The sequence below is a fragment of the Mixophyes fleayi genome, chromosome 10, assembly GCF_038048845.1.
Source record: "Mixophyes fleayi isolate aMixFle1 chromosome 10, aMixFle1.hap1, whole genome shotgun sequence".
Taxonomy (NCBI): Eukaryota; Metazoa; Chordata; class Amphibia; order Anura; family Limnodynastidae; genus Mixophyes; species Mixophyes fleayi.
In genome coordinates, this window is record NC_134411.1 from 75841005 (window position 1) to 76082670 (window position 241666).

At 41.5% G+C, this 241666-nt stretch overlaps 2 protein-coding genes across 3 annotated transcripts; one reads left to right on the forward strand and one right to left on the reverse strand.

Moving 5' to 3' along the window:
• Positions 1–66103: 66103 nt before the first annotated feature.
• Positions 66104–174328, forward strand: BCAR1 (BCAR1 scaffold protein, Cas family member). 2 transcript variants are annotated; one of them, XM_075188884.1, is made up of 8 exons: positions 66104–66767; positions 105936–106679; positions 128486–128551; positions 147248–147406; positions 147745–147867; positions 152943–154151; positions 167322–167411; positions 169405–174328. In XM_075188884.1, exons 1-8 carry the CDS (start codon positions 66756–66758, stop codon positions 169912–169914), a joined length of 2913 nt encoding a protein of 970 aa, XP_075044985.1. In that variant the 5' UTR covers positions 66104–66755; the 3' UTR covers positions 169915–174328. The 2 variants fall into 2 exon arrangements, with proteins under 2 accessions (XP_075044985.1, XP_075044986.1); XM_075188885.1 differs by lacking the exon at positions 128486–128551 and having other exon boundaries at positions 66106–66767.
• Positions 174329–189975: 15647 nt separating this feature from the next.
• On the reverse strand, positions 189976–215144 carry LOC142103510 (5-hydroxytryptamine receptor 3A-like). The gene is made up of 8 exons (XM_075187542.1): positions 214882–215144; positions 209751–209795; positions 208449–208558; positions 206481–206653; positions 195313–195473; positions 194004–194208; positions 190915–191121; positions 189976–190826 (listed from the first exon to the last, which is right to left on the reverse strand). The coding sequence occupies exons 1-8, from the start codon at positions 215053–215055 to the stop codon at positions 190546–190548; spliced, it is 1356 nt and encodes a 451-aa protein (XP_075043643.1). The 5' UTR covers positions 215056–215144; the 3' UTR covers positions 189976–190545.
• Between the last annotated feature and the right edge of the window lie 26522 nt (positions 215145–241666).

The window sequence follows — 241666 nt, forward strand, 5'->3', positions numbered from 1 at the left end:
CGTCAGCAACTCTGTGGAAAGGTTACTATTCTCACTTTGCTGAAGGTGCAAAGAAAATGCCATGCAATTTTTAATGTTTCTTAATTCTAGAATTAAAATAGTGCCTGTAGCCCATTGTGGAAATATCAGACATTTGACAGGGCCCTCATGGGTCCTCTGTGCAAGACGTATGAGTGACAGGTACATTTAGTTGGCACCTGCTACAATGTACAGTAATAAATTGGTACAGAGTATAGAGAGAACAGTTTTTATTTGTATCTATGGGTTACTCAGGGGATATCCACTTTTTCATTCATAGCTCACAATTGTTATATCGGGTGGGGTACGGTAATCCGATGCTGTGGATGCAGACACCCAGTATAGCTACAAAAAATTAAATAACGATTAATAACGATATAATTAAAATGTACCCTTGCCTGTAAAGCGACGGGGGAGATTATCAAACGTAGTGGTATTCGACCGCTGCTAAATCCGATGAGGGTGGATGGTAGCGGCTGATTTTGACGTAATGAACGATGAACCCTTACCCTACTAACCCTAACTCTAACCCTATAAAGGTAAGGGTGGTTTTTAATTATATCATTTATAATGTTTTCATGTTTTTTTTGTAGTTATACTTTTTTATTTTGAATTATGGCTGCAGCATTAAGGGTTAACTGTAGTCCAGAGTGGAAAATAGTCAAATAATGCAAAATGCAATCTGCTGGCTGCTTGCCATGATCTACTGTATTCAGTAGTCATGAAGAATGAAAGGGTTAATGAAAGCACAAACTACTTTATTTGCAAGTTCAGTCTCTAAGGTTGATGGGGGTTCAGTACTGCGTTTTAGCCGTTTAGACAGCCGGTTGTACTTTTGATGTGATATACACACTTTTGCACAGTGCGCCTCTTCAGATTCTTCTCACTTCTCTGCACACCTAAGCGCACTTTTAGTTTGCGTAGAGTAAGTGTTGAGCGGGATCTGTGCAGGATGGAACATACAAGCGGAGATGTGCAAACCCTAATGTGATTTGCACATCTTGAAGATTTGTGACTCTTAAATGAGATCTATAGTATTGATGAAAGAAGCAAAAATAAAGTCTATATGCAATAAATACACTGTGTGCTTCAGTTAAACAGCCATCAGTGTGTTGTAGAAATGCTATCAGGGAGGACCATGCTTTAGGTCCAGGATGGCTGTAGTGATATACAATCAGAATTTTGTCCAAAAATGTATTAACTCTAATATGATACTAAGGAAACAGGATCTATTTTACCTGCACATAACACTGCATTTACCAACACAAGTTATCGCCTGTTGCTCAGCTTAAAGGAATTGAAAACAATTATTTTAATAACCTCAAATCCTTATAAATGGTACATGAGTAATATGTAGGTATTTACATCTGTACTACATTCTCTACATTTGCTCACCAGGGATGATGATTTCCCCAAAAGTGTGTGGCACAGTTTTGTGTATGATTGGTCTTGGGTTCCATTCCAACCAGTAGACCATCTGTGTGGAGATTGTATGTTCTACCCATGTTTGTCTTTTCCCCCACGTACTCTAGAGCTTGTTCTGTCTTTGGCACAGGTGAGAGCAGTATTACTTGGTTTCTGGTTTGTCATCTTTGTTACACAGTGTATACTATTGGTGTGTCTGTCCCCCCCCCCCCCCCTCCCACTGGAACACAAGTAACCGATTGAAGAGGAGAAAAACTTGGAGGATAAAGCGGACAGATACCTGTCGAACTATACACTGTATCCAGTTCTACTAACATCCACCAGTGGACATCAGTGCAATATTGTCCAAAACATATATATTACCAACACTTTGCAAGTGCTTTTCATAATACAAAATAGATATATGTATCATACATATAGCGCACTACTATCACCCATCCCTCTTTTATCATTGATTGTAGTTTTGAGGATCTCTATGCACCGGAATAACCTTCCCTTTTACATTATAAATAACAATGCATAGAGGCTGATTGTAAAATGCTTAACGGCTGATATCTTACTTCCTTTAACCTCTTAACCTTATTTTAACTATTCCTGAATAAATGACACAACACCTTATTGTGGCAGAGTTTATTTTGAAGGTATGGTGGTACTGGAGAAAAGAGCAGTCAGATCGACATCCGCCAGGCAAACCAGGGTGCCCCAGCATTAACCATAGGGCATCCACAGATGGGGGACAACTAACACACCCCGGGCGCACATATCTACCTTAATGGGGCATTGGCCCCGGGCACTACAGAGCCCACATCCCTTCTGGGCTAACGTAATGCAACCACCAACCGACCCACACAGGTGGTACTTGAACTGAGACTATAGCCGACTCTATTGAAGAGAGGCGGGTTAAGAATGCCCACTACCGTAATGTGCGCCCTAACCACTGGCCATCGACTACACTGCATTTTCCGGCAACTTCAGCATCCTTGACAACCACCAACAACACCATCTGTATCGGAAACAGCCTGCATCCCCCAGCAGGCCCTAATGTCATCCAACCAGGGAGGGCGAGTGGGCAACGTCCAGAAGCCAAGAGACTGCTTAACTCTCCACTATGTGCTATGCCTGGTCCTCCCTTATGACATCAGAAGGGCGTACTCCCTTCAGTTAAACTATTAACCCCAGAATACTAAGTACAGTTTAATGATCCAGCCTTAACTTTTAAATTCATTCGAGCTTAAATACAGCCCTCATTCCTCATTCTCAGGACAGGCTCTTTACAACTACCAGCATGTTGAAAATGGGGCTCCCCATTACTGGTGTGTTGCTGTGATGTGAGAGTTTACACCTGGGGAACAAAGAGAATCAACATTGCAGCAATATACTGATTTATTTTGTTGTCACTTGTCTGTCAGAATACGCTTATATTTAATTATCATAAATTAGCATGTCCCACTTATTGTATATTAGCTGGAATTTTAATTATGCATATTTTGAATTAGAAAATATTATTTGCAGCTGTGCAATTTTTTATTTTATTCTACCATTGAAAAGGGACCCAGTCCTGATTAATTTATGTAAAGTACATAGTTAAGTCAGACACGTTTCTATCATTACCAATGATAGACCTGTTGTGTCAAAACACATCCCCAGGCTATTGCATCTAACACAGAGCAATGTAAATGTATGTAGTTGTAACTCTACCAGGGGTGCAACCCCCATGGAATCAGGGGGTGCAGTAGTTATGGGGCCCATATCTGTCACAGCCCCATGCAGCAGTAGTGAGGCTGCAGACAATTTTTCACCTCCTCTGGGTTACTGAAACTTCCTCTAGTGACCAGGCTATGACTCCTGCACAGTTACCAAAAGGAAACTTGAGATTGGTTACTACTATATGTCACAATCCCAAACTGTAGCATACACAGAGCATTCCCCTAGAACAAAATAGGAAAAAAAAGAGCCAGAGAGGCTGTAAGTTCAGTTTATAGGGCTATAGACGTGATATTTGTTGCTTATTAATTGGCTTCTTTACATTCCATGCAATGTGATTGGCCTGATTCTCTGATTATTTAGTGGCATTTGGGCAAATCTGGACCAATTTGTGAATTGCAGCAATTTGGCCAAATTCTATAACTGCAAGCATGTAATGGATTCTTTGGTTCCAGAGTCCCCAAATTTTATCCCCAATAGCTGATAATAATGTGTTATAATATGTCACTGCAAGGGAGTAACTACCATAGGAGAGGGGGTGAGGGGAGAGAGAGAGAGAGAGAGAGAGAGAGAGAGAGAGAGAGAGAGAGAGAGAGAGAGAGAGAGAGAGAGAGAGAGAGAGAGACATGGTGGTCCTTACCAATTTGTTGTTGCTATATTGCTCTATGTCCAGTTACTTCCCTGTGTCCATAGGCAGAGAGACAGAAAGACCACATACTTTGTACTATATATTTTAGAACCCTGATGTACATTATTGAAAAATCCTTGCTGGAAAAATAATACTGATATGATCCAGGCTCCACAAAATTAAAGGCCATAATCTTGGTCCGTTTTCCATTAAGCTATTTGGCATGTGTTTCCCTTTCATATAAAATTTCTGCTCTATCAATTTTGCTGCTCTTCCTGATAGATTGGCAGCGTTGATGACTAGACATGCAGCTTTGTCTTTAATGATTGCAGCTCTCACTGTCAGTTTTTGCAGCTTGCTCTGTGAGACTGGTAGCTCTGTCTAGGGAATGTGAAGCACATCTCCTACAGTCTCTAATTACTGTGTAAACTCTCTACCCTTCCGCATGGATCTAAAACTCTCAGGCACAGTACCCACACTGGTTATTGTTCTTTCTTCAGCAGTCTCAGGGCCTGATGCTGAGTTAGGAGCAAAGAAAAAAAATGAGCAAATTTGCACAATGGCAAAACCATGTGGCACTGCAGCAAGGGCAAATTTAAAATGTGTGAACAGATTTAGTTGGGATAGGACATGTCCAAGATCCACTTTAAGTTGCAGTATAAGAATAAAGCTGTCCAGTATGTGTGCTGCATGCAAAAAAATAAATTAATTTGAACCAATTGCATGGCAACATGATTTGTCCAGGAACAAATTTACTGGGTTTTTTTTTTTGCTTTGCTCCGAACTCAGCATCAGGCAGAGAGGAGGAGAGACATGATTGTTTTTTTTTTTTTTTGTATCTGTTTCTGGACACAATGAGAACTGACCAAGGAGCAGAGAGGAGCAGCGCGCCAGAGAAGAAAGAAGACAGGAAGACAAGAAGACCAGAAAAGAGGAATACAAAAGAGAAAAGGCAATAAAAAGGTAAGTAAAACAACGGAGGCACAGAGGTGATGATGAAGGTGCACAGAGGTGATGATGAAGGGGCACAGGTGATGGTGAAGGGGCACAGAGGTGATGTAAAGGGGCACATGTAATATTGTGAAGGGGCAAAAGTGGCAATGAAGGGGCATAGTGCGATGATGGAGGGACAAAAGTGACAATGAAGGGGCACATTCTTGGATTTATGCGTATTATTTTTGCAAACAACTTAATAAGTATTTCTGCCCTGACTTAAATACTTATTAAGTTGTTTTGACCCAACTACTTAAAAAACGGGACTGCTTGGTAATTATTTAGGGGTGCCTTTTTCTGTAGCAGGGTGGCCTAGCTCTTTTCACATGTTAGGTAATGCAAGCCGTGCCCCCAATGGTATGGCCACACCTCCTTTGGCGGCACGCCACCGCTGCGCTCTGGCACATATTTTCACTTCTGCTAAACTATAGAGTATATGGTATGCAACAAAAATATAGTGCTATATGTTGTTTCAGAGAGGGGGGCCCCAAACCAGTATCCTGCCTAGGGCCCCATGAGTTCTAAATCCGGTTCTGAGCGTGACACCCCTTGGCCAATAGTGCTTCACAATTACAATATATTTAGCATAACAAGCATTTCACACGCTTTGACATCGCATTAGAATAGAGCTGAAAATGCTGTCTGACATTTATGAACAGTATACAGAAGAAGTTCCTGGCTTTCTAGCCATATGACTTGCCAGTCATTTCCTCTATGTCAGAGAAAGCTACAAAGGGAATACCAGTAAATGTGGTGGAATTTGGCTGTCAGACACAATATTTCTGAAATAAGCTTTGAGTTTAACATCACCTGTTATAGGAAGTTTTACTGCCAGTGTATAGGTCACCCTGTTATAGGAAGCTTTACTGCCCGTATATAGGTCACCCTGTTATAGGAAGCTTTACTGCCCGTATATAGGTCACCCTCTTAAAGGAAGCTTTACTGCCCGTATATAGGTCACCCTCTTATAGGAAGCTTTACTGCCCGTATATACTTCACCCTCTTATAGGAAGCTTTACTGCCCGTATATAGGTCACCCTGTTATAGGAAACTTTACTGCCAGTGTATAGGTCACCCTCTTATAGGAAGCTTTACTGCCCGTGTATAGGTCACCCTCTTATAGGAAGCTTTACTGCTGGTGTATAGGTCACCCTGTTATAGGAAGCTTTACTGCCGGTGTATAGGTCACCCTGTTATAAGAAGCTTTACTGCCCGTATATAGGTCACCCTGTTATAGGAAGCTTTACTGCCATTGTATAGGTCACCCTGTTATAGGAAGCTTTACTGCCAGTGTGTAGGTCACCCTGTTATAGGAAGCTTTACTGCCAGTGTGTAGGTCACCCTGTTATAGGAAGCTTTACTGCCGGTGTATAGGTCACCCTCTGATAGGAAGCTTTACTGCCGGTATATAGGTCACCCTCTGATAGGAAGCTTTACTGCCGGTATATAGGTCATCCTGTTATAGGAAGCTTTACTGCCGGTGTATAGGTCACCCTGTTATAGGAAGCTTTACTGCCGGTGTATAGGTCACCCTGTTATAGGAAGATTTACTGCCAGTGTATAGGTCACCCTGTTATAGGAAATTTTCCTGCTGGTGTATAGGTCACCCTGTTATAGGAAGCTTTACTGCCGGTGTATAGGTCACCCTGTTATAGGAAGCTTTACTGCCCGTGTATAGGTCACCCTCTGATAGGAAGCTTTACTGCCCGTATATAGGTCACCCTCTTATAGGAAGCTTTACTGCCCGTATATAGGTCACCCTCTTATAGGAAGCTTTACTGCCCGTATTTACTTCACCCTCTTATAGGAAGCTTTACTGCCCGTATATAGGTCACCCTGTTATAGGAAACTTTACTGCCAGTGTATAGATCACCCTCTTATAGGAAGCTTTACTGCTGGTGTATAGGTCACCCTGTTATAGGAAGCTTTACTGCCGGTGTATAGGTCACCCTGTTATAAGAAGCTTTACTGCCCGTATATAGGTCACCCTGTTATAGGAAGCTTTACTGCCACTGTGTAGGTCACCCTGTTATAGGAAGCTTTACTGCCCGTGTATAGGTCACCCTCTGATAGGAAGCTTTACTGCCCGTATATAGGTCACCCTCTTATAGGAAGCTTTACTGCCCGTATATACTTCACCCTCTTATAGGAAGCTTTACTGCCCGTATATAGGTCACCCTGTTATAGGAAACTTTACTGCCAGTGTATAGATCACCCTCTTATAGGAAGCTTTACTGCTGGTGTATAGGTCACCCTGTTATAGGAAGCTTTACTGCCGGTGTATAGGTCACCCTGTTATAAGAAGCTTTACTGCCCGTATATAGGTCACCCTGTTATAGGAAGCTTTACTGCCAGTGTGTAGGTCACCCTGTTATAGGAAGCTTTACTGCCAGTGTGTAGGTCACCCTGTTATAGGAAGCTTTACTGCCGATGTATAGGTCACCCTGTTATAGGAAGCTTTACTGCCCGTATATAGGTCACCCTGTTATAGGAAGCTTTACTTCCCGTGTATAGGTCACCCTGTTATAGGAAGCTTTACTGCCTGTGTATAGGTCACCCTGTTATAGGAAGCTTTACTGCCCGTGTATAGGTCACCCTCTGATAGGAAGCTTTACTGCCGGTGTATAGGTCACCCTGTTATAGGAAGCTTTACTGCCGGTGTATAGGTCACCCTGTTATAGGAAGATTTACTGCCAGTGTATAGGTCACCCTGTTATAGGAAGATTTACTGCCCATGTATAGGTCACCCTGTTATAGGAAGCTTTACTGCCGGTGTATAGGTCACCCTGTTATAGGAAGATTTACTGCCAGTGTATAGGTCACCCTGTTATAGGAAGATTTACTGCCAGTGTATAGGTCACCCTGTTATAAGAAATTTTCCTGCTGGTGTATAGGTCACCCTGTTATAGGAAGCTTTACTGCCCGTATATAGGTCACCCTGTTATAGGAAGCTTTACTGCCCGTATATAGGTCACCCTGTTATAGGAAGCTTTACTGCCCGTATATAGGTCACCCTGTTATAGGAAGCTTTACTGCCATTGTATAGGTCACCCTGTTATAGGAAGCTTTACTGCCCGTATATAGGTCACCCTGTTATAGGAAACTTTACTGCTGGTGTATAGGTCACCCTCTTACAGGAAGCTTTACTGCTGGTGTATAGGTCACCCTCTTATAGGAAGCTTTACTGCCGGTGTATAGGTCACCCTGTTATAGGAAGCTTTACTGCCGGTGTATAGGTCACTCTGTTATAGGAAGCTTTACTGCTGGTGTATAGGTCACCCTCTTATAGGAAGCTTTACTGCCGGTGTATAGGTCCCTCTGTTATAGGAAGCTTTACTGCCGGTGTATAGGTCACCCTGTTATAGGAAGCTTTATTGCCGGTGTATAGGTCACCCTGTTATAGGAAGCTTTACTGCCGGTGTATAGGTCACCCTGTTATAGGAAGCTTTACTGTCGGTGTATAGGTCACCCTGTTATAGGAAGCTTTACTGCCGGTGTATAGGTCACCCTGTTATAGGAAGCTTTACTGCCGGTGTATAGGTCACCCTGTTATAGGAAGCTTTACTGCCCGTGTATAGGTCACCCTGTTATAGGAAGCTTTACTGCCGGTGTATAGGTCACCCTGTTATAGGAAGCTTTACTGCCGGTGTATAGGTCACCCTGTTATAGGAAGCTTTACTGCCGGTGTATAGGTCACCCTGTTATAGGAAGCTTTACTGCCGGTGTATAGGCCACCCTGTTATAGGAAGCTTTACTGCCCGTTTATAGGTCAGAGCCATGAGTAGAGATGAAGGGAATTTTCAAAACTATTGGTGGAACATTTGCCTTATTCTGCATTGTGCCGTGAAATGTACCACGTTCCACTGGTGGAATTAATTGACTGTTGTTGTCTCAATTCTATTTATAGGCTATAAAAATAGTGAAATGTAAATGTCTGAATACAGTCAATAATGTAATTCCACCGGATGGCGAAGCAAAAGTGGAACTCAAAGATTTCATGGCCAGAGCTCCGCAACTATTCATAATTCAGTTTGCGTAAAATTTCTCCTCAACATCGTACATCTCTAGCTGTTGACTACAGCTAGTTGTCAATGCAAGCAGGTAATCATATTATAGTGTCCGAAAGAGGCAACTTTCCTATAAAGATGTGTAAATAACAAGTTGAATTTCACATTCAATTAAAAGGTTGACAATTTCGTGCATCACAGTAAACCCTAAACTAAAAGTGGATTGATTTTCTTGACATAGCTCTCCTATATTGACATCAGACTTGCCAAATCACAGACTCGCACAGCTGGGCCCTCCGGTGATTTTCCCGGTATTCCGGTGGGCCAGTCCGACGCTGGGTGTCAGTAGCTGAGAGGGAGTACTGGTGCTGAATTGCTGTTTAGAAGCTTCTGTGGTACTCTTTGGTAAGTTAGCTCTCAATTTAATTGAAATATATATGTATAGCGCAGATATATGGGACTCTCACTGTTTAGAGTTAGGACCACCCTATTAGCAAAAGTGCAGTGGAGTGGGGGGTGGCTTTAACATACAGGTGGCAAATGTGTGCAACTAAGACCTTTGTATTTTTATCTACAGTAGAAATGGCAGGTCTTTTGCTGGCTATAGCAGTGTGCTGGGGGATCTTTCTCTGTGTTTGTTCCTTTTAGGATAACCCCACCCTTTCAATCACCAGCTATGAGCCTATAAATTGATTGAGCAACTTCCACTTCTGTATTATTAACACATAACAATAAGCGATAAAAGAACCCATCTTCATATCTGCTCATATACTTACAATTTATTTTTACCTGAGCACCTATGTTGCTTCATGTATGGTGGAATTAGTTAAGGATCTTGTTTTCTGATCGGGTCATGGGTTTGATTACAACCAGGACCCTATCTGTGTAGAGGTTTCATATTCTAGTGTTTGCATGGGCATACTTGCCAACCTTTGTAAAGTGAATTCTGGGAGATCCGGGCAGGGGGCATGGTTGGAGGGCAGGAGGGGGCAGGGTGCGGTCATTTTGGCCCCAACCCCGCTACAAAAATATGATTTTGTCGCGGGGGTGCGGCCAAAATGCCGCGATTCACCGCAAATCGCGTCATTTTATGAGCGAGTTGCCGTATACGGGATACTTGTCTGCTCTCCCCGGAGTCTGGGAGACGTACCCGAATTTCGGCAGTCTCTCGGACATTCCGAGAGAGTTGGCAAGTATGCATGGGTTTCCTCTCATAGTCTAAGAACATTCTAGTAGGTTAATTGACTGCTGACCAAATGGACCCTAGTATATGTGTGGTAGGAAATTTAGACTCTAAACACCAATGTGGCAGGAACTGAAGTGAATGATTACATTCTCTATTCAGAGCTGCGCTATATGATTGGCCATTTATAAGTAAATGATAATATTAATCAGAATATTTGTCTGATATTGGCATAATCTCAGCATGTGTGGTCTATTTATAAATGTACTCTCTGACTGAGAATGCATTATTCGCTCTGAACTCAAACCTTGGCAAAATCTTCAGCATTTCCTCAGCATTTACACATTGCACAATAATATGTCCTTAGATATAATTGCCAATAAATTATTCTAAAAAGATCAGTAAAGATGTTTCAAAGATGTTATTCTGATAACACATAGACTATCTGCACCTGCAAACTGATATTACATAAATCAAACCAGTCAAACTCACGTGAACTTAGAGTCAAAATTAAACCCTTCTAAAGTTGTATTTGACAAAACAAAGGTGAGTTTGATGCATACTGTAGATTTGTGCTTTTCTCAGGTCACCAGTTAGATATTGAGATTGTCCTGTCTGAACTTGCAACATCTACATAGCTTGCACCAATGTGGGTTTGTATCTCACCCTTATGATCACTTATCATTCTATATCTCTTTCACTGTTGTCATTACATGATCAGAAATTTACCATCTGCTTTACGCTGAGTTGTTGCAATATTGAAATCTCCAGTTCTGGAAAGTGAAGACAACAAAATGGAAAAGAAATGTAAACCCCATTTGCCATCTTCACTCAGAATAAGTGGTCATTGAATCCTCATTTTGACCTGGGCTTGTGCAGCAATTCATCATCACCATTTATTTATATAGCGCCACTAATTCTGCAGCACTGTACAGAGAACTCACTCACATCAGTCCCTGCCCCATTGGGGCTTACAGTCTAAATTCCCTAACACACACACACACACACACACACACACAGACAAATTTGTTAGCAGCCAATTAACCTACTAGTATGTTTTTGGAGTGTGGGATGAAACCCACGCAAACACAGGGAGAACATACAAACTCCATACAGATAAGGCCATGGTTGGGAATTGAACTCATGACCCCAGTGCTATAAGGCAGAAGTGCTAACCACTAAGCCACCGTGCTGCCCAGCCAATTAAGCCAATATATGTGGAAAGGCTGCATACGCTCAGGCATGGAGCAGTAGATTTTTATTGTCAACCGGTTACCCCTTGAATTCCCGACGGGGGGTTGAAATTGAATAATTTTTTTAAAAAAATGTTATTTCAAATTTAATATGTATCTGTACGTGTGCTGGGACTGAGGGGGGGATGGTCTGTAGGGGCACATTAAAAAGTCTGAGATAATTTGACTACTACTAACTATTGGTATAACTTGTTTATTTGGTAAAGACGGAACACAGTGGACATTGGGCTGATGGAGTTCTGAGACGATGGGAGGCAGAGTAAAAGTAATGTCGGAGCGGAAAAAATTAATATCCAGGCCTAGCAGCTGTCTCCTTTACATTGTACCCAAGTAAACAGATCAATAAACCCAACTCCCCAACTTTGCCTCCTAGGGGCATTCTATACTCATCCTATATTGCCCCTTGTTTTGCACATGTATAAAATACACATATAAAGTCAAGGCCATGTGCAGCAAATTCCCTTTGGTGCTTCACTGCTCATGCACCGCTCTACCATAGCACCACGCTTATTTCGATCCCTACTCCAGTGTTGGCTAACCTGTGACACTCCAGGTGTTCTGAAACTACAAGTCCCAGCATGCTTTGCCAATATATAGCAGCTTATTGCTGGAAGGGTATGCTGGGTCTTGTAGTTTCACAACACCTGGAGTGTCACAGGTTAGCCAACACTGCACTACTCTGTTCAGAACAGTGACTCAGATCTTAAGGGAGTACGTCACCCGTGCCGTAAAAAGCTCTACTGTTTTCCGCCTGACCTGTTTATAGTATCATACTCAAGACCCTGCAAATTATTTAATTCATGTACTCATACTGCAATATACAACATGACTATTGCAATTCCCTTCTGACTGACTGGTCTTCCCCTAAACAGATACAGATACCCGTAGAATCTATTTTGAAAGCACTGGCTAGACCAATTTTGCTTGCCAAATGTTCCACTGTGTTAGCCCCTACGTAGGTTGCCTGCACCTTAACAAGTCCAAAATAAAATACTATTAAGAACAAAATTAAACCAAACACAAAAACATTCCCAATTAGCACTAAGAGTTCTGTGGCTTGAGTAGCTGTTTGAAGAGGGGCAATGCTACAGTCAATTGGAAAAATACATTAAAATAAAAAGAAACATAGAGCGCTTCAAATTAAAATAACCAATACTAAAGTAATTAAAAAGCTGCAAATCAACCTATGTAAAACCAAATCTTATTAGGTAACTAGCTTCTTAAGAACATATCAAGTTAAAAGAAGAGTATTATATATGCAACAGCATAATCTATTGTCTAGACTTATAAAAGCTGCTGAATGTCATCCAGATCTAAATAAGAGAATTTTCTTTCCTATAAGACATCCACTCACAGAAGGGAAACGTTATCATAAATAAATCCCACAATTACAAATAAGTGAAGTATTATAACACTCTTATAGCATAGGGGTATCATAGAAAAATCTCATATAAAGCAATGCAATGGAAAATTGCCTTAAGGTGCCCTCTGCAGTATCAATCAGTAATAGGGCACTCTCACACCATGATTATCTCAGTTGTTGCATATAAATATATATATATATATATATATATATATATATATATGTTCTGAATTGCAGTTGGATAGAGTCCAACCGTGGTTTTTTAAAATCTTATAAATAGAAGCGAATAGACCAAGGTCCTTTCAAAGGAAAGATCTCCTTATGTGGATCAAATCCAGCGAGCTAAAGAGCAAATGCATGTATATTCATTCACTTTACCGGAATCCACAGGGACCATAAGTGTCTTGGCAGCTATAGTAGTATAACTCCTTATGTCTGTCTTTGTGAAAGAGTTCATCTCCGTCCATAACAAATTTAGGTTGGTGCAGTCAAAAAACACTGCAGTCTCCACAGGTGTCAAAAATGTTTTGATTACCCCTTGAATAATAATGTATCAAATCATAAAGTCACCGTGATTCAGTCTCACTAATAAGGATGTTCAAAATACTAAATTATATATGCCAACTTGGGCAAAATGTTGACTGGGAGATAGGAGGGTGTGTGTGGGGGCACCGGGCGGGGCTACGGGAGTCGCGTCATCGACCCCGCCCCTAAATTGTGTCACACCTGTTTAGCCAATTACAGCAGGGGGTGGGGCCATGATGACACACAAATTACGTCATAAGCCCCGTCCCGCCACTAAACTAATGGACAGCCAGGAACTGGGAGGTGTGCCTGCTCTCCCACAAATTTGGGAGTCTCGCAGACATACCGGGAGAGAAGGCAACTATGAACCAAATTCACAGATAAAATCAAGTATATCGGCCTATGCACATATAACTTCTTCAGAGGGAAATGACAGAGGATCAACTATAACACATATCTTTATATATACTTTGCTGTATTCGTTCATTAGAACAGGTCTGGCCAACCTGTGGCTCTCCAGGTGTTGAGAAACTACAAGTCCCAGAATACCTTGCCAGCTATCAGCTGGCTATCTACCTGCAAAGCATGCTGGGGCTTGTAGTTTCACAACACCTGGAGAGCCACAGATTGGCCAGGCCTGCGTTAGAAAAACTACAGCTAGGCCGAGCTTTTATTCATTCATGGAAATATCCAACTCGGATAATTCTCTTCTTTTAACATGATGCGCTTTTAAGAAGCTAATAAACTAATAAGATTTGGTTTCACATACAACATACAATTTTTTGATTGGTTATTTTAATTTTGGTGAGCTTGAAGTGCTGTTTGTGTCTTCTTATTTAATGTAAACAATTGACAAACTGCAATAATCTATTTTATATCGCTTGCATATCTCTTCCCTTGTCTCCACCCTTCCACTGTTCCCAAGACCTGTGCTTGTTATCCTCAGTGGTGGTCATTATTGTGACAGAGAAAATGTCGTCACTAAACCTGCCATCATGAAAATGTTGGCAGGCTAAGGGGGGAACTCAATTCCCCCCAGAGTATCGCTGCGCTAAACCTATTACCAATATTACAGTAAATTTAACCCGGCTTTCTGCTCTCAGCTCAGGGAGCTGTGAGCAAAAAGCCGGCGTTGAAACTACCGTAATAACAGTATTTAAGTGCACTGTTACCATAATAACGGTAATACTGCGCAGGCCACAATACTTTTTACAGTAACGCGGCCAATTGAATGTCCCCCTAAATGTCGACACTTCTATTATGCTGACAGGCTGACCAATGCCGACGGGTCCAGGGTATAGCCGGCGAACTCGACTTCATTGTTCTTTTAATGTCGGCATTGGCGACATTGTGCACGCCACCAATCACACTGTAGACATTGTGTTGAAATTATGTTCCCTACCAGTTATCCTTACTTATTACTTGCTCCCTTTCCCGGTTACAGGACTTTTTCTCACACAACGAGCCTCCAAATGTTTAAGCGTTTCTTAAAAACTCTTCAGACAAGGTTAACAAATTCCCGAACCACTTAGCTATTGTACCTGATCACCACCCCACTTCACACGCAGTCATTTTCTTCTTTTCTTCCTGTACTCAAAAAACATGCAGACCCCCAAGCCAACATAGATTTTAGCCTGACTAAGCTTTTTTCACTTCTTCCCATTGCAACCTGGCTGGACTAATATGCAATATGTAGCACTTAACCTTGTGTATCAAACTTGTTAATACTGAGTTTTATTTTATCATTATATTTATTCCCAATTGTATAGCACTGTAGAGTATGCAGAAATAGCAATCCAGGGGGTATATTTACTAAGCTGTAGAATGTGCTAAATAAATGATAGCTAGAATCGCTATAGGCAACATCTCCATTATTTTTTGAACCCGCAGTTTAGTAAATATACTCCCAAGTGTGATAAACTGTAAGTTGTGATAGACCACAAGACAACAGATGAGTGCAAGATGTACTCTGAACATAATAAGACAATGATAAAACCACACTGTCATATGATGAAACTATTAACATAAAATATAAAAAAACAGCAATAACAACATTAAAAATATTGAACATTGATCCAAGTAGTATCTGCAGATGACCAATCAAAATAATTGCATAATATAGTAAAGATCGATTTATATATATATATATATATATATATATATATATATATATATATATATATACACATATACAATTATACAATGATATGATCAATAAAAGATAAACCAACAAAGAAATAATTAAACAGCAGATAAATATAAAACACCCTTTACATGAATGAATTAGTTAAGCACAGCTAACGGCAATTGTAAATTACGTGAGTAGTTAAGCCAATTGGTGGAACAAGAGTATTAAATTGAAATAAAGGGGTGGAGATGGGGTTTGAGGTACATTTATTGCTTTGTAGAAGGACCTAAAACCATTTTCACTCTCCAAAAACACTTGGGGGTATATTTACTAAACTGCAGGTTTGTAAAAGTGGAGATGTTGCCTATGGCAGCCAATCAGATTCTAGTTATCATTTATTTAGTGCATTCTACAAAATGACGGCTAGAATCTGATTGGTTGCTATTTCCACTTTTTCAAACCCGCAGTTTAGTAAATCTAGCCTTTGAACCTTGGTCTGGTTGGGTGGAGATATAATTTTAATGAGACACATTTTGCCCTTACCATTTGCACTTCAGCGGAGTAGTACATTTATAGACACCCTTTACCTATGTAATAATCGTTTTATATTATGCAATAATGACAACGCCCCCTCACGTTCTTGGTTCATTTAACATACAAAAGGGGCAAAACCAAGCAGTATTTTAAGAGAAAAATTGAAACGGTTAATTGCAGGGAATAAGTGGTTCTAAAGCAGGAGGTTACATTTTGATGTGGTGATTAAACCCTTGCACTACGCTACAGCGCTACGGAATTTGCTGGCGCTATATAAATAAATGTTGATGTTGATGATGATGATGCACGGCGCACCTCTGATAATGAATATTTTATTTGTTATTGACCTTCATTTATATAGCCAACCTATTACACAGCACTTTATAGAGAGAAGTTTAATTATTCACATCAGTCTATACCAGTGGGCTCTCCAGGTGTTGTAAAACTACAAATCCCAGCATGCCTTGCCACCTATCTGCTGGTTATCTACTGGCAAAGCATGCTGGGACTTGTAGTTTCAAAAAACACCTGGAGAGCCGCAGGTTGCCTACCCCTGGTCTATACATAGTCAGTATGCCCTTTAGCCATGAGAGGAAACCAGAGCACCTGGAGGAAACCCGGGCATATAGGGGGAGAACATACAGTCTCACCACAGCTAGTGCCCTGGTTACACAAGACCCATGGCCCCAGTGCTGTGAGGCAGGGATACTAAGCACTGTACCACAATGCCACCTCTTAAGATTTTCTTTTTCTCCTCGCCGCAAACCTAGACGCCAGAGGCTAACATGTCAGTGTAAACTCCGTGACTAATGTCAACGCTGATGAAAAGAGGAGGACAGATGTGCACTTTGATTTAAAGGAACATAGGAAGACATCTTTGCTGGGAACTGCTCGTAAATCAAGCTGTCATATTAAATGTCTCATATATTTAATAGGTTCTTGTTATGTATATATCACTTCATAAACTATAACGCTACAGATCTGGAACAGAGCAATATGCCACAGCAGCATTAAATTCACTGACAATAGCAATATATCAAGCCTAGCAATGATCTAGCTTCTGTAAGGTTAGATCAGGTTAAAGGAGAACTATATAGATATCATTTTCAGTATGTTGAGAAAAATGTCATATATTCCAGTATGTATCTCATAAGAAACACAATGTATTATTATTACTCTGTTGTATTGTTTTTGCTTGGTGTTCCTTTACATCTGTAGATTTCATACTTATATAGTAGCTGCAAGTGCTACTGTTCTGACATATTGTATTATGAGTGCCCCCACCTTAAAGGACTTTTTACATTTTTTATTTTATACATATCCTATTAAACATATTGCTTTTAAAATAAAATATAAAATACATATGCCTAATGTCCTTTCCTTCACGCACCTTACCAACCTTCGTACCTTATAAGTGTAACTTAAACTAATGAAATAAAGACACAGACACGTATAGTTACTTTTGGCAAAAAGGTTGCAGTTTTATTATTATTAAACCAATTAAATGTATTCACCTGGTGGTGGCGAGAGCAAACTGCAGTCAACTAAACAACCAATCATCTAACCAAATACTGGAATGCCCAAATGGCATTTAAAAACTAACCAAGGAATAATCCCTTAACATTGGCCGGTGTTAAACAGGCGTCAGCATGACTGCTCCCTTCTGTACTCAACATTGACGGCCATGCAAAGCACGCCAAGGGATCCTCCACTCAGAAGGATAAAGAGTAATGTTACTTGAAAGGGGCAGTGACGTGCGGCCAAATATCCTAACCACCGTTGTGACTAGTCGTTGACTGCATTGCTCTCCCACCAACTGCGCCTCCTCTGTAAAAAAGATTGTTAAAGCAAACAAAACAATTAGTTGGGCGGGTGGGAAGGTATCCGTGAAAGTGCGGGAAGAAAAGACCCAGCAACCCATGGGAGTTACTAGTGAAGAGGTTATGCCACTCCCCATGGACCCTATTGGCTGGATATCGTACAACATTTAACCCCGAATGGGTAAGTGCCTGAAACACATAAGCCAATGCTCTTTAAGTGCCCTCGGCTTAAATGGCCTCACTTAACATTGAACAGCATTTTAATTTTGAAAAGTGCTTCTGGATCACTGGTCCTTATCTAAGCACTAGTGGGAAAATGCAGAGCTTTATGTATGTTTTTATCTAACCCAGTGTTTCCCAAAACCCAGTCCTCAGTGAGCCCTAACAGTGTAGGTTTCCTGGGTAACAAGTGAAATAATTAGGACCACCTGTGGATCTGTTACAATGTGTCAGTCAGTAATGACTACACCTGTGCTCCAGCAAGGTATATGGAAAACATGCACTGTTAGGGGTCCCTGAGGACTGTGTTTGGGAAACGCTGAAATTGCTGCATTGTGTAATTAGCATGCAAGGAACTAATGCAGGTACAATGTGATAGGAATACATTTGTAACCCGCTGTTTTTCGTGGAAATGCTGTTTGGTACAGAAATGAGCCCTTTCTTATGATATATTATTAACAAATCTGGATTCCATGCGTTTCAAAACGACATAAGAGGTTGCTCGCAAATTAGCATCAGCAAAGTGGGAGGATTTATCTCACAGCTCCTCTCTTAGGGAAATTTTTTGAAAGTTGTTTGCAAAAGAAATATTAAGCAAAAACAGGTCCCAATATCTATATCTATACATTGGGGTGTGCAGAATATTTACATTTCCTGCTACCTGTCTATTGTGATATAAAAAGGGGTGGGGTTTGATGGAGAAGAGACTGAGTATTTAATAATCACTTCAGCTGCAATGTTTCTGACCAGTGCCTACAACAAAACGACTGCTGCTAACAATGCCCTAATTATAGGCCAGTTAAGATCTGCAGCTTGGCGTTACTACTAGGCCTAGAGAGATGACATTTCGGGAACTGCTGGGGCTGTGCAGTAGAATTAAATCTGCTGCTGGCGTAAATGTCTCACTTCATGTTCGATGGCTGCTTCTGAAGTAACTTTATTAAAAAATCTCCTCGGCCACTGCCCGGTTTGTTAATTACCTCTCCCAACTTCCTACTCGGAACAGGTCATGAAATAGTGGCGCTATACAAATAGCTGATGATGACACAGCTAACGCCCTCTCAGCTGGGCAGGCTCCTTCCCGATTGGAGGCTAGGAGCTATAAGGCTTTATAACCAGAAACTACTTTAGTTATACAGCCTCGACTTGCTGCCGGCAGCAACACCTGACATCTCCCATTTCTGTCTGTCACTCCTCCCCACCACCCTATTTACTCCACAAAAGGGAGGGGCTACATTTCTGATAGGCAGCTAAATGAGGAGTAGAGGACCCTAACTCCTCCCATCGGCTATGAAGAGCTGGAGTATTATAAGCCCAAGGTGCTATTCGAGGGACATTTATAAAAACTGTCATTTTTTATATATAGGGCATTTTTTCCCCATAAATTTTCAGCTTATTTTTCCCAATTTTTCACTGTAACTGATTTTTCGCATGTTAAGGTTTCTCCGACTGCTTACTGTATCAACTTAATCCGATTTTTTTTTATCCCTGTCTCAAACAGCATCAATTCACCTTCACCAATCTGGATGCGTGTGGCAGAAACTGTACCAGTTATATTACCGTTCCAAGAAGATTTGTATGTGTCTTTCCTTACCATAATGATCACCTATAATTCTAGAAACATCATAAATCTTTCATAGTTGCCATCAAACAAACATAAATTTGCCATCTGCTTTTTGCTCAGTTTCTTGCAGCATGCAAATCTGCTGCAAAATACAAGAACTGAGTAGAGTATTTCTGAAAAATGAAGGAGAAAAAAAAAAAAGAAAGAGAGATAAACCACAGGAATCTTGCCATCTTTACTTGGAAAGCTAATCAGTAGCAATTCAAGTGTTCTGTTTGATCTAAACACATTCTGTCTGGTAGAGATAAAGCCAACAACTATCTGACTCGTTTATCTCATTGACAAATGTCTTTGTTCTTCTTTGCAGTCAGGAAGATCAAACAAATCCATTTATTTCTACTAAAGTTTTTGTGTTAATTGCCACGTTAGCACCCTAGACTTGCTGATGAGAAAATTAGCGGTGATTTGAGTTGATTTGCGAATTTTCTAAGACCACATCACTTCAGGGACCGGCGGTTTTTAATTTAAATCTTGCAGAGCGTGGTCAAATTATAACAAACGAATGTTTATTAACATAAATTGCTCTCAGTAGATGTTATTATTACTAGAATGGGCTGCAGCATTACTTCTCAGCCACTTCAACGTGTCAATCGCCTGTGGGCATTTGGAAAACGTATTTACATTATACATATCATGTCATATACCTAATTGGGCAACAAGGAAAATCTAGTCAGCCAAAAGCACACTGATAAGTATGTGCTGTCGTAGACTGACTACAATGCTTGTTCTCGATCCGGTAAATCACCCTGTCTGCCAAATGAACAGACCTGTGCAATTAAGCCAAACAATAGAACATAGTTGCCAACATTTTCAGCTCGTGTACCTTGGAGGTCTGGGGGGCAGGTGGGTGTGTGGGGGCGGGGCTTGAAGAATTGTGCCGTTAGCCCCGCCCCCAACGTGGTCATCACCATTGTGACCCCGTCCCCCCCAAACTAGGGGGCGGGGTCACAATGACGCGTCCATGACGCCAATAAGCCCCGCCCCATCCATTCACTTCTCCACATCCTGCCGGGAATCGGGAGAATTGCCCTCTCTCCCGGGAGTCCAGGAGACTGACCCAGATATTGGGATCCGGGAGAGTTGGCAAGTATGCAATTGAATTGCCATTTGTATATCCAATTTTTCCCATGATATTTTCATCCATTTTTAGCTATATTACTTCATCTTGATATGTCCATTTTCAGTCAGGCACCATCAGCTACCAGGTACTATAAGGCTATATAGTACATCATAAAAGTACATTGTGACATTATTAATGTTATGAATGGTCTGTATTGTGGTATGAAGGGGCATAGAAAGACATCATGGAGCTATACATATCGTAGACATGGGTCAGGTGTGATGTTCATGTAACTGTAAACTGTGAGCATTAGGACAATGTTGTGATCATGTGGATGTACTATATCAGTGTTTCTTAACACCGGTCCCCATGCACCCCCAACAGCTCATGTTTTCAGGATTTTATTAATCATGCACAGGTGACTTTGGTTAGGTACACACTACAGAAATGTTCTACCGATGTGTTATCTATAACGACTTTTGATAAGTAAAAATAAAGTCCCAATCAGCATGCTGTTTCACGTGTATACACTATATAAGTTTTACAAAATTTACTTACAGATCTGTGCTCTTCATCTGTTATAACCATCGGCTGAAAAGATCGTGACTCTGTAAACCAGGGGTGTCCAACCTTTTAGCTTCCCTGGGCCACATTGGAAGATGACGAGATGGTTTGGGCCGCACATAAAATACACTAACCCTAACGATAGCTGATCATCGAAAAAAACCATAGAAAACATAGTTAACATATTAAACTTACTTGGAAATGAAGTTAGTAAGAGTTAGGAAACCTGTTGCAGAATCATGATTAAAGCAGTAGTCCCATTACCAGCTACAATTTTACTTACCTGCATCTGTCCCTTAATGGGGTTCGGGGAATTAAATGCCAAAAACTTTTTTTTCCTCTCTTTCTGCACCCATGAATCATTTTTTTTATTGACCAGTTTGAAATGGTCACCGATATAGGTAGCATCAGGAGGACTAATAGAAATCTACAGAGATTTAAAGATAGGGTGGTGGAAAAAATGGCTCATGGAGCAGCCTCCGATGAGGGTAACAGTGGGTGATATTTTCACCCTACTCAGCACTGCACATTTAAAATGGTTTAAAATATTAAAAATACAATCATCTCTTAATATTTATATTAGATACATACAGAGAACACAGCTAGTTCATAATTGCACGGTGCAGAAAGTCCAAATTCAGAGTAACAACAATAAGATACTGGATAATCTTTCACTGCTGCTGATAGTTCGCGCGGGTGACTCCCCTGGGCTGTGCTACGCAATGGATGTCGGGGGTGATGATGTCACCCCCGACATTCACTGCGAGCACTACACGGAGGAGGTGACCAGGGAGGGAGCCGGAGCGCCAGCTGACGGGACCGCAAGGTAAGTATTTTCTTTTTTTTTTTTTTACAGTGCTGCCCCCTCGCCACAACCAAAACTCCTGCTGGGCCACATTTACAGGCATGCTGGGCCGTATGTGGCCCGCGGGCCGTGGGTTGGACAACCATGATGTAAACTCTACAGAGAACCTGATCGTGTGTGTATACACACTGCAAAACTGGAATGATATTGTTCCAAGGGGCAGCCTGAGCTAGGGGGCAGGGGGGCATCCAGTCCCAGATTTTGAAAGTGTGCGTCTAGGGCGCCAAGGACCCTAGCACCGGCCCTGGTTTGGCCCCATATTGCTATAGTGTGCAAGTGTGGCCCCATGTTGCTATAGTGTACATTTGTGGCCCCATGTTGTTATAGTGTGCGTGTGTGGCCCCATGTTGCTACAGTGTGCGTGTGTGGCACCATGTTGCTATAGTGTGCGTGTGTGGCCCCATGTTGCTATAGTGTGCGTATGTGGCTCCATGTTCATATAGTGTGCGTGTGTGTGTGTGCGCAGTATTTTAACATAATATGCGAGGAAAGGGAGGATCTTAATATAGTGTGGGAGGTAGGCTATTTAATCGTGGAGTGTAGGTGGGGGCTAATTATTTAAGGTGAGGTGAAGGAACCTTTAATTTAATGCTGGGGTGGTTTAGGGCTATCAATTGAATATGGGACTGATTTTGGGGAGGAGGAATATTTATTAAATGTGAATATGAATTATTGAGGGTGATGGTTGTGGAAAATGGCTATTTTTATTAAACTTTATTGCTATTTAATGTATTGCTGGGACTGTTTGGAGGGAGGGAAATATGTTTTGAGTAAATGGGTATACTGTTAATTTAAAGTTTGGGCTGGTTGGAGCGAAATAGGTCTCCTTATTGAATGTGAATATTATTATTGTGAGGACTGGAGAGAGGCCTAATTATAAAACGTGAGTGCTATTGTTTTAACAATACTGATGCTGGTTTAAGTCTTCTGAATCTCATTTACCCATTTTTTTTTTTTCAAAATAGGGCATCCGATATTCCAGGATCAAGACAAGAATGAACTGAGCTAAAGAAACCAGTTGCTACAAATGCTGAAAGGGACTAAGACAGGTAGGAGAGAGCAGGACAGTCTGCCAACTGTCCTGAATCTGATGGGGGCAGTCCTGAGTTTGGGTGACTGTCTCACTTAGTCAGGATTTGGTCCGACTGCAAGGATAGTTGGGAGGTATGTCCCGCTTCACAACGTACTGCTTGTGAAGGCAGAGCTGTGTGCTTCTAACATTAGTGCCTGTATATTTGTGTAAAATGATAACCATGTTACATAATAGGGGCCCTGCAGTCTTAAATACCCCGGGCCTCTGAGCCTTAATCGACCTCTGGTTAGGGGAAGGGAACTGATAGCTGCTCCCAGTCCCTGGACAGGACATAGACTGCAGAGCAAGCTGAGGAGCTCTAAGTATCACAAGATTTGGTAATCTCGTGAGGTAAAGAGCTTCCCTGCTCACTCTACAGGACGTTCCCACCCTTATGGATGTCAGCAGCACCAGAAGCATAGATAAGTACAGTGGGCTGGGGGTGTCATAATGTGCCTGGGGGCAATCAGTGCATCTACCCAGATCTTTGATTGGTCAGTGCAAACCATTGCTTTTTCACAAATGCCAACCATCTTGTTTCACATTGGCGGAGATCTCGTTGTATTCACAAACCAAGGCATACAGCACCACCAAAGAAGATTGTGTCTTAACTATTTTCCGCTTTGCAAATGATGTTGTGTACTTAACAGCACCTGGTAGGGGATGGGGCTTGCCATGACAGGTATTAAGTGATTCAATACCTATCACAATAAGCCTTGGCCCCACAATTACTTTGATGTCTAGGAAACTGCTGTTGTCTCTGGGAGAGAGAGTCTCACCTATATTTATACCCAGTACTGCAGACAAGCAGAGCTGCCTTTCAAGTTTCAACATTCTAAATCTTTCCTCTCTCTTTTCAATTTGTGTTATTCTTAAGCTGGGATCTTCAGGGGTTTCAGATTTGCAGAAACCTAAGATTCTCCGTTTATCCCTACACGGCCTCTGACACCTTCTTATTAACTTAGAGTTGTTGGCATGGTGACTTTGGAAGAGACAACATTGCTCTAAGTAACTCTTTTAAGGCACTGATTTATGGTAGACAAAAGCTGAATATTCCCTTTTGGAGCTATAGAGTTAAGTCTGCTGTCTTGGGCTGTAAATAACTTGGCATTATTTCTGTAGTACAGAGTTTACCAGTCTATTTGCTGTGGTTTTACTGCAACCAGTGGTATAAAGGGACTATAAATGAAAGAGCATTGCACTTTTATATTGTATAGACTTGCTAAGAAATATAAGCCCTGTATAGCTATAGTTACAATGCTGAAAACATCACCATATTCATTAATAATGGGGCCTATGCGCAATATTACAGTGAATATTGGACAATTAGGCTATTATTACAGCATTTATGGTGCAAAGAACAGCTGTAATATCTTGATGATGATCATCTCTGAACATATCAGTCTGTTGAATATTGATCTTGTTATGTGCGTATTGTCGCTAACCAATAACGATTGTCGAACCTCGAGTTGTGTTTCCAAAGCACAGAGATTTATTCGCAAATAATAGAATATATATATATGCTCAAGCGAATTAATAGTAAATACAGCCGTTACTTATCGCAGGCGCTCTGGATTCAGTGCAGTCATTTAATCCTGAAGTCTGGGGACAAGATGTCTGCACTCTGGATCACAAGCTGCTGCTTATATACACAATCAAATACAGTAATACAATGAAGTTGGAATAGCTTGCATCTATTGGTCCAGGTCTCAGGAAGGTCCAAGGGGTCGTCATCATTGGCCAGTTCATACAAAGGAATCCAAAGGAGGGGGTCATCTCTGCAGGGGGTATGCTCTGCTCTTCCCGCCAAGATTCCTTAGTCTTGAGTAGTTCATAATTCACTATCATTCATAACTTGTGTATGCACTCTGCGATTCCCTCGCAGAGTGAACCAAACAGTAGGATATGTAACGAGGTTCATTATGATACCACTCATGATGTGATTCCTTCAACCTGTTCAGTGTATTTCATTAATATACATGTAACTCTGATATAACATATAAATACTACTATATTTCGACATAACTGACTATGTGTTGCAACTACCATTAATGTGTACTATTTTATTAGTATGCGTGTCTGTGCGAATGTATGGTAAAAGACCAATTATTGTTGCTGCCACGTGTAGTGGATGCGTACGCCCTTTCACGCCGTAGCGTGCCCTTGTACGTCGTAGCGTACCGTACGCATCTTTTCAGACAAAGACAACCAAGTTTGCTAGACTTTAATTGAAATGACTTTATCCAATTTGCTGACTTCGACAATCTTCTGACCACACTAATAGACTGCAATAGATTTGGAAGAGAACTGGCTGATTGGCTAAGAGGAACCAAATAGATGGGTCTAAAACGGTTTGGCAACCGATTTGCATGGCCAAATTAATAATATAAACGTAGGGATATGTTTATATTATTAAATTATTAATAACGGTTGTGACCAGCTTCAGTCAAGTGTAATTAGATCGGTGCTTTATTCTTTGTGTTAGCTATGGTGCTTCAATGATAAGGTTTTAAATAGAGCAGCATGCACTCAGTTTCTGATAACATTGGGTCTGATTCATTACCAAACACAAAATGATCATAATGTGCGTTTTTTTAAAAAACGTACGTCCATCGGGTATACGCATGTACGTATTCAACACGGAGCAGATGTGAAGATATGTCTGATGATGAATACGGGTCTAGTTCCGCTCTGCTCTAATAGCCGGGACACTGCAGGATACATCTACTACATATGTGTATCATGCCACAAAAGAATGCACAGAAAAATAAACTGTTCAATTAATGTCATCTGTTAATAATATACTCATTAATGACAAAACGTTAACAAATTAAAAAAAATTGTATTTATAACTTTTTTCCCCGTGAAATACTATAATTAGGTTGTAATTAATGTCTACTGTACATAAAAAACATTTCAACAGTTAATCCTGATTGCAAAAACATGTTCTAGCATACATACACAGCCATCAGCACTAGTAATCGGCACTTAGACTAGACCTGTAGCTGGTGCAAATGACACAACAGAAAATCATGTAGCTTGAATCGGACACTGGTGCGTGCACTCAAGCTTAGCACGTCCTTACTGTACATTGACTATATGCATACAGCTATTCGCCTCCCCATTCCGCCCTTGAAATCGTAGGCTGTAGTAAGTGTCCTTTGCACTTGAAGATGAATTGAACGTTGCTGTGTTCTGTGTCTTATGGTCTGGTTCTGGAAATGCGCAAAATTGTGTCCCATTATTTGTAGTAAGTAGATAAATAGGTGATTTCAATACATTTTCCTGAAATAGACTGTAAGGTAGACTGGATCTGATCTAAATAAGGTCCACATGTTGTAGTAGATGGATATTCACACTGTGATCAAAATATGCACTACTAATCTCATATTTATTTTAAATTGTATACTACATAATATTTCAGAGATTATTTTGCATATAACCCCTGAGAAAGTAAGTCAGGTGGTGTAATATAATGACTAGGGGCCTGATTCATTAAGGATGTTAACTTAAGAAACTTCTTATTTAGGTCTCCTGGACAAAACCATGTTACAATGCAAGGGGTGCAAATTAGTATTCTGTTTTGCACATAAGTTAAATACTGTCTGTTTTTTAATGTAGCACACAAATATCAACGTTAAATTTCAGTGTACAAATAAGCTATCAAGTATTTGTGTGCTACATGAAAAAAACAGTTAGTATTTAACTTATGTGCAAAACAGAATACTAATTTGCACCCCTTGCATTGTAACATGGTTTTGTCCAGAAGACTGAAATAAATCAGGCCCAGGATCTCCAAGGGCAACAATAGACTTTCAAAGTTTTGGAGTACATAAAATTGAAGCACCGTGACAATTTTCCTTGACTAGGGTATGAATTGTAGGGATTTATCCTGTCTTCCCTTGCCAGCTTCTCTACTGATCTCATAGGCAAACTGAGGGGGGGTTTCCTAGTGCCTGGAAACCCCACTCCAAGCCTAGGGCACTGTATAATTGAGGTGGCTGGACCCTGCCCCCACTTCACACGGCTCTGCTTGAAAAGGGAAAGCTGCATGCACCTAACAGTAGTGCACACAGCATTGCCTATGTATATTATGGGGATAGGAAGAGTTGGAGAGCAGCCAAGCACTGTCTAAAATTATAGCCACACCCCCATGCATGCTGCCCACACCCACTGGTGGCATGGTGTGGAAACTCCCCTCTACAAATCCTGCGTTTGCCCCTGGATCTGTGAAAATATGCAGGTGGCCCAGTGACCCAGCCCAAGGTAGCCCACTATGTGACCGGCCCGGCGGGCAGATGCACCCTTGTCCCCCAGCCTGCCCCTGCCTGTACACTTACAATTCTAAGTCTGTTTTGTGAATTGCATGTATCTTAAAATGCATCTGCCTCACAGCACTGGGGTCATGAGTTTGATTTCCGACCATGGCCTTATCTATGTAGAGTTTGTATGTTCTCCCCGTGTTTGCGTGGGTTTCCTCCGAATGCTCTGGTTTTCTCCCACACTACAAAAACATACTAGTAGGTTAATTGGCTGCTATCAAATTGACCTTAGTCTCTGTGTGTGTGTGTGTTGGGGAATTTAGACTGTAGGCTCTATTAGAGCAGAGACTGATGTGAGCTCTCTGTACAGCGCTGCGGAATTAGTGGCGCTATATATATAGCTGATGATGATGCTGCCGGATCAAAGATACTCCAGTCATCATTATGAACTCCAGGACACTGGCGTGTGCTGATCAGGGAAGACAGATGTCTTCCAATAGAACAAGTGTATATTTTATTGATTAAGAATAAATACAAATGGCACATACATTCCGTTTACATTTCTTATTAATCAAGACATTCACTTGTTTTATTGGCAGCCCTCGACCTTCCCCATCCAATAGACTCCTTTCTTACTTACTGAACTTCCTACGTTGGTGCTCTGAACTCACCTACCTCACCTTCCATGAAGCTGGCTGGGTCATTGTGAGCTTTCTGCAGTAAGTGGATGTGCTTACCTAATTCTACTGGATATTTATAATGGACACTTCTGTATTTTTGCTCTGTTAAAAGAAAAAAAAATAATAATATATATATATATTTTAAAACTTCATGTCCCCACCCAAATCTGTAACCAGCATCAGTGCTATATAGTCTAGGCTTGTTCTCAGGAAATCAAGGGGGTAGTATGGGCATGCAGCCCCTCTACGGTGGTAACCAGACCAGGCTATGCCAGATGGGCAGGTAATCAGAAATGGCCAGTGGGTAAACCCCCTACTGGTTGGCTGATTGGCTATCTACCCTCCTGTTTAATTGAGGACAACGTCATTCAGCATTGTGATTCAGGATGAGTAATTCTCATCGTTCATTATTCCCCACTTGGATTATATCTGGAAAGAAGATTTTGGTGTTCAATAAAGTAGTAAAAGAGCGGACTCAGGATGTCTTTATTTAAGTAAAAATCCAACTCTGTGTTTGTGTGTTTATTTTTTATTATTACAGCTATTTATATTTTAATATTATAAATAACTACGCGCTCCACAATAGGACTGGCAGCCATTGGCACGCTGAAGCTTATAGTCCCATAAGCAGCATGAATAAGTAGTCAATGACTGCATGGGCTTGTTGGGACATGTTGTTTCAGTATTTAAATTATTATTATTATTTATTTATTTTTTATGTATAAGGTGCCACAGAATCCGTAGCACCGGATACAAAAGCAAGTAACAAATAGATGAGGTAATACATGTCTACAGCACAGATGAGTGTCAGTAATGCTATGGGGACTCAAACAGAGTGCAGCAAAATACATGACAGGATGTACGAGGGACAGGAGACAGACGTGGGACAATAGGTAGAGAGGACCCTGCCCGTGAGGGCTTACATTCAAAAGGGAGGGGTGGTGAGAGACAGTCGGACCAACTGGGAGAAATTATTTTAGATGGCAGACGAGGAAGAAGAGGTGATGGATATAATGGTTAGGAGGTGGTAGGATAGGCGAGCTTGAAAAGGTGAGTTTTGAGTGAGCGTTTGAAGGACTGAAGGTTGAGGGAAAGTCGAATCAGATGGGGTAGGGAGTTCCAAAATTAAGGGGCAGCACAGCAGAAGTCTTGGAGGCAAGCATGGGAGGAGGTCAGAGGCGGATCAGAGTGGCCGGAGGGTAATGAGCTTGAACTGGATTGTGAAACGGATAGGAAGCCAATGAAGGGTCAGACGACTGAAGACAAGTCGTATTATTTTTAACTATTAGTTACCGTGACACCCACTGAAAGTCCAGTTTTCTTTCAGAAGAGTCATGATTTCCTGAGGACGCAGATGGTGTGGCCTATTGGAACTTCTGTCTGACAACAGCAAGTATGACTGGGTATATCAGATGTGTGCACATCTAAGGTGTCTATGTCGTCCTGATTCTTTTTTATTCAGACGTTTAGAGAATTATGCAGATATGTAGTTAAGGTAGGTGTCCCATTATTCTACATTTTTCCAAAAGTTTTTCTTAAAGAATTTACTATTTTAAACTAAAATGTTGTATGCTTGATGAATGGTGGTCGCTTGCAGAATATTGCAGGGTGTGTAATAGTCCACTAGATGGCTTCAGTCCAAGAGGACTGTGATCTCAAAAAGATTAATGCTCTTTGCAGGCAGTGCTGATTGGAGGTCGGAGAGGATGTTATTGAAAGCACCTACTGTATGCGAAGCGCAAAATGCTTTCATTTCGCACCACTACACATAGATGGTTCACCCTGCACGCATCAAGGTGCGCTCTTAAACCTAATCTGAAGAAGTGCACTTGTAAAAATGTACACGTCACACCAAAGGTCCAAACTCCCATCACTTTCATCATCATCATCATCATTTATTTATATAGCACCACTAATTCCGCAGCGCTGTACAGAGAACCCATTCACATCAGTCCCTGCCCCATTGGAGCTTACAGTCTAAATTCCCTAATATAGACACACACTCACACAGACAGACAAACAGGGAGATAAACAGACAGAGACTAGGGTCAATTTTTAATAGCAGCCAATTAACCTAGCAGTATGTTTTTGGAGTGTGGGAGGAAACCCACGCAAACACAGGGAGAAAATACAAACTCCACACAGATAAGGCCATGGTCGGGAATCGAACTTATGACCCCAGTGCTGTGAGGCAGAAGTGCTAACCACTAGGCCACTGTGCTGCCACTTTACCACCAGCCCTTTCATTAAATTGCACTTGTCAGTTTTCTGACAAAATGCTGCTCGGTTTAACGACTTTTGTGTGTTTTTATTTTACATTGGGCAAAGTGCACCCCACTTGGCATAAAATAAATGGGAGAATACTTGATTGAACAATCAATCATGTTTACTCGAAACATCATTTAGGCATAGGGGTTCACCTCGGGACAACTGGTTAAAATACATAATTAAGAACTGCACAAAATGCAAACCCGCACTGTTTTTTCATTTTCGCAGGTGCATCTAATGTCTGCCAAGAACATTTCAGGTGCATGCATACGTTCCAGTCTTTGGAAACACCCCCATAAACGGGAGATGCACCTACATTTGCGGAACTGCAGAAAATGTGCATGGTGAAAAGAGTAAAAACACAGTACAATTTTCAACAAGTTTCCACTTTAAGACCACCCCAGTCATTAAAGTCGACTTGTATGTTTTTTTCCCTAAAGTCAGTTTAGCTTTATTTATGTTTTACTTATGAGAGTATCATGTTTATTACCATTGTGATTTTTGAATATTTTTGTTATATTGTTGTAGGTGCACCTTGCTATGCACTTCCCTGCAAAAGTGCAATTGGAAATTGTAAAATGCCCTCCATTAAAAATATGGGGTCCAGATTGTATTCCTGGCACCTCAGAGATTTCCAGTCCTGCAGTGGGGAGGTAAAACCTCTCTGGTACCAAATGAACAGGTAAGGTCTGTTGTGCTCTCTCCAGCACAGTGAGATCATTTAAGTAATTCCATCCCATAAAATTAAACGTATCCGCTAAAGTGCAAACTACCATCTGTACCCCTTCAATGCTATTTACTTTTACATCCTCTCCCTGGTGTCAGGACTGTCACAATTCTAATGATTCCAAATGGGGTGGACGAGGCAGCATAGTTCATACAGACACATTATACTACTATAAACTGTAGAGAACGGCTAATTATAACTTGCTGCAAGATTTAATTAATTGCAATTCAATGGACATTGAACCTATATTTTTAACTTCTCCTTTACATTTGTCTAATGTAAATACTAAGGGGTGGATACATATAATATTCTTATCCTATTTTTTGTGATGGTGTTAGCGAGTATGCTTGCAGAGCTCAACATTCAGTACAGTTGCTATTGTGTGACTTCTCTTCTCTATTATTCCTTTCAAGTTTTTCAGCAGTATAATCACCATAATTATAATCATAAACCTGCTTATAATACTATTGTTTTAATTTCAATACTCCTATCCTATAATAGCTAAGTTCTGGCGCTCATATAATAAGAATAATGTACAATGCCTACAATATACAGAATAAGAACTGACTACTGTGCAATTGCCAAGTACGAAAAAATAGGAAGATTTCCCAGGGCAAAAACTTTCCCAGGGAAAATTATTGTCCATGGAAGTTATTGTCAGTTGGCTACTATGATCTATGTCTTTCCAGAGTTCTCCTTCCAATCCTAATGAGATGTGAATATCATCTCACAATACAAAAGATTGGGGGTGTGGCCTAATGGCAGATGATATGTGTGACATCATAGAGGGTGGGGTATGAAATAATTAATGGCGTGGTCAGGTCCTAAAAATATGACAAATTAGGGAAAAAAGTAGCAGCCACAGCCCTCTAAGTAGAGATGGGCTGGCTCGGTTCCCCGAGATCCGAACCTACCCAAACTTTTCCTATCGGCTCAGTACCTTCCCGCCCGTTCGGAATCGAAATCGAGGCAAAACGTCATTGTGACGTCTTCGGATCTCGTGGCTCGGTTCTCGCGATATTTGAAATGCATAAATACCAGCATCCACAGCAATCCATCGTCAGTTGACAGAGGGAGAGAGCAGGGTTTGGTCACAGGCTGTATTAGAGCAGGGACAGAGCAATAGTTGTATACTTTATTCTTTCAATTATTATTGCAATTCTGATACCAATTCTATTAGGAATTGTTAGAGGAGGCTTTTTTTTTTCCAATATTTTGTACTACAAGTGCTTTGGGGTGTCCCATATTCCCCAGTGTGAAACACTATTTTTTCTGGCTGCCAAAAGTCATATTTAGCAGCAGTATCTAATACAATATTTTGCACTACAAGTGCTTTGGGGTGTCACATATTCCCCAGTGTGAAACAATAATTTTTCTGGCTGCCAAAAGTCATATTTAGCAGCAGTATCTAATACAATATTTTGTACTACAAGTGCTTTGGGCTCATTAAAATGGATTCAAAGCAGTCCACAATAGACCAGGATCAGCAAGCAGGTGCTGGCACCAGTCCTGATGGTAGTCTTCCATGTACGTCATCTGGTAAAAGCCTATGTAAAAGTACATAGTCTTTTTACATCAGGGAAAAAAACACAACCAAAAAAAAATAAGTATAAGTATAAGTGTAGGGTGCAATCTACCCCCAAATAGGAAAGGGACTTTGGGGCATTTCTATATCACGTACAGTCTTGAAAGGCTGCTGTTTTGGCAATTTCTCAATAAGGGTAGGGTGTCATACACAGACTGACCCCAAACTGGCTTTATCCATTTCAATTTATATTGTACAGTCTATAACGGCTGAATTTTTTACTATTTTCTACAAGTGGAGGGGGGCCTATACAGACAGAAACCAAACTAACTTTGTCCATTTCAATTTATATTGCACAGTCTATACCAGCTGAATTTTTTTATATTTTCTACAACTGGAGGGGGGCCTAGAGAGACAGAAACCAAACTGCCTTCGTCCATTTCTTTAGATATTTAACTATAAGTGTAGAGTGTAATATACACCCAAAGACAATGGCTGCATTGCCAATATTCATAGATGGAGAGGAAGACAATCTGGTTTGTGTGTAGAATTAATGACGGCCTACCAGGAATTAAACAGTTTTTTTCATAATTTATTAGCTTTACAATTACTTATCCAAGAAACAGGTGGAGCACTAAATTTGGTTATTTTAGGCCCAAAAAATTGATTTTTAAACAAAATTGCAAAACAAGAACCAAACAAAACTAAAACCAAAACCAAAACAGGCAAGGGTGGTTTTGCCAAAACCAAAATCAAAACCCGAAGGTAATCCAGATCCAAAACCAAAACCAAAACACGGGAGTCAGTGAGCATCTCTACCTCTAAGTATGTTTAAGGTCTACACAGAGGAATAACATACCATATAAAACAATATCTATATATACATTTCACAAAGAATGTAATTAGAACAGATGTCACTTTAAAATGGTCACAGTATTCAATATTGTTCAATAGTCACACTGAATTTTCCCTCCATAGATTCTTTTTTTTTAATTTATGTTTTTATTATTACTAATATTTTTATATAGCACAACCATATGCCGGGGCACAGAACAATAATGAGAACAATTTCATGTCATCATTAATAATACTGTATAAACAAGAAAACAGAAACCTCTTCTCCTTCCCAAAACACACCCTTTTACTAAACTCACCAATCTAAAGGAGATGTAGGTCATACTTGTGCAAACTTTCAAAACCTGTCCCCCGTGAGATCCCAGAGGACAGGAGGACAGGCTATGTGTAGTGGGCGTGGTGACACCATAGCCCCGCCCCCTGCTATATAAAAACCCCAAAATTCACAGAATTCAATAGCAGGGGCAGGCTTAATTATAAGATTGCGTGATTAAGCCCCGCCTCCACAAGTCTCCAGGAGGTTGCCTACTCTCCCCGAAATTCGAGAGCCTCTGGAAATTCCGGGAGAGTAGGCCAGTATGATGTAGGTAATGAAACATGGTAAAAATGCTTGTTTCATACAGTGGACCAACCATCCTTGTATCAAAATGTTTACGATTGTTGTGATCTGCTTTCGCCAATCAAAACTCTGTCAACATGTCCTGAAACATCACTAGGCAGCCAGTCCCAATAGATATATAAGCAAAGCAAAATAAAATCAGGCACTAATTGGTGGTAATATAACTTCTAAATAGTGCCTATGTAATCTGCTGCTTTCTGTCTAACAGGGTACTGATCCCTCTGTATATATATATATATATATATATATATATATATATATATATATATATATATATATATAGACCAAAAAGGAAACAAATGAAAGCGCTGATCTGCCAATATTATTGAAATTTAATAAAAAAAAATATAAAAAAAATAAATAAATCCCTATTTTAAACTGACGGCATATAAACATAAAATAATTTCTCAATAGATCCAAAAAGTGGTATACATATTCTTTTTTAGATTAGAAACAACAAGCTGTAAACTTTTCATGAGAATTTAATGCCCAATCTGTAAACAACATGGATGTTGAAACTTAACATTATAGAACTGGATCAATCAAAGAAGATATAACTTCCAGAGAGTAATATACAGAGTACAGAAATGGGTTTCCCAATTTCAAATAAAAAAAAAATGTCATATATACTTAGCTGTGGGAGTCATTCACCTGTGTTGAATCAGACATATTCCGCTGTTGAAATTCGCAGTGCTGCTCCCTTTGAGCAACACCTGTATAGATGGCTACAAGGGGTATATTTACTAAACTGCGGGCTTGAAAAAGTGGAGATGTTGCCTATAAAAACCAATCAGATTCTAGCTATCATTTATTTAGTACATTCTACAAAATGACAGCTAGAATCTGATTGGTTGCTATAGGCAACATCTCCACTTTTTCAAACCCACAGTCTAGTAAATATACCCCCAAGTGATTGATAAAAGCTCGATAAACGTCCTTTCAATGACAGCCAGCGCACTCTTAGCTATATAAGTAAGCTGTGCATCCAAAACGGACAACGTCTGAAACTCTAACCAGCGTGCTACCGTGTCAGTGTATCCGTTCAACTGTGTTTCACAAATCCTGGCGCATTCCTCCCCCCACTGGCTTGTGATTGGTGGTTTCATCAGAGGATGTTTATTGGGGTGTTAGTTTAAAATGGGATATATTTAGCTTTTATTAAATGTCAATAATATTTGCAGATCAGCGCTTTTATTTGTTTTCTTTTTGGCCAATACATATATAACTCTGTTACTTTTCCTTTAGTAAGCAGCCAAGTCCGTGTCATTTCATTTTAAAAAACGACTGAGATTGCATCTTTATATATTCATAGGGTTGACCACCTGTCATACTGAAGAAAATACATGCAATGTGTAACGTTGCTCAGAAAAACACTATGGAAGTATATTCTAGAAAAGTGGAAGAATCTGAACATTTTCTTAAAAATGTCTTTGATGGAACAACTAAAAAATTTACACCACAGTCTATTAAAAAGTTTTCATTTAGGGTGTAAAATTGGCCTTTGATAGTCCTTAAAAAAGCAGCATTTTTTTCAGACAGGATAGTTTCCTACTTTTTTTAATGTGAATTGTTAATTGAGTCATACTCCGTATGTACACAAGTACATAGGGGCGTCTTCAATTGTTCCTCCAGCCGCCGGAAAAACGAGCGCGTTAAAACTATTTTCGTTTATACGGTAATTACTCGCTGAATTTCAGCTCGCAGCTCATGAAATTCAGCGAGTAAATTACCGTATGAACGGTATTTACGCGCAATATTACCGTATAAACAGTAATAGTTTTAACGCGCTCGTTTTTCCGGCGGCCGGAGGAACAATTGAATACGCCCCATAATGTGTATTTTTACTCGGCATAAAAAGAGAGAAGTGTCAATGTAATTTCTTTAGAATATGCCAGTGGTTGAAGTGGAAATTTGGAAGTGGCCGTATGAACAATTTAATGGGAAGGTATGTGAGTGGAATGCGATAGTGTTACAATGAAGGCAGTAGAAGAAGTGGCGGTATGGCATACCACCGTATACACCACCACTGTAATATGCCATACAAAGAAGAACCATCCTAACGATACCCAATTTGGTGCCCAGTGCTCCTTTTTGCACTAGACTGACCACTGTACACAAGATAGAAAGGTTAAAGTCAGGTCAAAACAATGCCAACTTGCACTGTTTGTTTAACTCTGATGGGGGAATTCAGTTAGGCTCAAAGGGCTAGATTTACTAAGCTGCGGGTTTGAAAAAGTGGGGATGTTGCCTATAGCAACCAATCAGATTCTAGCTTTCATTTATTTAGTACCTTCTACAAAATGACAGTGTCTCTGGAACGTCTGTGAGACACTTCTCGGCGGATATTTGACAGAAATCTCCGCTCATTTTTCCACGCACCCCATAGAGGTGTAAGGATAAATGAGCAGAGATTTCTACCGCAATTGCTGACAATGTGCGCAGCGTGATGTCCGCAGGCCACATTGCCGGCAATTGAATTCCGGCCTGAATACTGCAATTGGTTAGGAAGTTATTACCTTAGAAAAGCAAAAAATAAGAATGTAAACTATTATTAAAAGCATACTAAAAATGTTGCTGAAACTCCGATTGAAACAAACGTAGGCGAGTGTCGGGATTGGTCATATTGGGATGACTTTCGTTAACTTGACCAACGTACATTGTAATTTAAGGATCCAACCATCCCTATTTTAGCTTTATAGCATATGAAATATCATAACATTATAATATTTTGCCAGACATTAGTGCTGAAGAGCAATTGTTTGTTCATATGTGAAATCACAATAGAAAAAACAAAAATTCTGCTTTTAAAGCATGTGTTACATCTTGAGGCCTGGATAAATAAAAGCATATAAGTATATACTTGTTTTTGTTTGTGTGAATTGGTACAACATGTTATGGCCAAGCATATTTTAATTTAATATGTTGATCATTTTGCGTTTTAAAGGTTATTTTGTGACAAGTTGAACATATCTCTAATATGTTATTTTACCTATTTCCACAAATGAGTAACTATCTGTCTACAGACACTCCTGGGGGTAAATGTATCAAACTGAGAGTTTTCCGGTGGGTTTGAAAAGTGGAGATGTTGCCAATAGCAACCAATCAGATTCTAGCTAGCATTTCTTAGACTGTAGTAAAGAAATGATAGCTAGAATCTGATTGGCTTCTCAAACCCGCCGGAAAACTCTCAGCTTGATACATTTGCCCCCTGACTGGGTTAGCTCTGTTATTCAAAGTAAACTATTTACAAGATTTAATTGCTAGGAGATGCCATTTCTGCATAAAATAATATTTTATTTTATACATATCTTTACTAATGTTTACTTCTTTAACATTCTCCTGCCAGTCCATAAAGTTGTTTTTTGCAAGAAAGTGCACAAAATGTAAGTGTGCAGCTACCTATAACAGCTAATCAATACTTAGCTTTGATTGATCTAGTGATTGTCAGACAATGAAAGCAAATGTCTGATTGGTTGCTCTGGGTTTTTTGCACATCTGGAAAGGTTCGTCACCAAACTATTTTGGATGGTTGGGAGAAGTTGCTCTTGGAGGATTTTTGGTACCATTCTTTATTTATGGCTGTGTTCTTAGGCAAAATTGAGAGTGAGCCCACTCACTTGGCTGAGAAGCAACCACACACATGAATGGTCTCAGGATGCTTTACTGTTAACATGACACAGGACTGATGTTAGCGCTCACCTTTCCTTCTTCAGAAAAGCGTTTTCCAGATGCCCCAAACAATCTGAAAGGGAAATCATCAGAGAAAATGACTTTACCCCCGTCCTCAGCAGTCCAATCCCTGTACCTTTTGCAGAATATCAGTCTGTCCCTGATGTTTTCCCTGCAAAGAAGTGGGTTCTTTGCTGGCCTTCTTGACACCAGGCCACCCTTCAAACATCTTCACCTCACTGTGTGTGCAGATGCACTCACACGTGCCTGCTGCCATTCCTGAGCCAGCTCTGCACTGGTGGTGCCCCGATCCCGCAGCTGAATCAGCTTTTGAAGACAGTCCTGGCGCTTGCTGGATAGTCTTGGGCGATCTAATGTAATCTTCACAACTATTGTGTCTCTCTCCTTGAAGTTCTTGATGATCTGATAAATGGTTGATTTAGGTGCAATCTTACTAGCAACAATTTCCTTGCCTGCCCTTTTTGTGTAGAGCAATGATGACTTCACATCTTTCCTTGAAGGTAACCATGGATAACAGAGGTAGAACAATGATTTAAAGCACCACCCTCTTTTTAAAACTTCCAGTCTGTAACTCTAACTCAATCAGCATGACAGAGTGATCTCCAGCCTTGTCCTCATCAATACTCTCAACTGTGTTAACAAGAGAAACACTGACCTGATGTCAGCTGGTCCTTTTGTGGCAGGACTGAAATGCAGTGGAAATGTTGTTTTAGGGATAAAGTTCATTGTCATGGCAAAGATGGACTTTGAAATTAATTGCAATTCATCTGATCACTCTTCATGACATTCTGGAGTATATGCAAATTGCCATCATAAAAACTGAGGCAGCAGACTTTGTGAAAAATTATATTTGTGTCATTCTCAAAACTTTTGCCCATGACTATATTCTTGATAAGCAGGCAAGTATGCAATACACAGCTATCTCTCTGTAAGGGATATTTGTAACCAAGCCCTGTGGTAAATAAAGGGCATACCACCCTATAAAGTGAGAGGGCATTTATGGGCAATTGCGACAACAACTACCTGCAGCTTCTCCACCTCAGCTTCTATGTCTAACAAAAAACTGTCTCTGAAGCTGCAAAAATGCTTCCTGTCCAATACCGGCAGCTATACTCCACTCCACAACTCCATCACTTGTTTATCCGCCACAATAGGGCCTCTTACCTCTTTGCATATACCCAGTCTTGTTTTATTACTATGTTTGTCCCCAATAGTAAAGTAATACAAAGTATGCTGTCGCTATATAAATAAACAAATCGTCCCACAGAACCATTGCATGGCATAATAGGAAATGAGATAGAGCTGATCCTCTCACCCTGCCTATAGTACGATGGGAAGATGAGGTGCAAACATGGTACCTGCGTTAATGATATCTCTAATTCACTTCATTCTGCCCCACAACCCCTGAATCTTCTCCAAGCACAATACAGCTCACTCCCCTTTGAACCCAACCAGGTTGAGCAGTGTGGTGGCTTAGTGGTTAGCACTTCTGCCTCACAGCACTGGGGTCATGAGTTTGATTCCTGACCATGGCCTTATCTGTGTGGAGTTTGTATGTTCTCCCCGTGTTTGCGTGAGTTTCCTCCGGGTGCTCCGGTTTCCTCCCACATTCCAAAAACATACTGGTAGGTTAATTGGCTGCTATCAAATTGACCCTAGTCTGTCTGTGTGTGTGTGTGTGTGTGAGTGTGTCTGTGTGTGTATGTTAGAGAATTTAGTCTGCAAGCTCCAATGGGGCAGGGACTGATGTGAGTGAGTTCTCTGTACAGCGCTACGGAATTAGTGGCGCTATATAGATAAATAGATGATGATGATGATGACGATGATCCCAACACAATCTGAACCCTTACATTCCAGATCCACTCTTTGCCTCCCCATGCCATAGCCCCAGTGATTTAGGCTTTGGGGCTTCTTGCTATTGAACATTGCTCAATCAAAGAGATGTGGTATAATTAAAATCAAAATATGTTCCACTCATCTATCAAATTGCGTGATAAACACAGAAGGTTCATAGTTCAAACACGTTTGATATAGAAATGTCTCATCTTCAAAATCATATTAATGTGGGTATATAAACCTCATGCTCTGCATATGAAACACATATCTCAATTTAATGATGTGTGACAAGCTGTCTTTTAAACAAGACAAATTATCTGGAAATGGCATTTTCATATAAATTCCTTTTGATTCTTTGGAGACTTCATCATTTTCTTTGATTCTCGTTGCATCTTCTATGCTAATTCATATTCTTGAACGGAGAAAGACTTTTTTCTGCCCTGTTTTTGTGGGATGGGGAAGAATGGTTTAAGAAGCAGTAGGTGTGACTTGATAAGTCGCCTAACCAAGTGGGCGGGGCAAAGTTTATGAGGACGCTAATTGTGTAATCATGAGCCTGCGTCCTTGCAGCACATGGTGAATTGCCTGTTCTCCTTGGAGCTCTTATCAGATTTTTCCCATGTAGCCAACTATGGCATAAAGATACCCAAATAGCCTATGCATCTGCTATGGAGCCCAGCATTGCGGCCCAGGCGACAGGCATTTCTTCCATGTTGCAAGGTGAGTAGTTCACCTCAAGCAACAGGTGACCTGGCCTTTAACCCATTAATGTTATGGACTTCACAGTTACATCCTTGCAGCACCATTTCCAGGTACCCAAGGCTGTAACTATAATGGAAAGTATTGTTATGTAACTTAAGTTTTCTGCAGGTACGAGGTCCATGTTCTTTAGTTTGGCCATGGACCTGAAAGTTGTTGAACATTCCCTTCACCTCTAACAAGGTATACAGTCTATACAATATGCAAACTTTTTTACCTTGTTGTATTGTATCGCCTACTCTCACTATAGAAGTAGAGGGCACATAGCCATTCTCTTAAAAATATTTTTTTTTTTTGACTCTCCTACTGTCAATTGAGGCTGTCCTCGAAATCCCCGGACCTCCCCACAATTTGAGTTCACCCTTAGTACCACTGGAACCCTCCTGCTGCCTTCACTCTCCCCCCAAGGTAACAGATGTACTAAGCAGGAGCAGTACATCATCAGTTTTCGCTAACTGCAGTCAGATACCTCTCCCCCAGCCTCAACAAAATTAGCGGCTATCACTTTAACAAGGTGTATGTACTTCTTCTGTACTTTGCCTCTATTTCCTCTAGGGGGCAGCAGGAGGATGCAATCTAGAGGGGTATGAAGCCAGAGAGGAAGGGGTTCTGGAGGAAGTCCCAGGTGTACAGGTGACAAAATAACAATGTGTCCCTCCTTCTTAGTCAAGGAAGGGGTGCAGTTTTAAGTAACTTAAAAAAAGAAAAAATTAACAGGTTAACAGTAAAATAGTTATTAATAAATCAGGGGTAGGAAACCAGTGGTTTTCAGATTGTGTGGAGCTACAATTCCCAGAATACAATTGCTGGGCCTCAGATTTCCACAATAGCTGAGAGCACAATGCCTTCTGCAGAAATAAGAACTGAGATCTGCATAGGAACGAAGGATAATAAAAGCTTTGCTGTATCTTTAACTGAGTATACTCTGGAGTGTTAACAGTTAACTAGTTAGGGATGGCCATCCGGTGTCATAGGGGAGGGGTGTAAGATGCTACAAGTGGGATGGGCAGAGTTGTACTCAGCCATTGCAGATCTGAATGTTGCCCACCCACCCTCCCTGCTTTATGGATTCCGGAGTTTCGTGAGGAATCAACTGGATATCGTTTCTGGATGGGGATCAGCTGGAGGCTGTCCGTAATGTGGATGGAGTTGTGCCAGAAAACGCAGTTCAGTCGACGGCCAGTGGTTGTTTGGGCGCACATTTACGGTATTAGGGCACGTTAAACCCGCCTCTCTTCGAGTGAATCGGCTAGTAGTCTCGGTTCAGGTACCGCCCCTGTGGTTGCTTTACGTATAGCCCAGAGGATGGGCGGGTTCTGTGGAATCGGGACATCATGCCCCGTCCAGGTAGATATGTGCACCTTGGGTGTGATTGGTCCACCATTTGAACCCATGGGAAGTCCTAAGGAGATGCTAGAACAGCTGGGTTTTGCCTGGCGATGTCGGACTGACTGCTTTATTCTCCTCCACCATAGTTAAATAAATCACTTAATTTTGCCACACACAAGTCTCGTGTTGTTACTCTAAGGTTATTAGTGGTATAAGAGTAAGAAAATAAAGAGGTTAAGATATCAGACATAAGCCTTTTATAATCTCACCATTTCCAGTGTAAAGTTGTTTAGGTTTTTTAAAACATTTTGCGTCTATACACTATAGTTTTAGAGAGCTTTACTGGTCACACAATAGCCACACATATATGGTATCAATTATACAATATTTCTTAAATTATGCATCATAAATTAAGAGAGAAGTGAGATATAACGGGAAGCAGGTCTTGTCCTGAAAAAAAAATTATATTCACACTAGGACACACAAGGGTATAAGGGGGCTTGGTGAGGCCACAGTGTACCCGTGGCCCTGCCCCCTGCTGTCAAATTGGCAAAATCACAGCATTGCATGGCTTGGGAGGGGGGCCTTGATGACGCAAATTTGCGTCATTAAGCCCCACCTCCAACATAGTCTGGGAGAAGAGAACACTGCTTGAGCTCACACTTGTGTGCAACCTTGTTATTTACTGTGATGCAAGCTATTGTATTTTTTCTGTCATTTACTGGTAGTAGACATTTTGGTTTTGTTCTTTAAACTTACAGCACTGTGCTCTGGCTACTGCCTAAAACATCCATACTGTAATCCATCACTGCATGACAGGACTTAGCATAGTCATGTGCCATTTTGTGGGCTAGGCATTTTTCTCTGTGTGCCTTAGACTTTGCATCAAAGTCTGTTGATGGAGATTACATTGAGCCTTTCAGAGTCTAGTATAGTTTAAAACAGAAAATAAGCTTTCATTCAACTGTATAATAAGTATACATAAACAGCACCAGGCTGAGGAGTTACCCCAGATGTCACTCTATGCTTCGGGAAAATGATAAGTATTGTGATCAATACTTATCATCACAAACCAACTAAAGTGGAATTTTCAAGGATTTGGGCACCAGGTATTTATAAAGATTTATTTGACTTTAAGAGGGAATTCAATTGGCGACGTGGTGCGGATATCGCACCACGCATATTGACAGCAAGTACGGTAGAAATCTCCGATCATTTATCCTCACACATCTATGAGGCGTGAAGAAAAATGAGGATAAGTGTCTCCAGAACGTCTTCGAGACACTTCACTGCTAATTGAATAAACTGCTTATGGTTGATAACATAACCAATAGTCTTAACCTTAACTCCTAAGTAATATACTAAAAAACACCATATCGTCTTGTTGGCAAAAAACTCTTGTGTATTTAGAGTAAACTGTAACTGTTATGGTGACGGGAGAACCCTGTACTCGATCTTGTCCATCCATAAGCGCACACTGTTTCTTAAACTTAATGGGACATCCATCCTCATGCATCCCGGAACTCGCACCCCTCTAGGCTAATCGTAAGGCACCGCAAGTCAGCCCAGATGAGCTGTACTTGCACCGAACCTAATCCGACTCTTCGAAGACAATGGTTCCAAACGCCTGACTACCATGAATGTGCGCTTCATCCACTTTGCTTATCCTGTACAGTGTTCTCCCGCCAATTTAAAGGCTGCACCAGCCACTGGGCAGCAGACCATGCTGTTATCACATGTAATCATATGTTTCTGTTAAATACTATTATTATTATTATTATTATCGTTTATTTGTTAGGCGCCACAAGGTTTCCGCAGCGCCGTACATGGCACAAACAGTACACTAAACAGGGTAAAACAATACAGAACAATAAACACAAAGTACCAGAACTTCAGAAACGCCAGGCAGGCAAATACTGTAAAGACGGAGCGGAAGAACAGGTGTGGAGACAGGAGGGGAGAGGGGCCCTGCTCATACGAGCTTACATCCTAAGGGAGGGTAAACAAAATCAGGCACAAGAGGGAGCCAGTGAAGCAAAGGGGAGAGTAAAGGAGCCAGGGGAGAAACAGAAGCGGTGGGAGGTTAAGTGGATGGTTGGTAGGCCTTAAGGAACAGGTGAGTTTTAAGTGCCCGCTTGAAGGAGCACAGATTGGGTGAGAGACGGATGGAGCGAGGGAGGTCGTTCCAGTGAAGGGGGGCAGCTCGGGAGAAGTCTTGTATTCTAGAGTGGGAAGAGGTGATCAGAGTGGAGGAGAGGCGGCGATTGTTGGCAGAGCGCAGGGAGCGGGCGGGAGTGTGAATGGAGAGGAGGTTCGAGATATAAGGGGCAGTAGACTGGGAGAGAGCCTTGTAAGTGGTGGTGAGGAGTTTGAAAAGGATTCTGTAGGGGAAGGGGAGCCAGTGTAAGGCAAGACAGAGAGGGGAGGCAGAGGAGGAGCGGCTTGAGAGGAAGATGAGTCTTGCAGCCGCATTAAGTATAGAGCGGAGGGGGGCGAGGTGGGAGCAGGGTAGGCCAGTAAGGAGGAGGTAGCAGTAGTCGAGGCGGGAAATGATGAGAGCATGGATGACAGTTTTGGTGGCATCTTGAGAGAGGAAGGGACGGATGCGGGCAATGTTACGACAGGCTTGGGTAAGGAATTGAATGTGGGGGCAAAAGAGAGAGAGGAGTCAAGAGTGACTCCTAGGCATCGGAGTTGGGTGACAGAGGAGATAGTGGAGTTGTTAACGATTATAGAGAGGTCATGATGGGAAGGGAGTCTGGGTGGGGGAAAGACAATGAGTTCAGTTTTGGAGATGTTAATTTTAAGAAAGCGCGGAGACATCCAGGATGAGATGGCTGAGAGGCAGTCAGTTACATGAGAGAGGATGGAGGAGGAAAGATCAGGAGAAGAGATGTAGAGTTGAATATCATCAGCATATAGGTGATACTGAAGACCGAACGAAGAGATGAGAGCTCCAATGGAGGAGGTATAGAGCAAAAAGAGTAAAGGGCCAAGAACAGAGCCCTGAGGGACTCCAACAGGGAGAGGGGAGGGGGTGGAGGAAGAACCAGACGTGGATACAGAGAAGGAGCGGTTAGCAAGGTATGAGGTGAACCAGGCATGGACAGAGCCAGAGAGGCCAAGAGAGAGTAGAGTTTGCAGCAGGAGGGGGTGGTCCACGGTGTCGAAAGCCGCTGAGAGGTCGAAGAGGATGAGTATGGAGTAGTGACCCTTGGATTTGGCTGATAGGAGGTCATTAGTAACTTTAGCCAGGGCTGTTTCGGTGGAGTGGAGGGGGCGGTAGCCGGATTGGAGAGGGTCAAGGAGGGAGTTGTCAGAGAGGTGTTTGGTGAGGCGGCTGCAGACAATCCGCTCAAGTAATTTGGAGGCGTATGGGAGAAGAGAGATAGGGCGGTAGTTAGCAAGAGAGGTGGGGGTCAAGATTGGGTTTCTTGAGGATAGGGGAGATAAGAGCGTGTTTGAATGAGGATGGGACAACGCCAGAGGAGAGTGATAGGTTGAAGAGGTGAGCGAGGTAGGAGCAGGCAGTGGGAAAGAGAGAGCGAAGAAGGTGGGAGGGGATGGGATCGAGAGGACAGGTAGAGGGTGGAGAAGAAAGAATAAGGGATCGAACTTCTTCACCTGAAGTGGGGATGAAGGAGGACCACAGCTGGTTAATGGCGGGAGGTGGAGTGGAGAGGGGGCGGGAGAGCAGTGGGAGGAGGAGATGTTCTGTCTGATGGCTTCAATTTTGGAAGAGAAAAAGGAGGCAAAGTCAGAAGCAGAGAGGGAAGGTGGGACAGTGGGAGGGGGGGGAGAGGAGTGAGTTGAATGTGGCAAAGAGGCGGCAGGGATTAGAGGACTGAGAAGAGATAAGGGACTTAAAGAAGGATTGTTTAGCGAGGGACAGGGCAGAGCAGAAAGAGGAGAGGATGAATTTGAAGTGAAGGAAGTCAGCCAGGGAGCGAGATTACCTCCAGAGGCGTTCAGCTGTGCGAGAGCACTTTTGGAGGGAGCGGGTGAGTTTGGAGTGCCAGGGTTGGGGAATAAGGCAACGCCGGCAGATAGAAGAGGCCGGGGCAACGGTGTCCAGGGCAGTAGCGAGAGATAGGTTGTAGAGAGAGGATGCCTGATCAGGGCAGGCCAGAGAGGGAAGGGGTGATAGGAGAGTATCAAGGGAGGAGGAGAAGGAGATGGGGTCGATGGCGTCAAGGTTGCGCCTGGTGAGGGTGGCTTTAGGCAGGGTGGGCAGGGCAGTGGACAGAGTGAAGGAGAGGAGATGGTGGTTAGAGAGTGGAAAGGGAGAGTTGGAGAAGTCAGAGAGATCACAGAGGTGAAAGAAGAGAGGTGAGAAAATACTATACACCCTTCTGGCCTAAATGAAAATATTAATTACACAGCCTTTTTATAATCTAATAAATTCACCTTTTGGAAGAATTTTCTTCCAGATTTGGGTTATTCAAAACAATAATTTTCTGTAATGGTTAAGAATCTCTGGTAGATATCTTATGTGATATGTTCATATATCTTTAAATTGGTTTATATTTTATTTGAATAATCACACTTCACTGCTCAATCAGCTCCCTTTATGGCTCATGATCCAATAATATGTGGATCTCGTATTCACTTCAGGGTCACTTTTGGGTCAAACATTTTCTGTCCCTCTTAATATTTATACGACACATTCCCTTGTTTTCACCCTCACTTTTTTATTCATAATCTGTCATCACCCTTTTATTTCACATATTTTTCCACTTTTTTGTCCTATGGAGTTATCTTATTTTCTCCCTTATATCACTTATTACAACTCTGTACATCAATTAAAATGCACTAGCACACATAAACACATACAGATATTTCCGATCTGCACTGTTTTATTTACAATTATTATTTACCATTTAATTTTATTCACCATTGGAATTTCTTAGTGATTTATAATATTGGATAAACACTATTTGCACATCATAACACTACATATATATCATAATTTCCAATTTATTTTGGAAAACCCTTATATATACCCTTCTCATATTTTTTCACGGGTGATCTAGGTATATTTTTATTTTTATTTACATTTATTATTATTTTTATTTAGATTTATTTTTATTTCTATTTCTATTTATTTTTATTATTTTTAATTATTATTATTTTTATTTTTATTTTTTTATTTATTTATTTTTATCCTCAGTCACCGGTCAACACGCATTTATTAACATTAAAATTCAAGAAAATAATGTGTATTATCTTGAAGGACCAATAATAACAATCTCCAAATTCCCTTTTATAACATATAAATAAATGATCTTCACAGCGGATGAAATCAAAATTAATATGGTGAACCTATCCTGGTATGTCATTAGATGTATTTTATAGTGATTTAAACAATAACTTCTAGGTACAGATGACAATCTAGGGATAGCATTATGTAGATATCTATAGATAATCAACAACATACATATTCTAAATGTACCTTACATATTATGTATACATTATATATTCTCTTTATCTAGATGTTTATAAGTTTGGACTCTCTCCCAAAAATTTTTGAATAATTAATTATCAAAAAACAGTCTTTTATATATTTGTTCCTGTGACCTTATAGTAAACACATTAAAAAATCTTAATTGATAGGTTGAAAAATGTGTCAATCAAATTATATCAAGCTCATTGGTGGATATTAGTTTAAATACCCAACCCAAATTACATACGGGTTGCCTCCTAGTAGAAGCTAATAGTGAAATGTACGTCAGGTGTATGTGTAGTTTTTAGAAGGAGTCTGTTTCAGGGAGTTCTAAGTGTAGCTGGCTATTACAACCCTTTTTGATCAATAATATGAATTCTGTTTAAGAGGATTAGCTCTTTCTACACGGCATTAATCCTAGATTATCACAGATATAAGTAATTAAAATAATATAACAATAGTAGCTAATAAACTCAGTCTTTGTATTCGTGAATGTTTCCAGTAATTAGACCAGAGCTGCAGTTCACCAGCACAGCCCTTTTACAGGAGCTGAACCTCAGATTAGATGATCACAAATGCAGCTTTTTGTTATGGTACTAATATATTGGATACAAACCTCATTCTGTTTTTAACAACAATATTGAAACTGCTATTTATCTGTTGGGCGAATGTCGCATGTATGCTCAATATCCTTTAACTATGTAATGATGTGAAAAGAACATTAGCAATTTACATGGCATTAACCCTAGCTTGCCACAGATGCAATTAATTGATACAATATAACAACAGAAGTTGAAAAATACCTTTTTTTTGTATGTTAATGCTCTTAGTAATCAGAGTTGAGCTATGCACATCAACACAGCCCTCTCATGTGAGCTGAATCCTAGATTGTTATAAATATAGCTATTTGAAATATTAGAGCACAACTTTATTTTGTTCTCAATAATAATACTAAAGCTGCTCTTTATAGAACCAAGCAGTTCTCAGAGGTGAATGCTAAATGTATATGCTCAATACTCTTTAATCATAGCCCCTCAATGAAATAATGTGAATATACACAAAGTAATTTGAGACATATATATTTTTCCTAAGCATCCGTTTTGCTATAGCTGGTCAGTGAATAATAACCCTATATAACACAGTTTACAAAGGGTGACCAGCTAGCCAGAAAACTATATGCGGCCACTTTTCAAGTGAGAATAGAAGGAATATTTAGTATATATGGGGTTGATAATTACTAAACCCAGATCACACCTGAAAATATACAGATATAGATATATACTTTTTTCTACTGCTCATTGAGGATCTGTGAAACTAATACATTTACCTTGATCGCGATCGTGTCCCCGGACATGTGTATGCGCGGTCACGCATACATTTCTCTCTGCTCACTATGAGAAACATCATTAAGCTAACATACTTACCATCCACACGATCTTCGTATAATTTCTTACAAATAAAAAATAATAATAATAACAAATAAGCTGATTTCAGAAATAAACTGGTATCACGAATACTCTGTTGATCTTTACAATATTAAACAGATATTTACCATCATTTAAGGACATAGAAACAGAACTTACATTCAGGAACTTCATCTGTATTAATTATATACATCATTAGATATTTGTGTTATTAACACAATATAAAGATTTATTCATTTAGATGACTAGTGCAGTTTTTGATCATGTTTGATGGTTAATTATGGATTCTCACTGTGATTATCATGGATAGGGAGATTCATAAATATAGATGATTCTACCACCACTACACTCTCATGTGTACTCCCATCTCATTTACCTGTCCCAGACTCCGACATTTTAATATTTCGCTTTTTAATTATTAAATTCATTTTTAATGCATATCAATACATTTTTTGGGTTTTATGAGTTATGTTTATGTATTATCCATCTTCAACAATCGCCTCAATGATATGGAATAATTTCCCAGTATTGGACTAAATATTTGCGTCTTTAGTCTGCCTTCATTGGAAGTAGTACTGCTTTTCTTTCTTTTTTATTCTCATGCTGTTATCACGCTCACCAAGCATCTCCAGTTACATCCGAGGCTGAACCACAACACCTGTACCATACCATGGCCTTCAAACATGTGGCACCAAGTACATCCAGAACTGAACCACAGCCTGAGCCATACCATGGCCTTCGTCCACGTGGCACTAGGTACATCCAGAGCATATCTCTGGGGATGAACCACAACATCAGTTTCATACCATGGCCGTATCTCCTTGTTGGCCCAACATACCTCCGAGGCTGAACCACAACACCCGCTCCATACCATGGCCTTTGAACATGTGGCACCAAGTTCATCTAGAACTGAAACACAGCCTGAGCCATACCATGGCCTTCGTCCACGTGGCACTAGGTACATCCAGAGCATATCTCTGGGGATGAACCCCAACATCCGTTTCATACCATGGCCGTATCTCCTTGTTGGCCCAACATACCTCCGAGGCTGAACCACAACACCCGCTCCATACCATGGCCTTTGAACATGTGGCACCAAGTTCTTCTAGAACTGAACCACAGCCTGAGCCATACCATGGCCTTCGTCCATGTGGCACTAGGTACATCCAGAGCATATCTCTGTGGATGAACCACAACACCCGTTCCATACCATGGCCGTATCTCCTTGTTGGCCCAACATACCTCTGAGGCTGAACCACAACACCTGTTCCATACCATGGCCGTATCTCCTTGTTGGCCCAACATACCTCCGAGGCTGAACCACAACACCCGTTACATACCATGGCCATAACTCTCTGTTAACCCAACATACTTCCGGAGCTGAACCACGACACCCGTACCATACAACGAGCCCGCACTCCAATTGGCTCCTCATACCTCCGGCCTGCACCAACACTTCACTCTAAGAACTGGCTCGTGCATCATGTGGCCATTTGTACAGAAGCAGGACAAGTTGTACCTCCAGCAGACAGCGAACACTTGAACCAGGACTCGGGAATGGGTTGGAGGGAATTTTTTTCCTGGGCCAAGAGAGTGAGCTAACTCCTCCCCACTCTTTTAAACTGGTCCCTTGTCCCTGCCCCTTCATGAAACTTGTTTGTACATTACCACCTACTCACTTTGTTAACCCTCAGTGATCCAAATAGTTATGTACAACAGACCACAGCTTTTAATCTCCCTCAGGCTTACTCCATCCCTAAGTTCTAATTCTTGTGCAATCATGGAGGGAGTGTGCAGATAGTTGAATCCTAGGTTATTTCTGTAACAATTAACATACACTATAGATCAGGTGCAGAAGAGAGATCAGTTGTGTGGTTTAGTAGCCGCTGCGGTTTAGAGCAGTTTTCCAAAATACAACGTGGTTTTCTTAATACAAATTTCAATATTTAACCAGTAAACTTATTCTTAGTGAGTTGCTGCTATATGTAGGTTAATGAATAGTTACGATTTACAGTACTTTTAAAGAGAGTTAGTCAAGATGTTATATTAGGATTATGTCCAATTAAAGTATGTAACCTTCCAATTCTGTTCATTTTAAGGCATGTAAAAGTTCATTGTACTGTACTTAATGTACCTTAAGTTTTATATTTTTACTTAAAAATATTCAATACTTCGACCATGTGTGCATATTCCTATCTCTTGCATGTAATGGGAGTGTTATGTGCGTATTGTCGCTAACCAATAACGATTGTCGAACCTCGATTTGTGTTTCCAACGCACAAAGATTTATTCGCAATAAGTAGAATAAAATGCTCAAGCGAATAATAATAAATACAGCCGTTACTTATCGCAGGCGCTCTGGATCCAGTGCAGTCATTCAATCCTGAAGTCTGGGGACAAGATGTCTGAACACTGGATCACAAGCTGCTGCTTATATACACACAGAAATACAGTAATACAATGAAGATGGTGTAGCTTGCATCTATTGGTCCAGGTTTCAGGAAGGTCTCAGGGGTCGTCATCATTGGCTAGTTCATACAAAGGAATCCAAAGGAGGGGGTCATCTCTGCAGGGGGTATGCTCTGCTCTTCCCGCCAAGATTCCTTAGTCTTAAGTAGTTCATAATTCCCTATCATTCATAACTTGTGTATGCACTCTGCGATTCCCTCGCAGAGTGAACCAAACAGTAGGATATGTAACGAGGTTCATTATGATACCACTCATGATGTGATTCCTTCAACCTGTTCCGTGTATTTCATTAATATGCATGTAACTCTGATATAACATATAAATACTACTATATTTCGACATAACTGACTATGTGTTGCAACTACCATTAATGTGTACTATTTTATTAGTATGCGTGTCTGTGCGAATGTATGGTAAAAGACCAATTATTGTTGCTGCCATGTGTAGTGGATGCGTACGCCCTTTCACACCGTAGCGTGCCCATGTACATCGTAGCCTACCGTACGCATCTTTTCAGACAAAGACAACCACGTTTGCTCGACTTTAATTGAAATGACTTTATCCAATTTGCTGACTTCGACAGGAGAATCTTCGGATTGGACATTATATGGGCGAAAGTCACCTTTTGGCAAGAAAGCACTTTTGTGCATAACGTGGGATTGTGAACCGGTGGCAATCGTGAAAACGATTACCAGCATTCCGACACCGAGGAGTCCTGCACTTAAAATCCGAATGTGTGAAAAAATTATTTAAATATAAGCAGACTTACCTCCATACCGACGCTGTAGATCTCCGATCGCAGCAGGATGCTGCCCGCAAGTTATTCCGACTAGTCAGGTGTCCGTCACTAGACTTTCATGTCATTGCGACCTCTATGGCAATGTTGGGTTAAGTATTTAAATCCTCAACACAGGGTTTCCCAAACCCAGTCCTCAGGGCTCCCCAACAGTGCAGGTTTTCTGGATCACATGTGACATAATTAGGACCACCTGTGGATCTGTTACAATGTGTCAGTCAGTAATGAATACACCTGTGCTCCAGCAAGGAGATATGGTAAACCTGCACTGTTAGGGATCCCTGAGGGCTGGGTTTGGGAAACCCTGCCTTAACATGAAGGGGTCCTGACATTGCCGCTTTAAATTAAAAGTGATAGAGGTCGCAATGACGTATAAGTCTAGTGACGGACACCTGACTAGTCGGAATAACTTGCGGTCAGCATCCTGCTGCGATCGGAGATCTACAGCGTTGGTATGGAGGTAAGTCTGCTTATATTTAAATCGTTTTTTCACACATTCAGATTTTAAGTGCAGGACTCCTCGGTTTCGGAATTTTCCGCACCGTTAAAGCGTTCCCAACCCTTGTAAACACCTATACCCTATTGAAAAGCTGTGAAGAGTGCATCTCAGATTTGATTGTGAACTTCTGTCCCAGCAGAACCAACACCTCTCTCTCTTTTTTTTTTTTTATTGAAAGCACGGGATCGGTGCTTTCGTGCCACTAGTAAAAGTGGTGCAAAAAAAATTCAAAAGGCTGTGGCAAAGTCAGACTTTCCTGAAAAGAGGAAGGGTCCCCCTATCCCTGAGCACTGAGACCAAAATGTCACGTAGGGGACAAAGGTCTTCAGACCCCCCCTTTTCCACAGGGCTAGGTGAAATTCCTGTACCCTGGGACCCACCAAGGCTTCAACTAGGGTTCTTAAACTGGCCCAACCCCCGGAAGGGAGGGCATCAGAGGTTTTCAGAGGGCTGGGCAAAATCTCACTCTTGTAACAAAGCGTGCCAGAACATTATCCACTATATTTAACTAACTTTACCCACCAATTACGCCAATGTAATGGAACACTGCACACTAAATCCCAATCTCTTGTGTCGTCTCTACATAAGCCTGTACACATGTCAGGAGTGCAGCAATATCCTGTATTATAAAGCCAACTCCTAATGACACAATCTGTTTCATTCCAGAGCAGTCCCAGTTTTTAAAAATTTATCCCTTCAATGTTTTGTCCCTGAAAAATTCCCTATTTTTCAGTGTACATAGTATATCTTTTTTTATCTGTTCTTATTCTCTAGGTTTTATCATTTAAAACGTATTATAGAGGAGTGCAGGTAAAAAAAAGTTTATTTACAAGTTTTGTAAATATAACATTATGGGAAATGTAGTGCTCCAAGGTCTGACTTAGATGCGTTGATTCAGCAGCACTGGGCCCCTGGAAATGATTTTATAATGCTGACAGCTATGCTATTCCTGTGGACATTTGTCAAAACTCCATCAGCAATTATTTATTTGACCCCTCTATTATGTTCCTTCGGGGTAACTTCCTCTGGCTTAGTGCTTGTGTCTGGCATAGCTGTGCACTAAACAGGAGCTCGCACAGCCAAAAGAACAAATACACATGCTGACATTTCCACCAGATCTAATACTGAGCAATTTCTATTTGTAAAAGGTCCCCGGAGGCTGTGCTTTGCATTTCAAGCCACGTTATAATATAATAACTTGCGCTTGGACGGTTTTCCCCATGCTGTACAGGTTTGCATCAGAGTTGGTCCAGGAGAGGGAAGATGAAAAAAATGTCCATTATCCAATTATCTGTTTCACTTGAGGGAAGAGTTTCAAAAAAATATATATATTGTAAGCAAAACACATTCACTAAGAGATTTTGTAAAATGATTATAGGTACATTACATGCATGGGCTGTTATGTTAGAAGCATATTGTGTATGTTACTAGCGATACTTGCTTCTCCATCCCCCACATGCAGACCCAAAGCCAAGAGAAGGTTATAGAGAAAGGTCTTCCATGCCTGCTCAGAGATTTGATCCCTTATCTCATTGCGCTGGAATGCTCTGCTAATACTATTATGCATTGTCAGACTCGGACCACCAGTGTATCCAGTTAAAAAAAAAATGTATGCAGCACACATAATTCATACTCCAATAATCTACACTATAGACATGTTTAAATACTTATTTTGTGGAGCCATAATGAATGAAGTCATCATACCCTAAATATCCTTGGGCCTGATTCATTAAGGATCTTAACTTGAGAAACGTCTTATTTCAGTCTCCTGGTCAAAACCATGTTACAATGCAAGGGGTGCAAATTAGTATTCTGTTTTGCACATACGTTAAATACTGTCTGTTTTTTCATGTAGCACACATATATCAACTTTAAATTTCAGTGTACAAATAAGCTATCAAGTATTTGTGTGCTACATGAAAAAACAGTCAGTATTTAACTTATGTGCAAAACAGAATACTAATTTGCACCCCTTGCATTGTAACATGGTTTTGACCAGGAGATTGAAATAAGAAGTTTCTCAAGTTAAGATCCTTAATGAATCAGGCCACTTGTTTGTTCATTTATTCTACTAGCTCAGGGACCAGGGTAGCAGCTGCGGGTATATTTGCTGGTTCTTTCACTAGTTTCATTTGTGGCACCAAATAGTGAACCTGGATCCCCAAAGTCTTCATATGTAGGAGATATTTTCCTTTTGAAGGAGGTAATGCCGATTTCCCTGTGCCCGCTCCTTTGCCCATTTCGGCCACTAAATGATAGAAAACGTGTACAGCTGGACTGGTGTCAGGTCTGTAATCATCAACCATACAAAAACTATGTTGCACTTATGCCACGGCTGTTGCCTTGAGACTTACTCATACTTGCTAACTATGGCAATTTGTGTTCTGGGAGATCCGGGTGGGGCGTGTGGGGAACGGGGCTCAACGAAATACATAATTTGGCCCGCTGATGACTAAATAAGTGGAAAGGATCCAGGAGGTTGCCCTGCTGTCTCAAGAGTCCGGGAGGTCTCCCAGAAATTCAGGAGTCTCCCAAACATTCCGGGAGAATAGGCAACTATGGACTTAGTTTATCCCCAAAACTGCCTTGAATCCATATAGGACTTTATAACCCCCCACAACTGGCTTCTTTGTCCTGCTTGCTGCACTTCTGATTCCATTCAGTTCCCTTCATATTTATTTCAGTTTAAAACCCCAATAAGTGCAGTAACTAGAAATGGCTGGGCCCCATTGCAAAATTATGATGTGGCCTTCTACGCATGATGAAGTCATACTCACCACAATGTTACCTCGCAACTGTCCTGATTTCTCTAGGACAGTAACAATTTGCAGACCTCGAAAGGGGTGAAAGCATGCACAGTAGTAGACGAAGCTTCACCAATAAGTGGGTGAGGTTGTGTGGAACATGTGTGTGTTTGGGTGGATTGCGCTCGGGCCTTTATAAATATTGCGAGGTGTGATATCTGCTATATCCCCATTCGGTACCTAATAGAGTAGTAATAATTTCATAGCAATCTGGTGCATTAGTCTGAATTTTATGTACAGTAGTTTTATCCTCATTATTTTCCAAATCGTATAACTGCCTGGATACCCTTTGTCACCTTGGCAGCTGAGCAACAGTCATCTGCTACGAGAAATGTCCACATTGATAAGGTATATTTATAACTCTGGGGCTTGAGCAATGAGGCATGAGGCATGAGGTATGCGTGGAAGCGGATGTCTGATTTGAGCTCCCAGTTACACTGTTAGCTGAAAACTTTTTTTAAAAACAAGCAATCAAAATCTTTAATAATATAACAAATGAGGCAGGAATAATATTAAAGTTACGGACAATAGCCCCCTTTTAAAAAGTTTGAGGCTGGATCGGTAAAGCTGTTTCCTGTGTTCACAGTGCTCAAGGCGATGAGGTTAACTACTGACTAAGCTACAGATAAAGCAAGAAATATCGCCTGTGCAAATTGTTTTTTGTCCACATAAAAATAGGGACAAGAAAAATTATTTTGAAATTTGCCACAGGTGTAGCAGCATCAGTCTCAGGATGGAGAGTTATAAAACAAGGAATGTAATCTGCAGTCTGTGTATGGACTATGAAATAAAGCATACTTACCAACTTTGAATAGTTGGTTTCCGGGAGCCTGTCATGGGAGGTGGGCGTGACGGGGCGGGGCTCCAAAATGCGTGGAATCGCAGAGTTTGGGAGCTAATTCTGCCCACTTCCTAGTGAAGTGGGCAGAATTCGGGAGATTGCCACACTCAAAATGCGGGAGTCTCCCGGACATTCCGGGAGAGTTGGCAAGTATGAAATAAAGGTGACACATGAAAGTGATATAAAGGTTTAGCGCTATGATAGACTATGATCCTGCAATATACTGAATGGCATAAAGATGTTTCAGAGAAAGAACATTTAAAAGTACAAAAGGAACATGAGTATGCAGAATGTAAATAGTGGTTAAAAGCTGAGGTTTGTGTACATAACTATTTGGCCCCACTAAGGGTTAACTAACAAGGAGGTGGTGATGACTATGTACAGGTGATAGTGAGGGCTGGATTAAAGGGACAGACTAATAAGGACAAGGAGGAGTCAATTAATTCTCTTGGGATCCAGGCAAGCAGCCCTCCCACCTATTCCCGACTGCTGGAACCAGTGTTATCATTGCCCGGGTTATAGTTCTGGCCCAAGACTGTGTGCTTGGAGGTACTCGGGTTCTGATATCTGGTACGGGTGTGCTGGTCTAGCCCCGGAGGTAATGATGGCCAACATGCTGCACAGGCCAGGTATGGTACGGGTGTGCTGGTCTAGCCCCGGAAGTAATGGGCCACTTGGTGCGCAAGCCAGGTATGGTACGGGTGTGCTGGTCTAGCCCCGGAGGTAATGCTGGGCCACATGCTGCGCAGGCCAGGTATGGTACGGGTGTGCTGGTCTAACCCAGGAGGTAATGATGGCCAACATGGTGCGCGGACTGAGATATGGTACGTGTGTGCTGCTCTAGCCCCAGAGGTAATGGGCCACTTGGTGCGCAGTCTGTGGTATAGTCCAGGTGAGCTGGTCTAGCCCCGGAGGTAACACTGGGCCACATGCTGTGCAGGCCAGGTATGGTCCAGGTGAGTTGGTCAAGCCCTGGAGGTAATGCTGGGCCACATGCGGCGCAGGCCAGGTATGGTCCAGGTGAGCTGGTCTAGCCCCGGCGGTAATGCTGGGCCACATGCGGCGCAGGCCGTGGTAATCGTGCACAGGCCAGTTATGGTACAGGTGTGCTGCTTTAGTCCCAGAGGTAATGCTGGGCCACATGCTGCACAGGCCAGGTATGGTACAGGTGTGCTGGTCTAGCCCCAGAGGTAATGGGCAATAGCTCATAAGAAAGTTATACTTCAACAACATAATTGCTGGCGTGTTTTAGCTGTGGTACAATGCACAAAGCTATAGATATATTTTGGGATTCCATTTGCTCTTTTGTAATGTTTGTGTCAATGTTCTGCTGTGATCAGTGGTGTATTAAGACAACCTAAGGTCTTGGGCTGTAGTTATGCCAAAAGTACTCACCCAACAAGCAAGCCCTGGCCAGGCCCCCTGTACAGATGTACCCCAATGTCCCTCTTACCTGCGTTTCAAATTTCATTTGTCTGGATTTATGGTTTGTCAGAACCAGTACTAAATACTTTGAGGGAATATCTGGGAGATAACTTAAACTGGCGGTTCATAAGATATTCGGCCTGCCCTATAGAGGCACCCATCTTTTTAGCTGGAAAAAAGGACAGAACGTTATGCCCTGTCTTATAACGGTCTAGAATTAATATAAAGAATACATACAGCTAAACTCTTTACCTGACTGGATCTTAGGGAGGCCTATATTATGGTCCAAGCCCGACCTGGTGGTGAGTGAAAACAGGTTTTTGCACCAGATACAGTCATTATGAATATTGTGTCATGCCTTTTGGCTTTTGCAATTACCTCTGCCAATGGTTTTAGGATGATTACACAATCTCTTTGCCAAGCTGGAAAAATTTTACTTTGAACCAGAATCCTTGGAGTATCTTGGTCACATAATTTCCCTGCAAGGGTTACAAATGGATCCTGCCAAAACTAAAGTCATTGATGAATGGCCTCCACCATAAGATGTCTAAGTGGTTCAACTTCAACTCTGTATTGGCTTTCGCAACTACCACTATCACTTCATTCAAAATATCTCCAAAATGGTGGTTCCCATTTAGGGATGTGCACCGGCCACTTTTGGTGTCTCGTGTTTTGTGTTTTGGATTCGGATTTGCTTGAGGTTTTGGGTTTGGATTTGTTTCGCAAAACACCTGACGAAAGGTTTTGGTTCGGATTTAAGGTTTTGGATTCGGATTTATTTTGAAAAAAACATAAAAAGTGTTAAAATCAAGTTTTTGGGTTTATTTTCACTCCTACGCTATTATTAACCTCAATAACATTCAATAACAATCATTTCCACTAATTCCCAGTCTATTCTGCAGAATCAGTGAACTTTGTAATACTGCAGTACCAATGGACTTATACTGCAGGATTGTTTTTGGATATTTTTTTTAAATTTCTTTTTTTTATAACTTTTTTAAAATTTTTCATGCTGTGCTGTGCTGTGCTGTTCTAAGGGCATTGTTATTTTCCCAGCACAGCACGAGATATAGCAGGACAGAGGACCACCTAACACAACCTCCCTCTACCCTGATCAATGCCCGAGTGAAGATGGCGGCGGCTAGCGGGGAATTTATAGGATCCGAGTATCGCGAGATCCGACAGCGGGATTATGACTCAGAGCCTCTGTTTCAGTTTTGCAAATGGCGGGATTACCCGGATCTGTCTCGGATCGGCAACGTTCGGGTGGCCTCGGATTTCAGATATACGAGCCCGCTCATCTCTATTCCCATTACCTATTCCACCCACAAGTCTTGACTTATTGATGGTCTACAGAAGTTCTTCATGCCTTTCCCACTTTAATGACAGCTTTGACTACAGCTCCGGACCTTGCTCATCTAGACCCCTACATTACCCTTCGTTTGAGCTGCTAACATTGAAGCTGATTTTTCCACTCTTGAAAGACTCATCACTGTTCACTACCTAGCAGCTGATCAGTCAACACTTTCTACCCAGCAGCTGATTGGCCAGGACCTACATAAATACACAAATAGCCATAATTGCCTTGCTGGTGTTAGGTTTTCATAGGCTAGTTCCCGTATCTTTGTCCTATATAGATTGGTATATCTTCTGCTGCTGGATTCACTGTGTTTGACTTTGGCAATGTTTACTGGACCTTGCTGTTGGAGCTCTGCCTTCCCTTGAACTGTAAGCCTGTTTAATGACCCTGTGTACCTCTCCTGCCCTCTGACTCGGCTTGCCAGTTGACTATCCTCTTTTGTGTCCTGTTTTGTCTACATGTTACCCCATAGCTGCAAGTTTCCCTGACTCTACCTCACTCACGGCTGTTAACAACTATACACTACTGGGATCAAGTCCAGGGAGCATTCGAGTACCAGTGAACAGTGTGGTTCCAGGAAAGAGACTGCTTATGGTGAAAACATCCTGCACCATAGGTTCTGTATAAGGGTTTTAGTTGCTGATTGTGGGGTTCATAACATCATTATAGAAGTAGATGCCTCAAATAAAGCTCAAGCAGCTTAATTCACGTCTGGCATGGTGGGTTTCACAATTCCAATTTCTCATTACAGTGAACGTTCTCCCAAAAGGGTCTATACGTGCTGTTATTGTTTATGGGAATTTTCCCACACATGTTTCAGCAGATACCAGGAATGGTCACTTATCCCTAAGATTAAAAAAGGAGATGGTTGTCTACTGTACATGACTAGACCTTTTATACCTACAGGAAGACTACAAAGAGAGGTCTTACGGTGGTTTTATTATCCCTTAACTGATGGACACCATAAAACACTAGAACTAGTGAGTTGACATTATTGGTGACCAATGATCTGAGTGCAACAGTATGTTTCAGTCTTTTCTACCTGCACCAGGACTAAGGTCCTGTATACTCCCACTAGAGGATTCTACAACCCTTGCCTCATATGTCAGGGCCTTGGAGATCCATTTCTATAGACTTCATAAGGAAATCTATTGTCTTCATGAATGCCCAGAGCACATTGTATCATTGCACAGGCTTTCTGTGACATGCCCCAAATAAAACAACATTTCTCCACCATATACCACCCTCAATCCAATGGACAAACAGAACAACTAAATCAAAACTTGTAGCAGTATCTCTGAACCTATAGTCAAATTTATATATAGTAATGCTGCAAACCAGTCCACACGTCAAACATCCTTTTTTCGCAAACTATGGGCTTACCTTATTTCCAGGACTGTATGCTCTCTTCCAACCATTTCAAAAATCCATCAAACTATCCACTAGATCATGATTCTCTACCAAAGCATTACTGAAAGGTCAAGATTCCTACAAGGCCCCAGCAGACAAGAGCCGATCTCCTCCATACCCATACCTCGTAAGCCAACAAGTATGTCTGTCTACAAAGACGGTTTGCCTGGTATGGCCTACTTACAAACTAACAGAAAGACACATTGGTCAATTTCACATAGTTAAGAAACTGTTGGTCTTAAACTTTCAACTAAAACACCCAGTTTTAAATAAAAGTTTATTGAATGCCCGGGATTGTATTTTCGGTCATCAAATGCAAAAAAAAAGTGAAAAACACAATAAGTGCACAGGATGCAGAGCTTTGAACCCTTCTCAAAAGAGAAAGGGCCCCTTTATCACCGACCCCAAGACCAAAGGACCTCTTAGGGGGCACGGGTCTTCAGACCCCCCTTCACTGCAAAGCTAGGGGGGGATTCCTTTTTCCCTGGGTTCTGGCAAATCTTTCCCCAGGGAACCAGAAGTTCTGCCCCATCCTGCAGAAGGGGAGACCTCAGAAAATTCAAGGCGGTGGGAACCTCAAGGCCCCACTACCGACCGTAGATCGTGGGGAGGAATCCATAAGGGTCATCCGCACACGCTAATCCGTAACAAACAAGAAGTTAATAAATAATTGGTGAGTGGATAAAACCCCGATCTATGGTTGGGGCTTAACAAAAAATAAAAATTGTTTCTTACCAGCCAAAAGGCCGGGGCAAAGGAAGCAAAGCGCACCAAAAGAAATGTTGGGAGAATTGTGCAATGTGCCCTACTCTTTCGCTGAGGTTTACCATCCCAAATGATTTTCAGGCACCCCTGGTTTGCTACCCAAGGGGCACATAGATCCCGGGCTCTCTCAGCTGCCAAGGTAACCTGTCCATGATCAGAGGGCCCCTCCTCTCACCCTCCTAGGACAGATACTACACTTAGCCAAAAGGCCGAGAAGCTAAACTAAAATGCCCATATTACAATATTTGTATGGACTGCCATGGAGTCTGGAAAGAAAATAACCTTTAGTTTTAGTAAAGGAGCTGTAATGTAAAGTCAGGATGAGACTGGACACTCTATTTTTCTTTTATAGCTTGCTATGTGAAAATATCAATATTTGGTCTATAAAGGGCCACTAAAACCTAAAACACAAGTTGTATTATATAAAACAGCTACAAATAATATTCAAAGAAATATTTGGAAAAATGTTCATGCCTTGACAGAACCTGAAATGTTTGACATTGTATTTACATTTGTTGTTTAGCTCAGCTATTTGTTTTTTAAATCATGGGGGAGTATATGTGATATGGGGATTTTACCGGGCATCAGTAATAGTGTAATATTCCGGTGTAACCAGATAGGGTTCAAGATTGAATTTGGGCTAGGGAGACTGTCACATATGTCCCCAAGATGAGAGTGTAATATTCCTATTGATCTTTGGGTCGGGTTCAAGATTGAATTTGGGAGAGAGGAGAGTGGGGTCATTTGTGTCATGGGGACAGTGGAGAGCATATGTGACCAGGAAGAGTGTAATATTTCTATGTAACTTGTGGTGGGGTCCAGTGTCGGACTGGGGCATGAAGGGCCCACCGGGGGAATGCAGTGATAGGGGCCCACTACATTGGGGTGTGGCAAACTGTAAGAGTGGGTGTGGCCAGTCAAGGGGGTGTGGTCAGCCCATGGAGGGCAACTTACAATGTAAAGAACAAGGACACCTGGTAAATATATATATATGGGGAATCTAGAAAAAAGTAAAAAGAACAAGGCGCCACATAGTGTATTACCATAATATAAAATAGGAATAATATATTGAAAGAGTACAAGAACTGTGATGTAATCAGTTCCCAAATAAGAAAATGTTGAAGTGACTTTCAAAGTAGTGAAGTCAATGCAGTACACATGTGATTACAGTGATTCAATTTCCAGGTGCAATCACCCCTAGTAAATATTCTGCGTACCAGATATAAAACTTGATAGGCTTATCTGCAGAGCTGATGGTGTCTCTTGAATCTGCTATAACTTCCAATATCGGACAATCATCGGATGCAGCAGGAACCTCAAATCATGAGCATGATAAAAAAGAGCTAAAATAGTGTAATACTGTATATGGCAGACTTATTAAAAAAGTAAGTATCACACTTACATAAAAACAATTAGAAAATGCACATAAAGGTTTCTTTCAGCGGTATTCATCTGGAATAGATAGATAGTTGTGGAACTTGTAACACTCAGTTCTTACTGTGTCTCCATAGCAGCTTAACTGGAAAGCAGATAACATCCAGTGTCCAAAGAATATGCAACCACAATATCCAGATGAGCTGACAATATCCTCAATAACCTCATGGCCCTCGAAGAGAGGGGGCAGAGGGCACGTGCGCCTCCTTAATCTGAACTCCAGTGTTCCCTGTAAGCTCCGCCCCAACAGCAGAGGGGGCGGAGCTTCAACCTTGCCGGGCCTACCAGTCGATAGTCCGGCTGCCAGGCAGGCCAGTCCGAGGCTGGTGGGGTCCAAGATGAAGTTGAGGCAGAGGCCAGAGGTGGATTAGATTGGTGGGAACTATGTGGGTGAGGTTGTTGGCGATTTAGTGCCCTTGCAGGGGCGGGGTTAGTGTGTTGAAAGGAGTGGGTTGGCTCGTACCATCTGTCCTGGGTCCAATGGTCTTTGATAATGACCCTGCCTATGAGCACAACTTTATGTCAAATATCTTCAGTTTTCATGAGACACAATCTTTTACATCTATATTTGTGCAAATTCTAGTGTGTATTAGTGATCTTTTAGGTTTAGGAATCTATGAATTGTATCATCATCATCAGCTATTTATATATAGCGCCACTAATTCCGCAGCGCTGTACAGAGAACTCACATCAGTCCCTGCCCCATCGGAGCTTACAATTTTTGCTACAGTCTGCCCTAGTATAATGTAAGATATAGCCATTTCTATACATTGTGATTTTAGTTTCAAAGCTGTATATGCAGTTTAGTTATCTGAATACAGATACTTCATACGTGATGGGCATATACTATATACCACTCTGGGAGAAGAAGGGTTAATCTCACATTTATAAGCATTAATTACCAGAGGGCCATATTTACTGGGAGGAAATGTTGTTTTGAAAAAAAAAATCCGTGACCTGGGGGTATGTGAAACTGCAGCACGCACATTCCACAAATAACTGCATTGAAATACTGCAGAAAACAGTCTGACACACAGAGAAATGTTGGGAGACATGGCCTGTATCTCAGGTCATAGTCACTGAGCTGGAGCCGAGATGGTATTAATTAAAACAATATGGTTGTGAAGGTCATTTATGTCACGGGAGCTTTTACTAGCTCTCTGCCATAGATCTATCAGCAAGGAATGTGTTAATGCAATTCCCAACGCATTAGTTTAGCAGTAATCATAGCAGTGTAGATATATTCCCCATAAATAATGTGCTGATAACAAAGATCACTTTCCATTGATAAAGGAATGAACTGCAAATTCTCAGGGGTTGGTAAATGTGGGGACATTTGTCATTATTGTTTTTGGCCCTTATTCTTACCCTAGTTATCAGCAAAGATAAAAAGATAAAAACTGTTGTTGGTCATTAAACTATACGTAATAGCACCAAGACATCAAACTGTTCCCAGGAGCTAACAAAGGCAAGTGATTCACTTTTAGTAACACATCACTATACACCATTGCTTAGGAGAATTTACTATTTACTTGCGGGAATACTATTTAGGCTTGCGTCTCTGCCTTTTGGCTAAGATTAGGTGTAGATGCCCATGTACGCAGCTGTAATGGCCCCCTGTAGACAATGGACCCTTACCTGGTCCTCTAACCATTAAACCGGCAGCCAGAAAGCCCAGGACTAAGTGCCCCCTGAGTAGCAATCTGGACGGGGTAATCTATCTTATTACCAAGTTCTATTTAATACATATTGGATGACCTCTCCAGCACACAAATAGATAGGGTAGAAACATTTTTAAAGAACCAGTATTTATAATGCCCCTGCAGTGCCCCCAGATGGAGCACCTGTAGCTTCTTACCCGTGAAGCTGTTGGCTGCTGCTCCTTAATGTCACTGATGGGCAGGGAGAGTGGCACTGGGCTATGATGTCACTAACAGGAGAAGGGAACAAAAGATGTTCTACCCACTATGTCCCCTCTGCTAAGTTAAGTAGCAGTTACGGGGCAATCTCCAAAGTTGGCGGCCTAGATGGCAACTCTAGGCCGCCCTCAGTACTTACCCTAGTAATGCAGTTTTCTGCCAAAGTGCAACTGTAAGGTGAAAAGGTGAATAAATTAGACTTATAAAATGTGATGAGCCCTGGCTTATACCACTTCTATGCACCCACCTATAAGAGAGGGAATGCATCCCTAAATGCCGGTTCATTTAAAAAATGCCATCCCACAAAACAAAATGTATGTTTTCCACATGGGTGCAAAACTAGTGGAATCTGTGTGTCTAATCCACACTTACCAAGACACAACCTATTGACCCAACTCCTCCCATCCCACAAACACGCTTTGCAGTCACATTTACCAATTAATAATAAGATGACCTGCAAACTTTTTGATTAATTTTGATGCTGCCTTGTGATTGAAGAACATTTACATTGATCACCTTCTACGCAGCAGAAAGGGTCACCTGTTCTGCAAAGCGCTGCAACAATATGAAATGAATGAATTTGCACAGTTACACTGTAATGAATGAAAAGGGAAGAGCACTTCCTATTGTACAATATATGGATATTAGAAGCCTATTTGCTAACCTTTTTACTCCCCACTTTGTGAAATCCTAGAGGAGAAGGCAGCGCTGGGAGGGAGGAGGCATTTCACTGCAAATCGCATCATTTGGGATCCACTCTCCACTGCGCAATATTGCAAACACATTCTCGTGCCATAGAGATGGGCCAAAATGATACAAATTGTGTCATTGGGTACTGGTCCCGTCCCCTTAACTAGGAAGTGGGCACGATGCAGCAGGGTGGTCTGCCCTCCGGGGGAGGTACACAGAATTAGGATGTCTCCTGGACATTCCAGGACACTGAGCAAGTAGGATTAGCAATCACCTAGGAGCTCTGCGACCATATAAAAACACAAGGCTGTGGGCTGAATGTTTTTATTGATAGAGAAAAGGAGAGAACTGTTGCACCAGATTAATTTAACTTTTACACCGGTCACAAAAATCAGAGGTGACTCCTAATATCCATAATGATTTACAGTAGGGGCTGAATTATTCCTTATTATAAAGCTTTCCACTACAGCTGTGACATCAGAGCTAACATTTTATACAAATATTATTTACAGCGGTTGATCCATGTATGAACTTCCCTTGTGCACTGTATACTTATTTTCCACAAGGTTCATGGTACCAGTTGGGGGATATGATTGAAAAAAAAGTGGCCTCCTTTAAACCACCATGTACCAATAATAGATCCGCAGCAACATTAGTTCTACACCTTAATCAATTTTAAGCTTGTATTCTTCCCAAAGAGCGCAGATGTGTCTGTCACCCTAGTAAAGTGCCCTGTAACTGGCCTGGAAATTCTGTAAAGAGTTCTCCATATGGTGCATCAATTTGTGCCAATCAGTCATTTTCTACCAGAAAGAGCCACAATAGTCTTCTCCCAAGGAGCGGGATGGAAGCCAGCAGACTGTCTCCAGTTCTGGAGACTCCAAGCTGCAAAGTATTCTTGGTCTCCCACAGCTTTTCCTCACTCCACGGAAAAACCTCGGACCCTGTAGCCAAATCTCAGCCATGGCCAGAAGCTTAGGAGCGCCTTCCTTGGATAAGAAAAGACTTTACCATGTTTTTTTAAGCTGAAAGGCCAAGAAAGGGAAAAAAAATTAAATATTCCTTCCATTCATTCATCCATAGTATGATAATCCTGACACAAATCCCAATGTCTTCTTGCTTCAGACTGTGGCAGTCTCACACCTCCTTCACCAAAGGGAGAGAGAGCTTCACCCTACCCCCTGTGCTCATTTGCATAAGAAAGCAGTGTCAGCCAATGAGATCAGGCCCTGGGAAGAGGGTCTGGGCTGAGACATTGATGGGATAATGTTACCTCTCCCCCAGAATCTCCTCCTCTCTCCTCTCTGCCTCAGTCTGTGTAAGAGACAGAGGACTGGGGCTGCCAGAGAGACAGCTAGGAACACCGGGAGACTGCACGAGACTGCAGAGAGCTCCCAGCTCGCTGACAATTGCCTAGAGAGACTGTCTGTGGATACCAGGGGACAGTCTACCAGGGACACACAGACAGTGCCGGGAATACAAAAGGAACTGCTTTGGAAGACAGCCAAGGAATTTTTTATTTTTTTGTTTTATGTGACCAGCCTTGGAGTGAGTGAGACTGTCAGAGACTGCAGCTGACACTACAGAAGAGGTGTCAGCAGCCGGGGGTAAGGAGATCTCAGCTGCTGAGCAGCCAGACGCACCGGCCGGCCAGAGGATGACCATAAACAGTGTTGCAAATACAATGAGCAATTGCTAGACAAAGAGACAGCAGCAGGAGAGAGAGACTGTCATATCGAGCCTTGATACATATTAGACACATTAGTCATAACCTAGATCGGTGACTGACACTCTGCTGGGAGATGCTTGCTATAAAGTAGAAGGGAGCAGGACGAGTCTGTGGGGTCCAGATCTGGTACTGATCACCAACCGGGGGACTGGATTACAAGCCGATCGGTGCTAAACAGCTGGATTACGAGTGGATCCCACACAAGTGAAACAATGAACTATTTGGTAAGTGCCTCCTTTTTGCCCCCTCTTGCTGTGTGACATGGGGGGGAGAGCAGGAATGCAGGGTGTAGGTATCAGTGACAGCATAAGGTGAGGAGCTGGAGATGAGACATCCAGGGGTAGCCAGAGACTGTCATGGAGGACTTGGGAAAGTATCTTGCAGGCAGGACTTCTAGACAGTCAGAAAGTATAAATGGCATTTTGTGTGAGAGGAAGGTTGTAAGAGAGACAGTGGTGGGGAATACACAGTGCAGTGAGAGCTGCAGTCAATAGCCTGAAATCATAACTGCAGGGAGCTGTGAAAAGAGACTGTCATTGGGATGAGTGAGAGAGAGACCTGAAGAGCTGGGAGCAGAGAACACAGGGACAGCCAGCAAGGGACCACAATAGCAGAGAGAAATCAGTCCAGAAAGCTGCATTAAAGGCCTGCAATAAAAAACTGTGTATGAGAGAAGAATTTGGAATATTGAGCGAGATTACCAGGCGACCATACACAAGAGACAGCCAAGAAACACTTGGACGGTTTTTGGCTAGCACAGACAGGAAGGAAGCCAGAGACAGCAATATGTGAATATAAATGATACCCCCACAGAGGCAATCCTTGGAATAAAATGATATATATCTATACGTCATCTGTCCCTCTGTAATCATGTTTGTTTGTAAATGTGTGTCTGTGTGTATCCAGATCTGTGATCCCGATTTGTATACCAGGGTCTGTCTTTGATATATATATTTGTTACATTTTTATTTTGTGGTTGGTCATATCTCCTCTTTTGTTATTAGTATTTGAGACTTGTAGTTACAGAATGTTTATCCTTTACTTGCTGTCCTGTCACATACTGAGAATTCTGTGTTTTGCCTGATATTAATAATAATAATTATTTATTATTATTATTATTATTATTATTATTATTATTATTATTATTACCAGCAGCTGCTAAATATACACAAAGCCTCTAGGAATCTAATACATATTTGTTGACTATCCCTTATGTCAAGTCACTTGTAGTTTTAAAAATTTGATCCTTTAAATTTAATAAACATCTACACAGTAATATTCCTAATTTTCTGCATGTCAGATGCAATTCTTACCATTCATTCTTATTCTCTTGGCTATAGAGCTATTGAAGAGGAGTACTTGAAATGAGAACACCAATCAGTATGTTATAATCATATTCAGTAAGCAGGACATGATGGGAGTTGTAGTGCTTCATGTGTGACGTGCACCGGCTGAGCAGCACAGTGTCCCTGTAGTCTGTGCTGGTGTCCACAGTATGTTTTCCTTGAAGTCACAGCTAGGGAAAGGAATCCTATTAATCAGACCCTTTTTGGCCTTCTGACTTGCCGTAATAAAAATCTGCACAACTCTCCAGGATTCAGTGTAACAGTTAATCCATGATAGCATCCTGAGAACCATGGACCAGGGTCAAACCTGAGTTCACCTTGAAATAACAAGTCAACATATATTTGTCATAAACAAAAGGTATTTTAGTAATGGTACCTTAATAAGAGCATGACAGTACTCCATAAGGGGCAACTGTGGTCAGCTGGTGTATAAAACAGGGTTTATTTCCTGGGTTTAAATATATTTATATACTACAACCAGGCCTAATTTTACATTAAAAAAGACAGACTACCAGTTTTTATACATGTCCCATATTTGTTACACTTCACCTCTTTTCACATCAGGGCTCCGGATATTATTATATACTCCAAAAACATATTGGTAGATTAATTGGCTACTATCAAATTGACCTTAGTCTCTCTCGGTCTGTGTATGGTACGAAATTTAGACTGTAAGCCCCAATGGCGCAGGGACTGATGTGAGTGAGTTCTCTGTACAGCGCTGCGGAATTAGTGGTGCCATATAAATAGATGATGATGACATAGCATTGCTTTATACCTATCACGCCTTACTGATCTCCATAATTGTATTAATTCCAAAAAAGATTCTTCCCTGAGTGCTTGGGATATACATTACTGCATAAAGCAATATTTATATAAGGTTTTTTTTCCAACTTAATTGCAATAGCGTGGCTCAGTAGAATGCTATACTTAAACTGCAGAGTGTGCAGGAAATATTCATTATATGGGTCCCAGTCTTAACAGAAATGAGTATGGCGCTTATCATTGGACCACATGCAATGTTTATAACAGGTAAGTAGCAGAAAACTAGGGCTATTAATGAACTTTTCTCATACTTTGTATAGTAGCAGTACGTGGTTTAATACGGCATACATTTATAAAACCCCGCTCTAATTAGATTGCGTAACGAAAAAGTATAGTATTGGCGCATGGACAGTGAAGGGCAGGGAGCGCTGTAGAGCCCAGCAACGGCCCGGCCTGTATAGTATATTATTGTGTATTTATTATGTTAAGGGAGGAATTCAATTATCCGCAATGTTCCGTTACTACGATAAAATATCCGCTCATTTTTCCTCGCACCTCTATGGGGCGTGAGGAAAAATCAGCTGAGTTTTCTGTAAAAATCTCACGGCCATGATGTCCTGATGAACATCGCGGCTAATGGAAACGGCCACTAAGTACAGCAAGGGGCAGATTCAACTTCCTGCATTGGCTGCGGGACTTTCTTGATCTTACAATCTGATACACAGTATATACGTCTTCTTGAAGCTATGTACCTGTGTTTTGGAGGACAATCCCTATAGCTTGCACATTCCATATCTTTACCACAAAGACTTCCAGCTGTAGGTTAAATCACTGTTCAAACACTGCTTCTAATCACAACTGCACTGACCGAAATAGTCAGTGTATAGAAAACTGTTCTCAGTATTCCAAATCTACATTGCAGAGTTGGATTCAGGCTAAGAGTGAGTCAATTTCCTTTTGGCACTAGCTCAATTCTCTGTAAATAATTGGCCAAGATCTGGGTATTATAGAATAGCCGGCAGAGCTTAACCTCTTGGAGCGAGTGGGCCTCATTGCTGATTACTGTATAGAAGAAGCAGAACATTAATCATTTACAAACAGATAACAAGCTGTAAAGCAAACAGGAACAGTGGGTGGATAGAAGGATTGTACATATATATTGCAAGATATAGGATATATTTCGCAAAATTACATAGCCACAACTTTTAGTGGTGGGCAATTGCTCACACGCTTTGCACATTCATAGGGTGATGTCACAGACTGTTCACTGATACTGTCAATAAATAGCACAGCGAAAAACAGGGAATTTCCTCAGTTAACGGAAAAGTTTGTCACATAAACATCCCCCCTTCGAATCATCGAGCTGGAAATAACTTAGAATTCATTTATGCTTATCTTTATTTAATAGCATTGTGCATTGCAGTGCTGCAACCAATCCGATGTCAGCTTTTGTCTTTCTGGTGTCATTGGCCTAATGAAAGTGAATATCTGATTGGTTGTTTTGATTCACTGCCCTGTGGAAGGTTACACCTTTCTTAGCAGCTAAGCCCCAAAATCACAAACAATTATCTAATTTAAAAGCAATCTATGTTTTGTCGAGTTAAACAATTCTATTAATGTGCACAGAATAATTTATGCAAATATGCATTACTGAGACTTTATAATAAACAAAACCCAAAAACAAATAGGAAACTTGCTTGGGCACAGATTCATACAAATATTACAAACATTTGCATGCTTCGTCTATTCTGAATGCTATGCTTTAATTTTGGAGCAATATAACAATGCAGACATGTCAGGCATTTATTTTGGAGAGACATGTGTCTATGTAGGGTTCTTCTTTCTGGCATTTTGTCCAGAATCGTGTAAAATTAATGTGATGCAAATATATCAATATTTAATTTGGTAAGATTCCCAGAACGGGACTGTTAATGGGAACCCGTATTTCTCAGAACACAAATAACTGTAAACAATGGCAGTGGGCTCTCCAGTTCTGGCGGCAGAAGACCAGGTATGTGGGAAAAGAAAATGGAGGGGGAACGGTTGGGAATTCCTGTCATGAAAACTCAAAATGAGGTTAAGCATTATAGGAAAATAAGTAACATGAAACACCCTTTATTTGTACAATTCACTTGTTTTATACCATTGATTAAGTTTTGGCTTTAAGTAAAGCAAAACTGGGTGTCCATATTGTGTTAAAAATAGGACAAGAGACTTGGGGGTATATTTACTAAACTGCGGGTTTGAGAAAGTGGAGGTGTTGCCTATAGCAACCAATCAGATTCTAGTTATCATTTATTTAGTACATTCTACAAAATGACAGCTAGAATCTGATTTTGCTATAGGCAACATCTCCACTTTTTCAAACCTGCAGTTTAGTAAATATACCCCTAGGAGCATTAATTCTAATATTTTGCGTATCAAAATGAAATGAACCATTCGTTACTAGTCTCCCAGAATATCCAGGACACTCACGTATTTCGTCCATTTCACCAGGACTCCTGACAGAATGGCCAATACTCCCGGATCCAGCTTCCCTTTCTTCTGAAGTGGGCGGGACAAGGTCTTAATTACGCAGTTCATTGTCAATGCGACATCGCGGCCTAGCACGCCGCTATGCCATGGTGCCAATACACTGTAATAGTTTATGAGTGGATTTAATGTTTGAAGGAAAATAAAACCCTAAACTCTAACATTGAAATATTCAGAATGAACCAGGGAAGGAAAATACATTATACAGTTCACTTTAGCTAACTACTCATTTACATACATGTATATACAGTCAGACATGCACAGTGCATGTGTTTTCCTGCATTATGGAGCAACATGAACCTATTCTGACTGACAATTAAATCTACAAACACAACAACAGACTTGTAAAATGTGACATACATTGCACACACTGGCAAATCAGTGGTGTTCTAAGAATCTCAGTGACCATCGCCTGGGGGAATAGAGAATATTTACTGCATTTTAGACTATTACTGTGTACACAGGGACACAGTGTTGTTTGGTTTTCATGTCCTCGGGGTAAATCGAAGGCATGAACACGCAGGTGTCAGCCTGCTAACAAGTCTGGACCAAGCAGCTATCTGAAGCCCTGTTTTTACATTCCTGCTTGGCAGCGTCCTTTCTTGGTGTGTTCCATACGCACACAGTGCAATGCTGCATCTAGGAAGGAAGGTGCGACAGGAGCTCTATGACCCAAGGAAACGGCCATAGGACATCCAGCTGGAAGCCTTACCGGAAACCGTAGTCTCTGATTAACCTCTCCCCTGCCAGCAGCTCATTGTGAGATGCTATCAATGGAAGCAGAGCCCTGAAGAATAGCAACTTTATTTATAGTGAAAAACCCTCCCCCACTTAGGTGCAGTTCCAAAGTGGGAACGGGCGTCCAATTGTAAAGCGCTACGGAAATTGCTGGTGCTATATAAATATATGTTGATGATAATGATGTTGATGATGGTAATTATTGACGTAAAACTGAATCTGAGATTTGCTGACCTTGGGAAAGTTATGGATTCCAGCCAATAAGCCTATCAAGCTGGGGGTTTGAAAAAGTGGAGAGGTTGCCTATAGCAACCAATCAGATTCTATTTATCATTTATTTAGTACATTCTACAAAATGACAGCTAGGCTCTGATTGGTTGCTATAGGCAACACCTCCACTTTTTCTAACCCGCAGCTTGATAAATTTACCCCCAAGTGTCTTAGATCAACTTAAACATTTTGAAAGCATCCTATATAACTGGTCTCTCTGGGCTTGTTTGGATAACATGGGGTAAATGTATCAAGCTGAGAGTTTTCCGGCGGGTTTGAAAAGCCAATCAGATTCTATCCATCATTTATTTAGTGCATTCTACACAATGACAGCTAGAATCTGATTGGTTGCTATAGGCAACATCTCCACTTTTCAAACCCGCCGGAAAACTCTCAGCTTGATACATTTACCCCCATATACATGTTCTCCACACCTACTTGTCTTATTATAGAGGTCTCTACAAACAAGAGATATATTATTCACTATCATTAAAGCTGAGTCTTATATGAGACTTAGCAGATATGACTTAGTAAAAACAATCATGTAGTTTTTTTTTGCAGCAAAAGCCAGTCAATCAAGGCAAGGCAATCTCAATTATCATGTTGGAGGGTCACTGCAGTCCTGATGATAATTTCAGTAATAAGCAGCCACTGCCACTTAAAAGAAATCCGTCTCTTGGCTGGATTGCAGTCTCTCCTGCACTTTGACAATGCTTGAAATGATTGTGATGTGCAATTTTTTACCTAATGCCTTGCAGTTCTTAAAAAACAGTTTCTCAGTCTATGGCAACGTCTTACAAACCAGTCTCCTGAATGGCTCGCAGAAATCTTTTTCCTAACATGGCACTTGTATGCGAAGGTAGTTTTTCAATGTTTTTTTTTTATAATGCACTGAATAGACATTGTCAGCCCCTGTTAAAGGGCAAGCTCATAAATTCTCATGCCTGACAGTGGTGAGATGCAGATAGTGACATGGTTTGACCTTTCCATACTTCTCCTTTTGCACCAAGGAAGGTAAACAGTGTTGGAAAATACAGTACCACAGACCTCCAGAGTTGCAGTTAGCATTCTGCTACCAGAATTATGCATCGTGTACATAGAACTTTGACTTTATGATTAGAAAGTATCAAAAAGGGACAAGTGAATATCCAAAAATGGTTCAAAGAACAAGCTACTGCTTTTCTGTATGTGACAGGGATATATAATTGTGAAATAATAAGCAACTGAGTCACAGATCCTTGCAGCTTGGATGAATTATGAATAATTTTCTTACGCTTGAAATTGACCAGAATGTAATTCTGTCCTCTGCGTGGAATCTGTAGGTTGTATAATAGACAGGATCACACAAGCAGAGCTAGTGACTTGCTGGCCGCAGTCTCCCAGTCTTCTGAAACGGCTGAACACTCTGGAACAATTAATGTTCAATTATGTGACTTCAACTTAGTCATTAGCAGATTCTCTAGTATGGTCTGTCTTTTATAATTGAGAGTTACTGGTCGAATTTCCATGTACCAGGGTCAATTGCACGGACAACCATTTTTGTGTATGTTTTTCAAACCTTTCTTTATAGCTAACATTCCTCCTCACCTCAATTGGCAGAACTTTAGGGTGTTTCATTCCAGGGGTCATGTAGTTTGAGTTCTGGAGAACTCGCCCCGATCAATGTGGTGCCAACTTCTGTGCCCAGTTAATAGACAGCTGAAGGTGTGGCATACACATCGCTGCGTTATACTCCAACAGAGAGCTGCAAAGCAGGAGGTTTGTGCAACCGACACCTATGTTGGAAACTAACACTGCTCTGTTTGGATTTGAGTTCCACTGGGTTGACATTGCTCAGACAGAAGCTGTTACAGCAGTGCCAGGGATGAGTTCTTGGGGGTTAACCGGGCATTTGACCTTATGAACTGTAACCCCCCAGAAACTCATCCCTTGTTGGGGGTACAGGGAAGTAAGTCTGAAAATTATTTTTGGGTGGAGTTAACTTTTAATTTATCCCCAAAAAGCACACTCAGATGTGTCTCTTAATACACATTTATTTGCTCCTGCTATTCTTCTCCCATATCCTCCCAATATGCTTAATGTTGCTTCTAGAGCCTTGCCCAATGACTGAGAGCTTGAATACAGTACATAACTAGAGCATACTTGCCAGCTCTCCCGGAACGCCCGGGGGAATCTCGAATTCCGGGTAGGTTTCCCGGACTCCCGGGAGAGCTGACAATGCTCCCGCATCTGCCCACTTCCTAGTGAAGTGGGCAGATTCGAAGCCTCCATGATGTGATTCTCCGGGAATCGCATAATTTTAGCCTGCCCCCCGTGCTAAAATGACGCGTTTGCGTCATTACGTTACAGGGGGTGGGGCCAAAAATGACGCTACTCGCTTAACCCCACCCCCTCACGCCCACCTCTACACCGAGACTCCCGGAGGTCAATCGTTAAAGGTTGGCAACTATGAACTAGAGAGCATGCCCATTGCCCAGCAGTCTGTTTACTAGGAGGAACTGGAGCTTCCGAAGATCAGGAGAAACTGGGAGGAAGATCTCCATAGAAAGTGCCGCCCCTTCAGAGCCTTATCAAAATTGATATACAGATACAGACTGCATGATTAGCACTTATACCAGGGGACTACATATGTTTTTTGTTTGACAGCTTTTTAAATGCATGTATAACACATGTGATATTTTCTGGTTGAGATAGTGAGAAATTGGTTTGTCCACTCTGTATTTCCTGAACAAGGGCATTCAAGAAGGAGACACTTAAATAAACATCTGATGAAGTATATTATAAGTGTATGAAATGATTTAGATAAATTGAGAAATTAGCTACACATTTTATGTATTCTTAACACTTGCCTGTAAAATACACTTTGGTTAATTGCTAATTATCTTCTGTTGACTATCTTAGGTCTCTACAAATGTTTACTAATATTTGCGCCTTTCGAGACACTGTAATATGTATTTTGTTAAGCACAAAAATATTTTCTAACAAATTAAATTTATAATGCAGCGTATTGGAGGTTTGACAAGTACAGTATTTTTGAAGGTTGAATTCTGGAGTAGAGGAGATTTCTTAACAGTTTTGGCAGAGAAAGGGTTGATATGGTGGTTTATTTAAGGTGACCTTTGCAAAAATCTGTTTCCCTTTCCTGATACAAGTCTCCCTGAGATGTCAACTTTACACATGAATCTGCTGTCCCACCCTACACCACTCCCAGCTGCTATCCTGCCAACCACTGTCATCATCACTGGATCTATCATGTGTTGTGTTTGTGAATCAGAAACAGTAACATTGGATCTTAATTACAATATGATGTAGTGATATTGTGAGCTGGCCTAGCCACATTTCACCTCTGCTCCCTTGTTAAGAACCCTACAGTAGAATAAATCTCTGATCACTATAATACATTAATCATGAGACAAACAGTTGATTTGTGCAATTACAAATTGAAGGTCAACGATGAAAATAGCTATCTTATGTTGGTGGATCCGTTATAAAATGAAATGTGTGTGGAAACAGTGTCATTGCTATCTATAGTAGTGAATTATAATCTTCCACCATGGGATAAATGAGGTAGTGTTTGTTGAATAAATTATAAATTTAATAATTATTTCCATGCATAAGATCAATGGGGGTAGTAGTCAAACAGGATTCCATTCTTTCATGGTTATAGTTTTTTTTAAAAATAATATATTAATAGCCACCATTTGGCAAAGCCTATGACAATTCTGGAAGGCCGGGCTGAAGCTCCAACAATCCTGTAGCCGAAAGAGCATTCTGTGACTTGTAGTTCCCCTGCTGTTGGTGTGTCACATTTTGCCTCTGTCTGACCTAGTTGTGCCTTTTCTGGGGAGATCAATTTAAAAATGCTAAGATCATTGCCTGACATAATCAAGTTATACATTTTGTATAACACATAATCCCTGTCAGGAATTAGAATTATTTTACTAATCAAACAGGTCTGTACAAGACATAAATGCTTTATTAAATAAAAAAAAACATATTTTTCTATAATGTACCTTTATTTGTACCCAGAATGCCTCTCTCATAATTATCAAGCTCTGTCATTCATAAATAGAAAATAGTTACTTCAAAAAGGTTACATCTCATTTGCAATACCCCAAAAAGTGCTGAAGTTGTTTTTATTTAAGGGACCAGGAAACCAGCGACTCCATACACTGCCCTGGAACAGGCGAGTGTATTCAGCTAGCCCAGCAAACAGGCAGCAATCTGCCCATATCTGATCAACATATAGATCTGTAGAGGGATTGAAAGTGACAAGCACGGGTCCATTAGTTTGAAACATGTTTAAAGGAACTAAATGGATGTGTAAAAGGAAAACAATTGGATGAATGTTTTTCCTGACATCAGCAATAATGTTTCCATTCATCTATTTATAGGATTTAAAGCAGAACATTGACATAACAACACTTTTATTAGTTTTCCAATATTTGTCTAACTTTTATAGCATTAACATGCATATATAATACATAAATATTGGAGTTTTAAAGCATTAATGGCGATCTACAGATATACCATTATATTGGTCTTCTAAACATTTTTTTTACATGGGACATGTTTACTTTTACCACAATTGGACATATATCTAGTTACATAAAATTGCACAAGGAAAGCACTTGTGGAGGCAGCCATTTTGTATGTTGAACCAATATCGGTGTTAATGTAGCCTATTATTACCTGACACCTGCCAATGAGACACACGTGATGGACTGCATTATCATCAGCACTATGTGCCTCATTCATATCACTAGTTTAAAGTGAATAAAGGGGCTACATTTTTACATTTTCATGAATATTGGTTTAGCCTACAAAATGTCTGCCTTTACTGTTTTGAGGTAATGGGTATACTTTAAACACCCAGAATCCCTTTCTATTATTATAATGAAAACAGAGAGTGCCCCAACACATGATGTTAGTGCTCAAATCAGCAGTCAACGGAACACATCTATTTAATAACCTAAAAATGACAAATAAGTAACATTAAAACATGTCATTGCGGCTATGAAAAGCATCACACTGAAAATACTCCCATGCCATTCTTAGATTGTAAGATTCCTAATTATGACCCATAGCAAACAAGTTGATGCTACCCTGGACTATTTATATCAATGAAGGGAAATACAAATTCTAAGGGCTATATTTACTAAACTGCGGGTTTGAAAAAGTGGAGATGTTGCCTATAGCAACCAATCAGATTCTAGCTCTCACTTTGTAGAATGTTCTAAATAAATGATAACTAGAATCTGATTGGTTGGTATAGGCAAGTTTAGTAAATCTAGCCCTAAGACTTGCTCCAGGTTTGTACTAACAATTTTACAGCTTGTGTAGGCCATTTACAAAGCACTGTTACATATAGTTGTCTGTGTAAACCCGAGAGGTGAAAAGTGTTCATAAACTGAACTTTAAATGTGACACGGTCACTGTTATTAATATCACGTTGGGCCTGGGGGCTCACCTGCAATGTGTGAATATAGAGGGTCTGTTTGGGATTGTGTGTGTTAGCTGTTTGCCTGTCCCCACTGAGAATCAACTGCTACAGTAGCACAGCAAACATGACACAGCTTCTGTAATGGTTCAGGTCAGCATGTGGTCTGTTTTCTGCAGACTTCCCAGCCCACAGTCAGCTGTTGATTTGAAAGATCTCCTGCTGCTGTATGCTAATTCTGGTGTACTGAATCAGATCGCCTGTACCGACCCTGCAGCAGCTCACAGCACATAGCACTTTCTGACTTGCAACAATCTGCAGTGGCTACATACAAAAATAAATGTATGTATTCCCCAATTTATAAAATCTACACAGATGCTGCAGTTTGTCTAAGAGACTTTGTGCAACATTGGAGGCAAATTATTAACACTAGTCATTTTGTGCCAGCATTAGATTTTAATTTGGTATACTTTCAGATTTTAACCTTATGTATATAGCGCGATAAACAGGGTACTACAGCCCCTATTTAGCATGTATGTCACCTTGGGCTTCTTCCTGCAGGTAGGAGTGATAACTACAGCCCGCCCTGGGGCTGAAGGGTTAAGTACGCAGGGAGCTGGTGGCGAGTTGAAAACCTTGTCGCTGCCGCCCCTAGAATTGTGCCACCTTTGGCGAGGTTCTCACTTCACCGTGCGGAAGGAATTTATTTGGATATAAATATGTATGTGTAATCATATCATTTACATGAACCCTTGTTCCAGCTCAGTTAGAAGGTCCGTTATTCATTTATTTCCAAAAGGGATAGGATATTATTAAAATGTGACCTTTCACAGTGCATTGTTGTCATACCAGCTGCAAATCGTAGTCCGTATTGTCTGTACTAGTTTCCAAAACTCACTTGGCTGACAGACCGATCTTGCAAAATAGATGTTTGTCTCCCAACCTTTTAAATGGAATACGAGGTAGACTTAAAACTAGTAAAATGAGGCATGCGCACATCTCAGCAAATATCACAAAGCAGTAAAAGTCATCGGGGGAGATTTGATTGCAAGCTATGTGCCCCGTGGACATCACCGCAATGTCTGGCTGCGCGGAGAGTCCTGTCATAACAAGGTCGCGATGGGTCTCTGTGGACTGTTCCAAAGACACATCGCGCTGAATTGAATCTCCCCTGTAGTAATAAAGAGTATGGGGGTTAATTCAATTGGCCGCATTACTGTAAAAAGTAACGTGGCCTGTGCACTATTACCAGGGCCGGATTAACCATAGGGCTAACTGGGCTACAGCCCAGGGGCCTATGGCATCCAGGGGGCCCTTGAAAGTGCTCAGCAGCAGTATTGATTGGTCGGGGCGGGGGGCGCCCCCGGCGCGACCAGTGCTGCCGAGCACTTTCACTGCGGTCCTTCCCCGGCGCGCTGTAGTCTCTTTACTGAGGAGATCTCGTGAGTCTCACTCTCACGAGATCTCCTCAGTAAAGAGCGTACAGCACGGCCCGGAGTAGGAGGTAAGTGCCGGGGGGCGGGCAGCTTGGATCAGATTGGGGGGGGGAGGGGGGGCCCTCACGGGGGAATGGAGGCCCCCTAAGCCCAGGGGCCTCCATTCCCTTAATCCGGCCCTGACTATTACCGACCTTGCGGTAATAGTGCGCGTAATCACCGTTAATACGGTAATGTCAACGCTGGGTTTTTGCTCATTGCGCCTCGATCAGAAATCAGGGTTAAAATTACCGTATTAACGGTAGTAGATTTAGCGCCGCGTTACTCGTGGCAAAATTGAATTTCCCCTATGAGTAGCACAATTTTATTCTCGGATAAAACATTTTTTTCTAGCAGACATATTTTTTTTTAAAGTATCAATACCTACATCAGGCCAGTCCGAAATGAAGATTGGCCAAAGATACCATTATCAGCATTTCTGTAGACTCCAGTCTGCATGATTTTATCTCAACTTTCTGACCTCATTTTCTCAATAGCTTCTAGCCCTCTGGCTCGTTCTTGTCACTTGTATATGGGCCTTTACATGAAAAGGATAGACAGCATCAATCAATACAGTTGACCCAACAGAGGGTTGAAACGGTAAGAAGCAGCAGCAGGGGGATCTGGGCACTATATATTGTGCGTTTATAAGAGTGCCAGCTTAGTGCCAGCTTAGTGCCATGGGAAGCCTTGCTGTTTAGCGTTGGCCGCGATGGGATCTTATGCAGTGTTCTAGATGGGGACCCTGGCACCGATCCCATATGTCTTCTGTGAAGTAGATGTGGGGATGAGACACACAGGGCTGTTTGTGTGTTAGCTGCAGTCTGATCCAGGCTCCTCTGCTATAGACAATGCCTGATTGTTTCAGTACTTGCGCTAACAGACAGGAGACCTAATTAGTTTCTCTGCAGTAACTTCTGGGGCCAGCTATTGTTCAAGTCTGTGTCTTTTGTTGTTCTCGTTAGTGCGCTCATCTGCTAGAACCACAGGTCCCTGCAAACCTGGGCAATGAAGGTGACATAAGGGTTAAACATTTGTGAGACTATATATCTGTCATTATCCAAGGGGAAACTGCTATGACGGTTGCACAGAATATTTGTTTTGTGTGATGTGTCTCTTATATATTAATATATTACATGGTCAAGCAGTATATTACATTAGCTTTGATAAAATATTAGCAGTGATCCCATTAGAGTTCTTAATGCCTAACTGCCCATTTACTCTGCAATTTTGATAACCTGTAATCTTCTGTATTATTTTGTTCTTGGTTTGACATTGTGTAATGCATTGCATGAAATAAAGGGGGACTATTAACTAACATAAGTGCAAACCTTCACAGTACAGTAACCCATGGCAACCATTATTGTACCTTGCACAAGATAATCCAGAGCTAATTAGCTGCTCTGGTCTAAGTAAGTTTGCAGCATGTTAGAAAATAAGCCCTGTATGCTCTATGTAGAAATAAATAACTTCAGGATGGTATAGTGCTTATTTAATAACATGGTGCAAAGAAAAATGATATACTGTAACCCATAGCAACCTATCAGATATTAGCTTCCATTAGTCTCACTACACCGGATTGCTAAAAGCTCATGTCTGGTTGCGGTAGGTTTTATAGAACACCATATATAAGCCCCAATATATTGTGTTGTATTGTGTGTGTTGATTGCTCTGAAGTCTCTGTTATGGATTGTGTATACTGCAGCTGTAATTACTTAAATAAATACTAGGACATATTGGGGGTGTTTAGTGACAGTGATATTACATGTGACAAGCAGTCTAATAGTCATAATATTGTTATGTCCATCGGTTCAGTGGTGAATTAGTCATTGGACATTCTGGGGTATATTTACTAAACTGCGGATTTGACAAAGTGGAGATGTTGCCTATAGCAACCAATCAGATTCTAGCTTTCACTTATTTAGTACATTCTACAAAATGACAGCTAGAATCTGATTGGTTGCTATAGGCAACATCTCCACATTTTCAAACCCGCAGTTTAGTAAATAAACCCCCCTGCCTTCTTCGCCAGCCCATATCTTCTGTACCTTTCATTCACCCTTCTATTGAAAATATATGAAGAACGATAATATGTTGCAGCAAGTAACTGAGCTGGTATATGTAATACACTGGTGTAATTAGATAGGGCAAGGATGTAGGGTTCTAATATTGTGGAAATGGTCCCACATAAGCTTGGATATATTAGGAAATCACAGTTCCCATTGGCAGACGTTTTACAATTTACAGATTAAATCTGCTCTTTTTATCTATATCACTTATAGTAGTAAACTAAGTGCTTTTCCCATTTCACAACTACACTTCCCCATAACACACAGACAAATAACGCAAATGTTGCGTAGAGTTATATTGTTTTCATCAACGACATTACAAGTCAGGATGGATGAAAAAATAAATTGTTCTCTTGTCTGGAACCTCGATATTAAAGAAGCATTGTTTAACATGTAATAAATGCAATTTCACATGTCACCATATTCCGCTTTACTCTCCGTTAAAACAAGGCAGATAGAGGCTGCGACTGAGAGTAATACACACAGACACGTTGCCTCTGTACATTGTTTAAATTAATCCCAGTGGAAGGTTTCCAGAGGAAACTGCATGGGAAGAGATTCGTGGCTCAGAGTCGCACATCCTAAAAATGGCTGTTGCCTCTGGCTTGTATAAATAGGCTTCCAGACTCTACTCAATATAAATATCTTAAAATGTTTTTTTCTAAACATTCCTCTTCCTGTGAGTGCTAATTACTTCATTGGCCATATTTGCATTAATGTAATGAATTAGTTTACACAAAACGAGAACGCATGTAGCCCCCAAACCTAAACATATATTTGTATCTCTATTTGCCATCTGTGCCACCACCAACAGGATCTCTCATACTGTGCAATCAATATCTGGTTTATTCGGGGACTAGACACACTGCGGTACCCAGCTAAAGGCCCAATATCACTTTTGATATCGCAGCAGGTGTCACTAGCTTTACATATTACCAAGATCTGGATTGATGGTACTTAATATATACTGTCAAAGGAGATTCTTATAGTCTACTGGTCCATTCATCATTTCCTAATTATGAATTATAAATCGTGTTGTACAGAAGCCAGGTGTTAGCGTTTGTGGTCTGTAGTTAAAATAGATGGTAGTTGAAAAAAATGACACATAGGGGGGTATTCAATTGACGGCGGGATCGCCGCAAATCCCGCGCTCGAAAAATATTGCCGTTAAAACGGTAATATCTCGCTGGATTTCAGCTCGCAGCTCCCTGAGCTGCGAGCTGAAATCCGGCGAGTAAATTACCGTATTAACAATCCCGCCGTCAATTGAATACCCCCCTTAGAATGGAAAAATATATATAGTCGTAAAGACCAGGGGCCTGATTCATTAAGGATCTTAACTTAAGAAACTTCTTATTTAGGTCTCCTGGACAAAACCATGTTACAATGCAAGGGGTGCAAATTAGTATTCTGTTTTGCACATAAGTTAAATACTGACTGTTTTTTCATGTAGCACACATATACTTGATAGCTTATTTGTACACTGAAATGTAAAGTTGATATTTGTGTGCTACATGAAAAAAACAGTCAGTATTTAACTTATGTGCGAAACAGAAAACTAATTTGCACCCCTTGCATTGTAACATGGTTTTGTCCAGGAGACTGAAATAAGAAGTTTCTTAAGTTAAGATCCTTAATGAATCAGGCCCCAGTTGTTTCCACCTGAGAGTTCCATATATTTACACAATCACTGACTGTACGTTTAGGAAATGTCTTATCATATCCAGATTGGAAAACCTGGAAAAGTCAATTCCCCAGACACTGAAAATGATGACAGCATTTCGCCGTACTATTTATCCAAAGCTCATACTGCCATGCATTATACAAATTACAGGAATACGTTGTCTCTCTGCCTTATGAAGACTTTAACGGGTTAAATCAACATTGCTGTACAAAGTTCAGGTGGCTGATTGAGAGGAAAATAGACCGGAAGAGAATCCGGTTGTGGAAATAGGGAATAACAGCTCTGTGCAGAGTCATCACAGCATGCACAGCACTGTGTGTTTTCAGAGGATTTAAAAAAATAAATAAAAATCATCTGGAAATCGTATGGTGACTTAATCATGACAGCGAATCAATCCAGTGTAATCGATACAGACATGTAGGATGGAGCATTCTGAGTTTTATTTCAAATGGAAAGTCTTTACCTGAAAGTTAACAGACCACCCTGACTTTTTATTAGCCTTTGGAATAAGGGTGGGATTATCAGTCACAGGTATTATTGACAGTGTGGTCAGCCAGATTTCCACTGGATAAAGCAGCGTAGTGGCCAAATTCGTCACAATAATGTTTTACACTTCTAGAAATATTTTATCATGGATCAACCATCCACTCTTTATAATGACAGTATCTATGTAAGTCAGCAGGAAAATCGCCATATTGCTCATTAACAACAGCTCCTTAGATCTTCTAGACTTGCGATAGTACACAAATCATTATATCTATTTCCAGTATTAGGTTGAAACATTTTCTGTGTACAGTGTGGAATATATTGCTAGAATATTATGTATTTTTGCAAATCTAGTCCTCCCCCCACACAGATTATGTCTCATTTACTACTTTTCCTATCTCTACTTTTGCCAGAACCATTAGGACAGTGTGTGTGACACTTATATATAAGTATTATATATAAGTGTATATATAAGCCCCAATAGGGCAGGGACTGATGTGAATGAGTTCTCTGTACAGCGATGCGGAATTAGTGGTGCTATATAAATAAATGGTGATGATGATCCCAGACCAGGTCACCCAACACACCGGTTCTATTTACTATTAGATCCAGGTTACACTGAATCTGTGGGTGCCATTAATAAGGATAACCCAACAGAGGCTCCTGTGACTTGTCAGGGTTGCCTTTGGGTATTTAAAACACATAAACAAATGTTATCCTCATGGCTTATACATGTGTCAGATCTTTTAATAATGTACACATGATTGGTATCCTTATTCTCGGGATAGCAGTTAAACTATACCTTGAGGGATACATATCTGAGGTTGGTCTAAATGTATAAATGTAAAAATGTACAGAAACAAATGTTTCCCTGTTTTTACGTTTTTTTAACTACATTATTGTCATGGAATGAACAATAAATTAGTTGGGTCAATTTCCTTTGCGTGGGTTTGCACCGCTGCCGCCTACACTGTGGCCAGAAAAAAAGCCCTCTTTTGGAAAATGGAAAATATAATGCCCCTATGACACGTTGTGTAATGCTATAAGATTCTATAAGATAAACAGGTTTTGTGACCAGCAGTTTTGCCTATATATAATCAGACAATATGTACCTTTGTAGAATATCAGGAGGCCGCCCTACGCACCTCCTCACTGTACAATTACCAGACGTGTCTTTACTGTAAGCAGAGTTAGGTTCAGAGGCCTCTACACTCCTGTATGTGGGAGGTGTGCACAACATAGGGAGTTACAATGTTTAATAGAGCAGAACTGGAGAGCCAGGGCTTTCAGACAAACCTGTACTGCCGCTCACACATCTCTGCTACTATATAGTGTTCTGTATCTTCCCTCTTACTGTGTGTCTTTATTTGTAATCGGTCGTAAATGGCATTACCTTCATTGGTTTGTAGTATGTCAATGGCAGACAGTTTTATTAGCTTGATGTCACATTTACCCAGGACATACTTGAAACAAGAGAAGTACCTATTGTTTCCTGACAAAACATTTTTATTTTGCTCTTCCCCAAATAAAACATAAATACGTTTTTACACTGAAATCTGTATAGATATTAAGCAGAGGTGACGAATGGAATATAAAGAAATGTCCTACAATCGTAGGACTGGAAATCAGATCTGGGGGGTATATTTACTAAACTGCAGGTTTGAAAAAGTGGAGATGTTGCCTATAGCAACCAGTCAGTTTCTTTTTATCGTTTATTTAGTGCATTCTACAAAATAACAACTAGAATCTGATTGGTTGCTATAGGTAACAGCTCCACTTTTTCAAACCCACAGCTTAGTAAATATACATCCTGGGTCTGAAGTTTTACAGCGAGTAAGAACGGGGCGGACTGGGTTTGGAGGATGACGTCATGTGTCATATCAGGCTGGTGCGTTGCGTGTTAGTTTCTACTAGGATAATGTTTGATTAGCCAAGAAGTCATCATTAGAGAATGAGGCATTTCCATTCAAGTCTCGGTTCACTGGTGTGTACAGCATCGGTATTATATCCCCCTGCTCCTCCTCCTCCTCCCACAACAGGACCGACTTTGGTCGCAATGTGATTCTTATGCTGAGGAAGCTTAGACATAACAACCTTATTTGGGATGATTCTGGCTTGAAATGCCAAGGCTGGTTGCTGCTGTGTGGATATACACAAACCAGAGAGGGGGGGTGAGAAGGAGGATGGAGACGGATGAAGCCTCAACATTTCAAACTCCAGTCTCTCTTGATAGGATCCAGTCTGTTAAGGAAACATTATGCCAGACCAGCCGCTGGTTGTGCCACGTCAGATGCAGTTTGGGTAACGCAACATTTGAAAACCACAGTAACCTAGATGGGTTTCATAGAACGTCAGTTGTTGCAACATTAATAACTGTCACTTCTACTTACTATGTCTTCATATATGGTCTGGAAACCTAATACACAGTGTAAAGAGAAACTATCACCAATATTTGTTACATAGCTGCACATCTTTAAAAACTGCAGTGCTGTCTAACCTTTCATATAGTATTTAGATTATAGGAAATATTTCTACATGAACCACCCCACCCACAATTTCCTCTCACACTCCTCCTTTTACTTCCTTCTCTTGGTTGACAAGTGCACAGCAGATAAGTCTATTTTCACTTAGAGGAAGAACACAGATAGCATTAGGGAGAGAGAAGGAGAATATGAATATAAAGTCACCTCCCTATTTATTTACTGTCTGTAAAATAATACTTCTTGCATCAATTTATTCTGAAGGTATTAAATCACTACTATACTCTCCTCCTGGAAGGTCTGGTAGACTCCAGGTTTGGGGTGAGAACTCCCAGACTCCTAGGATTGTAGCTAATTCTCACAGAAGGGAGCTCCCATGAATGCAAGGTGGATGGGCATATGCTGCATATATCCAGCTGTGCCATAAAGCCCAGTCCACCTTGGTGAACACCGAATGGGCATGGGCACGATGATGCAAGTTGGGTAATCATATGCTTTCCCCTGCCCATTCAATGATGTGAATGGGATAATCACGGGCAGGCTGGGCTGAGGGCAGGGGGGCATCTCCCCCCTTGGGCTGGGTCACTGGGCCACCTGCATTTGTTTCCTTTAAAATAGGCTGCTGAGTCAAGTCTTGCCCCTTGCCCAACACCCCCCTGGGCAAAAATTGCCAGCCCTCTCCTGGGCATAATCAAATCACACCCACCTCTTTCTTCATACCTTGCCTCTGCTCAGGTATGAGAAATAGGCAAGAATTAATCGTGGCCATGATTTCAGCAATGCTAAAATAATCATACAGACATGCATTATGTTGTCTGAATTCAAGATTTGTTGATATGAATGCATCCAATTTCATTCTAATATTGGGTAGTAGAATTTTACAATCTAATTTGATGGAAATACAAAAGGAGAAGCTGGAATGTGATTGAAGGATAAGTGCTTGTGGTTAATCTCGATCTTGATCTCTTTGTAATTCTGCCAGAAGGAATTGCAAACATGCTTCTCCCAGGAGGTGGATTTTGAGGTGGGTGCTGAAGGTGATGAGAGTGTTTGATGTCTGTTGATAGTAAGTGTGTTCCTATACTGTGTGGTAATCAATGAGAGGGCTTGTGGCTGTCAGAAGGCCATTGCGTATGCGTAAGAAGCAGAACAAAATCCTTGTGTCTAGTGCAAGTACTAAGCAGGAGTGCCACAATTGCATGAGAAGAAATGCAAGGAAGGAGATGTTAAAGAAATAAACATATATTACAGACATATATAGAAAATAGAACGTAAATGTGGGAGGGAAGAAGAAGGTTGACTGGGGAACTAACAGCGACCATAGGACTAATAAGCCTAGAGTTCCTATAATATCAGTTGCGCAGTCACCAAACTTGGTTGGACTGTGTTATTTCTTCTTCATTGTTAGCATTGTTTCCTCTCTCTTTTATCCATAATTCTCTCTAACAATAAGAACAATATACAATACTACACTGTACATATTAAATTATCTAATAAAAATGTTATTTATTGGAATCTCTATAAACATAATGCTTTTATGGGGAAACCGACCATATTAACTCTATTTTCTCAAAAGTATGAAATCAGATTTTATTGATGAGTTCTCTCGCCCTGGGTCATAAGTTGATGCGACTGGGACAGCAGTCAGCATCCCCTCCGACCCTGCAGGCAGAGAGATAATCTATAGAGGACACTTCTTCCTGGTGCAGTGGGTATAAAACAATAAGTATTATAATACCACCTCTGGCAGATAAATGGTTACTGTGCAATACAGGATACAGAGGACCCTAACCACTGTGACTCACTCTGTCACTGACTCAGGGCCAGATGGAGACAAAGCAAGATCAGGCCTGATCTGTTAGTGCATTCCTGAGCTGCTCCTCATCACACATTAAAAGAATTCCAATATATCACAACAATGGGGCAGCGTCCTTCAAGGAGACCTATATCACAGCGTTAATGAGCACTAGAAGTTTGACGCCCCAGGCTGCCACTGACCACAAACCAACAAAGGCCTGCCAAAATAATCAGCTGAAGGCTCAGCATTTTACATGATGTTGTATGTACCAGTCCCTGTTACAGATTATGTGTGTAGCCTATCTAAGGCTACCATGCCAATATAAATGGAACATCATCATCATCATCATTACCATTTATTTATATAGTGCCACTGATTCCGCAGCGCTGTACAGAGAACTCACTCACATCAGTTCCTGCCCCACTGGAGCTTACAGTCTAAATTCCCTAACATACACCCACACAGATGGACAGACAGAGAGAGACAGACTAGGGTCAATTTTGATAGCAGCCAATAAACCTACTAGTATGTTTTTGGAGTGTGGGAGGAAACCGGAGCACCCGGAGGAAACCCACGCAAACACGTGGAGAACATAAAAACTCCACACAGATAAGGCCATGGACGGGAATTGAACTCATGACCCCAGCGCTGTGAGGCAGAAGTGCTAACCACTTAGCCACTGTGCTGCCCCTAACATGAGCCAATGTTATAACTAGATCAGAAAAATAATAGAGATAGTAAGGCCTGTATTTTTGTCTGAAGAAGGTGGCAACCATAAGCATGACAAAAGTATGTTCTGCGTAAATCAATTAGTAAAACATGATTTGTGTGGCTATTATCAAGTAGGGATGAGCGCGCTCGGATTTCTGAAATCTGAGCCCACCCGAACGTTGCGGATCCGAGTCGGATCCGAGACAGATCCGGGTATTGGCGCCAAATTCAAAAGTGAAACTGAGGCTCTGACTCATAATCCCGTTGTCGGATCTCGCGATACTCGGATCCTATAAATTCCCCGCTAGTCGCCGCCATCTTCACTCGGGCATTGATCAGGGTAGAGGGAGGGTGTGTTAGGTGGTCCTCTGTGCTGTTTAGTTCTGTGCTGTTTAGTTCTGTGCTGTTTAGTTCTGTGCTGTTTAGTGCTGTGCTGTGCTGTGCTGTTTAGTGCTGTGCTGTGCTGTGCTGTGCTGTGCTGTTTAGTGCTGTGCTGTGCTGTGCTGTGCTGTGCTGTGTTCTGCAGTATCAGTCCAGTGGTGCTGTGTGCTGTGCTCTGTCCTTCTGAGGTCAGTGGTGCTGCTGGGTCCTGTGCTGTGTCCTGTTCAGTCCAGTGGTGCTGTGTCCTGTGCTCTGTGCTTCTAAGGGCATAGTTATTTCCCCAATATTCCCCTGTGTTTAAAAAAATAAAAAAAAGTTTTTTTATAAAATACCAAAAACTACTTTAATATTTTTTAATTACCACAAAATTTTCACAACCAATCCTGCAGTATAAGCCCATTGGTACTGCAATATTACCAAGTTCACACATTCAGCAGTAAAAGTCCAGTGGTACTGCAATATTACAAAGTTTACACATTCTGCAGTATCAGTCCAGTGGTGCTGTGTCCTGTGCTCTGTCCTGCTGAGTTCCGTAGTGCTGCTGGGTCCTGTGCCGTGTCCTGTTCAGTCCAGTGGTGCTGTGTCCTGTGCTCTGTGCTTCTAAGGGCATAGTTATTTCCCCATTATTCCCAAGTTTGTAAAAAATAAAAAAAAAGTAAAAAAAAATAAAAAATTAAAAAAAAATAAAAATATATAATAATTATAACCAAATTTGCAAAACCAATCCAGCATTATAAGTCCATTGGTACTGCAATATTACCAAGTTCACACATTCTGCAGTATCTTGTGCTACATATAATGGAGACCAAAAATTTGGAGGATAAAGTAGGGAAAGATCAAGACCCACTTCCTCCTAATGCTGAAGCTGCTGCCACTAGTCATGACATAGACGATGAAATGCCATCAACGTCGTCTTCCAAGCCCGATGCCCAATCTCGTAGTACCGGGCATGTAAAATCCAAAAAGCCCAAGTTAAGAAAAAGTAGCAAAAAGAGAAACTTAAAATCATCTGAGGAGAAACGTAAAGTTGCCAATATGCCATTTACGACACGGAGTGGCAAGGAACGGCTTAGGCCCTGGCCCGTGTTCATGACTAGTGGTTCAGCTTCACCCACGGATCTTAGCCCTCCTCCTCCTCCCCCCCCGTACAAAAAATTGAAGAGAGTTATGCTGTCAGCAACAAAACAGCAAACAACTCTGCCTTCTAAAGAGAAATTATCACAAATCCCCAAGGCGAGTCCAAGGGTGTTGGTGGTTGTCAAGCCTGACCTTCCCATCACTGTACGGGAAGAGGTGGCTCGGGAGGAGGCTATTGATGATGTAGCTGGCGCTGTGGAGGAACTTGATGATGAGGATGGTGATGTGGTTATTGTAAATGAGGCACCAGGGGGGGAAACAGCTGATGTCCATGGGATGAAAAAGCCCATCGTCATGCCTGGTCAGAAGACCAAAAAATGCACCTCTTCGGTCTGGAGTTATTTTTATCCAAATCCAGACAACCAATGTATGGCAATATGTAGCTTATGTAAAGCTCAAATAAGCAGGGGTAAGGATCTTGCCCACCTAGGAACATCCTCCCTTATACGTCACCTGAATAACCTTCATAGTTCAGTGGTTAGTTCAGGAACTGGGGCTAGGACCCTCATCGGTACAGGGACACCTAAATCCCGTGGTCCAGTTGGATACACACCAGCAACACCCTCCTCGTCAACTTCCTCCACAATCTCCATCAGATTCAGTCCTGCAGCCCAAGTCACCAGCCAGACTGAGTCCTCCTCAATACGGGATTCATCCGAGGAATCCTGCAGCGGTACGCCTACTACTGCCACTGCTGCTGTTGCTGCTGTTAGTCGGTCATCTTCCCAGAGGGGAAGTCGTAAGACCGCTAAGTCTTTCACCAAACAATTGACCGTCCAACAGTCGTTTGCCATGACCACCAAATACGATAGTAGTCACCCTATTGCAAAGCGTATAACTGCGGCTGTAACTGCAATGTTGGTGTTAGACGTGCGCCCGGTGTCCGCCATCAGTGGAGTGGGATTTAGAGGGTTGATGGAGGTATTGTGTCCCCGGTACCAAATCCCCTCGAGATTCCACTTCACTAGGCAGGCGATACCAAAAATGTACAGAGAAGTACGATCAAGTGTCCTCAGTGCTCTTAAAAATGCGGTTGTACCCACTGTCCACTTAACCACGGACATGTGGACAAGTGGTTCTGGGCAAACGAAGGACTATATGACTGTGACAGCCCACTGGGTAGATGCATCCCCTTCCGCAGCAACAGCAACAGCTGCATCAGTAGCAGCATCTACAAAATGGCTGCTCATGCAAAGGCAGGCAACATTGTGCATTACAGGCTTTAATAAGAGGCACAACGCTGACAACATATTAGAGAAAATGAGGGAAATTATCTCCCAGTGGCTTACCCCACTTAGACTCTCATGGGGATTTGTGGTGTCAGACAATGCCAGTAACATTGTGCGGGCATTAAATATGGGCAATTTCCAGCACGTCCCATGTTTTGCCCACACCATTAATTTGGTGGTGCAGCATTACCTCAAGAGTGACAGGGGTGTGCAGGAGATGCTTGCGGTGGCGCGCAAAATTGCTGGACACTTTCGGCATTCAGCCAGTGCCTACCGCAGACTAGAGGCACATCAAAAAAGCTTGAACCTGCCCTGCCATCACCTCAAACAAGAGGTTGTGACGCGCTGGAACTCCACCCTCTATATGCTGCAGAGGATGGAGGAGTAGCAAAAGGCCATTCAGGCCTACACAGCCACCTACGACATAGGCAAAGGAGTGGGGATGCGCCTGAGTCAAGCGCAGTGGAGACTGATTTCCGTGTTGTGCAAGGTTCTGCAGCCATTTGAACTTGCCACACGAGAAGTCAGTTCCGACACTGCCAGCTTGAGTCAGGTCATTCCCCTGATCAGGCTGTTGCAGAAGCAGCTGGAGAAAGTGAGGGAGGAGCTGGTAAGCCATTGCGATTACAGCAAGCATGTAGCTCTTGTGGATGTAGCCCTTCGTACGCTTTGCCAGGATCCGAGGGTGGTCACTCTTTTAAAGTCAGAGGAATACATTCTGGCCACCGTGCTCGATCCTCGGTTTAAAGCGTATGTTGTGTCTCTGTTTCCGGCGGACACAAATCTACAGCGGTGCAAAGACCTGCTGGTCAGGAGATTGTCCTCTGAAGAGGACCGTGACATGCCAACAGCTCCACCCTCATTTTCTTCCACATCTATGGCTGCGAGGAAAAAGCTCAGTTTTCCCAAAAGAGGCACTGGCGGGGATGCTGATAACATCTGGTCCGGACTGAAGGACCTGCCAACCATTGCAGACATGTCTACTCTCGCTGCATTGGATGCTGTCACAATAGAAAAAATTGTGGATGATTACTTTGCTGACACCATCCAAGTAGACATGTCAGACAGTCCATATTGTTACTGGCAGGAAAAAAAGGCAGTTTGGAAGCCCCTGTACAAACTGGCTCTATTTTACCTGAGTTGTCCCCCCTCCAGTGTGTACTCGGAAAGAGTTTTTAGTGCAGCGGGGAACCTGGTCAGTGAGCGGCGAAGGAGGTTGCTTCCTCACAACGTTGAAAAAATGATGTTTATAAAAATGAATAATCAATTCCTCAATGAAGTACAGCACTGCCCTCCAGATACTACAGAGGGACCTGTGGTTGTGGAGTCCAGCGGGGACGAATTGATAATGTGTGATGAGGAGGAAGTACAGGATGAGGACGACATCTTGCCTCAGTAGAGCCTGTTTAGTCTGTACAGGGAGAGATGAATAGCTTTTTTGGTGTGGGGGCCCAAACAAACCAATCATTTCAGTCAAAGTTGTTTGGTAGGCCCTGTCGCTGAAATGATTGGTTTGTTAAAGTGTGCATGTCCTATTTCAACAACAGACCTCTCAACTGCAGCTCATCCCTCCTCTGCGGGGATAATGTCTCCTGTGCTCTGACACGTCACTCTGTGTACTCTCAGCCTCAGGATCTGACACTACAGCTACCATGCCTCTTGTAGCAGCCCTCACTCCAGGGCCTCTTCCATGTGCAGTGTCCCCCTCTCTCTTGGGTTCACTATAGTGGCATGGAGTTCTCCCCCTCATCCAGGGCACACATTCCTTGCCCTGGCTCAGTCACCACGCTCAGACTTCCAGGCAATGCTGGGGGAGCCTGGGAGCTTCCACCCCAGGTCCCCAGCTACAACTCTCCTCTCCTGTGTCTTCTTTCTCTTTCTGACACTTTAAAGATCGTGCCTTTAAATGAAAAAGTCAGTCTTCATTGCACGACTATGTGCAAGTGCAACAGGGACATTTTTTTGGGTTTACAAAGTCAAACAATAACACTACGACCCTGTCTGTCTGGGGTCTGTCAATGACGAATTGTCTGGAGCATGTTTTGAGGAGGTATTGTGGCCCCGGTATCAAATTGGGTACTGGGGCCACCCCACTATGCAGTCCAGATACTTGTTTGGTGGAATTCCGACACGTGGAGGGTTTTTTAATTATATTGTGGCCTCGGTACCAAATTGTGTACCGGGGCCACCACACTACGCAGTCAAGATACTTGTTTGGTGGAATTCAGACCAGTTGAGGGTTTTATTATTATATTGTGTGGACCACTCTATCTATACCACACTACAACTCTATACCACTCTATTTCCTACTTTAATTCTATTTAATTCTATTTCCTACTTTAATTCTATTACTAATTAATTAACATAAAGAGGAACAAAAAAAACCAATTTTACCAAAAGTATAATATGACTTAGACTTACAAACACTACACTTGAAAGATCGTGCCTTTAAATGAAAAAGTAAGTCTTCATTGCACGACTATGTGCAACAGGGACAGTTTTTTTCTTTACAAAGTCAACTAATAACACTTGGACCCTGTCTGTCTTTAACATACTTAATGGGATCTCAATGACGAATTGTCTGTAGCATGTTTGGAGGAGGTATTGTGGCCCCGGTATCAAGTTGGGTACCGGGGCCACCCCACTACGCAGTCCAGATACTTGTTTGGTGGAATTCTGACACGTGGAGGGTGTATTTATTTTATTGTGGCCCCGGTATCAAATTGGGTACCGGGGCCACCCCACTACGCAGTCCAGATACTTGTTTGGTGGAATTCTGACACGTGGAGGGTGTATTTATTTTATTGTGGCCCCGGTATCAAGTTGGGTACCGGGGCCACCCCACTACGCAGTCCAGATACTTGTTTGGTGGAATTCTGACACGTGGAGGGTTTTTTAATTATATTGTGGCCTCGGTACCAAATTGTGTACCGGGGCCACCACACTACGCAGTCAAGATAGATAGATGCGTATCATAGATAAAGTACATTCAGTGGTGTGGGGCAAATTGAAAAATATTCAAAATGCACTGACATTATCAAAAACAAGAGGTTGTCACACGCTAAAACTCCAACATGTATATGATGGAGAGGATGGAGGAGCAGCCGTATGTGTAGTGTAATGCAGACCTGTTGAAGGTTTTTTATATATTTTATTGTGGTGCCCAGTGCCCACTCCTCTACGCAGTCCAGGTACATTTATTGGTGCGATTCATAAAAGTTCAGGGTTTTTAAGATATTGTGGTGACCCACTCCTCTACGCAGTCCAGGTACATTTATTGGTGCGATTCATAAAAGTTCAGGGTTTTTAATATATTGTGGTGACCCACTCCTCTACGCAGTCCAGGTACATTTATTGGTGCGATTCATAAAAGTTCAGGGTTTTTAATATATTGTGGTGACCCACTCCTCTACGCAGTCCAGGTACATTTATTGGTGCGATTCATAAAAGTTCAGGGTTTTTAATATATTGTGGTGACCCACTCCTCTACGCAGTCCAGGTACATTTATTGGTGCGAATCAAACAAGTTGATGGTTTTCTTATTATATATATTGTGGTGACCCACTCCTCTACGCAGTCCAGGTACATTTATTGGTGCGATTCATAAAAGTTCAGGGTTTTTAAGATATTGTGGTGACCCACTCCTCTACGCAGTCCAGGTACAATTATTGGTGCGATTCATAAAAGTTCAGGGTTTTTAATATATTGTGGTGACCCACTCCTCTACGCAGTCCAGGTACATTTATTGGTGCGAATCAAACAAGTTGATGGTTTTCTTATTATATATATTGTGGTGACCCACTCCTCTACGCAGTCCAGGTACATTTATTGGTGCGATTCATAAAAGTTCAGGGTTTTTAATATATTGTGGTGACCCACTCCTCTACGCAGTCCAGGTACATTTATTGATGCGATTCATAAAAGTTCAGGGTTTTTAATATATTGTGGTGACCCACTCCTCTACGCAGTCCAGGTACAATTATTGGTGCGAATCATAAAAGTTCAGGGTTTTTAAGATATTGTGGTGACCCACTCCTCTACGCAGTCCAGAAAGATACCTTTTTGCAACGTTTTGGACTAATAACTATATTGTGAGGTGTTCAGAATACACTGTAAATTAGTGGAAATGCTTGTTATTGAATGTTATTGAGGTTAATAATAGCCTAGGAGTGAAAATAAGCCCAAAAACTTGATTTTTAAACTTTTTATGTTTTTTTCAAAAAAAATCCGAATCCAATACCTTAAATCCGAACCGAGACCTTTCGTCAAGTGTTTTGCGAGACAAATCCGAACCTCAAAAATAACGAAAATCTGGATCCAAAACACAAAACACGAGACCTCAAAAGTCGCCGGTGCACATCCCTATTATCAAGTAACGAAAACAAGTGTGCCCCTGTGTTTGTCAGATGCTTTGTTCAAAATGGATTGCTGTAGTATTAAGCTAGCAAACCACTAACTTTCATAGTAATTTGGCCACTAGGTGGCATTGTTATCTCCGGATGAAATATCATCTCACAGTTACAGAGAATGTAGCAGAGACCGAAGTGACCTCTCTTAGAAACGACTACTGTGAGTTCATTTCATTTGGAAACATCTGCTTTTGATGCTCGTAGTATGCTGCCTAAAGCAGTATCTACCAGTGACCTAGGTATGGGGCTGAGATTGCTAATCTCACTACATTGTAGATCTGCCCACATTATACCACTCAAGAGTTGCTTCTTTCTTGTGAAACCAAGTAGCATATTTCCATTTTATGAGACTTTTGCAGGGGTACTCAACCTATTTTTCAGCTGGAAACCCAAGTATCAATGTGCCATTATTTTTGGACTTCCACTTGATCTAGAACCCCACGATAGGTGGTTTTCAATAGAATGTATTGCATATCTAACAATCAGGGATCCCAAAACTGATCCGAGACCCCACTTGGCACCCTTATCTATAAATTGAGCACCCCTGGGTTATTATGCAGGTTGTAAGAATGATGAAGCTCTTCACTAACTTTGAAAAATCTGTCTGATTCTGAAAGTTAATATAATGATACTCTGTAGGTGGCAACAGTAAAGGAGATGTTACTTGACAGAGGCCACCCCCAAATAGCAGAACCTCATACCTTATACTACCACTATTTTTTAAGGGCACCTCCACTTGACTCTAGTTGAGATTGACTCAGGGTGTCAAACCCTGGTGCTCAATCATATCCAGTCAATTAAGTGGATTATTATTGCATGGTGATAGACTGAATATACCTTACTTAAAGGAGAAGTGTAATTAAAACATTTTTAAAGTTCATATAATTGATTGTCGCAGCTTATTTCATTAGTGTGTAAGACATTTTGATTTGTATTGTTTTTCTCTTGCTTTGTATGATGGCGTACAATACTTCTTCTAGCCTACAGATGTCACTACTGTTAGAAAGTAAGTGGCCGACGACTAACGTCCTGATTCATTAAGGAAAGTAAGGCAAAAAAATTGAGTACATTTTCTCCTGGACAAACTATGTTACAATGCAAGGGGTGCAAATTAGTTTATTATTTTGTACATAAGTTAAATACTGGCTGTTGTTTTCATATAGCACACAAATACCTTGATAGCTTAATTTTTGTACTGAACTTTAAAGTTGATCCAGGATATGCCCTACCCCAACTAGAAATCTGTCCTCGCATTTTAAATTTACCTCCCCCTTCAATGCAACATGGTTTTGCCAAGATGCAAAGTTACTCTTTTTTTTTTGCTTTACTTTTCTTAATGAATGAGGCCCTAAATCTCTAAATGTACAGCAGTGGAGACAGTGACACATACCAGCTAGAAAATAAATAATAGAAAAAAATATACGACTATGTTGAGGACTTTTAAATGATGGACGACACAGCAATGGAAGTGACCTTGTTTTACTCAATGAGAGTGACTACAACCTATGTATTTTACTTTTCATTTTGACGTAACAGAAAGCTCGTAAAAAATAAAAGTTATCATTAAGTAGGACAAAGAGTATTTCCTGTGTCCTCAATAAGACTAGCATGTGTCCTCTGTCTATAAACATTCTTCATAAGTGATTCATATAAACTCGAACAATGGGCAAATTCTACATACATTGCCAATTAGTATGTGATTCATTGCCAGTTCAGCATAGTATTTTCCTACTAAAATCAGTATTTAATCCTTAACATCCTAGTGATTAAGGTAAAAGGGGATTTAGACGAATTAGATAAGCATATTTTCTAAAGAATGTGATCATTGTCTTGTATATAGCTACAACCACTCCAGCAGCCGAGAGAAAATGCTGGGAAGAACATTCTTAGTTGTGGGTTTCTAAGCCCTGCACCTTTATCACAGTGTGTGAGTGTGTGTGTATGTGTATGAGTGTGTGTGAGAGAGAGAGATTGGAATGTTTGAACACAACTACAGCTGCTCATTGCACTCTGGGTCGCTGCGTATGGAGCCGGTCACAGACCTGGCACAACATGAAACAAATGCCAAAAGGCGTTTCAGAATGTGGCAGTGCCAGCTTTGGGGCTAAATTAATGCCGGTCCCCATGTCCTCTAGATTGTAAGCTCTTTGAGCAAGAATCGCATTCCTGTTGTTTTATGTTTGTGTCAATGTTAAATCCACGTCTTTCATTGTTATAATGCCCCGGTGTGTATTACTTACCCTGTACAGCGACGAGGACGATGTTGGCGATTTCTAAATAAACAGTAATAACGTTCAGCTGCGCTACTAAGTATTATTTACACATATACACAATGGAATTGATCCGGTGCCATCACCTGCTTCGTTCGTTATGGGATGTGACGTGACTCGTCCTCATGTACTATACAGCAGATGACATTCTTGCCCAGCACTGACTAATACTGGGTAAACAGGAATCAAGGAAACAGTCCTTTATTGCAAAGATTCAAGGAAGTTGTTTGTGCCAAGCACCGGAGTGCTGAGTGTGCCCGATTACCGCTTCCTTGCTGTTTTATAATGGTAGATCTTCCCTAGAGCATTCACCCCAAGAAAGAATTTATTATGCATCTATGGCTGATAAAAATCAGTTCTCTGGTTTGTGCAATGTTAATATAGAGCAACAGATAGCCTGCGGCAAATAGAAGTAATATTCTCAGAGCAATTACTTGTAAAGTGTCCCTGATGCAGCCTACGCAAACAAACCTGTCATACTGTTAGATATTATCCAAGTATTGTGACACCGCTGAAGGTGAGCAGCCAGTGGGGACAGAGTCTAAGTCTAAGGCCTCAAGGATTGCATAATAATGTTAGATTGGGTTTGATGAGATCAGTGTCGGTGGAAACAGAACCTAATTTAGAAGTTGAGGTTTCACTTTGTGTTTCTAATCTTCACTTATATTAGCACCAACATGTTATACAGTGCTGTGCAATTAAAAATGTGAACACATCATAAGTTGGTAATACAGTAACAGGCTGAGGGCCTTGCTACATAGAACTGACAATCTAAAGCTGGTGTAGATTATTCCATTAAAGAATGAGAACTGCCACTAATTAATAGAATGCTTGTTTAGCATAACTCACATACAAAACCTTTTAAAACCTTTTAATTCTTTTAAAATAAATACAATAAATTGAAAGTTTAATTTGCTGTTTTTAAGGAACTTATTTAAGTTACACCAGCGGTGGGCAACAGAGGCCCGTGGGCCACCAGCGGCCCCAACGAGCCTTCGACTGCGGACCCCCAGCCGGCTGCTCCCGATCTTATTACAACGGGGGCAGCTAATGTTCGCATCACATGACCTCCTCTGCACAGTGCCGAGAGGTCACGTGACATAACCGGAGGAGGAGGGAGCGCGTTGTGCTCTCCTTCCTCTGTGTGTGGCCCTCTTGCTATTTTACATTGCCCCTCACTGAATTTGACAATAAAAGTAAACATCTAATTGGTTTGAATGGGTTTCCAGTTTCCACCCATTTGCACTTAGTTAGTAAATAATCCTTAAGGTCTTTATTTTTTATTACAAAAGTTTTGTTTTGTTGCTTGCCCTTGGAATTGTCCATGAGTAAAGTCTGTAACTGCACAAACTAAGTTCTTGCTCCCAAACACAAGAGACCTTGTGGTCTTCAATTGGAAGGAACAGCATGTTTAATTCAATAAATCAACCATTCATGTTCTTCCGGCCTCTCTCCAGTATAAGGAAGCAAGCGTATGCATTCCTCCATTGTCTTAACACACACACACACACACACACACACACACACACACACACACACACAGCTAGCAGCCGACTCCATAAGTACAGAAGTGGGAGTTATTCATGGAATTAAGTTGTGCAGGGATCCAGCTGGGAGCCTGCCTGTAGTCCCACAAACATACACAGGAAGGATTTGCACAATAGGCATAATGGACTGAGATCTTCATTCGTTTACATGCTCTACTTAACCCATCACATCTAGCAAGATCAGATGAAAATCTACAGCTAATAAGGAAAGATTGCCCCCAAACAAGAGGCGGTTAAATGCTGACAATATTTTTGTGGCCAAGAATGCGTTCATTCAGAAAATTTTGGATGAGATCTCAAACAAAAATATATTGAAAAATGATTGCTTCATAGGTAACAATCCTATTAGTTTATTTAAGCGTACCTACATACAGTGGAGGTAGCTGCTTGATGAAGACAAAACTGAAGGGAAAATGCCCCAAGAACAAGCAGGAACTGAAGACATTTGCAGTAAAGGCCTGGCAGGGCATCACCAGGGATGAAACCCAACGTCTGGTGATGTCTATGCCTTCCAGACTGTAATTGACTGCAAAGGATTTGCAACAAAGTATTAAAAAGTGAAAATTTGATGTAGGATTGTTTAGTTTGTCCCATTACTTTTGGTCCCTTAAAAAGTGGGAGGCACATATAGAAACCATTGTACTTCCTTATTTGGATGTAAATACCCTCAAATTAAAGCTTAAAGTCTGCAGTTAAAGCACATCTTGTTAGTTTCATTTCAAATCCATTGTGGTGGTGTATAGAGGCCAAAATATGAGAATTGTGTTGATGTCCCAATATTTCTGGACTTGACTGTACCTGGAAGTAGGTGCAGGAGAATATCACGCTAGACTTGGATTGGGACTTGGCATGGAATTTAATCCAGCTCTTTTTACTTTTCTACGGTAGAAATCTCTGCTCATTTTTCCTCACACCTCTATGGGGCATGAGGAAAAATGAGCGGAGATTTCTGTCAAAATCTCTGTCGCGAAGGGTCACTGGAATGTCTGCGAGATGCGGTTAACTGAATTCCCCCGTTAGAATGTTGTGCATTAATAGATTGCATAGTCAAGCATATTTGATTGCTTCACCCCACAACATGGCTTTCTCCATGTACCATGTACCTCATATCACCATAACTAATTCCTACTGAATTGATAGACCGCATACTCAACAATATTGATCCAGCCTGCAAAATGGTTGCACCCATTGTGTGGAACATTGGTTCAGCCCATAAAATGGCGGTCTCCACTGTGTGTAGTTGATGGGTACACTTTTTAATTCTGATACATTTATTAAGCTTTTAAATGTACAGAATATTGACTTATTTTACATAAGTCAGCTTGTGATTTAGTTTATGTGGCCAAAACTTCATCTCTCTAAAGTTTGTTTCCTCTTCATCTGTTAGACAATAGAGTTTGTTCATCTTTATTGACCACCAGATGGTCTCTACATAGTAAAACAGACTTGCAACACGGACAGAGAACAGCCGTGTTGTATCAAGTCCCCATTGTCCATTTTCTGTATAATTATTGTGTATGGAACATCTGGTTACAGGACAACAATGAACTATTTCCGTTGTCGTGAGTTCAAATTGTCCATAAGTCCTAGAACCTTACGCCAAGGCAGAGGTTGTTTTGGTCTCCAAAGACTTACTTCAGATAAAGCCATTACTACTAGTCATAATCACAAGGGAGCACCCTACTTCTATGTAGAGATGTTCAGACTCGGTTCCTGGAGAACCGAACACACCCGAACTTAGGGGATCAGAGTACCAAGCCAAGGAACTGTTGCGTGCCGTTGGAACCGAAAACGAGGCAAAACATCGACGTAACGTCGTCGGATCTTGGATCTCGCGAGTTTTGAATTCCTTTTTAAGATCCAACATAGCGAGGGGTAGGAGGGAGGGATGACCCCTTTTTCTTTTCTGCCACTTCTGTGTGCCAATGTGTCCTAGATGTGGTAGGAACTGCCGTGTGTTTGTGCCATTACTCTGTCGCTTACCATCCAGCCAGGTCGCTGCAGTATTTGTCTGAAAGTGTATGAAAATAATATTGGGACCTGTGAGGTTGTCTAAATTGACTGCAAATGACTTGAAATTAGTGTTATTGAGGTTAATAATAATGTAGGAACAAAAAATAGCAAAATTATGCGATTTTAGCATACACACGAGGATGGTTTTGCCAAAACCAAAACACAAAGCTAATCCAGATCCAAAACCAAAACCAGTTCTCGGGGTTCAGTGGGGTTCTCTACTTCTATGTCCTGTGAGCATAACCTCTTCTGCAGGCCTGGCCAACCTGTGTCTCTACAGGTGTTATGAAACTACAATCCCGGTATGCCCTACTGTCTGGCAATCTACTGGCAAAGCATTCTGGAACTTGTAGTTTCACAACACCTGGGGTGCCACAGACCTGCTCTATTGCAGCGAACATTTACTCCAGCCTGTTTAGTGGAATTGTCTCGCACAGCACTGTCCCGATTTCCAGACTTACCCCATCCGCTCTGTCATTGCCCACGGGATCCTTTGGGCAGTGTGGTTGCCTGCAAGTCAGACATAATTAGAGGTCATAGAAGAAGTATGAAAAAGGCAGACTGCCCTCTGATTAAGCTGCGTAACTGCTATCTCTGTCACAAGTAAACAATAAGTGAATGATTTCATAAGCACTGTGAATTAAAGGGCAACTAGCAGCAAAATGTATATACCTTTTAGATTTTATCTTCCTACGGATAATAGGCTATTTTAATATACCACTCACTCTCAAACTAGAATTCTTGATTGCATTATCAATCATGCCACAATGGTTAGATATTGTGATAGCAATTCTACGGTACATGTGGTGTGCAGACATTAAGGTGAACCTGTGAGCACTAGGTAGGACCTCTCCAATTTGTTTAAAATAAATACAAATCAGAGGACAATCACACACTTTGTAGAACGCTAGCAATGTGAAGAGAAGATGGTTTCTGCCACTGTGCTTTGGTAAGATTATAAAAAGTTTGTGTTTAACACGCAATAGTCTTGTTAAATCCTTATTTGATATTTTAAAGATACCAGTGTAGCTTTATGTGGGATTGACAGGTCCAATCAAAGCCCTAGCTCAGCACTAAACAGGCAATCACAGTGTTATGACAGCACGTGATAGCGGTGCAATTGGTCAATGCAAAAGCATAAAGTGAATCAATCAAATCTTAGCTTCCATAAGAATTGCTTGCACTAGGATTTTCCAAGTTAATGGTTGATGGGTTGTTGTGGCTTACCACATGATTAGGGCATGTTGCTGCATATTGCTTTTTAAAAATATGTACTTCAGTCACTTTAATTTGAGGAGACAGCCATATTGACCTCTAGCAACCTGCTAAGTTTTACTAACTCAATCTCCTGAATGTATTTATCTCTGGAGTGAAGGAAACAGCAGCAGAGCAGAGCAGAGTTACTGTGAAACTCTACAGTCACCAGACATTACTGGGAAAGTTAATGTTTAACAGATCTTTGGACAGGTGTGTTAGCTGACAGCGGTATTTACAGCATCGGCAACTTGCGTGCAGCACGTATGCAAGCATTTAGCCGTGTAATAGTTGCTTCCCTGTAAAGTTTAAACAGATCCATATATGTTATATTACATACAATGAGTATGTGCTTTTACTACAAGCATACAGATAAGGGGGTATATTTACTAAACTGCGGGTTTGAAAAAGTGGAAATGTTGCCTATAGCGTCCAATCAAATTCTAGCTGTCATTTTGTAGAGTGCACTAAATAAATGACAGCTAGAATCTGATTGGTTACTATAGGCAACATCTCCACTTTTTCAAACCCGCAGTTTAGTGAATCTAGCCCCATTTGTATGTAAATAACATTGTAGTCTGTGTATGTTCGTACACCAGTTTACATGTCAGGATTTTTTCAATATTGACGAACCATTTAAGCTGTTATTATATGTGTACGCCTTTAATAGACCACACCAAATCTGAATGAAAATTGCTATATGTTTGTGGGTTTATTTAATAATCTGGTGCTAACAACAATGATTTGCTGTAACTGATATTAAGCCAGCAGATACCAGCGTTTAGCAGACTAGCTGCTTGGTTGCTATTGGTTACAGCATGGCTTTGGTCTTTGCATAATTTGTTTATAGTGTTGGAGATGTGGGATTGAGTGGCTTGGAACACGAGTCATCTGTAGTTATTCCCCAGCTGGAATAAATGAGTAATGGTTATTCAATAAAACCACTTTCACACTGCCGCCCTGGCAATATTCCGGATTTATGAACAGGGATATTGGCGGGCGACAGTGCAGGACACCCCGGTAAATTCTCGGGTAGACTGTGTTCACACTGAACAGGGGTCTGCCCGGGTCTCCCTGGCAACATCTCAAGCGGAGCTTTGATTGGCTCCTCTTGTGATGTTTCTTTTGTTGTTGTTTTTTTTTTACTTTACAATAGCTTTCGGTGGGACTAGGGTTGAAAATCAATAACCCTCTAAAAGACCCAGGTATAATTCCCTGCTCATCCGACCCGGGAAGTAGCAGAGGACCCGTTCACACTGAGCCTTGACCCGGGTTGTCTGAGCTTGCCCCGGTAATAACCCGGGTTTTTGAGGCAGTGAACAGGGTATAAGAGACACAGGCCTAGCATACACTATGATCTATACACTTTACAAACGCATAGTATTTAACATCTAGCTTTGCAACTCTGAACATTGCATGGGCTAGTGGAGCACTTATCAGACTTTGTGATTGGTCACTATGTTGCCTTCTTTCCATGGGAGAATCATAGGCAGACAGAACTCTGATTGTTGGGTGGAATGTGGTGGTTTGTTCACTGGTGTCTCTTATGGTTGATGGGAATATTTCCCCTCCGCCTTTGCAAATAGAGAGATTAGAACTGGTAGCTTTGAACTTGATTGGACACTCTGACCTCTAAGTCCCTGCTGCAGAATGCTTCAAATTCCTCTATGAGACTCTGGCAGACTATTAATATTTCACAGCGTTCTATTACTTTTGAAAGCTTCAAATCCATTTTCAGTATTTGTTCCGCAGATACTTTGATTCATGTTCAATACAAAGACCCCACACATTTATGTTTATATAGTGAAAAAAAAAGTACTAATCCTGCATACAATGAGGTGCCCTTGATGCTGGGATGCAGGCTTAAACGCTTTGATCAAAATATGAACCAATAACTCATGTTTTCAGTTTGCTAGATACACACAGATATGCAGTGTTAAGAACAAGTGCTGACAACAACTGTCTTTTTGTTTTGTATTATTGCCAAGTAGCTGGTACCATGTATAATATTGGATTTATCAAGCGGTGGCTCATTTCTTGTCTAAAACAAATACTACTGCGGTTTATAACAGTAGATACAGCATCATTTTTTAACAGTGCAAAGTATTTATGTTTTTTTAAATAAACTGTTTTATTGCTTTTCAACAGTTTTATAAAACAGATAAACAAGGAGGGAACAGAAATAAGAAAAGGGGGGGGGGGATGTAGGGGTGCAGTAAAGGTTATATATGATTGAGTAACAAGAACATTAACAATAGTTCAGCAATTTTAAAAAATAGTAACAGTTATAGATCTACAATATCTTATGGTGGTCATACAGATATAACTAATGGTACAATGTGTCTCTTCGTGGGAGAGTATCGGGGAAAAGGGGGAGAGTAGGGGACGGGGTATGGTGCAGAAAGGGGAATAAGGGGAAGCAGGGTGCAAGTCACTGCTGATATTTAAGATTCAAAGTGAAAGGAATCAGATTAGTCTGATAGCGTGGAGGCCGCCCTGTAGTGCTTAGTCCAGAGGTTCCAATATTCCAAAACTCCAAATTCTTCTAATATATATATATATATATATATATATATATATATATATATATATGTATATAGCTATATATATCTGGAAAAGTAAGCAGAAGGAACACAAGGCGCCTGATAGTATGTTTGTGGGAAATAAACCACAAAAACCCGTAGGTGATATATATGGGTACCAGATATAGGATATATAAGAGCTCATCAATCACAATATACTGGGTGTACCGATATCACTTATATCTTCCATTATCTCCAACCATATGTGAACATATAAACAAAAGAAAAGACCAGAGAATAGTGTAGTATGGTTATGACACCAATATATATTCTACACAAAGCAGCGTGCCAGAAAAAATTCAGAGCTCTTCCTTCAGGCACACCCTTGTCAGTCTGCTGTGGGAAAACACATTTCAGACCATCATTGGAACAACCAGGATTGACAGATACGGAGTTCACAGCTGATTTGATACAGATAAGCGAGTTTATGATTTTCTTCTGGTACACTGCTATATTGTTATGTGTAGAATATATATTGGTGTCATATCCCAGAAATATACTACACTATCAGGAGCCTTCGTGTATATCAGAATTTTTGTATATATATATATATATATATATATACAGAGAGAGAGAGAGAGACATATATGTAACCATGGTATGTTATATCAATACAAACTAATTTTGATATTTAGGTACCTGAATAATTGGGCTTTCTAGTTTAGCATGGTTTGATTGGGTGATTTTGCGACCCACAGGGTCCTCTATATTAAGCTCTAAATTTTACAACTCTTTTATTTTAATCATTAATGTTTCTATGTCTGTGTCTTCTGCAGAATGTACTGGCCAAAGCTCTGTACGACAATGTGGCAGAGTCTCCGGATGAGTTGTCCTTTCGAAAGGGGGATATCATGACGGTGCTGGAGTGCAATACTCAAGGTCTAGACGGCTGGTGGCTCTGCTCCCTGCATGGGAGACAGGGCATCGTTCCTGGAAATCGTCTGAAGATTCTGGTGGGGATGTATGACAAGAAACAAGGAAGTGGTAGTGACCAGGGCCAACAGAAACCTCAGCAACAATCACAACAGCAGCCACCCCAAACCCCATTGCCTTATAATAACCAAGGTGTCTACAATGTCCTCTCCACAAACCAGTACCCGCCTGTGCATCCTTCTTTCCAGAACCACAGTGCAGACAATGTTTACTTAGTCCCAGCACCACCTAAAGGACAACAGTCACTTTATCAGAGCCCTCAGGGGTCACAGCACCCAAGTCAAACACCCCCTTCTAAGCAATCTACCATGTACCAAAACCAGCTAGCCCAGCACCAGTTCAAAAGTCAAGTTCAAGACATATATCAGGTTCCTCCATCCATGAATCAACCCCAGGAGGTCTACAAGGCCCCAGTAGGATCCACAAGTCCCCCTCAGTCTCAGGATGTTTATCAGGTTCCACCTTCTGCTGGAACAGGACAAGACATCTACCAGGTCCCGCCATCAATGACGCCTTCACAAGACATTTACCAAGTGCCACCATCCATGGATATGCGAGGGGGAGAGCTCAGGAAACCACCAGGAAAGGTACAGTGCAGAGCTCTTTACATCACAGTAGCTGTGTCTGAGTGTTCTCTCGTTCTTTATTGTTCACGTAATGTGACTTGAAGGTATTATCCATAATCCTACAATTACCATTCACATGACATTATCTAAACTAAAATCGGTGTCTGCATCTCTTAGACAAACAATATTAAATTCAGGGTTTTGCTTAAAGAAAATAGGTCATCCAATATAAAAAGCACTTTTGCTGTGTCTCTAAAGGGATTCATCTCCCCTAAATGCTTTGTCAGACTAATGAGCAGTAAAGATTACATGGTATGACTGAATGATATCCATTAGATATTGATCCATCAGAAATGAGCTGCCCGCAGGGGCGGAAAACACGTTTGTTAGAAATGTAAAGCAACCATAATGGTCGTTCACAGGGTGACTAATACTAATATGTTAGTACTGGTTGAGAGCTGACGTTACACAGTCCATTTTCATGGTGAACTATTTTAAATGTCACCTATTAGATCATGTAAAAAAATGTAGTAGTTCTACTTCTATATTGTTTTTTAAATACACATATAATACAGTATTAGGAATTACAAACCTATGCAGGACATGTAAGAAAGTGGAACTAATTTTACATTTTTATTTTTAAATATTTTTTTTAATTTTTTTTTTTTTTAAATCAGAATTTATTACTCTACCCAGGGGCAGGCTGGGCTGGGGCCCCCGGGCCTGTCCCATAGTGCATTACCTTGGGCTGGGTCACTGGGCCACCTGCATTTTTACCCATTAAAATAGGCTGCTAAATCGAGTTTTGCCCCCCGGGCTAAAATTTGCCAGCCCTCCCCTGACCCCACCCCTGACTTTATTTCTCAGACCCTTCTGACACTGCCCATATACCATACTTGCCAACATTTTTCATCTCCCATCCGGGAGATCCAATTTGCGGCCTAATACAGTGGGGGGTGGGGCCCGGATGATGCGGTTTGCGGTGTCATTAAGCCCCACCCACTTCTGAGTAGAACGCGGGAGGTTGAGCTGATCTCCTGGGAGTCCAGGGGAACTCCTAGTAATTTGTTGATCTCCCAGACATTCCGGGAGAGTAGGTAACTATGCTATATAGCTGCTTTCTGGCTGGGAACTGTGTAAACCGATCGCCTACTACAGTGGATATAGGTATTTGGAAAACGTAGCCTCACTGGCACTTTGTAAATTGATAGACTCTATTGTTATAAATATTGGTTCAGCTCATTAAATGGCTGCCTCCACTATATGTGTGTAACGGGTGAATTTTAAGCATATGTGGCAGCTCCCGGAGGGGCTCTTGAAAAAGTCGGCAAGTATGACTTTAAGTCCTGGAGAGAATAATTTGATGACATCGCTGTAGCTTAGATAATGAGAGTTTTGAGCAACTGGTTAAAGTATATTTTCTTCACTCACCTATGCTGCTTTGTGCACATTGCTGTTGAATACTCAAGGACAGCCAGTGACAGCAACAGTATGCATGTCTGCTCTTGTGCCTGTAAATCCTGCCAACCTAGTCTAAACCGCAGCCTTGTTTCTTACGATGCCTTGCGGATGCACACAAGTCACACAAATTAAAGGTTAGCCAACGAACTTAGTCATAAAACAACCTGTGCAAACCTGCAAGTTACCTTTCCAAATGATTTACAGAGCATTATTTTATAGCGTATATATCATTCGGCTGCAGGTATATTGTTGTGTCACGCAGCCGTATCTTGTCTATCTTTCTGTGCTACATGACCCAGCCCCTCTCCTGGTGACACTCACTGCCATTATGGTACGATTAGGCATGTCAGGCAGCTTGAAGAGATGTCTACTAAACCTTTAGCTTCTTATTCATATCACCACACTGCCGAAACACTATCCTCAGGTAAACATCAACAGTGCCAAAATAGTTTGTTCACCAGAGAGCATCCTTGCCAACTTTCTCGTCTCCTGGCAAGTGTGGGAGGGGGTATGGTGACGCCATCCTGTCACCTTATCCTCACCCCACGATTTGCAAGATTATGTGGGTGGGAGCAGGACTTATTGATGCCCTGGATCCGGTAGAGTTCCTGCACTGCCAAAAGTTCCGGAGGACTCCTCCAGATTCCAGAGCCTCCCTAACATTCCAAGACTGTAGGCTAGTATGCCATAGAGTTGTTCTTCATCTGTGATTATAATACTCCTAGATTTGTTTATAAATGTTTTAGTTATACTGTATATATACCAGCACATTTGAAGCTCAATTTTATAAACAACCTGCCGGTTGTCATTTAAGCTGTACAGTACATGTTGGTGTGTTGTTTACTAACAATTACCTAGACCTGTTTTTAAGATTGCGGGGTCTTATTAATAAAGGGCGAGAAGAAAGGGCAAATTTCAGCCCGAGGGGCAAGACTCGCCTCAGCGGGCTATTGGGAACATTTTAAAGGAAAAAAAATGCAGGTGGCCCAGTGACCCAGCCTAATATAGCCCTCTATGGGTCCGGCCCAGGGACACATACCCTCTGTCTCCCAACCCAGCCAGCCGCTGGAGTAAAGCACTTTCTCTGACAAAAACGTGAGTTTTCCACAGTAGCTGTTGCAGGGGGCCTCAGACTTTGCATGAGGAAGCCTATTTACCATGGATAGTGGCTGCTGTCCTCTAAGTCAGGATGGTGATAGCAGACGTTGAACATAATAAAATAAAAATTTATATTTTAAATATAACTTTTTCTATTTTTTACTTATTTTTTTTTACATTTTTTTTTAACCTATGTATTTTTTCTTGAAAGTGGAGCTGGAAGCCCAATATCAGGCCGACATGCCGGTTTGCTGATGTGCATAGGCTCCCACACTGGCCTATCTGCCAGCCAGTAAAGCCAGGAACTGAGCATCGCTCAGCTGCCGCTGGAAATTATTATTATTTATTTGGGTAAAGGTAGATTTTGTATTGCTGCAATAAGTAGCAAAATAAAATCTTCCATATCGCTGGGTTTCGTGAGATAGACCCCGGTGTTCTTATCTTGGGTGAATACATTGAATGGTTGTGGTAATGAGTATTTTAAGACAATTGCCATAAAGCCTACTTTGAATATTTATGTGTAAATGGGCACGTGACCTACACTATATTTGGCCATCCACTAGCCGATCAGGCTGTTTTGGTCCACCGTTATTTGGCTGGACCTGTCAAATTTAGTCATACACATGTATAGATAGGAGTGGCCAAATTAAAAGATACGAGGGTTCGGTGGGATCAGACAGCATTGTCGGATAAAGACCACATACATAGATGCAGTCATTGTTTAATTGAATTTATTGCTCCTCACGATCAGCTGTCTTTTTGGGCACATACACAATCTGATTTGCAGACAGTTTGGTCTAACCCAGTCTGATTGGCCATCAGTATCGCAATGTGTATGGGCACCTTTAGCTGAGCCAATTTTTTATTTATCAATTAACTGGAAACTATTAAAAAAAAAATCACTGTGAGTACATTCTCTATATAGCTGCCTCCACGGGGGTAGGTGATGGGTTCACTAACTTCCCAGACAAAAAGCAGGTAAATTGGCAGGGTGGGATCAAAAGAGGCGTTAGTGTTGGGATGATAAATTCTAAAAATCTAAATAAAGAATAAGTACAATTTAGCTCCCCTCATAGGTCCTGTGTATGTCTGACATCTAAAACAGTATTTTTAATATACATTTAGATGAAAAACAAATCAACAAAATGACTTCTTCCACTGTGTGCAGACGATGAAGACACTTTAATAGTTTTCCTGCATTCTAAGATTACAAAGGCGCCTAAGTTTCTAAGATATATAGAGCACAACAACTTTAAGACACAGTAATTATTTTTTCACACACTCTATTTAAACATGCAACTCTCAACATTTGGATGAATTTGAAGGTAAAGAATGATTATATATATATATATATATATATATATATTTATATATATATATATATATATATATATATATATATATTAGTAGCCAAGCTAGAATAAAGATATCAAGAGTCTTTCCATCTGTTATCGATGTAAGGTTTGGCAGCATAACAACTATGTTGTATCGGCATGTTAGCTGGAGGTACAAAAGAAGTATTCTGCAACAAGTAAGTCTTAAACTACTCAGGAATTACACTAGAACAATGTACTATAAGCAGGCAGCTTCCCATAAGAGACGCTAAGGCTGATACAGGAAATTCCCACAGTTCCAAGAAGAGTGCCATCTTGAATTAATTTGCATTTTGCATCAGCTATACATAAATGCATGATAAGGAAAAAACTCACCAATTCCCATTACCCTCAACATTGAACCTTGCCTGACTTTGCATGTTAAAATTAAACAGGTGTTGAAACCGTAACTGAGTTATAGCTTCTGAAAATGAGAGTCTAAACTGTGCACTAAAATTGTTGGGAAATCAAGATTTGGTTCAAAGCTTAATGTCACTGAAGAGACAGAATCCTGGGTTTGGTGCATCTCTATGTTAAACATTACTAGACCAGTTCAACCACTAGATATATTCCCATGATGCTTTGGCTACTAACGACACTACCATGAAGTTTTGGCTATGAGGGATATCTGGCATGATACTTTGGCAAATAGGGGCTTAATACATACCGCTGCATTCGCTTGCGCTAGCTGCGTTCCCACTGGTACCAGAGGACAGTATTTCACACCAGAATACTGTGGTCAGAGAATGACTGTAGCCAGTAGGAGCACAGCTATATTATATACACTCAGTGTTACAGAGAGAACAATGCAGATGACGTAGCTTCCTTCTATTGGTCCAGGTATCAGGAAGGTCCAGAGTGCTGCAGGTCATAGGCCAGTTCAAACCAAAATATCCAAAGGTGGGGGTCATCTCTCCAGGGGTTGTGCTCTTACTTTCCCGCCAAGAATCCAGTTACAACTAGCCTATTAGCATTTTATAGTCAGTATTTCTTTAAACATTTATTCCCTAACATCGCTAACTAGAGTATGCAATGTGCGATCTCTTCAGCAAAGCAACTGGACAACTGCTGATGAATAGGGAGTAAAATGATACCAGACATGACACATTTCCTATTACCTGATCCTTAAATTACACTAAAGTGTACATATAATCATAATATATAAACTAATAATAAACTAAATACTAACTGCTCACAAATCACTGTGGATTGGAATCAATATAATATGAAATATATAAATAGCTAAATGTTGTAGTGCGAGTGTGTGCGTGCGTATTTTACCGTGTGATCGCGCCATGCCACGTGTAACGTGGCGTACTGATCGCAATCGCACGGCAAAACAATATTAACCAATATACTTTCGTTCCTCCAATTATACGACTTCGACACAATCCATTGCTGATTGTATTCAGTAAAACATATAAATATTATTATCTGCACAATATTTATAGTGTTTATTTATTTGTATTATATTATTAGGCAAGCTGTTTGGCAGTTTGCTTGGCTAATATAAAATACATCCTATAACCCATTTGTCATATTACTCCAATGGAATAAGTTCACAGTGGCCAAATGTGTATTAAATACGTGGCTTTATCAATAAATGACCCTTAAACATGACATGTCAGACATCAGGGTACATTTTTTACTCAGCAAGAAGAGTTTTGCATGTTATTGTTTAATTTAAATCATTGACAATGTTTTGTCCTTTTAAACAAAATAACTTACACTGTGCAAAAAACTTTCTATAAATATCAGCTAAAAGAAAAACAAGAAATAAGTAAAAGCAGCTGGTCAGTTTCTAAGGTTATAATTTACTATATAATTACACAGGAGAGGGGGGAGTGCATAGAGTTTTTTGGAAAAGTTTTCATGGAAATTGGTTTTGGACATGTTTTCGTTTCTCTTCTTTGGTTTTAATGTTGTGTCCAGAATCTCTGCTTGTAATTATTACAGTCTGGCAGGAGAACGCACAAAGCGGAGGCCTGGAGAGCTGTGAGTAAGGACTTACACACACTCTTCTGCCATGCAACTGTATGTGGTTGGCATTACGACTGTAAGTGGTGGTCATGGGGTTGCATGTGCTGTACATTGGGCTTTAGGAGCTACATGATATGCTGGATAGTTGAGTCTGGTGGACTTAACTGTCCAGCATATGCATATCATGTGGACTCATTTTCCTTTTTTGCCATGTCATGCTATTTTTACCATTTTGTGCCTGCTAAGTGTTCACTTTTAGTACAGTAAGTATATTTTAGGCACAACACACTAATTATATCCTTGGTTGCTCCATTGTTTTGTATCATCACTGCCTTCATTATACAGGCTGTGCATCACATCTCTATGGTTGGACAACATGTTATTTTGCCATCCTATCTTTTGCTGCTAATGACAGCTACTACGTATATGGCTGTGTCCATTTGGTGGGAGAGGATATAACTGTTTGATATCTCGGGAGCAGAACTGTGTCTCTGTGATTTACAAGCTGCCTGGAGTTCTAGTGTTATGTTATGCAATCACTATTTATTAAAGGGCTCAGACAATTAAAAAGCAAGGAGAAAGTAGTGATGTACTGAAGAGGGCAGTAGAAGTCGGAACCACATCAAGGCCCAGGGGCGGAATTAGTGGCGCTATATAAATAAATGATGATGATAATGATAATATGGGTTCAAGGCTGTTTGCTCCTTCCGGACCTGAGTCATTAAGGACTGCAAAACAAAAAAAGGAGTAAATGTTGTCCCGGACAAACCATGTTACAATGCAAAGGGTGCAAATTAGTTTATTATTTTGCGCATAAGTTAAATACTGGCTGTCTTTTCATGTAGCACACAAATACTCGTTAGCTTTATTTGTACACTGAAATTTAAAGTTGATCCAGGACAGGTTGGGTAAGCTAGTGCGGCTACCACAAACCCGACACCACTTACCCCGACATGGATTACCAGAACTTCTGAACCCCGACAGAGCGCTAAAACCGACTGTTGAAAAAGCAAACGTCCCGGCATTTTTCAACAGTCGGGTTTAGTCAGGGTTGAGCTCGGATAATCCATGCGATGGATAAAATGCGTTGCTCTTGATATGAAGGTGATTACACCTTTGGGAAGTTTTGGGTGACCCTATTATTCAAGTATTGCGGCGGTACAAGTTCTGCTGAGATGCTAAAGCCATTTCAGGATTAGTTCCAGCATGCACTGGGTCCCTCACATGATCAGCAGAGCGAGAGTCTAAAGCAAACAATAACTCTTATCGCTCCGTATACTGCTTGTTGGTGCAATACAATATTCTTAGATCACACCGAAAGTACATTTAATTTCACCCTAATAAGCAGTGATAAAAATATTACACTTATTGCCTGTATAAGTGCCGTTTAATAAATGGGCCCTTGTAAGTCGGATGAAATGAAAACATATATAAAATACCGTCATCCTTTGCCTTTAATGATAGCATTGGTAGCAATAAACGTGGTGAGTCTTTAAGCCGTAAAAAATAAAGAGACATAAGACAAGTGTGTTTTCGGTTTTAGGAGACAGCATGCAGCTGGCAGGCCACTAATTAAAAATTAACTGTAATTATAGCTCATTTAACATGCAACCCATGCAGATGGGCCACTGAGGGACTGGCAGTAACTGTGCATCTCTTGCTATTCTGGAAGAGGATGAGAGGTTATTCCCATACGATAGAAAAACCACGTCCAATATGGAATTCTGGGTAACCTTAAGGAATATTTCAGCTTATTCTATTTTATATAACTGAATACTTCACTGTAAGTTAACATCCACACTGATGTTGTTTGGGCATAGATGCATGGACGAGAAAAAATATTTTTTGTTCTATTTTTCGCGCTCCCTAATGCCTAACCTCCGCTGTCTCACCTGACATACATCACTGTAGACATAGACATAGACTTACGTGGGAGATGTATGAAAATGCGTATTTTCTTAACCACAACTTAAAACCCTCACATCGAGCCGCATTTTTTCAAAGAAGCAGATGTCAAACCGCAGTGCCAGATTTTTAACCCAGGAACCATACAAACAGTGCAAAATATCAATGAAATATCATTATGCCCCTTGCACCCCAGTAGCTGTGTTGAGAGTTGTAGTGTTATTTGAACACTACTATTATACCATGTACTATCTTGTTGTTTGCCCTCTGTTCGGCGCTGCGGACCTCATATGGCGCCCTAGAAGTAAAGGTTAATAAGAATAATAATAATAATAGTAATAAGAAGAAGAAGAAATGGCGGTTTTGTAAACTGGACAAAAAGACACAAACTTTTTAGAAATGGTTCCTATTACATTGGTCAAATCGCATGCATACAATATGCCAGGTTTATAGTTTTCTCCCTAAATGGGACCGCAGTCTTCAAAAAAATATGATTAGTCCATACTTGCTAACTCTCCCGGAATGCCCGGGAGACTCCCGAATTCCGGGTAGGTCTCCCGGACTCCCGGGAGAGCTGACAATTCTCCCACATCTGCCCACTTCCTAGTGAAGTGGGCAGATTTGAAGCCTTCATGATGCGTTTCCCGGCCGCCCGTGCTAAAATGACGCGTATGCATCTTTATGTCACGGGGGCAGGGCCAAAATGACGCGATTTGCGGAGCCCTGCCCCCTCACGCCCTTCTACACTGAGACTCTTGTAGGCCGATCGTTAAAGGTTGGCAACTATGGATTAGACACAAAACCTATGATATATGCAACTTTAACTGTAACATTTAGATAAATCCAGAGCACAGAGGTGACAGTCATTATCATCACCAAGTAAAATCGCACCAGGCCAATGGGGCGCACAAATATACACCTCACAAAAGGCTCATCTTACAGATACATGGTAGACAAAAGGTTAAACCCAGAGCAATTTTTTTTGCACAATGTTCGGTTTGCAAACCAACGGTTTGGTAGAGTGCAGATTATTAAATAGCGCAGTTTATGTTTGCACATCCATTCATAGTACACTTTTATAGACCCCCTGTAGAGTGTTAATGTGTTGGTATAGTAAGGTATTTTTGTTAAAGTAATGAAATATAATGTATGTCCTGCATTAGGATTGTAGTTGAAAGCAATGCGGATTAAAATTTTATTAGTCAAATCTAAATGACATTTTATGGGGTTTTAAATATTATCCCTAGCGCACACACATATACACTGACATCTCTACATGCATGCATTAACCGTCTGTCATCTATAAAATCTAATTTCACAGCGGTAGAAATGTTGAAATGTTGCCTGGCTGAATTCTTCCAGTGATCAGCTACTGTGTATGTTATATTGGACAAGAGATTCATTCTGCTGATAGATAGTAAAGAATAAATTGTGTGACCCCAGGTTAATTGATGTCCATAAAATCCATTTAAATCCCATTTCACCAGCGTCCATCATGTTGAGCTTGCCGTGGTATTGACAAGTTGTCACAAACCTTCACAATAGCAGCTGTTAAAAATTACCTATGCGGTTCACCTGACATTCCACATGTATATGCACTTCTGTTAAACTCGGTTTAATATAAATGTCTGGCTTTTCTCCTTGTGAAAATGACAACCTAGATCGGTTATCACTTAACAGCTGAGGGCTCTTTAATTTGCGTCCCTGTTCGTCCAGTGCTAGACTGCTTGTAACCTACCTGATTGGCTCCGCAGAAGAACTAGAGGCCATTTACTAACCACACTGGAATGGAAAATACCATGGATTTGTACTTTGATAGTCTGCCCGGCACACATCCAGGGGCGTGCCTCCTCTCCACTCTAGGGAGCAGCTCCATTCAATATGGGCAGCACGGTGGCTTACTGGTTAGCACTTCTGCCTCACAGCACTGGGGTCATGAGTTCAATTTCCGATCATGGCCTTATCTGTTTGGAGTTTGTATGTTCTCTCTGTGTTTACGTCGGTTTCCTCCCACAATCCAAAAACATACTGGTAGGTTAATTGGCTGCTCTCAAAATTGACCCTAGTCTCTCTCTCTCTCTGTGTGTGTTAGAGAATTTAGACTGTAAGCTCCAATGGGGCTAGGACTGATGTGAATGAGTTCTCTGTGCAGAGCTGCGGAATCAGTGGCGCTATATAAATAAATGATGATGATGATGATGATTCCCAGTCAGTATCCGATAGGATAGAGTATTAATTGTAATAGTAGCAATATGGTACATGATTCATCCAGAATCAAATTCAAATTACTCACCCTTACCTACAAAGCCCTCAACAACACTACCCCTACATACATCTCAAATCTCATATCAAAATACTCTCCCTGCCGCCCTCTTAGATCTACCTCTGACCTGCGCCTTGTCTTGTCTCTTGTAACCACCTCTCACTCGTGCCCACAGGACTTCTCCAGTGCTGCTCACCACTTATAGGATTTCCTACCAGGCTCAATCAGACATTCCTAGCGCCTTTACATTTTTACACACTCTTTGAAAACCCATCTCTTTTTTAGAGGTGACCTTATCCCCGATAACATTATTCTCACTAATGCAACCTGACAACTGTCCCAATCTCCACTCTGAGCCACATTTGCTCCTCTTGTTTCAGCTTTGCCCTCTTCCACGTATAATATAATCTCTCTAGTGAGCAGGGTCCTTCATATCCTTTGGTTTTATATCTGCATTTATTTTGTCTACCTTGTATGTCCCTGTTTTATGTATATACTGTTTTCCCTACTGTACGGCGCTGCACTGTGGCGCCTTACAAATCTACGATAATAATAATAATAATTATTCTGAATGATTATACAGTCAATTATACAAGTCCCTCTACAACGGTCTCTAACCCGGGAGAAGCTTCTCCATCGTAACCACAGAATCCCATTCTTTAGGATCCCCTGTCGAGCTGGACCGGTTCCCCTGTCATGCCAGATAAGGAGTGTTTTCTTTTTTTTTACCTATTTTTTCTTTTGTGAATTCTGAAAATCTTAGGTCAGAAATTTATTGTAAGATCCAGTAGGACAATTGTGTTCATTGGCTAGACACTACTGGTCTTCCCAATTAAACTCTGGAAAGGATTATTTGGATTTTTATATGTGGTTATCAGGTTACTCATTGGGGGGAATTCAACACGATGCCCGGCTGTGCACACTACAGGTTACTACGGTAGAGGAATCTCCGCTCACATCTCTATGAGGTGCCAACAAAAATGAGCTGAGATTTCAGGCTGGACATCATCATGGAGTCTCTTCATGGAACAATCCGGTGGCACTTTGTTTAGAATTGAATTCCCCCAATGCATAGGGTCAGTGGTTTGTCTAACGGTTCGGCATGACCATCAGTGACCATGAATCTTATTTACCGACCAGGTTTTTCATGTGTAGCCAATTTTAGTTGCACTCAAAATTAATAAAATCTATTACACCCCTGACACTGCTTTCTATCTCTTAAAACTCAACATGTCTTTTAGTCCAACCTCTGGCATCACTCGTGTCAAATTATCTTCCCTTGTACCCTTTCCCGAACATAGGAAAGAGAGTGAAAAGCATTACTGTAGTCCGTGGCCTCCTGCTCTCACCCCTTCCTTTGTAGAAACCATTCCTCAGGGCCTGCTAATGCTTTTCACTGTAGGGAATGCCCCGTGTACAGAGTAGGGACTCTACATAGAGCGGATTTGAAGTGTCCTGTGAAAATAGAACAGCTACTTATAAAGTAATTTGGTAAATGTGATCGGGAGTTGGCCGCTGTCAGCCCGTGTAAGATAAGTGACTACGCCGTTTGATTGTAAACTCTTTTATTTACTTGAACAAGATTTCGGATTTGTGGGTGTTATCTATTTGGTTTAAACCTGAAGCTAGAACATGATAGATCTTGAAGACAGACACATTTAAATGCATATATATCTGTAGTAATAAGATGCCCTGGTTTGCAAGATCTTTTTCTGCCTAAAGGACATAGACAGAACCATTCAAAAGAACAAGAATTACCAACAGGATTAACAGATTAATCTTTTTTCCCAGGAGATTTAATGATAAATATGAGGGTTATGCTGAAATTGAAAGGGTCATTGCCTTCCAGCATGAGAATTGAGAAATATAATAATCATGCAGTAAAGAAAGTGAAATATAAAGTTTGTTCTCTTAAAAACATTATCAAACATGTTTTGCTGATAAATCTATGCTGGATTGGAGCCATACTTATTAAAGAGAAAGTTTTAGCTCCTATTTTCTATTCCAGTAATTATGAATATTTCTTCCTATATTCTTTTTTTCCAATCTGCTCTGTGCACTGCCCTCTGCCTTCACATGACCTACTGAGATCTGTGAGCCTGTGTCCCTCCACCTGCCAGCCTTATTTTGTACGTTCATGTTTCAGGAGTACTATTTGGCTTTGGCATTTTGGGTAGCAATTTATATGGCACCACTGATTTGGGCCCACAATCCCAATGACAATTTAATTAAATTTCTTAAACACAGTCCTCAATCTTCACCTACAACCCCTAAACCCCAGTCGACAACCTCCAACCATAATTTCAAACCTCAGTTCTAATCGCTATTCCCGATCCCCGATCCCCAAAGCATTTACTAGTCCTACACCTTGTCCTTAGTCCTTGACCTCAAGGTCTAGCATTAGACCTCAATTCCAGTACCCAATGGTTGAATCGGACACTACTGCTGCGTGCGGGGGGCCTCTGCACGCTCTTACTGTATACTGACTACACACGCCCCTTCCTCTCCCTGTTCCGCCTATTAATATTTTCGGCTGTCGGTAGAGTCTTTTGTTTTCGAAGATAATTTGGATGTCCTTGCGTTCACTGGCGTATAGTTAGTTTCTGGGCAGGTGCAGAAACTAACTTAATGCAAAATACAGCACTTATTGGGCATTTACTTACTTTAACAGGCCCATAATCTCTCAGAGTGAAAGTTGGTTGGACATAGATCATCATCATCACCATTTATTTATATAGCACCACTAATTCTGCAGCGCTGTACAGAGATCTCATTCACATCAGTCCCTGCCCCATTGGAGCTTACAGTCTACATTCCCTAACACACACACAGACAGAGAGAGAGACTAGAGTCAATTTTGATAGCAGCAAATTAACCTACTAGTATGTTTTTGGAGTGTGGGAGGAAACCGGAGCACCCGGAGGAAACCCACTCAAACACAAGGAGAACATACAAACTCCACACAGATATGGCCATGGTTGGGAATTGAACTCATGACCCCAGTGCTGTGAGGCAGAAGTGCTAAGCACTTAGCCACCATGCTGATGCAGCCTGTCCCATACCTCCCAACATTTGAGTATCTGGCCTCAGGATAGGGTGTGTGGTCATGCCATAAAGGGGGCCTGGTCATTACCCCAGAGGACTGCTTAGGGCTGTAAAGCACTAGGCCGCTCTTTAGAGACCTCCCTTCCCATCAGGGCCATCTCTTCCATTGGGCACGATGGACAGGTGCCCGGGGGCCCCACAGGCAAGGGGGGCCCCATAGACAGGGCTCTTAAGTAAAATAAATAAGCCTGCAAAAAAAATAAACAATCCTGCAAATATATATATATATATATCTATATATATCTATAGATATATATATCTATATATATCTATATATGATACACATATATAGAGGTAGGGGCCCCGCTGCACTGCTTTGCCCGGGGGCCCATAATGTTGTTAAGGTGGCCCTGCTTCCCATCCAAACACTGCAGCACGCACCAATAACAGGTGGTGCGGCACCCGTTCACCGCTATGCAGAGTAGCTGATAATGGAATATATCGGCCAATGTTCCCACCATTAGGGCAGACATGTCCCCGGGTGGGACAGAGCCCTAAAAATCTGGACTGTCCCGCTGAAATCGGGACAGTTGGGAGTTATGCTGTCCTATATGCACCTTATTTTTCTCTCTTTAGACATAAGAGTGACGAGCACACTTGATTCCCTATGAGTACATTTCCGCCCATGCACAGTACCATGTGTACATACTGCAGGACGAACAGGGCATGGAAGAAAATGCCCTATTTTGGCATGAGTCCTGCGTTACATGAATACACCTTTGTGCATGGTCAGCACATTCATTATAGGGATCCATGAACACTTATGTGCAGACGTCATTCCTCGTCCTTTTTCCGCCTGGCACCTGAGCAACGGAACACAACACGGATAAAACTACCCATGTTGCTTTTGTGTATTGTCAACACTTGCTACATAGTGTTACCTCTATCTACAGTGCTGGGGACATTGGGGAAGTGCCCGTGTGTACGAGCCCTAAGGGGTGTACAGTCTTTCTGTGAATTATAGGCAGAAAGGGCTTTTAGGTAATTCATTTGTAATTGCTTAGGACTCGCATGTCCATGCTCCTCCATAGTCACTGAGCCGCTTTGAGACTGCTCAGATAAATGCATTAGATGAAGACAGCAGGCGGATCCTGTGAATTGTACATGATGGTCATTGTTAAAGAGTACATGTGCCAGTGATCCTGTGCGAACACTAGGTAATACCAGGGTTTATTTAATTAGCTTCAAATAATCCCCTAATCTTTGCTTCAAGGTATGTCTGGAAATTATAACCTAGTTAAATCTATAGAAAACAAGTCAAACCTTCTGTGCTCTAAGGGACAGTCTTAAATAATTGTAAGAAAAATAATATCTAATCACTAAACCCATGACGTATAACCTTGAGTATCAAATCGGGTTTAATATACAGGAAACAAGTAAATGGCTTCACATGAAAAGATTATATCAAGTAATAGTAAAATATGTCTGTGTGGACTATTTACCTGTAAAAAAAACATTGAAATTGTAGTGGAGTTTAACCCATTGGTCACATAGACCAGTTTAGTTTTAAATATGTTGCTTTGTACCTCTGATGTCATTTTTTTCCACTGATGCTTTTTTCCTGTGTGATCTGATGAAACCGTTCCTGATAACATTTACACACTTACAGTTGTTTAATACATTTGGTAAAATATTTACATAGCTTTGTTTGTATAACACATTATATATTTATACGTATTGTGTAATATTGTACTTTCTCAGCACAAAGTTATGTCTGGGAGGCGTTTAGGGGGCTGTGCAGACTCCTTTATGCTGCTGACCAAGATATCTTATCTCCATTATCATCCACCTAAATTACTGCTAATTTGTCTGGCTCCATATCACATAGTTCTTAACATATAATTGGGAATTGGTGGACACTCCAATCTGATTGGATTAAATAGAATGGAAAATCAGGTTGGCTGATGATCTGAAATGACACCTGCGTCGTTACATCGAGACCTGGGGGTATATTTACTAAACTACGGGTTTGGAGAAGTTGAGATGTTGCCTATAGCAACCAATCAGATTCTAGTTGTCATTTATTGCATGCATTCTACAGAATGACAGCTAGAATCTGATTGGTTGCTATAGGCAACAGCTCCACTTTTTCAAACCCGTAGTTTAGTAAATATACCTCCTGGTTAAGTTTTGTCAGGATCCATCAACCTTTATCGCTCTTTATTATACTACATTTCTAAACTGACTTGTTGAAAAGTCATCTTACAGCCAAGCCCAAAATCAACTAAGCCTTTTCATAAAATGTGAGGCTGATGAGTGCTTGACGTGTACAAGTGTAAACAGGTGACAAGTGCAGACTCAGGATCTACATGACTCAGTCATGAGAGAGAAAAGAGTAGAGAGAAACCACATTTTTGTGAGTATTAATCAGTATTGCCCTCTTATCTTCATAAACATTGATGGTGTTGTGTTTAAACAATGGCTTCCTCTGAAGCCAAATGGATTTAACAGCAGCTCCCCTTCCTGTAATTAGAAGATGTTCGTCACCAATTTCACATTTTAAACTGCTATAAATATAACCTTGAACAGTCGCCTCTTGAGTTTGTTATTGATAGTTACTTGAGTAGTGAATTCTCCGCTCTGATTTTTCCATAACACCTCCAATTTGCCAAAATGTTCCCAAGAACGCTTGTTCTTTCCAGAGCTGCTGTCCCCTCGTAAATTATCCTACTTTGGCTTTTTCTAACAAAATGTAATGAGTTACACTGTTTGTTGTTGTTGTTCATTTGTCAAGTTTAATTTGTGTGCCAGAAATGCTGATGGTTTCGGTACTAGGTCCGAACTAGGACAATAAATGACGCTCTGTTCATAAATGAAGCAGTTAAGTAAGTGGACCACTAAATGTAAAACACAGGTTGTATTATATTATGGAGTTTAACTATGGGCTGCACAGCAACAGGATTAGGGTCTAAGTTCTCCAAGTTTAGGGGGTATATTTACTAAGCTGCGGGTTTGAAAAAGTGGGGATGTTGCCTATAGCAACCAATCAGATTCTGGCTTTCATTTATTTAGTACCTTCTACAAAATGAAAGCTAGAATCTGATTGGTTGCTATAGGCAACATCCCCACTTTTTCAAACCCGCAGCTTAGTAAATCTAGCCCTAGGTGTCCAAATAGGAGAGGTTTAAATACATACTAAAGACATGTGCAAATATATATGTAAACATCTCAGGAGAAGATTTATTAAACCTTCTAAAAAGGAAAAGTGGAGGTGTTGTCCAAGGCAACCAATCAGATTCTAGCTGTCATTTATATAGTACAGTGAGAGGCAACATGAAGTAGCTGGAGGGCCACAGCCTTCAAAGGGGCTAAACAGAGAAAGGAGGGAGTGCAAACCGTCTGTTTCTGGGTATGCTGCGTGACCTTCCTGCGCGGGCGGAGGAGGTCACATGATGCAGAAGTCAGATGACCCCGTTCTAATAATAGGAGCAGCCGGCTGGGGGAGGGAGGGGGTTGGGGGGTGCAAGTGAAGGCTTGGCAGGCCACCGCTGCCCACCTCTGATATAGTACACAGAAAATGATAACTAGGGGCTTGATTCATTAAGGATCTTAACTTAAGAAACTTCTTATTTAAGTCTCCTGGACAGAACCATGGGGCTTATAGACTAAATTCCCTAACACACACGCACGCACACACACACACCCAGAGAGACTAGGGTCAATTTGTTAGCAGCCAATTAACCTACTAGTATGTTTTTGGAGTGTGGGAGGTAACCAGAGCTCCCGGAGGAAACCCACACAAACACGGGGAGAACATACATACTGCACACAGATAAGGCCATGGTCGGTAATCCAACTCATGACCCCAGTGCTGTGAGGCAGAAGTGCTAACCACTTAGCCACCATGCTGCCACATATTTTATTGTTCTCAGGGAGATCCCGGAGGAGAGATGGTGCGTGAGGATGGATGGGGGCGAGCTTGCTGTGAATTGTGTAATTTTGCCGCTGGGGGTGGGGCCAAAATGACAGCTTATGGCTGCCTACTTCACTAGGAAGTGGTCAGGATGCAGGAGAATTGCCTGCTCTCCTGGGAGTCCGAGAGACCTATCTGAAATTCGGGAGTCTCCTGGTCAATCAGGGAGAGTACGCAAGTATGATTTAAGATTTTGAGACATATCCTGATATGTTTTTAATGTCTTAGTTCACATTGATTTTATATTGAGAGGTATACAAACCGCATTGAAACTCCAGGTAAATAAAAGTCATTGTGCTTTTTATGCAGTAATAATTTTGCATGGATTACAAATAGGTTGTATTTCCTGCATTTACAGGAAATCACACTGCATGATAGACAGACACAGTTGTTTGGTATGTTGTCACACAGATATATGTGCCAAAAACAATAGTATTTCATACAGAGGAGTTCAAATTGACTTTTTTGACAGCCTAGGGGTAAGCAGAAGGTGCAGCTAAGGTTAAGGTTGCCTTATGGGCCTTATTATCAATAACACAGACAATGCTATAATGATAAATTACAGGTAAGCCATTTTGGTCAACATGACACATTTACTGATCACTATGAAAAACAAAATGGCAGCCAGAAAATATCGATGTAATAAAAAAATGTATGTAAAATTGCTTCATATATATATATATATATATATATATATATATATATATATATATAAAGTTTGTTTTAAAAAAAAACAATACATCAAACGTGCACAACAAACTGCATTTAAACCTGAACACATTGTATGGATATAAATACATCTAAATGTTTTGTGAACAAGCCATGAGAAGGGAATTAGACCATTCATCCAGGCATCTTACTGCCATAACTTCCAATGTCTCATTGTCCATGTGCTTTTGGGTGTGCGTGAGGTTATATTTGTGGTATGCGGCAGACATCGTGACTGAATGACAAAAATGTGTCTTTGTCATTATGGGTTTTATGACATGGAGACAACTGCAGCAGCTGAGCACCACCCTCGCATGGCTGCTGTACCAAGTGCCAATTTGCTATGGTTTTGAGAGAATAAAGATCTACAGACAAGCAGAAAACCAGAGCGGCAGGCAAACGTTGGTTCACTTAGGGGTTGGGTGACAGGTGGCCCCAGGGATACTTCAGGGTGACTCACCTGAGTCATACAACGGAAAATACTGAGCGTAATGCAGTCATGTGATCTCTGCAAAATTCTGTTATCTTGACATGAACGGCGATGCACAATAAGGTCCTCATTTTAAAGGCTGACGGCCAACATTTCTTGCTGTAGACTCTCAAAGCTGCTTAGAAAGTCTTGATGGGGATGGTGATTAAAAATTGGTTATGCTGCATGAGAATCTTGTGACACATTAATGTTATCCATTATTGTGAATAAATGACTTAACATCAACAACACCTCTGTTGCCTTCACACTTGCATGCTTCTTAGACTTGGGTAATAGTACAGATATATTTAACAATATACATAAACACATGCAAGCCAAACCAAACCAAAGGATCACGTTTTACTTTGGCCAAACTGGACAAGATATGGTTATTTGGTGATCATGCCAAGCAACTGGATTAGCTCTAGACCACAGTGATCCTGCCAGGTTGGGCAAAAGATAAAACGCTCATAGGGGCATATTCAATTGTTGGCATTACTCGGAAAAATAACAGGGAGTGTGCACTATTACCGCCATTACGGTAATAGTGCGCGTAATTACCGTTATTACGGTACCTTTAACGCTAGATTTCAGCTCGCAGCTCACGAGCTGAAATCCGACTTAGAATTACAGTAATAACGGTAATATTTTTAACGCCGCGGGAAACGCCAACAATTGAATATGCCCCATCGAGACTGTTAGCGTCCATCTTCTTGCCACATTCCTAACGTGCCGTGTAATGAACCAGTTTATCTGACGTGGCTGCATTAGGGACCAGCTTAACTGAGCAATGTTGACTTTTGATGAGTACTTTGGAGGTAATAGGACAATGTGTCTCTCTTCATTAGGGCTCCCAGGTGACTCGGTTTTCCAGGAGAGTTTAGCTATTTTTATCTTTATCTGATAATACTATCTGGTAATACTTAATGTTCCCATAATTCAGACTTGTGATTCACCACAATTATCAGGGTTAGTTGAATTTGGTTCCTAAAACTGTTTTTCATTATTTGGGACCTAAAAGGAAGTAAGGGGCAGATTTTATGTGCTGAGCGAAGTTCAGGTCAACTTGGTGTCTTGTTTTGAGCGTTGAAATTTTGGGAGCCCCAAGGCCACACATGAATCAATTCTGTCACTCAAAACAGAGTGACAGCGTCGTCGTTTAATTTGAGGACACAAATAGGTGACGAGTTCACACGAGATCCGCCTGGATCACTTATGGCTTCATTAATCCCAAAAGAGGTCTTCCACCAAGGATCATTATTTGGAATTGTGGTTCATTTTGGACCACACACAATGCAAATTTGGGCCATTTTAACCCGTAAAATAATGTGTGATGACTTTGTATCTACACTATTTGCAGACTTACTAATTCAGGCAGCCTTGTCATGTGACACGCAGACTGACAGTTTTCACGCAATCTTACGGGGAGCTGAGATCATCTCTTAGTGTCGCCGCTGGGTCTCGCCAAAATCACCTTTATTATTTGTTTAAAAATGTAGAAACATTTTCAACTTCTTACTGTCTGCACAGTGTTTATTTTACACAGAACATATTGTGATTTTGTTTTTGAGTTGGCTGAATACATGAAAATCAGCTTGGATTTAATTGCTGCTTTGGACTATAACGTGATCCCTGCCATATAGTACCATTTATTATCGTATGTCATTATGATTCTAGATTTTTCTGTTAAATGACATGGCCAAGCCTGATCACCATGTGCCCCATTCTGCCACTAGTTAGCCTACACCCAGATATATACATTAGTTATTTAGCTGTAGTGGGGAAACTGCAATGCCTAATATATACTAACAAATTGTTTCTGTCATAGATATCTTATAAATGGAACAATACAGGGATCGACGGATATTTCAGAACCTAGGAGCCAGCCTACATATTTAGGAGCCAGACCAGTTTTAAACTATTTCCATATGGTATCTCCTAATAAATAGTGAACCAGACATCTAGACCACACCCTTTTACACACCCCTCTTAGTCATTACACTCCCTTCAGTCAACATCATTGCACTTCTCAATCCCCATCTCAATGCCTTCCTTCATCATCATCATTTATTTATATAGCGCCACTGATTCCGCAGCGCTGTACAGAGAACTCATTCACATCAGTCCCTGCCCTAATGGAGCTTACAGTCAAAATTCCCTAACACACACACTCAGATGACAGAGAGAGAGAGAGACTAGGGTCAATTTTGATAACAGCCAATTAATCTACCAGTATGTTTTTGGAGTGTGGGAGGAAACCGGAGCACCCGGAGGAAACCCACGCAAACACGGGGAGAACATACAAACTCCACACAGATAAGGCCATGGTCGGGAATTGAACTCATGACCCCAGCGCTGTGAGGCAGAAGTGCTAACCACTTATCCACCATGCTGCCCTGCTTCATCTCACTCCCGTATAGCCCCCGCCGGGTACTTTATTAGTTTGATGTCGGTGTTGACGGTCAGAGGAGAGATCCAGCCTTCTCTGACCAATGGTGACACAGCAGTGTTCACAGGAAAACCACAGATGTCCTGGTTCACGCAAGGCTCAGCTCATCAGCAGAGCCGGATCATCCATTAGGCAACCTAGGATCCCGCCTAGCGCCCAGTGGGCACTGAGAGGCCCGGATTACTCCAAAACCAGTATGTTCCTTAGGGTCCCATGGGGTCTAAATCAGGCTCTACTGATCAGGAGGTAGGCACCATGGCTCAACATTTAGGCGCTGTGGCAACCTGGGGTTTGTCGAGTCCGGGGATCGGGCACTATATATGTTGTAAATTATAGGGTATTAGAAGTCACTGAGCAGTGACTTCATCTCGGATTTGCTGAGCAATTTGACTTGTAATATCAGTACTAATTTTGAGTAGGGATGTATTATTCCTTGTAATACACTTTTACTAGAGTGATGACTGTCACGACTATATGTTGCGTAACTGTTATCATCGGCACTACTCGGAAGAAGGTGCGGAATCTAACGTGCCCCTGGTCTTCACCAGGAACCCCCGCAAGTAGGTATGGCCCCACGCTGCAGGAGACACACAGGTCACGGTCCTTCCACGAGTCAGATAGTGAGGCACGGAAGAAGAGTTGTCAGACAAGCCGGGTCGGTAACTGTGCTGGCAATGAAGGTACAAAAGGAGTATCCGGAGGGATGGTGAGACAAGCCGGGTCGGTAACGTTCTAGAGGCGCAGTACAATGGGGAGATCCAAAAGGTGTAGTCAAACAGTCCGGGTCACAAGGGTCACAGGCAGGAAGATTTCAGGAACAGGCAAGAACTGCCTAGCAACGGGACACGCGTGTATCCAGAAGCCGGGCGGCCGGAAGTGACGCGTCTGGTTGCCTAGGAACCAGACGCGCTGGGAGTCTGCAGAGGCGACCGTCCCGGAGAGATCGCGGGACGGCGCCTGATAATGACATGAGAACTCAACAATTATAAGTGATGACATTTGAACTCACTAATTATACAGATATTATTTACAGGAGTTTATACATATATTAACATCACTTGTGTATTATATAATCATTATTTTCCTACTGTTCTTCTTTTTAGTTTTTACTTGGGAATGAGCCCCTTTCATATGAGAATAGGAAGCAAGAATTACTCAAGGTAACCCAGGTAAGCTAATGATGCACAGTGCACTTGGCTACTACTACAGAACTTTATACTGGCTGCATTACACAGGCACATTCTTCCAGGAACATTATACCCACGAGAGTCTCAGGTAGAAATACAACAAACAATGACTGCCAAAGGGAGACAGATGGACCAGTGTACATAATTGAACGAACATTAAATGGCTGTGTTTGCAATGATTGTCTTCGGGATAAAATGCTGACGTACAGACCACTATTACATTTCATGCCAGCTCCCAGCATGCCTTCCCTTGTCATAGTCAGAGCACAGGCAACAAATTTAGCTCCAGACTGCGAAAGTAATAAATCATGGATAAGTAATTAATGTATACATATGTTACTGATAAAGTCAGAAATGTGAATATTGTAATAGTTTCCTAGTTTGTAAAGGAATACCTGGGGAGATCAGACAATCATACCGCAATCATGACAAAAACCACATAATTTAAGCCATGCCCATTCCAGTGAACACTTAGCGGGCAGGGGTGACATGAAAGACTTTATACACCTCAGTTCGCCCACATGAATTGAGTCACTCCCTTCTCCTAGGTTCATACGATCCCTACGCATTCCCAGAGGGCAGGTGGGAAAAGTATAATGGTGACATTATCCCATACTTACCTACTTTCGCGAAGCTCTTTCCAGGAGAGGGGTGTGACTGGAGGGCGGGAGGGCGGGGCCAAATGCGTCATTTTGGCCCCTCCCCCACGACGGAAAGGCCGCTTTGTTGCCAAAATGACGCGATTCACAGCGAATCGCAATCATTTAGTGATGGCAGTAGCGGGATGCGGGAGATTTGCCAGCTCTCCCGGTGGTCCGTGAGACCCATCCGAATTTCGGGAGTCTCCCGGACATTCCCAGGAGAGTTGACAAGTATGCAATCCCAATAATAAGTATTTTGAAGGTGTTTTTTAACCTCAGGAGATCTACAGCAAAGACGAATGTTAGGGTTGGGGCATATTGTTGGAGCCAGGAACTGTGTTGCAATGGAAGTGAATTAAGAACGATAAGGAAGAGCAAGGACCTACTTGCCGCTAAGAACAAAGGGTTGATGTCCAGTTGTGGTTTTGGGAACAATGCGAGTGCCAGCTTACTGTAAAGTAGTAAGATTACATTGGGCATAGAGCATCTACACTGCGCTTATAACCTTCAAACATGGCATTGACACTCTTGGGATGTCCAACCTTAGGTTTGCTCAAACCCATAAACTTTTGATGTGCCTTGGTGGGCAGTTTGTAAACCGTGCAATTCACTTAAGGCCAAAGTAAACATCAAAAAGCATTATTTCCAACTGCAAGGTCTCAAGCCACAATTAGACATGGAAAGTATAGAGACCTTTGAATGTATTAAGCCAATCTCTCCTGATTGGCTACTTAACAGCTGGGCTCACCAGAGCGTAATTTATTTAACATTGGGTGCTCTTTGGGAGCAACCCGCTCAGTACATAGTTTTCTTTTAATTTCCCATTTCTTTCTTTTTTCTTCTCGTATTCCTCCTTCTCATTGGATTACTCCGAACCAAGAAAAGGAATAAGATATTAGGTATTACTACAGAGGCAATATTTGCTTGTTAATTATGGAGGCAATAATAATTTTATTGAGGTAAAAATATGAATTTATTATTTCACTCATTATTTTATTACGGGGGCACTACTGTTTAATTCATGCATTACGGGCAGCACTACTACAAATACAAGTATATACTGATGCAGCAGCAGCATGCAGGGCCAGCATTGGTACAAAGGTCCAATCACCCCCCCCCCCCCCCGCCCCCCAGATGGGCCCAATGCTGTCTAGGCTGGGCTCTAACAATATATATACATATATATATATATATATATATGTATATACACATCTGATTTTACCATGCGGTTTGCAGGTTTGGCTCTGAAATCTGCATGAGATTTGAGGCTCTGCAAATTGCATTCAAAACCGAGAGTAAAATTTTCAAAACTGTTCCATGATGTTTTGCCTCTTTCTACATTTGGCAGCAACATTTTGCAGGTTTCACTGATGGAATGAGGCCTTAAATGTTCCACTAACACACCACACAGCAGAATGAATTGACACTATAAATTCTGCAAAATGTGAGTTTTCACATTTCAGTGTGAAATTAGTATCAGTATTCCAGGCAACAGTCAAACTCAAAGATTTTATCACTACAACTTTCTCTGTTGCGCCACAAAACTCGATTTGCTGTAAATTTCACAGTGGTGTCACTTTCCTCTACTTGATATTATAGTGAACACTATCCAGTTTCTGCCATGATATAAACATGCACCTAAAGTGCTTTACTAAACTGCGGGTTTGAAAAAGTGGAGATGTTGCCTATAGCAACCAATCAGATTCTAGCTGTCATTTTGTAGAATGTGCTAAATAAATGAGATTGGTTGCTATAGGCAACATCTCCACTTTTTCAAACCTGCAGTTTAGTAAATATACCCCCATGACTTCCAAGAATTACCAAGCAAAGGTGTTTTCAAACCTTACATTGCTCTGAGTATGTATGTGGCAGCGTTTGTGTTTAAGAGAGCCTCTTCTACATTAGTCTGGCAGACTAATGTGCTATGGTAGGGAGAGGTTCTATTTCACATCTGGCTCCTACTAATTAGCCAGTCAGTTTGCTTCCTCACAATCTGAAGAGAAGACACACAGATCTCTCTCTACATCTTGTCACTTCACTCCCTGCTTATCAATCCCCAGTGTCCCTGTCCTACCTCCCCCCTCTACACACACACACACATGCTCATCTTGTTTACCCCGGTGAATTGGATTGGTGATATAAATAGCAGATGATGTAATGCCTTTTTCTCAAGAGATCGACTCCATCAATGGAAGGTGCTGTGCGGATTTTAATGCAATCTGCGAGTACTCGGCAGACAGAATGCTGGAATACATGAATATATCTATCTATCTATCTATCTATCTATCTATCTATCTATCTATCTATCTATATATATATATATATATATATATATATGTGTGTGTATATATATATATATATATATATATATATATATATATATATTTTCTGTATCTGGTGTATATGTGTGTGTATATATATATATATATATATATATATATATATATATATATATATATTTTCTGTATCTGGTGTATATGTGTGTGTATATACATGTATATACCAGATGCAGGAATATATACCAGATACAGTATATATATATATATATATATATATATTATATACATAATGTGTCTATATAGTTATATATATATATATATATATATATATATATATATATATATATATATATATATATATATATGTGTGTCTATATATATCTATATCAGACACAGGATTTGTTTTAGTTTCCAGACAAACACATACACGCTTCTTAAATTGCATTTTCAGATATGCAAGATATATATACAGTACATGTCTGTATGACATTATAAATAGTAGGCTTGCAAATCATTAAGTGAATCCAGACAAAGGGTGCAAATTTGCCCTGGGAGGAACCATGTCGCAATGCAAGGGGTGCAAATGCAGTTGTTTGTGAGGGATTCTATTTTTTTTTGCATGCAGGGAAAATTGTGTCTGCTTTTGCATGTAGCACACAAATACTGTGCCACTCTATTTCTACACTGTGATTTACAGTTCAGCTACAAGATGCCCCCCTCCCAACTCTAAAACTGTCTGCGCATTTTTAAGTGTCCCCCCCCCCCCCATCCTGCGGTTCAGGATGGCTTTGCCAAGGATTTACTCTCGACTCTAAATGAGGCCCAGAGCGAGGTACATGTATATACATGACTATGAGTATTGGGTTTCTAGTATGTCATTAGATTGTAAGCTCTCTAGGGTCAGTGTTTCTCTTGACCCCTCTATATTATCTCCTTAGACATACTCCTTCATGCTGTATCTATATTTCTTTCTAATGTAGTGTTAGTATGCATTGGGGGTTGGTTCTGCTAGGACTGACCTTTGTGTGGACAGATGTAGAGTCCCAGTCACAGATGTGAGTGTCACAGTTATTTCCTCTCCCTTTGTTTGTAGGAGACCCCTCTTCTTTGTCAGTCAGGATTCAATGCTTGGTGTCGCCTCCCATATCCCCCATTGTTTGCCCAACACAAAGTAAACAGTTCAGACTGCAAATGTGATCCAGGATCAATGACTGGCCGAAGCAGAAACGTCATCCCCTAGAGCAGCTAACCTGATATACATATATTGTTCATAGCTAAATGTATTTGCAATATATGGATTTAAAACTGGCCACACACATTCATAATAAAGCTTGGTGAAATGTGGATTTGTCTCCAGTGTAGCCACATAGGGTCAAAGGTGATAGTCAGGTCATTCAGCAGCTGAACCGCAGACAGACATTGGCTGCAGCCATCGGATGATGCTATTCTTCTTGCCTTGTTTAGAAAAATATTATATTGGATTTGTATAATTGTGTCTGATCACTGGGGGTTGGGTGAAGGCCATACATGCAGAGATGTCATGCCAATTTTGGACCTTTTGAATTGCACGTGGTGCATTTGCCTGACGTAAAGATGTGTCTAGATGCAAAATTTATGGTCACGGCTCGTCCATATTTAGAGTTGCACATATCTTATCAGCGCTGTAACTAGACTTTTTAGTACACTGGGAAAAACAAAACACTGGCACCCCCCTCCCAATGTATATTGTCTACTCGTGAATATTTTACTGATTTATTTTTTATATTACTTAGGTTTTAGGGTAGTATCATAATCATCACCATCAGCATCATCATTTATTTATATAGCGCCACTAATTCCACAGTGCTGTACAGAGAACTCATTCACATCAGTCCCTGCCCCATTGGAGCTTACAGTCTAAATTTCCTAATATAGCCACACACAGACAGACAGAGAGGGAGACAGACAGACAGGGAGAGACTAGGGTCAATTTTTTTATAGCAGCCAATTAACCTACCAATATATTTTTGGAGTGTGGGAGGAAACCGGAGCACCCGGAGGAAACCCACGCAAACACAGCGAGTAGTATGTATCAAATATTTATTTACTCCAAATAAAATTCCCCTTTCTCTCCAACTTTCAGCCCCCTGAATCTCCCTCTAGTCTCTCCAGAGCCCCTCCCCAATCTCTCCAGACCCCCTACTCGCTTCAAACCCCCCTTCTCTCCAAACCTCCCTCCTGCTCTCACCAGCCCCTGTAGTATATACTTACTGCTCTTAAGCTTCTCTTCCTCTCTCAGTTTCTTCTTCCTGTGTCTTCTTGCTCCTCATTCTTTCCTCTTTGCTGTCTCCTCTAGTCTTCTATGTACAACAGTATCCCATACTTGCCAACTCTCCTGGAACGTCCGGGAGACTCCCACATTTTGCTTGAGTCTCCCGGACTCCCGAGAGAGTGTGGCAATCTCCCTGATCTGCCCAGAAGTGTGCAGAATACGGTACAAACGCCGTGATTCACCGCCCCCGCCCCCACTGTAAAATGACGCGATTTGCAGGGCCCCGCCCCCTACACGCCTACCTCCTACTAGCAGCTCCCGGGAATTTTTTTTTAAATGTTGGCAAGTATGCAGTATCCTGGCATCATTTTTGTACGTCATCAGGGGCAAACGCAGGATTTGTAGAGGGGGGTTTCCACACCACGCCGCCAGTGGGCGTGACAAGCATGCATGGGGGCGTGGCTATAATTTTAGACAGTGCTTGGCTGCTCTCCAACTCTTCCTATCCTCATAATATACATGGGCAATGCTGTGTGCACTACTGTTAGGTGCACGCAGCTCTCCCTTTTCAAGCAGAGCCATGTGAAGTGGGGTCAGGGTCCAGCCACCTCAATTATACAGGCTTGGAGGGGTGTTTCCAGGCACTAGGAAACCCCCTCTGTTTGCTTATGGTCAGGACACTGAGGTAAGTAGGGAGCTAGCGTCTTCCTCGTTACACTGGCTCACTGTGAATGGCCAGTACAGTCCTGTGGTGCATGCCACAGGACGGGATGTAACGTGCGGGTGGGCAGGTGTTGCGTCGCCCCAGGACCTTGTGCCCACACCGCTCTAGTTACGGCCCTATATCTTATACATACAGGTGGATTGATTTAGTAAATCAAATAGTGCGACATTTAACGCATTTAAGAGTGGATGGTGATGATAAATGATGGTGAATGATGATGATGATGGCAGAATCTGACTTTCTGTTCCACGCCATTAATATAGGATGATTGTGCACTATAGAACAATCTGATCAAAAAAAATGACCACCAACTGGGCCATCCAATTCTGAATTCTGACATCACATCCTCTATGGGGTGCGAGGAAAAATGAGCCGAGATTTCATCTTCACCATTGGCGGAATATCTCTCCGTGGACCGTTCCGCAGACAAATCAAGCTGAATTGAATTTCTCCCTTATGCTTGGTACACACTACAGAATTTTTTTCCCAATGAGATATCAACTCTATGGAGATCTGCCTATACTGCTGGTCATGAGGGCACACACATCGCAGAATTGGAACCACATTGTTTCATCGTTGAACAAGATTTTTAGTCCGTTTATAAAACCAAATGAAAGATACGATGTGCTTTGGAACGATAACCGTTCATCGTTGGAGCGTACACACTGATATCATATCGGGCTGAACGGTCGTTTATAATGTGATTGGCCTGATAATCTGGTGAAAAACCTGTAGTGTGTACCCAGCTTTAGACTGTAAATTGTTCTTATAAAAAACTAAGTTTACTACAATTGAGATTAATATCTATAACATTGTATGCAAAGAATGGCTTACAAATGTTATTTTTTAACCCTGAGGCACTCTCCTCCGTTGACATTAAATGTTGAATCAAACGTCGGCCCTGGACAATTTACAGAGTGCTAAGTGGTGAGTGTTTGGTTTGGAGTGGCAATATGTGTTCTCTTTGTCACTGTAAAAGTTATAGCCCTCCATTACTTTATCAGCATAGTCCATGTAATATGTCAATCAGTTGGTCAGAAGCAGGAGTGTGTTGCTTTTTTTTTTTTGTTGGGGAGGGGGGGTTAGCATCAAAAACCAACATATCCTAACTAGGCAGTGGCGGAACTACCTGTGGTGTACCTGGGCACGGGGTACTGGCGAGTTGTGGGCTGCGGGTTTCTCCTCCCCACTTCCCTGCATCGGGACCCACAGCTCACTAGTTCCCCTTATGCATCTGGGATTTTTTCTTTAAATGGTAGGTAATATTTAAAAATTAATTTACAGTGTTTTTCATTCATTTAATCCATTTGTAAAGTATGTTATTTTGTGATCACAAACCAGACTGTGGGATATTCTAAGGGGTAGTCAATTACTAAAAAAATCGCTGTGTAGTGTCCCGGAACGGCTGCAGTGATTTTCTTTTTATTGAAAGTAACACAGTTTGCACACGCCTCATAGAGGTGCGAGCAAAAGTAAGCATTCATTTTTACTGTATAAACTGAAATGAATCTGCTCCTTAGACTACAACGTACTGAAGAGTTGAGAGATTCTAGGAACAGAGGGGCAAGTAAATAGTAATTAACAGTGTCTACAGAAATGTCTCAGTCATGTGCATATATTCAGGAAACGTGCAATGAAAATGAATACACTTCTGGGTATAGTCCTAATTTTTAAATATTGGTATATAATGGTGTATTCGAACTTGGAGTTGTCGTATATTTGACATGACCGCCCATCTCCCTAATCTTATTCATCAGTCTACCCCTTTATTACGCTTGGCACTCTCTCACATTCATTATATGTCTTTCATTATGTGCCAGTCTCGGTTTCACTCATGGATATACACCTGTCTCATACTCTGTAATATAACCCAAGGCTCACGCTTCCGTATTTGTACGACAGCCTTCCATTACAGTGCTGCAAACTCTATAGTGAATGTCATCTGGGGGTAAATGTATCAAGCTGAGAGTTTTCCGGCGGGTTGGGAGAAAGTGGAGATGTTGCCTATAGCAACCAATCAGATTCTAGCTTTCATTTTGTAGAATGTACTAAATAAATGATAGCTAGAATCTGATAGGTTTTTCAAACCCGCCGGAAAACTCTCAGCTTGATACATTTACCCCCTGGTCTTGTTTACTAGTATATTATATATAGACTGTGTTATATTACCTGTAGACTACAGACGTGACAGAAAAGTATTATGGAACACTAATTCCACATGCCCTAACTCTATCTGTGCCAAGTGTTCTTCATTTTAACACCATTATGATGATAGTATTCTGTCACAAGCTTTTAAAATTGATGATTTACCTGGAATAATGTGAGCAGTTTTATTTGTATGAGATTGCGGTGTGTATATAGATTATTTTCCGTACTGCATATTATATAATTTCTATTGAATATTCACGGCCTTTGCTCATATAGGGCATCATTTAGAGTTAAGAGCAAAACAAAAAAAGGAGCAAATTTGCACTTTGGCAAAACCATGTCGCACTGCAGGGGGGGAGAGGGGGATTTAAAATGTGAAAATAGGTTTTATGTTATGAATGGGCATGTTCTAGCCTTACAGTGTAAAAATAAAGCTGTCCAATATTTGTGTGCTACATGCAGAAGCAATTTAATGATCAAGGTTATGCGCTCATTGACTGATCAATGAGCGCATAACCTGGATCATTAAATTGTTATATGGAGGAAGGGATACCTTTGGTTAGTACAGCTCTTGCAACCCTTGGAGTAGAGCGCACCCCCCCCCCCCCAAAAAAAAATATCTGTACATGCAGAAGCAGCCAGTATGGTCCCTGCATGGAAACCAAAACCATAATATAAGAGCACTTGCAACATGGTGTGTGCCCAGGAGCAAATTTGCACTTTTTTTTTGCTTTGTTCCAAACTGTAAATGGGGCCCATGGTGTTTGTGAATATTACCCCAGCCAATAGAGGAATTCTGAACATTTTCAGAAGATACATATTTGCTATTGTTTCCTGCAAAAAGAAAACTCCATTTAAAGCATTTTGATAGTGGCTAAACAGTAATAGGAACTGTAACTGTGGGAGGTTGACTGACCTGCTATTAACAATGAAAGCCCCTGAGTCAAAATTTATGTTTGTAGAATACATGAATTATACTCTTAACTATAGAATAACATTGAAGTCAGGATGGGTAGCAGCTTGAGGCTTTTTAGGTCGAATGCACTTAAAGGGCGACAGGGTTTGTAACAGAACGAACACTAACATTTAAGGGTTAACCTCAGGGCGGGCCCGACCAATGGTAGCTCTTGTGGGAGGGTCCCGGTTTGTTATAGGTGACTGCATTTCCTGGTTTTCTTCACTTTTCAGCATGAGATCCCACCCACCCACTCCTTAGTCACGGTAGTTTATGTTAAACATTTCGCGGTAGGAAGGCACTGCGTTCAGCGGCTGATTAGTGGTCGCTAATGTTTGTTGGCCGCAGGTCACTGTCCCCTTAGAGGCACCAATAACTCCTTGGTCATTCGGTGAGGAGGGTCCCCTGTCCAGGTCGGTGAGGGAGGGCAGCGTGAGTTTAGAAGGGGTACAGTACACTCTGACGCCAATTCGGCGCATGATAGTTTTTGGATGAGATCCCTGTGTTAGTGGATATACGGCGGTTTCGCCAGTTCCCACGTTATCTGGTTATATCAGCTTGGGAGCTGTCCCGCAGGGCCCTTTCTCCGCCACCATAGGTTAGTTAAAAAGTAGCATAATTAATAAAATATGTCCTCCATTTTTTGCAAACTTATACATGACTCCCTGTGTTTATTTTAGATAATTGGTTAAGTTGTAAGGTGTTGTGAAGGTGAGGGGGGCATACACGGTGAGCACTTTATGCTAAATTGTCAATGCAGATTTTCAATGTTTCCCTTGTGTCAGCATGCAGAAGGGCCTGCCTTTTCTTGGTGGTACTTACCTGTGGATCTGCTGGTAACTTTAATGGCACTCCATGGGATATATTTACTAAACTGCGAGTTTGAAAAAGTTGAGATGTTGCCTATAGCAACCAATCAGATTTTAGCTGTCATTTTGCAGAATGTACTAAATAAATGATAACTAGAATCTGATTGGCTGCTATAGGCAACATCTCCACTTTTTCAAACCCGCAGTTTAGTAAATATGATTGACTGTAAGAGCTCATACAAATTAGGCAAAACAATTATATTTTGTCTCTAGTATAATAAGCTGTGCAAATCCACATGGTGTACAGTTAGAGATGTTCAGGCTCAGTTCCTCGAGAACCGAACACACCCGAACTTAGGAGATCCAAGAGCCGAGCTGGCTCGGTACTTTTGAGTGACCTCGGAATCGAAAACAAGGCAAAACGTTGTCGTATCTCGGATCTTGCGATTTTTGGATTCCTTTTTTAAGATCCAACATAACAGTGGGTGGGAGGGAGGGCAGTCCCAAGGACAGTTCTATCTTGCACAATTTTTCTTTTCTGCCACTTCTGTGTGCCAATGTTTTCTAGATGTGCTAGGAACTGCTATGTGCTTGTGTCATTTTCTGTCGCTTACCATCCAGCCAGGTCGCTGCAGTATTTGTCCAGTGTATGAAAATAATAATAATGTGACCTGTGAGGTGGTCAAAATTGACTGCAAATGACTTGAAATTAGTGTTATTGAGGTTAATAATAGTGTAGGAACCAAAAAAGAGCAAAAATACGTGATTTTAGCATATTTTAGTTTTTTTCCTAAAAAAACCAAAACCAAAACACAAAGCTAATCCAGATCCAAAACCAGTTCACGTGGGTAAGTGAGCATCTCTACTGTCAATGTGTTGATAATTGAACTCTATGGTAAAAGTGTTCACTGTGCACACTGAAGAGCAGCTAATACACTATAGTATGACAGGTTCTAGTTGTATCCATCCTATGACTGACGCAGCTAACTACACCAGCAGTGAAATACTTTTGTGACTTAGAAGTACAAGTATACAATTATGAGCCATCAATAATAGTACTATAGCTGTGTTATCAGTAGGATTGTATACATTTTTGTCCTTCAGGATTAACGTCCCCGCATAGTTCCCCAGGACCTCCTGTAAGACAGACATCTTATTCACAATGGATTTAATAGCTTGAGAGCTTTTAGAAACCCACTTTGCCAGCTGAGACACAGCAAGCCAGCAATTGGGACTCAGATACAGGATCTTGCGTCAGGAATTTTCCAGGCGGCCTCTCTCTTGAGGTATGCTGGGTCTTTGCCCTGAGACTGTATTTTTGGAACGTCAATTGCCAGCACAGCATTAAACGTCAAGCTCAGCTTGTGCAGGCAGATCTCAAACCACAAGCTCCTTTCTAAGTACACAGCTTAACCCCTTTTCATGCTCCTTAAACAATGTGTTGTTGTCCTGTGTCTCACTGGAGAGGTGAGCTGCCATGTGGAACAGCTAAAGACAGGACAAGCCTTCCTTACTAAGGGCAACTAAGAGGTCAGGTTTTGGGATCACTAGATGGATACATCTGCAGGGTTCTGATCCGTAGTAACTAGGAAAATCCTATACTGGCAGGTGAGTGGCATTAATGAAGTACACCCTCCGTATACACACACAGTGGAAAATGCCAGAGTTTGCTCTGCAGAGACAATGCGTTATAAGGCAGTACCGCTGATTTCCTGAGACTGCAGCTTGTGCACACAACACAGCCACCTCCCTCTTAACCTTTGTAACTGTAGTACTGACAGGGTTATATGGAGCAAAGGAAAAGCCACTCCTTCCTCTTCTTGCTTTTAAAAGCATAGTTCAAATTCTGGATATTGGAACAAAGAAGTGTCCAGAGGTTCGTAATCTGTGGGTCACTGTCCAAAATAGATCTCCATAGTCCTGTGATAATATTTTGGATTTGTACAAGTAACTAGTTTCCTAACAGACAAGACTAATTAGTATTTATATAGCGCCACTGGTTCCGCAGCGATGTACAGAGAACTTATTCAAATCAATCCCTGCCCCATTGGAGCTTACAGTCTAAACTCCCTAACATACACACACACACACACACAGAAAGGATGACAGACTAGGGTCAATCTTGATAGCAGCCAATTAACCTACCAGTATGTTTTTGGAGTGTGGGAGGAAACCAGAGCACCCGGAGGAAACCCACGCACACACTGGGAGAACTTACAAACTCCACACAGATAAGGTCATGGACAGGAATTGAACTCATGACCCCAGCGCTGTAAAGCAGAAGTGCTAACCACTAAAGCTAGGTACACACTACAGAAATTTCCACAAACTTTTTATGCCAAGCGATTTTACATGAGATCGATGGTCCGATCGCTCGGTCCATGGACTGCATACACACTAGCCTTGTTTTAGAAGATAAAGGGAATAGCGGACGTCCCTTTAGCGACTTTTTACAGCCATGTTGTCGTGAGCAATGATTGCAATTTCGTACACATCGGTCGGTGTTTATACACACTACACAACGGAAACGAGATTGGAACGATAATATTAAACGGTACGACCAACCAAATGAGGCGACAATCGTCCATTTGGGCAGACTTTCGACCATCGTGTCACTGCACACACTGACCCGACTTTTGAACGAGCGGTCGTATGTCGGCTGTTTGAGCCGATTATTGGACGAAAACCGTGTAGTGTGTACCTAGCTTTAGCCACCAAGAACCTTGGAAGTAGTTTTGCCTTTCAAGGATAGGTCTTTGGACCCAACTACCACAGTCAACAGTTTTCTTGTTTCCTACACACAGTGGAAGCGGCCATTTTGTTGGGTGAACTAGTTATGCCTGGCAATTCAGCCTATCAATTTATTAGGATGTAGATACAGCATGTAAGTAAATAACACCCCTCACACACATTTTATTTAAAGATCCCCCCCTAGCACAGTAGATATACATCACCTCCTGTTGTATAATGACAGTTGTTGTGGACATTGCAGACAATGTCAGAGGTCTTTTGCAATATAGTTGTCAATATCCCCACCACCTCTTTTCTGGTGTAAAGCCTAGAAGAAAATCATGCACCCAACCTAGTCAGCCTAGTATACAATCGTATGCTTGGCCCTCCATCCGATGGGGGGCCCTTTGTTGCTGTGGGGTAACAAATTTGCTCCAGCAGGGCTTTTCACTGAAGCCCTGCACAACAGGTTGAGAATGAGCATAAGCATATTTATTATGGCGGGGGTAGAGGGTTGGATTTTGAGGTACAAATGCTTTTTTGAGTCATGTTGGAAATATAAATGAAGAAAGGACAAAGAGTCTACACCCATTTGGTGGTTGCATGCAGGAAGACTCATAAGCTGGTTGCTATGTTGGTGGGTTTGTATTGTAGGATGTGTGCTTTGTTCATGTTACTCGTTTGTGTATAGTTGAAATGTAAACACAAATGCATCTGCTTGTGCTTTAGTTATGTCACACAAGCATTTTACTGCTGCCGCCATTCTCCACGCTTTACAGGAAGTGACATACAGGAAATGCTTCCTGTTTGTTGTTACCTATAGGAACATATGCCTGGATATGTGTGTCCAATGTATTTAAAGGGGTCCGGCCACTGAATTATCTTCAAACACTAGGGCAGTCCAGTCAAATGAAGTGACATGTGATTGGATGTGAGCCAGAGAGTGTGTCACATGACCTGTGACGCCACTCTTTTAAAGCTATTTAGTTTCTCCCGGCCAGTCATATTGAAGTGTACTCATTGCTGACCCACAAACATTTTGTGTGCTAAATCAATATTGTTGAAGATATGACCCGTCAGTTCACTAGGAACTAGTGACATCGCTGTGGCGTGAAGTACTAGTCTAGTAAAGTCAGGGGCAAACGCAGGATCTGTAGAGGGGGGTTTCCACACCACGCCACCAGTGGACGTGACCAGCATGTATGGGGGAGTGGCTATAATTTCAGACAGTGCTTGGTTGCTCTCCAACTCTTCCTATCCCCATAATATACATGTGCAATGCTGTGTGCACTACTGTTAGGTGCATGCAGCTCTCCCTTTTCAAGCAGAGCCCTGTGAAGCGGGGGCAGGGTCCAGCCACCTCAATTATACCAGGCTTGGAGGGGTGTTTCCAGGCACTAGGAACTCCCCCCTTCCCCCCACTCGGTTTGCCTATAAAAGTGATGGACTGCCTGTAAGTGACTGGTGTACTTTAAATATACAGATTGGCTTTTTAGTACATGGGCAATCAAAACTCTATACCAAGTGACTGCAAATGTTCTTTGTTCTCATGATGACGCAGCTTAAAATCAAACATAGTGTAAAATGCCTAAAAGAACAAAGTACATTGTTTAATAATATACATACAATGAATTTAATGATCAGAAAAGAGGTATTGTGTATAAGATTCCTTTCTTTTACTATATCCATGTCACCTCCTGTGATGGTCCGTAATACAGGAGCATTTGGGGACTATAGGAAGAGGTTACTTGGCAAGACAATAATGTGTACATAGCCTCAAAACATAAGAGTAAATTGGTAGCTATAATGTATGAACAAGTCCCACTTAGGTAAAATATAATTACATTTTAGCACTGTTTCAGAGTGCTGTAATTGCATTTTATTGATGTTTCCAATCACTATACCTTTATATATCATTAGAGTTAACTCCCAACAGTAACATGACAACTTCCTGCTCTGTAAAATCATAGTCCTAATTTAATATCTGTTAATGCTGGTATCTTCCGATGCTCAGTACTATTAGCTAAAATTAGTAATGGCATACAGATGCCATGTGGCACTAATGGTAAAGACGGCTGTGTCCTCTAGAGCAGTGTTTCTCAAACCCAGACCACAGGACTCCTAACAGTGCAGGTTTTCCAGGTGATAAGGGACATAATTACACCACCTGTGGATCTGTTACAATGTGTCAGTCAGTAATGAATACACCTGTGCTAAAACAGGGAGATATGGAAAACATGCACTGTTAGGGGTCCTGAGAACCAGGTGCAAGAAACACTGCTCTAGTGCAGTGTAGAGACCCAAGTGTAATGTATATACTATACTCTATTTATATACCGTGTTATATTATTCTTATTTTTGGTGTTATATTATTCTTATTTTTTGGTATTTCACTGTGCCTTTGCATAAGTAATTTGGTTGCCCAGCTAAGTTAAAAATCAGAACTAATTTAACGTTAGAGACTGTAGACCTGTTTCCGGGGACGGCAGAGGTCAACACTGAAACATTAACTAATATTTCCAAGGCAAAATCTTCCAAACAAGGGCTTGTCCCTGGAAATTAGGGATAATTGGCGACGGTGAGTTCAATTGCCCCCGCTGTGAAACCTCTAGTCCTGGGGGAGGAATCCCAATAATTTTTTTTATTTTTTTATACAACACATCTATGTTGTAACACATGTGCAGCCCAGCAAAGTTACGCTGCAGGATGGATCTATTCATCTTCAGCATCCAATTATGAAAACTAAAACTCATTGTAACACTATCAAATTCCATTCACTTACATTTCCCAAACCAACACTTCTAAATTTCCTCGTAAACCGCTGAATATAATAACATTACATAAGATTGGAGTAGATATGCATTGTTCTAATTCAGGATCTTTTTACAGACATAGAAACGCTAGTCACTGTGTTTTCCCATATGATTTGGTTTGTGTAACCTCTGGTGTGGATGAATGCATTGCATACTGCACTGCCTATGGCTTTCAGTGTAATTAGACGTGTTTGCTATGGTAACCCCAGGGCCCCTGGTATGAGTCTCAGGCTATTTAGCATTGCACTTTGCATTGTTGAGGTAACCTCATAAAGACAGTTGTATAATAGAAATGTCCACCTTATAAACTGATTCACAGGATTCCTCTGATAATGAGGGGAACAGAGCGACGCACATTCCTAACATGTACAAACCCTCTTCTCTGTAAAACTGCAGTTGATCTTTTTTCGCCCGCCCTCGGCCCTTTTTCTGCTCACAGTATAAATATTTTATGATGCCTTAACAATAACAGGATGGAAGAGCTTTGTGTAGAATTGCTAGAAAGCCAGTGTCCATTTCACTGCCTTGTTAAGGTAATTTGACCACTCGTAACATCTTCTATAATAAGCTTATGGCTGAAATAAAGGCATTCCTCGCTCTGAGCCAGAATGACGTAATCCTGCATGGTGGATTTACAGGGACGTCATATTGACAATAGAAAATAAAGAGGAACAGAGGAGACAAACCTGCATTGGATTACGATTCAGATCAGTACCATCCCTCAATTGGTCATTATTTCCCAATTATTTTTTTTTATACATTGATTTTTTGCATTTAATTTTACCCAATTGGCACAAGCAGAATTTGTTAGGCATTGTTTTCCTGACCAATCAAACTTGCAATCTGTTTTTTTGGGACAAAGTGAAAGAAAGTAACCTATCCAGTGTCACAAGGAGATGACGATGGGATTTGAACTTGGGTCTCCATCATCTTCAACATTTATTGATATAGCACCTTGTGTGTGAGATATGTTTGTATTCAGGAAATGTTTTTTAGACGTATGTAACATGATTTAGATATAGAGTCAATGTGGATAGTTCGTAGTCAAGGATCACACCTAGGCAGCGAGCTTGCCGGGTGGGTTTATGGTCAAATTGTCAACAAAATTAGACATGTCAGGTAGGTAACTTCTGTTGGTGGGTGGGAATATTATTAATTCTGTTTTTGAAAGATTGAGTTTGAGTTGGCGAGAGGACATCCAAGATGAAATGGCAGAAAGACAGTCAGTGACGCAAGACAACAAAAATTTCGAGAGATCCGGAGAGGATAGATAAATTTGTGTATCATCTGCTTAGAGATGACACTGATTTCCCAAGGAGCTTATTAGTTATCCAAGAGAAGTAGTATAGATAGAAAAGAGCAAGGAACCATGGACTGGGCCTTGTAGTACTCCAACTGATAACAGAAGCAGAGCAAAGATGGATCCAGAGAAACTAACACTGAAATAGCAATTAGATCGGTAGGATGAGAACCAGGATAGGACAGTGTCTTCAAGACAGGATAGAGATTGTAGCGTTTGTATGAGAAGAGAGTGGTCAACAGTGTCCAATGCAGCAGAGAGATCCAGGAGAATTAGAAGAGAGTAATGGCCTTTACATTTAACTGTGATCAGATCATTGACAACCTTGGTCAGCGCAGTCTCTGTGGAGTGTTGTGAATGAAAGCCTGACTGAAGAGGATCCAATAGGTTGTGTTAGGAAAGAAAGCGCGTGAGGCAAGTGTAGGCAATTCTCTCTAAAAGCTTGGAGGGCATGGGAGCTGAGGGATGGGACGGTAATTTGAGAGAGTTTGGGTCAGAATTTTGTTTTTTCAGACTACGAGTAATCACTGCACTCTTGTATAATGACGAAAAAATGGCAGCAAGGAGGGAGAGATTACAGATTTTGGTTAAGGGTGGGATGAGCAAATAAGACATGGATTTACTGAATTGTGAGATCAAGAGGACGGGAGGTAGAGTAGGGAGAGAAGAAGAGAGTAGAAACATCATCTTCATTTGTGGGATCAAATGCAGAGAAGGTGTCAGATGGTGCTGGGAAGAAATTGAGCTGGTTGTTTGTGGAAGAAGATGATACAATTTCGGATCTTATCAGTCTTGTCCTTAAAGTAGGAAGCAAGATCTTGGACACTGATAGTAGTTGGAGGGTTTGGGCTGGGACGGTTGAGAAGAGATTAAAATGTGTTAAAAAGGGGATTGGGGTTGAAAGCCTGAGCAGAGATGAGAGATTGGAAGTATGTTTGTTTAGCAGTGTCCAGAGCATTTTGATAGGATTTGTAGATGGCAGTAAATGTGAAGAAATCATTAGAGGTACAAGACTTACGCTAGTGACGTTTTCCTTTTGAGAGAAAGATTTTGAAGATTTCTTGTTACTTTAGAGTGCCACGGCTGATATCGAAGTTGACAGGGAGTATGAAGAGATCCAGGAGCCACTTGATCAAGAGCTGATGCCAGGGTTTGGTGAAAATGTGGTACTGCCATAGCAGGAGAGGAGAATGTAGAAATTGGGGAGAGAAGGTGTTGGAGAGAGGTGGAGAACTGTTAAAAATTAATAGAGTTTTTGCGAGTATGAGGAGGCTTTGTAGAGTTTGACAGTAGAAAGTTTAAAGAGCTGGGGGAGAGCTTGCAGCTGATAAGGTGATGATCCCAGAAGGGTGGAGGAGTGTTAAGTAAATCAGAAACTGAGCATAGTCTTTTGAAAACAAGATCAATGTATGTCTGTCTGGATTATTATGCGATGAGCGACTTCTTACTCCTCATCAATTGTTAATGGATCAATCTTTAAAGTTAGGTTTATCTAAAATACAACTATATATATATATATATATATATATATATATATATATATATATATATATATATATATATATATATATATATATATATAAATATATATATATATATAATGTCTATGAGGATGGTGAACTGCACCATCAGCTGTATTATTTTGCCCTTATTCCCCTTTAATCACATCCTTAATCACTTACTTTAATAAGTGTATGCTGTCTATGCAGCAGAATGCTTTGTGTACCTTCCAGCATAGACTGAGACTGCAAGACTGATTTATTTCTGTATAGAACACCCATTTAGCACTTTCACATATTATTAGAATTGTATATGGAGTCTTAATATAAGTGTATTCATTTTTTAAGTCTAGTTCTACGCTAAGATGCTGCATTGTAATTTGTCTCCATCTAGTGGCTGCTGTTGGAAGTTCATTATAACATAAGCATTATTTAGACACCTAAATCTGTATTTGTTTTTTTGTGATGTAAGCTATGCACATATCGCATAGAACGTCATAAAATTATATATCCTTTCTGTTTTGCACAGGTTGTTCTCCCCACTCGGAAAGGGCAAGTCTATGTATATGATTCACCCAAGGCAGAGCAGCAGGATGAGTATGATATTCCCAGACACCTCCTTCCTGCAGGACAACAGGAGATCTATGATGTTCCCACCAGATGTTTAGTGAACAACTACAGCCCAGAGGTTGGTGGTAGGATGTTAGAACTCTGTATACTTTAATGTTACAATGAGAGCCTGACGTGCTTTGTAACCTCCCGCTTATTATTCTATGCTAGTCAGTCAATTAAAATAATTAAGCGTCACTTCACAACTGAATAAAAAAATGTCCCCAAGGGAATACCTAGAATTCCATTGGTAACACATGACCACAAGTTGTCTATTCTTGGTTTAGTAGTCTTTTACATTAATGCTGTTACAGGGATAATCTAGTGCACTAAACGTCCTCTCTTGGGATTTTCAAGTCTGGGGTTAATGTTGTGGTTTGGATTTATTGAATTTAACTTAATTCTGGGCTCACACAGGTGTATGACATTCCTCCAATGGCGATAAAAGGTCCTGTCGGCAGAGAACAAACCCAAGAGATTTATGACATTCCTCCCAGTGTGGAAAAACCCCTACAGGACCAGCTGCAGTCTCACTTAATGGTAAGTGGAAGTCCAACCCTGTCTGCAGCCTAGAGGATATAAAACTGTATCCACTGGTGATTCACTAACACCGCCTGGCAGCCATCAGTGTAGACCCCATGAAAGAAATTAGACTTTATTACCACGTTGTGTAACATTTGTGGTGCTTGGACTGTGCTGTTTATTTCATTAGAGCAAGAAGCCGTATTTGGAGTACATATCTTGTCTATCCTCCGTCTAGCTTGTCATTACTCTGGCATGTTACTGTCTATTTTTCAGTTTTGCCGTCAGCAAATACTTACCATATTTACAATACCCTAAATTTGGAATTTCCTTCAGTGAAGGATGACGGTAACATGCTTTGTTCCGTCTTACCCTGACTTTCCTCCAGAAGGTTTGTGTGTTATCTAACACATTGTTTAAGTATGGTTGTTACCTCCCATGTCTATCATAGCTATATCTGCCCCCCAACTTCCAAGACACTGGGGTACATTTATAAAAAACTGAAATACTGTGCAAAACAGATTAGCGCAAAGCAAATAGACAAATAAAACGCTGTACTGGCATTCCTTATAAATGTCCACTGAACGGTACCTTGCGTCTGTTCTACACCATGTCTGTGGGATAAGCACCTGTTTATTTTTGACCCTCTCTCTCAGTGAAGTGCAGGAAATGAAAATTTCCAGAGCATCTTGTTTTATTGGTATGGTGCCATATACATGCCTCCTCCCTGTCTAAAGTTCTTATTTTTGGCAAAAAGGTGAAATGATAAAGCATAATATGTTATATAGGCTTGCTGTGGTTCCACTGGCATATGCCCTGTGTGTATCCACTGATTTGTACTTCGTTTAGAGTATTCAGGTTGCGCAGGAAATAAAGCACAAAAGCTCTGACTTGAGAACTGTCCCAGAATGATGGAAGATGAAGAAGCATCGCCCTTCTATGCATCACCGGCTTTCTTTAAGACTAGAACATGCAGCAGGTCAGATTTAGGGAAGCTTAAACACATCTATTAATTCAATTATATTATTTATCTATGTAGTTCACAGACTTTTAAATATAATTTCCTAAGGTGTCTTTAAGTACTTTTTAAAGTGATTCTACAACCAAAATAATATATCTACCAAGCACCTGTTTATGACCCCCTCATAATAGTAATAATTTTTTATTGATACTTATTCAGTGATTCCAGGGAGAATATGCATTATAGGGAGTTTCAGAGTGGTTAATTAAAGAGCAAAAATTGTCATATATGTTGACCAAGTGATGTTGATATCGTGCCTTATTTCAGGAAATTTCCAGTACCTAGGTGCAAAAATGGACAGTATTCTGTACTAATGAGTTCCATACTTGTGAATGAGTTAATTTGGTAAAAAAAAAGTATTTTATAAATGCCCCTTCACTGTCTAATGTAAGTTCTGATATTGGGCAAAGAGCTGAAATGATCAAGCATAGCATGTCATTTAGGCTTGTTGTGGCAAAGCACCTGTTTGAATCCACCAATCTGCAGTCTGTCAGTATATTTTTGTTACATAGGACACTGGAAAGACAGCCACAGAATCTCAATGGTGGGCCTCAGCATTAAAGCTCTAACTCCCCCGTCCTAGGAAACTGATTTGTTAATTGAAGGTACAAGAATAAATAACGCTATATAGAGGGAAATTATTTTATTTTTATTATAGCTAATGTTACTATTTGAGTGAAATCAGAAATTTTCAGGACAATATCCATACGGCCCTTGTTCAAGTAATTCAAGGCATATATTTTCACCATTGGGCTACATACATATAGTGCTTATTATTATTATTCACTATTAGTCTCCTCAGCGACATGGTGAATGCAGCATACATATAATTTGTAGCAGCAATCATTGATAACAAAGTAGAACTACACACAGCTGTCATAGTGAATGTGGATGGATCATGACCACAAGAGGCTACCCCAGTCATCATGACCCATTCAGTTATTCTATAAATGTCATGTATATTTCTCACAGGGATCAATGTTCCTTCTTTTAAATGACATGTATGCTGCATTCAGCCTGAGTTGTATTTATCCACATCATGACCGGCTACGAGCGCATTGCCCGCTTCATAGGTGTAGATGGGATGTAGTCAATCCGTTGACAGTCATAAATGCCGACAGGTTCAGTGTGTCTATGTTGTTAAAATGTCAACATTGTGACTGTCGACCGTTTGTAAAGTTGACAGTCACAATGTCGACATTCAAATGGTTATGCACCGCCGACATAATACAGTAAAAAAAACAAAAAACAGTAAAAACATCAAGTACATAAATAAAATAAAAAAAAAGGGTGACGGCCCCGGTTTTACTCGTATAAGCACTAGGCTTTGCCAGCCGGGGCTGGTGGCACTATAGCAGGAGAATGCGCAGCGTGGGGTCCCTCCTGCCATAATAACAACCAACACCAGGCTGGTCAGCACGGAGTTGGCTTCCCTAGGGGGATGGGGACTGCATAAAAAAAAAAAAACGGGTTACCCAGCCCCATGTTGAAAGCACTAGGGCTCTTCCCACACCCCTGGGCGGTGGGTGTGGGGTAATGAAAAATATAGTTTTGTGAAAACAACATTTTGGCCCTGGTGCACTACAGGTCTCAGCAAGCATGGGCTGCCATTAGCAGTACTACAAGAACTAGCATACCCATGGCTGCCTGGGAAACCACAAGTGCTAGCATGCACTGGCACCCAGGGCCCACTGGGACTTGTAGTGCACCAAGACAAAATGTAAATAAAACAGCGTCGACAGTTACCCAACCCATTTAGATTTATGAAACCTTAAAAGTGGAGATGTTGCCTATAGCAACCAACTAGACTTTCGCTATAATTTTCTAGACTGTACTAGGCAAATGATAGCTGTAATCTGATTAGTTGTATGGGCAACACCACCAGATTTCCTTTTTAGAAGGTTTGCTAAATCTACCCTTTAAAGTGTTCTTACATTCTGACCTAAGAAAAGCCTTTTCTAAATAAAAAAGTCTAGTTAATAAAAAAATATATATAGTGCAAGGCAAGAACAAACTAGGGGGTATAATTACTATGAACCGCCAATTCCCAGCGCTTTGAAGGCATTTTTTAAAACGCCACTTTTATTAAAGACAAAGCCCATGGGATTTTGTCTTTAATAAAACTGCCGGTTCATAGTAATTATACCCCCTAGTTTGTTCTTGCCTTGCACTATATATTTTTTTTATTATGCCCCTAAATGTGTAATCTCTGTGTAATAATAACCGCTAATTAGTGAAAGTGCACTTTTTTATCTTAATACAACTACACTAATCATTGCCAACACAGAGTCTTCTACCTGCTAGTATATTTATATTCATAGGATGACATACAGTAGATTTATCACTTCAGTGCGTCATTCCTCAAGTAATATCGTTTGTTTTCTGATTTCATTAGGTAAATGCACTGTTATTATTCATTGCTTTCATGCACTGGACCTCCGAGACTGATTGTCTGCAGTGTTTAATCCTCACATTGTATACACAGGCAGAGGACAACACATATTTCACTCAAGGGCTCAATAGACTGAGACTATTTCTGAACCCGGGTCAGATTACGGTTCCCTTTACATGTTTGTGGCACCAACAAAACACAGAGACTATAGTAATTACATTAATTGATGTCCCTGGATTGCACATTTGTCTACATTTACATCTCCGTTAATGAAATTGTAAAACTTGGAGATTAGGGATGTAATTGATTATAATCTAACAGCAATAACATCATCATGTCAGTATTCATTAGGAACATTCATGTATTAAAGGCAACAACTTCCCAGTTTATAGGCCACTTTGGGGTTCTTCATCCTCCCTAAAATATATCTGACCATAGAACGAAAGCTGGGTACACACTACAGAAATTTTAACCAACTTTTTATGCCGATCGATTTTACATGCGATCGATGGTCCGATCGCTCGGTCCATGGACTGCATACACACTAGCCTTGTTTAGGACGATAAAGGGAAGAGCGGACGTCCCTTTAGCGACTTTTTACAGCCATGTTGTCGTGAGCAATGACTGTAATTTCATATTCACTGTTGTGGATCGGTCAGAAGTTTATACACACTACACAGCGGAAATGAGATTGGAACGAAAATATTAAACGGTACGACCAACCAAATGAGGCAACAATCGTCCATTTGGGCAGACTTTCAACCATCGTGTCACTGCACACACTGACCCAACTTTTGAACGAGCGGTCGTATGTCGGCTGATTGAGCCGATTATTGGACGAAAACCGTGTAGTGTGTTACCCAGCTTAAGAAGGAGATTCATATTTATGGAGGGTTTAGCTACCAATCCAACGTGATGGCGCTCACTGTGGATCTTGTGTGATCAACTTCATCAGCTTATGCAGAGCTCTGTCTGTTTCATCAGGACAGTGTGTTAGTAAAGGTTGTATATGATTGGAGGATAGAACTCCCCTCCTTAACCTCCAGACACCGTGGATTTTTTAATAGAGTGGTATTTTGCAGACCATCTACGCTAACCTTTTCATTTTATATTGCGTTTAGTATTAAGGCGTAACACTGTTTGAGTACTTACTTGTATATTGTTTATTAGTTATTTGTTATTTTTATTTATTAGCTCTACATGCATATTTTTTTGTCATTTACTATTGTCATCTTCGTGCTTTAATGTGGTCACACAATTATTAAAATGTTAAGTATGTACACCTGGGGTACATTATCTTTTATATAATTGGATGTTATGTTCTTATCAGTTATAATTTAATAGTTATTCCAGTGTCAGTTCAGTGTTCATTAGGAACAGTTATCAAACCTTCCTAAATGGAAAAGCGGAGGTGTTACCCATAGCAACCAGTCAGATTCTAGCTATCATTTTCTAGAATGTGCAGGATAAATGATAGCTAGATTCTGATTGATTGCTATGAGCAACACCTCCACTTTTTTTTAGAAGGTCTCATAAATCAACCCCCTGTAGTTGTAAATTATATGAAAAGAGTCAATCTCTTGTCGGAGTAAGAAAAAATATTAAGATTTCAATGATTACCAGATAACAGTGACTTGTAGTATTATCTGCAATCATGACACTGTCCCTTTGTTCCTGCAGATTTACGATATCCCACCTTCTGTATCTAAAGATGTGCCAGATGGTCCTCTGAGAGAAGAAACCTATGATTTTCCACCTGCTTTCTCAAATCAGAAGATGCAGGCCCCCACTCACATCCATGATCCGGAGCCATACATCCCGGAAGATATCTACGATATTCCTCCTGCTGCCGTTAAGGGCAGTGACTCTCCATTTTCCCAAGAAATATACGATGTCCCTCCCAGCTTAAGAAAGCCTGCAGGACAGAATTTCCATGATGTTTATGATGTTCCAAGAGAGTTCCATGGAGGAAAACCATCACTGGAGACTGAAGCAGATTACATCTATGATGTCCCTCCCCAGGTAGATAGGGAGGTCAAAGCTGGTGATGAATTGTCGGGCAACTTCAAGAGGTTGTCTGCTTCGAGCACTGGTAGCACCAGGAGCAACATTTCAACCTCTTCGCTTGACACTATCCCTGTGAAAGAATCGGTAGTCATCCCACCAAAACCGGCAGGGAAGGAGTTGAATCTTGATTTAGAGGCAGCAATGGAGCTGTTGGTTAAACTACAACATGGAGTCAATAGCTCCATCTCCTACCTAATGTCCTTCATCAGTAGCACATGGAGAAGTCCAGAACAGATGGAAGCCAATGTGCAGAGTATCCAGGCTGCAGTTGAAGGAGTGAAAAGCACAGTTAAGGAATTGCTGGAATTTGCCAAAGGAGCGGTAGTAAATTCGGCACAAGCATCTGACCGCACTCTTCATGCCAAGTTAAGCAAACAACTACAGAAGATGGAGGATGTTTACCAACAACTGCTTAAGCATAGTCAGGCATTGGACAGCTGTAACTGGGCCTTGAATGTATTGGTAATGAACAAACAGGGCTCTTCAGATGACCTTGACCGCTTTGTGATGTATTCGAGGGGGATACCAGATGACACCAAACAGTTGTCTTCCTTTCTACATGGAAATGCCTCTTTACTTTTTAAAAGGACCAAGCAGTCGCTTTCGTTGGGGGATTCCCAGTCTGGACAGGACAATAGCAATCACTTGGCTAATAACAACAATAATTTGTCTGTTGGTCAAACAGGTCACACAGAAAAGGCTAGTATACAATCAAGGCCTCTGCCATCTCCTCCTAAATTCATAGCAGAAGAATCACCTGATGGGCAGTATGAAAACAATGAGAGTGGCTGGATGGAAGATTATGACTATGTCCATTTACAGGTGAGTGTGACGGTCAATTCATCTTATTTAAACATATTCAGATACTTTTTTGAACATGCTCATTGGAGTATGTCCTATTAAAAGGATGAAAGGAGAAGCATTATTAATTTTTTGTTTTATATATGTAAATTGCTTTATTTTATAGAGCTAGGCTTGTCTTTCATATGTCCTCATTAGTCACGTCATGACACCTACCCATCTAATAAGACAGCCACTGCAAAATTCATTAAGCAGCAATACCTTCAGATTAGAGTTGGTAGAACTCTAGAATGGAGGAGAGTAGATAATTGGTGGAATTTTAGAATGGAGGAGAGCAGATAATTGGTAGAACTCTAGAATGGAGGAGAGTAGATAATTGGTAGAACTCTAGAATGGAGGAGACTAGATAATTGATGGAATTTTAGAATGGAGGAGATCAGATTATTGGTGGAACTATTGAATGAAAAAGAGCAGAGAATTGGTGGAACAATAGAATGTAGGAGAGCAGATAATTGGTGGAACTCTAGAATGGAGTAGATCAGGTAATTGGTGGAACTCTAGAATGGAAGAGAGCAGATAATTGATGGAACTCTGGAATGGAGGAGATCAGAGAATTGGTGGAACTCTAGAATGGAGGAGAGCAGATAATTGGTGGAACTCTAGAATGGAGCAGAACAAATAATTGATGGAACTCTATAATGAAGGAGAGCAGATAATTGGTGGAATTCTAGAATGAAGGAGAACAGAGGACCCTTTTACATGAGAGGAATCTTCTTTCTTATCTAGAAGATGAGAAAGAAAGATTCCTCTCATTTAAAAAGGTCATCTGCTAACCCCACCTAAAGCGAATTCACTGTCACAGTGATTGAATTAGAGGGGATTTAAATGGTGACAGTGTGATATCTTGCAGGTGTGGGGTGTTAAGACACATAAGTAACTAAAACCATCAACAGTATACCTGACCTTTCATATGTCTCTTGTTGATCTGGTAGGGTGTAGAACCCCCAGTAAACTCATATTTTAGACCAAAGACAATGGCTATACTCATACAGCTGGAGTTTTTCCAGATCTTGCAGCATACAAGGTACAAAATGACAAAAAAAACTTTGGTATTTATTTAAATGGTCTGTTTATATGACTAGAACATTTAAACTATATTACTAGAGAGAGACAGATTACGTAGCCTGAGGGAAGCAGGACAGGAAGCACAAATCCTTTTGTCTAGTACTGAAAGATTCAGCATGAGTCATGTCAGGATTTGCTATTGACCAGTGTAATTATATTACCAATTAGAATAAGTTGACAAACTCTTGACATATTAACAATATACCTGTGCCTGTAAGGTGTCTAGAGTTGATGTAAACTGCTATAAAGATAAAAGCTTCAGTTGTTGAATATATTTCTGCAATTATGCTGCAGGGACATTGCTAGTGAAACCCTACTACAAAGCTCAGAGTCGACTTATCACATTGCAGAGGGCATGTTTAGAGTGGGAATAATAGCCTTATGCTTCTATACTATGCCGACTCCTAGCAGTCTGATGTCATGTGATCTACCATTTACAAATATGCATTTTAAATGAAGCAGTACATCACTGGATATTTACATTGTATGCAGCTGTACCGTTAGTGAACTCGGTGCAAGCACCCAGCTTTTCATATATGCCGTAATTGCCTCCACATGGCTTCATGTGTTCGTCAGTAGGCCTTCCCGTAGTACACCACAAGAAGCCCGGTGATGTGCCTAGACAAGGATGGCTCTACCAGCCCAGTAAACTAGTTTTACCTTACATACACGCCTGACATTTCATTCCGCTGTACCTGTAGAGGATATGTGTTTGTAGAAGCCATTGCAGATGTTAGTTTAACAAAATTGGTTTCACAGTTCAGCAATGACTGAGCGAACAGTGACAGTTGTTCAGTGACCACATAGGCTGGTGCCATTGGGGTGAGAAGTGGGATAATACAAGGAGGCTGAAAATAGCCAACATACTCTGTAGTCAAGAATCCAATTAGCTGAGGTGCATCAGGCATTGAAATGGATGGAGTGCAAGCGGCACTGCCTCTGAAATCTGCACTTTGGGGTTAAACATTGGGAGGTCACAAGAAGGTGAACTGATAGAGGCATCCGTCTCTTTAACTGATGGAAGACTTTCCATAATTTCAGGCAGTGAAGTTTAATTAATCCAGTCTTTAATTATTTCAATCATTCTGCAAGCTCATGCACATCAATAAACGAGCTGAAGCTTTCATGCCATCTGGTGACAACTGCAGGCTTTTTTTTTTTTTTAAATGCTGCGTCGGCTAAAATCAGAGTATACTGTTTAGTTGGCAGGTAGGCTTTTTATTTAATGATATTTACATTTTGCCGTTAAGGGTCTATCACTATAAAACACGGAATAATATCTCCATATTAAGCAAGGTGCACACAGCTGTTCTTGAACACCCTTAAAGGGGACAGATACCGTCCACCGCTGAAAATCTGCTGACTACACAGCTTCAGTTATGTTTTACCTTTCACATGTAACAGCTTTCAGCACAATTCTCCTGAGTGGTTCTCAGCAGTGAGAGGTGGGGTGGTACAAGCATTGTGTTCACATATGCAGGAAAATAATTTTGCTTATTTCTATGTGGATCAGATTGTGCTGATGGCAGTTAATGGCTGGACCACAAGAATAATTTTGGTGACGTTGTCAAACACAAATTAAAGATCCATTAAAACTTTAGTAATAGTATATTTCATATGAATAGACATTGTTATTAGCAATCCCATAAAAAAATCTGTGTGTTTTTTAACATTAATTACTGTGGGTGGCTATAAGAAAAATGTTGGTATTTACTATTTTCCCTTGATTTATTTTCTTCACACTGCTGTTAATGGTTTATTATATTGAACTACCATGGCAACCACAGTCACATGGCGGATAATGCAGTGAGCAGCAAGGCTTTGGAAATCCCCTCTGAGCTCTGTCTGCAATGTGATATTCTCCTCCTTCCCCTTCTGGTATCACATGACATGCTGAGAGCTGTGAGCCTGTGTCTATGTAGCAGACTGACACTGTCTGTGTATGGCAGCCATATTTGTTTGCCAAACAGTGAGCTTTTGAAAAGGAAATAATGATTTGTAGGAGGATAGCTAAGACAAATGACTATCAGATGCATTAGAACTTAATTTGCTATTTAAAGGAAAACATAATGAGATTATCGCTGTAAGATTTCATTATGTACTGAAAACATATTCCGTTTAGCACTATACAAAAAGAGGGACATACAATGAAAGATAAGTTGAGAGGTCCCTGCTTACATTTAAAACCCTCTCAAATGAATCTGTAAAAGCCCCAGTACACTGATGGAAGATTTTATGCTACCCCGTAATTTATTTTTACAGTAACTTTCTTCTATTATCAGTCATTGTAGATTCCTTTAGCAGTGATGATCATGATAACAGGAAGTCTATTGTGCACAATAAAACTCTCAAACTATAATCAGTCCCTTATATCACATATATGTTCCTGGAAGTTTACATGTATGCCAATGTTATTAGTAAATCTTTTATATATATAAAGTAACTTGTGTTCTAGTAAACAAAACAAGGAAACTAAAAGTGTAAATACATAAATGACCTATAGAGTAGGCACTTACATCAAAGGCGTACGTACATTCACCACCCCGCTTCTTACATTTCTCTGATAAAGCATGTTTCTGAGCTGACTAAATGTATTTCTCACAGTCAAGTCAATGAGGCGGATTCCCTCCTTTCCTTTTCATTCGATGACATCTACTGTAAAGTTTGGGTAGGGGCTCCATGAACCAGGCCGCTGTCCCCTGGAACAACTGGATCTTACAAAGGATTCAGTCACAGTGAGCTGGTTTGTGCCGTTTCCAGCCTTTGATATCTGATATGTCTCTACAAACGTCTGTAGTGTAAAGTGAATAGCATCAATGGTAGAAGAGATATAATAGCATCACATAAGCAGATATGCACTCCACACGTTTGTGGGGAATTTAGAGGGTGGGAAAACACCAACCTCTGGTGAACTAATAACTGCTTTTATAATACGGCACCCGAGATCTGAAGCAAGAATGAGGATTCAGGTTATAGCAGGATAGTATAAGTAAATTCTAACCTCTTATGTCTTAACTACCATGACTGCCTCTTGTGCTAATTTTATTTTAATACCATAATTGAGTCATAGTCAAATAAAGTTGTTAATACCTGATCCCTTAGATTCACTCATATCGAAGTCCACCTTGAAGGAAAGTCACCTTTAAAGTGCCCTCCATATTGTGATAGTCTATGGCAGCTATAATTGTATGTTTAATTGTGTACATTTAGGGCATTGAAAACATACAAGTAATATGGAACTACTTTTAGTGAAAAACATTATGAAACATTCTAACCACTCAATATGAAAGCCCTAGGAATATTCCGCTCAGGTTTGTATAGTAAAGCCAAAATTTTGGGAAATTTTTAAACCAGCGCCACCCCATCTCCAGGAAGTTTATAGTGTGTATCCATGGTCGTCAGTAGCAGCCTCAGGGCAATGGGTTTCCAGTGTCCCTTAACTTACTTCATATTGGGAGATTCAGCTCATCATTATCATCACCATTTATTTATATAGCGCCACTAATTCCGCAGCGCTGTACAGAGAACTCATTCACATCAGTCCCTGCACCATTGGAGCTTACAGTCTAAATTCCCTAACACACTGATTGAGAGAGAGAGAGAGAGAGAGACTAGGGTAAATTTTTGATAGCAGCCAATTAACCTACTAGTATGTTTTTGGAGTGTGGGAGGAAACCCACGCAAGCACAGGGAGAACATACAAACTCCACATAGATAAGGTCAGTTGGCCATGATGTGCCGCCGGACGTCACAGTAATGTCCGGCTGCACACATTGACAGGTATTACGGTAAGGAATGTCAGCTCATTTTTGAGTGGAGATTTCAGCCTCAGCATCGGCACAATGTGTTTCTGTGGAGTGTTCCAGAGACACATCGCACTGAATTGAATCCCCCCCCCTTAGAATGTTACACTATTCCCTTGGTGCAGATTACCAACAAAATAGAAAATAACAAAATATAGTGTGTGCAGTAAAAAACAATTTCAATTGTGCAAAAATGACATTGCCCCAAGGGAATGTTCTAAAACTCTAGTGAAGCCAAAAGTCTCTCGTTGTTGTACAGAGAGAACATGACTGAACAGCAGCGTAGACCTAATTGTGCCATTGCCTGAGGTAAAAAGTTGAATAGATTCTTTCACAACTCACATAGAGAGTTTATAGATGTGCGGTGTATTCTATGAGCACCATATACTGTCAAAGTGCTCGATATTAGGTTTATTTCCAATATATTAAAATAAAAATATATATATACAAATAAATATTAAAAATAATAATTACCAGGTGTATGAACATAATAAGACAATCTGAGGCGGAAAGCAGGTTCCTCCTCCCAAAACAATTCAGTTTCAGCAGGAAATAAAATGTTACGCAACTTTAACATCTATTATAACCAAATTTAAAATGTTAAAAAATTGAAGGGTGTCCTCCTATGTAAACTCATAAAGAAAGAGTTATAACAGAACTGTATATATAATGTGGTATTATTTCTGCATACTTATCAATACCTCACTCATGCAAAATCAGATCAAAGTAAACCCCATTCTAAACCCACTCAAAACCACCCCAATCGACATACATGGTGAAACATGTCCCACATCCTGATCAACATAACCCTTTTGGGGGTCCGCTAATCTAGACTATCAGCAGGTATTACTATCCTAATAAGTAAAATACAGTGCTAGGGCAATTAATACAAATATAGACACAGTTAATAATGCCAAGGCAACACACTGAACAAAATGTAAAAAATATGTTCTATTATCTACACCAATGATGAACAAACTGATACTCTTCAATGTGCATCTCTCTAACCTTCAAAAGGGCCCCACGTTGATCCCAGTAATTAAACAACAGCCCCAAAATGACATCCACAACCCAACATCACTGATATTAAGATATGAACCTTGAAGGTAAAATTGATTGTTCAGTAATATTCTCATCTAGGTAAAGAACCTGAGAATGCAGTAGTTTGAGCTGTTGTGATTTGAGAGACCCTTCCCCTATGTATGCATCTACCAGCCCATCTCCAGGTGTTTCTGCAGAGCATGTCTGCAATACAGTGAGCTACTGTCTCCCTGCTTAGTTAGAGAAGCCCCTCCCACCTAACATGGCAGCCTGCTGCAGAGGACTCAGAGAGAGCATGATGGCCATATTTACTTAGGTATAATCCCATTGTGTATATTTTTCAGCACTGTAATACAAAGCTTTTCATGGTCATCCTGGATCCGATGCTCCCTCCTCCAGTAGGTCCTACACTCCTTACAAGTCCATTTGGCATTCACTGTCAGACACTCTCTGGATTGGAAAACCATACTAGACTGTCTCCCTGGGATTAGTCACATGGGGCTCCATATATCTGTGTGCAGTGTGGCCTCAATAATAACAATAATTGCGTACATAGTTGCCTACATTTACATGAGACGCCAGAATTGGGGTGAGACCTCCCAGACTACAGAGACAGCAGCCATTCCTCCCCTGGAAGGCTTATCTGCCAGAACGGTGGGCGGGGATGTGACGAGATGACACCATTTCATCATCATCATCATTTATTTATATAGCACCACTGATTCCGCAGTGCTGTACAGAGAACTCATTCACATCAGTCCCTGCCCCATTGGAGCTTACAGTCTACATTCCCTAACACACACACAGACAGAGAGAGAGAGAGAGACTAGGGTCAATTTTGATAGCAGCGAATTAACCTACTATTATGTTTTTGGAGTGTGGGAGGAAACCGGAGCACCCGGAGGAAACCCACTCAAACACGAGGACAACATACAAACTCCACACAGATAAGGCCATGGTCAGGAATTGAACTCATGACCCCAGCGCTGGGAGGCAGAAGTGCTAACCACTTAGCCACCGTGCTGCCATTTGTTTCATCAAGTGGGCGGGATAAAGCAGTCATGACTTAATCGCGTCTTCAAGCACCGCCAACTTCAGTGACCACTGATTGGAGCAGGGATGTGCTGACAAAATTAGCTTCATCATCATACGCTTGTCCCCCACCCTCTTCATGTCATCAAGATCATCAAGTCACAGTCTCTTCTTTTCATACCTCCCCAAAACCAGATGTGACCTGGTCATGGCACAGTGTGAGTTAGCGTTATAACGCCAACGTATTGTTCACCATTTTATCTTCCTCTGCATAGTTTAACATTACCTATACATTGGTCATCTGCTTCTGGTTCTTCTGGTTCTGTTCTGTGCACCTGGCAGCCACATGGTTCCTATGTCCTGAAGCAATGTAGGGATCCCATATGGCTCAGGTTACACGGCAGAATCACCATGGTTGGCTCTTACCCTCTGACAGTTGTCTTTACCTCAGAGTTTTCAATCCACCAAATCCAAAGGCAAAATTTGTTTTTTAGAAATCAAACCTGAAAAATGCAGAGAAAAATCATCATCAAATATAAGAATTAATTTAATTTCCCAAAATAACATTGACCATCTTCATTTGTAGACTGCTAAGTAAATCTTCCATTCCCTCTCACCATAGTGTACACTTTCAATAAAAATAGTTGTTTTTTTTGTTAGGGTAACACATTCTCATGCATAAAATACCATGCTGCAGTTACATAACTTTTTATTATTATTATTATTATTATTATCATAGATTTTTAAGGCGCCACAGTGCTCCGCAGCGCCGTACAGTAGGAAAAATAATACATATATAAAACAAGAACATACAAGCCAGACAAAATAAATGCAGACATGAAATTAAAGGGTATGAAGGACCCTGCTCATTAGAGAACTTACATTATATGTGGAAGAAACAAGAAGAGCAAATGTGGCTCAGAATGGAGATTGGGACAGGTGTGAGGGTGCATTAGTGTGAATAGTGTTATCGAGGATAAGGTCACCTCTAAAAAAGAGATGGGTTTTTAAAGAGTGTCTAAAGATTTGAAGTCTGTGGGAAAGTCTGATTGGACATGGTAGGGAATTCCATAAGTGGGGAGCAGCACTGGAGAAGTCCTGTAGGCGCGAATGAGAGGTGGTTACCAGAGACAAGACAAGGCGCAGGTCAGAGGTAGATCTAAGAGGACGGGATTCTGGAGGACACAGAGGGCCAGTGTAGGGATTTGCAAAGTGGTGCAGCAGATGTGGAGCAGTGAGAGAGGAAGATCAGTCTTGCAGCAGCATTTAGGTTGGATTGAAGTGTGGATATATGAGTTTTGGTAGCATGTTGAGTAAGAAGAGGATGTATTCTGGCAATGTTTTTAAGGTGAAGTCGACAGGACTGGAAGAAAGTCCTGATGTGAGGAATAAATCAGAGGATGGAGTCAAGTGTGACATCAAGGTAGCGGACTTGGGAGACTGAGGAAATTGTGGTGTTATTGACAGCGAGGGAGATTTGAGGGCAGGTAGTGACTGTGCCAGGAGGGAAGATAATAAGCTCTGTTTTGGACATGTTGAGCTTTAGGTAGCATCGGGAGAGGAGACAACAGAAAGACAGTTGGTTACACAAGATACAGAAGGAGAGACATCAAGAGATATAGATTTGGGTGTCATCAGCATTGAGTTTTTTTAGTTTAACTTTTTAGTTGTTAATAGACATAACTATTGTATGATCTGTGTCCAATACTAAAAAGTATTTCATTTGTTACTTTATTCCCAAATTATGTCAACTACAACTTACTTATATTGTGAATGCAAAGGTGTCTTTGAAGTGTACATTGTTTAAAATTACAATTCTAAAAATCATTTATAAAACTGTCCTAGGTGTCATAAATGAAATTACTTAGCTACTAGTTAGAGCAGAAGTTCTGTGACACTAAGCTCATGTGATCATTTAAAGCCAATGTACTGCAAGCTGGCAGCTTGATGATGTCACATTATGTTTCCCAGGAACACATTGAGCAAGCTTCAGCCAGAGCAGGGAGTGATTGTACTCTCAAATCCTCATGAATATATGTATATATATATATATATATATATATATATATATATAGCTGACCAGAAGATGACTGTTATGCTGACATGTAAAAAGACTAGAGAAGAAACTAGGGAGCTTTAACACACGTTATGTGTTGGGTGTTCAGATATCTGTTCAATATACAGTTGCTTTTAGATGGCAGGACTGCTTTAACATACAGAGGCCTGTGTACATATTTTATTCGTCCATCTAGTGGTAGGCTACTATATTGCAAGCCTGTTCTTTTCCACGCTTTAGTTTAAATGAGCAATTATTCCTAGCCGGGGAAAAAACAAATAACTTACATAGCTGTTGGATAATTAATTAGAAATACTAGATTACTTAAGTGCTTTGAGATTAAATTACACATTTAATTTATGGCATATATTAGATTCTCGTAGAACAAAGTAAGAAAAAATTGTGTTTTTCTTTTTAATTAAAAAAAGCCTTTTTTTGAGCACTGGCTTCAATTAAAGGGTCACCTTTAAGAGTGCAAAGAGTAATGAGTTTCTAGAATAATGTCTAATGTATTTAATTACAGTGAAAAAATGTTTTATTTTTTTTAATAGTTAAAAGTACACAAACGTTCAGCTGGGAGAGAATAAAAAATCAGATTCCCTGTGCCTTAGAGTTCAGCTTTCTGTGCATCTATTGCTCCTTGCCAATCTCTGGACTCACCCAGGAGATAGGCAGCAAACCCTGAGCTGCATGTTAGCGTCAATTTGCCACAACCCTACTGTAATTACCCTCGTCAAGCTGATCCTACAGTTTACACAGAACTTCAAACCCTAGCTGCCCCCAGCCTCAATTGGTTCATTCACACCTATCCCCTTTAATGCAGTTAATAAGGGCAATGGTAACAAATTATAGTAGTACGAAAAGTCAGTGGTGTATTTTACACCATGGTTTTCTGTAAGTTTCATGCTGCACTTAAAATTTTAGAATGCACAATTTCGACGCATGAACAGCTTTGTGGATAACACTTTAAACACATTACAAAAATGCACCTATATCACATGTTCGTTTTCAAGCGTTTATCAATATTTTCTTGTCAGTAAACTGATCGGGCAACTGACCGATTGCATTGTATACTGGTTACTGAATAGCACGCTACATTGTTTGCTGGTCAGCAAATAGGACTGCATTTTATACTGGTCTCAACATGGAACTCTGTGTTGTATACTGGTCACCAAATGGTGTTTTCCAGTGTATATTAGAGGGGGTTCTGCATTCTATCCTTGTCATATTGGCCGGTATTGTATTACACCCATAACCAACAGGGGAGGGCTGGTAGATTTTAGCCCGGGGGTGGGTGGCCGGTAAGACCTGACTCAGCAGCCTATTGAGAATAAAATGCAGATGGCCCAGTGGCCCGTGCCAAGGTAGCCCACTATTGGACCGGCCCAGGGGACAGATGCCCCTGCCCACCAACATAATATAGGAGTGCTCCTATAGACTCCATTTTATTGGGAATTAGTGTTCATGAACGCTGCAAGCTACACTGAATTGAATCACAGGGAAAGGTTGTCAGAAAGTTTTGGTGGTCCAATCACTTACATTACTTTTCGGACTACCAGTGATCATTTGCATTTAGCAGACTTTAAGAACATGCCTTGAACACCTGATCTCAGACTCTGTGTGTACACGCTCTTAGTATGACTGTATGTCACAATGTGATGCTCAGTCTGACATAGCAGCTGTTACTGTTGTTAATTCTAGATATTGGTTACTGCTCGTAAATATATCTGTAATTAATAACAAAGCAGATAAGTACTGACACATTGTTAAATGCCTTCCTTCGAGTTTGCCCACACGGGAGTTTATTTTACGCATTCAGAGCTCATTCTTAAATCTTATTAAACGAGCTCTATGCTGATAGTCGAGAAAGATAATGTAATTGCCTCCTGAGTTGTCAAGTGTTAACACTCAGTAAAATATGATGGCATTCTATGGGAGCACTCATTAATGACATAATACACTATGTTGAATTGAAGCTTTGAGAACACACTTTTAACGCTATGTTATAAAAAATGGATTATGTCCAAATTTTTTGTCTACATTTTTAATAGGCATTGTTTCCGCCTGATGTTTAGGTAGTGATTTTCGCTCATTTTAGCTTGCACCTCATTACATTAATTGCCGTTGTTTTCGGGCATTAGATAGTGCATGAGACTATGGAACCTCGCAGCTGATTGAATCTCCCCCTTAGCAGAAAGGTTATGCTCTTAAATAGAGCCAGCAGATAGCCCCAGGGTAGCAGCTGCAAAGACTAAAAATAACTTTAATCCAGTAGGACTACAAATTGTGCAGTCAGTGACGACAATTCTCAGATATAAGCACAGTTTCATAACTTACTACAAGCTTCAGACTGGCTTTAAGAGAGAGAAAATACTATATATATATATATATATATATATATATATATATATATATATATGTGTGTATGTATATATATATATATATATATATATATATATATGTGTATATATATATACATACACACACAGGGCTGTCAGCTCACTCATTTAAAGCCAGACAAGTGAGAAATAAGCATAGAAAAGCTGTTCTTAGGCTGCATACCGGTATTAGTGATTCATCCCTATGAGGGGTTATGGTTATCAAGTAAAGCATAGAAAAAAACACAACATTTATGAACGGTCATCCTTCCTGAGTTGTTAATAATAGTTGCAATTTAGCCAGTATATAAATGCTGACATAATGACATCACAACATATATCATTACCAAAAACTTCACAAAGTAATACATGTAGAAAATACAAATAACTACAGAATCCTGTAAACTCAGTTAAGACAAATCTTTGCAAAAAATTATCAAGTTTATAACAAACTGTCCCTCGAAACTTTGTGGTTTTTGTAGTGCTTGCATCAATAAACATACCCCTCGTGGAGATGAATCGCTAAAACCTTTGTCCAGTCTTAGATTACATTTTGCATGCATACCCTTGTCAATTTTTTGGGGGGAAAGAATCTGTTCTTTGCAAGCACCAGGCACACCTAGAGTCAGCTGTGGGTGTTGTCTGCTTCTGGGATAATTATTGGCCATGCGTGTAGTAAGCATACTTTCATATGCATGTTACACGCTTGATATTTTTAGGATGTTGTACACTGCTTGTTATGTATGTCTGGTTTTGAATGTCTAAACCGAGTACTCTAATAATGAAAGTGATAGCATCTCAGGCTGCTCTCCTCTACAACGGTATAGATTTTAAAGGCTCATCAGTGGTGTTTTATTGTTAGACAGGGGGCTCCTCCCCTTCTTCAGGTACAGTAATCATAGTGACATGTATAGCGTTGTATAGGTTGATCATACTACCTTTCCCACTATAACCCAGCCGGATGAGCCTTTGAAATATTTGTCATCTCTGGGGTGTGTTGCCTGATAGGCTATCTCTTTATTATTGGGTATATGTTCGGGTATAGGAGCATATTCAGACTTTGTTTGAACTGACCACTCAGCCATATGTTCTATGTACCCGTTTTGACTACAGCATTGAATCTTTGAAAAATCTTCACAGGATTAGGATGTAGATTAAATATTTTTTTTAAAAAAAAACATCATCATCACTATCATTATCATCAGCTATTTATATAGCGCCACAACTTCTGCAGCGCTGTACAGAGAACTCACATCACTCCCTGTCCCATTGGAGCTTACAGTTTAAATTCCCTAACATACATACACAGACCGAGAGAGACTAAGGTCAATTTAACAGCAGCCAATTAACCTTCTAGTATGTTTTTGGACCATAAGACACTTCATTAACGCTGCAATTCACCAAGTGGTGAACACAGCACACATGTAGTGCGCATAGAGGTGAAATGGCACTTAAAATAGGCATAACTATGGAGTACAGGGCCGATATATACACACACAAGCATAGGGAAGAGCAGACAGAAGAAAATGATACTGGTCACGTGTGGGTATAGTTGGTCCTTTCTTCGTAGGGATCAATGATCCTATTCCAAGTGCCACTTCTGCTGTGTTTACTGTTAGATCAAGATGGCAACTTGTCTAGGTCTCCATACCTTAAGCAATGTACCACTAAAAATGTTTCTGAAGGTGTTTTCTTCTTTACCATGATGAGTTGATTTCTTTGAGTGTTATATAATATGTAACGTCTTTTAATGCAGGGTAAAGAAGAATTTGAAAAAACACAAAAGGAGTTGTTGGAAAAGGGAAACATTATACGGCAGGGAAAAGGTCACTTAGAGCAGCAACAGGTAATTGCGTGATGTCTCTGTCTCTCTTGTTACTCAGGTATATTGTAGCGCACACATGGATTTCCTGCTGCAGGTAAAATTCAGGACCTCTTTGGAAAATTGTCTACATTCTGGAACTATTATGTTAAAGAATGAGCAGAGTTTGAAGCTTGCAGGTTAAAGTGACATTGTTGTCGCTAGACTAATAGGGCCATCCAGGCAGCTAAATGGCCCATTGCAAATTTGTTTAAGGGACCCCAATTCTACTAAGCACTCTGCAGCTCAGGCTGAAAGCTTTAGCCAGAATTTCTGAAATCTGCTTCTAAAGACAATACCTAGTACGGTAACTACACCTTCACCTATGTGATAAATATATATATATATATATATATATATATATATATATATATATAAAAGTTAACCCATGCATGATACTCATACATTCTAGTCAAATCAAGCTACTTAAGGTGTTAAAAAGGTTCTTGTCATGCATTTGGGCCTAGCCCAGGCCTCCTCAGGGAAAGAGCGTTACTTCCAGACGCAAGCGCCCTTTTTTAACGTGGTTTTGTCCACATGTCACCACCTCATCATTTTTCTCCATCACCTCATCCTTCATCTTCATCGCCACATCCTTCATCAAGCTACTTAAGGTGTTAAAAACTCCCCACTGTCACCCCCGGCAGCCACCAACCACTCCCAACTGTCACTTCTCCTTCAAGAAATATATAGGTCAGTGTATAACTCTGCCCAGCAGGTGGCGCTGCAGCTTGGTTGTTTTTTTTCTACACACGCCACTAGGCATTTATATAGTAGATATACACACACACATACAACCTGTTTTTTTTCCACACACGCCACTAGGCATTTATATAGTAGATATACACACACACATACAACCCATGTATCCTCTGTATATATTAACATAGTTGATGAGGTTGAAAAAAGACCCCAATCAATCAAGTTCAACCTATTTGAATCCCCTGCGATCCCTCCTTATATTTGAAATTGATCCAGATAAAGAATCGCAAATTTGTTTCAATCAGGAAAAATCCTTCCTGACCCAATATTGCAGTTCTATTTCTCCCTGGATCCATTACTGACCTATATTGTAATTAACGGTCGTAACTCTGGATAAACGTTTCCACTAAAATTTTGTCTAACCCTTTCTTAAACATATCAATTGAATCTGCCATCACAACCTTCCCTGGCGGTGAATTCCATATCTTAACTGCCCTAACTGTAAAGAATCCCTCCTTTGCTGGTTGTGGCACTTCCTCTCCTCTATCCATAGGAGGTGACCGGGTGTCCCGTGTACAGTCCTTGGCGTAAAGAGTTCCCATAAAAGTTCTCTGTATTGACCCTCAATGTATTTGTACATAATAATCATATCCCCTCTTAGATGCCTTTTTTCTAAAGTAAACATACCTAAACTAGCTAACCTTTGATCCTTACTAAATGGCTCCATGTATCTTAACAATTTTGTCGCCCTTCTCTGAACCCTATCTAGTTCCAAAATGGCTTTTTTTATGGAATGGGGACCAGAACTGTACTCTGTATTCAAGATGAGGTCTTACCAGCAATTTATATAGTGGCAAAATTACACTGTCTTCCCTTACATCTATGCCCCTTTTTATGCATGCCAATACTATATTGGCCCTTGCAGCTGCTGCTTGACATTGAGAACTATTGATTAGTCTACTGTCTAGGAGCACTCCCAAATCAATTTCCTTTTTAGATTTCCCTAAATTTATCCCATTTAATTTATAGATTATGTGCTTGTTTTTGATCCCTAAGTGTATAACCTTACTTTATGTGTAATGCTTTCTGTGCTATTTACAATTCTCAATGGATAAGTCCTTATTGTTTTCAAGGACTATAAATAGAATAATTATCACTTCCATTTGGTTTTAGATATGAACAGTCTTAGCTATCATCATTTATTAATGCCACTGACCACTGCACTGTACTTAAATATTGGTTATTTTACTGTTGAATTTTTCATCTCCGTCTTCAGCTGAAACAGTTTGAACGTCTGGAAGAGGAAGTTGCACGGCCTATCGAGAACGACCTTTCCAACTGGTCGCCCCCTCAACACTACAGCCAAGTACGCAGCAACCTGAGCAACTCGGACCGGCAGCTACTCCTCTTCTACCAAGAACAGTGTGAGGCCAACGTCACCACCCTGACCAATGCCATCGATGCCTTTTATAGTTCCATCAGTAGCAACCAACCTCCCAAAATTTTTGTGGCTCACAGCAAGTTTGTCATCCTCAGTGCCCATAAGTTGGTATTTATTGGGGACACGTTGTCACGCCAAGCCAAAGCTCAGGACATCCGAAACAAAATCACCCACTACAGCAACCTTATGTGTGACAAGCTCAAGGAGATAGTTCTTACCACCAAGACAGCAGCACTTCAGTACCCATCTCCATCAGCGGCCAAGGATATGGTGGAGAGAGTCAAAGACCTCAGTAACAGCACCCAGCAGTTCAGAATGGTTCTCTGCCAGCTAGCCGCCATTTGAAGGGGAAGTTGGCTTCAATGCCAAGATCGAAAGATCAGGCCAGACACTGAGAGGTGTCGAGAGGAGCTACTGGCTCAATGAGCCAGCTATAAATCCTCCTTAGAGACATTTAAAGGACTATAATGCTTCTTTATGAAAAGAAAACAAACTCTCACTGAACTGTGATTCAATTAACTGTCAGCTATATCTGTAAATATTTCTGATCCATTGTTGGAAATCGGATGGAATTACTTGTTCATTCCATGTCCTCAAGTAGTCACAAATAAGAACTTTTTTTTGACAATGCATTATATTATTCTTTTTGTGTTTGACACTGCAGTAGCACAGCCGCTTACCCACGGAAAACATGTCACTGTTCTGGGGAGCCTGTGTAACAGATACAAAATAGAGACCCCACTGGTTCGGAACACTTAAAGGACCACTAATCCTAAAACCACATGATTATGCAATATTATAAGATTTACAAATAAGGGTGTAAAATTTAGCACACCCAGGCAATATTTTTGGCACTATTGGTATATTTGATAAAATGGTGCATTGTGCACAAAGGTCCTGTTGCAACCAAACAGATGTCAACTGTGATTTGTATACTGCCAATGACAGAATGAAAGCACACGTCTGATTGGTTGATATGCTTGACAGCACCTTTGTTCACATAAAATCGTTTTATTATATAAGCCCATATGGGTACTGTTGGTAGCTAGCTGTAAGTAATTGTCATCTGTACTCCTCTGTAGCCTTACTATAGGACTTTTGCAGAACAGGAAGTCTAGAGTTCCTCTGTAATTTTCCTTTGTAAACTCCAAGGGGTATATTTACTAAAGAGCAGGTTTGCCTATATGGTTCTCATTTATTTAGTACATTCTACAATATGACAGCTAGAATCTGATTGGTTGCTATAGGCAACATCTCCACTTTTTCAAACCCGCAGTTTAGTAAATATACCCCCAAGGCTGTCTCTAGTATTTTCAGTTCTAGCAATGCAATTTTGTGACTATTACCAGCGCTCTTTAAAATGAAACTTTTTGGTTTAGTTTTTCTGTACTGCAGAGTCATTAGAAAGTGATTCAGTTTTCTGTAGGTCCTACAAAGATCTGCATAATCTTAACGATCCCTTCATAATTTAAAATTTACTCACACCAAAGTAGCTTGGCACATTTACACTAAGAGACGCAAGTGCCTCTCTCCCCCAATATTATTGTTTTCTTTTTAAAAAAATAAAATCACATTAGTACTGCTATTCAGTAGGAAATTTTACCAGTATTTAATTGGGTTTTACATTGAAAGCCACAGTGGAAATTACCCATACATACCCGGGCCTGTCACTATGCCTTAATCCATTTTTAGGAAATCCTCATTTCTCATATTGAATGAAACACCAACCATCAACTCAGTTGTAACTTTGAATCTCTTAGGATGTAATTTTTGTATCGTTATATTTGGGAGAATTCAGTGTATTTTAATGTATGGACGCCATAGACTTTCTATTTGTAGGACAATGTTTTATGTGAGAAAAGAAAATACGGTAAAGAATATATTATCGGGATAGAACATATTGGTGTACTGTTAATGAAACTGCTAAGAAAACCCTATGTATGTTGTTCTGTTCTGAAGTTTGGACATGGTCTTCCCTTACAGAGAATCCCCTCTTGGTTCATACCATTATTCGGAATTTTAAAACTATGTGGTGTGTATAAAACATCGTCCAATTGCATTTAAACAATATTACATTTTCAGTACTTCGTTTCTTCACCAAAGCTGTGGTTAAAAAGTCAACCTTTCTTTTTAAAACGTGATTCTCTCTGAATGTTACTGGCATTAAAGAACACATGTCACCTACACGCCGTGGAGGCAGCCATTGTGGGGTGGTTCAATATTTATGTGAATGTTGCTATCAATTCACTAGGAACCTTGTAAAATTTAGTTGGACTTTATAAATAATGATCAGGGGCTGCTTCACTCATACCAGAGAGAGGAGCAAGAGCATGGGGCAATATTAGTGCAAATAGCATCCTTTTGGCCCGCAAACCAAGGCACAATGCCTTAATCAAAATTATGGGAGTTGTGGCAAATTGCGTCATTGAGGCAGCTGTCCTGCCACTTCCTAGTTCCATTATGTGTAGGTGACAGTGCTCATTAAGGAGGGGCTGCCAGCAAGGTAGGGAGGAGAGCTAAACTGGAAACAAACAATACTTTTATTTTCCCTCTCTGTATCGAATAGCTTGTACGATGTATCATCATCATCATCAGCCATTTATATAGCACCATTCCGCAGCACTGTACAGAGAACTCACTCACATCAGTCCCTGTTCCATTGGGGCTTACAGTCTAAATTCCCTAACACAGTCACACAGACTAGGGTCAATTTGTTAGCAGCCAATTAACCTACCAGTATGTTTTTGGAGTGTGGGAGGAAACCCACGCAAACACGGGGAGAACATACAAACTCCATACATATAAGGCCAAGGTCAGGAATTGAACTCATGACCCCAGTGCTGTAAGGTAGAAGTGCTAACCACTGAGCCACCGTGTTGCCCCATCAATATTCATCTATATAAATATGTTGATGAATATTACATCAAAAAGTGTTGGCAGTGCCCTAGTCATGTTGATGCAGTACTCCATAAAATAAAATTTTTGGGACCCAACGGCACAGAGTACAAATTAAAGTAAGTAAATGTAAGCTGAACCATAGCCCCCAGGACTGTGCATGTGCTTAGTTTTCCTATATGGTAAACATGGCAATAACTCCAATCTGCTGAGCCATGCCCTTATTTCACAAAAATGTTCCCCCAATCTGCGCAGTTGCAACCAGTTTCTGAAAAGCTCCACCCACTGAGAATCGGGACAGTTTGCAGGTGCAATATAACCCAGGTTTATCCATTCCACTCCATTTGTAGGATACAACTCACTGCAAGTTTGTTAATTGACAGCTCTAATTGTTTTTGTTTTATAACTGTATACTTATATGTATGCATGGAGTGCATCTCTTCACCTCAATTTCTGCCGCTTCAATGATTTCACAATGTAACTAAGTTACAAGAATTTGCTGGCAGCAATTTTTTACTCTGCGAATCTGTAAAAATGTATTAAAAAGAAAGGGTGACCCGTACATATATTTTATATCCGTTTATTATAGTACCTATGCTACACCAGTCCTACTTGAGTAAACACTCTTTTTCTTAAATGACCACTAAACTTTGAAAAACAGGTTGCTTTGCATAAAAGAAATACTTCTAACATTCATAACTATATGGGATAGTTACTGGAGATCAGAATATATTTGAGATACTGATCATGGAGAGAGTTATGTTCCTATACACACACCAGGGGGTAAATGTATCAAGCTGAGAGTTTTCCGGCGGGTTTGAAAAGTGGAGATGTTGCCTATAGCAACCGATTCTAGCTATTATTTTGTAGCATGTACTAAATAAATGATAGCTAGAATCTGATTTGTTTTTCAAACCTGTCAGAAAACTCTCAGCTTGATACATTTACCCCCAGACTTTCTTCTAGTCATCCTACTGAATGACAAACCAATCAGCATCTTTTAGGCTGGTAGCAGAGATAATGAAGGTCATGGGAGCGCTGACATGATTGGTCTAGAATTACCAAGCCTGAAACAGTTATGCATTGTACACTGCATAGAGGGAATCAGTGGGTACACCGGTTTGCTATGGTCTAGCCATACACATAGCCAGCTCTTACCTCTCAAAATCAGAGAACAATAGCTTGTATTCTGCTGCTCAGCAAATGTAAATACAATGTCACATATTTTAAGTCCTATCCAGTTATGAGAACTTTTACATATGTAGTTGTGAATGTTATTAGTAGCTTCTTTTAGAGAAGGGAAGTATTATTGACACCAGATTTCGGTAACCTGTGGTTCTCATTTGCTCAAGAAGGGCTGTTGCGCCAAATGCTGCCTACCAATACATAATTATACCATCCAATGACATACAAATGTAAGAAACGTCACTAAAAATTCAAATGAATATACAAAGAGGCATGTGAAATACTTACAGTAATTCATCATTATGTGAGAGAGACTCAAATGTGTAAAATGTTATGATGACCTCTCTCTGAGGAACAGTAGAAAAGAAATGACGAGTGTGAGACAAGTTCCTCGTGGGTGGTGGGAAGACAGAGTGGACAAAAGCTAGTCATGCCTTCAGATGTGTATACAAACAACGTGTTTTGTTCATGGTTTTTATCCTGTTAATCCTTCCCAACCAGGGACACATGAACTCCCAGCTATGGAAAGGATTAAAGTCATCGGCACAATGTGCGCTGGCGGTGACTGACTTGCCAAATTCCTATGTCTGTATTTATTTATCCAACATTCATTCATATGTAGATCAATCTAGCATTTGATATGATCAGATGGTTGAATAAACATTACTGATCCAGCTGACTGATTTATTGATGTTTGTCAGGAGCAAAGGACCATACCAGATTACTTTGTAACGTGACAGAGATAAGTGGCCCTCTGGGATAAGTGTGGTCTAAGGAAACGTTTTAGCATACAGCTACTTTCTTTAACCATTGAAACAGAGACACATAGGAAGCAGCTCTTGCCAACCTAGAATCCTTATCTGCAGCAATGAAGTGAATGGAGTAGGCATGGGTGGAGATACAAGCCTAAGGTCAAAGCAGAAGCAGGTTGCATTAACAAAAATACACCTTCACTTCATTGTAGTTTCATGAAAAGTCTGGTACCAGTGTCTGCTCTTACACATCAAATGGTGGGGACAACAAACGTGAGCCTTTAACCCTGGACTTAAAATCTTTCTAGACTCCTATAGATGGACCATCAGTAAAACCCTTACTGGTTCTTGTACAACAGGAGAGCATCTAGTCAGAGAATTAGACAAAAGTTTCCCTTTCAGATAGTAGGTAGTGGGAATACAGAAATACGAAGTGAACCACAAATTCAGCGGGAGCAGTCTCAGGAGTCATCATCCTATTGGACACATGACCCTGACCAACCAATAGGTTGCAGGTGATGTCCCCATCCAATTCATTGTTTTCAACCTAAATTACACTGAATTTCAGCCTGTTTACACTTATTTTACTATACTGTATGTATATATATATATATATATATATATATATATATATATATATAGAGTGAGAGAGAGAGAGAGAGAGAGAGAGAGAGAGAGAGTACATATATATGGAAGTGCATTTCACACTGCTAACGATTGGCTCCATCAGCCGTCAATTAACCAATCACATTGTGGAGGCATTTAATTCTAAATTCTGTTTGTAGTCTAACAAGATGAGAGATGGGCCAGTGGATACAGTGAGATACATATATTGTGTTTGCAATATATATACACTGTATATTCGGTAATTAATTATTTACTCTTATGATCATCTATAAGGTGTCATTCTTCCACATAAACCGACGCTACACTTAGACTATTCTCCTTGTTATAATAGATTCTGTAGCACCTGATATACCGTATTTCCCCATGTATAAGACGCACCTTTTTTCCAAAAATTTTGGGTCCAAAACCTGGGTGCGTCTTATACAGGGGTAGCGACACAGGGGTAGCGTTACAGGGGCAGCGGAGGGGGGGGGGTGATCCAGTAGGAGGGGGACAGGCAGCATGTCAGAGCGATCCAGCAGGCGGGGACAGGCAGCGGGGATGCAGAAGGCAGAGTGTCAGCGCGATCCAGCAGGCAGGGACAGGCAGCGGGGTTGCAGAAGGCAGAGTGTCAGCGCGATCCAGCAGGCGGGGACAGGCAGCGGGGATGCAGAACGCAGAGTGTCAGCGCGATCCAGCAGGCGGGGACAGGCAGCGGGGATGCAGAAGGCAGAGTGTCAGCGCGATCCAGCAGGCGGGGACAGGCAGCGGGGATGCAGAAGGCAGAGTGTCAGCGCGATCCAGCAGGCGGGGACAGGCAGCGGGGATGCAGAAGGCAGAGTGTCAGCGCGATCCAGCAGGCGGGGACAGTCAGCGGGGATGCAGAAGGCAGAGTGTTAGCGCGATCCAGCAGGCGGAGACAGGCAGCGGGGATGCAGAAGGCAGAGTGTCAGCGCGATCCAGCAGGCAGGGACAGGCAGCGTGTCAGCGGGGATGCAGAAGGCAGAGTGTCAGCGGGGATCCAGCAGGCAAGGACAGGCAGAGAGTGTCAGCGGGGATCCAGGAGGAGGGGGACAGAGGCACAGTGGCAGCGATTGCAGGGAGAGTGTGCTGCCCGGCTGCTCTGATCACTATCAGAGCAGCCGGCCATTACACTCTCCCTGCCTTTTTTGACAGCTACCGTAATATTTTTTTTCCAGATTTCGGGGCCAAAAGTAAGGTGCGTCTTATACATGGGAGCGCCTTATACATGGGGAAATACGGTAATCATACACATATGACAAACATGAAAACAGCATACATAATAACAGGAACATGGGTACAGTTGAGGAGAATAATATTTGATGGATTCAAGTAACGGAACAAATCACATAACATAGACATAAATGCAGCATAGGAGAATGACAGGGATAAACAAGGAAGGCAGAGGGTGGACAAGCAAGAGACATAGGGTAGAGAGGCCTACCTGTGAGAGCTTACATTCTAGAGGGAGGTATTAGAGAGACTATAGGAGCAAAGGGGCAGGAAGCTTAGCACAGTGAGCATGAGTTAGCATCCTCTGTGACTGTCATGATTTGCCTCCAGTTGCTGTACAGCATCTTCTATGTGGATGCTCTTTTGCCTACTCCAGATCCTATCTGCAAGGAGTTAACTTCTCATCATTGGACATGGATCCTAGTCACATATGTCTGGCCTTTATAAAACTGCCTGTTCCAGCAAACTGTACCAGTTCATCATGTGTCTCTGCTACTGGTCTCTCCGAGAAACCCCTGTGATTTGGGCCTGATTGTCCCCTGCTGTCTGACTTCTGCCTGTTCCATCATCCTGCACCGTTTCTTGTGACCCAGACCCCTGCTTTGTTTTACCTTGCTCCTGTCTACACCCTGGCATTGTTGTGAATCACCCAACTTCTGGCCTTGGCTTGCCTGACCTTTCTCCTGTCTGATTCTCCCCTGGATCATCCTGTGTCCTCAGCTCCTATTGTGCCTGGTCTCCAACTCCTCTGCTAAACCTGGTATCCTGTGCCTGCAGTCATCATATTGTGCCTGCTCTCCAGCTTCTCTGCTAAACCTGATAATCCTGGTATCCTGTGCCTGCAGTTACCCTATTGTGCCTGGTCTTCAACTCCTCTTCTAAACCTGGTGTCCAGTGCCTGCAGTCATCTTATTGTGCTTGGTATCCAGTGTCTCCTGCTTCCCAGCTATACCTGTTAATACTGTTGTCCTGTGCCTGCACTCCACCCATTGTACCTGCTATTCCTATGGATGTTTTCTTGCTGTTTAACGATTAACTGCACCTAGTTTTACCTGTGTAAACCCTATTTATAATAAAATCACTCTGTTTTCAAGTACAACTACACTCTGTGGAATCCATAATGGGAATCCTGACAGCGGCAGACTGGAAATATGGAGATATCTACTAGTCATTAATGGTACAAAGGTCTAGGTTAGAGTGGACTTCTCTTTTAATACAATTTCAAATGGATGTGCTAAAAAGTGAAAAGCAAAATAATGAGTGAAACGTGATAAGGTTCATCACACTTCGCATTTTGACTTTCATCGCATGTCACTCATTGCATCTTGCTCCACATATGAGTTCTGCTCATCACACTTATTTGACTCTGACAACTGATAATATTTTACTATCAAAATGAAGTCAGAATGAGTAATGATGACTATAACCCGGTTACCTACAAAATATTAAGCTTTATGCTGCTGGTTGGATATTATTATTTGACCAGTAACATGAATTCCATTGCACAGGATATCATGCATAGTCTGCAAAATGTTTGTTAAACTGTGACAGTGCTACTGAGATCGGGTCTTCTTGCAGGATCCCTGTGTCAAAGCTCTGCCCAGTGTACACCAATGGGAGGTCCGACCGGGACACCAGCCACTTCATTAGGCACCCCAGACCAATTGCAACCCTTCTTGAAGTTTTCATCCAAATATATCCAGTGGAAGGCCCAAATCAGGCTCCCTGGGTCAAAGTTCTGCCCAGAGTACACCAAAAGGAGGTCCGACCGGGACCTCAACCTACTAGTATGTCTTCTGGGATCCAATGTTACCACTCTGTTAAGTTTTTGCATCAATCCATATAGTGGAAGGCTCAGAACAGACTACCTGGGTCAAAGTTCTGCCCAACGCACATCAATGGGAGGTCCGACTGGTACCCCAACCCCCTAAAACCTGGCCAACCTGACCACCTCATGTTGGTTTCATCCCAGGTGGTGCAGGGGTTTCCGAATACATAATGGACAGTCAAACAAACAGACCAATGCTTTTTATATATAAGATAATATTTTGCTAGCCTTTTAAATCTATGGGTAATGTAGGTCTTATTAATTTGACACTTTTATAGTTTATTGAGCCAATAATGCAGCCAAGATAAGTTATTCCCCCTTCCAAGAATGTGTAGCAAAAAAAATATTTTGAAATCACATTATCAGTTAGATGAGTTCAGGGCCAGATTGAGGGCCACATGGGCCTGGGGCTGAAAACTATAAAGGACCTATTGTAAAATGAACTATCCTAGTAGAGGTTTTGGCCAGTGATGTGCGGCTGTGGCCAGCTGCGTGTGGGCGTGGCCAGCACCATGGAGGGCAAAACTTGCACTTCCCTCCAATCACCTACATGTCCCTTCCATCTTCCCTTATATAAAGAGTGCATGTATGTAAAGTGAAGAGTGGAAATATGTCCCAGCTGTCACTCAAGCTGGGACAAGCTCCTGGCTAATCAGGATAGTCCCCTAAAATCAGGACTTTCCTGATGAAATCGAGATAGTTGAGAGGTAAAGGTATGTTATTTTATTGACCATTGAAGACAAAAATACAAATAATGGTTGATTATTTTATGGCTTGTAAAGGTAAACTTGCCTTTACAAGCCATCGCCGCTTTAAATTTCTCCTGCAAATTCGCAGATTTCCGGCGATTTACAAAAATCAGAGCTTCATACATTTACCCCCTAGTTTATGTTCCCCAGACAGCATTCTGTTAGTACCTTGGATGTTGCACCAGGTTGGTTGATGACATTGAGGATAATCTTCCCACCATACCTTGCAAACAAGTTGGCACTCTAGACTTGTGTCCAGATTCTCTGTTCATAGCTAATGGAGGAGACTCTGGTTTGAACCTTAAAACAGGCTTCTTTTAACTACCTTGCCTGATGCACCAGGATGCATTATGACACTGAGAAACATCACTCACATAATCTTAAAATGGCTCAGTGGGTTAGTAGCCTGGTTATTTGCTTGTAGAGGTTATTGAAGTCTTAGTTCAAATCCACAAACAGCTTTAGCTTTTTTACCTTGGATTTTACACCTGGCTTGTTGAAGACATTGAGAAAAATCTCCCCACTTGCTTGCACCATATGTTGGTTCAGATAACTAGTAGCCAGGTGCTTTCCTGAATTTTTTGTTCCTAATATGCTGCTGAACCGAGTCCTGCCCCTCAAGCTAAAATTTACCAGCCCTCCACTGCTGAAGGCACAGCATGTTGAACCTTGAAGTGGATGGGCTACAGCAGCAGAAGACCACATCGGGTTCAACTCCTGTCAGCTAAGAACATGAAACCGAGGCTACAGTGGGTACAGGATCACCACAACTGGACAGTTTAAGATTGTAAAAACGTTGCCTGGTCAGGTGAATCTCGATTTCTAGGATTTGAATTTGGCATAAACAACATGAATCCTTGGATCCATGTGGTGGTGGTGGTGGTGGTAGTAGTGGTAGTAGTGTAATGGTGTGGGGAATGCTTTATTGGCACACATTAGGTCCCTTAATACCAACTAAGCATGGTTGGTGGAGGGAGTAGGGTATTTAAAAAAAAAAAACAAATAACCACATCACGTGATTGCGACTCTTCCTTCCTCTCTGCTCCGTTCGGACTGAATGTCAGACATGACGTCATCACGTCACACCCGACATTCAGTGAGGAGTGGCTCAGAGAGGACCAAGACAGAAGACAGAAGAAAAGAGAAGAGATGAAAGAAGCCAATACAAAGGTAAGTAAAGGAACGGAGGAAAAAGGGAGGAAAACGGAAAGGGATAAAGTGATGAAGAAGTGGGGGGGGAGGGGGGGGGGGGAGAAAAAGGCACCGACTGATGAAGCAGATGGGGGGAGAGAGAAAAAGGCACTGAGTAATGAAGGAGAGGTGGGGGGGGAAGCAGCATGGCACAGTGATCAAGTAGTGGCGGGGGACAGCATGGCATAGTGATGAAGGAAATGGAGGGGAAGCAGCATGACACAGTGATGAAGGAGAGGGGGGAGCAGCATGGCACAGTGATGAAGGAGAGGGGGGACAGCATGGCACAGTGATGAAGGAAAAGGGAGGGAGCAGCATGGCACAGTGATGAAGGAGAGGGGGGCAGCATGGCACAGTGATGAAGGAGAAGGGAGGCAGCATTGCACAGTGATGAAGGAGAGGAGAGAGCAGCATGGCACAGTGATGAAAGAGAGGGGGGGAGTAGCATGGCACAGTGATGAAAGAGAGGGGGGAGCAGCATGGCACAGTGATGAAGGAGAGGGGGGAGCAGCATGGCACAGTGATGAAGGAGAGGGGGGGGACCAGCATGGCACAATGATGAAGGAGAGGGGGGAGCAGCATGGCACAGTGATGAAGGAGAAGGGGGGACCAACATGGCACAGTGATGAAGGAGAGGGGGGCAGCATGGCATAGTGATGAAGGAGAGGGGAGCAGCATGGCACAGTGATGAAGGAGAAGGGAGGGAGCAGCATGGCACAGTGATGAAGGAGAGGGAGCAGCATGGCACAGTGATGAAGGAGAAGGGAGGGAGCAGCATGGCACAGTGATGAAGGAGAGTGGGGCAGCATGGCACAGTGATGAAGGAGAGGGGGGAGCAGCATGGCACAGTGATGAAAGAGAGGAGGGAGCAGCATGGCACAGTGATGGAGAGGGGGGACCAGCATGGTACAGTGATGAAGGAGAGGGGGTTAGCATGGCATAGTGATGAAGCAGAGGGGAGCAGCATGGCACAGTGATGAAGGAGAAGGGAGGGAGCAGCATGGCACAGTGATGAAGGAGAGGGGGCAGCATGGCACAGTGATGAAGGAGAGGGGGGGCAGCATCGCACAGTGATGAAGGAGAGGGGGGAACAGCATGGCACAGTGATGAAGGAGAGGGGGGCAGCATGGCATAGTGATGAAGGAGAGGGGAGCAGCATGGCACAGTGATGAAGGAGAAGGGAGGGAGCAGCATGGCACAGTGATGAAGGAGAGTGGGGCAGCATGGCACAGTGATGAAGGAGAGGGGGGAGCAGCAATGCACAGTGATGAAAGAGAGGAGGGAGCAGCATGGCACAGTGATGGAGAGGGGGGACCAGCATGGTACAGTGATGAAGGAGAGGGGGGTAGCATGGCATAGTGATGAAGGAGAGGGGAGCAGCATGGCACAGTGATGAAGGAGAGGGGATACAGCATGGCACAGTGATGAAGGAGAGGGGGGCAGCATGGCATAGTGATGAAGGAGAGGGGAGCAGCATGGCACAGTGATGAAGGAGAAGGGAGGGAGCAGCATGGCACAGTGATGAAGGAGAGTGGGGCAGCATGGCACAGTGATGAAGGAGAGGGGGGAGCAGCATGGCACAGTGATGAAAGAGAGGAGGGAGCAGCATGGCACAGTGATGGAGAGGGGGGACCAGCATGGTACAGTGATGAAGGAGAGGGGGGGGACCAGCATGGCACAGTGATGAAGAAGAGGGGGAACAGCATGGCATAGTGATGAAGGAGAGGGGATACAGCATGGCACAGTGTGAATAAAGGGAGGGGGGCAGCATGGCACAGATTGATGAAGGGGAGGGCAGCATGGCACAGAGTGATGAAGGGGGGGCAGCATGGAACAGAGTGATGAAGGGGGGCCAGGTGAGGTGGGAAAAGCAGAATGGAGGGCACAGTGTGATCATAAGAGGGCACTGCTTGGTTGTGATGAAGGGGCATAGTAATGTGTGTGATGGCACAGGGGGCTTGTGGCAATGTAGAGTGTGTGATGGCACAGAGGACTTGTGGAAATGGAGTGTGTGTGATGGCCCAGGGGGCTTGTGGCAATGTAGTGTGTGTGAGGTAGGGGGTGTCTAATTAATGGGTGCTATTTTGTTTGTGGGGTGATGGTGTGGCAATTTAATGGTGGGGACTATTTATTTAAGATGGGGTGAAGAGGAGGGGCAACATGGCATAGTGATGAAGGAGAGGGGGGCAGCATGGCACAGTGATGAAGGAGAGGGGAGCAGCATGGCACAGTAATGAAAGAGAGGGGGGCAGCATGGCACAGTGTGAAGAAGGGGAGGGGGCAGCATGGCACAGAGTGATGAAGGGGGGCAGCATGGAACAGAGTGATGAAGGGGGGCCAGGTGAGGGGGGAAATGCAGAATAGAGGGTGCAGTGTGATCATAAGGGGACACTGCTTGGTTGTGATGAAGGAGCAAAGTAATGTGTGTGATGGCACAGGGGGCTTGTGGCAATGTAGAGTGTGTGATGGCACAGGGAGCTTGTGGCAATGTATTGTGTGTGAGGTAGGTGGTGTCTAATTAATGGGTGCTATTTTGTTTGTGGGGAGATGGTGTGGAAATTTAATGGTGGGGATTATTAATTTAAGATGGGGTGGTTTGTTGGCTATTGAATATGGGGGTGAGTTTGGGGAGAATGAGGTCTCTTTATTAAATGTGACTATGAATTATTCAATGGCAGTCATGGTTGCGGGAAATAGGTATATTTATGAATTTAAATGCTATTCATTTATTGCTGGGGCTGTTTGCAGGGAGGGAAATCGGTGTATTTATTAAATGGGAATACTAATATTTTAATGTTGAGGCTGGAGGAAGGCCTAATTATTACTCGTGGGTGCTATTGATTTAACGCTGGAGCTGGTTTGAATTTTCTAAATGTACCCATTTTTTTCTCCAAATAGGGCCCCCAACATTCCAGGATCCAGAGAAGCCGCAACTAAAGAAAACAGCAGCCACAGGTGGTGAAAGTGACAAGAACAGGTAGGAGAGAGCAGGAGGGTCTGTGAAATGTTGTGATTCTAGCTGGACAATGCCAATTTTTGGTGACTGTTCTGCCCAATGTAAGGGGCAGGCCAAGACTGTGTACTCTCTATCTACACACTGCATTCTTTATATACTACACTGTGGTGCTAGATGTCCTGAAAGTCAGGAGCGCTGGGACATATGTAGCGCTCCGGCGAGCAGGCACTGCACCCTTGTGCCAATGGTGTACACAACAATGCAGGGTTTTTTTCTGTAGGAGGGTGGCCTAGCGCTTGTCACCTGATAGCCATGCCCCAATGGTACATAGCTACGCCCCCAATCATATGAAGAGTTCCACTAAATTTTTTGCCATGCTCAACTATAAGGTTGGCCCTATGAAATTGTTGTAGCGGGGCGCTGAATACTTCTTGGCAACCCTGAATGTAAGACAAGGCATCCGCAGCATGTACAAAATCAAAAGGGAGCCAGGTTCAAAACAAATTATAAGCCCTGCACAAAAGTAAAAAGTGACAATGATTTAAGCAATACTTCAGTAAACATACACACACTTTCATCATCATCACCAACATTTATTTATATAGTACCAGCAGATTCCGTAGCGCTTTACAATTGGGAACAAAAAGTAATAAAACAATACTGGATAACACATACAGAGACGTAAGAGGGCCCTGCTCACAAGCTTATAATCTTTGGGACAATGGTTAGATATACAAGGTAAGTGCTACATCATATTGCATATTTGTTCAGCTAGAAGGCAAAGGTTCAAATTTAGTGGGCTAATTTAATTTTACTGAGAATGGGAGTATGTGATGAGATTGGAAGAGAGGCGCAGAACGGAGGTGTCTAGTTGAGAGATATATTGACACAAGTGAGAAGATGTATGTCGGTGGAATTTTGTTGATGGCCTTGAATGTTAGTAGAAGAATTTTATATTGGATTTATTGAATAACAGGCAACCAATGTAGAGACTGACAGAGTGGCTCAGCAGAGGAAGAACGATATGCAAGGAAAATCAATCTAGTCGCTGCATGCAAAAATAGATTGTGGGAGATCGAGTCTGATTTTGGGAAGACCAGTAAGGAGGGAATTGGATGCATGAATTAAAGTTTTTGTAGTGTCTTATGTGAGAAATGTACGTATTCTGGAAATGTTTTTTAGATGTATGCAGTATGATGTAAATATAGAGTTGATGTGGGGAAGAAGGGATAGTTGTGAGTCAAGGATTACACCTAGGCAGCATGGCGGCTAAGTGGTTAGCACTTATGCCTTAAAGCACTGGGTTCGTGGATTCAATTTCCGACTATGACACTGACACTGTGAGGAGTTTGTATGTTCTCCCCGTGTTTGCGTGGGTCTCCTCCGAGTGCTCCGGTTTCCCCCTCACTCCAAAAACATACTGGTAGGTTAATTGGCTGCTAACAAATTGACCCTAGTCTGTGTATGCGTGTTAGGGAATGTAGACTGTAAGCCCCAATGGGACAGGGACTGATGTGAGTGAGTTCTCTGTACAGCGCTGCAGAATTAATGGAGCTATATAAATGATGATGATGATGATAGGCAGTGAGCTTGCAGGGTGGGATTTATGGTCATGTTGTCAACAGAAATAGAAATGTCAGGCAGGAGCCTATTGGCGGGTGGGAATATTACTAATTCTGTTTTCGAAAGTTTGAGTTGGAGAGAGGACATCCAAGATGAAATGGAAGAAAGACAGTCAGTAACACGAGACAGGTGAGAGATCAGGAGAGGATAGATAAATTTGTGTATCATCTACATAGCGATGATACTGAAATTCAAAAGAGCTTATTAGTTTTCCAAGATAAGTGGTGTAGATAGAGAATAGCAGAGGATCTAGGACTGAGCCTTGTGGTACTATAACTGATAAAGAAAGCAGAGTGGAGGTTGTTCCACAGTAATTAACACTGAAAGAGCTATTAGATAGTTAAGATAAGAACCAGGATAGGACAGTGTCTTGAGAGTTAGGGATTGCAGCGTTTGTATGAGGAGAGAGTGGTCAACAGTATCAAATGCAGCAGAGAGATCCAGGAGAATTAGAACAGAGTAATGGCGTTTAGTTTTAGCTGTGATCAAATCATTGACAACCTTGGTCAGCGCAGTTTCTGTGGAGTGTTGAGAGCGAAAGCCTAACTGAAGAGGATCCAATAGGTTGTTTGCAGAAAGAAAACTTCTCTTGGGAAGTTTGTAGGGGCATGGGAGCTGTGAGATGGGGCGATAATTGAGAGAGAGTTTGGGTCAGAATTTTGTTTTTTCAGAATAGGAGTAATCACTGCCTGCTTGAATAGTGATGGAAAAATATCAGTAAAGAGAGATAGATTACAGATTTTAGTTAGAGGTGGAATGAGCACAGGACCTATCAATTTGTGAGGGTATGGGTGGTAGAGTAGGAAGATAAGAAGAGAGTAGAAACTCCCTCTTCATTTGTGTGATCAAATGAAGAGAGGGTGTCAGAGGGTCTGGGAAGGAATTGAGCTGATTGCTAGTCGATGGAGATGATACCATTTCAAGTCGGATCTTATCAATCTTGTCCTTGAAACAGGGAGCAAGATCCTGGGCACTGATGGTAGTCAGAGAGTTTGGGGTGGGAAGGTTTAGAAGAGATTTAAATGTGTTAAGCTGGGTACACACTACAGAAATTTCGACCAACTTTTTATGCAGAGCGAATTTACATGCGATCGATGTTCCAATCGCTCGGTCCATGGACTGCATACACACTAGCCTTTGTTAGGACGATAAAGGGAAGAGCGGACGTCCCTTTAGCGACTTTTTACAGCCATGTTGTCGTGCACAATGACTGTAATTTCGTACTCACTGTTGTGGATCTGTCGGAAGTTTATACACACTGCACAGCAGAAACGAGATTGGAACGAAAATATTAAACGGTACGACCAACCAAATGAGGCGATAATCGTCCATTTGGGCAGACTTTCGACCATCGTGTCACTGCACACACTAACCCGACTTTTGAACGAGCGGTCGTATGTCGGCTGTTTGAGCCGATTATTGGACAAAAACAGTGTAGTGTGTACCAAGCTTTAAAAAGGCATTTGGGGTTAGAAGCCTGATCATAGATGAGAGATTGGAAGTATGTTTGTTTAGCAGTGTCCAGAGCATTTCGATAGGAGTGGTAGATAGCAGTATATGCGCTGAAATCATTAGAGGTACAAGATTTACGCTAGTGATGTTCAGCTTTACGAGAAAGTTTTTGTAGATTTTGTGTTACTTTAGTGTGCCACGGTTGACAACGAAGTCTACACAGTGTGAAGAGTCGCTGGAGCCACTTGATCAAGGGCAGTTGCTAGGGTATGGTGAAAATGAGGAAATGCCATATCAGGGGAGGAGCATGTAGAAATTGGGGAGAAAAAGTGTTGGAGAGAAGTGGAAAACTGTTGAAAATCAATAGAGTTAATTTTCCTGTGGGTATGAGGAGGCTTGGGAGAGTTTGACAGCAGGGAGGTTAAAGAACTGGGAATGAGCAAGTAACTAATAAGGTGATAATGCGAGAGGGGGAAAGAAGTGTAAAAGAAATTAGAAACTGAGCACAGTCTAGAATAAACAAGATCAAGACTGTGGCCATCCTGATGAGTAGCAGATTCAATCCATTGGGAGAGGTCAAGTGAGGAGGTTAGAGAGAGTAGTTTTGAAGCAGCATTGGAATGTGGATTAGCAATAGGGATGTTGAAATCACCCATGATGATGGTGGGGATGTCATAAGATATGAAGAGAGTGAGCCATGCAGAGAAGAGTTCAAGAAATTGTTGGTGTGGTCCAAGGGGGGTGATAGATCACAGCAACACGCATAGAGAATGGGTTAAAAATCCAAACAGTATGTACTTCAAAAGATGTGAACATGAGTGATGGGACATTAGGTAGAACTGTGAACGTGCACTGTGAGGAGAGAAATAGTCCAACCCCACCTCCTTGTCTGCCTCCAGGTCTGGGGCTGTGGGAGAAATGGAGGCCCCCATGTGAAAGGACTGCAGGTGAGGCAGCATCTGATTGTGTGAGCCATGTTTCTGTTATTGTCAGAAGGTTGAGGTTGTTTGAGAGGAAGAGGTTGTGTACGCAGGTAAGTTTGTTACAAACAGAGCGTGCATTCCAAAGGACACAGTTAAACGACTTTGGAAGAGGGGGAGACAGGTGATGCGTTTGAGGTTTAATGGATTTCGTTAGTCTTCAGAAGTATGTGTGTGGGAGGAGTGAAGGGGACCTGGATTCGGTGATATATCACCAGCTAATAGAAGCAGGAAAGAAGAAAGTTTAGTTTCTGGTGACAGAATGAGGTTGTTATAACTGTGGAATTTAAATAGGACAACAGTTCATGAGTGTTAACCAGAGGTGAGTGAAGTAATGAAGGGGCAATGTGGACAGAGGTGTGTGTTGGAGGATGGGTGAAGGATGATTTAGTCCGAAAGATAATGGCATGGAAGGAGAGCAAGAAAAATAATTTGACAAACATTGGGATTTAAGAGTAAAATAGCAACAAATGAGGGAATTAAAAAAAAAATACTAATATAATTATAATGTCCTGTGCAATCAGAAAAGTAGCAGAGTAAGGCTGCAGCATATGTAGATTATTTCTAGATGTCTTCATTTGTTGCTCAATGTTTGTTTAACAGTAATTTCTAAACACTTTGTGACAAAAATACTTAGTGCAGAAAACACACATCTGTCCAAAACAGTCTTCCTGTGGTGTGAAGCTTGCAACCAGGGAGAGATGCAAACATCAGGGGGTAAATGTATTAAGTTCCGATTTCTGCAAATCACTGGAAATCGACCACTTTGCAGAAATAGAAATAGAAACTTAATACACTTCCCCTGCAAAGTCGTCGATTTAAAGGAGACTTGCAGAAATCGGAACTTAATACGTTCATCCCCAGGAGTAGATTTTATGAGGGAGGCCATTAGCCGAAGGAGTTTAAAATCATGTGGTGTGAAGCTGATAATGTTACTCACCACTGGGGGGTTTAAGTCTGTAGTGTAATCAGCCAATAGGAAGGAAGTGGGAGTGTCGTGGAAAGAATATATCAAGCAGTGGGAGAAGGAGAGAGCTTCCTGTTTCCTGGATCCGGAGACCCACCCACCCGCCCTGGTTTTCAGGTTATATTGGTTATATTTCCTCGTCACGAGGAGCGAGGTTTTTGAATGGCAGGAGAGCATGGCAGTCATAAGGTTGTTAAACATACGGTACTTAATGTATTGGCAATTTAGCCTTGGTTCCCTCAATGTTATTAGACTCGTGATACTCTGGTAAGGAGTATCAGGTTTTTGACTAGAAAGGGCTTGACCAGTTTGAGTTCAGAGGGTATTGAGTTAATCTATAGTGTACAGTACCGGCCAATAGTTAAGGTGTTAACCTGGGTTGGTGGAAAGGAGGCGATCTTCCACCGTATTGGTTTATGTTGGTTTTTAGCTGGCTGCCCTTGCTCTTCGCCACCTCTATAAAGAAAAAGGTCCAAATTGTTTATAGCATTTTGATAGTATTGATAGATAAATAAAATAAAGATAAATAAAATAAAATAAAAATAAACAAATAATTTAAAAAATAATAATGTAATAAAAGGACCTTTTTTATACCAAACTTAAGTCGGTGTCCGTGTCTTTATTTTATGGTTGTATATGTGGGGATGTTTAAACAAAGAGGGGAATGCATTTGAAGGGTAATCAACACTATGCATTTTAATGAAGTTTCAGGTGAATGCTGACTGTTGTCCTTGTGTAGATGTGGTTTTGGATAGAATGTCCTTCTCCTGTTTCCTCCTGTTTAACTCTGGTAAAACTCCAAATTATGCTATTTAAATACACTTAATACACTTGTAACTACAAACTTAGAACTATACACCCTAGCTAAGCAGCCATTCTACGATGATTATATATGGTTAACAAACACACGTGATCAGTGTCTTCAATCAAACCATCAATAAACTCTCTCAGCAAAGACTAGCAATAAAAGTTTTAAACAAACAAGCAGTGAGAAGACAGCATACCATGAAGTTGTTAAAAATAAAAATGCACTTTCTTAATTCAGCTAAGACTTTGGTGCAGCTAAGGTAAGAAAATTTACCATGGAGCTGTGAGATTATTGTATCTATACAATGAATGCTCAATTATTTAGTACTGTTGCAGCTATTAAAACGTGATAGTCCGCATATACATAATATGACCTAGGCCTTTTTCAGGTAACCATCCAAGATGGGCTCATCATTGTTCACTTACAGTTCTTTAGGCCTTTGATCAATAGTGATACAAACAATGTTTCCGTCAGGTATTGCTCACAATCATAGTCACACTATACAGGATGAGCTAGTTAAACTGTGCCACAATCATTCACATGGGTACAGAGAACCTGCTGCTGGGGTTTGGTGGGTGTCATCATATTTTAGGGTCATTAGTTTTCTGCAACTGCTTAATATTGCTTGATGTGTGAGCCAAGCTTCAGGCTCTCTTCTGGTCCGCGGAGTCCATCACTTGACATCATCCCAGGTGAGCTTCATGTCCAGAAACAGTAAGCAGACAGATAAGTATATAAGGTACCCGTGGAACTATGTTCTAGCTGTAGTGATCTCTGTCTTCTCTGCATATACTGCTTCCTCTCACAATCAACATGAACCACGTAGACCAAACCATAGGTACATCTGAATAACCAGACCATAGCCAAGTAAGAAACCTACCTGTTTAATAGTTTTCATAAATGTATTGGTTGCACATGGTGGGGTCTCAAGAGAAATAATGCAAAACAGTAACAAATTTCCTACTATCTAATATCACAGAAACCACAGTTATGCTTGGCTGATAATAGTTTACTATTAGAGACATAAGTCATCAGAAGCAGTTCTTCAGCTGCTCTCCATCAAGGTTCCTGTAAAATACAGTTTATGTCTAATCCTCCTTATCTTAGCTGGAGAAGCATCCCCAACCTGCTTGATCTATTTCAGAACTAAGGACGTGGGGTCTGGTTGCAACGTACAATGTGGTTTTGCTAGTTGGGGAATAGAAGGACTGACTTAAAATGGAATCTATTGGGAGATAGATAAAGTACAGTCACAGCTCATTTAATAAGGAGTGTACCTACATCTGCAAAAGCTTACAAGTGTACACAGGGTGCTGTATCTATGGAACTGCAGGAATCCTCCAATTTTACAATTTGGAGTAAGTTACAGTTTTGTCTAAAAAGAGCTGGGAAGCTTTCCTCTTAAAAAGAAGGTGCTAAAAAAATATATGTTTCTGTTCCTCTTTTCTTGTTTGCCTAGTAACTGCTGTCCAATAGTTGACCCCAACTCAGTGTTAAGTTTGAATATATTTAAGAGGTTCCATACCAGCATAGGCAACTCAAGAGTACATTGTTTAGGACAAAGATAGGCACACGATATATCCCAGTTATCACAGAACTACTTCGCTCAGTATTTTCTGTCAGTCCACATGTGTCAGGAGTTTGGAGTTGTAATTCATACAGCTGAAAGTTCTCAGGTTGACTAAGCCACTCTCAGCCAACTCCAGAGCATAGGTGGGCAAAAGCGTACCTCATATGGCCCAAACACAGATCATAATGACAAATATTAAAGACACTGTAATAAGATACAAAATCAGGACTAGCCGGTCCACTATATGTGCCACCATTGTCCAGTCTGACTTGTCCTCTGTTGTCTTCCTAGCAAGCATCAATTCCTGGTGGATCTTCAGAATTTCAACCAGGAGTCTTTTTAAGAGCTTAACCTCTTTGTTAGCATTCATTTCCTTCTCCAAGTGCCTCTCGTTGTTTGAAATTTCTTGCTGTGTCTCAATTTTCTTCTCATTATCAGAATCTGTGAATGAGAATGAAGTATTGGAAAATGCGCACATGGCAATTTTATGCCAGTGAATTGATTGATCTTTCTTTTTCTCGGCACTCACCTTTGCCTGACACTATTATTGACACCGGTTCATCTTTGAAAGCCGTTTTCTTGAAGCACGCTACATATGCCAGATGGTTCAAGACCAGCGTCCTTACCCATAGTGGAACAGATGCGTTGGTGGTGGACTGGTCCAGCATGTAGGACACAGAGACTGTTCCGATTATACTTAGAACCATCATACCCATACATATACAACAGAAAATACCTATACAAGGATATGGACAGAGATTCTGTTAGGAACATATTATCTAATAAGAAGTAACATAAAGGAAAGATAAATGAAAACATAAATAAAAACAAGTATAACAATAGTAAAACAGAAGTTATTAGATGCTCTCCAGGAATGTGATTGCCAATTTATGTGTCCACACCCTTTTATTTAACATTAAGGTAATAACATTGATAATGCTGCATACTCTATTTAGATTCTAGATTTACATATTACTTTTTTAACATAAATTTATCATTACATAGTGTCCACTAATTAAACACAAAGTTTTTAGAATGTTTTGGCACCCCCAGGAAACTGATTATAAGGGGAGGGCTGGCCAAGACTCGACTCAGCAGCCTATTTTAAAGGGAAAAAAATCCACTTCTGTCTTCATACAGCTCTCCCACTTGACAAGAGATCGGTTCTACATCAGCAAAAGTATTTGCCTGGATTTATTAAACAGAGTTGTCAAGATCCTAGCGAGCAGGTGCCTATTCTGATAGGTTGATTATTTTGTACAGAAGCCAATCAAAAAATAAATAAAATAGAATTGCGATGTGTTAGGGGAGCACAATTACTTTGATATTTTTTGACTCTTCAGCTGTGGTGGAACTAAAACTTACACCCTAGTTCATTGTCCTTATATTTATCTGAGGCTTTGAACAAATTCCTGTAGACTAGTGTTACAACACCCAAACTACGTATAAAGCAAAAAGTTTAGCAGTACTGGGTTGCAAGATAAATTCCAAGTTACATGGGGTCCTTCTTCTGCTTAAAAGTAGTAGATTATGCACTAAAAATAAAATAAAAAATATATGTAATATATTTCCCTTAGAGCTGCATGAAGTATTTTTCCTTGGTGGCAGTCAATATTACGGCTATGGCAAAGCCGACATAATTTTAAAGGAAGCGACAATAACGATTGGTATAAGCCCGATGATAATAAAAAGACTTACTATATAACAGATAATAACTTTTTCCGAAGGTTTAAATGACCGGGCAGTGTAATATCTGAATGGGTTAAACAGGTACACTAGTAAATTACGTCATTTACCATAGACAGAGTGAAAATGCCGGTTTTACAGCGGCAATAGCCGGACCCCACGCCATGTATAATGGCATACTGATGTGGTGCCCGAGTATTGCCGCTTTAAAACCTGTTATATAGTAAGTAGTCTTTTTATTATTTTCGTGCTTATACCAATCGTTATTGTCGCTTCGTTTTAAAGTATATCGGCTTTTCCATAGCCATTAACCCGTACCCCACCCTTTTTCCTAAGGTTGCCTCTCCTTCTAGCAAGAAACCTGGAGATTGCAGCTTGTGATTGGTCCTCCCACTCACACCTCCCTCACCAGCCATTTAAAGATGGTTAACAAAATGAATTAATTTCACTGAACCAGCAGAGGCCCAGAGCTCCGGCCAGCCCTAAACCACAGCGATTAACATTATTTAAAAATCCAATGGAAAGGGAAGCAAACATTTTGGTCTTTCAGATTTGTTACACTATTAGGTGAGGTACAAGTAAACAGAAACAAATTAAAGGTAAGAAAGCTTTTACAGCAGTAGAATTCTGTTAAAAGTGAGAAATGCTCAGGAATCAAAGGATCAGAATAACAATATAGTTTAGCTTTGAGGATGATTATGGTAAGTGCTCAGAATTAGATATACTTTAAGGTGTAGTGGAACTAGGGCAACTTACTGATATACTGTATAGGGGTCTTTTGATTATTACTCCGACAAGTACAATGGGGCACTTTTATATACCACTGAGATATATTTGCATTCTTGCCTATAACCCGCCGGTTCCCAAAGTGTGCGCCGTGTCTCCCAGGGGTGCCGCGGCGCTGTCACAGGGGTGCCGCGACCAGCCAGAGAAAAACAAAACAAAAAAAACAACTTACCAATCCGACATTCAGTGACAAGCTGCAGGAGAGAGGATAATGCTGGGTCCTGGGCGCCGCGTGGATTGGTACGTTTTGTTTTGGGTTTTTTTTCTCTGGCTGGCCGCAGCAGAGGGAGCAGAGTGAGAGGAGGCAGCGTGAGAGAGGGCAGAGTGAGAGGAGGCAGCGTGAGAGAGGGCAGAGTGAGAGGAGGTAGCATGAGAGGGGGCAGAGTGAGGAGGTAGCGTGAGAGGGGCAGAGTGAGTGGAGGCAGCGTGAGAGAGGGTAGTGGGGGAAGTGTTAGAGGAGGCAGTGTGAGAGAGGGCAGAGGTGGCAGTGTGAGAGAGGGCAGAGTGAGAGGAGGTAGCGTGAGAGGGGTCAGAGTGAGAGGAGGCAGCGTGAGAGAGGGCAGCGTGAGAGAGGGCAGCGGGGGCAGTGTGAGAGGGGACAGCGTGACTGGATGCAGATGGGGCAGTATGAGAGGGGGCAGTGTGACAGGGGGCAGTGTGAGTGTATACAGAGTGGGCAGCGTGACTGGATGCAGAGGGGGCAGAGTGACTGGATGCAGAGGGGACAGAGTGTGTGGAGATGAAGGAGGTCACAGTGTGAGTTAGCTGTCAATTTTTCTTTGACAGAAATATAATTGAAAAAAATATATAAAAATATTATTTTTCCTTGGATTTATGTGTATTATTTTTGCATACAACTAAATAAGTATCTCTGTCCTGACCTAAATACTTATTATGTTTTTTTGACCCAACTACTTCGAAAACAGGACTGCTCTGTAATTATTTTGGAGGGGTGCCTTGAAAAAATTATGGAGACTCTAAGGGTGCCGTGAACTGCAAAAGTTTGGGAACCACTGCTATAACCTATTTTGGTCACAGACACTCATACAAATGACTTAAATCCTAAGAGAGCAGTCTAAGCAATGGGATAAATACATATAACTAGAACTCGCACATGGTATCAATGATTCTCCTCGGGAAACATACCTAACATTGGAGTGTTATCGGAATTGGGGAGCATATCGTTCAAAATCAACAGGAGCACGGAGAACCCCAAAACAATGGTGATTTTGAAAGCGAGCCTTTCGCCGTAAGCCTGTATGAACATACTGGCTATATCCAGGAAAACCAGGAAGCATGCTGGGATGATGAGATTAATGACGTAAACAATAGAAGATCTTTTTAAGTAAATCTAGAGAAAGCAAACAGTACAACCAGGAAGTTTAATAGAAAATTGCAACACATTATGAAACAGGCTATTCTGCTGTTTGAGGCAACAAGCAAAGTGTTGTCCTTCTGCCTCTCTAAAACAGTAATGGGCAACCATGATACATTTCAGGGACCGTATGGTGCAGCCCTCAACCCTTCAAGAGGGCTGCACGGTACCCTTAATTTCAGTAATAAGATAAAAAAAAAATAATTCATCTAATCCACAGAGATTAACGTTATTTAGAAATCTATTGCAAAGGTCAGCAAACATTTTGGTGTTTCAGATTTGTCACAATATTATGAGGCACGAGTAAACAGAAGCAATGTTCAGGTATGACAACTTTTGTAAGATACACAAGTGTTACAAGCTATAACATAAATGTTTGACCATAAAGTAAGATGAGGCTGTGAGCCGCTGGTGAAGGCTCAGACGGCTGCCTGTTGCCTGTTACTGCTCTAAAACTACACAGTACATTTATACAAATAAACATAATTCTGTAAGTTTACTATGTTTTGTATATTTTGTTTAACTATTTCTCTACATGCATAGCTCATAGTTGCCCTGCTCTCCCGGAATGTCCAGGAGACTCCCGAATTTCTGGGAGTCCTCCCGGGAGCGCAGGGCAACCTCCTGGATCCCGGGCCGTTTGGTAAGTTAAATGGAGGGGGTGGGGCTAAGTGACGTGTATCTCCGAACCCAACACGTTCACCTGCCCCCAGACCTCCCGGAATATAAATTGACAATGTAGCAAGTATAACATAGCTGGATTAAAAAAAAAAAAGCTTGCTATACAGAGCAAATAGTGTAAGTATGATTATCCACTGGTGATGCATTAAACTCCAAGGTGCTCTTACAAACTTTGTTTAAATCCATCTGCTGTTTAATCTTGTCAAACATAAAGGCAAGTTACCTTAACAAACAGCACTACCACTCTTAAAACATAAAGTGATACATTTGACTGGTGATAGAAGTCCAAAATAAACTGAAGCTAAAACAGAACTTTTATATTGTATTACTAATTAGTATCCAACAATTGAGCGGCCATGATTTATTGAATACCGAGCGAATCACCGTTTACTTTCTTACACTGTAAATGACTTGGCTGTATCCTTCTCCTGTCGACACATACGTTGTGTTGTACACCGTGACAGCTTGGAGAGACCAGTCACCTTTGCTGGCAAATACATTCAATGAATTTTGGTTGACTATAGATGAGTTACTCTTTGGCCACATGATTAAATCTGCAACTGCAGAAAATAATACTAGTATTATTACAGTAAATATTCATTTCATTGTTTGATTTTGACACTTATACATATATTGTATGCTCCAATTTCAGGTTAAATGTCCACTATGGAACTAAATACTTAGGAGGGGAATATAGTAAAGGGTGATTTGTAGAAATCACCAAGAAACTCACTATTTTACAATATCTCCGAAACCACTCAAAATCACAGAAATAATACATTTTGACAATGTAAAGTAAGAGCACTGGTTTCAGACTCTTGAGATTGCCTTGAGTTAGTGGTAACGAACACCAGGCCAGGATAGGCTGCACCGATGCCACTATAACAGGAAAACCCATCACTCATTGTGGGAGTCAGTTCAAGCCCATTCAGCATGGGACTGGTGCCTCTAGTGGAGAGGGGCACAGTAAAAACAAGCAAGCCTGTCCTCCCTACTAGGACCAAGCAGCCCTGAGCTCAATGGCACTGTGGCTCTTACATCCACCCTTGATGCGTTGGGTATTAGAGTAGTAATTGTAATATACAGGGACCACTAGATAGGCCAATTGACTACTCCAGTGGTTCCAGATACTGTGGTACCATATGTCCCAGCATCTGCTGGCATCCATTAGCTGTATCTGCATGCTGGTGTTTGTGGGAAAAAAATCTTCTTTCCTGAAATAGTCCAATTGAAATCTTAATTCATGACATTTCCAAGTGTAAATAAAATAAAATAAAATATATAATATATATAATATGAAAAGTACACAGTTCCTTATAGTGCTGTAAAGCTGAATAAAAGAACCAGGTATTGACCCTCAGCAGGTCATATCTCTATTGGATTGCCTCAGGAAAGAAGAAATGGGAATTTTATAAATTGCTAAAAGAGGGGATTTGGAGGGGGTGGGTCAATAAAAGGTGTTTTCAATGTGTGCCTACATGTTCCACAGTAACTACGGAGAGCCGTGGTGCATACACCATCATGTTTCGTCTTTTTAAATTATATATTTATTTATTTATCAGAGTGTCTATCTTATTTATTGCAATAGCTCATATGTTCCAATGGACTTTCTGCATGTAGTGCATATGATGGAAAGCCTGCTGAAATAGATGAGCCACTGAAATGAATGGGAAAGGTGAAAATTTTCAGAAACACCTGCTTAATCTCCAGTTCCAAATCATTCAGAATCGCCAAAATTCACATTATTTGAGATTAAATTTGCTATTTTCCAGATTAGAGAGTATCGAATTCGAATAATTGGATGAAGTCATTTGTAATTAATAAATATTGGTTGTTACAGAATTCTGTGCGATGGCGATTCGTACGCATTGGCATACGAATGTTAAATACGCAGTTACATAGGAAAAAACACAGCAAATACACTCACATCTACATTTGTAAATAGTTCACTTTTAATAACATTCCAACTCACATTCTTTTATTATTAAAAAGATTATTTATGCAAAGATAAATAATCATTAAAGGTAATGATGGTTCAGGTTCTAAGACATGTATGGTGTTTGGTCTTATATTAATCCACATTTTACCAGCAGGAATCTGATATCATCGAGAGAAGCGATCGCACATAGCGATTGCTAGTTATTATTAGTATAACATTAATTCTTATAAATACTCATAATACTATTAGGAACATTTTAAAAGAAAAAAATGCAGGTGGCACAGTCACCCAGCCCAAGGTAGCCCACTATGGGACCAGCCAGGGGGCAGATGCCCCCGAGCCCCCCAGGCTGCCCCTGCTTATGGTTTAGTTCAAACCAGATTTTTGGCGGGAAGATGCGTATGCAGCTGTTGCACTGAGTCGCCCCCACCTTTGAAGAAGAATCCTTTGACTGGACCTACGGCCTGCATTCTACTGGAATATTATAAACCCTGAACCAATGAAGAACTCTTTTAGTTATCTTTGTATACATTGTGACATCATCACTGTTTTTTTTGTCAACTCAAACTGCATGAAAAGTCACTAGATATTATCACTCACTCTCTTTGACCACAGACTTCAGGACTGAATGACTGTTACTGGATCCAGGGCGCAAGCGTAATGTTTTGGTTATACTTTCTTGTATTTTGTTACACTTTGATATTGTCACTCACCGGACTGTGAGTGCTTCTTCCCGGACATTTAGGAACCGTGGCCGTCCTCCATCCTGAGGGACTGCGCATGCGCAGCCCTTTCTAAACCTTCAGTGTATGTTCCTTTAACTTAATTGGCAGATCAGGCAACCTCCCTATATTAAGCACCTGTGGTCAACACCACGTTGCCTGATCTTGGAGTCTCATTCCCCATGAGTCTCTGAAGGTGTTCCTGTGTTTCCTCGTTTATTCAGCCCAGCTGATTCCTGTGGTTTCCAAACCACTTCTACCTCTGTGGTTTCCAAACCACTTCTACTACTGTGGTTCCCATACCACAGCTTCCCTTCTGTGTATCATCGTGACTGTGAGCTGATTCCTATCCGCTGCCTCCGTGCACTACAGTCTTCTAACCACTTCAACTCTACCATGTATTATTGGGACTGTTAGCTGATGCCTATCCGCTGCCTCAGTGCACTACAGTCTTTCATTCACCTCCACTCACCTGTTCATGATTGTGACTGCTAGCTGATTCCTATCCGCTGCCTCCGTGCACTACAGTCTTCAACCTGCAACTCGTCTGTGTTTCATCATCGTGACTGCTAGCTGATTCCTATCCGCTGCCTCCGTGCACTACAGTCTTCAACCTGCAACTCGTCTGTGTTTCATCATCGTGACTGCTAGCTGATTCCTATCCGCTGCCTCCGTGCACTACAGTCTTCAACCTGCAACTCGTCTGTGTTTCATCATCGTGACTGCTAGCTGATTCCTATCCGCTGCCTCCGTGCACTACAGTCTTCAACCTGCAACCCGTCTGTGTTTCATCGTGACTGTTTGGCTGATTCCTATCCGCTGCCTCTGTGCGCTTCAGTCTTCAGTCCTTGTCAACTCTCCCGTGTTTCCTTGAGTCTGCTGCTACTATTGCTACCCGCTACTCCCCGTGATCAACAGTTCCAGTTCAACTCTGCTCTCCCGTGTCCCATCGTTACTGCACCTGCTGGTTGCTATTGGCTACCTCCGTGTTCCCGCAGAGACCCGCTGCTGCTACTCCTCAGCGCTACTCATCCATCTACTGCTGATCCGCTCTCCACGCTTTCCTGTGTTCCCTGCTGGTCTACCTACCTGTGCGCTGCACCTACTAGACCACCGCTTCACCCATCCAGGGACTTCGCATCCTGCCGGCCTCCTGCCGTTCAGGTATCTCTGCACTCCTGTCTGACTGCCTTCTCCTGAACCACGGTATGCATACTTCTCATTGACTGTGCTGTGTATTGCATACCTTGCTGGACTGTGTTGGTTCTCCTCTGGAGTGTGCTATCCGCTGAGTCTATTGCCATCATTGACTGTGTTATCTCGTGCTGGATTACTTCAAGAGACTTTCTATATTGGCAGTGTTGTTCAGTCATCTATACATTTATATTGTGCATATTACTGTGGATCAAAGTCAAGGTGCCCGTGTATATCTTGTGTTGCAGTCTCTCCCCGTGCACCTCCACACATATATATTTAGTGGTACAACTTGCTAGTGGCAGACCACTGACCCCTGTTTCCAGTTTCACCTGTTCCAGTATCCTCTCACATAGCAGTGGTACAACTTGCTAGTGGCAGACCACTGACCCCTGTTTCCAGTTTCACCTGTTCCAGTATCCTCTCACATAGCAGTGGTACAACTTGCTAACGCAGACCACTGACTCCCCGGACACCTCCACTTGGATTCTATTCCTTCACTCAGACAGCGGTACAACTTGCTATCCGCAGACCGCTGACTCTCATCACCCCCTCGTTTCTGTTGGACATTCCTCCTCACTATAGCAGTGGTACAACTTGCTACCGCAGACCACTGACTACCTTCATGTGTCCTTTGTCCATACAGTTCCTCGTGTATTACTACCTCCATATTGCCAGTGCTGCTAGTCATAGACTTTCCTGAGCATCTCATCATCTGCTATTTCCTGTTCCGTGATCACCCTGCTACCAGAGTACCATATTACCACCTATACTGCTCTGGTAAGCCTATCACCTGGTGATCCCTGGGTAAAGACTCCTAGTGCCCGTGACAGTAAGATCAGGCCATGACAGACCCAGATACGGAACCTACCGCTAAAGAGATGCTGCAGCATCTGGTCAGCCGTGTGGAGCAACAGGATGCTCGCCAACAGCTGTTACTTCAATGTTACCAATCGTTAACCTCCCAAGGAACATCTGGACAGACTGTTACAGCTAATATTGAAGCTCCTGTGCTTTCCTCCGTTTCCCCAGTGCCATCCCAGGTGTCTACAGCTCCTACGCTTCACCTGCCTACTCCGTCAAAATATGACGGGGACCCCAAAACTTGTAGAGGTTTCCTTAACCAATGTTCAGTCCATTTTGAACTCCAACCTCAAAATTTTTCTACCCATCGTTCCAGAGTGGCCTATCTTATCTCATTGTTTTCTGGACAAGCCCTGGCTTGGGCCTCCCCTCTGTGGGAAAGAAACGATCCAATTCTACAAGATAGCGCCAAATTCATTTCCACGTTCCGAAGTGTGTTCGATGAACCAGGTCGTGTGACCTCCGCTGCTTCCAGCATTCTTCGTTTGCGACAAGGCTCCCATACAGTAGGACAGTATGTCATTCAATTTAGGATCTTAGCCTCTGAACTTCAGTGGAACACTGAAGCATTAGTTGCCGCCTTCTGGCAGGGGCTCTCCGATAAAATTAAAGATGCACTGACTACCCAAGAGCTTCCTTCGTCACTAGAAGATTTGATCTCTCTTTGCCATCGTGTAGATATGAGATTTCGTGAAAGAGAGTCTGAGAAAACAACGGCTGTCAAAGCACCTCTTCGTTCAAACCCTCAATTTCGTCCAGCTCCATCCTCTGTGATTCCCATGGAGATAGGACGTTCCAAATTATCTTCAGAGGAGAGGAAACGAAGAGTAAAGAATAGACTCTGTATCTATTGTGCTGATTCCACGCATATGCTCAGCTCTTGCCCTAAGAGATCGGGAAATGCCAGGCCCTAACTAGTTCTGGAGAGGTGAAGTTAGGGTCCCTGGAGTCCTCTCCATTGTCTATGAAATCTAAAGTCTGCGCTTTTGATGTTACGATCTCCTTTGCTACCAAATCCTTTGAGTCACAGGCATTGATTGATTCCGGAGCAGCAGGAAATTTCATTTCTAAATCACTAGTGAATCAATGGTCCCTACCAGTGATCACTTTAAAAACACCCATTACTGTGACGGCTATAGATGGATCACGTCTCATCAATGGTCTCATCACCCAGAGTACGTCTCCAGTAACCCTTCAGATTGGTGTACTACACCATGAAGAAATTTCGTTTTTAATTCTTCCAGTTACGACAAGTCCGATTGTCTTAGGCCTTCCATGGCTTCAGTGTCACTCTCCCCAGATTGACTGGCGCACCCCTCAAGTTACGTCTTGGGGGTCTGAATGTCACCATCGTTGTCTTTCTCAAGTTATTCCTCTTAAAGTACAGCAATCTTCCATCTCATCTTCCTCCCCGGGACTCCCTCCTCAGTATGCTTCATTTGCCGATTTGTTTGATAAAGCTCAGTCTGAACGTCTTCCTCCTCATCGTTCTTGGGATTGTCCGATCGACCTCCTACCTGGCAAGACTCCTCCCAGGGGTCGGGTCTATCCTCTCTCGTTACCTGAAACTCAAGCCACATCTGAGTACATACAGGAGAATCTCCAGCGTGGGTTCATCCGACCTTCCACCTCTCCCGCTGGAGCTGGGTTCTTCTTCGTCAAAAAGAAGGATGGATCATTACGCCCTTGTATAGATTTTCGTGGACTCAACGCCATTACTATCAAGAATCGGTATCCCATTCCGCTGATCACTGAGCTATTTGATCGCATCAAGGGAGCTCGGATATTTACTAAGTTGGATCTTCGTGGTGCCTACAATTTAATTAGAATCCGTTCCGGTGACGAATGGAAGACCGCGTTCAACACCAGAGATGGGCATTACGAATATTTAGTAATGCCCTTCGGGCTGTGTAATGCCCCCGCTGTTTTCCAGGGTTTCATCAATGAGATCTTTCGGGACTTATTATATGTATGTGTCGTTGTCTACTTGGACGACATATTGATCTTCTCACAGGACCTGCCTTCTCATCACCAACATGTGGCAGAGGTCCTCTCCAGACTACGGAAAAACTCATTGTTCTGTAAATTGGAGAAATGTTCATTCGAGTTACCCCAGATTCCATTCTTGGGGTATATAGTTTCCGGAGTTGGCCTGAAGATGGATCCAGACAAAGTAAATGCTGTACTACATTGGCCTCAGCCAACTACTCTTCGTGCCATCCAGCGTTTTTTAGGTTTTGCCAATTACTATAGACGCTTCATTCAAGACTTTTCATCCATTGCATCTCCTATTGTGGCCCTAACTCGGAAAGGGGCTAATACTAAGCAATGGTCATCTGAGGCTCTCCAAGCCTTTCAAATTCTCAAAGAGTCCTTCTCGTCTGCTCCCATTCTTCGACAGCCTGATGTGACACTCCCCTTCTTCCTAGAAGTAGATGCCTCTAATGTGGGCTTAGGAGCCATTCTCTCCCAACGCTCGGAGCAACAAAAATTACATCCTTGTGCCTTCTACTCTCGGGGTCTTCTGCCCGCAGAGAAAAATTATACTATCGGGGACAAGGAGTTGCTGGCCATCAAAGCTGCATTAGAGGAATGGAGATACTTGTTGGAAGGAGCTCGCCATCCGGTGACGATCTTCACGGATCATAAGAACTTGTCATATTTGCAATCTGCTCAATGCTTGAACCCTCGTCAAGCAAGATGGTCTCTTTTCTTTTCCCGTTTTGAATTAATTATAACCTTCAAACCAGCCGCTAAGAACAAGAAAGCTGACGCTCTATCTCGAGCTTTTGTGACGTCCTCTGATGTAGAAGAGGTTCCCAACCATGCTATTCTAGACCCCAAATGTATTTCTCTGGCTGCTTCATCCACCAAAATGCTACCATTTGGGAAGACCCTCGTGCCTCCTACTCTGAGGAGGAAAATCCTTTCGTGGTTCCATGCCTCTCGTTTTTCTGGACACGCCGGTGAACACAAGACCTTTGAGATTCTCTCTCGAAGTTACTGGTGGCCTTCAATGAGGAGAGACGTCAAAGAGTTTATTGCTTCCTGTGATTTATGTTCTCAGTTCAAATCCTCCCGCAGAACTCCAGCAGGGTTGCTGCGACCACTACCCATTCCGTCCAAGCCTTGGACCCATATTAGTATGGATTTCGTTACTGATTTGCCACCAAGTAAGAATCACAATACTATTTGGGTAGTGGTAGACAGATTTTCGAAGATGGCTCATTTCGTCCCTCTGTCCGGTTTACCTTCCTCGTCTACTCTGGCTGAACATTTCATTAAAGAAATCTTCCGCATCCATGGATGTCCGTCTGAGATTGTGTCAGATAGAGGAGTACAATTCGTTTCCAGATTCTGGCGGGCCCTTTGTAAAACCTTGGGCATACGATTAGCACTCTCATCGTCTTACCATCCGCAATCTAACGGACAAACGGAACGAGTCAATCAAGATCTTGAGACTTTTATTAGGATGTTCTCTTCAGCCAACCAAGACAACTGGGTAGAATTGCTCCCTTGGGCTGAATTCGCCCATAACAACATGTACCATGAGTCATCATCCAAAACTCCATTCTTTGTGGTCTACGGTCACCATCCGTCTTTTCCGGAATTTCCTGCCCTCCCGCCCACCCAAGTTCCTGCTGTGGAGACTGCTTGTCAGACCTTCAAAAATATCTGGTCTCAGGTCAAAACCTGTTTAAAGAAGACATCTAACAAATATAAGTCTTTCGCAGATAAGAAGAGGCGGGCTATTCCACCACTAAAAATTGGAGATCGTGTCTGGTTATCTACCAAAAATATTCGTTTGAAGGTTCCATCTATGAAATTCGCCCCTCGTTTTATTGGTCCATATAGGATCATTCAAGTTATCAATCCAGTATGTGTTAAACTTCTTCTTCCTAAGAATCTTCGGATTTCCAATGCCTTCCATGTGTCCTTGCTCAAACCTCTCATCATCAACCGTTTCTCGACTCCTCCCTCAGCACCGCAGCCAGTTCAAGTTCATCAGGAGGAGGATTTCGAGATTACTGAGGTATTGGATGCAAAAATTTCGCGAGGAGTCCTCCGTTTCCTCGTTCATTGGAAGGGCTTTGGTCCTGAAGAGCGTTCATGGATCAAAGCTGAAGATCTTAATGCTCCTGCCCTTCTGAAGAAGTTTTATTCCAAAAATCCGGACAAGCCCGGTTCCAGGCGTTCTGTGCCCACCTTTAAAAGGGGGGGTACTGTCACTCACCGGACTGTGAGTGCTTCTTCCCGGACATTTAGGAACCGTGGCCGTCCTCCATCCTGAGGGACTGCGCATGCGCAGCCCTTTCTAAACCTTCAGTGTATGTTCCTTTAACTTAATTGGCAGATCAGGCAACCTCCCTATATTAAGCACCTGTGGTCAACACCACGTTGCCTGATCTTGGAGTATCATTCCCCATGAGTCTCTGAAGGTGTTCCTGTGTTTCCTCGTTTATTCAGCCCAGCTGATTCCTGTGGTTTCCAAACCACTTCTACCTCTGTGGTTTCCAAACCACTTCTACTACTGTGGTTCCCATACCACAGCTTCCCTTCTGTGTATCATCGTGACTGTGAGCTGATTCCTATCCGCTGCCTCCGTGCACTACAGTCTTCTAACCACTTCAACTCTACCATGTATTATTGGGACTGTTAGCTGATGCCTATCCGCTGCCTCAGTGCACTACAGTCTTTCATTCACCTCCACTCACCTGTTCATGATTGTGACTGCTAGCTGATTCCTATCCGCTGCCTCCGTGCACTACAGTCTTCAACCTGCAACTCGTCTGTGTTTCATCATCGTGACTGCTAGCTGATTCCTATCCGCTGCCTCCGTGCACTACAGTCTTCAACCTGCAACTCGTCTGTGTTTCATCATCGTGACTGCTAGCTGATTCCTATCCGCTGCCTCCGTGCACTACAGTCTTCAACCTGCAACTCGTCTGTGTTTCATCATCGTGACTGCTAGCTGATTCCTATCCGCTGCCTCCGTGCACTACAGTCTTCAACCTGCAACCCGTCTGTGTTTCATCGTGACTGTTTGGCTGATTCCTATCCGCTGCCTCTGTGCGCTTCAGTCTTCAGTCCTTGTCAACTCTCCCGTGTTTCCTTGAGTCTGCTGCTACTATTGCTACCCGCTACTCCCCGTGATCAACAGTTCCAGTTCAACTCTGCTCTCCCGTGTCCCATCGTTACTGCACCTGCTGGTTGCTATTGGCTACCTCCGTGTTCCCGCAGAGACCCGCTGCTGCTACTCCTCAGCGCTACTCATCCATCTACTGCTGATCCGCTCTCCACGCTTTCCTGTGTTCCCTGCTGGTCTACCTACCTGTGCGCTGCACCTACTAGACCACCGCTTCACCCATCCAGGGACTTCGCATCCTGCCGGCCTCCTGCCGTTCAGGTATCTCTGCACTCCTGTCTGACTGCCTTCTCCTGAACCACGGTATGCATACTTCTCATTGACTGTGCTGTGTATTGCATACCTTGCTGGACTGTGTTGGTTCTCCTCTGGAGTGTGCTATCCGCTGAGTCTATTGCCATCATTGACTGTGTTATCTCGTGCTGGATTACTTCAAGAGACTTTCTATATTGGCAGTGTTGTTCAGTCATCTATACATTTATATTGTGCATATTACTGTGGATCAAAGTCAAGGTGCCCGTGTATATCTTGTGTTGCAGTCTCTCCCCGTGCACCTCCACACATATATATTCAGTGGTACAACTTGCTAGTGGCAGACCACTGACCCCTGTTTCCAGTTTCACCTGTTCCAGTATCCTCTCACATAGCAGTGGTACAACTTGCTAGTGGCAGACCACTGACCCCTGTTTCCAGTTTCACCTGTTCCAGTATCCTCTCACATAGCAGTGGTACAACTTGCTAACGCAGACCACTGACTCCCCGGACACCTCCACTTGGATTCTATTCCTTCACTCAGACAGCGGTACAACTTGCTATCCGCAGACCGCTGACTCTCATCACCCCCTCGTTTCTGTTGGACATTCCTCCTCACTATAGCAGTGGTACAACTTGCTACCGCAGACCACTGACTACCTTCATGTGTCCTTTGTCCATACAGTTCCTCGTGTATTACTACCTCCATATTGCCAGTGCTGCTAGTCATAGACTTTCCTGAGCATCTCATCATCTGCTATTTCCTGTTCCGTGATCACCCTGCTACCAGAGTACCATATTACCACCTATACTGCTCTGGTAAGCCTATCACCTGGTGATCCCTGGGTAAAGACTCCTAGTGCCCGTGACAGATATATTTTGCTATTAAATCTCTTTGGGCCTTGGAACCACATTAATCGCATCGGACAATCAATCTTTACTTGTTGACGATAGAAATGGAAATTACAAGAGTTTGGCCAATGAATTTACAATTTCATTATGGCGATTTTGAGAAATTTGAAACTGCTGAAGAAACTTAACCTTATTAGATTCCATTTTTATTGTTGCCATTAGATATAAGAAAATATCCTGTATTTAATTTTCCAGCAAATAATTATCTTTTTTTGGGGGGGGGGTTCCAAACACATTTGATATTGGGGGGGGGGGGTATGCAAGACTGTACAGAATTATGTATATCTAACTACATATTATAATACATACTAAACATCACCCATGTGTCTAGTTATCATGGTAAGAAATGTAAAATGCATGCTTGCTTTTACCAAGTAATATTTTTGTACCCTGCTACTCAGATGGAAGAAATGACCAAGGACCATTTGTCCTCCTCACACTCTGGTTTGTGGGTTGGTAAATTCAGTGACTGCATACAAGAAACAGAATCTTACAGTAACAATGAAATAATTATTCTTTATATGATATATAAGCATACCGGTGTAAACGTATGACCCGAAGGACAGCCTGCAGGTCTGGTTATCAAAAGGGAACTTAAAGATGTCTAAATTGCAGGAGCTTACGATCCGCAGTGGCATTGCGTTGGTGATTTTACCACTGCTCTGCAGCTTGTAAAATGGGACTTCTGGAGCATTATCACCACTATCAATCCTGTGGATTAAATGTAATGATCTATATTAATCCTAATATGAAATGAGTCTTGGGGCTAGATTTACTAAGCTGCGGGTTTGAAAAAGTGGGGATGTTGCCTATAGCAACCAATCAGATTCTAGTTTTTATTTATTTAGTACCTTCTACAAAATGACAGCTAGAGTCTGATTGGTTGCTATAGGCAACATCCCCACTTTTTCAAACCTGCAGCTTAGTAAATATACCCCTTGGTCTTTTCACAAATGATATATTGTAAATACAGATTTCATGTGGTCTTTTAGACATTTTAGTTAACCGGAACTGGGTAGACAATCCATCAAGATACCCCCTATGAATGACCCATGAGCTGTGTATTAAAGTTTGCCATATGCATACATTTAGAATCCATTCAATAATAATGTACAAAAAAATTAGAATATATATATATATATATATATATATATATATATAGTGTTTTTTTTGGGTTTCACTGGGTGGGTTAAGCTGTAATTAGTTCATACAACAGTCCGAACCTTACAGTGTTACTTTATCGGTTTATGGGGTAGATACAAGGGCGTCAAGAGGAATTTCAGGCCCCGGAGCAGCAATTTCTTGGGGCTCCTTCCATAGCCACTGAAGGGGGTGTGGCCACACCAGATTAGAGGCTTCTCCCACTACAAAGGTAGACTAGGTTCCCCAGACATCCCAGGGTCTCTGTACTTTCTACCTACCCACCCCCCTCCAGCTCCCCTGAGTAGATATAAATAGGTGGCCATGTTGGCACTATAATAAACACTTTTCCACTGAGGGCAATGCAACAGCATATTTGCCTCGGTGGTAGTCAGCATATCGATGCTGTCTACCCTGACAAGACTTACCCCCACGTCTTCACACCGAAGAGTTCCTTCCCGACGAGGCTCCAGGACGACTGATGTGGCAAGCGACTGGAAGCAATCGCGATGAATGAAGAATCTGCCGCCACTTGAGACGTTACTGCCAACCGCGACGCTGTTATCGGTGCTGTTAAGGGGGTAATGTAAGTATGTGGGCATGGACAATATACCAAGCTTTGTAAAGTACATTGTCCATGCCCGCATACTTACATTACCCCCTTAACAGCAACGATAACAGCGTCGTGGTTGGCAGAGACGTCATCAAGTCGTGGTGGCTTCTTCATTCATCGCGATTGCTTCCAGTCGCTTGCCACATCAGTCGTCCTGGAGCCTCGTCGGGAAGGAACTCTTCGGTGTAAAGACGTCGGGGTAAGTCTTGTCGGAATAATCAGCATCATTATTCTGTACCCCACCCACTTGCCTACACTCTCGGAATGTCCAGGACGCTCCCATATTCCAGAAGAGCAGACAACCTCCCAGATCTTAGGGGGGTGGGGATTAATGATGTGATTCTTGTCATCAGGTCGCACCCCCTGCTGTGCAATGCCATGATTCTCACCATTACATAGCAAGAGGTGGGGGCCCAGTATCACGATCGCGTCACCACGCCCCCTCCTGCCCTCCCGCACTTGTCACCTGGCCCTACCCCCCAGGAGATCCCGATGAGGAAGTAATAAAAGTTAATAACTTTGGTCAGCACAGCTGATGCTGCAGTTTGTCCACTCAGCTGTATTGACATTTATTGAGTTTATTTTGAAAAGTATCTCAGGTGTCAACATAAGGGAGGGAGGTTATCATGAAAATGTTTAGCTGAAGTTCCCAATAATGTTATTCTAAAGAACACTATATGATTTTACATCCATTAAAAATAAAGAAATTACCTCTTTTACAAAGGTTTTACAGATTTCATATGTCTGACTTACATTTCATAGATGTAGAGGTCTGGTTTCCAGAAGTAATCATTGGGAACAAATAATTTCTGAATTCCACAAAAATCATTTGGGTTCCAGTTTGCAAATTCATCTTTCCAGGACTGCAACAAGAAAAATATCATGTCATCTAGTGCAATATTTCTCTAACCTGTCATCAGGGATGGAACTACAGTATTAGAATGGAGTGCAGCTGCTATGGGGCACACGGCTGGGGAGGCCCTACCTACCTTGTCAAACTCCATGCAGTAGCAGTAGGGGGCTGCCAAAAATGTTTCACATTCTTTAACTTACTGAAGCTCCCTCTAACGATCAGGCTGTGACTGCTGTCATAGTAACCAAAAGGAATCCTGTGACTGGTTGACAGTGTAGGCTGCTTCTTATTGGATACTATAGCAGCAGTCATAGACTGATCAGAGGAGAGCTTCAGTAAGGTGGAGGCGCTGATAAATTGTTCACTGTTGTGACTGCAAATGAAAAAAAGGTAGAGAAGTGAGAGTGTCAGCTCTTATGTCAGGTGCCATATTTAACTAACTTATATGTCCTTGAGAGTTAATCTTGGGATGTAAATAACTGGCTACAAATATACTGCCTCATTTTTTTCATCCAAATGAAATAGCATGGGGCCCATATATAACATCACTGGTACACCGCTGTACACGGCTACATCTGCTGCTCTGTTACTAAACTTGTGAGTGCGGTGACACCTTTTTTCTAAGATATGACCCACAAAGCCTAATGAGAGAGAGACTGAGCTACAGCCATTGGTTGACACAAGGGTGTTGCAAGGTAGGAGTTAAGCATAATACACTACTACCATCCCCCAGTCAAACAGGAGTCAAACCTGTAATTCAAGAAAAATATATGTATAACTCTGATATGCCGCAGTAAACATTGCAGCTAAATGTTCTCATACATGTTATAATTCTGCCAATGAATTAGTTTTAGACCGAACTAACTGGCCAAAAATTGTAGCATGTATGGGTTCAAAATGCTGCCGATCAGGATCTTCAAGATGTCGATCAGTCATCGTCCTCTTGACTGATTGTGCTATGTGGGATCCTTCCTTATGAGTGTGGCCAATTTGGCAGCCAAATCTACCCATGTATGAGCACCTTAACAGTGCAGTTTATTTTATGATCTAAGTCAGTGATTCGGGAAGTGAGATAGTTTCACAGGAATATGAGAGTATTATGTGACTGCTAAATTATCTGAGCAAACAAATTTGTTTTGATCATGAAAAGAAACAGTATATATTTAGATTATTTGCCGTGATAACTGAAAGAAACATCTTACCATATAGAACCAGACGTAGCTGATGGCAGTTTGTTCATTCATATCCTACAAAAAATTATAGTTCATAAGTCGGACAAAATAAACATATTAAGGCAAGGCAAGTGTATAACACGAGAACACAGTCTTGTTTTCTTCTAAAGAGGAGCATCTTTTGTAACAGTATGTGTGTTACAGCAGCTCAATGTCAGTCTTCAGCTATGTCAAATAGAAAGGTGGTCATGGTTCTGTCTGGTGAAGCAGCGACAACAGGGGGATTGGTCTGCATGACCCTAATTTCCCAAATATATGGAGAGGTGCAACACTGCTGTGACTGAAAATATAAATGCATGAAGCATCCAAATGAAAACATAGTAAATAAGGATGAAAATCTATTTATTTGTTAGCCACAGATTAAATGGATTTTTTCTCACTATGATTTTAATGGTCGTATTAAATTTTCTTACCTACCTAATATTGCTAAGTATCATTATGTTCCATGATGACAGAATTGCAAAGTTTGCTACTTTTCCTTTTTATAAAAAATGGATGACACCTTCTTAAATCAATTCAAAAATATATATCACATAACAATTTTATTGGAAAACAAATTAAGTCCTAAATCACTACTATCGGCTGGTTCAAAAGATTGTTTTAATATACACATTTAAAAACACACAAGTCGAATTGTACAAGTATATTTAATGCCAGGAGAACCGCTGTGTAACATGCTTTTACTTGAGATAAAGAGGCACTTCTTACATATATTTCTGAAGTTATAGAGTAAAAGTCTCGCAATACGATCCCAAATGTAAATAATCTTTTGTCTCACAGTAATTTTAGAGAGCCATCCACTTGGAGTAAACTGATTCTGTCCTCCAATCTTCCTCATCCGGTCCCATACATATTTGGAAGAATATCAAAGTACTTTCCTCACAACATCCGCATGAATGTGTAAGTGTGGGACAAATTACAGGAATCTGATAGAGATGTCCGCTGCCCCCCATGTTTTGGTGTTGGATGTAGTTTTGGTTCTAAAATGTCTTTGTGTTTTAGTTTTGTTACTGATTTTGCCCAAAAATCATGAAAGGTTTTGGTATTGGATCTGGATTTATTTAAAAATTGTGAAAAATAGGTAATTTAATGTAAATTTGAGCTGCTTTTGCTTATACATTTCTATTTATAGCATTAACATTTTTTTCCAGTCATTTTCAGTCTATTTTCTAATTATCCCTTCACAGCTGTCCAATTTTTTACCGGAAATTTTCTCCATTACCTACGAGGTCCTAGAGTTTGGTTCTCATCCCTATACTTATAATGGCATGCACTTTGCACTTTTGTAGGAAGGTGCATTCCTAGGTACATTTTCACCACTCTAATAAAACGTTTCAAACACACAAAAGTGACACATGCAACAGAGACATTCCCAATATTCCCTGACCGCTGCACTCAAATGAGAATAGCGCAATGTCCTTAATGAATTTAATAAGCTCCCTGCTGTGTAACTGCCAACACCACAAGTATTTGAAGATCCAGAACGCCATTCGTTTGAGCTAGCATTCTGTAACTCCAGAATTCTAGAGGAACTCCAGAATTCCAAATCCTGTTCAGAGGAGAACAATGTTCCCTCCCTCTCTGCAGAAAGTCACCAGCCTGATAAGGGTAGAGTGTGTGCATGTATCATCATATATAGCACCGCTAATTGCACAGTGCTGTACATCAGTCCCTGCCCCATTGGAGTTTATAGTCTAAATTCCCTAACATACACACAAAGAGACTAGTATCAATTTGAAAGCAGCAAATTAACCTACTACTATGGTTTTGAAGGAAACTGGAGCAAACCCACGCAAACACGGGGAGAACATACACACTGCACATAAATAAGGCCATGGTCAGGAATCGAACTCATGAACCCAGCGCTGAGAGGCTGACCACTAAGCCACCGTGCTGCCCAGATGGGGGCAACTCCTTCATAGGTAATTTAGAGCCCACAAGTTTCTAGTTATGCCTCTTGCTAAAGCATTACATTGCATCATAGGATCACCTTGGTATGCACCTTTAAAGAAAAGACTTAATTTTAGTACCATGAACTAAATATATAATCATTGCTGCAGCATTGGTATGGGGCTCTTATTCTGTATACTCATAAAACAAACTAAGCTACTAGGCAGTGTCTATAACAAAATCTGGAGTATAGGTATCACATTAATGGTAAGCAGCCCTACAAAGAATTAATATAACATTCCCATTGGGAAATGACATTATCCCAGAGCCCGTTCATTAAAATTTAAGAGCATAATACAAAAATACTCAAACTATTTAAACATTTATCTCAATAGTAAGCTTATGTTCCTTGCATAGGATGTCCTAGCATACTTTATAAGAGTAGTAGCCATAAATACAGTCATTGACAAAAGTTTTGAGAATGACACAAATATTATTTTTCACAAAGTCTGCTGCCTCAGTTTTTATCATGGCAATTTGCATATACTCCAGATCATCATGAAGAGTGATCAGATGAATTGCAATTAATTTCAAAGTCCCTCTTTGGCATGACAGTGAACTTTATCCCATAACAACATTTCCACTGTATTACAGCCCTGCCACAAAGGACCAGCTGACATCAAGTCAGTGATTCTCTCGTTAACACAGATGAGAGTGTTGACATGGACAAGACTGGAGATCACTCTCTAATGCTGATTGAGTTAGAATAACAGACTGGAAGCTTTAAAAAGAGGGTAGTGCTTGAAATTATTGTTCTTCCTTTGTTAACCATGGTTATCTGCAAGGAAACATGTGCAGTTATCATTGCTTTGCACAAAATGGGCTTCACTGGCAAGGACATTGTTTGAGGCATCTGGAAAAACGCTTGTCCGGAGAAGGAAAGGTGAGCGCTACCATCAATCCTGTGTCATGCCAACAGTAAAGCATCCTGAGACCATTCATGTGTGGGGTTGCTCCTCAGCCAACAGAGTGGGCTCACTCACAAATTTGCCTAAGAGCACAGCCATAAATAAAGAATGGTACCAAAACATCCTCCAAGAGCAACTTTTCCCAACCATAAAAGAACAGTTTGGTGATGAACAAAGCCTTTTCCAGCATGATGGAGCACCTTGCCATAAGGCAAAAGTGATAACTAAGTGGCTTGGGGATCAAACATCAAAATTTTGGTCCATGGCCAGGAATCTTCCCAGACTTTAATACCATTGACAAACAAAAATCCCAAATTCTGACAAACTCCAAACATTGATTAGGCAAGAATGGGCGGCCATCAGTCAGTATGTGGCCCAGAAGTTTATTTACAGCATGCCAGGGCGAATTGCAGAGCTCTTCAAGGAGAAGTCAAATATTGACTATTTGCATGAGCTTAATGTAATTGTCAGTAAAAGCCTTTGACTCTTATGAAATGCTTGTAATTCTACTTTAGTATACCATAGCAACATCTGACAAAATGATCTAAAAACACTGAAACAGCAAAGTTTGTGAAAACCAATACTTGTGTCATTCTCAAAACTTTTGGCTATGACTGTAAGTTTATATTAAACTAATCATGGATACTCTTGTCTATATATAGTACATTACATAGTTCTTATCCCCCCCAAAATGTAACTTTTTAAAAAACATTTAAATTGATACAAAAGTGTCAATACATAACATTTTTAAAAATAAAAAAATAGAGACATAAAGACCAACAATTCTAGTCAACATCTTAGTGGGATCTATCAGATGTCTATCAGAACATACTGTAAATGCTGTTGAACAATGACCTGTTAAAGTCGTCACAGGCAGAAATTCGGTTATGGTGTCTTGCCAAGAGGCTGGATTTTTCAGATTTTAATACACACCTGTATGTTCATTTATATGGTTAACTCTGACATTGACCCAGTCGCTGAGTGGTGGAGCTGAGCATACGTCTTTAGTAGACCCTGGGTAGGGTCTACTTTATTTAATTTTAAACTCTACAAAAGGCAAAGACACAGGGGCCTATTTATTAGGCATATTTTTGCCAAAAAATATTGTGGAAACGGCTGTTTCCACACAATTATGTATAGTTATATAATTTATCAAATTAATAACACCAGAGAAATCATAGATTTCTCTGATGTTCTCTATCTTACTGCTTAGTAACGCTGGGCCTGATTTATTAAGGAAAGCTAAGCAAAAAATTTAGTAACTCTTCTTACTCAAGTTTTCTGGCCAAAACCATGTTACAATGCAAGGGGTACAAATGAGTTTATTATTTTGCACATAAGGAAAACACTGGCTGTTTTTTCATGTGGCACACAAATACTTGATAGCTTATTTGTACACTGAAATATAAAGTTGATCTAGGACATGTTCTACCCCAAATATAAATCTGCCATCATATTTTGACTTTTACCTTCCCCTCCAATGCAGCATGGGTTTGCCTTACTTACTTACTTTTGCTTAGCTTTCCTTAATGAATCAGGCCCTCTGTCCCCAAAATCTCTAAGGGGTCAGCTATTCACTAAGACGTGAAAAGCATAGCTAATCACAAAATGCTAACGTCTTCGTGAGAGCTTACCTTCTTCTATGGCTGGAAGAGACTGTTGTCTCTCTTAAGTCCTTTCGGCTGCGCATGCGCAGTATATGCAAAAATTAACTCTGCAACATATTTCTTACGAGTTTACTGGGTTCAAAATCCCCTTAGAAATAAATTTAGATTTTATTTCCCATTGTACATAATTTTTGGCTAATGTAATATAGATCATTATAACAGCATCAACATTTTTATAACAAATTCTTTTTTGAATATAATTTAGTCTTATTAAGTTGCAGTTGTGGTTTTGTTAAGACTTTTCTCTGTCTAAAATGAAATTGACATATCAATGGCACTCCAGGGCCACCATGGGTGACTTGTGGCCACAGTTAGTTTAAGATGCCCTACCATGAATGAATATACGCCTACATGTAATTGTACATTTCACCAGATAGAAATAGCATAAAATAAAATATATATAACAAATTAATTATTGTCTTCCCTTGAACAGTGTAGGGTCCATCTTAAGTAAATATAGTATTGGACTTGAGCTGACTGGACAGAACCAATCAGGTCATCACCTGTTCCTGTTACTGCATTTACCAATAAGCCCTACTACTAGAGTTCTAAATTCCATATCATAAATTTTCTCACCAGGTCCACAATGGTGTATAAGGTGAAGTCCAGGTACACTAAGGATGTATTCCTCCAGTCCTTCATTGGACGCACTTTTGAGCCATTAGCCAGGTCCAAAGACTTCAGTAGATTTTGGAAAGTACAATTATCTTGACAATGACCTATTCCTGGAGAGAAACACATAATTCTCATTTATAATATTTCTGACACACTGTTGTTACAGAGCACAAATGCATCGCTTTTCTTCTGCTGAATACCGTTTATTTGTACAAATTGATCTCTCTTGTTGTATATAAAGGGCCTGAATTAGAGTTGGACATAAGTCCATTTGCGCCTAGTAAAAATGCCACTTACATAAACTGTATTGCAATGAGAATGTGCTCAACCTTCACCCATGCTTTCAGTTGAGCGTATATTATACTGGCATCCACTTGTCCTTGGCAAGATGGGTTAGGGGCATTCATGTGCAAGTTAAGTATAGTAAGGGCATGGCTACGCAAGCCAACTATGCTCCTTAGAAAAGCATACAATTTTAACTCACACATTAACCATATTCTGGGGCAGCACAGTGGCTTAGTGGTTAGCACTGGGGTCATGAGTTCGATTCCCAACCATGGCTTTATCTGTGTGGAGTTTGTATGCTCTCCCCGTGTTTGCGTGGGTTGCTTCCGGGTACTCTGTTTTCCTCCCACACTCCAAAAACAAGACAGTAAGTTCATTAGCTGCTATTATATTGACTGTAGTCTCTCCTGGTCTGTCTGTGTGTAGAGAATTTAGACTGTAAGCTCAAATGGTGCAGAGACTGATGTGAATGAGTTCTCTGTCCAGCGCTGCGGAATTAGTGGCGCTATATAAATCGCTGATGATGACACTAGCCTGATGCACAAAGATGACAGCCACAACTTTGTGCCAGATGTTTATATATAAAAGATTCAAGTTGCACGTGTCTTAAAATACAAACAAACTCAAAATGCAGCCACAGTAATATAAGTGTACAAAGACATTTTTTCATGACAGTACACCAGAAAGCAATATTATGAGTCAGCCTGCTGTTTGTCCACACACACTGATTTCCTGTATGTGTGCATGGTGACTTCAGCAGTGTTAAGGTACATGGCTGCTCAATGTACAATGCTGGGAGTTGTACGCCTTAATAATATAACTTAAATTCACGTTGCCAGTTTTACAATGAAGGCAGTGGTAGGAATAGTGGCAGTATGACATACCACCATATACACCCCCACTTTGACCACTGATCCAATGGGCTAATTAGGTTGGCTGACCAGGCAGTACCTGAGTTTTAATTAAACTCCTGGGGCCTGATTCATTGAGGAAAGTTAAGCAAAAATTTTTTGCTCAAGTTTTCTGGAGAAAACCATGTTGCAATGCAAGGGGTGCAAATTAATTTATTATTTTTCACCTAAGGAAAATACTGTGTGTTTTTTTCATGCAACACACAAATACTTGATAGCTTATTTGTACATTGAAATTTAAAGTTGATCTAGGACATGCCCTACCCCAAATATAAATCTGCCATCACATTTTAAATTTACCTCCCCCTCCAATGCAACATGTTCTTGCCTTACTTACGTACTTACTTTTGCTTAACTTTCCTTAATGAATCGAGCCCATGATGTCCATAGCTGATTCCTTCCATATGTAATATGTGTATATATATATATATATATATATATATATATATATATATATATAGTATATACATGACCTCTGACCAAGAGCATACACTATAGCATATCAGTCTGTGTTTTACATGTTTTATAACTCTACTTGTATATGATGAAAATTGAAAACATATTTTCACTGCACTAACGATCCAATGATCTAATCATAATAATAAAGGTTAAATATATAAATAAATGGTAATAATAATAATAATAAAAAAAAGTATAGCATAACTTACCCAACAGCTGAACAAGTAGCAGCAGGGACAAGCTGTGTAGAGTCATTTTGGAACAAGAGCTCAGTGTGACTCCAGAAATCTACGAGTACAACAGATTGTTTTCCATTCTAAGAACTATTTGTGGGAGGGATTTCAACGTAAACCGTTGAAAGAAGAATGCAAAACATGTTTGTAAAGTGGAAAGACAAGTTTAAAGCCTACAGTCATAACCTAGTGTGATAAGTTTTGGGAAAAGTGAAGTCGGTTTAGTTTTTAGGGGAGAGGTGTGGTGTTATACCCCTTGCACAGGGCCGTAACTAGGGCTGTGCGATAGGGGCAACTGCCCAGGGCGCAATGCTGAAGGCGGGCGCAGCTAATGAATATTTTAGGTTCATTGGGTTAAAATTGTGGGCTAGGGGGCAGCATATTTGTTTCTTGACCAATGCTCTAATATTTTAAGTTAAGGCTCTGTCCCTGCATGCAAATTTATTTAAGAAAAACATATATGAAACACTGCACCAAGTAATTCATTAACCTTCCTTAAAAATGTTATATTATGTTATATATTTTCTAAAAAAAAAGCAAAAGGAAGGGTGCACCCATACACATAAGAAAATTGTTTTATTGTCAACACAGAGAGAAGAATGTGTTATTGCGGGGCACTCTAATGAATATACAATTATATTAAATTCATAATCTTTATTGAAATTTATTAAAATCCAAAAACTAATATATTAGGATTATTCCTTATTTCAGAAGAAAGAACTTGTAGCGAAATATTAAAAGGTGTATGATAATTAATGACCCAAAAACTGTTAAGAAAGACAGTAATATACTGTCTAACCATGACGTTGTTCTAAGTATATGTTTAAATATATCAAATACAATTTTATTATTCGTGTGATACTCAATTGTCACTTGATTCAATTTCCATTACACCACTTTATTTAATTTTCTCCTGAGTCGCCATTTATTTTCAAAGTCTCAATTTATATTGATATCATACGAAGATCTTAGTAAACAAGTGATATATATAAATGCACGGTTTTGCTTCCTTAATTTCGTAATTTAGGAACAAAACATGTCCCTGAAATTACTCTGTGTTTAATCATTTTCGTGTGACAAGGATATAAAAATCACCTACAAAGATATATAGAGACAAAATACTCTCATATTATAATTATATCCCCTAATGAGGTATATGGGGACAGGATAATCAGATGCATATCACTTGTTTTCATCCATCGGTTCAGTGGAAAGGACTCATGCTATTAAAGTGTATAGGGGAAAAGTGATCGCATCAAATACACATTGCCTAATCCCATTCATTCAGTAGGAGAGGGTCTTGCTCTCTAATTGGCGTAATTCGGCAACTCAGCAAACTATATCAATAGTCATGACCCTCATATCGGCGACTCAGAAGCGGAGATCTAGCTAGACCCTATCGTATTTTAGTATGTGGGTCATTTATTGTCTCCAATGTAAGTCTGGTAAATATTAACTCGATCAATTATTTATAGAAAGATCGGTGACATGCAGAGTATTGAACAGCAGAAGAGGCATCCACGGACGCGCTTTTCGCTAAAAGCTTTCACTAGGCAAACCGATGGTCAATCTAGATTGGCTCTTTATAGTGGTAGGCCCTCCCACAGAAGTGACATCATTCATGGTAACGTTGTTAGCAACGTCTTTATCGTCATACATGATTGATATTCCTATCAACCAATCAGAAATCTTACTTGATCTGTGTTTCTACTGTGATAGGTGCTACTTTACAATACTAATGGTGCCGATTATACCGTTCTTATCATAGGCAAATCGAGGGGGTTTCCAGGCACTAGGAAACCCCCTCGGTTTGCCTATGATAAGAAGGGGGGGTTCCTAGTGCCTGGAAACCCCCTTCCAAGTCTGGGGCACTGTATAATTGAGGTGGCTGGACCCTGCTCTCGCTTCACATGGCTCTGCTTGAGAAGGGAGAGCTGCATGCACCTAACAGTAGTGCCCGCAGCATTGCCTGTGTATATTATGGGGATAGGAAGAGTTGGATAGCAGCCAAGCACTGTCTAAAATTATAGCCACACCCCCATGCATGCTGGTCACACCCACTGGCGGCTTGGTGTGGAAACCCCCCCTCTACAAATCCAGTGTTTGTCCCTGCTTATCAATGACGGCTTTCATAAATCTTTTCAGTCAGACACTTGTATAAAAGAAAATCCCTTATCAAAAGGTTCATTACTTTACAGGTCAATAAACGGGTGGGTAAGTATGATCATATATTCATTGTCAAAGATTATATTTCTTTATACATGATGCATAATCTTATCCTCTAATAGATTGGTTAGAAATTAATAAATGAATTATATCTTTCACAATCTATTTTACAGTTATTCTATATGTGTCTATTACATTAAATGACTAATTATGTTGGATATCATAAGAATCTCTTATTCCTTAAAATAATTATGAGTACACCACCAATAACATACATTATTAAATAAAATTTGTCATTATTATGTAGGTACCATAATAATTATGTCATCATAATCAGCAAATTGATGATCTATATTAAGGTAAGAGGGTGTTACGGACTTACCTTATCCCCGCCGCTCCGTCCAGCCGCACTTCCGCATTCGGACCATGTGACCGCACCCGGAGGCGGTCACATGACCACAACCTAGAGGCGGGGATTTTGAATCCCCGTCTGTATAAAAACCTCACTCTGACACTCGCTGAGTGTCAGAGCAACACTTACCTGTTCCTGGCTCCTGCTCTTCGTGGATTGCAGTGTCTTCCTGTTCCTGTGTCTCCTGTGTGCTGATCTCTGCCTGTTTGACTTCCCTGGCTCTCTATTCCCTGTGTACCGACCCGGCTTGCTGACCATTCTCCTATTCTTGTGTCCCGTGTACCGAACCTGGCTTGTTGACTCCGAGTTGCCTTCTGATTCTGCCTGACTCCAGTCCTGTGTACCGAACCGGCTTGTTGACTCCGCTACCACCGCTTCACTCCGCTGTACTACATCTTGAGGCGAACCTGGGGACCGCGACCTGCGACTCCTGGCAGCGAAGATCGTTAGACTCCGCACCTCAGGTAAGCCAGCGCTAATCAAGATTAGTAATATAGTATCCAGAATCTGTTACAGTTTGCTCTGACCATGGATACCACAGCTAAAGATCTGTTGGAGCATTTAGTAGGAAGGATGGATAAACAAGAAGCTAACCAAGAGCAACTTTTAAAATTCCTCAATAGCCTATCCACTCGCTTGGATGTTGTCCAGAACACCCTAGTGGCTGGTGGATCACCTGGGCCGGCAGTGGCCCCTGTACCTCAGGCAGCAGCAGCAGCTTCTTCCTCGCAGCTACGGTTACCTAACCCACCTAAGTTCGATGGAGACCCTAAAAATTGCAGAGGATTTTTAAATCAATGCTCTATACAATTCGAGCTTCTACCTGGGAACTTCCCCTCCGGAAAAACGAAAGTGGCCTATGTGATTTCGTTACTGTCCGGTCAAGCCTTAGCATGGGCTTCCCCCTTATGGGAGAGGGACGACCCCATTCTACATGACTTCAACCTCTTCTTGTCCACCTTCAAGAAAATATTTGATGAGCCAGGAAGGGTGTCCAATGCCGCTTCCGGCTTACTACGACTCCGCCAGGGAAACCAGTCTGTGGGGCAGTATGCGGTCCACTTCAGAACCATGGCCTCTGAACTTCGCTGGAATGATGAGGCTCTAGTAGCTACATTCTGGCAGGGCCTTTCAGACCGAATCAAAGACGAGTTGGTATCCCAGGAACTCCCTACATCTTTGGACGACATTATCTCCCTCTGTGTCAAAGTTGATTTGCGTTTCAAGGAACGTAATTCCGAGAAGGAACAGTCGCGGCGTAGCATGATTCGCTTGGCCCCCAACTTCCAAACCCCTGTTCTTCCCCCTGAAGAGCCCATGCAACTTGGGAGGACCCGCCTATCAGCCGAAGAGAGGGAGAGGAGATTTCGGAACAAGTTGTGTTTATATTGTGGTGAGAGTGGCCATCTTCTGAGTTCTTGTCCCAAACGCTCGGGAAACGACAGGGCCTAACGAGTTCTGGAGCTGTGTCGTTGGGCCTCTTTTCTCAGTGTCAGTCAGTTCCCAATAGTAATGATTGCCTGTCTATTCCCATTCCCCTTCTGTTAGGACAAAAGACCTTCCCGCAGTCGGCTCTTCTAGATTCCGGGGCCGCAGGAAATTTCATTTCTGCCACAGTAGTTAAACAATTCGCTATTCCCACACAAGCCTTGGAACAACCCATCTCTCTGATGGCCATTGATGGGGGAAGAATCCCTGAGGGGTCCATCTTGGTACGCACTATTCCTCTTCTACTTCAGATAGGAGCACTTCATCGGGAGAAGATTTCTTTTCTAGTAATACAGAGATCTACCAACCCAGTCATCCTAGGACTTCCTTGGTTTCGTGCCCACTCTCCCACCTTGGACTGGAAATCTGGTCACATATTGTCCTGGGGACAGTCCTGCTTCTCTCGCTGCCTACAGAGAGTGGTTCCCCCGAATAGTCCCAGACGTACCCAAGAATTTCCTGTGACTCTCCTGCCTGAGCCATACCAAACCTTCTCTGATGTTTTCTGTCAACAAGAGGCCACTAGACTTCCTCCTCACAGAATCTGGGACTGTGGCATTGATCTGATACCTGGTAAACCCATTCCCAGGGGCCGTGTTTACCCCCTTTCCCTCCCGGAATCTAAGGCTATGGAGGAGTACATCCAAGAAAATCTAAGCAGGGGCTTCATCCGCAAGTCTGCCTCCCCAGCTGGGGCTGGCTTCTTCTTCGTAAAAAAGAAAGATGGGGGCCTCCGCCCTTGCATTGATTACAGAGGCCTGAATGCCATTACCGTTAAAAATCGGTATCCACTGCCACTGATTTCTGAACTATTTGACCGGATCAAGGGTGCCACCATCTTTTCTAAACTTGACCTCAGAGGAGCGTATAACCTTATACGCATTAAGGAGGGGGATGAATGGAAGACGGCGTTTAACACCCGAGACGGCCACTTTGAATATCTAGTCATGCCTTTCGGGCTATGCAATGCCCCAGCCATATTTCAGAGCTTTATGAATGAGCTGTTTCAAGACCTCTTGTACCAATCTGTAGTCATCTACTTGGACGACATTCTCATCTTTTCTCAAGATCTAGCATCTCATCGTACTCATGTATTGGAGGTCCTCTCTCGTATCCGAAAAAATCAGTTATTTTGCAAATTGGAGAAATGCACCTTCGAGCAGAGACAAATTCCCTTCCTGGGATATATTATTTCGGGCACCGGTCTACAGATGGATCCCACAAAATTGAAAGCCATACTTGACTGGCCCCAACCTTCAGGCCTTAAAGCCACTCAACGCTTCCTAGGATTCTCCAACTATTATCGTCAATTTATCAAGGGGTACTCCTCTCTCGTGGCTCCCATCACAGCATTGACCCGCAAATCTGCTGACGCTGGTATTTGGTCCTCTGAGGCTATCCAAGCCTTTATATTATTAAAGTCTCTCTTTTCATCCGCACCCATTCTTCAACAGCCAGATTGTTCTCGTCCCTTTGTCCTGGAGGTAGATGCCTCTTCTGTTGGCACAGGAGCCGTACTATCACAGCGAGGTCCTTCTGGAAAACTTCATCCCTGCGGATTCTTTTCCCGTCGCTTTTTACCTGCTGAGAGGAATTATGGGATTGGCGACAAAGAGCTCCTGGCCATCAAATTGGCTCTCTCCGAATGGAGACATTTACTAGAAGGAGCACAATTCCCTATCACCATATATACCGACCATAAGAATTTGCTGTACTTACGCACTGCCCGATGTCTAAATCCTCGACAAGCAAGGTGGTCCTTATTCTTCTCACGCTTTGATTTCAACATCACTTTTCACTCAGGATCTAAGAACACGAAGGCAGACGCCTTATCTCGCTCTTTTGATCCAGCTGACATGGAATCCTCGGAGGATAAGAAATTCATTGTAAATCCATGTCAAGTATTGGCAGCTACACACCTAAAAAAGGGCTGCCCTCCAGGCAAAACATTCATCTTGCCACATCTACGCACCCGGCTCCTTCACTGGGCTCATCACTCACTCTTCTCTGGGCATGCCGGCATTCGCAAGACCTGGGACTTATTGTCCCGAAGCTACTGGTGGCCTTCCTTGCTGGAGGATGTGAAGAAATTTGTTGCTGCTTGTTCCAAATGTGCTCAACACAAGACCTCTAGGAAGAAGCCTTATGGATGCTTGCTCCCATTACCCATTCCTGATTACCCTTGGTCACAGATCTCCATGGATTTTATCACGGACCTTCCCCCTTCCAAATCCTGTACTGTAGTGCTTGTGGTCACGGATCGCTTCTCTAAAACAGCTCACTTTATTGCTCTCAAAGGCCTTCCTTCTTCCTCCTCCTTAGCCGATATTTTTATTAAAGAAATATTTCGCCTCCATGGCTGTCCTCAACATATTGTCTCCGATAGGGGATCACAATTCATATCAAAATTTTGGCGGTCTTTTTGCAATAAATCCGGGATTAAGCTTGACTTCTCTTCCGCATATCATCCCCAGTCCAATGGGGCTACTGAGAGAACCAACCAAGAATTAGAGAAGTTTCTAAGAATATTTATCTCTAGTAACCAAGACAACTGGGTGGACCTTCTCCCTTGGGCCGAGTTCGCCCATAACAACCATTTTCATGAGGCCATCTCTAACTCCCCCTTTTTTGTTCTGTATGGCTGCCATCCTAGACTACCCACCTTCTCTCAAGTCTCATCTTCTGAAGTTCCAGCAGTGGACTCTCTGGTTCGTAACTTCTCTGATATTTGGGAACAAACCAAGACAAACTTAAAACAAGCAACTACTCGTTCCAAAAAATTCTACGATAAAAGGAGAAGAATGACTCCAAGTTTTGCAGTTGGTGACAGGGTATGGCTATCCACCCAGAACATTCGTTTAAAGGTTCCCAGTAAAAAATTTGCTCCCAAGTTTATTGGCCCATTTGCTATATCTGAGATTATTAATCCCGTAGCCTTTAGATTGAGTCTGCCTCCCTCTTTACGTATACCCAATGTCTTCCATGTCTCCTTGTTAAAACCGATGGTAACCAACAGATTCTCCACCTCATCCAGAACTCCTCCTCCTGCTGTGGATCGGGATCAAGTTGAATACGAGATTAAAACTATCCTAGATTCTCGTAAAGTTCAAGGTGCCATACAGTTCTTGGTGGATTGGAAGGGTTACGGTCCTGAGGAGCGCTCATGGGTAAGAGCCATTGATCTACATGCTCCCCGTCTACTTAGATCCTTCCATAAAAAATTTCCTTTGAAACCCTATTAGGTGTTCGGAGTCCACCTTTATGGCAGGGGGTACTGTTACGGACTTACCTTATCCCCGCCGCTCCGTCCAGCCGCACTTCCGCATTCGGACCATGTGACCGCACCCGGAGGCGGTCACATGACCACAACCTAGAGGCGGGGATTTTGAATCCCCGTCTGTATAAAAACCTCACTCTGACACTCGCTGAGTGTCAGAGCAACACTTACCTGTTCCTGGCTCCTGCTCTTCGTGGATTGCAGTGTCTTCCTGTTCCTGTGTCTCCTGTGTGCTGATCTCTGCCTGTTTGACTTCCCTGGCTCTCTATTCCCTGTGTACCGACCCGGCTTGCTGACCATTCTCCTATTCTTGTGTCCCGTGTACCGAACCTGGCTTGTTGACTCCGAGTTGCCTTCTGATTCTGCCTGACTCCAGTCCTGTGTACCGAACCGGCTTGTTGACTCCGCTACCACCGCTTCACTCCGCTGTACTACATCTTGAGGCGAACCTGGGGACCGCGACCTGCGACTCCTGGCAGCGAAGCCCACCCCGCCTTGCGGCGGTTCTTGGTGAACACCGGGGAGATCGTTAGACTCCGCACCTCAGGTAAGCCAGCGCTAATCAAGATTAGTAATATAGTATCCAGAATCTGTTACAGAGGGAGACTAAGTTAATGTTGTGCCAAAATATAAAAGTATGTGATTACAATGTGTATTATTGTGTATGGTTGTGTTAAAAAAGAGGAAAAAATAAATGTTGAATCAAAAGGTGACTATAATATAAACTAGTGATAATAAGATCTAAACAATCAAAAACCAGGTATGATATGTGCACAAAAGTGAACTAATAAATGGTGAATTTGTTCCAATGTTTGTAAAGTATTAATATTCACTATTAAATATACTAGCTTATGTGAATAAGGTGATTGATAATCACTAAAATTGTGTATAGTAGGACCTGCCCCACTGTACCATAATTAGTAAATTCTGTTAATTGTTATGTCCCAAAATGTATCCTTACATTTTATTTCAACACACACAATAACAATTCTATTAATATGTGAAAGGATAGTTGGTATTTCGAACTATTCCAAAAACACAAATAATTGCTGTGGTCATTAAGACCATAAGGGGTCATACTACCCATTAGAAAGATTTTCATAGTTTCTCTTTTAAGGAGCTCATAGTGAATATTACCTCCTCTCAAACCCAGCGGTACTTGCTCCATAGCAAAGGCTGTCAACATTTTGGGTCACTTTGATGATACTTCAAGTGTCTGGCCACTACTGTTAGCTGTTTAAAAGTTGCCTTGTCTTTAGCAGCTCTTTTTATAATGCCAATGTCTTCTAACGCTCACTTTTTGAAGGGTCTACTGATCATTCCCACATACCTGAGATCACATGGACAGGATAGGCAATAAATTACATTGATAGAATTACAATTCAGAAACTTGTATTTTCCAAGTTCTTGAAAATTTATCCTTATAAGTTTTTAACCTGTAACATGTATTGACAGGCTTTACATGTGATGCATTTATAGAATCCATTCGGTATGCTTGATATTCTTTTCCTCTCTGGAGTTAAAGAACTATGTACCAAATGATCTTTAAGGTTCCTAGAGCGTCTCCATGTGATTGAGATTTTGTCGTCTAATGTTTGTTTTAAATCCTCATCAAGCATTAGGACATGCCAGTGTTTTTGTAAACTCTTAGCTATTGCTCGCCATTCAGAGCAGAATGTTCCCACCATCCTTAATTTGGAATCCTGAGTTCTGTTGGTGGGAGAATGGATAAGAGTGTCCCTATTTAGATTTCCTACAGTTATCTCAGCTTTTCGGATTACATTAGCACTATAACCTCTTCTCTTTAATCTCTCCTTCAGTTCACCTGATGTCTGTCTATAAACTTCATCATCTGAACAATTTATCTTTGTTCTCAATAGTTCAGCTTTTGGAATCCCTTTGATGACTGGAGGATAATGTGAACTGGAAAAGTGGAGTTAGTGGTCGTACTTTTTCGGTACATATCAGTATGTAGTCTGCCATCCCCGATTTTGGAGATTGTTAAATCCAAAAACTTAATTACAGAGTCATTTATTTCAGATGTCAAAAGATTTTGACATCTGAAATATTATCATTTACAATTGCTGTGAATTCCTGGAATAGTTTGTCATCACCCTCCCATAATAAGATTATATCATCAATATACCTTAGCCATAATAGTATATGGCTGGTATACTTCTCATTGAGTTGATTGAAAACTATAGCTTTTTCCCACCAACACAAATATAGATTGGCGTATGTGGGGGTACAAACAGTCCCCATCGCAGTTCCTCTTACCTGGAAAAAGAATTTCTCTTCAAAAACGAAATCGTTTTTTTGCTAACAATAAGTGTGATAAGGTGATGATGAAATTTTTGGGGTTATTACTTCTTTCCATCCCTAGAAAATATTGAACAGCATTTAATCCATCCTTATGTGCAATGTAAGTATAAAGCGGCTCAATAACGTACGATGCCAATTTGGTGGTCGAATTAACCGTGATATTATCCAGTTTAGTTTGAACATCTTGTATGTCCCTTATATATGAATCAAGACTTGTTATATGTTTGCATAGATGTATATCCACAAACCTACTCGCTTTTTCTGTTATACTACCATACTACCATTTCCTGAGATGATTGGAGGAATTAATTCATTTTTATGGATTTTCGGTAACATGTATATCATCGGAATTCTAGGATTTGTAATGGTGAGGAATTCATAATCTGTTTTTGATATTACTCTCACATTACTGTAATGCTTGGTTAATAATTGCATTATAACTGGATAAATAATTTGCAGTCGGATTAATAATAATCCGTTTATAGCAGTCCGTGTTGATCAATTGGCGGTACATTTCCTTCAAATATTGTTGTCTGGGCCAGAGGACGATATTGCCCCCTTTATCTGATGGCTTAATAATTATATCATCCCAACTGGTAATCTCTCTCATTGCTTGGATCTCATCTTTATTCAAATTACCAGGATAGAAGTTCTGATGTTTAGATCTGAGAAAAAGTTCATCCAGATCTTTTGAAATTAAATCTCTGTAAATTTTAATCCGGGGACAGATCGAAATGTCTGGAAAGAAAGTTGAGCTTGGTCTAACTCGATGGATGTCCTCAATCTTATGTATTTCTTTGTCAGGACTTATTTCACTGACTTCCAATGATTGATTGGGTTAGTATAATTCTTCAAGTGTTAAGAGGACCTGCTTCTCTTCCTCTGTAACAAAAAGTTCAAAACTTTCATTTAAAAAAGTCAAAATCCTCTCTTTCTTTAATCCTGAAAAACCTTATTAAAAGCACCTTCTTTGAAAACAGTACTAAATCTTTTTCCCATTCAAATCTGTTAAGGTTTTGAGTAGGAGACTAACTAAAACTTACTAAAAAGTGTGATTTGGGTGGGGGTAAGAACTCTCTCTGATAGATTGATAACCCTTAGGGTATCTTCTAGAACTGAGTTCGTCTGTAGTTCCTCCGAGAGGACTGCAGATTCTCCTGTTCTTCCATCTGTTTTCTTTTTCTGTCCCTAAAATCCCCCTCTCTCGCGTATCTTCCTATGTTTTTTGGACCTCCACCTTCCCTGTTTCTGATACCTGATCCTAAGAAATCTCTGATCTGTGTAGGATCATCTCTTTTGGAACTCAAATGATCAGAAACTTCACCTTTTGATGAGTTTAATTCAGAAGTACTGTAAGTAGATGCATATCTCATTGGTTTTCTTATATGCCATTTGAAAACCTTATTCTGTGAATAATCTTTTTTATCATGAGAGAATTTGTTACGTTTTTTTTCCACAATCATTTTTTCAAAACGATCTAATTCATTCTTAAGTTTTTCATAAGATTTTTGTAAGGACTCCAATCCTTCGAAATTCTTCAATTTGTCTCCCAGCATTGATATTTCTTGAGCATATTTCTCCAAAAGGATGCTATCATGTCTAATTAAGATATTAATTAATTCATTAGAGCACTTTATTAGAGAAATCTCCCATTCTCTTTTGAGTTCTTCATTCACAAGTTCAAATGCAGGATACAACTTCGGTCTTAATCCCCTAGGGATCATATTCTGCTTTGTATAATTGGAAAACATTGTTTTGTTTCAAAAGGTTTTTACCTGTTAGAACATTACATTCTTGAGCTCAAAAAGATCTTGTGTCCAATCCCTTGTTCAAATATGACCAGGAATAATATCAGAAAGAAAATCAACATCCTCATTGGTCAGCCATTTTTCCTGTCTTTTAGAGAGCTCCTCACTAATACTGAAGGTAGCCATTGATGGTAAAATGTGGAGATTGAGCCAATAGTGAGGGATTTACTCATCATGTCCTTCTTATGTTTGACAGCTGGCATGGAAGGTCTGCCACTGCTACTTTGAAGAGGTATAGGGAAGCTTGTAAGTATTGAGAGGAGTTCAGGAATGCGGGGCACAATTAAGGTTAGATGCAGGGGTAGTCTCTATTGGTCATCATCATCATCATCATCACCATTTATTTATATAGCGCCACTAATTCCGCAGCGCTGTACAGAGAACTCATTCACATCAGTCCCTGCCCCATTGGAGCTTACAGTCTAAATTCCCTAACACACACACACACAGACAGACTAGGGTCAATTTTGTAAGCAGTCAATTAACCTACCAGTATGTTTTTGGAATGTGGGAGGAAACCGGAGCCTCCTGAGGAAACCCACGCAAACACGGGGAGAACATACAAACTCCTCACAGATAAGGCCATGGTCGGGAATTTAACTCATGACCCCAGTGCTGTGAGGCAGAAGTGCTAACCACGGAGCCACCGTGCTGCTATTGGTCCTTGTCTGGTACAATTTTTCCATGGGGAAATCTGGCATCAGCATTAGCGGATATTGCTTTGCTTTTAAAATTGCATGACAGATATGATATTACTAAAGGCTTTCTGGTAAGCAAGGATTTAAAAGTTTGGGTTACAGTTAAGCAGATCACGGAGGACAATAGGAGGCCTTTAGATGTGAATCTGTTGTCTCAGCTGATAGCAGCGGTGGAGAAAGTAGCGGCTGATCAGTGTGAGGCATGTTTATTTCAACTGGCTTTTTTTTAAATGGCTTATGTTGGTGGCCTTTATGGTGAGCGAGTTGGTGACATCGGCCAAGTTTTCCCCAGCACTGCATTGTTGTGGAGTTATTTAGTCATGAAGAAGCGTAGTTGGGCTTGTAAAGTCCACAGACCAAAAACGAATTAGCTTGATAAAGGACGCTGGGCACCCTGTGTAAGAGGGCGAACAGAACAGTTTGCCTGGTACTTCTAGCACAGAAATATTTGGAAGTGTTGTCAAATACGGGCCTTAACTGGCTGATGCTTACCAAATAGCAGGTCAGAGCATTTTTTTAAAAAAAGTGTCTTTAGCAATTGAGACTTAACCAAGAGTTACTCATTCTTTCAGAATAGGCGCTGTTGCCGCAGCCGAAGAGGCAGACTGGTCGGTTGATGCTATTAAGGAATTGCGTAGGTGGAAGTCTAGTTGTTATAGAAAATACATAAGGACTCAAAGCAAGCTTTGATACTTGGAGTCTCCCATTGCAGGGCTAACCCATGCCGCAAGTTTCTCTCCCATATTGCAGGGGCATGGAGGGATTTGCTTAATTTTTCCTCAGAATAAAAGGACCTGATTGGCTTGTGACTCCTTTGAGGATTTTTAGGTTTTACCTCCATATGGGTCACCTCCATCCTGTTCGCCCCTGCTAGGCCAACCTTCTGATTAGAAGGGCTCCTTTTGCCTGTTTTTTTGGTTTTGTCTTTATGTGGGCTGTCATTTTCAACATGTGATACCTCCATGTTACAGGTGGTCAGCACGACTCTGAGAAGGTGTGGATTGTGGGGCACTCGTATGTTTACTGGTCAAGCAAGAGTAATGTAGCTAAAATCTCGCTATTTTCCCAAGAGCTATAAATGTAAGATAGTTGGATTTTAGGTGCATGCAATGGAATTCCCTAATTAGTGCTGAAGTGTCAATTATCCATCTAGAAGGAAATGATCTAGGGAAACTGAAGGGCGTGGATCTCATTTTAACATAATCATCTGCCTAGCACCCGGCTAATCTGGTTGGACATTGTTCCCAGAGGGCGTGGAGGGACAAGTAACGGACCGTTGGAAATTCCTGTTGGAAATTCCTGTTGGAAAAATGAGGCACTGCGGTGAAACACCTAATGATCCAGTTTAGATACAAGCATTTATACAGGTCAGATGGAGTGTACTTCCCTGAAGGTTTGGTTTTGGGTTCGGACACCCCCTTTTGGTGTTAGTAATGGCTGATAGTTGATTGAACTATGCTTTCCTGGAAGATTTAATTCAATAAGTTTGAGAACTTTCTCCAACAAGCAAGTCTCCTATATTGTTATTTCTTTGTTATGGGTTGGTGAACGGTTGTCAGGGGGCATAATGCAAAGGGGACTGTGGATCAACCGCTAAGCAGCTTAACTAGATGAGACTATCCTAGCCCTAAACTGTAATTGTATTAACATAAAATATTATCCTGTTCCCCCTTCAGCTTTGACCTGTGTTGCTATGGGCAACACATCCACCTTTCCTTTTTTGAAGGTTTGATAAATCTACTCCATAATTTGCTAACAATAATTAATCTGCAAAACATTCCCGTGTACCCACCTTGACTCTACTTCACAGATGTATGTTGCATCATCTTATGCTTACCCAAGGCATTCAGCTTCTAGCACAATGTGCATATTTCCTATAACAGTCTAATTTCTCTACCACACCCAAGGCTTAATTCTGTCTAGAGACAGTTAACCGACAAGTATATATTTTTAGACTGTGGGTGGAAGCTAGGAGACCCAGAGGAATCTCATGTTAACAGTCAAAAGTCACATTGTGCTTGTCACAGATTTTTGTTTTCTGACACACAAATTTTATTTGTTTTCCGAGAAACAGTAACAGTCACATAGTATCACCCACGCAGGAGTATCATAGTGTACAAATAAGAAATAATATAGCCCAAATATATTAGTGATATCATGTTATAGTTAATAAAGAATGAATAAAACTTTAGAATCACATTGGCTCTAGAGTGTTAAGGCTATTTGTCATGAAGAACAGATTATACGAGAGTAATGAAACATAAGCTATATTTACATATAACGATTTGAATGACTGGGTGTCCCCCCAGGCAGTACTCTCTATCAGTAACATTCCAACTCTCGCAGTTTCAAACAAATGGTTATTTCCGCCAATAATATCAGATTTAATAATATGTTACGGTTTGTATACATGTATCTTTCGTAGCCAACGATATCATTGACCAGGTCAATCCAATCTCCAATCCAATCTCCAAGGAACGGACGTTCTGGCGCCATCCATATCGTGACAATAACAACTTTAGCCAACGTAAAGAGACAACAGCTGTTGAATTAGTTTATGTATCTTTTTGGCCTAAACCAAATATACAGATGGAATTCCCAAATTAAGTTTCATTATACAATCCATGACTTTCCCCCAGAATGTAGAAGGTGCCCCGCTGGCTCCCACATTTAGGACAGGTCACCACCCGATTCCCACTAAATTTGGAGAGACTAATAGGAGTAAGGCCCTATGCAAGAGAAAAACTTGAATTTTCCTAAATCTTGCTGATGCAGTGACTTTATAAACACTCTCAAGGGTTCTACCCCAGTCCCTATCATCTACTAATCCTAGATCTGCCTCCCAGTTACTTTTCAGTTTAGGGAGGCCATCAACACTCAGCCCCTCCAGTAGATATGAGTAAATCAAAGGAAACAAGATGGCGGGGTCTGAGGCCCATCAACAGATGCCAGAAGGAATTACTTAACAGCGGTGGGGCAGAATCTCTAAATTGAAAAGTAAGGGCACGTTGAAGTTGTAGGTATCTGTAAAAGTAGGTCCTAGGAATGTCATGCACCAATCTAGGTTGATCAAAGGATCAAAGAGATCCCCCTTTGTATAGGTGACCCAGATAACAGACCCCAAATTTGCGCCATGCAGCCGTGCCATACATATGCATAAGCTCACCAAGACTAGTATTGAACTAAAGGGGGATTTCTGAATCATATCCAGAACCATCAATGAGCCTGGACACAAGATGCCATATTCTTATTGCCTGGGATAGCAGAGGGGAACATCTCTTAGAGTGACTATTCATCATAAGGAAATGGATCCATACACAAGGAGAGTCTTCTTCACCAACTATGCAATCATATAAGTCAGTATGAGCTCTAGACATCACCCACTGTCTAATATGTGCCAACTGTGAGGCATAATGGTATAATTAGTAATTAGAAAGGGAAGTCCACCTGTTCTTCTAGATATGCAGAGAGTGGTGAGCTTAACAAGAGTCCTTTTATCCTCCCACACCAATGATATTATATAATGATCTATCTTTTGAAAAACAGCTTTAGAGGTATAAACAGACGACTGCTGCAGGACATGCAAAAACTTCAGCTGTAGAATCATCTTAATAAGGTTGATACGCCCCGTGACTGTGAGTGGTAACTTCTTCCAAGCGTGCATTCTACTTTTCATATACTCAATTCGAGGTTGAATATTATATTTGAATTAACAGGAAATATCATTCGAGATCCAGATACCCAAGTATTTAAATTTAACGGACCACTGTAAGGGGAGATGTGGAACAGGAGAAGCTGGACAGGGTCCCTGAAACGGAGATATATTAGATTTGTCCCAATTAAATCTAAGCCTTGAGAATAATTTAAATATAGTCCAGGGTTATCCAAACCCAGTCCTCAGGGCTCCCTAACAGTGCAGGTTTTCCATATCTTCTTGCTGGAGCACAGGTGTAATCATTACTGACTGACACATTGTAACAAATCCACAGGTGATCCTAATTATGTCACATGTGATCTGGAAAACTTGCACTGTTGGAGAGCCCTGAGGACAGGGTTTGGGAAACCCTTATATAGTCATTACAGATAGCTGGTAAGGAGATGTCAGAGAGAAACCCCAACATATTATCTGCATATAATGCTATGGTGTCCATTCTATCTCTAGCGCAGAGTTCATCCAGCTTTTAGAGACAAAACCATTGACACAAACATGGGCCATCGGGTAAAAATACAGGAGGCGCACCCAAGCCACATATACAGGACCAAAACCAAACCTAGATAGAACCACCCAGAAATATCTCCATTCGACTGAATCAAAGGCTTTTGCGGCGTCCAATAAAACCATTACTGGCTTGTCATCCATCCCCTTCATGTCGCAGCTGATAGTGGCAAAATAGAGAACACATTTTAATAGCTGTCAATTTCTCCGGTATGAAGCCAGTGTGATCAGAATGAACCAACTGAGAGATAACCCCACTAAGTTGTGTCACCAGAATCTTTGCAAAGATTTTAATGTCAGTAGTCAGCAGAGATGTTGGTCCATAGGATTATGGAAATAAAGGATCCTAATCAGACTTAGGAATCAATATTAAAAGCACTTCAGACATAGGGATATTGAGCCCATTTCAAGGAGACTCTTGTAAGTTTATAAGGGGTAAATGTATCAAGCTACGAGTGTCTGACGGGTTTGAAAAGTGGAGATGTTGCCTATAGCAACCAATCAGATTCTAGCTATCATTTTGCAGAATGTACTAAATAAATGATAGCTAGAATCTGATTGGTTGCTATAGGCAACATCTCCACTTTTCAAATCTGCCTGAAACTCGCAGCTTGATACATTTACCCCTAAGAGTTTAAGGGCAAAAAACCGCAAATGTTTCTTATAGAGCTCAAAGGGTATCCCGTCTATGCCCAGGGTTTTTTCCATTTGGAAAAGAGGAAATAGCTGCACCAATCTCTACTATTGTGATGGGGGAGTCAAGGAGTTCCCTACCATCTAAACTCAGTCTTGGACAACTTAACTCCTTCAAGAAATGTCAGATTCAGAGTAGTTCGCCTTACTCTCGTATAAGCATATTTAGTTTCAAAATAATCATAAAAGACGTTAGCCATCTCCGGAGTCAAAGTCCTAATACATCCCGCAGCATCCATGATTCCCTCAATTGCAACAGCTGCTCATTCAGATCTCGCTAAATATGCCAAAAATCTACCACATCTATCAGCCTCAAAGTATTGTGCATGTTTAGTGAAAAGAAGCTTGCACCTAGATTTATCTAGGAGATAATCCGATCAATCCCCCTGGGCAGTAAGCCACTGAATCCTATCAGCATCTTCATGAGAGGAGACATAAGCAGCTTTTAAATCGTGAGATTCCCTCTCCAGCTCCTCGCCTCTTAATCTGGACCTATGTTTACAGGAGTTGACCGCAGTAATGAGGGAGCCTCGTAGAAATGCTTTGAAGGCATCCCATAGAGTAGAATGGAACACCATATCAGAACCACTAATCAATAATGTTAACCACAAGGGGTTTACTTACCAGAATTTTTGACCCCTTGGGCAGTGAGCATCAATAATCGAAACCAGTTGGGAGTGGCAAGTAACTTGCATCCAAGACAGTTGGCACCAATCGTCTAGAGATAAGGGCTAAGTCTATCCTAGAGAATGTATGACAAAAGGTCGAAAAACAAGAGAATTGCTTTTCCTCTTGATTTTTTAAGCGCTGGCTGTCTATCAATCCAATCTCATTCACTAATTGAAGAAATTTGGCTTTCCCACAAAGAGTAGATCCTCCAGACTCCCACCATCTATCCAAATTGTCAAGTACCATATTAAAATCTCCAGGGCATATTACAGGAGTATCTGGACTTAAGGATATAAGGTCACTACATTTTTTAAGAATATCCCCATTGTTAGGTGGTTGGAATATAAACTCCTAGGAGAGCCAGTGGGACAGAATTGAAGGCACCTCTAACAAGTACATAATGGTCCATTGTGTCCAACTGAACCCCATCTGAACCCCACTGCATTATATGTCTAGCCCAACCAAGGTAGTTTAAGAGCTAGCAATTTATCACCCATCAAATGAGTTTCAGGGAAACAAATAATATCTACATCATATTTTCTGAGCTGGGACATAACCAAGGATCTTTTAATTTTATGGTTAAGGCTATGAATGTCAAGCAACGACGGGGTCCGTGTCCAGGTAGTCTTGCCGTCATAGAGCAATGCACAACATAGGGTCAAACAGTAGCCATCCTGGAGCATCACCATAACGTATCTCGGGAGGCACCCAGCCAGCCGACATCAGCAGAATAGATAGTACAACTCTGTATTACATAGAAACATAATAAGATATTGTGTGAATTTTAATAAAACATATCCACTTATATTACCAAACTACTGTTACCATAACCCAAAAAACAATAACAACATTACCCCCTCCCCGTATACTAATTCCCAACTACGGTATCCAAGAAGCCCAAACATATTAACTAAACAACTTCCACAACCACTTTCGCAGAGGGAGAGAGAGAAAAAAAAAGGTGGGATATAGAGGAGATAGCGATAAAGTAAGAAAGGAGCGGGTAGGGAAAACAGCAGGCCCTAGCATCATGACCTCCTCCGGTGCAACATGTAATATAATGGAATACATTTAAAGAAAACAAACATTGTGGCAACCCTGTCACATTGAGAAACAATAGGACCCATATATAATAGCATGTAGATAAAGCACTAAGGTGTCGACATATAGTAAAAGATATATCTGAGTACAAAAAGAATAAAAATAGGAATCAGTGTAATAAATACAATAAATATCAGGAACATACAATACCATACTACATATGCTATCCTAAAAGGAACAATGGCGATTAGAAACAAAAGGGAGTCTAGTGAATTCATTCCCAACAGGAATTAAGGATGAACATGATGATCCAGCCAGTCAGTCACAGCCTGCGGGGATTAAAAAAAAAAAAATCTGCCACCACTCGCAGCCAAAACGGAAAGAGCATAGCATATGGAAGCTGTAAATCTCTCAAACATCTCTTGAGGATGGAATTGCACTCTGCCTTTTTTTTACATCCACAGAGAAGTCCGGAATCACAATTATTCATTGATTTTGATACAACAATGGACCCTTGGTCCGAGCTAGATGTAGGTAGTCATCTCTGTCCAGGAAGTGTAGAACCTTAGCAATGAATGTACTTTTGAGGCCCCAGGTGGTGGATTGATATCTGAAATGCGACGGGCTCTTTTAATAGTGAACCGTGTAGTAAAACTATCTTTTCCAAACAGCGGTTTCATCCAGTGTTCAAGGAAAGTCTCCGGTCAGTCTCCCTCCTCCTCCTCCTCTAGAAGACCCAGAAATCAAACATTAAATTTCAGACATCTTTTATTTACAAGTAATCATCTGCATTTTTAGATCAGTTTGCCACTTCATACGTGCAGTAACATCTTCCAAAGCAGAGATGCGGGTGTCAGTTTTGTCCACCCGCTCTCTCAATTTTTTGTAATGTAATCTCAGGTTTAAGCGAAGGAAGTGACCTAGAGTCTTGCCAGGGTCCTGAAGGAGAGGGCTGCTGTGTCTCATGAAAGGTAGAAGTAGTTGTAACTTTAACAAAGCGTACTGTTTTGCCTGATGCAGTGTTGTGAGAATTTTTCCCCATTGCAGGTGTAATAGATAACACAGGGGGATCTGGTAGAATAGACACTTAATATCAGTATAGTCATACAGTCAGGATTACTACTAAACAGACAGCGTTTGGGTGTAGATGATACACTCTACAGTTTTAGACGTACTTGCCAACTCTCCCGGAATGTCCGCTAGACTCCCAAAATTCGGGTTGGTCTCACGGACTCCCGGGAGAGCAGGCAAGTCTCCTGCATCCCGCAAATGCCTAGCCTAAATGATGCGATTCGCGGTGAATCGCGGCATTTTAGCCCCGCCCTTACGTCAGAACAGCATTTCCGTCGCAGGGTCTAGGCCAAAATGATGCGTTAAATTAATAATGTTCCCATTTAATAAATAAATCTATTACCCTCCCTCCAAACAGCCCCAGCAATAAATTAATAGCATTTATGTTTAATATAACCATTTCCCAAAACCATCCCGTCATTAAATAATGAATATTCGCATTTAATAAATAGCCCTCCTCCCCATACTCAGCCCATTATTAAATTAATAGCCCTAAGCCACCCCAGCATTAAATTAAAGGTCCTGTCACTCCATCTTAAATTAATAGGCTCCACCAATAAATTAAATTGCCCAACCATCACCCCACAAATAAAATAACACACATTAAATAAGTAGCCCCCACCTAAATTCCACCATTAAATTAATAGCCTACCTCCCCCATGTGCTATTAAGGCAACCCCCCCATTCACTCACACATTATAGCAGCCCCCTTCCTTTGATTCACACAATATGGCAGCCCCCCTCCTTATAGCTTTCTATGTGAACCCGCTCCTAATAGTTTTGTATGTGCAGCCTCGCCCTCCCTGTAGTTTTGTATGTGCAGCCTCCCCCTCCCTATGGATTTGTATGTGCAGCCTCCCCCTCCCTATGGATTTGTATGTGCAGCCTCCCCCTCCCTATGGATTTGTATGTGCAGCCTCCCCCTCCCTATGGTTTTGTATGTGCAGCCTCCCCCTCCCTATGGATTTGTATGTGCAGCCCCCCCTATAGTTTTGTATGTGCAGCCTCCCCCTCCCTATAGTTGTGTATGTGCAGCTTCCCTGTCCCTGTAGTTTTGTATGTGCAGCTTCCCCGTCCCTGTAGTTTTGTATGTGCAGCTTCCCCGTCCCTGTAGTTCATACTTGCCAACTCTCCCGGATTGTCCGGGAGACTCCCGCATTTTGCGAGAGTCTCCCGGACGAGTGTGGCAATCTCCCTGATAGGAAGGGGGAAAAATTTAGTTTAAACGCCGCGATTCACCCGGAATCGCGGAGTTTAGCCCCGCCCCCACTGTAAAATGACGCGATTTGCGTCATTCCGTCACGGGGGCGGGGCCAAAATGACGCAATTTCGCAGCCCCGCCCCCTGCACGCCCACGTCCCAGCCGGCATCTCCCGGAAAAAGAAAAAAAAATGTTGGCAAGTATGCTGTAGTTTTGTATGTGCAGCCTCACTCTCCCTATAGTTTTGTATGTGCAGCCTCCCCCTCCCTATAGTTTTGTATGTGCAGCCTCCCCCCCTATAGTTTTGTATGTGCAGCCTCCCCCTCCCTATAGTTTTGTATGTGCAGCTTCCCCGTCCCTGTAGTTTTGTATGTGCAGCCTCACCCTCCCTATAGTTTTGTATGTGAAGCCTCCCCCTCCCTATAGTTTTGTATGTGCAGCCTCCCCCTCCCTATAGTTTTGTATGTGCAGCCTCCCCCTCCCTATAGTTTTGTATGTGCAGCCTCCTCCCCTCCTTATAGTTTTCTATATGCAGCCCCCCTCCCTATAGTTTTCTATATGTAGCCCCCCCTCATTATAGTTTTCTGTATGCAGCCCCCGACTCCCTATAGTGTTTTATGTGAACCCCCCCATAGTTGTCTATATGCAGGCCTCCCTTCCTATAGGTTTCTATATGCAGCCCTCCTCCCTATAGTGTTCTTTGCACGTTCTGCTGCATCGTTCCTCAGACAGACAGGAAGTGAAGTGAACAGTTCTTGTCTGAGGCCATTCAGCAACAGGCAGCCTCACGATTGGCTGCCTGCTGCTCTCTACTGACCACCAATGCCTTTAATTGTATGGAAATGCAGATGTCACTATGTAACCTCTATATAAGTGTGAAACAGGGATAACATTTTGAAATAAGCTAATGTGCATATTTATTCCAACAGACTGTCTGTCCCTGTTTCCCTACAGGAACCTGGAGCGGTAAGGAGGTGCTTCCAGGGGTGGGGGGGGGGGGAAGGAGGCCAGGGAGAAAGCTAGTGATTACTCCCAGAAGGAATACCAGGAGCATCCCAGAAGGAGGACCGCGAAGAGGAGGAGCGGGAGGAGGCGGAGGCTGTTGGATAATGTAAGTATCTTGTGGGGTTGGGGGGCCAGTGTAGTCATCAGAAAGCCTTGATTTCACACATGGAATTTACCCTAGCTCTAGGCAACGTTAACCAATCCACAGATTTTGGACAGTTTGATGTCAATCAATTGTGCCCCCCTGGCAAACCCACAAATATATCATCATCATCACCACCATTTATTCATATAGCGCCTCTGATTCCGCAGCGCTGTACAGAGAACTCATTTACATCAGTCCCTGCCCCATTGGAGCTTACAATTCCCTAACACACACACACAGACAGACAGAGAGATGAGGAGTTTGTATGTTCTCCCCGTGTTTGCGTGGGTTTCCTCTGGGTGCTCCGGTTTCCTCCCACACTCCAAAAACATATGAGTAGGTTAATTGGCTGCTATCAAATTGACCCTAGTCTCTTTCTCTCACCCTCTTTCTCTCTCAATCTCTCGCTCATGTGGCAGAGACTGATGATGATGATGATAGGAAAGGAAACTCCTTGCAGAGGTATTAATTAATGATGTGTAGCTGAAATATCAAGCTGTAAAGACTAGGAGGCTACATTATAGCACATAGTTTTGTCAAGGATATAGTTCCATATTGTGCTGTGTCTCTGCAAAAGAGATGTCTTCCTCCAAAGCAGCTTATACTGCATATTGTTGATGCCCCCTTTCCATTGCACAATCGCCCTTTCACATGTTCTAAATTAATACTGTAAAACAGGCCTGTCCAACCTCCGGCCCTCCAGGTTTTGTGAAACTACAAGCCCCAGCATGCTTTGCCAGTAGGCAACCTGTTAATAGCTGGAAGGGCATGCTGTAACTTGTAGTTTCACAACATCTGGAGGGCCGCAGGTTGGACAGGCCTGCTGTAAAATGGGAATAAAGACTCAGACACAATTGTAAATTTGACAAAAATAGGTCACAATTTTAATTATAATAAATTGGTGGCGCAGAACGCAAAATATGAGACAGCTAACAACTGAATACTGAACCAAACGAGTGGCTGACTGAATCCACGAAACCACAGAAAACCTCCCTTACTGAATGTCCGCCGCTAAATATGGCGTCAGAGTGACTACACCCCTTCTAGAATCACAATGGCTTACCCACACAAAGTATGTCTTTCCCTCGAAGGGGGCAGTGACCTGCAGCCAATGAGAGAGATATGGAGGGGGCGATGAGAGAGATGGAGGGGGTAATGGGAGAGATATGGAGGGGGCATTAAATGAGATATGAGGGGGCGATGAGAGAGATATGGAGGGGGCGATGAGAGAGATATGGAGGGGGGCGATAAGAGAGAGATGGAGGAGGCGATGAGAGAGATGGAGGGGGTAATGGGAGAGATATGGAGCGGGCAATGAGAGTGATATGGAGGGGGCGATGAGAGAGATATGGTGGGGGCGATGAGAGAGATATGGTGGGAGTAATGAGAGAGATAAGGAGGGGGCGATGAGAGAGATATGGAGGGGGCGATGAGAGAGATATGGTGGGGGCATTGAATGAGATATGAGGGGGCAATGAGAGAGATATGCAGGGGGTGATGAGAGAGATATGGAGGGGGTAATGGGAGAGATATGGTGGGGGCGATGAAAGAGATATGGAGGGGGTGATGAGAGAGATATGAGGGGGTAATGGGAGAGATATGGAGCGGGCAATGAGACAGATATGAGGGGGTGATGAGAGAGATATGGAGGGGGCGATGAGAGAGATATGGAGGGGGTAATGGGAGAGATATGGAGCGGGCAATGAGAGAGATATGAGGGGGCGATGAGAGAGATATGGAGGGGGCGATGAGAGAGATATGGTGGGGGCAATGAGAGAGATATGGAGGGGGCATTAAATGAGATATGAGGGGGCAATGAGAGAGATATGCAGGGGGTGATGAGAGATATATGGAGGGTGTAATGGGAGAGATATGGAGCGGGCAATGAGACAGATATGAGGGGGCGATAAGAGAGATATGGAGGGGGCGATGAGGGAGATATGGTGGGGGCGATGAGAGAGATATGGAGGGGGCATTGAATGAGATATGAGGGGGCAATGAGAGAGATATGCAGGGGGTGATGAGAGAGATATGGAGGGGGTAATGAGACAGATATGAGGGGGCGATGAGAGAGATATGGAAGGGGTGATGAGAGAGATATGGAGGGGGTGATGAGAGAGATATGAAGGGGGTAATGGGAGAGATATGGAGCGGGCAATGAGAGAGATATGAGGGGGTGATGAGAGAGATATGGAGGGGGCGATGAGAGAGATATGGAGGGGGAGATGAGAGAGATATGGTGGGAGCGATGAGAGAGATATGAGGGGGCGATGAGAGAGATATGGAGGGGGTGATGAGAGAGATATGGAGGGGGCGATGAGAGAGATATGGAGGGGGCGATGAGAGAGATATGAGTGGGCGATGAGAGAGATATGGAGGGGGTGATGAGAGAGATATGGAGGGGGCGATGAGAGAGATATGGAGGGGGCGATGAGAGAGATATGGAGGGGGCGATGAGAGAGATATGGAGGGGGCGATGAAAGAGATATGGAGGGGGTGATGAGAGAGATATGGAGCGGGCGATGAGAGAGATATGGAGGGGGCGATGAGAGAGACATGGAGGGGGCGATGAGAGAGATATGGAGGGGGCGATGAGAGAGATATGGAGGGGGAGATGAGAGAGATATGGAGGGGGCGATGAGAGAG

Coding starts and splice junctions, on each gene's coding strand:
- BCAR1 (XM_075188884.1), top strand. Junction 147,407..147,744: donor TGAACAACTACAGCCCAGAG/GTTGGTGGTAGG, acceptor GGGCTCACACAG/GTGTATGACATTCCTCCAAT. Junction 167,412..169,404: donor GTCACTTAGAGCAGCAACAG/GTAATTGCGTGA, acceptor CTCCGTCTTCAG/CTGAAACAGTTTGAACGTCT.
- LOC142103510 (XM_075187542.1), bottom strand. CDS start 215,055: ATGAGAATTATGTGTTTCTCTCCAGGAATAGGTCATTGTCAAGATAAT. Junction 206,654..208,448: donor GACCTCTACATCTATGAAAT/GTAAGTCAGACA, acceptor TTTAATCCACAG/GATTGATAGTGGTGATAATG. Junction 191,122..194,003: donor CGATAACACTCCAATGTTAG/GTATGTTTCCCG, acceptor ATCCTTGTATAG/GTATTTTCTGTTGTATATGT.